We start from the raw sequence: 288,358 nt of genomic DNA on the forward strand, positions 1-288,358 counted from the left end.
TAGTCACCCTCGCCCCCTGCTAGAGACAATGATGAGGTTGGTGTATAGGAACACTACTGGTCAACACTGAAGGCCTCGTGTGGTGGTGTAGGCGAGGTGACCAGTGCCAGGAGCCACCCACCTCCAGACCTACCAACAGCGGCAGGGGCTACTACTCCCTGACCACCTGGGATACACCAAGTAACATGACGTAGGAATAGTGGGAATTGGACGGGCAGGGACGGCACACACACACACACACACACACACACACACACACACACACACACACACACACACACACACACACACACACACACACACACACACACACACCTGTACTTCCACACCCGTCACACCCTTAACCTGCCTCCTGCTCTCAAGTGCTCAAGTGTCCCCGCTGCTGCTGATCTCTCAAGTGCTCAAGTGTCCCCGCTGCTGTTCTCTCAAGTGCTCAAGTGTCCCCACTGCTGCTGCTCTCTCAAGTGCTAAAGTGCCCCCGCTGCTGCTGCTCTCTCAAGTGCTCAAGTGTCCCCACTGCTGCTGATCTCTCAAGTGCTCAAGTGTCCCCGCTGCTGCTCTCTCAAGTGCTCAAGTGTCCCCGCTGCTGCTCTCTCAAGTGCTCAAGTGTCCCCGCTGCTGCTGCTCTCTCAAGTGCTAAAGTGTCCCCGCTGCTGCTGATCTCTCAAGTGCTCAAGTGTCCCCGCTGCTGCTGATCTCTCAAGTGCTCAAGTGTCCCCACTGCTGCTCTCTCAAGTGCTCAAGTGTCCCCACTGCTGCTCTCTCAAGTGCTCAAGTGTCCCCACTGCTGCTGCTCTCTCAAGTGCTCAAGTGTCCCCACTGCTGCTCTCTCAAGTGCTCAAGTGTCCCCACTGCTGCTCTCTCAAGTGCTCAAGTGTCCCCACTGCTGCTCTCTCAAGTGCTCAAGTGTCCCCACTGCTGCTGCTCTCAAGTGCTCAAGTGTCCCCGCCGCCCTTTCCTCCGACGTGAACCATTAGTCATGGGAACAATTCCATGACCACTTACCACACCTGTACTTCCGGGCTCACTTTAGCCCGTGCTACTTGGACACACTCTTCACAGCACCTGAGACTAAAGCAACAACACCTACACCACTTGTCCCCAATCATGGCTCTTTAACTTTCATGTATTAAACACTTTATGAGCTCCCAAGCACCGCGAAGTTATCTACAAGAACCTTGCTTTGCCACCTTTCCAACTGCTTTATACTAGGACATGATTGAGGAAAGATGAACAGGTTTCGTAGGAGAACACATAAATGGTTGGTAATGGTGTGTAGTGAGGCAGACTGCTGGACGCCACCGCTGTGCGCGCGCGTGCGTGTGAGAGCCCTGCACTTAGCGGCCCAGGAAGTGTTTCCGGCGCAACTCCACTTAGTTAGTGTCTGCTTCTCTCCATAGGACGTGACGTCATCACTTACTGCCTGTCACTTAGTGACATCACGAATATCTAGGAAATGTCTACAGCACAAACATCCGGGACATGTCCCGTCGTGTTCATGATTCATCCCTACACCCCCCAGCTGGCCTGGCCCTACACCCCCCAGCTGGCCTGGCCCTACACCCCCCAGCTGGCCTGGCCCTACACCCCCCAGCTGGCCTGGCCCTACACCCCCCAGCTGGCCTGGCCCTACACCCCCCAGCTGGCCTGGCCCTACACCCCTCAGCTGGCCTGGCCCTACACCCCCCAGCTGGCCTGGCCCTACACCCCCAGCTGGCCTGGCCCTACACCCCTCAGCTGGCCTGGCCCTACACCCCCCAGCTGGCCTGGCCCTACACCCCCCAGCTGGCCTGGCCCTACACCCCCCAGCTGGCCTGGCCCTACACCCCCCAGCTGGCCTGGCCCTACACCCCCCAGCTGGCCTGGCCCTACACCCCCCAGCTGGCCTGGCCCTACACCCCCCAGCTGGCCTGGCCCTACACCCCCCAGCTGGCCTGGCCCTACACCCCCAGCTGGCCTGGCCCTACACCCCCCAGCTGGCCTGGCCCTACACCCCTCAGCTGGCCTGGCCCTACACCCCCCAGCTGGCCTGGCCCTACACCCCCAGCTGGCCTGGCCTACACCCTCAGCTGGCCTGGCCCTACACCCCCCAGCTGGCCTGGCCCTACACCCCCAGCTGCCTGGCCCTACACCCCCAGCTGGCCTGGCCTACACCCCCCAGCTGGCCTGGCCCTACACCCCCCAGCTGGCCTGGCCTACACCCCCCAGCTGGCCTGGACCTACACCCCCCAGCTGGCCTGGAACCTACACCCCCCAGCTGGCCTGGCCCTACACCCCCCAGCTGGCCTGGCCCTACACCCCCCAGCTGGCCTGGCACCTACACCCCCCAGCTGGCCTGGCCCTACACCCCCCAGCTGGCCTGGCCCTACACCCCCCAGCTGGCCTGGCCCTACACCCCCAGCTGGCCTGGCCCTACACCCCCCAGCTGGCCTGGCCCTACACCCCCAGCTGGCCTGGCCCTACACCCCCCAGCTGGCCGGCATACACCCCCCAGCTGGCCTGGCCCTACACCCCCAGCTGGCCTGGCCCTACACCTCAGCTGGCCTGGCCCTACACCCCCCAGCTGGCCTGGCCCTACACCCCCAGCTGGCCTGGCCCTACACCCCCTCAGCTGGCCTGGCCCTACACCCCTCAGCTGGCCTGGCCCTACACCCCCCAGCTGGCCTGGCCCTACACCCCCAGCTGCCCTGGCCCTACACCCCCAGCTGGCCTGGCCCTACACCCCCCAGCTGGCCTGGCCCTACACCCCCAGCTGGCCTGCCCTACACCCCCAGCTGGCCTGGCCCTACACCCCCCAGCTGGCCTGGCCCTAACACCCCCCAGCTGGCCTGGCCCTACACCCCCCAGCTGGCCTGGCCCTACACCCCCCAGCTGGCCTGGCCCTACACCCCCCCAGCTGGCCTGGCCCTACACCCCTCAGCTGGCCTGGCCCTACACCCCCCAGCTGGCCTGGCCCTACACCCCCAGCTGGCCTGGCCCTACACCCCTCAGCTGGCCTGCCCTACACCCCCCAGCTGGCCTGGCCCTACACCCCCAGCTGGCCTGGCCCTACACCCCCCAGCTGGCCTGGCCCTACACCCCCCAGCTGGCCTGGCCCTACACCCCCCAGCTGGCCTGGCCCTACACCCCCCAGCTGGCCTGGCCCTACACCCCCCAGCTGGCCTGGCCCTACACCCCCCAGCTGGCCTGGCCCTACACCCCCAGCTGGCCTGGGCGCCTACACCCCCAGCTGGCCTGGCCCTACACCCACCAGCTGGCCTGGCCCTACACCCCCAGCTGGCCTGGCCCTACACCCCCAGCTGGCCTCGGCCCTACACCCCCACAGCTGGCCTGGCCCTACAACCCCCAGCTGGCCTGGCCCTACACCCCCCAGCTGGCCTGGCCCTACACCCCCAGCTGGCCTGGCCCTACACCCCACAGCTGGCCTGGCCCTACACCCCCAGCTGGCCTGGCCCTACACCCCCCAGCTGGCCTGGCCCTACACCCCCCAGCTGGCCTGGCCCTACACCCCCCCAGCTGGCCTGGCCCTACACCCCCCAGCTGGCCTGGCCCTACACCCCCCAGCTGGCCTGGCCCTACACCCCCAGCTGGCCTGGCCCTACACCCCTCAGCTGGCCTGGCCCTACACCCCCCAGCTGGCCTGGCCCTACACCCACCCCCCTAACCCCCCAGCTGGCCTGGCCCTACACCCCCCAGCTGGCCTGGCCCTACACCCCCCAGCTGGCCTGGCCTACACCCCCCAGCTGGCCTGGCCCTACACCCCCAGCTGGCCTGGCCCTACACCCCCCAGCTGGCCTGGCCCTACAGCCCCCCAGCTGGCCTGGCCCTACACCCCCCAGCTGGCCTGGCCCTACACCCCCAGCTGGCCTGGCCCTACACCCCCCAGCTGGCCTGGCCTACACCCCAGCTGGCCTGGCCCTACACCCCCCAGCTGGCCTGGCCCTACACCTCCAGCTGGCCAGGCCCTACACCCCCCAGCTGGCCTAGCCCTAACCCCCCAGCTGGCCTGGCCCTACACCCCCAGCTGGCCTGGCCCTACACCCCCCAGCTGGCCTGGCCCTACACCCCCCAGCTGGCCTGGCCCTACACCCCCCAGCTGGCCTGGCCCTACACCCCAGCTGGCCTGGCCCTACACCCCCCAGTTGGCCTAGCCCTACACCCCCCAGCTGGCCTGGCCCTACACCCCCCAGCTGGCCTGGCCCTACACCCACCCCAGCTGGCCTGGCCCTACACCCCCCAGCTGGCCTGGCCCTACACCCCCCAGCTGGCCTGGCCCTACACACCCCAGCTGGCCTGGCCCTACACCCCCCAGCTGGCCTAGCCCTACACCCCCCAGCTGGCCTGGCCCTACACCCCCCAGCTGGCCTGGCCCTACACCACCCCAGCTGGCCTGGCCCTACACCCCCCAGCTGGCCTGGCCCTACACCCCCAGCTGGCCTGGCCCTACACCCCCAGCTGGCCTGGCCCTACACCCCCAGCTGGCCTGGCCCTACACCCCCCAGCTGGCCTGGCCCTACACCCCCATGCTGGCCTGGCCCTACACCCCCCAGCTGGCCTGGCCCTACACCCCCCAGCTGGCCTGGCCCTACACCCCCAGCTGGCCTGGCCCTACACCCCCAGCTGGCCTGGCCCTACCCCCCCCAGCTGGCCTGGCCCTACACCCCCAGCTGGTCTGGCCCTACACCCCTCAGCTGGCCTGGCCCTAACACCCCCCAGCTGGCCTGGCCCTACACCCCCAGCTGGCCTGGCCCTACACCCCCCCCAGCTGGCCTGGCCCTACACCCCCCAGCTGGCCTGGCCCTACACCCCTCAGCTGGCCTGGCCCTACACCCCCCAGCTGGCCTGGCCCTACACCCCCCAGCTGGCCTGGCCCTACACCCCCCAGCTGGCCTGGCCCTACACCCCCCAGCTGGCCTGGCCCTACACCCCCCAGCTGGCCTGGCCCTACACCCCCCAGCTGGCCTGGCCCTACACCCCCCAGCTGGCCTGGCCCTACACCCCCCAGCTGGCCTGGCCCTACACCCCCCAGCGGCCTGGCCCTACACCCCCCAGCTGGCCTGGCCCTACACCCCCCAGCTGGCCTGGCCCTACACCCCTCCAGCTGGCCATGGACCTACACCCCCCAGCTGGCCTGGCCCTACACCCCCCAGCTGGCCTGGCCCTACACCCTCCAGCTGGCCTGGCCCTACACCCTCCAGCTGGCCTGGCCCTACACCCCTCCAGCTGGCCATGGCCCTACACCCCTCAGCTGGCCTGGCCCTACACCCCCCAGCTGGCCTGGCCCTACACCCCCAGCTGGCCTGGCCCTACACCCCCAGCTGGCCTGGCCCTACACCCCACAGCTGGCCTGGCCCTACACCCCACAGCTTGCCTGGGCCCTACACCCCACAGCTGGCCAGGCCCTACACCCTCCAGCTGGCCTGGTCCCTACACCCCCCCAGCTGGCCTGGCCCTACACCCCCCAGCTGGCCTGGCCTACACCCTCCAGCTGGCCGGCCCTACACCCCCCAGCTGGCCAGGCCCTACACCCCCCAGCTGGCCTGGCCCTACACCCCACAGCTGGCCTGGCCCTACACCCTCCAGCTGGCCTGGCCCTACACCCCCCAGCTGGCCTGGCCCTACACACCCCCCAGCTGGCCTGGCCCTACACCCCCAGCTGGCCTGGCCCTACACCCCTCAGCTGGCCTGGCCCTACACCCCCCAGCTGGCCTGGCCCTACACCCCCCAGCCTGGCCTGGGCCATACAACCCCTCAGCTGGCCTGGCCCTACACCCCCCAGCTGGCCTGGCCCTACACCCCCAGCTGGCCTGGCCCTACACCCCCCAGCTGGCCTGGCCCTACACCCCCCAGCTGGCCTGGCCCTACACCCCCAGCTGCCTGGCCCTACACCCCCCAGCTGGCCTGGCCCTACACCCCCCAGCTGGCCTGGCCCTACACCCCCCAGCTGGCCTGGCCCTACACCCCCCAGCTGGCCTGGCCCTACACCCCCCAGCTGGCCTGGCCCTACCCCCCCAGCTGGCCTGGCCCTACACCCCCCAGCTGGCCTGGCCCCTACACCCCCAGCTGGCCTGGCCCTACACCCCCAGCTGGCCTTGGCCCTACACCCCCCAGCTGGCCTGGCCCTACACCCCCCAGCTGGCCTGGCCCTACACCCCCCAGCTGGCCTGGCCCTACACCCCCCAGCTGGCCTGGCCCTACACCCCCCAGCTGGCCTGGCCCTACACCCCCCAGCTGGCCTGGCCCTACACCCCCCAGCTGGCCTGGACCTACACCCCCCAGCTGGCCTGGCCCTACACCCCCCAGCTGGCCTGGCCCTACACCCCCCAGATGGCCTGGCCCTACACCCCCCAGCTGGCCTGGCCCTACACCCCCCAGCTGGCCTGGCCCTACACCCCCAGCTGGCCTGGCCCTACACCCCCAGCTAGCCTGGCCCTACACCCCCAGCTGGCCTGGCCCTTACACCCCCCCAGCTGGCCTGGCCCTACACCCCCCCAGCTGGCCTGGCCCTACACCCCCCAGCTGGCCTGGCCCTACAACCCCCCAGCTGGCCTGGCCCTACACCCCCTCAGCTGGCCTGGCCCTACACCCCCCAGCTGGCCTGGCCCTACACCCCCAGCTGGCCTGGCCCTACACCCCTCAGCTGGCCTGGCCCTACACCCCTCAGCTGGCCTGGCCCTACACCCCCCAGCTGGCCTGGCCGGGCCCTACACCCCCCAGCTGGCCCTGGCCCTACACCCCCCAGCTGGCCTGGCCCTACACCCCCCAGCTGGCCTGGCCCTACACCCCCCAGCTGGCCTGGCCTACACCCCCTAGCTGGCCTGGCCCTACACCCCCCAGCTGGCCTGGCCCTACACCCCCCAGCTGGCTGGCCCTACACCCCTCCAGCTGGCCTGGCCCTACACCCCCCAGCTGGCCTGGCCCTACACCCCCCAGCTGGCCTGGCCCTACACCCCTCAGCTAGCCTGGCCCTACACCCCCCAGCTGGCCTGGCCCTACACCCCCAGCTGGCCCTGGGCCCACACCCCTCAGCTGGCCTGGCCCTACACCCCTCAGCTGGCCTGGCCCTACACCCCCCAGCTGGCCTGGCCCTACACCCCCAGCTGGCCTGGCCCTACACCCCCCCTGGGCCTGGCCCTACACCCCCCAGCTGGCCTGGCCCTACACCCCTCAGCTGGCCTGGCCCTACACCCCTCAGCTGGCCTAGCCCTACACACCCCCAGCTGGGCCTGGCCCCTATCACCCCCCAGCTTGGCCTGGCCCTACACCCCCCAGCTGGCCTGGCCCTACACCCCCAGCTGGCCTGGCCCTACACCCCCCAGCTGGCCTGGCCCTACACCCCCCAGCTGGCCTGGCCCTACACCCCCCAGCTGGCCTGGCCCTACACCCCAGCTGGTCTGGCCCTACACCCCTCAGCTGGCCTGGCCCTACACCCCCAGCTGGCCTGGCCCTACACCCCCCAGCTGGCCTGGCCCTACACCCCCCAGCTGGCCTGGCCCTACACCCCCCAGCTGGCCTGGCCCTACACCCCCCAGCTGGCCTGGCCCTACACCCCCCAGCTGGCCTGGCCCTACACCCCCCAGCTGGCCTGGCCCTACACCCCCCAGCTGGCCTGGCCCTACACCCCCCAGCTGGCCTGGCCCTACACCCCCCAGCTGGCCTGGCCCTACACCCCCCAGCTGGCCTGGCCCTACACCCCCAGCTGGTCTGGCCCTACACCCCTCAGCTGGCCTGGCCCTACACCCCCCAGCTGGCCTGGCCCTACACCCCCCAGCTGGCCTGGCCCTACACCCCCCAGCTGGCCTGGCCCTACACCCCCCAGCTGGCCTGGCCCTACACCCCCCAGCTGGCCTGGCCCTACACCCCCCAGCTGGCCTGGCCCTACACCCCCCAGCTGGCCTGGCCCTACACCCCCCAGCTGGCCTGGCCCCTACACCCCCCAGCTGGCCTGGCCCTACACCCCCCAGCTGGCCTGGCCCTACACCCCCCAGCTGGCCTGGCCCTACACCCCAGCTGGCCTGGCCCTACACCCCCCAGCTGGCCTGGCCCTACACCCTCCAGCTGGCCAGGCCCTACACCCCCCAGCTGGCCTAGCCCTACACCCCCCAGCTGGCCTGGCCCTACACCCCCCAGCTGGCCTGGCCCTACACCCCCCAGCTGGCCTGGCCCTACACCCCCCAGCTGGCCTGGCCCTACACCCCCCAGCTGGCCTGGCCCTACACCCCAGCTGGCCTGGCCCTACACCCCCCAGTTGGCCTAGCCCTACACCCCCCAGCTGGCCTGGCCCTACACCCCCCAGCTGGCCTGGCCCTACACCCACCCCAGCTGGCCTGGCCCTACACCCCCCAGCTGGCCTGGCCCTACACCCCCCAGCTGGCCTGGCCCTACACACCCCAGCTGGCCTGGCCCTACACCCCCCAGCTGGCCTAGCCCTACACCCCCCAGCTGGCCTGGCCCTACACCCCCCAGCTGGCCTGGCCCTACACCCACCCCAGCTGGCCTGGCCCTACACCCCCCAGCTGGCCTGGCCCTACACCCCCAGCTGGCCTGGCCCTACACCCCCAGCTGGCCTGGCCCTACACCCCCAGCTGGCCTGGCCCTACACCCCCCAGCTGGCCTGGCCCTACACCCCCAGCTGGCCTGGCCCTACACCCCCAGCTGGCCTGGCCCTACACCCCCCAGCTGGCCTGGCCCTACACCCCCAGCTGGCCTGGCCCTACACCCCCAGCTGGCCTGGCCCTACACCCCCCCAGCTGGCCTGGCCCTACACCCCCAGCTGGTCTGGCCCTACACCCCTCAGCTGGCCTGGCCCTACACCCCCCAGCTGGCCTGGCCCTACACCCCCCAGCTGGCCTGGCCCTACACCCACCCCAGCTGGCCTGGCCCTACACCCCCAGCTGGTCTGGCCCTACACCCCTCAGCTGGCCTGGCCCTACACCCCCCAGCTGGCCTGGCCCTACACCCCCCAGCTGGCCTGGCCCTACACCCCCCAGCTGGCCTGGCCCTACACCCCCCAGCTGGCCTGGCCCTACACCCCCCAGCTGGCCTGGCCCTACACCCCCCAGCTGGCCTGGCCCTACACCCCCCAGCTGGCCTGGCCCTACACCCCCCAGCTGGCCTGGCCCTACACCCCCCAGCTGGCCTGGCCCTACACCCCCCAGCTGGCCTGGCCCTACACCCTCCAGCTGGCCAGGCCCTACACCCCCCAGCTGGCCTGGCCCTACACCCCCCAGCTGGCCTGGCCCTACACCCTCCAGCTGGCCAGGCCCTACACCCTCCAGCTGGCCTGGCCCTACACCCTCCAGCTGGCCAGGCCCTACACCCCCCAGCTGGCCTGGCCCTACACCCCCCAGCTGGCCTGGCCCTACACCCCCAGCTGGCCTGGCCCTACACCCCCAGCTGGCCTGGCCCTACACCCCACAGCTGGCCTGGCCCTACACCCCACAGCTGGCCTGGCCCTACACCCCACAGCTGGCCAGGCCCTACACCCTCCAGCTGGCCTGGTCCTACACCCCCCAGCTGGCCTGGCCCTACACCCCCCAGCTGGCCTGGCCCTACACCCTCCAGCTGGCCTGGCCCTACACCCCCCAGCTGGCCAGGCCCTACACCCCCCAGCTGGCCTGGCCCTACACCCCACAGCTGGCCTGGCCCTACACCCTCCAGCTGGCCTGGCCCTACACCCCCCAGCTGGCCTGGCCCTACACCCCCCAGCTGGCCTGGCCCTACACCCCCAGCTGGCCAGGCCCTACACCCCACAGCTGGCCTGGCCCTACACCCCACAGCTGGCCTGGCCCTACACCCCCCAGCTGGCCAGGCCCTACACATCCCAGCTGGCCTGGCCCTACACCCCACAGCTGGCCTGGCCCTACACCCTCCAGCTGGCCTGGCCCTACACCCCCCAGCTGGCCTGGCCCTACACCCCCCAGCTGGCCTGGCCCTACACCCCTCAGCTGGCCTGGCCCTACACCCCCCCAGCTGGTCTGGCCCTACACCCTCCAGCTGGCCTGGCCCTTCACCCCCCAGCTGGCCAGGCCCTACACCCCCCAGCTGGCCTGGCCCTACACCCCTCAGCTGGCCTGGCCCTACACCCCTCAGCTGGCCTGGCCCTACACCCCTCAGCTGGCCTGGCCCTACACCCCTCAGCTGGCCTGGCCCTACACCCCTCAGCTGGCCTGGCCTTACACCCCCCAGCTGGCCTGGCCTTACACCCCCCAGCTGGCCTGGCCCTACACCCCCCAGCTGGCCTGGCCCTACACCCCCCAGCTGGCCTGGCTCTACACCCCCCAGCTGGCCTGGCCCTACACCCCCCAGCTGGCCTGGCCCTACACCCCCCAGCTGGCCTGGCCCTACACCCCCCAGCTGGCCTGGCCCTACACCCCCCAGCTGGCCTGGCCCTACACCCCCCAGCTGGCCTGGCCCTACACCCCCCAGCTGGCCTGGCCCTACACCCCCCAGCTGGCCTGGCCCTACACCCCCCAGCTGGCCTGGCCCTACACCCCAGCTGGCCTGGTCCTACACCCCCCAGCTGGCCTGGCCCTACACCCCAGCTGGCCTGCCACTACACCCCAGCTGGCCTGGCCCTACATCCCAGCTGGCCTGGCCCTACACCCCCCAGCTGGCCTGGCCCTACACCCCCCAGCTGGCCTGGCCCTACACCCCCTAGCTGGCCTGGCCCTACACCCCCCAGCTGGCCTGGCCCTACACCCCAGCTGGCCTGCCACTACACCCCAGCTGGCCTGGCCCTACACCCCAGCTGGCCTGGCCCTACACCCCCCCCCCCCCGGTCCACTCTCGTTACCAGCATTTCAACAAAAGCTACCAAATGTCTAGAGTGAGTAAAACTCTAAACATCTGACGCTGTAACGTGACGTTTGACTCCCAATGTACAAGTCACCCGTCACAATCACAGCCCATTTTCTCATAAATGAGACAAAGCACGTTTTCTTTGTAGCTAGATGACAGTTGAGGGTATCACTAAGAAGGATCGGAAATATAATCCCAGCTGTCTGGTACAGGCGGCCTGTACTTAGGCTTATTGAGGTCCCGCTATGCCTATTTCTGACCTTTCTCAGAATTTGTCACATAATCTCAAAAGTTCTCTGACCTGGGGTTGATTATTTCCAGGGTGGTTCCCTGCTACGATATCTTTGTTTACCATTCTCCATCTTAGACTTGGTAGACTGAAATCTCCAAGGAAGATAATATCTGGAGCGGGGTTTGCTAGGTTATCAAGGATGTTCTCTATTTTGTGCATGTGCTCTGTGAATTCCTCCACCGCTGTATCAAAATTTTCTCATTGATATATCACGATAATGTCATTTGTGTGTATTGACAGTGGAACGTCAGAGGTAGTGGACGACAGAGCCAGAGATTGGGGGGGGGGTTACCTTGAGGTTACCTTGAGGTGCTTCCGGGGCTTAGCGTCCCCGCGGCCCGGTCGTCGACCAGGCCTCCTGGTTGCCGGACTGATCAACCAGGCTGTTGGACGCGGCTGCTCGCAGCCTGACGTACGAGTCACAGCCTGGTTGATCAGGTATCTTCAGGGGGGGAAGAGTATTGTGTTAAACCCTGGGTTTGGCTTCAGTGGAAGCCTCCGGAACCCTCGAGGCTGTAGTAGTGTCCAGGTTGCAATTCTTTTACCATGTCGTGTCGTAGTGGACTAGAGCGTGCATCTGGGAGCACCCAGCGCATAGGTTCGAATCCTCATCACGGCTCCTGTGGATTTTCTCATTGATATATCACGATAATGTGATTTCTCTGTGTGTAAACGCTAGTACTGTATGTATTAATAATAATTCACTTTTTAATTATTACTGTTAACATATAGGGCCCCGGGGAGTACATTCTAGACTCATTTTGGAATTCAGGGTTCGATTCCCGGGCGAGACAGAAATGGTTGGGCACGTTTCCTATCACTTAATGCCTCTGTTCGCCTAGCAGTAAATAGGTACCCAGGAATTAGTTGTGGAGGACCCTCGATATAAGCCTAATGTGTATATGTATACTGGCTGATGTCCACCTACGAACTATTATTATATAAATTAATGTATATAATTATGAATTAATATACAGTACTAATATTTATGTTAGTTACTCCAAGCCATTTTCCTTACTCCGAAAAGTAGCTACGTTTTCTTTCAAATATACCACGGGTGACTTAAACAATTGTGTTCACTCCTCTTCTTCAGTCGAATTTTAGCTTAAAAAGCATTTATCATTGTCTAGAGAGAAAGACCGTTTGTTAGGCCGTCTTACCAAGGTACCTCTTTGACACCAACTGACCATTCTCTAAAATTCAATTTACAACAGTAGCCTAACTCCTAGGCATCTATTTACCATCAGGTGAACAGAGGCATTAGATGACAGGAACCGTGGCCAATGACAAAGCCAAATATATTACAATTACATAAACAATACTGTATATTTAATTTTAGTTCAATGAAAATGGGAGCCCGAAAAGGTCCCTCTCCAGTGCCGAATAGTTATAATACCATTACCTCTCTCACAAATGGTCACACTTCAAAATATCTTCCAGAAACAGACCCAAGTCCCCCCCCCCCCCAAACATATAATAATTATAACAATAATCCGGAACAACGTATTTAAGCAATCCATTTTCATATGGTCCGACCTCTCTTGATTGTAACTAACTCGTCATTATAAGGCAGCTATTAAGATTACCAGAGACCCCCATTATAACACAACTGTCAACTGCGTTATACGAAGGGGTGGGGGTGAATGGTGGTTGTTTCAGATTTAGCTACTCAGAACGAAGTGTCCATGTAGCACGGGCTATGGCGAGCCCGTAAGGTGGGTGAATGGTTTTGTGAACTGTGGACATAAGTGTGGGTAACAATATGGAACAATGAAAGAACCGAAGTAAATACCAAGCCAGGTAGGCTGTATCAAGCCCGAAGTAATTAACAAGCCAGGTAGGCTGTATAGCAGCGTCTGCGTCACAGAATATTCACAAGTGCTTGGAGTTCATTCACGATGACTATACGAGAGCACAAGAGACATAACGCGAGAAGTACCATCAGAATCAGATTCGCGGAGGATTTTATCGTGGGAACAATGACTAAAAACACACCAGAAACTGAGATATCCAATGAGACGAGACTGATCAAGCCCAGGAGAGAAAATATTGCACATATAAAATATACACAAAACATGCTACAGTGGTTATTAGAAGGTCAAGTCATGTTATATTATTTGAGGCCACCAGTTACGCACATTATCTTGGGTGTAAAATGTCGTGTGAAATCCAGTGTAAAGTAACGTTTCCCTTGGGGGGGGGGTGGCTTCCAGCGTTAACAGTGTAACAAGTGTTAACGGAAACATTAGTTTTATGGCCAAAATGATAGGCTTGGAGCGTCTACAACGAGGCGTTCTCGCAGCAGGGAAAGTAACCTACACATAAGTAACTACAACATAAGGGGCCCCTCACAGTGTTCAAGAGAGAACTGGATAAGCACCTCCAAAGGATACCTGATCAACCAGGCTGTGACTCATACGTCAGGCTGCGAGCAGCCGCGTCCAACAGCCTGGTTGATCAGTCCAGCAACCAGGAGGCCTGGTCGACGACCGGGCCGCGGGGACACTAAGCCCCGGAAGCACCTCAAGGTAACCATGCAAAGCCATCACCTATACATTAAGAACAAATATTCACAATGAAATCACAAGATCGTGATATATCCAAGAAAATACTGAAGCTGTGGGACGGGATCGAACGCACGTCACTGACCTTCCCAGGCAATACGATGGATTTGAACAGACTTCCCTGGACTCCCCCAGGCCATACAATGGGATCGAACTCAGGTCTCTTTACTACTCCAAGCCCATGGGTTCAATCGAACCCTCGGGCTCTGGACTCTGGGCTGGATGTCCCTGGACTCCCCAGGCCCTACAGTGGGATCGAAATTTCGTTCCTGGATTTTTCGATGTTGTATAGTGGGATTGAGTGTGTGTCTTTGGACTCCTCCAGGCTGTACAATGGTACTGAACCTGCCATTGAATACACCACAATTTCAATGGGAAACCAACAGCGTAAGCCATATATATAAGTAAAGCTTTAAACTAATACATTGTGCTCTCGTGATCTCAAAAAAGATAAAGCCCTGAGGTATTCTTACCAAGGTATTTAATAAAGGGGGGGGGATGGAAGGGCAGAGACGAGAGGAGGAGAGAAGGGGAGTAAGAGGTGAGAGGAGGAGAGAAGGGGAGTAAGAGAGATGAGAGGGGAGAGAAGGGGAGAAAAGAGGAGTAAGAGGTCAGAGGGGAGAGAAGGGGAGTAAGAGAGGTGAGAGAAGGGGAGCAAGAGAGATGAGAGAAGAGGACTAAGAGACGAGAGGTGAGAGAAGGGGAGTAAGAGAGGGGAGAGAAGGGGAGTAAGAGAGGTGTGAGGGGGGAGGGGTGAGGGGGGGGGGTAAGTGAGGCCGAGTATAATCAACATGCAACTATACACAGACAACTCTGAAGGAATACTTATGAGCCTCCACCCAACACTGCAGGTCTCGGATATCTTATATACCCCCACACAATAACACCCAGAAAAAAAAAGGTCAAGCCCAACGCGCGCGCGCGAGCGCGCACACACACACACACACACACACAATTTAACACACACACACACAATTTAACACACATCTATTTAACACAAGGGGAACACGCACAAGGGGACACAGGTGGAAACTGAGTGCCCAAATGAGCCACAGAGATATTAGAAAGAACTTTTTTAGTGTCAGAGTGGTTGACAAATGGAATGCACTAGGACGTGATGTGGTGGAGGCTGACTCCATACACAGTTTCAAGTGTAGATATGACAGCCCGATAGGCTCAGGAATCTGTACACCTGTTGATTGACGGTTGAGAGGCGGGACCAAAGAGCCAGAGCTCAACCCCCGCAAACACAACTAGGTGAGTACACACACACTTTGCGGGACCAAAGAGCCAAAGCTCAACCCCCGCAAGCACAAATAGGTGAGTACACACACACACACACACACACACACACACACACACACACACACACACACACACACACAATAACGGCACTAAAACAAGTGACGTTTCCTAAGAGGCAATACTGAGGCCATATAAAGGGATCGAACCCTAATTCCCGGAATCTTACAGCCTCAAAATTTTATTACATGCGTCGCTGTCTTACGATTTCATGATACACCTTTTTCCTAAATACACCCCATACCCCGGGCCATCGCTTCATAAGTCATCATATACCTGAAGGGGAGACCAACGACAGAACCTGGAGTGGGTTCTGAGAGTTCTACTACTACCAAGCCTAGCCTGTGTCCATGCCTGGTATATTTGAATGGCGGCGGCGTTCTACTTCCCCTGGCTAATCATGACTTAGTGTATGACGTAGTATATATTAATGAGAGAGTGAGAAGCGTAGAGGCTCACCACAGCCTAGTCTCAAGGTCTCTCACCAGCATACTGATAGGCTCATTAACTATCGTGCAGTCTTTCAAGGTATATTGATAAATGTATTATACAACACTTCTTAACACCATCTTATATGTGATTATTATTCCTCTTAAAATGTTAGATAAAGGATTTTACACCGTCTTAGAAATCTACGAGTCCACAGCAACTGTCACATTATCATGTCTTAGAAAACCCAAGTATATGACAACTATCACACGGGTCATGACAGGCACCTTCCATAATGGGTAACACATAGATGTAATAATGAAGAGACTGCTTAAAGCAGAGAGTAGAGGAGAGGATGATTGATTGATGAAGATTAAGCCACCCAAGAGGTGGCACGGGCATGAATAGCCCGTAAGTGGTGGCCCATTTGAGCCATTACCAGTATCAATAGATGATACTGGAGATCTGTGGAGGTGCGACTGCACCCTGCGTGACGGGAGATGTCTCCCGTGAGAGCAGAGGACTTCACTGGGATCTGACAGTCTCGCTGGTATGCGTACTTCACAGCTTGAGGGCGATGGCGTGTCACTCTTTAAACAATTCAATAATAATATTAGTAAGTTCAAGTGTTAATGCTGTTTCGCCTCCCAGAACAAATAGGGAATTTATTACCTGCATGCAAGCACTAGTGTGCCTCCTCACTGTATACGGACAGCAGTAACAATTATCATTATTTATTAGACCTTGCCTGTGAGAGCCTAAGTGTGTCCCTCACTGCCGTCAATGACAGGGGCAGTTCGTTTAGTTTAGTTCATTTATTATGCACCCAATATCCTTCTTGTGGGTAGTGGGAAGGGTTACAGAGGCACATAATGGGCTCAGGGACTGAACCCCACAATTCATTTAGCTAAGCAAGTTACAATCGGGTGTTCGCCTCGAACACTGTCCCAACATACAGTCCAACAACCATCACTAGCGCACCACAACACACCACAGCCCACTTCATCAACTACATATCCAATAAATCTTATTGGCTAACAGTAAAATGCTTGAAACTATTTGTTAAGAAAAACTTTCTAAATTAAATTTATCTCTGACTCCTCCCAGTCTGGGCCCAGGATTCGTTAAGCATTTACGTGTCTACTTACGAAACCTGTACATCTTTTCTTACGGTTGTTTTATTTATTTAGCAATTTGTGAGTTCCGAAGCGCCGTTTAGTAAATACCGCCTAAGCCGCCATGATAAGGGGAAAACGTATAGGTTTCTTAAGAGGAGACGTAATCGCTGGTGTAAATCCTGGACCACTCTTGGCCGGGACCGCTACTGCATCAGCTGTTGTCTTTGATTTAGGGGCGACGACGATCGAGGGATCAGATGCGACCACAGCAGACGTCTCCAGGCCTCACTGGACTACTATAGTGAACACTTCATTACACTAAACGATTGTAGTTCAAAGCTCTCTACCTACAGGGATCCCATCACAATGGTTGTACTATACAAATCACCTGTACTGTCCCGTCTTGAGTACTGCTCAGTACATTTCCCTCTTCAGAGCAGGAGAGATTGCTGAAATAGAGGGAGTTCAGAGAACATATACGGCACGCATAGACGCGATAAAGCACCTAAATTATTGGGAACGACTCAAAGCTCTCCGAATGTACTCACTAGAAAGGAGACGAGAGAGATACCAAATAATATACACATGGAAAATACTGGAGGGACAGGTCCCAAATCTACACAGTAAAATAACAACGTACTGGAGTGAACGATATGGAAGAAAATGTAGAATAGAACCAGTGAAGAACAGAGGTGCCGTAGGCACAATCAGAGAACACTGTACAAACATCAGAGGTCCACGGTTGTTCAACGTCCTACCAGCGAGCATCAGAAATATTGCCGGAACAACCCTGGACATCTTCAAGAAAAGAAGGAATTATCAGGAGAAAGCGCCAAGCCATTATGACTATATAGCACTTGGATAGGGTCAGGATAAGGATTTGGGATGGGATGGGGGATTCGCAAAAGCTTGGTCCACCGGGCTGTGGTGGGTATGTGGGCCCGTGAGCCGCTCCAAGCAACAGCCTGGTGGACCAAACTCTCACAAGTCAAGCCTGGCCTCGGGCCGGGCTTGGGGAGTAGAAGAACTCCCAGAACCCCAAGGCCGGGCTTGGGGAGTAGAAGAACTCCCAGAACCCCATCAAGCAGGTATCACTACAACCAACCTTCCTGAACCTGCCGAACTCCGGCAGGGATACACAGCGGATGGCATTGGCCGGGTTGTTGTCACTAGTGGCATGCCAGCTGGTGTTGATGGCATGTCTGCCGGGGCTGCTTGGGCTGTTGGGGCTGCTGGGACTACTGGGACTACTGGCGAACCAAGTAGGGCTGGAGGCGCGCCAGGAGGGACTGGAGGCGGGGCTGGAGGAGATCGAAGTGGTGGCGCGCCTGGAAGGATTTGCGGCATCCCAAGTAGGGCTGACAGCGTGCCAGGCGGGGCTGGAGAGCCTACTAGGGCTAGTGACGCGTCTGGCGATGATACCGGGGACAAGCGCCGTGGACACGATCGTGGGCGTGGTGGTGGTACTGGGGACAGGCGCCGTGGACACGACCGTGGGTGTGGTACTGGGGGCAGGCGCGGTGGACACCTCAGTGGGTGTGGTACTGGGGACAGGCGCCGTGGACACGACCGTGGGAGTGGTGGTGGTGGTACCGGGGGCAGGCGCCGTGGACACGACCGTGGGAGTGGGGGTGGTACTGGGGGCAGGCGCCGTGAACACCTCAGTGGGTGTGGTGGTGGTACCGGGGGCAAGCGCCGTGGACACCTCAGTGGGTGTGGTACTGGGGGCAGGCGCCGTGGACACCTCAGTGGGTGTGGTGGTGGTACCGGGGGCAAGCGCCGTGGACACCTCAGTGGGTGTGGTACTGGGGGCAGGCGCCGTGGACACCTCAGTGGGTGTGGTGGTGGTACCGGGGGCAAGCGCCGTGGACACCTCAGTGGGTGTGGTACTGGGGGCAGGCGCCGTGGACACGACCGTGGGGGTGGTACTGGGGGCAGGCGCCGTGAACACCTCAGTGGGTGTGGTGGTGGTACCGGGGGCAAGCGCCGTGGACACCTCAGTGGGTGTGGTACTGGGGGCAGGCGCCGTGAACACCTCAGTGGGTGTGGTGGTGGTACCGGGGGCAGGCGCCGTGGACACCTCAGTGGGTGTGGTACTGGGGGCAGGCGCCGTGGACACGACGGTGGGTGTGGTGGTGGAGGCGGTAACAGAATATGAAGTGGGGGTAATGGAGCACTGAGGAGTGAGGTTGGCAGCTCTGCTGCTGGAAGTGAGGGCGCTTGACGCAACACAGGTGGTGGAGGGCGGGAAACGGAAAACTGTTTCGTTGGTGGAGAGGGTAGACGAGTGTGGCGGAGGTGTGGAGGCTCTGGGGGTGTAGGTGGGCGTGTAGGTACCAGTGAGCTTGGGTGTACCGAAGTCGACGTGCGACCAGCGCCTTCGTCGGAAGTACTCCAGCATGGTGGCGCTAGCAAGGCCACACGCTACTCAACACTAAAGTTCCTTCGTCAGGAATGAATTTCACTATCGTCAGTGTGTAACTGTAGGAAGGTAGTCTGTCTCTCGGCATCACGACTAAGCACACCGCCAGCCGCCCACCAAGTTGCTACTCTCCGAGCGATCCCTGTCTTCGCAACACCTGCAACACAAACTCACTTTACCGTGCACATGATGTTCACAGGTGCAAGACAAAACAGCACATGCCGCGAGTGACCTGTGGATATTATACATATTGTTCAGTATTACGTCAGTGTATCACTTTACACAACGGCTCATCCCGTGATGCAATGCTGGCACATTTCACACCCAAAGAACGTGTTAATCTCTTTTAGGAAAATATTCGCAAATATGTAGGAATCAAAGTTTTTTCTTAACGCAAATCGAACTACACTGTTGTTTGGGAGAGAGGAGAGCCCTGTCAGCCACAGTGTCATCACAAGATCACATGACAGGGTCCCGGTAAGCCACAGTTATCAGTTATCAACTTCAATAACACTTCAACCAAATATTTTAATCATGTTACCAATGAACCACCACCACCACTTTCCCTCCAAAAGCGTGTTCAAAACTTTACAGGATCTTGCACACGAAGGCTTACACATACTTTACGGAACTGTGATCACTAGGCCATGGTAAGCTTGTATTATCGTTAGCGAGACTCCTGGCATAGGGCCTGCAGATGGCACCAGGCTAGTGATGGAGACGGGCCCACGAGTGATACCATAACCCAGCTGGAGAAGTACCAGGAGATTAGTACTCATAAGAAGACACTGAAGGTGTGGTGACAGGTGTAGGAGCCACGTGTAGACACCAGAGGGTAGAGAAGAGGATGCGGGTGTGGCGGCGGGCCGGCGGTGCGGGCCAAGACTGTCACTCATGAATGACAATCACCAGGGCTCCACATCACGCTCTGTAAACGGGTCTGACCGGAAGTTTTCCCCATGTTACCTGATCACTTGGCCCGCCACAGCCCGGCCCGCCTCACGATTCCCGCTGCCTAGCTACTATAACGTCTAAAGCACACACACATGAAAATTTATTTATATATATATATATATATATATATATATATATATATATATATATATATATATATATATATATATATATATATATATATAATATCACATGATCATCATGTGATAAGATGATTATCATGGAATTCAATATTCATAAAGAAATGTAAAGTACCAGTAGCGAGAGCACTCAGCGTAATATGGAGAAAGAGCCTGGATACAGGGGAGATACCAGCAGCACTTAAATCTGCAGATATAGCTCCGTTGCACAAGGGGGGGAGTAAAGCCTTGGCAAAAAATTATAGGCCAGTTGCACTAACTTCACACATAATAAAAGTGTTTGAAAGAGTGATTAGGAATCAAATTTCTAGTTTTATGGAAAACAATGAATTGCACAATCCAGGACAACATTGATTTAGAGCGGGAAGATCCTGTCTGTCACAGTTACTCAACCACTATGACAAAATCACAGAAGCCCTAGAAGAAAAGCAAAATGTAGATGTTGTATACACAGACTTTGCAAAGGCGTTCGACAAATGTGACCATGGGGTGATAGCTCACAAAATGAGGTCAATGGGAATAACTGGAAAAGTAGGACGCTGGATACTCAATTTCCTGTCGAACAGAACACAAAGAGTAACAGTCAATCAGATAAAATCGAGTCCAAGCGATGTTAAAAGCTCTGTACCTCAAGGTACAGTCCTTGCACCGCTACTGTTCCTTATTCTCATATCTGATATAGACAAAAATACACGTCACAGCTTCGTGTCGTCCTTTGCAGATGACACAAAAATCAGCATGAAAATTACCTCTGCTGAAGACATTGAAAAACTACAAGCAGATGCCAACAAAGTTTTCGATTGGGCAGCAGAAAATAACATGATGTTTAACAGTGATAAATTTCAGGTACTCAGATACGGCAAAAATGAGGATCTGAAACATAATACAGGGTACAAAACACAATCGAATCTTCCCATAGTAGAAAAACAGCATGTCAAGGATTTGGGAATAATAATGTCCGACGACCTAACGTTTAGGGAGCATAGCCAAGCAAATATCGCGTCAGCTAGAAAAATGATCGGATGGATTACGAGAACTTTCAAATCCAAGGGATCCCATCACAATGGTTGTACTCTTCAAGTCACTTGTGTTGTCCCGTCTCGAGTACTGCTCAGTACTCGCTTTCCCCTTCAGAGCAGGAGAGATTGCTGAAATAGAGGGAATACAGAGAACATATACGGCACGCATAGACAAGATAAAACACCTAAATTATTGGGATCGTCTCAAAGCTCTCCAAATGTACTCTAAAAAGGAGACGAGATACCAAATAATATACACATGGAAAATACTGGAGGGCCAGGTCCCAAATCTACACAGTAAAATAACAACGTACTGGAGTGAACGATTTGGAAGAAAATGCAAGATTGAACCAGTGAAGAGCAGAGGTGCCATAGGCACAATCAGAGAGCACTGTATTAACATCAGGGGTCCGCGGTTGTTCAACGTCCTCCCAGCGACTATAAGAAATATTGCCGGAACAACCGTGGACATCTTCAAGAGAAAACTGGACTGTTTTCTAAGAGAAGTTCCGGATCACCCGGGCTGTGGTGGGTATGTGGGCCTGCGGGCCGCTCAAAGCAACAGCCTGGTGGACCAAACTCTCACACGTCGAGCCTGGCCTCGGGCTGGGCTTGGGGAGTAGAAGAACCCCCAGAACCCCATCAAGCAGGTATCACAAGTTGTCGAACTCCTCCAGCTCCTCAGATGGCGGATAGGAACCCTGAATGCAGTGTGCATTTCCCCTCTGTATCGCCACGCTAAGGCGCTGGAAAAGGACGCTGGCAGCTCTAGAGTCTCTTGCTTCAATTAGCCTAGAACCCAAATCCTTCAAAAAACTGGTGGCACTCTTACCCCAGGCGCCGAGTGTCTCAGAAGCAATGTGGACAAAATTGTAGTGGTGATCCAGTTCTCTATTCTTAAGAGATTTGGCTGATACCCCGTGAGTGGCAGAGCCACCTGGTCGTGCAAGACTGAAGTCAATGTTGGTGTTAGCCAGGGTTGATACGCGGCGGTGGCAGGTGAAGAAAATATTAGTGTTCAGTGAGAATTCACAAGGTCTTCTTTGAATGTTTTTTATTTTCCTCTCCGAAGCTATGGGTCCCCACACTTGCACACCAGAGGTGGTACCCTATTTAAAAAAAAATTAAATATATATATATATATATATATATATATATATATATATATATATATATATATATATATATATATATATATATATATATATACACATATATATATGTATACAGTATTTTTTTTTTTAACTGAAAACTCCACACCCCAAAAGAATTCGAACCCAGACAGCCAGGAGCACTATGCACCTTGGCGTACCTGGTACCTTAACCACTAGACCACACGACTATACAAAAACCTTGGTAGTCGTGACACTATTTATCCAACAACCGACAGCGTTCGGTGGTCAACTTGAGCAAAGATATTTCATCGAATCACCTCACTTTGTGGGGCCACTTGAGCAACACAAATGCGAACAAGCTTGAATGGGTCCCAAGCCAATATAACGGGTCCCGAGAGTTTTCAGTTGCATTATCCACATAGATAATGAATATTAACATTGTCTCCCGTCTCCCCAGCCCCGTCCACTTAACTCATAGGTCGCGTTTCTTAGGTTATGGTGAGGCAACAATACAAATCCACCTTACCCTGTCGAGTAACGATTGGGTTCTTTACGGTGTGGCAAATCAAAACAAGGGGCTGATGTGGCACTGGAGAAGTGTGGTAGTGGTGGAAGTAGTGTTTTGAGATGTGGTAGCAGTGGGACTAGTGGTGGTGGTGGGACTGGTGGTGGTGGTATGGGACTAGTGGTGGTTGTGGTGGACTTCAGTGGTACGCGACCAGGTATCAAGTGTCAGCATGTTCCACCCCACTCTGTCTCTCTACCTGTCTCCCCCCACTGAATCTTACCTTAATATCAAGACCCAAATATTTACGAATGACCGACTATTAATTATGGTAAACCTGGTGTTTACATGTGACCCGGGGCAAGTTTACACCACCAACTTACAACTACTGCTGAAGGAGCCTCTTAGTCGTCCTTTAATATGGCAATAATGACCAAAATATCATGGCGGCAGTTTACATGCATTTTTTGGCACCGTCATGATTATACGTGAACACAATTTATGCAATTGCAAAGTTTGCACTGCTTGCTTGGAGCCAGGGAGGAATATACTCAATGTTCACTTTGTTCACTTTACACTGGTGAAGAGTTAGTGATTTGGTCCCTGTGAATGGTTCATGGTCCCGGTGAATGGTTCACGGTCCCTGTGAATGGTTCACGGTCCCTGTGAATGGTTCATGGTCCCTGTGAATGGTTCATGGTCCCGGTGAATGGTTCACGGTCCCTGTGAATGGTTCATGGTCCCTGTGAATGGTTCATGGTCCCTGTGAATGGTTCATGGTCCCTGTGAATGGTTCATGGTCCCTGTGAATGGTTCATGGTCCCGGTGAATGGTTCATGGTCCCTGTGTATGGTTCATGGTCCCTGTGAATGGTTCATGGTCCCTGTGATTGGTTCATGGTCCGTGTGAATGGTTCATGGTCCCTGTGAATGGTTCATGGTCCCTGTGAATGGTTCATGGTCCCGGTGAATGGTTCATGGTCCCGGTGAATGGTTCATGGTCCCTGTGAATGGTTCATGGTCCCTGTGTATGGTTCATGGTCCCTGTGAATGGTTCATGGTCCCTGTGAATGGTTCATGGTCCCTGTGATTGGTTCATGGTCCCTGTGAATGGTTCATGGTCCCTGTGAATGGTTCATGGTCCCTGTGAATGGTTCATGGTCCCTGTGAATGGTTCATGGTCCCTGTGAATGGTTCATGGTCCCTGTGAATGGAAATATTGCATACATTTGCGCCAGCATTCATATCATGGAGCTGGGGTACGAGGACAAGGAGATGGGATACGAGGACAAGGAGCTGGGGTACGAGACCAAGGAGCTGGGGTACGAGACCAAGGAGCTGGGGTACGAGGACAAAGAGCTGGGATACGAGGACAAGGAGCTGGGGTACGAGAACAGGGAGCTGGGGTACGAGGACAGGGAGCTGGGGTACGAGGACAGGGAGCTGGGGTACGAGGACAGGGAGCTGGGGTACGAGGACAGGGAGCTGGGGTACGAGGACAAGGAGCTGGGGTACGAGGACAGGGAGCTGGGGTACGAGGACAAGGAGCTGGGGTACGAAGACAAGGAGCTGGGGTACGAGGACAAGGAGCTGGGGTACGAGGACAAGGAGCTGGGGTACGAGGACAAGGAGCTGGGATACGAGGACAAGGAGCTGGGATATGAGGACAGGTAGTGCGTGAGGCCACATGGCCGCACAGTTGTGGGTCATCTCCACTACTTGTCAACACAAGCCGCTTGACCAATGCCTCCCCCCTTCAACCAAGGCACGTTTTAGTAGCCCTAGTTCAATTACAGTGCAACTCATTCCATTGTAAGGCAAAGGTTACAGTTACAGCAAGGCTGGTAGGTTGGACAAAGAGCTAAACCTCATTCCTCCGTAGTCACTGACAGACAAGTGCTGATAGGTAAATACACCCGCTTAAACGTCTACTGCTACGAGTACATTAAGTATTGTACTACCACAACTGACTACTACTATCACAACTACTACACCCATTCCTACGACAATTAATAGTTTGCCATTACTGCTACTATTCCAAGTGGCCCTCCTAGGCGCCACGACCTAACACCACCTGCCCACACTCCAGAGACGCCCCCCACGACCACCAGTCGAGTATAACTTGACAGTAAGGGACTGATGAGGCAGAGTTACCCACCCTGACAAGTAACGTCGATGATGGTGGTGTGACCAGAGGCCGTCACTGTGTAGTGTGTGACACCCGCGTGTAGTGAAGGTTGAGCAGGGGCTGCTGTACTCACCGTGTATCTCCGGGGGTGGGGGGAGGAGAGAAGGGGGGAAGGGTTGCAGGGGTGGGGTGTACTCATATAGTTGTAATCGCCTAGGTATGCTTGCCAGGATTAAGCTCCGGCTCCTTGTTCCCAACTGTCAACCGTCAATCAATCAACCGGTGTACAGGTTCGTAAGCCTACTAGGCTCATAATAATATCTACATTCCAAACTGCGTATACAATCTGCACGATGAGTTCACTTCTGAGTGCATTCTGTTTATTAACTACTTTGAAACTTGAAAATATCAATCTAGTATGTCTATGGCTCATTTGGGTAATCAATGTCCACCTGTGTCCACTTGTTCGTGTACCACCCGTGGAAAATAGTTAGTATTTACCCTGCCAATTCCTAAGAATTAACCAGTAGCCTTTCATCTCAAGTCATATCTCTCTGGTACAGTCTGGTGGTGCATCTCTGAGCTTTCTCAAACTTCGTCTTGTGTTTGACTACATATGGACTCCAGGCTGGAGCTGCATACTCCCATGATTGGTCTGACATGTGTGCTTTACAAGGTTTTGAATGATTCCTTGCACAAGTTTCTAAACTAAGTTCTTCTGGGGGCCAACCTCTAGCATAGGCCGCTGATAACCTTTTGATCAGGGCTTTAGGAGATAGGTTCAGTCTTATATGAACTCTGATCTATTCCCTTTACCCCCTTCTTGTAGGATTTCATCTCCCAATTGGTACATTGTGTACAAGCCGCATACTCCAACACTGGTCTCACGAAGGTTGTGCAGTGCTCTAAATGCCACTTTGTATACACTTACGACAGCTACACGGATTCTTGCCAGGTGTGTATATGGTATATGCCGTGTATGTATATATGCGTGCGAGCATGCGTCGCGTGCTTGTGCGTCGTGAGTGACCTTGTGTGTGTGTGCAACAATGATGAATCACACTCCATTACAAGATCACTTGCAAACGTTTATGTTTATGTTGCTTGTAAGCGGCCGGTGACACGTGGCGGCGTGGCTGGCGGTGCTCAAGACTGGGCGTGAGACACAATGTGCTAATTGAGTGGTTCATTGAGCAAACTGGCCACGAGGGCCGTCACCGCGGCGAGTTGCTGCACCAGTCATAACCGCGCACTCTTCCCCGCTCCTCTTGCTCATCCCACACCAGTCACAACCCTCCATCGGACTCTTTACCTCCACTTTACCTGCAGAGCATTTCGGGAGTTTTCCTATTCCCAAGCTGGGCCTCGGACCAGGCTAGTCTGAGGCCATGTGGGCCTGCAGGCCGTACCAAACAACAGCCTATTGGACCAAGTTATCACAAGTCGGCTCGGGGAGAAGTGGAACTCCAGGAACCCTCTCCAGGTTTGCTCCAGGCTTGACTTGAGAACTTAGTCCGACACACTGTTGTGTTTAGTGGCCCGCAGGCCCATAGGTCCACTACAGCCCGGTTGGTCCGGTACTTCTTGCAAGAACTTATCTAAATGCTTCTTGTTGACATCCACCTTCGATCCGGTAACATTTCTAATGCTTGCTGGGAGTGTGTTGAACAGCTGTGGACCTCTGATGTTCAGACAGTGTTCTCGGAGTGTGCCTATGGCGTACCTTCTCCTCATTGGTTCATTTCCTTCCGTATCTTTCGTTCCAGTATGTTGTTACTCTACTGTGACAATTTGGGACCTGGCCTTCAAGTATCTTCCATATATATATTATTTGATACCTCTCTCGTCTCATTTTCAGAGAGAACATCTTGAGATCTTTGAGACGGTTCCAGTAGTTTAGGCGCTTTATCGTGGCTATGTATGCCATGTATGTTCTCTGTATTCCTTCTATTTCAGTAATCTCTCCTGCTCTGAAGAGGGGAAGTGAGTACTGAGCAGTACTCAAGACGGGACAGTACCAGTAATTTAAGTAGTATTAGTTACACACACACACACACACACACACACACACACACACACACACACACACACACACACACACACACACACACACACAGGCCTACATGTCGATGTTCGGGGATGACGCAAAGTTAATGAGAAGAGTTGTGACAGATGAGGATTGCAGGATCCTTCAAGAGGACTTGAACAGGTTACAGAGATGGTCAGAAAAATGGCTACTGGAGTTCAACACGAGCAAATGTAACGTTATGGAAATGGGAATAGGTGATAGGAGACCAAAGGGACAGTACATAATGAAGGGGAACAGCCTACCTGTGACGACGCGAGAAAGAGACCTGGGCGTGGACGTAACACCTAATCTGTCTCCTGAAGTACATATAAATAGGATAACGACAGCAGCGTACTCTACACTGGCAAAAGTTAGAACATCATTCAGAAACCTAAGTAAGGAGGCATTTAGGGCGTTTTATACTGCCTTCGTGAGGCCAGTCTTAGAGTGTGCCGCCTCATCATGGAGTCCCCATCTGAAGAAGCATATAAGGAAACTGGAAAAGGTTCAGAGGCAAAGGCAACGAAACTCGTCCCAGAGTTATGAGGGATGGGGTATGAGGAGCGCCTGAAGAAACTGTGCCTTACGACACTAGAAAAAAGAAAGGAGAGGGGGGACATGATAGGAACGTATAAAATACTCAGGGGGATTGACAGAGTGGTCATAGACGAAATGTTCACACGGAATAGTAACAGAATGAGGGGACATGGATGGAAGCTGGAAACTCAGATGAGTCACAGAGATGTTAGGAAGTTTTCTTTTAGCGTGAGAGTAGTGGGAAAATGGAATGCACTTAAGGAACAGGTTGTGGAAGCAAATACTATTCATAATTTTAAAACTAGATATGATAGGGGAAATAGGACCGGAGTCATTGCTGTAAACAACCGATGCTCGAAAGGCGGGATCCAAGAGTCAATGCTCGATCCTGCAGACACAACTAGGCGAGTGTACACACACGCGCGCGCACACCCACAAAACGTGTCAACAATAGACAAACCTTCCCTAGACCATTGTGTGGGCAATATTTGTCAAAGTTCTTATTTTCTCGCGCAGATCAGGACCTATTCTTGCACATGCAAACATTAGTGTCATTATTATACTTTTAGAGGTTACCCTTCTCCTCCATACTGAGAACTGACGTCAATGTCGTCTGTAGCCTTCTTGGCTCTAGCCTTGATGAACACCTCCCAAGGATACCTGATCAACCGGCCTGTAATTCATACGCCAGACTGTGACCAGCTGCGTCAAACAGCCTGGTTGTCCACACCACCAACCAGGAGGCGGCAAGGACACCGATCTCGTGCACACAAGGTAGTAGTCATTAGGAGGGAAGGTTGGTAGGTGGGCGGGTAGTATCCACGTGATTAAAATTTGTCAGGCTTGAACATGTTCTCCATTGACAATGAAAGGCTTTATAACTATAATTGCAATTGTTATAGTTACGAAGTACTGTACTACCTTGCACAAGGGCGCATAAGAGGGCCAACTCGAGGGTTTGTATTTATTGCTGTACCGTATGCTTGTATTGCACTCACTGCCAGGTGAGCAGAAGCATCAGGTGTAAGCCCACTGCGCTACCCTTATTATATATTTAAATTTCGCTGTGTAGCCTAAATACAATTATTGAGACGTGTTTGAGTTGGTAATTATATACATGTTGATGGCTTACCTTGATGGGTGCTCGCCGCCTCCAGGCGCCCGGACGCCGCACGCCCACGCCCACACGCTGCTCCTCCACCCGTAGCCTGGCCATGGCCGCCCTCAGCGTCGCCTGTACGTCCTCGTCCTCACTACGGTCATCCTCACTCGCTCTTTCATCCTCGGAGGAGGAGGAGGAGGAGCCGAAATAGTCGGAGTCGTGGTGAGGGGCGAGTGTTGGCGTGGGCGAGGTGGAGGTGACGGAGGAGTCGGAGTGGGAGCTGAGGCTGTAGTCACTAGTGTGGCTCACCTTCCTCACGAGGAACACCTCTGGCTCGCTTACTTCCTCCTCGGGTGGGTGTGGTGAGCCTCCCTTGCTGGAGTGGTCTACAGTGTGGGTGGTGGTGCTCGTCACTGCTCCTCCACACCACCCCACACTCACCACGGCACTGTACCCACCTCTCTCTCTCTCTTGCTGACTTTTGTCACTCTCACTGCCTCCTACTGTGATCACCGTCCTGTGTACTGTTCTCCCCATCACTGCCCCTCTTCCCCCACCCCCTCCCACCCCACAAACGGTGGCCGTGGGCTGCACCATAACGGGCGTGGGCGTGGTGCGGGTCTGAGGTTCGGAGTGCCTGGCGACAATGGTGGTGCCAGTGGCGGCGGCGACGGTGGCAGCGACGGACTCTGGGTGCTCGTGAATAATGGGTCCAGACAAGTTGCTGAGAGAGATACACACGTTATAGAACACGGGACGCCCACACGCCCACGCCTCAGACCCCTCACTGGACATGGTCTGAGGCTGGTGTGGTGCGGGGGGCTGGTGTGTGGCAGACATTACCCCCGCCACACTGCGGTGTCCGGACACTAGCACCGAGGGTCCCACACTTCCCGCCAACACAACACGGCGCCCTCACACCACCACCATCATGTGCAGATCTTCACAAAATATTCGCCACGTGTTTAACTTTTCACAAGCAGCGATGACTTGGTAAACAGTTCGTCAAAACAATAAGATAATTCCACCTGTCACACCACTAACAATCGGAACAGCGTGATTGTCTGCATTTCTTGTTTATTTACAATCAAGGCACTTCACAACTCTCACTTATTGCGCAAGTTTATCATGTACAAGTAATTGGAACTACTGTTATATTTATATTCAAGTGTTTCAGAGTTTAATCAAATAATTAACCTGCAATTTAACAATCACAATATTTAACAACCTATCTTGTACATCAGTTAAATACCGGACAAATAAAATAACATAAAACAAAACCCAACATCAACAACATGTGTACTCCCAGCACGACGTGCTCGCAAACACCTGAAGATCACACACACACACACACACACACACACACACACACACACACACACACACACACACACACACACACACACACACACACACACACACACACACACTGGAGTTTAACACCAGTAAATGTAAAGTTATGGAAATGGGATCAGGTGACAGGAGACCAAAGGGACAGTACACAATGAAGGGGAACAGCCTACCTGTAACGATTCGAGAAAGAGACCTGGGAGTGGATGTGACACCTAATCTATCTCCTGAGGCACATATAAATAGGATAACGACAGCAGCGTACTCTACACTGGCGAAAATTAGAACTTCATTCAGAAACCTAAATGAGGAAGCTTTTAGGGCACTTTACACTGCCTACGTGAGACCCGTCTTAGAGTATGCCGCGCCATCATGGAGCCCCCACCTGAAGAAACACATAAAGAAACTGGAGAAGGTTCAGAGGTTTGCGACGAGGCTTGTCCCAGAGTTACGAGGGATGGGATATGAAGAGCGGCTGAAGGAACTGAACCTAACGACACTAGAGAAAAGAAGGGAGAGAGGAGATATGATAGGGACATATAAAATACTCAGGGGAATTGATAAAGTGGAAATAGATGAAATGTTCACACGTAATAATAACAGAACGAGGGGACATGGGTGGAAACTGGAAACTCAGATGAGTCACAGAGATGTTAGGAAGTTTTCTTTTAGCGTGAGAGTAGTAGAAAAATGGAATGCACTTGGGGAACAGGTTGTGGAAGCAAATACTATTCATACTTTTAAAACTAGGTATGATAGGGAAATGGGACAGGAGTCATTGCTGTAAACAACCGATAGCTAGAAAGGCGGGATCCAAGAGTCAATGCTCGATCCTGCAAGCACATATAGGTGAGTACATATAGGTGAGTACACACACACACACACACACACTGAACTACAGGCCAGTGTCCTTAACTTGTATACCATGCAAGGTGATGGAGAAGATTGTGAGAAAAAACCTAGTAACACATATGGAGAGAAGAGACTTCGTGACAACCCATCAACATGGGTTCAGGGAGGGTAAATCTTGCCTTACAGGATTGATAGAATTCTACGATCAGGTGACAAAGATTAAACAAGAAAGAGAAGGGTGGGCGGACTGCATTTTTTTGGACTGTCGGAAAGCCTTTGACACAGTACCCCATAAAAGGTTGATGCATAAGCTGGAGAAACAGGCAGGAGTAACTGGTAGGGCGCTCCAGTGGATAAGGGAGTACCTAAACAATAGGAAGCAGAGAGTTACAGTGAGGGGTGAGACTTCAGACTGGCGTGAAGTCACCAGTGGAGTCCCACAGGGCTCTGTACTTGGACCTATCCTGTTTCTGATATACGTAAATGATCTCCCAGAGGGTATAGACTCATTCCTCTCAATGTTTGCTGACGACGCCAAAATTATGAGAAGGATTAAGACAGAGGAGGGCAGCTTGAGGCTTCAAGAAGACCTGGACAAGCTGCAGGAATGGTCGAACAAATGGCTGTTAGAGTTTAATCCAAGCAAATGTAATGTAATGAAGATAGGGGTAGGAAGCAGGAGACCAGATACAAGGTATCACTTGGGAGATGAAATACTTCAAGAGTCAGAGAGAGAGAAAAACCTGGGGGTTGATATCACGCCAGACCTGTCCCCTGATGCTCACATCAAGAGGATAACAGCAGCAGCATATGCCAGGTTGGCTAACATAAGAACGGCCTTTAGAAACTTGTGTAAGGAATCTTTCAGAACATTATATAGCACATATGTCAGACCAATCCTGGAGTATGCGGCACCAGCATGGAGTCCATATCTAGTCAAGCATAAGACTAAAATGGAAAAGGTTCAAAGGTTTGCCACCAGACTAGTACCCGAGCTGAGAGGTATGAGCTACGAGGAGAGACTACGGGAATTAAACCTCACTTCGTTGGAAGACAGAAGAGTTAGGGGGGACATGATCACCACATTCAAGATCCTCAAGGGAATTGACAGGGTTGATAAAGACAGGCTGTTTAACACAAGGGGCACACGCACTAGGGGACACAGGTGGAAACTGAGTGCCCAAATGAGCCACAGAGATATTAGAAAGAACTTTTTTAGTGTCAGAGTGGTTGACAAATGGAATGCATTAGGAAGTGATGTGGTGGAGGCTGACTCCATACACAGTTTCAAGGGTATATATGATAGAGCCCAATAGGCTCAGGAACCTGTACACCTGTTGATTGACAGTTGAGAGGCGGGACCAAAGAGTCAGAGCGCAACCCCCGCAAGCACAACTAGGTGAGTACAACTAGGTGAGTACACACACAGTTATTGGTTTAAAATCGGTTAGGGGACACAGGTGGAAACTGAGTGCCCAAATGAGCCACAGAGATATTAGAAAGAACTTTTTTAGTGTCAGAGTGGTTGACAAATGGAATGCATTACGCAGTGATGTGGTGGAGGCTGACTCCATACACAGTTTCAAGTGTAGATATGATAGAGCCCAATAGGCTCAGGAACCTGTACACCTGTTGATTGACGGTTGAGAGGCGGGGCAAAAGAGCCAGAGCTCAACCCCCGTAAGCACTAGGTGAGTACAGTTCCTCACCGGGTCATAGTCAAGAAAATTAATACATACAGACGACCACTGTCGACTGACCGTATGAATGATTGGCCAGTCACACGACTGGCCAATCATTCTCGCACCCCCCAGTGTTATACCGGTGGACGGCGCGGGTAGACGGTACCGGTGGACGGCGCGGCCGAGCTGGGCCCCTCAACTTCCCATCTTACACCATTGTCATTTAAAAATACATATATATATAGTCTATAGCTATCATTGGGTGATGATGTACCTCATCTGACCTGGCATCACTGGCAATCAGGGCCGGGATTCGTCAAATATTTACGCAACCCCCTTACGAAACCTGTACATCTCTCCTGAACCGTGGCGACTGACTTGGCCAAACAGTTTACCAATTCGGATACTTCACGACCGAAGTTTATTACCGAGGTACGAGAGACAACGACGTCCGTCACGACATCCTTGGTCCCTATACCTTCCCCGCTGGACTGGTCGCGTCCGTGGCCTGAAGGGATCCCAACTCTCTTCCCTATGCCCAGAAATCGGGCAGCCGGGGGCGCATCCCAGCCCTCGATCGCCGTTGTTGTTGTTGTTGTTGTATAAATTCAGCTACTCGAAACAAGTTCCAAGTAGCACGGGCTGTGGTGAGCCCGTAGTGGACTTACCTGGCACAGGAGCGGGGCTGTGCTGTGCTCGATCATCGTCGCCCCTCAGTAATAAACTTCGGTCTTGAAGTTTCCTAACCTAACGTAACTTAACCTAACCAAACGTCGTAGTGTTTTCGGAGCTCATAAACTGTTTAATAAATGTAAACACAACTGGCGTGATTGAGGATAGATGTACAGGTTTCGTAAGTGTATGCATAAATGCTTGATGAATCCTGGCCGCAGACGATGAGTCACAATAACGTGGCTGAAGATGTGAACGTTAACCCACACGCCAGAATATGACGAGACCAGATACTTGGGTCCACTTGGGGACACTTGGGTCCGTCCTGGACCTCTATCACAATGGACTTGATAATGGTCCAGGGCGGACCCAAACGTCTCCTCTCCTCGTCTTCTGGGGCCAGATTCACAAAGCACTTACGATCCTGTCCATCTTTTCTCAATCTTTAGCGGCTTTGTTTACAATTATTAAGCAGTTAATGAGCCCCGAAGCACCAGGAGGCTGTTTATAACAATAACAACAGTTGATTGGCAAGTTTTCATGCTTGTAAACTGGTTAATAAATGTAACCAAAGCCGTCAAAGATTGAGGAAAGATGTACACGTTCGTAAGTACTTGCGTAACTACTTCGTGAATCTGGCCCCTGGTGTGTGGTTTAGTGATACTCGCCGCGACTGATTAGGGGCCGGCAGTCATCTAACATTAAAGCAACCGCGTGCGAAACCTATACATCTCTCCTCAATCATGGCAGCTCTGTTTACATGTATTAAACACTTTGAGCTCCGATGCGCTACGAGGTTATTTATAATAATAGCCCTGGGTTTGTAAAGTTCCATGTTCGAAAAGTGTTTAATACATGTATAAACAACGCCACCATTGTTGCTTTAAAAGATGTACGGGTTACGTAAGTGGTTGCGTAAATGCTTAATGAATCCTGGGCTAGCACTTACGATGCCCAGCAGGAAACTCTCCGCTCCGTAGACACGGTCACGTACACCACACAGGAAGTACGTGTCAGTAAACACCAGCCAGGGAAGACAGGTTCCGTGCCGAGACACGCACACCTGCCCTCACACTACTACCAAATGTCTTATCTTAAGATTCCTTGAGGTGACCGCATCACTCACAGGTTCCTTGAACAGTGCGACGCAGTCCAGTTCCTCGTCAAGTTTTACAAAGAAAACGGAAGCATAAAATAGTACAGAAAACACTGGTTTAAGTTTTATCACGGTTGAAAATATTTCCAAGATTTTACACAAGTGTATATGTATGACTTTGAACCTTCCCTCATGTACTCTCCAGGCTGAACATTGTCCTCCATATTCATACAAGCAGATCACTGAGCAAACTGGACTGCCAGGACACCAAAGACCCACACGTCTTAGCTTGGGTCCAACAGAGAGCAGGTGAAGAGGAAAGTGAGTGGGACACAGGGCGCGGGTGTAGCCTCACAGGGCGCGGGTGTAGCCTCACGGGGAACGGGCCGACAGGGATGGCGGGAACACCTGGAGCGGACGAGCCACCAGCCTGGCAGAGCGCCTTACTAAGAGGCAGCGGCACGCGTCCGCTCCAAAGTCTAGCGAGCAGCGGAAATAACCTTGTCCGGGCGGAGCAAGGCTGGGGAGTAGGGGGGGGTTGCTCCTGTAGGTGTTAGCATGACACACACACACACACAACCCTAGTTTCACTCGGCACCCCCCCACCCCCACCCTTCCCACCCCCATTCTCATCTTCAACGCCCCCTCGTGTCTCAAGGTCCACGTCTCCTCCTCACTCACCACCTGTCTGTCCTTAATCAATGCCGGTATTACATTTCAATATCATTACTTCCCCTTTTCTGACTTCCGTTTCCCCCTCTTCCTTAGGTGTTGCCTTCCTGATGAAGACAACACACTCCCCATCAACCCCTCACAAAGAAATAAGAGATAAACTACAGGATGACCCCGGACAAACTGAAGGAGTGGTCCAACAAGTGGCTACTAGAGTTTAACTCACGCTTCACTCTCAACTTTTAACTTTACTTTTCATGTAATAAAAAGGTACCAACTGGGAGATGAAATCCTTCAGGAATCAGAGAGAGAGAAAGATCCGGGGGTGTGAACCATGCGTCGCCGTAAACAATGCACCCAATTTACAAATAAATATTTTGTGGAAAAACAATATTAACATATTTCAATTTCCATTTATTGGAAGTGATAGATACATACACAGAGTTCTGGTGGACCAAAGTATGGGTCATATCCCTCAGGGAACACCAACTGTGCTATTACATCACCAGTACACACACGCACGCACGCACACACACACACACACACACACACACACACACACACACACACACACACACACACAACGACAGTTGAGAGGCGGAACCAAAGACCCAAAGCTCAACCCCCGCAAGCACAAATAGGTGAGTACACACACACAGTGTAAGGAATCATTCAGAACTTTGAATACCACATATGTCAGACTATTCCTGGAGTATGCAGCCCCAGCATGGAGTCCATGTCTAGTCAAGCATAAGACTAAACTGGAAAAGGTTCAAAAGTTTGCCACCAGACTAGTACCCGAACTGAGAGGTATGAGCTACGAGGAAAGACTACGGGAATTAAACCTCACGTCGCTGAAAGACAGAAGAGTTAGGGGGGACATGATCACCACATACGAGATTCTCAAAGGAATTGATAGGGTAGATAAAGACAGACTATTTAACACAAGGGGCACACGCACAAGGGGACACAGGTGGAAACTGAGCGCCCAAATGAGCCATAGAGACATTAGAAAGAATTTTTTCAGTGTGGCTTTTGTCAGTCAGAGGCTTTGTGTCAGAGTAGTTAACAAAAGGAATGCATTAGGCAGTGATGTGGTGGAGGCTGACTCCATACACAGCTTCAAGTGTAGATATGATAAGAGCCCAATAGACTCAGGAACCTGTACATCAGTTGGTTGACAGTTGAGAGGCGGGACCAAAGAGCCAGAGCTCAACCCCCGCCAGCACAACTAGGCGAGTACACTAATACACTCGTCAGGCTTCCCCACTACCAGCCCGTCCACTCCCCTAATGTATATATGTATATATATACGTATGTAAATGTATATATGCTGGTTAGCATTGTAAATGTGTGGCCACGTCTGTGGTAGAAAAAAAAAAGAAAAAAAAAAAAGAAAAAAAAGAATTTTTTTTTTTTTTATTAACATATTAGGTACATCTGCATTAGTGCAGCTACCCTAGACTATATGAAGTGGAGTACAGTGTGTCAAAAAAGCTAACTAGGTGATGCTATAAAATCCCCATCACACAGGATGGTTAGTCATACAGAGGCATGTGATTAGCGGTCTGCACTGGCAGACTCCGGATGCATTTTGAGGATATCAACAACACAAGATTGAATAAGGTAGCAGTGGTAATACAAGTCCCCATCTCGCAGGATGGTTAGTCATACAGAGTCATGTGTTTAATAGCCTGCACTGGCAAATTTTGGGTATACTGTGAGGATATCTTCAAGAATACGAGAGTGAATAAAGTAATTGCAAAGCTCCAGGTACCTCATGCCAACTGGTCTGAAAGGTCTAATAATTGGGCATTCAGTGATGTAGTGCGGGAGATCATGCCGTAGTTCCTGCTCACAGAGTTTGCAACTGGAGTGCTCAGGATTGGGAGACCCGTCACCTGCAGCCACCTGCCACAGGTAACGGTAACCCAACCTGATCCTTGCAACCACTGTGTCGCACAGTCTAGTGGACGTTTTGTGCTGTCCATAGATGTAGGTTTCAGATCTGAACAAATCATAGCTTTTTATACTAGTACTTTCAGGTCGTTGGGAGTCAGTAAGTTCTTTCCTATCAGATCTGAATGTTTGGACCAAAAAAAAAAGGAAAACTCCCCTAATACCATGCACTCTACGGACTGAGCCAATCCGTTAAAACTACAAGGTAATAGTAAAAATGTAAGCAACGTAATATTCACGTTTTCTATGCATCGGTCGCGATAGGTTGCTGGAGTTCGTACGTTTCTGGATAGGTGAGTAAGTAATTATCACAGAAGGCACCAAGCCGGGAAGGCTAGTACAAAGTGCACCTGCTTTCTGGATAGGCAAAACAGCTGCACTTTGTACGGAGCGACAAATCGGAACACTCGAATGTTACTGTATTCAAAATAACACTATAATGAGAAGGAATCCTGAGGGAGAAGGCTGGCCACGGGAGTAGATCCACTCTGGAAATGGTCAACAGGTAAAGTGAGGAAGGAGGCTCATGGCCTGCCTCACACCCAGGGCGGGAACACACCCCGCCAGGAACCCTGACCAGGTATGTTGCTCTTATATTATAACGCCTCAGAAACGCCTATATTATAGCTGCCTGAGAAACGCCTATATTATAGCTGCCTGAGAAACGCCTATATTATAGCTGCCTGAGAAACGCCTATATTATAGCTGCCTGAGAAACGCCTATATTATAGCTGCCTGAGAAACGCCTATATTATAGCTGCCTGAGAAACGCGAGTCTTATACTTCAGCTTGTGACAGGTCATGTCAGGGTATTCCTAGAATATACCTGCAACAGGTTCTGGAAATTGATTTACTCCAAGCCCGGTCTGGTCAGGCTCGTGTTTTTATAACTTGGTCCAACAGGCTGTTGATTGCAGAGGCCCGCAGGCCAACATATCCACTACAACCCGGTTAATCCGGCACTTTTACAAGAATGTAGACGTCTAATTGTTTCTAGAACAATTGTACTGGCAGGATGTGCAGAATAACCCTCCCCCCCGTTGAAGAGCAGAGGTGCAACAGGTACTCTGAGAGAGAACTCTATCAACATCTGAGGCCCGAGACTGTTCAACACGCTTCCACTACACATAAGGGGCATAACTGGCCGACCCCTCACAGTGTTCAAGAGTGAACTGGATAAGCACCTCCAAAGGATACCTGATCAACCAGGCTGTGACTCATACGTCAGGCTACGAGCAGCCGCGTCCAACAGCCTGGTTAACCAGTCCAGCAACCAGGAGGCCTGGTCGACGACCGGGCCGCGGGAACGCTAAGCCCCGGAAGCACCTCAAGGTAACCTCAAGGTAGAACACGTCCACTTTCGTACTAGCAATGTTCCAGATGTTTGCAAGATACCTGATAGCCGCGGACCTGCGACGTTCACCCAGTGCTCTCTGACTGCGGCTATGGCGCCACTGTATGCTTCACGGGGTCTGTACACCCTACCTTGTGGCTCGCTCCGGTGTGTGTTCTCAGCACACGACGACACCCGAGGTACACAGGAAATAACCTTCGAAGGTTTTCCCGCGTGCCGGCAGAAAAGTAGAGTACCACCCACTTCCACAGGCCAGGAAACACTCTCAGTCTCAGCCACAGAGGTCAGGGAGGTGTCAGTCAGTCTTGGTGACGCGTTACAAGAGTCAACAGGTAAACACAGGTAACCACAGGTGAACACAGGTAACACACGTATAATACACAAAGAAGTCACAAGAACGTGGTATAAGCACAATCAGTCAACATCAGAGGTCAACGGGTATTCAATATCCTCCCGGCAAATGTAACAAACGTTTTCCATAATAAATTGAAATTGAAATAAGTTTATTGAGGTAAAATACACACAAAGGGATGAGGTAGCTCAAGCTATTCTCACCCCGTTCAGTACAACGTGTTAATACATACATAGACACACATCACAAGCAATAAACGTATTACTGAACATTCTGAGAGATAAACATCTACATTTCCTTCCATGATAAAAGTGGACATGTTCAAGAAACAATTAGACAAGTTCGTGCAGTAAGTGCTGGACCAACTGTAATGGATATGTGGGCCTGCGGACCGCTCCAAGCAACAGTCTGCTGAACCAAGTTATCACAAGGGCCGGGCTTAGGGAGTAGAACTACTCTCGGAACATACTTGAGGTATATTGCTACGAGAAATTTTAATTGACCGGTTCAGGGACGTGGGTTCGATCCCACCGTACTGCTTTAATATTTCTCCCGCGGCTCGTGTTCACCAGTGACCTCGAGTGGTTACCTAGTTACCCTCACCAGGAAACACCAACTTCCGGAGGTTGGGAGCGTCTGGCTCACTAGGTAAGAAAACAATTAAGTCGGGTGAGTGTGGTGCGAGTTATGGCGAGTGCGCGCGCGCGCGCCTCCGCCACCTTACACTCCCCGTAACACTAGAGACAGTAAGTACTACTGTGTTATGTAATGAATTCCGTGAAGTTTTATTATTATTATTATTATTATTATTATTATTATGATTTTCTACCACAGACGTGGCCACACATTTACAATGCTAACCAGCATATATACATTTTCTTCTGTCCTCCATGGACAGGTTTAGAGATGTGTTTAACATATAGTTCAAGGGTTTATTGAACATCCGTGAAGGTGGTGGCGGCCTGGTTGCTCTCCGGGCGGGAGCGCGGGCACCCTGCCCACCCACCTGCTGGTGAACACGGGTGGGACGCCAACAAGGGGACACACGTGGAGACTTAGTACCCACATGAGCCACAGGGACGTTACATAGAACTTTTTCAGTGTCAGAGTAGTTGAGAGGTGGAATGCATTAGGAAGATATATGGTGGAGGCTGACTCCATACACAGTTTCAAGTGTAGATATGATAGAGCCCATTAGGCTCAGGAATCTGTACACCAGTTGATTGACAGTTGTCGAGCTCAACCCCCACAAGCACAACTAGGTGAGTACATACAGCATCACGGCCACTGATGCAACACTTAAGATCACCTTTCAACACCAACATCTTGCAACTACACAATAACAAGATAAGTTATAAGGTGTGAGGCCTCTCACCCAGTACCTCGTTAAGTGCCACCAATAACATTACTTAACGACCAATCCGTTAAAATTGCACCGTATCAGTACATTGTTGTTTGTTGTTTTAGATTTAGCTACTCAGAACGAAGTGTCCATGTAGCACGGGCTATGGTGAGCCCGTAATCAGTACATTTTAGAGCCCCGTAATATTGACGTTTCCCTATGTATGGGCCTTGATAGGTTAGGTGGGTTGCCCGGGCTGGCACGTGTCTGGTCAAGCAAAACAGTTGCATTTGTTACGGAGTGGCAACCGGGCTGGCAGTTACCAGGTGTGACCGATCATGCACACCCACCTAACCTACCGAGGCCCATGTTTAATACACGTTAATATTACGGTGCTTTAATTGTAAGTAATGTGTTGCATTTTTAACGGACTGGTCGAATTCATAACAAATGAACTGGGTAAGAAGAAGGGTTGGCTAGTCTTTATCGTACCCGGCGTAACGCCTCCCCCCACCAAGGGTAAGACTCAACCATTTGATGCCAACAATACACAACCTACAGTATTAGAGTTGTGTCGTCAGATGAGCACCCCAGACACAGGAGAGAGCGCCCAGCCAGTATGCCTATATACAACATGGAAGTATACGAGGCCAAGGATCTGGGGTATAATAAGGACGGAGTGAAGGCTTCCGACCGCCTGGGCCATCAGGGATCCACTGCCAAATACGTTATTACACATATACGGAGCTAACGTCCCTCCCTACATGCGTACATGTTTACTGTGAGTGATGAGCACGGTGCAGGGAAGGCCACACGTCTGACCCGACGCACGACGACGACGCACACACCTGACCTGGGAGGCGGAGCAGCGCCCATGTTGGCCAGCAACTAGAGACTCAGGCCGGTGTGTGAATACACAAGTGTGTACAACTTTCTCATCCTCGACACAGACCTCGGCCAGGTGGCCATGGAGGAGGAGGAAGGCCAGGGAATATTATCCTATGACCTTAGTTCACTGTAACTAGCCTCTCATTCTCTCCTCTATCGCTCCTTGCGCCGCCCTCTAACACACGCCCACACCAACACAAACATACACACGCCCACACATCCTTACACACGCCCACATATCCATCCACACGCCCAACATCCACACACATGCGCCCACAAATCCATACACACGCCCACACCAACACATCCATACACGCCCACACCAACACATCCATACACACGCCCACACACAGGTGGAAATTGGTTAGGGGACAGGTGGAAATTGGATTGACAGGTGGACAGGTGGACACACAGGTTAGGGGACACAGGTGGAAATTGAGTGCCCACCAAATGAGCCATCAAGACGTTAGAAACAATTTTTCAGTGTCAGAGTAGTAGACAAATGGAATGCATTAGGAAATGATGTGGTGGAGGCTGACTCCATACACAGTTTTAAGTAAAGATATGATAAGAGCCAAGTAAACTCAGGAACCTGTATATCAGTTGATTGACAGTTGAGAGGCGGGACCCAAGAGCCAGAGCTCAACCCCCGCAAGCACAACTAGGTGAGTACATGTAACTACATATACGAACCTTCGCGTACACACACAGCCACAGGCGTCGCACACGGTACGGCGCCGGTGGCTGTGTGGATAGCACGCTGTACACGTAATCCTGTGGTCCGGGTTCGATTCCCGGCGCCGGCGAGAAACAAAAATGGGCAGTTTCTTTCACCCTGATGCCCTTGTTACCTAGCAGTAAATAGGTACCTGGGAGTTAGGCAAGGGCATCTCCCTGCCCTTGTGTGGCAGTGCTCAATAGAAAGTTGTATTTATAATATTCGTACATAGAAACGTGCACACAGTCTAATGTAGTTGATTGTAACCTTTATATGTATGTGCTTCAGCCTACAGTTTAGACCTATTGTCTTGTGTATGACCCTCTATGCTGTGTGACAGTCAATACCACCATTATCCTCACTCTAACAACACCTAATTGAACTCCTCAGATTAGGCAAAATTGTAATTAATTTTTGTCAATGAAGATGTTAATAATAATAATGTCTTCTTGTCTCACATTTTGCTCTGGTCGACTCGGTTTCTATGCAGGTCTAATCTGTTTGTTTGTTTGTCTTTCTCATTGTATCAGAATATTTGTCTCTCTCTCTCTCTCTCTGTCTGTCTGTCTGTCTCTGTCTGTCTGTCTGTCTCTGTCTGTCTGTCTGTCTCTGTCTGTCTCTCTCTGTCTGTCTGTCTCTCTCTGTCTGTCTGTCTGTCTCTCTCTGTCTGTCTGTCTGTCTCTCTCTGTCTGTCTGTCTGTCTCTCTGTCTGTCTGTCTGTCTCTCTCTGTCTGTCTGTCTGTCTCTCTCTGTCTGTCTGTCTGTCTCTCTCTGTCTGTCTGTCTGTCTCTCTCTGTCTGTCTGTCTGTCTCTCTCTGTCTGTCTGTCTGTCTCTCTCTGTCTGTCTGTCTGTCTGTCTCTCTCTGTCTGTCTGTCTGTCTGTCTGTCTGTGTCTGTCTGTCTGTCTGTCTGTCTGTCTGTCTGTCTGTCTGTCTGTCTGTCTGTCTGTCTCTCTCTCTCTCTCTCTCTCTCTCTCTCTCTCTCTCTCTCTCTCTCTCTCTCTCTCTCTCTCTCTCTCTCTCTCTCTCTCGTAAGAATTACCCAAGTCTGCCATTGGCGTGTTGGCCGGTGGGAGGAGCCTAGAAGTGTGAAATATTCAACAAATATAACAGTTGCTCATTTGTTCTGAGACAGGAGCATGGCTTCACTAAGGTTTTGAAGCTGTCAACCTGTCCTCTTACTAAATACGTCGCTTTTCCCTGGTATGACAGCCCGTCCTCCAAAAATGGGGTGGTAAATGTAAGAAGACAAATAAGTGCAATTATGTACTATTCATAGCAGTTAGGAATTGTACTTATTTTCACTTAGTATTAAATCGTACTGTCAAATATATTGTGAATATTTGAGTTTACCTGAAAAACTGAATAGAAAACCACAACCTCACCTAACCGTCTTAGTTTTTGAAGATAATAATTTTATTGCTTCTTAATTACAATTAGTACTTAACCTATAGCTATATTGATATTACAGTTTTATAAAACTAATAAAACAAAACTAAAATATATCAATAAATTGTAAAATAACTCAGGATATTTTAAAATTTTGTATAAAATCTATATTGTTTAATAAACCAGAAAAAAAATTCTTGATATTTAAAACTTGTGTATTGCAAGTTGAAATTGAAAATTTCATCCTAAAATTGTGTGTGTCTTAACAGAAAACGAGGGGAATTAAATCGGGGGAGGGAGTTGGGTAAATGTAACAGCCCCATAAGTGCAATTATGCACTGGTTATGACAGTTAGAAAGTGTACTTATTACACTTAGTATTAAATCGTACTGTCAATTCGGAGGATGGGTTGGGTATGAGCACTAAGGCCAAAAATGGTCGTAATAGAAAATGAAATCGGCTTACAAAATTGACGCACTGTCCCGTTTTCTGTTCTGGGTCCTCCAGCGTGCTCGGTTAGGTTAGGGCACTTTAAATTAACGGTTTTCGTGACGTTTTGAAACCTTAGGAGAATTTCCTGCTCTCTTAACCTACTAGAGGACCCAAAACTTGCTGCTTTGGGTCAATTTCATTTGGAAATTTAATTTTTTTAAATTCCAGTATGGTTTAGGGAGCCGGTCGGCCGAGCTGATAGCACGCTGGACAGGTGATCCTGTGGTCCCGGGTTCGATCCCGGGCGCCGGCGAGAAACAATGGGCAGAGTTTCTTTCACCCTATGCCCCTGTTACCTAGCAGTAAAATAGATACCTGGGTGTTAGTCAACTGTCACGGGCTGCTTCCTGGGGGGTGGAGGCCTGGTCGAGGACAGGGCCGCGGGGACACTAAAGCCCCGAAATCATCTCAAGATAACCTCAAGATGGCGATTTTTGCCCGTAGTGAATATGAGCGAAAAGTGACGTAATTTGTAAAAAGACGGGCTGGTCAGAGGAAGGTGTGTTTTACGCTATTAAGACTGAAGAAAATAGCAGAATAGCAGCAAATAAAATAGCAGAAAATTCATGCACATTTTCCCAAGATCAATGAACAATGGTGTATATTATTACGAGAAACCCTTTTTAAATTTTTGTTCTAAAAACATTTAGCCAAGTGTCCCTGGCAGTGTTAAACATGGTAGTGGGGATCAGAATGTGACCCGGGCACGCGGCTCCCTCTTGAACTGTGGCGACCCCGGTGAGCCTCAGCACGCCTCGTACCCCAGACCATTACTCCTGCAAGGTTGAGTGATGCTAGCCCCAAGCGTCTGACTTTCAACCTCAGACACACACACACTCTTATCAACAGATAAATGTGGCAGTGATTGTTAGAGCTGAGGCTCTGCCGAGGACACGGAGGGGAGGAAGAGGAGGAAGGAAGTGGAGGGAGGAGGAGGAGGAAGAGGAGGGAGGAGGAGGAATAGGGAGGGAGGGAGGGAGGAGGAGGAGGAGGGAGGAGGAAGAGGAGGGAGGAGGAGGGAGGAGGAGGAGGAGGAGGGAGGAGGAGGAGGAGTGAGGAGGAGGAGGGAGGAGGGGGGAGGAAGAGGAGGGGGGAGGAAGAGGAGGGGGAGGAAGAGGAGGGGGGAGGAAGAGGAGGGGGAGGAAGAGGAGGGGAGAGGAAGAGGAGGGGGGAGGAAGAGGAGGGGGGAGGAAGAGGAGGGAGGAGGAGGGGGGAGGAGGAGGGGGGAGGAGGAGGGGGAGGAAGAGGAGGGAGGGAGGAGGAGGAGGAGGAGGAGGAGGAGGAGGGAGGAGGAGGAGGGAGGAGGAGGAGGAACAGAAGGAATATAAAGAGCAAGAAGCTAAAAAGAGACAAAACACAGAGGAAGCAGACAGCAAAGACCCAAGAGAAAGAGAGGATAGAGATGTGAAGAGTAAGAGGGGGGAGGGGGGGGTCCACCAAATTACCAAGTGTGGCCAGCCACGGAGGAGGGCGACTTCAACTGGTCAGTAATACCCAATCCTCAAGTGTGTACTCACCTAGTTGTACTCACCAAGTTGTGCTTGCGGGGGTTGAGCTCTGGCTCTTTGCTCCCGCCTCTCAACCGTCAACCAACAGGTGTACAGGTTCCTGAGCCTATTGGGCTCTATCATATCTACACTTGAAACTGTGTATGGAGTCAGCCTCCACCACATCACTGCCTAATGCATTCCATTTGTCAACCACTCTGACACTAAAAAAGTTCTTTCTAATATCTCTGTGGCTCATTTGGGCGCTCAGTTTCCACCTGTGTCCCCTTGTGCGTGTGCCCCTTGTGTTAAATAGCCTGTCTTTATCTACCCTGTCAGTTCCTCTGAGAATCTTGTATGTGGTGATCATGCCCCCCCCCCAAACTTTTCTGTCATCCAGCGAAGTGAGGTTTAATTCCCGTAGTCTCTCCTCGTAGCTCATACCTCTCAGCTCAGGTACTAGTCTGGTGACAAACCTTTGAACCTTTTCCAGTTTAGTCTTATCCTTAACTAGATATGGACTCCATGCTGGGGCTACATACTCCAGGATTGGTGTGTAGTGTGTGTGTGTGTGTGTGTGTGTGTGTGTGTGTGTGTGTGTGTGTGTGTGTGTACGCATGTTATTATGAATAAAATATTGCGGGTTAGGGGGGGGAGGAGAGATAGTGCGGGGCCGCAACGTTTATAATACATCTGCCGCCATAGGTTAGGTGGGTTGCTTGGGTTCGTACGTTCCTGGTTACCCACAACACACAACGTTTTTACAAGAAATTCAATCGAGACAACGGGCAGAAGACACTAAGACAGTTCGGGCCCAAGCGCTGAAGCCTGACTTTGGAGGCAGAAATAGGGGAGTAGAGCGTAGTAAGGCACGAGCATGCACACATGCCAGCCACCTGTTGTTGTTGTTTTAGATTCAGCTACTGGGAACAAAAGTTCCAAGTAGCACGGGCTATGGTGAGCCCGTAGTGGACTTAGCTGGCACAGGAGCGGTGGTGTAACTAACTGCGCCAGCCAGTAATAAGGAAGGTGGGAGAGGAGACCACAAGAGCCCTTCACCGCCACCAGAAGCACACTACTGGGTGTGAGGGGCCACGCTCACACCATTACTCTCACTCACACTTGGTAAACATACTCCACCAAACACGTCCGGGACCTCTCCTACACAAACTTGACGTAGGCTTAGTGGCGCCTATCAGGCAACTACTAATATCTACCTTACCCTATTATATATATATATATATATATAGTAGCAAGAAGAGAAGGAATATAAAGAGCATGAAGCGAAAAAGACACAAAACACAGAGGAAGCAGACTATTATATATATATAATTAATATATTTTGGGAGCAGGTTTTCTCTAATACGCGTCACTATTGTGACTTATTAATCTTCTCTGGGATATTTTCCATTTTACGCAAGTATCTTCTACCTTCTGGAGGATGAAGACACACATAATCTTTCCATTTTTATTGTTCGACTCATTAATACAAAGCCTGTCTACCTTATGAAGGAAAGATGTACATTATATATGTATACTGTTGATCCTATAGTGTAAGCTTTATGTGCTTATATTTTCTTAGCTTCTATATTGAAAAAACAATGAAGTTTCCAAAATTCACGGTAAAGAAATTCTAATAATTATTGAAAGATTTATTTTCTACACTGTTTCGTTCCACTCTGGAACATCTTCAGGTAAAGAATGAAACATAAGATGACTGACGAAGATTAAGCCACCCATTACGGGAGCCGGTCGGCCGAGCGGACAGAACGCTGGGCTTGTGATCCTGTGGTCCTGGGTTCTATCCCAGGCGCCGGCGAGAAACAATGGGCAGTTTCTTTCACCCTATGCCCCTGTTACCTAGCAGTAAAATAGGTACCTGGGTGTTAGTCAGCTGTCACGGGCTGCTTCCTGCGGGTGGAGGCCTGGTCGAGGACCGGGCCGCGGGGACATTAAAGGCCGGAAATCATCTCAAGATAACCCACAAGAGGTGGCACGGGCATGAATAGCCCGTAAAGGATAGCAGGGCCATCAGACGCTGAGATGCAAGTCTCGTCCAATGCAAACAAATGCAAATTTCACACTCAGGCCTTGATAAAGAAACATTCTGTGCAATTCTAGGTCAAATACCCAGGTGTAAGAGGGTGAAGTTGTATGGGGTGAGGTGAAGGGTTGAATGACTATGGGGCCAGTCAAACATTGGGTAAGGGTTCCATTTGGTCACCACTTGGTCCGGGAGACATCTCCCGTCACGCAGGGTGCAGTTGCGCCTCCACAGATCTCCAGTATCATCTTTTGATACTGGTAATGGCTCGAAAGGGCCACCACTTACGGGCTCTTCATGCCCGTGCCACCTCTTGGGTGGCTTAATCTTCATCAATCAATCAGGGTAAGGGATAATTGTACTGCCACTTATTGTAAGGTAGGAATAAGGTAAGAATCAGGGGCAAGGGCCAATCAAACACCGAGTAAGGCTTACAACTGTGGCGCTCTCGGTTTATGGCGAGACCTTGGGGGAGATGTAGTCGTTATCCCCGTGATGTTCCCTGTCATCTGCAGGCAGGGAGAGAGGGAGAGGACGGTGTAAGGGAGAGCCCAGGGAGACAGGGGGGAGAGGGGAAGTCTGAGAGAGAGAGGGGAAGGGAAGGGAATTATCAGGAGACTGCATTAAGCCTTTGCGGGGAGTGTGTGAGAGAGAGGGGAGTGTGAGAAAGTGCACGCTCGCTTGTATACTCCCGCAGTATTTCGTTCATGGATGGCAAATCATGCCTCACAAGATTAATTGAATTTTACGACCAGGCAAGAAAGAGAGGAGTGGGCAGACTGCATATTTTTGGATTGCCAGAAAGCCTTTGACACAGCACCACAGGGCCTCGCGGCTGAGAGGACACCATTCTGGGGTCGTAGTCCTAAGGTCCCATGTTTGATCCCCCGGCCGAGGCAGAAACCAATGGGCAGAGTTTCTTTCACCCTGGTGGCTCTGTTCACCTAGCATTAAATAGGTACCTTGGCGTTAGACAGCAGCTACAGCAAGCGTCCTAGGAATGTGTGTGTTTATGAGTGAGAAAGAGAAATATATGTAGTTATGTAGTCCCATAATAGAGGCAAAATAAATTGGTTCGAAAGGCGGAGTCCAAGTGTTAATAGGTCGATTCTGCAGATACAAATAGTAAATACATACGAGACCAGTGCACAAGCTGGAGATGCAGGCGGGAGTGAACAGGGAAGGTACTCCAGGGGATAAGGGAGTACCTAAGCAACAGAAGACAGCAAGCCAGTGTGAGGGGTGAGGTCTCGGATTGGCAAGACGTCACAAGTGGAGTCCCGCAGGGGTCAGTCCTTGGACCTATACTGTTTCTGATATATGTAAATGATCTCCCAGAGGGTATAGAATAGTTCCTCTCAATGTTTGCCGATGATGCAAAAATTATGAGGATAAAGACGGAGGAAGATATTATGAGGCCGCAAGATGACTTAGACAAACTGAATGAATGGTCCAACAAATAGCTACTAAAGTAAAGTAAATGCAAAGTAATGAAACTAGGAGGAGGAAATAGGAGGCCAGACATTGGATACCGAATGGGAGACGAAGTCCTTCATGAAACGAGCAGAGTTGATATCACGAGTTGATATCACGCCAAACTTGTCTCCTGAAGCCCACATCAAAAGAATAATATCAGCGGCCTACGCGAGGCTGGCTAACATCAGAACAGCCTTCAGGAACCTGTGTAAGGAATCATTCAGAACCTTGTACACAACATATGTAAGACCAATCCTGGAGTATGCGACCCCAGCATTGATCTCGTACCTTGTCAAGCACAAGGCGAAGCTTGAAAAAGTTCAGAGGTATACCACTAAGCTAGTCCCAGAACTAAGAGGCATGAGTTACGAGGAAAGGCTGTACACCACATATGTAAGACCAATCCTGGAGTATGCGACCCCAGCATTGATCTCGTACCTTGTCAATCACAAGGCGAAGCTTGAAAAAGTTCAGAGGTATACCACTAAGCTAGTCCCAGAACTAAGAGGCATGAGTTACGAGGAAAGGCTGTGGAAACTGCACCTCACGGCGCGGGAAGCCAGGAGAGCTCGGGGAGACATGATCACCGCATACAAAATTCTCATGAGGAATTGACAGGGTAGGCAAGGATGGATTATTTAACACGGGTGGTACACGCACAAGGGAACAAAGGTGGAAACTGAGTACCCAAATGAGCCACAGAGCCATTAGAAAAAACTTTTTCAGTGTCAGAGTAGTTAGTAAATGGAATGCACTAGGAAGTAATGTGGTGGAGGCTGACTCCATACACAATTTCAAATGTAGATAAGATTGAGCTCCATAAGCTCAGGAACTTGTACACCTGTAGATTGACAGGTGAGAGGAGTGACCAAAGAGCCAAAACTCAACCCCCGCAAGCACAACTAGGTGAGTAGAGAAGTGTGCGGGCCACATATCTCAACACCTGCACACGCCCGGGGCGGCACCAGCAACAAGGTCGCCACCCAGCGACCCGACTCTCACACACAACCTTCACCACACGCACGCACACGCACGCACGGGTATTATCTATCAGCAACAACTTACACCAGACCGGACACAAGAGTAACAAAACAAAAAATTAAAATGAAATATACCAACATACCTACAAAAGCCTCGTGAAACATACCAACTATCTCACAAAAGCCTCTTGAATCATGCCAGCTATTCCACAACGGAAGCCCGTGAAACAAGTCAGCAATTCCACAAAAGCCTCTTGCAACATACCAGCCACTACACAAAAGCGTGTTTAAACTGTTGGAACAAAAGCAGGTGCCGGAGGTAGAGAAGAAGACACAGTTGAGTGCCAGAGCGAGCAACATTGCAACTTCAACGAGGGAGTAAAGTAGCTTGTAGATGTGCTGGCAAGTCATGAGAGCGAAGCGAGTCTCCGCGGCGGGTGTTCAAGAAGGCAGCTCTGGCTTGGAGCTAACTTGTCAGTAACCTACAACCTTCACTGCAAGAAGGAGAATTACCAGAAAGCTGGAAGACTTAAATGGCATTATTTGTTAACTGGGTTTTATTTGTAATAAAGTATTTTTTATTTTATTATTTGTAAACAAGGGTTTACAGATTAAAGTCATGTCTGGATATCACTTAAACGACCTAGGATACAGGATCACTCTTGATTCTATAATGCTGTTATTGCTCATCAGCCCGATAGCAGCACAAATCAAAGGAATACCCTAATTAGTAACTGGGCATCCACAATGCAAGCCGAGTTGGGAGCAATACTGGCAGCACTTTACATTGTTGACAACACTGAAGTAGACAGCTTAATTATTTCTGACTCCCTTTCCTCACTACGAGCAATAAACAGTTTGCAATCAAGTAATAACGTGCTTGTCTTGGAAGCTAGACGTAGATATGTAAGAATACTTAGCAAGAGGGTAAATATAAAAATGTTGTGGATTCCTTCTCACATTGGCCTGCAGGAACATGACAAAGTTGACGCCCTTGCTAAGGCTGCAGTAAATAAAGACAGTATTGAACGGAATCTTGAGTTATCAAATAGGTCCCTTAAAAGTGTCATTAGACGAGAACTCCTGGATGGATGGATTTGAAGAAAGTAGAACAGTGCAAACTGGAACTAGCAGGTCCATTGTTTATCACAATGAAATGTGTGAAGTAAAACATGTGTATGGGGCAAGTAACAAAGTCAGTAGACTAACAGATGTTGTCACAGCTCGTATAAGACTTGGCTACAAGTACCTCTGGCAGTTCGGCTTGTATAGGGATCTAGATGAAGTAAAGTGTAAAGTGTGTGGACATAGGCAGGGACACACACTCGAACACTATATCTTGGATTGTAGTAAAATTGAGCCATTTAGAGATAAATCTAAGCTCACTCTGTATGATATGGCAGCCTATCTTATTACCATGGATAAATTACCTGAAATCCTTGCACTGTATCCATATTTCGCTTCCAGTAGATGAACGACATATGAGATTAAGAAACAAGTAGTGTATTGTGAAGACTAATAATAAACAGAAGCTCCCCTATGACTGTAATATCTCCATTGGTCAAACTATTATGTATTAGCGATAAGACCTACCATTAATGTATAATGACTTACTGTAAATATATAGCTCTTGAAATAGAATATTCTCTGTAACTAGCTGACATTGTAACTATAAGATGTGAAGGATAGATGAAATTGTTTATGTAATAATGTAAGATGAGGTCTGATAAAGACCTTTTATATCCTCTGTAATGCTTTTTGCGCTACCGCTCACAGGATGAGTATGGGGTGCACAATAAACTAGCCTCCTCCGGTGACAACAATAAAAAATCAATCGTGGTTCTTCTCGCCTCAGGCCCAGTTAATGACAGTAATCAGAACACAAGTTACACAATAATCTAGACGGACATAAGCAAAAGAGGTGGTGGGAGATATAGCTGTTTGGCATTATCTTGAGGTTCTTGAGGTTATCTTGAGATGATTTCGGGGCTTTAGTGTCCCCGCGGCCCGGTCCTCGACCAGGCCTCCACCCCCCAGGAAGCAGCCCGTGACAGCTGACTAACACCCAGGTACCTATTTTACTGCTAGGTAACAGAGGCATAGGGCGAAAGAAACTCTGCCCATTGTTTCTCGCCGGCGCCTGGGATCGAACCCAGGACCATGATCACAAGTCCAGCGTGGTGTCCGCTCGGCCGACCGGCTCCCCATTAACGCAAATGCAACACAATTCCCCTCCTCTACTCCCCCCCCCCCCGGCCTCCCCCATACCTGCCATAAACAAGGTGGACATGGACAGTCACTACACTGGACATTTCCCCTATGACAAAGGGCGGAAGGGAGGCGGCGGAGGGAAGCCACAAAGAAGCCTTGGTTTTTAGCTCGGCTGGTCTTTTGTGATTATATATTCACCCCTCTCTGCTTTACGTTATATATACATACATACATACATATATATATATATATATATATATATATATATATATATATATATATATATATATATATATATATATATATATATATGCGAACAAGCCTGAATGGTCCCCAGGACAATATGCAACTGAAAACTCACACCCCAGAAGTGACTCGAACCCATACTCCCATAAAATGCTATGCCCAAGATTACTATCCGAGTGCCGGCGGTGGGGTGGTTCAAATAGCCTCGGCTATCACCTCATTTTGTCCGGTCGTGATGGTCAAGTGGATTAAGGCGTCTTGTACATACCAGTTGCGTGGCTCCTGGGAGTATGGGTTCGAGTCACTTCTGGGGTGTGAGTTTTCAGTTGCATATTGTCCTGGGGACCATTCAGGCTTGTTCGCATTTGTGTTCCTCACGTGTGCCCCAAAGAATGAGGTGATTTGGTAAAATGCTATGCCCAAGATTACTATCCGAGTGCCGGCGGTGGGGTGGTTCAAATAGCCTCGGCTATCACCTCATTTTGTCCGGTCGTGATGGTCAAGTGGATTAAGGCGTCTTGTACATACCAGTTGCGTGGCTCCTGGGAGTATGGGTTCGAGTCACTTCTGGGGTGTGAGTTTTCAGTTATATATATATATATATATATATATATATATATATATATATATATATATATATATATATATATATATATATATATATATAGACAACACCCACCAGTGGGCCTCGAACCCAGAGAGCAAAACTACCCACATTGACAGTGGCTTGATGAAAAACGTGAAGTAACCCCTCACTAGTCTGGTGCCCTTGGGAGATGGGGATATTTGAGATAAATACCTCAAAATTTCTATCTCTTTTAAGGGTCTGATTTGGTGTAGTGGGCTATGGCGTACTTGTTATGGAAGGTACTCGAAGGTAGTTGTGCTTTCTGGGTTTGAGGCCCACTGGTGGGTGTTGTCTAAAGTTTGGTAAACTTCACTTGTGGTTTAAGCAAGTGCATATATATGTGTGTGTATTATATATATAATATATATATACTCCATTCATTTTATATATATATATATATATACACACACACCCCCACCCAGCAAGGTGACTCGAACTCGGAAAGCACAGGTGTTCGCGCACCTGGCATAACTGATACGCTAACCGTTACACCACCCAGACCCTTCAAAAGGAATGGAAAGTTAGCAGTATTTCTGCAACATTTCCATCCCCCTGTCGATGGAAATGTTGAAAGAAAGCACCTGTGCTTTCTGAGTTCTATTCACCTTGCGGGGTGTCTAAGTTGTTTTATATATATATATATATATATATATATATATATATATATATATATATATATATATATATATATATATATATATATATATATATATATATATATATATATATGCATGCATGCACCACTCCCACCCTGCCGCCCAGTTGTGTGGGTGTGGGGCGTGGAACAAGACTAGTAACAATGGGCAGTTTCTTTCACCCTATGTCCCTGTTACCTAACAGTAAAATAGGTACCTGGGTCAGCTGTCACGGGCTGCTTCCTGGGGGTGGAGGCCTGGTCGAGGACCGGGCCGCGGGGACACTAAAGCCCCGAAATCATCTCAAGATAACCTCAAGATCGCAAGATAACCTCTTGCACCTCCCGAGGTGTGGAAATATTTGAAGACCGCCTGTATACCCTAACAACTTGAAACTCTGCAATTTTGCAAGAGTTAAAGTTGATATTTTGAGACGGCGGCGGCGGCGCTGCTGCTGGTAGGTGGGTGGGTGGGTAAGGTTGGGTGTGCAGCGAGGTCAGTACCTTGTTATAGTTATGGGTCGTTGTTATAATGACTCTTGCCTGGTTATCATCACTACGGTTGGTATTGCACATTCTTGCCGCCACGCTAATGTCATAACCTTTCCTTGTGTCCTTGTCGATGTGTGAATGTCTATCTCCAGGCGCGCTCTTATGTGTGCATTCACCTAGTGGTGCTTGCGGGGGTTGTGCTCTGCTTTTTCGGCCCGCCTCTCAACTGTCAGTCAACTGATATGATCAACTAATGTGCGCGCGCGCACACACACACATACCTGTTAATTGACAGTTGAGAGGTGGGACCAAAGAGCCAGAGCTCAACCCCCGCAAGCACAATTAGATGAGTACACACACGCCCGCGAGCGCGCAAACACACACACACACACACACACACACACACACACACACACACACACACACACACACACACACACACACACACACACACACACACACACACACACACACGCGCGCGCGCGCGCGCGCGCGCGCGAATTAGGAAATACTTCAAGAGTCAGAGAGAAAGAAAGACCTGGGAGTTGATATCACGCCAGACCTGTCCCCTACAGCCCATATCAAGAGGATAACATCAGCAGCATATGCCAGGTTGGCCAACATAAGAACGGCCTTTAGAAACTTGTGTAAGGAATCATTCAGAACTTTGTATACCACCTATGTCAGACCAATCCTGGAGTATGCAGCCCCAGCATGGAGTCCATATCTAGTCAAGCTTAAGATTAAACTGGAAAAGGTTCAAAGATTTGCCACCAGACTAGTACCCGAACTGAGGGGTATGAGCTACGAGGAGAGACTACGGGAATTAAACCTCACGTCACTGGGAGACAGAAGAATTGGAGGGGACATGATCACCACATACAAGATTCTCAGAGGGATTGATAGGGTAGATAACAACAGACTATTTAACTCAAGGGGCACACGCACTAGTGGATACAGGTGGAAATTGAATGCCCAAATGAGCCATAGAGACGTTAGAAAGATTTTTTTTCAGTGTCAGAGTAGTAGACAAATGGAATGCATTAGGAAGTGCAATTTTGCACTTCCTAAGTCAGCCGGTGGAGGCTGACTCAATACACAGTTTCAAGTGTAGATATGATAAGAGCCCAGTAGGCTCAGGAACCTGTACATTAGTTGATTGACAGTTGAGAGGCGGGACCAAAGAGCCAGAGTTCTACCCCCGCAAGCACAAATAGGTGAGTACAAATGGGTAAGTACACACACACACACACACACACACACACACACACACACACACACACACACACATTTCAATCAGCGACTGCGATACTCAGGCGTCAAAACTCATCTGTACCTAATCTAACAGCGTTTTTATATATACGTTATAGTAATCAACGTTACAAATACAACCTACTATGAAATGTAACGGAGCACAAATATTTACGTGTTCCATGCAGCGGTTATCTTCAGATTATCTTGAGATGATTTCGGGGCTTTAGTGTCCCCGCGGCCTGGTCCTCGACCACGCCTCCACCCCCAGGAAGCAGCCCGTGACAGCTGACTAACACCCAGGTACTTATTTTACTGCTAGGTAACAGGGGCATAAGATGAAAGAAAATCTGCCCATTGTTTCTCGCCGGCGTCTGGGATCGAACCCGGGACCACAGGATCACAAGTCCAGTGTGTTGTCCGCTCGGTCGACCGGCTCCTTATGTGACTATGCTTTCTGTTCTTCAGGTACTCTCTTACCTAGTACAGCGTTTTCTCAGTTATCCCAGCCTGTCTCTCCATCTTGTATCAAGTCTCTAAATGTAAACAGTGCCAAATGCTTTTTGACAATCTAGGAAAATATTGTCTACCCAACCATCTTTTTCCTGTCTTATTTTAGCAAGCTTGTCATAGAACTGTCAAGTTTATCAGACACGACTTTCCTTTTCTAAAGCCATGTTGATCATTTGTCACAGTCTACTGCAGACGCTCCGCCCTTCTCCACCTGATTACTTTCTCCAGCATGTTACGCAACACTTGTCAGTGACACACTCGGGAATTTAATGCCTCCTTTCTATCCCCTATTTTTAAAATATTGGGACCACATTTGTCCTTTACCTGGTTGGTTGATACCTGGTTGATGGGGTTCTGGGAGTTGTTCTACTCCCCCAAGCCCGGCCCGAGGCCAGGCTTGACTTGTGAGAGTTTGGTCCACCAGGCTGTTGCTTGGAGCGGCCCGCAGGCCCACATACCCTTTTGCAGATTTCTGAAACATTTCCTGTCGTAAGTATTTGGTTACACATTTTAGATAATGGGGTGACAAAATACTTCTGCAGCCTCTTTCAGAAGCCATGGTCAGATTAGATCTGGCCCCATTGACTTTGTCACATCTAGTTCCCCCAGATGCTTTCTTAACCTCTTCTACGGTACAAAATTGTCATCCATTGTTTCTTCTGAACTGCCATCTTGCAAACGTTGTCTCCATGCTGGCTCTATCGTAAAGGCCTCCTGAAATATTTTGTAAAGTTCTTCGCATACCTTATTATCACTTTCTCTGAGAATTTCCCCTTGTCGGGTTAGGTTAATCAGTTGGATTTGTTATGGAATTGTAATTTCAGAGGAGAGGCTGTTCCACCACCACCACCTGCGTCACAGCACGCGACCACCGCATTAAACTGATCCAGTGAATACAAGGCCTAACTGTTATTCGATCAGAGTTCACGACCAAATTACAGAATGAAGAAACGTCCTCGTGTCCCGCCTCTCTCAACCCCCCCCCCCCCCACACACATACAGGGGGCCTCGTAGCCTGGTGGATAGCGCGCAGGACTCGTAATTCTGTGGCGCGGGTTCGATTCCCGCACGAGGCAGAAACAAATGGACAAAGTTTCTTTCACCCTGAATGCCCCTGTTACCTAGCAGTAACTAGGTACCTGGGAGTTAAGTCAGCTGTCACGCGCTGCTTCCTGGGGTGTGTGGGGTGTGGAAAAAAAAAGTAGTTAGTAAACAGTTGATTGACAGTTTAGAGACGGGCCGAAAGAGCAAAGCTCAACCCCCGCAAACACAACTAGGTGAATACACACACACACACACACACACACACACACACACACACACACACACACACACACACACACACACACACACACACACACACACCCACCCAAGAGCCACGACCCAGCCAACCTCACGACAATTACGACCACGCGGCTGCTAATGTTTGAACACGACTGACAACAATTCCAAATTCCTCGGCCTCAATCTTCATACGAGAGTAATGTGACCCAGAAACGCTGGTGCATAAAGCCCATCGCCAGATAGACCGACCACCCACCACCAAACCTGCAGTAGACATTCTTATAGGCGACAACCACTCTACTTACACAGTACGCCATCATTCTGGACATTCTGACATGGTAAAACATCATTCTGGACATTGTGACACGGTAAAACATCATTCTGGACATTGTAACACGACAAAACACCATTCTGGACATTGTGACACGACAAAACACCATTCTGGACATTGTAACACGACAAAACACCATTCTGGACATTGTGACACGACAAAACACCATTCTGGACATTGTGACACGACAAAACACCATTCTGGACATTGTGACACGACAAAACACCATTCTGGACATTGTAACACGACAAAACACCATTCTGGACATTGTAACACGACAAAACACCATTCTGGACATTGTAACACGACAAAACACCATTCTGGACATTGTAACACGACAAAACACCATTCTGGACATTGTAACACGACAAAACACCATTCTGGACATTGTGACACTGTAAAACACCATTCTGGACATTGTAACACGACAAAACACCATTCTGGACATTGTAACACGACAAAACACCATTCTGGACATTGTAACACGACAAAACACCATTCTGGACATTGTGACACTGTAAAACACCATTCTGGACATTGTAACACGACAAAACACCATTCTGGACATTGTAACACGACAAAACACCATTCTGGACATTGTAACACGACAAAACACCATTCTGGACATTGTGACACGACAAAACACCATTCTGGACATTGTAACACTGTAAAACACCATTCTGGACATTGTGACACGACAAAACACCATTCTGGACATTGTAACACGACAAAACACCATTCTGGACATTGTAACACCGTAAAACACCATTCTGGACATTGTAACACCGTAAAACACCATTCTGGACATTGTAACACGACAAAACACCATTCTGGACATTGTAACACCGTAAAACACCATTCTGGACATTGTAACACCGTAAAACACCATTCTGGACATTGTAACACCGTAAAACACCATTCTGGACATTGTAACACGACAAAACACCATTCTGGACATTGTGACACGACAAAACACCATTCTGGACATTGTGACACGACAAAACACCATTCTGGACATTGGGACACGACAAAACACCATTCTGGACATTGTAACACGACAAAACACCATTCTGGACATTGTAACACCGTAAAACACCATTCTGGACATTGTAACACCGTAAAACACCATTCTGGACATTGTAACACCGTAAAACACCATTCTGGACATTGTAACACCGTAAAACACCATTCTGGACATTGTAACACGACAAAACACCATTCTGGACATTGTAACACGACAAAACAATCATGTGGCCAAAGAAGCAGCAGAAGCAACGAGCGTGAAATTGTGACAGCGTGACAAGGGACGCTGGGCTTGTGAAAGCTGCAACACTCAGGTACACTACTAACAAGCGAGTCGGGTTAAGTAGCATACACACAGATTATACACCTGGAGTATACCTAGAGTATACCTGGAGCGAGTTCCGCAAGTTCTTCTCCCAAGGCCCGGTCTGTGGCTAGGTGTATGGTTACTGCAGCCTAGGAGACTGTGCTGGTGGGGGGAGTAATGATAGTAGTGGTGGTTGTGATGAGGAAGGTTGGTGGTGGTGGTGGTAGTGGGGGAGCATTGGTGGCGTGGTGTTGATGGTGGTGGGGAAGGGGTGGTGGTTCAAGATAGCTGTGGTCTACCACAGTCCGGGGTGTAGCTGGTGCCACTGTAGAAGGTAGCTGTGGTAGCAAGGTAGGGTGATGGAGCGGCGGATCAGCCTCCCATAAGAATACAATACATAGTAGCGAGGATAATAACTCACCAGTTGGGCATCAGTTAGTTACTCCAGAGATCTCCCCTTATTGTGAACACTCATGGCATGGTTGGTAGCACCACGGTCTCGGTTTAATTCACTTGGATCATCGAGGATTCGAACACAGGCCTCAAAATTACGAGACTTGTCCTACCATCCAGCCCATGTGTGCTCACAATAACAACAATTAGTGAGGTCCAAGAGAGCAAGCTGTCATTATATACTTTAAACTCTGTGTGTGGAGGGGGAGGGTGTGGGGTAATGAGTGGGGGGTAATAAGGATGTAGGGAGAATGTGAGTGGTGGCACAGGATGGGGTGGGGGCAGGTCACAGGCACCAAGGAGGGCACACGGTCAGGGAGCACAAGCCAAGGCGGCCAGGAACGTGTTCCAGTCACGCACGGCCTGGACTTGCTGAAGGCCGACCCGCTCTCCATACACCGGTAAGTGTTCATCTCTCACACACCTCACTCATCTCTCACACACCTCACTCATCACACACACACACCTCACACACCCGCGAGTGAGCACACTCTACAGTAATAAACACTACCACAAGGTAGGTGGTAGATCACTACCCACAAACCCACCAGCACAATAACCTACCAATCACAAGTACTACCAAACTCGGTAGTACTTACACGGAGTCTGAAAGGTAGCGTAAGACCTAATAGTGCCGAGCGCGTGACGAGTCCAGGGGGAGGAAGTTAGATCCCACCGCACGGCTCCACCACACACACTTAGATACATCACTTGCTTATGATAACATTGTACAAACATTGGCAGTGTGCAGGAGGAGCAGCACACCGCACGTAACACCTACTATGAACTAACACCTCAACAACAACAGTTTATCAGAAGTAATCATGATGAACACGCTCCCCCGGGGCGGGGGCGGGGGGGGGGGGAGTGCTGGTGTAGTGGAGATGCAGTAATGCAGGAGGAGGTATGAACGAAATCCACAAGGGCCGTGATGAGGGATCGAACCTACGTCCGGGATGATCCCAGACGCGCCTTAGGTATATCACATGAGGGTAGGTGTGGGGTGCTGGGTAGTGGAGGGGGACCAGCCCGTCCTCTTACATATTACGGCACTTTTCGCTCGTATGGACTACGGCCAAACATCGCCGTATTGGAATAAAAAAAATTTTTAATTAATTTTTAAAATGAAATGGACCCAAAGCAGCAAGTTTTGGGTCCTCTAGTAGGTTAGGAGGGCAGAAAATTCTCCTAAGGTTTCAAAACATCATGAAGCCTGCTAATTTAAAGTGTCCTAACCTAACCGAGCACGCCGCAGGACCCGGAACAGAAAACGGGACAGTACGTCAATTTTGTGAGCCGATTTCATTTTCTATTACGACCATTTTTGGCCTTAGTGCGCATACGAGCGAAAAGTGACGTATTTAGTAAGAAGACGGGCTGGGGGGGGGGGAGAGAAGAGAGGGAGCGAGAAAGATAAGTGGGAGGAGGAGGAGACATGGAAGGAAGAGAAGTGGCAGGAAGAGGAGGGAGAGAGGAGGAACGATGGGGGGGGGGGGAGAGAAAGAGGAGGGAGGGACAAGTAGGAGGGCCAGATACCCCCACACACCTGGCAGACTCATCAGCATCATAACAAATAACGTTAGGCCCACCACCGCCTCCCCCCACCCCCCGCCACCACAAACCTCTACACGGCTCATTCATTAATAATAAAACAACAAATGAAACCCCTTTTAATGAATATTCCAGAAAATCATCATCCCTGGTCATTATTAAAATTAAGTAACATAACAGTCAATCATTAACAGCTTGGTTGATCAGTCCAGCAACCAGGAGGCCTGGTCGACGACCGGGCCGCGGGGACACTAAGCCCCGGAAGCACCTCAAGGTAACCTCCCTCGTCAATTATCAGTTCAAACCCCCACGTGAACACCCATGTCTGTATACATTATCGGGTGTAAGCTCTCACACACACACGGGTCTGTGTTCTCCTACACATCCTTGGTAATTTGTTGCATTTGCATTTTATAGTGTGACATATGGAGTTCAGTCCGTGTTTGATAGTACTGGAACACTCAATGGAACGCCAAAGGTCGTTCCAAGGACGCCAAAGGACGCCAAAGGACGCCAAAGGACGTTCCAAGGACGCCAAAGGACGTTCCAAGGACGCCAAAGGACGTTCCAAGGACGCCAAAGGACGTTCCAAGGACGCCAAAGGACGTTCCAAGGACAGCAAAGGACGTTCCAAGGACCCCAAAGGACATTCCAAGGACGCCAAAGGACGTTCCAAGGACGCCAAAGGACGTTCCAAGGACGCCAATGACGTGATAAAGTGGACGTACACTTAAGACAAGGAGATGAGTGTGAGGTTCCATCTGCATCTTAGATGGTGATGAGTATTATCTCTTCTGGACGTTAAGTACATAAGGTCCTTTGAAAATTTGTATACAAGTGAAATTTATATTTGAATGGTTGTTTTAGATTTAGCCACTCAGAGCGAAATGTCATGTAGCACGGGCTATAGTGAGCCCGTAAATTTTCATGGTGTTAGGGGAAGTTAAGCGGATGGTGCTGGGCATAGATGATTTGATTGTTGTCGCAGGAGGAGGCTAGTTTATTGTGCACCCCATACTCATCCTGTGAGCGGTAGCGCAAAAAAACATTAGAGGGCACAAAAGGTCTTTATCAGACCTCATCTTCCATTATTACATAAACAATTTCATCTATCCTTCACACCTTATAGTTACAATGTCAGCTAGTTACAGAGAAAGTGCTATTTCAAGAGCTATATATTTACAGTAAGTCATTATTCATTAATGGTTGGTCTTATCGCTAATACATAATAGTTTGACCAATGGAGATATTACAGTCATAGGGGAGCTTCTGTTTATTATTAGTCCTCACAATACACTACTTGTTTCTTAATCTCATATGTCGTTCATCTACTGGAAGCGAACTATGGATACAGTGCAAGGATTTCAGGTAATTTATCCATGGTAATAAGATAGGCTGCCATATCATACAGAGTGAGCTTAGATTTATCTCTAAATGGCTCAATTTTACTACAATCCAAGATATAGTGTTCGAGTGTGTGTCCCTGTCTTTGTCCACACACTTTACACTTTACTTCATCTAGATCCCTATACAAGCCGAACTGCCAGAGATACTTGTAGCCAAGTCTTATACGAGCTGTGACAACATCTGTTAGTCTACTGACTTTGTTACTTGCCCCATACACATGTTTTACTTCACACATTTCATTGTGATAAACAATGGACCTGCTAGTTCCAGTTTGCACTGTTCTACTGTCTTCAAATCCATCCATCCAGCTCTCGTCTAATGACACTTTTAAGGGACCTATTTGATAACTCAAGATTCCGTTCAATACTGTCTTTATTTACTGCAGCCTTAGCAAGGGCGTCAACTTTGTCATGTTCCTGCAGGCCAATGTGAGAAGGAATCCACAACATTTTTATATTTACCCTCTTGCTAAGTATTCTTATATATCTACGTCTAGCTTCCAAGACAAGCACGTTATTACTTGATTGCAAACTGTTTATTGCTCGTAGTGAGGAAAGGGAGTCGGAAATAATTAAGCTGTCTACTTCAGTGTTGTCAATAATGTAAAGTGCTGCCAGTATTGCTCCCAACTCAGCTTGCATTGTGGATGCCCAGTTACTAATTCTTATATTCCTTTGAATTGTGCTGCCATCGGGCTGATGAGCAATAACAGCACTTCCTGCCCTCCCTGTAGCTGTACTGAGTGATCCGTCAGTGTATATGGTCTGTGCTATGTTGTTTCAGTTTGTATATTGTAAATGTGTTGTGTTCTATGGGGCTTAATTTAGCAGCAAGCTGAGCATGAGGGTTGTTTGTGATTAGTTTCCTGGTAGGGTATGCAGGGGTCAGGATGCCAAAAGGTACAATCTGCCAGGGTGGAAGGAAGTGCTGTACTCTTTCATCTGTATATACATCGTGCAGTCCCATCATTTTAATATGAGTGGCTGTTCTTTGAATCCATTTAGACTCGCTGGTTCCATTTCGTATGTGTTCTAACAGTGCAACTGACACAATGTTGTTTTTGTTATCACGCAGAAGCTGGGCATAGAGTTCAGTGTTTACCGGGAGTCCGTTCCAACGGTAACATATAACTAACTGCAGGGAATACGGAAGGAAATGCAGAACAAATTCAATGAAGAGAGCACTGAACATCAGAGGTCCGCGGACCCTCCAAATACCCTCAGTACAGTTCAGGGTACTGTTCAGTATCCTCCAAATCGCATGAGAAATGTTGCCGGAACAAGAAGTGGACAAGAAGAAGCGTAGAAAGTGAAGGTTGGCGAGACTGCAACACAACATATTGTTTTGCCAGCAAGTCGGTCAAGTGAGACTTCCAGTTCAATTCTCCACGAATACACTACACAAGAACATATTCACCGCTCACTAGATGAGGATGACTACCCACACATGGGGCCGGGCTTCATCATGAGTGTTTACATATGAAATCTGTACATCTTTCCTCACTCATGGTGGCTTAGTCTGCATTTATTTAACAGTTTACGAGGTCCGGAGAGCTATGAGGTTGTCTATAACAATAAACTTTGCCTGTGAAGCTCCCACGCTCGTTAACTGATTAATACAAAGCCGCCATTATTGAGGAAAGATGTACAGATTTGATTGGTGAAGATTAAGCCAACAAAAGGTGGCACGGGCATGAACAACCCGTAATGTACAGATTTCTGTCGTTTTAGATTCAGCTACTCGGAACAAAATGTCCATGCAGCACGGGCTATAGTGAGCCCGTAACTACAGATTTCGCAATGGGGGGGGGGGAACTTAAATACTTGATAAATCCAGATCTAGCATGGTGCCCAAGATAGAGCATGAGCACTCATCCAAACAGGATGTGAAGCTCGTACTGGTATGAACATTATGGCGTCGTACACCTTGGGGGCACCATACACACACACACATATAGAACAACATTTTATCTGGTATTTCGGTTGGGTGGAGTTTGTGAGAGGAGTGGCGGTTAACGGAGCGGCGGGCGGGAAGCAGCGACCAACGGCGCTCCGGAGAGACAAGGGGCGGAAGTATTCCGACAAAGGCACGCAGAGAATTATAATGTCAGGGCCCCAGATGGGTTACGTTAAGAACATGAGTCACGTACCAGAAACTGAAGCACATCACACACTGAAGGAGCCAGTGTGCAACCCCCCCCCCCACATACACATACATACACGTACATACATACATACATACACACACACACACACACACACACACACACACACACACACACACACACACACACACACACACACACACACACACACACACAGGACACAAAACATGAACACAGGACAACGTTAGAGAAGATTCAGAGACATGCCACCAGACTAGTCACAGAGCCAAGAGATACGAGGAAAGGCCACGGGAATCAAACCTCACGCCCCTGGAAAACAGAAGTTAGGAGATACATGATCACCACCCACAAAAATCTCAACAGGAATTGACAGGATCTTCTTGAGGTTATCTTGAGATGATTTCGGGGCTTTTTTAGTGTCCCCGCGGCCCGGTCCTCGACCAGGCCTCCACCCCTAGGAAGCAGCCCGTGACAGCTGACTAACACCCAGGTACCTATTTTACTCCTAGGTAACAGGGGCATAGGGTGAAAGAAACTCTGCCCATTGTTTCTCGCCGGCGCCTGGGATCGAACCCAGGACCACAGGATCACAAGTCCAGCGTGCTGTCCGCTCGGCCGACCGGCTCCACAAAAGCCACCCAAAATGGACAAAGACAAACTATTTAGCACGGGTGGAACACAAAGATTGGGGGACACAGGTGGAAACTTATTATTCAAAATGAGCCACAGAGACACAAGAAAGAACTTTTTCAGTGTCAGGGCAATTAAGAAATGGAATGCGCTAGGCAGTGATGTGGTGGAGGCAGACTTCATACACGGTTTCAAATGTTGATATGATAGAACCCAATAGACTTAGGAAACTGTACACCAGTTGATTGACAGTTGAGAGACCGAACCAGAAAGCCTAAACTCAGTCCCCGCAAGTGCAATTAGGCGAGTTAACATATGCACGTGCACGCGCACACACACACACACACACTAGGAAGAAGCCAGTGGCGTGTCCACACTCAAAGCTGCAAGCAACACCACGTCAACGACCCACATCTTGCCAAGCGAGACATGACCAAATCAATCGAGGATGTGACACCAGAAAACGTATATATCTATGACTTCCATGAATATCTCCCAGCCTCCAACACCACCGCTTCCCAACATTGTTATCTAAGTAACTCGCAGTTGTTGGTGAACGTGAATAACTTAGGCTCAATATATGATCTATACTTCAGCAAATAAGAACAGAAGAATAAGTCTGCATCACTCCTAGGACTCAAGTGGCCGTAAATAGGCAAGGTCTGCGAGGCGGGAGTCCACGCTGCGCGGGTCTGCGAGGCGGGAGTCCACGCTGCGCGGGTCTGCGAGGCGGGAGTCCACGCTGCGCGGGTCTGCGAGGCGGGAGTCCACGCTGCGCGGGTCTGCGAGGCGGGAGTCTCCGTCATGCAGGAAATCATCTGATTTTCCTTTTAAGCTTAAAGCTTTACCTTCCCAAAATGTTCAGGAATTTAGAGTCCCTTACAATGTGCCTCCAGCTTTGTTACACACAAGGAAACTGTCCACAAACATTGATCAATAGTTTAATATACTGTGCACAGCCATTGGGTCCTGTAGCACAGTAGACTACGTTCTCGGTTCACAACAGAGGCATCTGGGTTCAATCCCCGGGCAGGAAAGGAACGGTTGGGCACGTTTTCTTTCCCCTGACACCTTTATTCATCTAACCAGCCTCGATAAGCTCAAGTATACGCTTTCTGACCCCCGACACAAGTTACAGCCCCTCTCCTTTGCCAGGTAAGTCCACTACGGGCTCACCACAGCCCGTGCTACTTGCCACTTTTGTTCCAAGAAGCTGAATCTAAAACAGCAACAACAAAAAACCGATAACGAACATATATTTGCGTTGTCTCTAATGACCTTGTGGATGCCGCCGCTATGGAAGCCGTCCGTGCCTGTCGCTATCTCCCAGAAGCGATTTAATTACTCTGATTTTTACCCTTCTCATTCCAAGCACAATCCGCAATAGAATTAAAAGGTCCGTTACACAAACCCCTTAAAACGTATGTTAAGCTTGCAACGTATGAAATGCAACATTAATTACAACATATTGCATGACTAAGCCATGTAACCCGGGGGGGGGGGGCAATAAAGTCTATAATATACTTAGTTAAACGAATTTGGGGTTCACTTTCCGGGTCCATTACGCACCTTAATAACCTTTTCCACTACCGCTCACAGGAAGGGTATAGGGTACACCACCACCCACAGGATGGGCATGGGCTCCATATCAAACGGAACTATCTTACGACCGGGAGAGAGAGAGAGAGAACACTCCACCGGCAACCCGTTTCTCGCACTTGCTTCCTGTCAATATTGGCTTATTTAATAAGTGCATATGTGACATACTAATTGATTGTGAATATTTTAGTTTACCTTGAAAAGCTTCATAGAAAACACCGACCTCACCTAACCTTCTTAGTATGTTAAGATAAGCATCTTATTGCTTCTTATTTACAATTATTACTTAAACTATCAACGGTATACCGGCAACATTTAACCCATAACCATACCTGGTGTTTACACACTAGACAATCCTACCATTGCACACCCGGCACAACTTGGTGCCAGGGGAGGCCTGCCACTCTTCATGTCAGGTGGAAGCGTGGCACTCCACGCTTACGACAGCAATATATACATACAATATTATGGTGTTTAATGGTGGATGTTGTGAACTTTTCCTCTAATGTTGTACCCATAAGCGAAAATGTGTTTCCAGAATTCTTCCAAACACAACCCCATTCGCGCCTTCCTTGTCAGTTATAATGCGCTTTAAATAAGCAAAATTTACTATAAACGTGAGAGCGGCCGTTACGCTCAACACGCTATGCAAATGGTCGTTAGTGTGTGTTGGGTGGATGTGCGTGCATGATGTGGTCATGTTCAGGGTGGACGCTGCCGCCCAGAGCGCCGGCACGACGCTGCCGCCCAGAGCGCCGGCACGACGCTGCCGCCCAGAGCGCCGGCAGGACGCTGCCGCCCAGAGCGCCGGCGGGACGCTGCCGCCCAGAGCGCCGGCACGACGCTGCCGCCCAGAGCGCCGGCACGACGCTGCCGCCCAGAGCGCCGGCACGACGCTGCCGCCCAGAGCGCCGGCAGGACGCTGCCGCCCAGAGCGCCGGCGGGACACTGCCGCCCAGAGCGCCGGCGGGACGCTGCCGCCCAGAGCGCCGGCAGGACGGTGCCGCCCAGAGCGCCGGCGGGACGCTGCCGCCCAGAGCGCCGGCAGGACGCTGCCGCCCAGAGCGCCGGCAGGACGGTGCCGCCCAGAGCGCCGGCAGGACGGTGCCGCCCAGAGCGCCGGCAGGACGGTGCCGCCCAGAGCGCCGGCAGGACGGTGCCGCCCAGAGCGCCGGCAGGACGGTGCCGCCCAGAGCGCCGGCGGGACGCTGCCGCCCAGAGCGCCGGCAGGACGGTGCCGCCCAGAGCGCCGGCGGGACGCTGCCGCCCAGAGCGCCGGCGGGACGCTGCCGCCCAGAGCGCCGGCGGGACGCTGCCGCCCAGAGCGCCGGCAGGACGGTGCCGCCCAGAGCGCCGGCGGGACGCTGCCGCCCAGAGCGCCGGCAGGACGGTGCCGCCCAGAGCGCCGGCGGGACGCTGCCGCCCAGAGCGCCGGCGGGACGCTGCCGCCCAGAGCGCCGGCAGGACGGTGCCGCCCAGAGCGCCGGCGGGACGCTGCCGCCCAGAGCGCCGGCAGGACGCTGCCGCCCAGAGCGCCGGCAGGACGCTGCCGCCCAGAGCGCCGGCAGGACGCTGCCGCCCAGAGCGCCGGCAGGACGCTGCCGCCCAGAGCGCCGGCAGGACGCTGCCGCCCAGAGCGCCGGCAGGACGCTGCCGCCCAGAGCGCCGGCGGGACGCTGCCGCCCAGAGCGCCGGCAGGACGGTGCCGCCCAGAGCGCCGGCAGGACGGTGCCGCCCAGAGCGCCGGCGGGACGCTGCCGCCCAGAGCGCCGGCGGGACGCTGCCGCCCAGAGCGCCGGCGGGACGCTGCCGCCCAGAGCGCCGGCAGGACGCTGCCGCCCAGAGCGCCGGCAGGACGCTGCCGCCCAGAGCGCCGGCGGGACGCTGCCGCCCAGAGCGCCGGCAGGACGCTGCCGCCCAGAGCGCCGGCAGGACGCTGCCGCCCAGAGCGCCGGCGGGAAGCTGCCGCCCAGAGCGCCGGCAGGACGCCTGGGCCTGGCATGGTCCATTAGTCATGCAGAAGTATCATCAGCGACAATAAGGAGGCCATGGCTACATACCCACCAGCGGTCATGCCCACCACAGGTGTGACTGACTTACAATCACCTGCTCCTTCCCAATAGGCCAGTACACCTGATAGCTGAGTGGACAGCACTCTGGACTCGTAGTCCTAGAAATCCGGTTAGATTCTCGGTGATGGCAGAAACAAAATGGGCCGAGTTTCTTTCACCCTGATGCCCGTTACCTAGAAGTAAATAGGTACCTGGTAGTTAGACTGTTGCTACGGGCTGCTTCCTGGGGTGTGTGGGTGGGTGGGTTGGTGGGGGTGTGGGTGTGTGTGTGTGTGTGTGTGTGTGTGTGTGTGTGTGTGTGTGTGTGTGTGTGTGTGTGTGTGTGTGTGTGTGTGTGTGTGTGTGTGTGTGTACTCACCTAGTTGTGTTTGCGGGGGTTGAGCTCTGGCTCTTTGGTCCCGCCTCTCACCTGTCAATCAACAGGTGTACAGATTCCTGAGCCTATCGGACACTATCATATCTACACTTGAAACTGTGTATGGAGTCAGCCTCCACCACATCACTTCCTAATGCATTCCATTTGTCAACCACTCTGACACTAAAAAAGTTCTTTCTAATATCTCTGTGACTCATTTGGGCACTCAGTTTCCACCTGTGTCCCCTTGTGCGTGTTACCCCTTGTGTTAAATAGCCCGTCTTTATCTACCCTATCAATTCCCCTCAGAATCTTGAATGTGGTGATCATGTCCCCCCTAACTCTTCTGTCTTCCAGCGAAGTGAGGTTTAATTCCCGTAGTCTCTCCTCGTAGCTCATACCTCTCAGCTCGGGTACTAGTCTGGTGGCAAACCTTTGAACTTTTTCCAGTTTAGTCTTATCCTTGACTAGATATGGACTCCATGCTGGGGCTGCATACTCCAGGATTGGCCTGACATATGTGGTATACAAAGTTCTGAATGATTCTTTACACAAGTTTCTGAATGCCGTTCGTATGCTGGCCAGCCTGGCATATGCCGCTGATGTTATCCGCTTGATATGCGCTGCAGGAGACAGGTCTGTGTGTGTGTGTGTGTGTGTGTGTGTGTGTGTGTGTGTGTGTGTGTGTGTGTGTGTGTGTGTGTGTGTGTGTGTGTGTGTGTGTGTGGAAAAAAATAAAAAGTTAGTAGTTAGTAACAGTTGATTGACAGTTGAGAGACGGGCCAAAAGAGCAGGGCTCAACCCCCGCAAGCACAACTAGATGAACATCCCCCCCCCCCTCACTAACTCCCCAGATGGCAAGCACAAGGGGAAGGAAACGATCAGGAGAAATCGCCAAGCCATCACGACTATATAGCCGTGGAAACGGGTCCAGGATAACGATTTAGGATGGGACGGGGAAAGGAATGGTGCCCAATCGCTTGGACTGTCGAATATTGAACGCTGACCTGCATTTAGCGAGACCAACGCTCTACCGTCCAGCCCAAGTGGTTGAGCCTCGTGGCAAGCACAAATTGCCATTACCCAACTTCAATTATCTTGGAGAAAATATTGAGGTCGTACAATGGGATCGAACCCACGTCCCCAGACTCCCCGTGCAAGTTCTTGTGCTTCCATTAGCTTTTTTTATTTAGATTTATATGTTAATTTATATATCTCATTATTAAATATTTGTGGATTCATAGCAAATATAAATACCTTTACATATATTTACTATGTCTAATATATTTGTATAACTATATCTTATATATTAAGAGTAAAACAGAGCATAACGAGAGAATCCTACGTTTTGGGAGGCCTTAGGCCTAAACAATATCCTCAATACCTGCACAACTCAACAGGTCTGCGGCTAAAATTATACAGCATGATTGCCTTGCCTGTATTAGGTAATTTACACAAAAAGTGGATTTTTGCAAATAGCCTTAATGTAACACCAACCCCTGGCTCATGGTGTAGAAGTTATCGTACTGGATCACGGGTGTGCATCTTGGCCGCAAAATGCTCCATTAGAAGGTCAGCCTTTGCTTGATGGATGGTAGAAAGGGTCGCATCATTGTTTACTGATGGGATAACGTCCTTGGATGAGTATCAGGTGGTTATCTTGGATGAGTATCAGGTGGTTATCTTGAGATGATTTCGGGTTTTTTTTTTTTTTAGTGTCCCCGCGGCCCGGTCCTCGACCAGGCCTCCACCCCCAGGAAGCAGCCCGTGACAGCTTACTAACACCCAGGTACCTAATTTACTGCTAGGTAACAGGGGCATAGGGTGAGAGAAACTCTGCTCATTGTTTCTCGCCGGCGCCTGGGATCGAACCCAGGACCACAAGACCCGCGTGCTGTCCGCTCGGCCGACCGGCTCCCCGACCGGTGACTCCATTCTCGACCCTACTCTTCCTCCTAATCTATCTATATATAATTGAAGATTGTCTTCCTGCAATATTTTTCTAAAGGATATGATATATGCTGTTACTTTAGTCTTTATGGGCCTCTGGGTCCAGATTCACGAAGCAGTTACGCAAGTACTTACGAACGTGTGCATCTTTCCTCAATCTTTGACGGCGCTGGTTACATTTATTAAACAGTTTACAAGCATGAAAACTTGCCAATCAACTGTTGTTATTGTTATAAACAGCCTTCTGGTGCTTCAGAGCTCATTAACTGTTTAATAATTGTAAACAAAGCGGCCAAAGATTGAGAAAAGATGCACAGGTTCGTAAGTGTTTGCGTAACCGCTTCGTGAATCTGGCCCCAGAGCCTTTTCCCTCCGGTTTCAGTGATGTGAAAAGGAGAAGAATGGTAGAACTTTAACCTCATACATCTAATCGAAGACTTGTTAAGTGTTATATTGTAAGCCGCCAATTAACCCGTTACGGCCCCAGACTAATTATTTAGCAATTGCTCAAAGAGTTAAAGAGCTGCCGAAGCGCCGCCGCCAGCAGCACCTTCTCTCCAACTGCTGCTTCATAAAAGAGAATATAAGTGGTTTACCAAACCAGAAACGTACGGACCCAAGCAACCCACCTAACCCATCGAGGCCGACGCGTGGAAAACGTCTATATTACCGTGCTTTAATTTCAACTGATACGTCGTATTCTTAACGGATTGGTCGATTCCGTTAAAAGCAGGAGGTACTAGACGAGGGGAACGGGTGGTTGCAGCACGAGGTACTAGACGAGGGGAACGGGTGGTTGCAGCACGAGGTACTAGACGAGGGGAACGGGTGGTTGTAGCACGAGGTACTAGACGAGGGGAACGGGTGGTTGCAGCACGAGGTACTAGACGAGGGGAACGGGTGGTTGCAGCACGAGGTACTAGACGAGGGGAACGGGTGGTTGCAGCACGAGGTACTAGACGAGGGGAACGGGTGGTTGCAGCACGAGGTACTAGACGAGGGGAACGGGTGGTTGCAGCACGAGGTACTAGACGAGGGGAACGGGTGGTTGCAGCACGAGCTACTAGACGAGGGGAACGGGTGGTTGCAGCACGAGGTACTAGACGAGGGGAACGGGTGGTTGCAGCACGAGGTACTAGACGAGGGGAACGGGTGGTTGCAGCACGAGGTACTAGACGAGGGGAACGGGTGGTTGCAGCACGAGGTACTAGACGAGGGGAACGGGCGGTTGTAGCACGAGGTACTAGACGAGGGGAACGGGTGGTTGCAGCACGAGGTACTAGACGAGGGGAACGGGTGGTTGTAGCACGAGGTACTAGACGAGGGGAACGGGCGGTCGTAGCACGAGGTACTAGACGAGGGGAACGGGTGGTTGCAGCACGAGGTACTAGACGAGGGGAACGGGTGGTTGCAGCACGAGGTACTAGACGAGGGGAACGGGTGGTTGCAGCACGAGGTACTAGACGAGGGGAACGGGCGGTTGTAGCACGAGGTACTAGACGAGGGGAACGGGTGGTTGCAGCACGAGGTACTAGACGAGGGGAACGGGTGGTTATAGCACGAGGTACTAGACGAGGGGAACGGGCGGTCGTAGCACGTGGACTCATCAACGTGTAGCATTATCCCCCCCCCCCACCCGTCATCTTGGTCCTGGAGGCCGCTGACGCAACTGACGCATTGGTCTACCTCCTCCCTTTCTCTATTACCAGTGGTGTTCTTGACATACAACTGGCACGGCAACAAGAGGCTGATCTGCATTCTGCATCAGCACTACAACCATCACGTCATGGTCACGTCACACATCTAACCTGGGCTAGGGTACAGTAGGCTAGGACAGCTTAGTCTAAGCTGGGATAGTATAGATTAGGCTAGAAGCGATGACGTAAAGGGGACCATAAGGAAGTTTTCTTGATGACTTACCCCAGCCCTTAGGTATGCTCCTTAACCTTGAGTGTACTTCCTATCTTCCCCAGCAAGGCTTGGGGGGGGGGGGTAGCTTGCAAAAGATTATTTGGGCTGGGTTTACAATTGTCAGGTTACTTCGACTTATTTTGTGCTTCCAGTTTCCACTTATGTCTGCTCGTCTTACTTTCCCCTCACTTTAAGGAGGTGGTGTTCTCCACATTATCAATTCCCCTCGACATCTTATATGTTGTGAGCTTGTCCTCCTCCGTTCTTCTCTCTCCAGGGCTGAGAGGTCTAGTTCCCTTAACCCATCCTCAGCGCTCAGGCACTAATCTTGCTCCAGTTGATACCTTTTGCTTACTTTTCTCCCTTTCCGATCGTCATTGCCTTACACCTGTTGGGATTGAATTCTAGCAACCATTTGTTTGCCCAATCCTGAAGTTTGTCAAGGTCATCCAGTAAGTTTCTGCAGTCTTCGTCGGTTTCTACATGTCTCATGAGCTTAAGAGTGGCCTGCAAACATTGACATGTGTGTGTGGAGGGAAGGTGGTGAAGTAATAAACAAATGGTTGAACAAGAGATTATTGTGTCAGCTCTTAGTGGTGTGTGTGGTCAAGTCTTGAGACAGGCTGAATGAAGGGTGTGGTACGTTGTGGAATGTGGACTGGAGGAGTGGGGGGGGGGAGGTAGGCAGGTGGACGAGTAACAGGCTGGTGTAATGACTAGGTTGTCTTCAACACACAAAATAGTTGTTCTTAAAAAGTAATGTTTAGTGACCATTCTGAGCCCGTTACTCCTTTGTTTTTAATGACGGCATCTTTTGGGGCGAGCGTTGTCTACTATGCAACAGTAATTTAATATTTGAACCATCATATATTAACGTCTAAACACACGTTACCTCCGTCCCCCCCTGTCCCCCACACACGTTACCATCCTCCCCCCCCCCTGCCCCACACACGTTACCTCCCTCCCCCCCCCTGTCCCCCACACACGTTACCTCCGTCCCCCCCTGCCCCACACACGTTACCTCCCTCCCCCCCCCTGTCCCCCACACACGTTACCACCCTCCCCCCCTGCCCCACACACGTTACCACCCTCCCCCCCTGTCCCACACACGTTACCACCCTCCCCCCCCCTGCCCCACACACGTTACCATCCTCCCCCCCCCCCTGCCCCACACACGTTACCTCCCTCCCCCCTGCCCCACACACGTTACCTCCCTCGCCCCTGCCCCACACACGTTACCACCCTCCCCCCCCCTGCCCCACACACGTTACCACCCTCCCCCCCCCTGCCCCACACACGTTACCACCCTCCCCCCCTCTGCCCCACACACGTTACCACCTGTCACGAATCTTATTACGATTCTGCCAATTCTCCCGAACCTCGTTTTATGTTATTGTTTTCTCTACGTAAATATTGCTGTCAGTTGTATAAGATTTGTGTATATTGATATATATACATTATATATATATATAACATAGATAGCTGGGTAGTGTGTGTAAGGTTTGTTTTGGTGGTGGATGTCACGTGAAATTAGCCGTGTGGGCGGTTGACAATATTTGGGAATGGCCAGGGCGATTGTTGGCAAATCAATTGCCTATAGTTTTATATTTATTTATTCCCATATTTGGTAGCCGTAATATTTCAGGGAATGTGAGACCAGTAATTACAACTCTTAGTTAATAATGTTGGAGTTTAGGGCTGACCTTTGTAAATAGAATGTTCACAATGTTCATGCGAACGTTAATTGGTGTTTGGGTAGACGATTAGTCGACGTTGGGCCTGCGGACCACGTCCTGGGCAGTAGAGTGGCGGCTGCGGTCGAGTGCAGTTGTGTTTAAGCTAAGTTCTTGGTTTTTGCTTATTTTAAGCCCATATAAATATTAATTTATCTGGATAGACGATTTTAGTGTATTTATGGCTTGCTCCATATTCTGGTGATAGTGCTCGGGTCTCAAATAATTACTTGCATTCTATAGCATTACATGCTGATAAATATTTCTGGATACTATTTATTTAATGGTTGTTAAGTTGTCACCCTTAGCAAAATATATTGTTCTCCCGTTTTATTACAGTGATTAATTATACCCCTAGACACCTATTGGCATGGCAGATTCTTGTTTGTTCTTTACACTGTGGGGAGAAGAACATTATTTAGTCTCAAGGGTCGTGACACCACCCTCCCCCCCCCCTGCCCCACACACGTTACCATCCTCCCCCCCCTGCCCCACACACGTTACCACCCTCCCCCCCCCTGCCCCACACACGTTACCACCCTCCCCCCCCTTGCCCCACACACGTTACCACCCTCCCCCCCTTGCCCCACACACGTTACCACCCTCCCCCCCCTGCCCCACACACGTTACCTCCCTCCCCCCCCCCTGCCCCACACACGTTACCACCCTCCCCCCCCCCCTGCCCCACACACGTTACCACCCTCCCCCCCCCCTGCCCCACACACGTTACCTCCCTCCCCCCCCCCTGCCCCACACACGTTACCACCCTCCCCCCCCTGCCCCACACACGTTACCTCCCTCCCCCCCCCCTGCCCCACACACGTTACCTCCCTCCCCCCCCCTGCCCCACACACGTTACCTCCCTCCCCCCCCCTGCTCCACACACGTTACCACCCCCCCTGCCCCACACACGTTACCACCCTCCCCCCCCCTGCCCCACACACGTTACCACCCTCCCCCCCCCCTTGCCCCACACACGTTACCACCCTCCCCCCCCTGCCCCACACACGTTACCACCCTCCCCCCCTACCCCACACACGTTACCACCCTCCCCCCCCCCTGCCCCACACACGTTACCTCCCTCCCCCCCCCTGCCCCACACACGTTACCACCCTCCCCCCCCCTGCCCCACACACGTTACCACCCTCCCCCCCCCCCTGCCCCACACACGTTACCACCCTCCCCCCCTGCCCCCCACACGTTACCACCCTCCCCCCCCTGCCCCCCACACGTTACCACCCTCCCCCCCCTGCCCCCCACACGTTACCACCCTCCCCCCCCCTGCCCCCCACACGTTACCACCCTCCCCCCCCTGCCCCCCACACGTTACCACCCTCCCCCCTGCCCCACACACGTTACCACCCTCCCCCCTGCCCCACACACGTTACCACCCCCCCTGCCCCACACACGTTACCACCCTCCCCCCCCTGCCCCTCACACGTTACCACCTCCCCACGTCTTGCGTCACGCTGCTCCAGCCACAGTAACTCTCCCCAACACACACGAGGCAAGCCTGAAGGACACCTTATAAATGGAATTTAGCTGGTAAAGAGAGCATGTGGAGTGACGCGCGCGGGTGAGACAGCCTCCGGGACCCCACCACTCTCACATAGTGTGGAGACACTGCGTGGAGATGTTCGATCCTGCAATCACAAATGAGGGTTTTACATCACTCCCCCCCCCCCCCCAACCCCCCACAGACACAATGCTACTAGGCGAGTACATTGGAACGATTTTTTCGGTGAGTTAACCAATTAAATGCACCAGGAAGCGATGTGGTGGAGGCTGATTCCATGCACAATTTCAGATATTGATATGATAATGAGTCCAATTGGCTCAGGAACCTGAGCACCATTTGAGGCAGGACCCAAGAGCCGAAGCTTAACCGCCACATATATAATAAGGTGAATACAACATCTGGAGACCCCCCCCCTCACCCACCCACTAATAACCGCAGCTTCCCTCCGTCTGCTACGCACAAGTTGATAGAAGTACAGTACAGTATACAACATAACATTCTGGCCACACCTCAGTTCACTGGGGAAGCCTCCAGTACCTGGCTTACCTTGTACACCAACACAAGGGGGAGGGGGGGGGGGCTGTCATCCAGTACCTGGCTTACCTTGTACACCAACACAAGGGGGAGGGGGGGCTGTCATCCAGTACCTGGCTTACCTTGTACACCAACACAAGGGGGAGGGGGGGCTGTCATCCAGCACCTGGCTTACCTTGTACACCAACACAAGGGGGAGGGGGCTGTCATCCAGTACCTGGCTTACCTTGTACACCAACACAAGGGGGAGGGGGGGCTGTCATCCAGTACCTGGCTTACCTTGTACACCAACACAAGGGGGAGGGGGGGCTGTCATCCAGTACCTGGCTTACCTTGTACACCAACACAAGGGGGAGGGGGCTGTCATCCAGTACCTGGCTTACCTTGTACACCAACACAAGGGGGAGGGGGAGGGCTGTCATCCAGCACCTGGCTTACCTTGTACACCGACACAAGGGGGAGGGGGGGGCTGTCATCCAGCACCTGGCTTACCTTGTACACCGACACAAGGGGGAGGGGGGGCTGTCATCCAGTACCTGGCTTACCTTGTACACCGACACAATGGGGAGGGGGGGCTGTCATCCAGTACCTGGCTTACCTTGTACACCGACACAAGGGGGAGGGGGGGCTGTCATCCAGTACCTGACTTACCTTGTACACCGACACAAGGGGCTCTCACAGTTCCCATAGACAGCTTCTGTATTAACCTCACCACAGAGACACACAACAGCACACAATTCATTTGTCAATAACATTTCTACGAAGCAGATAATGAAGGGATCATGAACTATTAAGACATCAATCCGAACAGATCATATAAATGATGCTATAGTTGCTGAGTGACGCTGCCCAATAAAATCGCCCTTCGGAGCAAAACGTATTTTAAAACTGTTAGCACTAGAGGAAGGCTCCCTCTGCCCCACCATCCCCCCAGGGACCCCCAGCTAGGCAACACAAGACGCGGGCTCACCGCCTCACTTCCACAACACAACTGGCGCCACCACCACCCTCAACACACGTCTAAACCATCCACCAGCACACACACACACTCTCCCGCCCATACCTGACACGCTCGCTCCCGGCACACCACTCTTCTTGTCCACTACCTCCACAACCTTGCAGTCTCGGGCCTCCTCTCTGTCTCTCGCGTTCAGTTTCTCTCATTGTCGGGGGACACAACATACAAGCATTGAGGAAACTTCAGAGGACCTTGTCGCCCCAATGAGGCAGCGCCTATTTATATCCACCCAAACTCATATCTATGTCTAATCTACGCTTGAACCACGTTGTCCTAAGTCTATTATGTTGCCCGGTAATTTGATCAATCCCTCCCCCTGATTACGAACCAGCATTCGCCCAGATCTTTAATGTATCTAAACTTATCCAAATTATATCCATTGTTTCGCGTTCTATTTTGGGTTGATCTATTTAACACAGGAAGCGTGTTTAGGTTTACTCACGGGGTCTTTAGACACACGACTGACCTTCCCTAAGACGCGACCCATAACTCCCTGGTACCCATTTACTGGCAGGACACTCAAACGCTGAAGCATGTCAACCACTACGCTCACCACCACAACTTTTTTTTCAAAATATTTACTTAGGTGTTGCTGGCTGGCAGTGCCAAAAATCATGGGGGTCAGACTGTGATTCTGACATGCTTGTTCCCTCTTGAATTCTGGCGACCACAACCAGCCAGCATGGTCTGTTCCGTACTACAGCCCATTCCCCCTGCAGAGTTCATTGAAGCTAGCCCTAAGCATCTGGCCTTTAACCTTGGATAGAGACAGACACTTTTACAGATAGATCACTAGATAATTCACTAATAGTTCAGTATACCCACAACATTGGGCAGAGCCACATACAGTATTGTATACAGTATAGATGGGAGAGTAGTCAGTCTTCATGTAAAGATTACCATATTTTCTGGTATATAAGATGCAACCAAATTAAATGGATATTTTGTGAAAAAATAAATATTTTAGTATGTTTCATCAAACATTTATTGAAAGTGATTTAACAGGAAAAACCACGTGATTTTGTACACAGTAAATATAAAGTATATTCAGTTGATCGTGGGCCAAAAACATGCACACTCTCTGCTAGACAATAAGGTAATTTCTTTGCTTATAAAGAGGCAGAGACGTCTCTCTATGGCTATATTAATCCTTCCACATAAGCCTTAGCCCTAAAACTAGCACAACAATAACTTACCGTATGCAGGCGATGAGTCACAATAACATGGCTGAAGTATGTTGACCAGACCACACACTAGAAATTGAAGGGACGACGACGTTTCGGTCCCTCCTGGACCATTCTCAAGTCGAAACGTCGTCGTCCCTTCAATTTCTAGTGTGTGGTCTGGTCAAAATAACTTACCGTGTAGAGTGGTAAGCAGCAGGCCACACAGCAACACATACCTACAAAAAATAAAACAAGTCCACATTAAAACCATAACATTTTCATTCTTTGCCATGTTTAAAATATAATAAAAAGTATTTAAAATTAATTAGAAACAAGTGGAAAAAATACTAAGATCCCAATGGTGAGGATAGTGGTGTCCTTTGGTCAACTACAGTACTGACAACCAGGATGCATCCCACAACAGTTGCTTAACCCTGTGTACCTACTTACTGCCAGGTGAACAGAGGCATCAGGTAAAAGGAAAGTTCTTCAAATCATTTCTGTCCCACCCAGGCATCCAGATTGTGAGTCAATGATGTAGACCACTGTACTACATGACCCTACATTTTATAGAAACATGTTGACCCCACTACCCATTGTGGTGCATTCAGCCTCACATTCCCCGCAGTGGTAGGTGCACTCTGGCCACAATCAAGAGGACCCAGGTTAAATTCTCATGGTAGGAAAGATGTTTGGGTACGTTTATTTTTATCTAATGCCTCTGTTCACAAAGCAGTAAGTATATGGGAGATAGGCAACTACTGCATGGTGAGTTGCATCCTGAGGTTAGGTCAGTAGCTGGCCTAGGGGGGGGGGGGGGGTACCTCAATAAGCCCAACAGGCTTCCTGCCCTCGACAATGGGAAACCAAAACTCACTACAAAAAATAGCAAAGGGTGTGGGAGGTGGGGAAGGAAGGAATGGAGGGTCCTATCTCTCCAAAAATGTCTTCTCACCAAAGCAGGTGGTCTCAGATCTGACCTTGAACTTGCCCAGACCACTCAAAAAAAAAAAAATATATTACTATATGGAATGTTAACATTTTTGCAGCCAGGTCTCATGCCCAGAGATAATGTAGTTATAAATTATGCTAAAGTTCTTCAACAGAAGGTTAGTGTTCAAAGGTAGAAATATGGAACAGAAAAATTTGGAAGTGGCCAGATTTTTTTTATTTTATTAACTTTGGATGCACAGTACTATGTTTAAGACATAGTCATAAAGAAATGAGAATGAGCTTTGCTATGACACACACAAACCCTTCAAACCCCTTAAAACCACCTACAAATGATCCTCAGTAACTGAAAAATTGCTAAGAATCACTGAACTAGCAAACCCCCCTATAGCCCACCCCACCACAGTCAGAGGATGTGGATACTCCCACCTTGAAGCCCAGCTCACCCAAGAAACTTGTGCAAGATGAGCTCTACATTGTGGGAATCATTAGCTATTGAGTATGCTTGCTCATAAAGGGACTTTTTTCCACTAAATGTTATTCTAAGCAATGTCCCCTAGGTAGCTAAAGTGAGCTATAATATTTACCCAGTGCAAAAGGTCTATTGGCAAGTGCAACACAATTTTGCTTAAGATGCTGATAATCAGATTGGTAACTAGCAGCCAGAATCTGATGACACCTCTAAAACCCATGGACCCAAATATAGGCTGAAGACATCACAAAAAAGATGGAGGTTACAGCAGCATACTTGCCTACAAAGGTCATGATAGCAGAAACAACTTGAACGTTTGCTAAGTTTAACCCCCTCAGGAATGAATTGAGATTGTCTAGCTTTTTTCAGCATGATAACATGATGAAAAAAAAAGTGAGGAAGAACGCATGTTTAGAAGCCGCAACAGTCCTAAGATGTCAGTGGATAGTATTATTCAACAAATAGACAAACCATACCTCCACTAAAATACAGCCATAACAGAAAGTTATGTTACTCTAATGGGAAAATGTCTGAGAGAACATTCAACATACATTGGGAAGAGGTGTGGAACTTTGAGTTTCTACAACCAGGAAGCAGAATAGGATTCAAACTCAACGAGAGGCCCAGTTTATGTGGATGGTCCCTGCTCCAGAGATGCAATGATAAATATAGAACTATCCAGCTTGACAAAGTTAGATGGTACAGTACTGAAAACCTACAGAAAAATGACATGTTTTCCTTGTAAAGGAAAACATGAGGGAAGGAGGATACAGAAAATCTCCCTCCCGTAAAAAAGTCCCCTTCGGTTAGGGAACTAAAACTGATTATGGGTTGAAATGGATCCTGGACACCACTTCGAAATCCTCTGAAAATCGAGCCTCCTCGCCAAACACTTCAGAATCAAAGTCCAAACATAGGCCTGGAACCAAGGCAGAAGGGAAACCATGGAGAGCCTGTCAAAGGAGTCTTAACCTCCTACAAAGACTGAGTAAGACCTGCTTCCAGCATCAATAATGCAAGGATTAAGGAACAGTATTCAGAATGGGCCTTGTATCTCAAGATAGGCTAACAGGTAGCAGTCACTTAAGATTCCACTTCCTATGAAACTGTCTATGGTGCCTGCACTGTTGAAAGCCTAAGCTATTTAGAAGCTTTAAACAGTGTAGAAGGCTGGGAAGCTGGGAGAGAGGGAGTCTTGTAAGCACTAAGAGCACCAGTTGAACCATAAGCAGTGGCATCTTGGGATGTCATGCAGGTGGTGAGGGAGGGAGAAATCTCTGATTATGTCTATGGCACTTCTACTCTCCATTGATTCTATTCTACGTTTCCATCCATATCTTTTGCTCCAGTATGTAGTTATTCTATTGTACATATTTGGGACCTGGCCTTCCAGTATCTTCCATGTATATATTATTTGATCTCTCTCTCATTTCCTTTCCAGAGAGTACATTTTGAGAGCTATGTGATGGCCCCAATAATTTAGAAGCTTTACTGTGTGTGTGTGCCATTGATGTTCTCTGTACTCCCTCCATTTCAGAAACCTCTTCTGCTCTGGAAGAGAAAGCGAGTACCAAGCAGTACTCAAGGCGGGACAACACCAGTGATTTAAATAGTATTAACATTGCAGTGGGATCCCAGGATTCGAACGTTCTCATAAGCCATCCTATCATTTTCCTTGCTGCCACTACATTTGCTCGGTTATGTTCACTAAATGTCAGGTCTTCAAACGTCATAATTCCCAGATGTTTTACATGTTGTTTTCCTTCTATGAGTAAGTCTGATTGTGCCTTATACCCAGTATTTAGTTTAATTTCATCTTTTCCATCATACTTTTCACTGGTAAACATCTTATTTTCCATTGCCCAATTTACAACTTTGTTAATGTCAACTTAGTTTTCAGTGTCTTCCACAGAGGTAATTTTGATACTGATTATTTTATCATCTGCAAAGGATAACACAAAGCTGTGACTAGTATTTGTCTGTTTTCCGATATGACAATGAGAAAAAGCAGTGGTTCTAGGATGTGGCCTGGGGTACAGAGCTTTTCACTGCACTTGGACTATTTTATATAACTGCATTCTGTTTGACAGGAAACTGAAAATCCAATGCCCTACATTACCCATTATTCCTATTGATTCGACTCGGTGATAGTATACCAGTATTAATCCCAGACCTGATATATTGAAGTGAAATTTGAATATGGAAATAGAGAGAACTCAAAAGTACTCTCAATAAATGTCAATAAATAGACACCAAGGAATATAAATTGTCATCCACACTTCTGTGGAAATAAAAATTCCATTCACCTGGACTCTAGGAGACTCAAACCTTGGGACACAAAGGAATCTTTGTGAATGATAAAGTTATCCACAAGGATTACCAGGCAAGGAATATGAAGCACAGGTTCAATAACAGTTATATTGGTACAGACCACATAGGACACCAATGTCAACTCTTGTTCAATTTGCAACAGGAACTCTGGGAATCTACAACTCAAAACCCCCTCAGACAATTACTGTACTCAACACAAATAGAACAATATTGTTTGACGTTTGTTATTTAACAAACTCCAGCCCTAGGCAACATGCAGTGCCATTATTCTAATCATTGAACATGATAAATATAAAAGCACTCCACACATCCTAAAGTGTACTCTATGGCTTCAGAACCCAAAAGTACAATAACAATCCCAATCAAAAACACTTCTTCAGAGGATTGAAACAGGACACAGACACCACAAGAGAAACAAGAATATCTCCCTTTCATGTTCAAAGAGTCCAATTCAACCAAAGCACAAATGTCACACAAAAAAGGGTTCTAAATTGTGGAATGGCCACTCAAATGCAATGAAATGCCTTATTACCTTTATCTGGTTTTAAAAGGAAACAAAGATGTACAGTACCTTATCAACATCCGTATCAGGAACGGAGTACCTGATCCGTATCAGGAACGGTTGAGGGCCACAGGGCTAACAACACTGCAAACCAGGCTTGACAGGGCAGATCTCATCGAAACCTTTAAAATACTGTACAGTGGTACCTTCATTTATGAATTTAATCCATTCCCAGAGACAGTTTGTCAACCCAAAATTCGTAAACCGAAACGAATTTTCCACAAGAAATAACGTAAATTTAATTAATCCGTTCCACACTCCCAAAAATATTAACGTCATAATACATTTTCCTCAGTACAGTATATCTTACCTTTATTGAGGACTCTTGTTGGCATATGGAAGATGGTGTGGAGTAGAGGTGTTAGTGTTTATAAGGGTAGTTCCCTTCCATTATAACATCAGGCAGTGATGCCATTTCTGGGGTACTGTACTGTACTCTCCTACATTTTGCAGGCATACCACTAGGACCTGGTTGTGGCTAGCTGCTTGCTTTTCCTACTAAGAATCTATCTATAGACATTTGTCTCATGACTCAACACTATGAATAGCAATTCTTTTTCTAAATTTCTCAAACCCATTCCCTGCTTGACTTAAATGCTTTCATATTTGCATCACTCGTTCCATGGGTTTTCTTTATAAGATTCTTATGCAATAGCCTTTCTTTTTCAGAAATGATGGCCTCTGAAATGATTTCAGAGACCCATGGCATTATATGTAATTTTATGAATATGTTCTTAAACCAAAAGAAACACAAAAACAATAAAATTCTTCACAAAGAATTCAAGCACAGTCGTCACTAGGCGTGAGACACTGGCAAACTGAAGTGTGTCACGCACTCGGTTGGCCCATATGTGTATCAACAACCTCGGCACACCTCGTATACCAAGTCGAATTTTACAAAGAAATTGAGCTTGTAAACCAAAAAATTCATGAAGAGGGGCATTCAACCAAGGTTTCACTGTACTGCACAATTGGGAGGATATTGATCCGGACAATTTCTTCAAAAGGGTAGATGTAACACAAACGAGGAGCAACAGGTTCAAGCTCAACAAGCCACAATGTAGGACTGAAAACAAGAGATACTTTTTCACCAATAGGGTTGTAACCCTGTGGAACTGCCTAACCACTGAAGCCAACAAACCCCAAAACTCTGCTGGGTTTTAAAATACAGCTGGAAAACATCATGAGGGCAAATGGGGGAACCTTTGACAAGCCACCTGCTGCGTGTCCTCGTCGAGGCGACTAGTATTAGTGGCCCTCAGGTAAACATTGTGTAGTAATTGGTATACCCACCACACCAAGTACCATACTGGATATCTCCAACATCCAATATAAGCCAACTGTGTTTACTGTTATTTTGGCTTCAAAATACTGTACTGTACTACATTTATATCATTGAAATAATTTTTCCTCTTTACAACCAATATTTAACATTAAAGCCATAAAATTAAAATATGTGAACCCATTTTTCTAATTCTAATTGTTAATTCTGCTAATATTCTACATACAGTACTAATAAAAAAAATGGAATGATCAAATATATATTTTTAAGATTATTTTGAGGTATTTGTACGGTAGTTACTTGCCTGTTAATAGTAAACTTGCACTAATTTCACTTTTTAATCACTTAAATTCAATACAATTCAACTACTGTATTAGTAATACAATGTTTATAACTCGAATCTATCTAAGACTTGTCTAATTTGGTAGTTTTAAGAGTGCCCAAAACACCATGTAATTAGTAACCTTATAAAAATATTGTAATATGATGCCTTTAATGAATGCAATTCATATAACTAATGCACTTGTATATTTATTAAATAAATATTATTCATATTTATGATTACTGTATTATGGTTTAAAATCAGACAGTATCTTGGAAGGAAAGAGTGGACCAACACCTGTTGATAATTCCAAGAGTGTTGCTACTCCGGCAGCCTGCCTTGTGACCAGCCTTCCCTCAATAATAGACAAGTTAAGAGCTTATAAAGAGTGATAATTGTGTGAAGTTACGGGGTAATTTCTTGGAGACACGTCTGCTGTGGGGTAACCCATAACTCCCGTTGTCTTGTACAGGAAGCCTGTATTGTACTTAAACGAGAGCCACCATTGACTAACTACCGATCTTTCTTAAGATGCGATCCTCAACAACTGCCTCATTCTCAGGTACCTATTTTACTACTAGGTGAACAGAAGCACCAGGTAAAGAGGAACGTTCCCAACTGAGTCTGTCCTGGGCGAGGATTGAGCCCGTGATGCCCCAGTTGGACCTACAGTACACAACTATACTACATGAGCCTTCAGGAATCTACTTAAACGTTTGAGCCCTCTCAATAAACCTTGATGACTGAACCAAATTCATGTGTCTTTAAACTTTAAGTTCATCACTCAATGTCTACATAAAGGTAATGACATGACTGGACAATATGCAGTGAGAGGAGCGCCAGGTGGTTGAGAACAGCAGCTGTCAGGGCATCGTCTTGAAGACACCCACCCAACCTTTTACATTAAACAGTGAAGAAAGCGACGCACCTTGCCAGACTTGAGGGACTTGAGAGTGTCTCGTCTCCTGATCGTTTTTTTAAAGTCGCCGAGGCTCTTTAGGTACTCGAAATTGTTAGGAGTCTTGGGCGAGTCGGTGAGTCCTTTCCTGCGAGGCGCCATGGTTTGTTTTTGAACTGAGCTTCTTCCCGCCGCCGCCAGGAGGCTCCACCTCCCTCATGGCGCACACCCACATCTCTTGGGAAATTAATCCCCCCTTACCCCTTACGCTCATTCAACTAAACAATTAGGACTTCGACCCCCACTACATGGCCCAGAATCCCCATGACCCTCAACCTGCTCCCCCAACCATTAACCACCTCTAATAAACTAATTTCCCCGAATCGCTGTGCATATTAGTAGTGGCTTTAGGCATAGTATGTACTAGATCTAGAAATCCAACACTGTTTGTAACTCGTCTTGTATGTATGTATATACTTTTACTATAATAAACATATATTTATTTATTTATAACTATATATGTTCAATTCATTCGATGTAAGTTGCTCGGCTTAGAAACTGTTCTTGGACCAATTGTGTCATAAAAGACTTATTATATATACATTAACCTGTGTAACTGTGCTTATAAAAACTGCAATTAACTTGCTTAGTCAAATGAATTTATATAGGTTGTCCTATATAATCTACCGAAAAGAAGGTAGTGATTCAATTGTATAAATCGCTGGTGCGCCCCCATTTGGATTACTATATCAAAGCATCAAGACCTCATCTTCAGAAGATGACAGCTCTGAAGAAAGTGCAACACCGGTCAACAAAAATCATTCCAGAGTTAAATCAACTCACGTATCAGGAACGTGATAACAACACTACAAACCAGGCATGACAGGGCGGATCTTACTGAAACTTTTAAAAATACCGAACAATTAAGTAGGAGGATGTTAATCCGAAAAAATTCTTCAAAAGGTCAGGTGTTTTCAGGTCAAAAGGTCAAAATTCCTTCAAAAGGTCAACAGAAAAAAGGAGCAACGGTTTCAAGCTCAACAAGCAACAATGTAGACCTGAGAACAGGAGATGCTTTTTCACCCACAGGGTTATTAACCCATGGAACCGCCTCCCCCCCCCCCCCCCCCCGAAGCCGTAAATGCCAAAACTCTGTTAACCTTTAAAGTATAGCTGGAAAAGATCATTAAGGCAAATGGGGGGGGGGACCTTCAACAAGCCACCGGCTTCCTGTCCTCGTCGAGGCACTAGTGATAGAGGCTTTCAGGTAAACTCAGGTAAACCTTTTCCCACTACAGTCCACGGGACGAGTAATTAAAGGGGTGCATAATACATGAACAAAATCAATTACTCAATGTCTCCCCCATCCCAACCATTAAAAAATACCCCTTTCCAAAACCAACCAATATATCAAAGACCCCCAATCCGGTCCCTTAGCAAAAATCCATTTCCCACCCGTGACTCCCAATACTATAACCCGATCCTATAATGTTATATCCTATGCATGCTGTGTTTCCCCACCCCACAACCCGGTATAGGAATTATATAAGAGATCCCCTCTACTACCAAATGTCCCTCTTCCCCCTTATAGTATTATAGGGTCTCCTAGCACAGTTGCCTTCGTTCTCGATTCATAGTTTGGGATCCGGGTTCGATTCCCCGGGTAGGACAGAAATTATTCGGCACGTTTCCTTTTACCTAATGCCTCTGTTCACCTATCGGTAAATACGTGTGCTCAGGAGTTTTATGTTGTGTGGTTGCACATTGGGTTGGATCAGCAGTTAGACCTATGTATATGGATACATATGGCGCCCTCGCAGCTGAGTAGACAACGCTCTGGGGTCGTAGTCCTAAGGGCCTGGGCTCGATTCCCGGCCGAGGCTGAAACAAATGGGCAGTTTCTTTCACCCTGATGCACCTGTTCACTTAGCATTATATAGCTACCTGGGAATTAGACAGCTGCTACGGGTTGCTTCCTGTGGATGTGTGAGTACTCACCTATTTGAGCTTGCGGGCGTTGAGCTCTGGCTCTTTGGTCCCGCCTCTCAACTGTCAATCAACTGGTGTACAGTTTCTTGAGCCTACTGGGCTCTATCATATCTATATTTGAAACTGTGTATGGAGTCAGCCTCCACCACATCACTGCCTAATGCATTCCATTTGTTAACTACCCTGACACTGAAAAAAATCTTTCTAATGTCTCTGTGGCTCATTTGCGTATTACGTTTCCACCTGTGTCCTCTTGTTCGTGTTAATTCCACTCATGCTAAATAGTTTGTCTTTGTCCACCCTGTCAATTCCTCTGAGAATTTTGTAGCTGGTGATCATGTCTCCCCTTACTCTTCTGTCTTCCAGGGACGTGAGGTTTAGCTCCCGCAGCCTTTCCTCGTAACTCTTACATCTCAGTTCTTGGACTGAGGATTAGTCTGACATAAGTGGTATATATGGTCCTAAACTATTCCTTCCACACGTTTCCAAAGACAGCTCTTATGTTGGCCAATCTAGCATATGCCGCTCATTATATCCTTTTGATGTGGGCTTCTGGGGACAGGTTCGGTGTGATATCAACCCCGAGATCTTTCTGTTTATTGGACTCTTGAAGGATTTTACCTCCCAGATGATACCTTGTGTTCATCCTCCTGCTCCTTTCGCATAATTTCATTACTTTACACCTTCCTGAGAAAACTTTAGTAGCCATTTTCTAGACCATTCCTTCAGTTTGTCCAGGTCGTCCTGTAGTCTCTGTCTATCTTCATCTGTCTTGATTCTTCTCATAATTTGTGCATCATCAGCAAACATTGAGAGGAATGAGTCTATACCTTCTGGAAGATCGTTTATATATATCAGAAACAGGATGGATCCAAGTACAGAGCCCTGTGGGACTCCGCTGGGTGTGACTGGTCGAGCTCCGAGGGTGTGACTGGATGAGCTCCGGGGGTGTGACTGGACGAGCTCCGGGGGTGTGACTGGTCGAGCTCCGGGGGTGTGACTGGACGAGCTCCGGGGGTGTGACTGGTCGAGCTCCGGGGGTGTGACTGGTCGAGCTCCGGGGGTGTGACTGGTCGAGCTCCGGGGGTGTGACTGGTCGAGCTCCGGGGGTGTGACTGGTCGAGCTCCGGGGGTGTGACTGGTCGAGCTCCGGGGGTGTGACTGGTCGAGCTCCGGGGGTGTGACTGGTCGAGCTCCGGGGGTGTGACTGGTCGAGCTCCGGGGGTGTGACTGGTCGAGCTCCGGGGGTGTGATTGAACGAGCTCCGGGGGTGTGACTGGTCGAGCTCCGGGGGTGTGACTGGTCGAGCTACGGGGGTGTGACTGGTCGAGCTCCGGGGGTGTGACTGGACGAGCTCCGGGGGTGTGACTGGACGAGCTCCGGGGGTGTGACTGGACGAGCTCCGGGGGTGTGACTGGACGAGCTCCGGGGGTGTGACTGGACGGGCTCCGGGGGTGTGACTGGACGAGCTCCGGGGGTGTGGTTGTTAACCATCTGGTTGTACATGGTGGGCTTCAGGTTCAAGCATGGTCATGCTCCAGGGGTTGTTTGTTTGTTTGGTAGGGCTCTAGGATAGTTTCTTTGCTCAGGCTCCATGGTTGCAGCCCGAGCCAAGTAACACACGACCCATGAGAGTTAGTGTCTTTCTTTTCAACAATGAGTGAATCAACCATCTAAATTAAATCTTATATATAATATAATAAAAAACTTTATCAATTAATAATATATATATATATATATATATATATATATATATATATATATATATATATATATATATATATATATATATATATATATGTCGTACCTAGTAGCCAGAACGCACTTCTCAGCCTACTATGCAAGGCACGATTTGCCAAATAAGCCAAGTTTTCCTGAATTAATATATTTTCTTAAATTTTTTTCTTATGAAATGATAAAGCTACCCATTTCATTACGTATGAGGTCAATTTTTTTTTATTGGAGTTAAAATTAACGTAGATATATGACCGAACCTAACCAACCCTACCTAACCTAACCTAACCTATCTTTATAGGTTAGGTTAGGTTAGGTAGCCGAAAAAGTTAGGTTAGGTAGTCGAAAAACAATTAAATCATGAAAACTTGGCTTATTAGGCAAATCAGGCCTTGCATAGTAGGCAAACAAGTGCGTTCTGGCTACTAGGTACGACATTATATATATATATATATATATATATATATATATATATATATATATATATATATATATATATATATATATATATATATATATATATATGTCGTACCTAGTAGCCAGAACTCACTTCTCAGCCTACTATTCAAGGCCCGATTTGCGTAATAAGCCAAGTTTTCCTGAATTAATATATTTACTATAATTTTTTTCTTATGAAATGATAAAGCTACCCTTTTCTCTATGTATGAGGTCAATTTTTTTTTATTGGAGTTAAAATTAACGTAGATATATGACCGAACCTAACCAACCCTACCTAACCTAACCTAACCTATATTTATAGGTAAGGTTAGGTTAGGTAGCCAAAAAAAGCTAGGTTAGGTTAGGTTAGGTAGGTTAGGTAGACGAAAAAACATTAATTCATGAAAACTTGGCTTATTAGGCAAATCGGGCCTTGAATAGTAGGCTGAGAAGTGCGTTCTGGCTATTAGGTACGACATATATATATATATATATATATATATATATATATATATATATATACGACATATATATATATATATATATATATATATATATATATATATATATATATATATATATGTCGTACCTAATAGCCAGAACGCACTTCTCAGCCTACTATTCAAGGCCCGATTTGCCTAATAAGCCAAGTTTTCATGAATTAATGTTTTTTCGTCTACCTAACCTACCTAACCTAACCTAACCTAGCTTTTTTTGGCTACCTAACCTAACCTTACCTATAAATATAGGTTAGGTTAGGTTAGGTAGGGTTGGTTAGGTTCGGTCATATATCTACGTTAATTTTAACTCCAATAAAAAAAAATTGACCTCATACATAGAGAAAAGGGTTGCTTTATCATTTCATAAGAAAAAAATTATAGTAAATATATTAATTCAGGAAAACTTGGCTTATTAGGCAAATCGGGCCTTGAATAGTAGGCTGAAAAGTGAGTTCTGGCTACTAGGTACGACATATATATATATATATATATATATATATATATATATATATATATATATATATATATATATATATATATATATATATATATATATATATATATATATATATATATAATATGACAATGTCAGACCACGGAGGAAAATGAAACAGGAATTTCCTAAAGGAAATTCCTGTTTCATTTTCCTCCGTGGTCTGACATTGTCACATTCTTAATCACGTGTTTATTTTCGTGATATACACACATATATATATATATATATTATATATATATATATATATATATATATATATATATATATATATATATATATATATATATATATATATATATATATATATATATATATATATATATATATATATATATATATATATATATTAAATATGACCGAAAAAGTAAGATTAATAATTCTAACACGAATTTTCTCGATCTTTCGTACGTTTCTTTTCACTGTTGGTGGTAATTCAAAAATCAATTCTCCAAAATTCATTTTTTTATTTCTAGTCTGACGCGACACTAGAGCGCGTTTCGTAAAACTTATTACATTTTCAAAGACTTTAGCTTACACATACACAACTGAATAGAACTTAAATTTTTTTTTTTTTATCCTCTGATTTTTGTCTGTAGGGATAACGTTTCTATTAACAATATCTTTCAGGACCCTTTCCTCTGTTTTATGAGCTGTGGAAAAGAAGTTCCTGTAAAATAGTCTAATAGGGGGTATAGGTGTTGTGTTAGTTGTCTCTTCAGAGGTTGCATGGCGTTTCACTTTCCTTCTTATGATGTCTTCGACGAAACCATTGGAGAAGCCGTTGTTGACTAGGACCTGCCTTACCCTACAGAGTTCTTCGTCGACTTGCTTCCATTCTGAGCTGTGGCTGAGAGCACGGTCGACATAAGCGTTAACAACACTCCTCTTGTACCTGTCAGGGCAGTCGCTGTTGGCATTTAGGCACATTCCTATGTTTGTTTCCTTAGTGTAGACTGCAGTGTGGAAACCTCCGCTCTTTTCCATGACTGTTACATCTAGAAAGGGCAGCGTCCCATCCTTTTCCATCTCGTAAGTGAAACGCAGCACGGAACTCTGCTCAAATGCCTCCTTCAGCTCCTGCAGATGTCCGACATCAGGTACCTGTGTAAAAATGTCGTCAACATACCTGCAGTATATGGCCGGTTTCAAGTTCATTTCGACTAAGACTTTTTGCTCGATGGTACCCATGTAGAAGTTTGCAAACAGGACACCTAGGGGAGAACCCATGGCGACCCCATCTACTTGCTTATACATGTGCCCATAAGAAGGAAAGTGAAAGGCCATGCAACCTCTGAAGAGACAACTAACACAACACCTATACCCCCTATTAGACTATTTTACAGGAACTTCTTTTCCACAGCTCAAAAAACGGAGGAAAGGGTCTTGAAAGATATTGTTAATAGAAACGTTATCCCTACAGACAAAAATCAGGAGATACAACTGACAATTTACTATAAAACCAGAAAAACGGCCAGCCTACTCATGAGAAACTCTCCAGACACAAAGCAGAACGCTTTAAAAGAGACCAACGTCGTCTATGCCTTCAAATGCCCTCTTGGGGACTGTAAGCTCCAAAAAACCCAGTATATAGGCAAGACAACAACATCTCTTTCTAGGCGTTTAACGATGCATAAGCAACAGGGCTCCATTAAGGAACATATAATCTCTTCCCATGACCAAACCATCGCCAGAGAAATCCTAGTAAACAACACAGAAATCATCGATAGATACAGCGATAGCAGGCGGCTTGACGTTTGCGAGGCACAACACATCAAGAAGTCAACACCAGCAATCAACAGCCAATTATTGCACAACTATATTCTACCCACCTCAAGACTCCGCTCCAATATAGAAGCATCAAGAAATATGGACCAATAGGCTTTCTACAAACACTTCTATTCAATACCCATTGTTTCTGTTCTGTCTTGTGTTGATACTTTTAATACCCTATTAATATCCCCTCCTGTTCTGTCTTGTGTTAATGCCACATCACCCTTACCACCTCACTCAAATGTAGATATAAAATCAGAGATACGTTCTAATCAGTTGTGTATTTGTGAAGTCTTTGAAAATGTAAAAGTTTTACGAAACGCGCCCGTGTCGCGTCAGACTAGAAATAAAAATGAATTTTGGAGAAGTGATTTTTGATTTACCTCCAACAGTGAAGCGTAATGTACGAAAGATTGAGAAAATTCGTGTTAGAATTATTAATCTTACTTTTTCGGTCATATTTAATAATATATATATATATATATATATATATATATATATATATATATATATATATATATATATATATATATATATATATATATATATATATTATTAAATATGACCGAAAAAGTAAGATTAATAATTCTAAATAATAAAAGATTAATATATATATATATATATATATATATATATATATATATATATATATATATATATATATATATATATATATATATATATATATATATATATATTATTAAATATGACCGAAAAAGTAAGATTAATAATTCTAACACGAATTTTCTCAATCTTTCGTACATTATGCTTCACTGTTGGAGGTAAATCAAAAATCACTTCTCCAAAATTCATTTTTATTTCTAGTCTGACGCGACACGGGCGCGTTTCGTAAAACTTATTACATTTTCAAAGACTTCACAAATACACAACTGATTAGAACTTGCGTTTCCCTGATTTTATATCTACATTTGAGTGAGGTGGGAAGGGTGATGTGGCATTACATTTGAGTGAGGTGGGAAGGATGATGTGGCATTAACACAAGACAGAACACTAGAGGATATTAATAGGGTATTAAAAGTATCAACACAAGACAGAACAGAAACAATGGGTATTGAATAGAAGTGTTTGTAGAAAGCCTATTGGTCCATATTTCTTGATGCTTCTATATTGGAGCGAAGTCTTGAGGTGGGTAGAATATAGTTGTGCAATAATTGGCTGTTGATTGCTGGTGTTGACTTCTTGATGTGTAGTGCCTCGCAAACGTCAAGCCGCCTGCTATCGCTGTATCTATCGATGATTTCTGTGTTGTTTACTAGGATTTCTCTGGCGATGGTTTGGTTATGGGAAGAGATTATATGTTCCTTAATGGAGCCCTGTTGTTTATGCATCGTTAAACGCCTAGAAAGAGATGTTGTTGTCTTGCCTATATACTGGGTTTTTTGGAGCTTACAGTCCCCAAGTGGGCATTTGAAGGCATAGACGACGTTAGTCTCTTTTAAAGCGTTCTGTTTCGTGTCTGGAGAGTTTCTCATGAGTAGGCTGGCCGTTTTTCTGGTTTTATAGTAAATCGTCAGTTGTATCCTCTGATTTTTGTCTGTAGGGATAACGTTTCTATTAACAATATCTTTCAGGACCCTTTCCTCTGTTTTATGAGCTGTGGAAAAGAAGTTCCTGTAAAATAGTCTAATAGGGGGTATAGGTGTTGTGTTAGTTGTCTCTTCGGAGGTTGCATGGCTTTTCACTTTCCTTCTTATGATGTCTTCGATGAAACCATTGGAGAAGCCGTTATTGACTAGAACCTGCCTTACCCTACAGAGTTCTTCGTCGACTTGCTTCCATTCTGAGCTGTGGCTGAGAGCACGGTCGACGTATGCGTTAACAACACTCCTCTTGTACCTGTCAGGGCAGTCGCTGTTGGCATTTAGGCACATTCCTATGTTTGTTTCCTTTGTGTAGACTGCAGTGTGGAAACCTCCGCCCTTTTCCATGACTGTTACATCTAGAAAAGGCAGCTTCCCATCCTTTTCCGTCTCGTAAGTGAAACGCAGTACGGAACTCTGCTCAAATGCCTCCTTCAGCTCCTGCAGATGTCTGACATCAGGTACCTGTGTAAAAATGTCGTCAACATACCTGCAGTATATGGCCGGTTTCAAGTTCATGTCGACTAAGACTTTTTGCTCGATGGTACCCATGTAGAAGTTTGCAAACAGGACACCTAGGGGAGAACCCATGGCGACCCCATCTACTTGCTTATACATGTGCCCATCCGGGCTCAAGAAGGGTGCCTCTTTAGTACAAGCTTGGAGTAGTTTCCTCAGAATACTTTCTGGCATGTCAAGAGGAGTACAGGCTGGATCACGATACACTCTGTCGGCTATCATTCCGATTGTCTCGTCCACAGGTACGTTGGTAAACAGCGATTCTACGTCCAACGAGGCTCTTATCCCTGTGGCCCGTGCGCCCCGCAGTAAGTCCACAAATTCCTTTGGAGACTTCAGGCTGAAGGCGCAAGGAACATAAGGAGTCAGCAGGCCGTTGAGTCGCTTCGCCAATCTGTACGTGGGTGTGGGTATCTGGCTAATGATTGGCCGAAGTGGGTTTCCAGGCTTGTGCGTCTTGACATTTCCATACGCATATCCAGGTTTATATTCCCCAATGATCTTTGGCAGGTGGAGTCCGGATTTCTTGGCGTTCACAGTTTCGATCAGTTTGTTGACCTTTGCTTTTAATTCGGCTGTAGTGTCCTTCGTTACCCTTTGGAACTTAGTTTGGTCAGAGAGTATGATGTTCATTTTCGCCAGATATTCGTCTTTTTTAAGAATGACATATATTGGCGACTTGTCACCTCTCCTGACAACTATCTCCTTGTTCTCACGAAGGCTTTTAGCTGCCGCTCTAAGCTCGGGGGACAGTATGGTGCTTCTGTAGTTGCCTCGATTCTTTCCTCCTTCTGCAATAAGTTCTGCTTGTAAGGTATCTTTGGTAGTGACCTTCTTTTGTGTCTCGAGGTCGAATATGTCGTCCAACAGAATTTCCAACTCCACTTTCCGGGCCATTTCACTCGGTCTGGACATAACATGACAGTTTTTACCCTAAGTTGTTACCCTAAGTTCCAAAGGGTAACGAAGGACACTACAGCCGAATTAAAAGCAAAGGTCAACAAACTGATCGAAACTGTGAACGCCAAGAAATCCGGACTCCACCTGCCAAAGATCATTGGGGAATATAAACCTGGATATGCGTATGGAAATGTCAAGACGCACAAGCCTGGAAACCCACTTCGGCCAATCATTAGCCAGATACCCACACCCACGTACAGATTGGCGAAGCGACTCAACGGCCTGCTGACTCCTTATGTTCCTTGCGCCTTCAGCCTGAAGTCTCCAAAGGAATTTGTGGACTTACTGCGGGGCGCACGGGCCACAGGGATAAGAGCCTCGTTGGACGTAGAATCGCTGTTTACCAACGTACCTGTGGACGAGACAATCGGAATGATAGCCGACAGAGTGTATCGTGATCCAGCCTGTACTCCTCTTGACATGCCAGAAAGTATTCTGAGGAAACTACTCCAAGCTTGTACTAAAGAGGCACCCTTCTTGAGCCCGGATGGGCACATGTATAAGCAAGTAGATGGGGTCGCCATGGGTTCTCCCCTAGGTGTCCTGTTTGCAAACTTCTACATGGGTACCATCGAGCAAAAAGTCTTAGTCGACATGAACTTGAAACCGGCCATATACTGCAGGTATGTTGACGACATTTTTACACAGGTACCTGATGTCAGACATCTGCAGGAGCTGAAGGAGGCATTTGAGCAGAGTTCCGTACTGCGTTTCACTTACGAGACGGAAAAGGATGGGAAGCTGCCTTTTCTAGATGTAACAGTCATGGAAAAGGGCGGAGGTTTCCACACTGCAGTCTACACAAAGGAAACAAACATAGGAATGTGCCTAAATGCCAACAGCGACTGCCCTGACAGGTACAAGAGGAGTGTTGTTAACGCATACGTCGACCGTGCTCTCAGCCACAGCTCAGAATGGAAGCAAGTCGACGAAGAACTCTGTAGGGTAAGGCAGGTTCTAGTCAATAACGGCTTCTCCAATGGTTTCATCGAAGACATCATAAGAAGGAAAGTGAAAAGCCATGCAACCTCCGAAGAGACAACTAACACAACACCTATACCCCCTATTAGACTATTTTACAGGAACTTCTTTTCCACAGCTCATAAAACAGAGGAAAGGGTCCTGAAAGATATTGTTAATAGAAACGTTATCCCTACAGACAAAAATCAGAGGATACAACTGACGATTTACTATAAAACCAGAAAAACGGCCAGCCTACTCATGAGAAACTCTCCAGACACGAAACAGAACGCTTTAAAAGAGACTAACGTCGTCTATGCCTTCAAATGCCCACTTGGGGACTGTAAGCTCCAAAAAACCCAGTATATAGGCAAGACAACAACATCTCTTTCTAGGCGTTTAACGATGCATAAACAACAGGGCTCCATTAAGGAACATATAATCTCTTCCCATAACCAAACCATCGCCAGAGAAATCCTAGTAAACAACACAGAAATCATCGATAGATACAGCGATAGCAGGCGGCTTGACGTTTGCGAGGCACTACACATCAAGAAGTCAACACCAGCAATCAACAGCCAATTATTGCACAACTATATTCTACCCACCTCAAGACTTCGCTCCAATATAGAAGCATCAAGAAATATGGACCAATAGGCTTTCTACAAACACTTCTATTCAATACCCATTGTTTCTGTTCTGTCTTGTGTTGATACTTTTAATACCCTATTAATATCCTCTAGTGTTCTGTCTTGTGTTAATGCCACATCATCCTTCCCACCTCACTCAAATGTAATGCCACATCACCCTTCCCACCTCACTCAAATGTAGATATAAAATCAGGGAAACGCAAGTTCTAATCAGTTGTGTATTTGTGAAGTCTTTGAAAATGTAATAAGTTTTACGAAACGCGCCCGTGTCGCGTCAGACTAGAAATAAAAATGAATTTTGGAGAAGTGATTTTTGATTTACCTCCAACAGTGAAGCATAATGTACGAAAGATTGAGAAAATTCGTGTTAGAATTATTAATCTTACTTTTTCGGTCATATTTAATAATATATGTCTACAGGAAAGACTGCTACCAAAATATACTAATATATATATATATATATATATATATATATATATATATATATATATATATATATATATATATATATATATATATATATATATATGTCGTACCTAGTAGCCAGAACGCACTTTTCGGCCAACTTTGCAAGGCTCGATTTGCCATATAGGCCGAGTGATTTTCTTTATTAAAAAAAATCAATTGGTTTATTTGAACTAGTATTTTATATTATATTACAAACAAAAATTATTGACTTACTTATGTTAGATAAGGTTTGGTTAAGATAGGTTAGGTTAGGTTAGGTTAGGTAGGGTAGATTAGGTTCGGTCATATATCTACGTTAGTTTTAACTCAAATTAAAAAAATAACTCATACATAATGAAATGGATAGCTTTATCATTTCATAAGAAAAAATTGAAAAACATATAAATTCAGGAAAACTTGGCTTATTAGGCAAATCGGGCCTTGCATAGTAGGCCTGCATTGGCAAAACGAATTATTATTAAAATAATTATATGTAACTTGTGTAAAGGAGGAAATGTATATGTTTATCTCTCAGAATGTTTGGTAATATGTTCATTGTTTATGATGTGTGTATATGTATGTATTAACACGATGTACTGAACGGGGTGAGAATAGCTGGAGCTACCTCATCCCTTTGTGTGTATTTTACCTCAATAAACTTATTTCAATTTCAATATGTAACCCCCAACGCTCATCGGACACCCACCCTCCACAACCCACCCGGCTCATAATATACAAACTGCCCTTATACCCCTCCCCCCATCTCACTAAATTATACTACAACTCCCTCGATTGTAACATATTTTAAAACAAGTTTTATGAGGATAATGTTGCCATTTTACTTCTTAATATAATATTGACAGTCACTAAAATGTGCAAATGTCCAATTCTTCAATAATGTAATGAGGTATAAATCCTTTTTGATTTATGAAACATATATTTAAACGTCAATAAAGAATTATTTAATGTAACATAAGTGCATAATAAGTTTATCTGATGTATGGTTCCAAGCATTTAGACCAATTAAGGTAATATTTTGTTTTGTTTCGCACGTTAGGTATGAGGTTTAGAAGACGGGTCCAAGCAGCAAACATGGCGGGCAGCTGCCGCTTGTTTACACAAGAAACATGGAAAAACTGGGACAAATCTGGCAAGGGAGAAGTGTGAGTTATATCCTAAATGTGCAAAAGAAATTCTAATAACTCTCACATTCTAATTTCATAAATATTATCACCCGTTTCTGCGATAAATCTTTGTGTTTGCCCTTCGCGACTTGGACGCCAATATTGTCAACGGTGACCGATTTTTCCATTGGTGTTTACAGGCGCTCGCTTATTAGTAAAGCTAATGCAAGGCAGAACACTGGTCTAACCACCCATGTCTCTGGACAACACTTAATAAAATGAGTGTTGGAGGAGGGTAGTAGAGAGATAGTGAGGTGTAATGGTGGTGAGCGGCGAGGTGGTGACCCCGGACACGGGCCTCGTCTCCCTCACAATGTGCAGCTCTCACTCTCTCTCCTCATTGTACAAACGTGAGAATAATGAGCCTTAAAGTTTGTATATATATATCGGATACAGGCTGCATGAGTAAAGTGATAGTGATAGAAGAGTAAAACCTGACCTTTGCCCCTATGGGTATAGTGCAATTCAGTTTTACCTGAATTTACCTAACACTGTGGGCCTGGACGAGGACAGGAAGCCGGCGACTTGTCAAAGGTCCCTCCCCTTCCCCTCCATTTGTCCTGATGTTTTTTTAAGCTGGATTTTCAAGTTAAGCAACGTTTTGGCATTTACAACTTTGTCGGGTATGAGGTTCCATGGGTTAATAACCCTGTGGGTGAAAAAACCATCACCTGTTCTCAGTCCTATATTGTGGCTTGTTGAGCTTAAAACCATTCCATAGAACATACTGGCATGCTCCTGTGCCATGTAAGTCCACTACGGGCTCACCATACTACTTGTCACATACTTGGAACTTTTTGTTCCAAGGAGCTGAATCCATAACAACATTGAAACCGTTGCTCCATGTTTGTGTTACATTTGACATTTTGAAGAAGTTGTCCTGATCAATATCCTCCAAATTGTTCAGTATTTTGAACGTTTCATTTTGGGCACCATATTATAGAATGGTTGTGGTAGAAGATCACTATGAATAAAATATTACACATGTCTTGAACCTTTCTTATAGATCTGTATTGTGTTCATTTGCCTTTTTTCACTTCATCACATAGTGATGGAGTGAGAGTGAGATCACATTGTGTTGAAGGGTGGATGAATAATTTAGTGACAGGTTTACATTTGGTCAGGGTCTATATTAGCAGGTACAGTAATGTAAACTCCGAGAGATACATATGTCTAAACTGAGCAGTAATAACATCTAGGAGTCAGCTAATTTTATTGGATGAGCCATAGATATGTGGCTAATGTGTCAAAAACTGGCTAAATGTAGGGCAAAAACATATTACAGTACATTTAAGCATTCAATAAACTTTCTGATGGCACTAAAATGTCTCAATTAGTTTCAGAATTTCAAAAACAAGTTTGTTTAACCATTCTATTTACACTTTCAAGAACAAAATTTTGTTAAACATGATAAGTGTAAAGTTGTTCTTCACCTTCTGAATGTAAAGAGTAATGCCAACAGACCTCTAATTGTGATTGAGTGAATTTGATAATCACCTCTGGTACTGGACCAAAATAACAGGGCTGCAGTACCTTCTGCTGGACTGACCTGTGGCACGTACAGTACAGCCAGTGAGAGCAGACGTTCATATAGAAGCATATACTGTACAGTTCAGTATTGTAAAAGATTAGACCAGCAAGATACCACTTGCTGGTCTGTTTACACCAGCAGATCTGAGCAGTGTGTGTCATGGGGTAACTAGTTAGTATGAAAATAACTGTTGTAGAAGATATTGAAAAGTTACAAACCAGTACAGTATCAGTAAAGTCCTTGATTGAGTAACAAAAAATAACGTAATAAATTCCAGGTACAGTACTCGGGTATAATAAAAATTAAAAACTTAAGCAAATTACTGGGTTAAAAACAATTTGAGCTTACTCATAGAAGGAAAATTACTTCTAAAGGATCTGGGAATTATGATGTCTGATAACCTAACATTTAGTGGGCATAACCAAGCAAATATAGTGTCAGCCAGGAATATGATTGGTTGGATTACTCAGTATGAGAACCTTCAAATTTTCAGATTCCACCACAATGCTTATACAGTACTATTCAAAATCACTTGTGCAGTCCCGCTTGGAGTACTATTCTGTGCCTATTTCCTCTTTCATAGTGGGAGAGATTGCAGAAATAGAGGGAATAAAGAGAACATGACAGACAAAAGAAGTGTTAAGTCAATAAATACAATGTTCTCTTGTGTCATGTTAGGAATTCTAATCATCCTATTGTTTGGTCTTAAAAAATAAACTTTCCTGCCTCGACTTCACAGACGCCATCTTGTCGAATCGGCTCAGATCTTCCAGATGGTATAGACTCGTTCCTCTCAATGTTTGCTGATGATGCTAAAATTATGAGAAAGATGAAGACAGAGGAGGACAGCAAGAGGATACAGGATGACCTGGACAGACTGAAGGAATTGTCCAACAAATTGCTACTAGAATTTAATTCGAGCAAGAGCAAAGTGTTCAAGATAGGCGTAGGGAGCAGGAGGCTAAACACAAAGTACCAGCTGGGAGAGGAAATCCTTCAGGAATCAGGACGAGAGAAAGATCTGGGGGTTGATACCACACCAGACCTGTCCCCTGAAGCCCACATCAAAAGCATAACATCAGCAGCATATGCAAGGCTAGCAAACATAAGAATTGCTTTCAGAAATTTGTGTAAGGAATCGCTCAGAACCTTGTTACCTCATATGTCAGACTAGAATATGCAGCTCTGGTGTGGGGTCCGCATCTAGTCAAACACAAAACGAAGTTAGACATGGTTCAGAGGTATGCCACCAGGCTAGTCCCCGAGCTGAGAGGAATGAGCTATGAGGAAAGATTACTGGAACTGAACCTCGCGACACTGGAAGGGAAGGGGAAGGGAACTATCAGGAGAAAGTGCAGGGCCATTACCACTATATAGTACTGGGAAGGGGTCGGGATAAGAATTTGGGATGGGACGGGGGAGGGAAGGAATGGTGCCCAACCACTTGGACGGTCGGGGATTGAACGCCTACCTGCATGAAGCGAGATCGTCGCTCTACCGTCCAGCCCAAGTGATTGGGTCACGACACTGGAAGACAAGAGTTAGGGAGACATGATCACTACCTACAAAATTCTCAGAGGAATTGACAGGGTAGATAAAGATAAAGTGCTTAACACAGGTGGTACGTGAACAAGGGAACACAAGTAAAAACCAAGTACCCAAATGAGCCACGGGGACGTTAGAAAGAACTTTTTCAGTGTCAGAATAGTTAAGAGATGGAATGCATTAGGCAGTGATATGGTGGAGGCAGACTCCATACACAGTTTCAAATGTAAATATGATAGAGCACAGTAGGCTCAGGAATCTGTAAACCAGTTGATTGACAGTTGTGAAGTAGGACCAGAGAGCCAGAGCTCAACCCCCGCAAGCATACCTAGATGAGTACAACATACCCAACATGAACCTTAATCCTGGCTTTGTTGCTGTTGACTCTTCACATTTCATACTCAAATTCTCTAACCTTTCTAACAAACATGACCTAACATAAGCCTACCCCCTTTTTCTTTCTTTTTCTTTCTCATATTCTTACATTCACATGCTTACACCCTTTATTAAACCCCATCTTACACCCATTATTACACCCATCCCATCTGTACCTTTTTCCTTGCTCTTGCCTTCCTCTAAGAATTATCTCCTCTCTCTCTCTTGCCTTACTTAATGCCCGTGCCTCCCTCGCTCCCATCACAATCGATTTAATGGTCCAGGATGGACCGAAACATCGTCAACTCCTCATCTTCTGGTGTGTGGTTTATTCTTCGAGTACAGAGAATATATATAGCATACATAGACACAATAAAGTGCCTAAATTGCTGTATTGGGACAATCTCAAAGCTCTCAAAATGTTATCCTCTAGAAAGGAGACGAGAGATATCACACGATACTGTACTGTATATACATGAGGGATACTGGAAGGCCAGGTCCCAAATTTGCAAGGTAAAATGATGATAGATGCAGAATACAGTTAGTGAAGAGTAGAGGTTCCATGGACGCAATCAGTGTATCTAACACTGTACTGTATAAACATCAGAGGTTCATGGCCATTCAATACCCCTCCAACAAGCATAGGAAATATTTCCAGAATAAAAGTGAACTTAAAGAAAAAAAATTCTTTATTAGTTTCATCAGTTAATCAGTCAGCAGTTTCATCATCATAGTTTCATAGTTTCATCACAGTTTCATAGTTAGCATCAGTTTCAATAGATTCTCCGTATAGCCGAAGACTGACTGACCTCACTTCCATCACAATCGATTTAATGGTCCAGGATGGAGCGAAACGTCGTCGACTCCTCGTCTTCTGGTGTGTGGTTTAGTCTTCGAGTACAGAGAATATATATACTGTACAGTATGCATAAACACAAAATTGGTGCTACATAGCCTTCCCGGCTTGATGCCTTCTTTGATAATTACTTACTTAACGGAAAATTATACGTTCTTGCAAGAAGTGCTGGATTAACCAGGTTGTAATAGATATGTGGGCCTGCGGGCCACTCAAAGCAACAGTATTGGGCCAAGTTTATCACAGTCAAGTCTGGCCCCAGGCAGGCTTGAGGAGTAGAACTCCCAGAACCCACTCCAGATATGATCCAGGCTAATACCCCTCGCTCATAATTCTGTCCTATAGGACCCAGGTGGATTTTGCCTTACTGAGCAACCAAGTGAGATACAGTACAGTACTGTACTCAGAAAAGTGAATTTTGTATTCTTGGTCTTTGTTCTTGAAATAAGTTGCAGTAACTATATGGTTGCTGATTGGTGACATTGAAGGAGTTATGTCATACGTCTCCCATACATCTTATTGTGGTTAATTCTGGATGTTATATTTCCCAACAACTTAGCTAGCCTTGACTAAGAAAAGTTAATGTTCTGTACTGTACTTGTCAAAGTTCTAGAGAGTAGGATAAAGAAAAATTATCCTTTCAAAGGGAGCTCGCATCTCTTAAGGTGCAGGAATAAGAGATGGATGGATCTTGGTACAGTATGCACAACAACTAGTATAGTTCAGCTGATTCTGCATCCTCTTCCCCATTTTGATTCAACAAGTAAATGTTATATTAAAAAATTTTCATGTTTTAAGTTAAAAATATCTCTTTCAGGGTCCAGATGATAAAGCAGCTGATCAAAGATAATCCAGATAATCCAGGATTATCCAAACCTAACCAAGTCAAAGGTCTGTACCAATTTGCTTACATGTGCAAGTTATAATTATTGTACTGTATACATAATCTACTATTTAGAGTTTTGTATGTTATCATATCTCCCCTAACTCTTGTGTCTTCCAGAGGTGTTAGGCTTAATTCCTGTAGTTTTTTCTCATAACTCATACCTCTTACTTCTAGAGCAAGTATCGTACCATTCCTCAACCTTCTGTAACTTTGTCTTGTTTTTGGACTAGATATATATTGGTTAAACTTTGAGCTGTCTACTCTTTAGTAGTCTACTCTAGGTATAGAGTCTGCTCTAGGTATAGAGTCTACTCTAGGTATATTAACACTTTCGCGCTCCGTGGAAACTCGCGGTTGACAGGGGGATCGTGGCCCCTCCGTGCGGGTAAGCGCGCGGTGACACTCAAATGTGTATACTCGTTCCAGTTTTCTCACCTTAATTCTCGCGCTACGTCGCTCATTCTGGTATCATTGTGTTCGCAATTAAATTCTCTACAGGTGTGTATAAATATAATGTCCAAAAGCCTAGCGTGACTCCCAACAGCAAAGCGTAAAGTCGGCAAAAACGCACAAAATCAGTAACATGTGCATTCTCGTTCCATTTTTTTACCTTAATTCTCGTGCTACGTCGCTCATTTTGGTATCATTGTGTTCGCAATTAAATTCCCTACAGATGTGTATGAATAAAATGTACAAAAGGCTGGAGTGCCTCCCCGCAGAAAAGCCTAAAGTTACCCATGAACGAGCACCATTTTGTACATTGCAACCTAATGTTCAACTCGTTCAATTTGATAACATCAAATTTCGTGCTACGTCGCTCGTTTTGGTATCAAATTGTTCGCAATAAAAAGGCGATTATTTTAAAACTAGTCCCAGAATAATAGAGCAATAACTGGATTTTTAACAAATATTTTAATTCTGGACGCTCATCATCACAAATTTATTTATATCTTTCCAGTGTTCTGACATAAATATTTGTGTTACATCTTTCATTTTGGTATCAAATTGTTCGCAATAAAAAGGCGCACATTTTAAAACAAGTCCCAAGATAATAGGACAATAAATAGAATTTTAACAAATATTTTAATATTCAGACCATAGACCTATTTATAATATTTCAAGTGTTTGGACATCAAGTTTCATGTTATATCTTTGATTTTGGTATCAAATTGTGTGCAATCTAAAGGCGCTTATTTTAAAACCACTACCAGATTGATCTGATAAAATTTAAATTTTTAAAAAATATTGTAATGAGTGACTCAGTATTGCGTCGTTGGAACACATTCAGTAGAAAAATGAGTGACGAATTATTCAGTCTGTGGAACGCGAAAGTGTTAAGCAAGGATACGATGCTGTACTCTATATGGTTGTCACAGGATATATATACTGTATTACAGTACAGTATATAAATTTTGCTTTCTAAATGCCTTATTGTACTCTTGGAATGTGTATACAGTAATTTATTTATGGCCATAAGATCAGATTGTGTAGACCATTAGCAACTTGTGTCTTTATTTTTTCTTGGTTGCTCTATGATAAGACCTTGTATTGACTGATACTACACAGATGTATGATCATATACTGAGCTTTATGTTGATATTGCAATGTGCATCGCTCACATGACCTTGCTGTAGTTCTTAACACCCATTGGTAAACAAAAGGGGGAGAAATTTTACACAGTACAGTAATTTCCTTAACTGAAATTTTACTTTTAATGCAAATAATTATTTCTTTGAGAGGGAACTAAATACCTGTATACTAATAAATAATAATATATACTTCATACATGTGTATAGAAATTTTAGGGTGTGTTATGAGGCAGGCATGGGCCTCTTGAGAAAGTAAAAAGAAAGGGTGCTGATATGTTGGGTCCTTGAGTTTCATGCAAGATGATGGCTTGTTACCCTGAGAGGCCAGGTGGATGAACAGCTATTCCCAAGTTGGATCCATTTACACTGTGTATATTAAATAATAAGTTAAAAAATAAGAGGTAAGTATTTTGTTTTTGAAGCCTTTCTCCTTGAACTCCAGACATGATACAGTACTATTTTAGACTGAGGAAGAACAAGACTGAGGAAGAACAAAGTTCTGAATACTGTAGCATGGGGTCTACATCCTTCGCTCACAACCAAGGGACATGTGTTAAATTCCCTGGGCAGTACAGAAATGGTTGGGCACATTTCATTTCACCTGGTGCCTCGGTTTACCTAGCAGTAAATTTGGTACCCAGAAGTTAGGCAACTGTTGTGATTTGCATTGTGGGGAAGGTTGGTGGTTGGCCTGGGGGGGGGAGGGGGGGGGAATCTCCGTAAGTCTAAATACAGGCTTCCTGTCTCTGACAACAGGAATTATTCATTTCCCTTACAGCATGATATTTTATTTAGTTCTTTGTTTTGTAGTCATAAGTGTTATTGAATAAGTTAGATTATTTTTATAAATAAATTTATTTCAATATAAACATTGGCAGTCCCCATGGTGAAGTGGTGAAGACACTTGCCTGGCATTTTGCGAGCGCTTTGTCCTGGGTTTGTATCCTGGCCGGGGAGGATTTACTGGGTGTCAATCCTTAACTATAGCCTCTGTTTACCCAACAGTAAAATGGGTACCTGGTTGTTAAACGATTTGGTGAGGTCGTATTCCAGGGAACGTAGAATTAAGGGCTTGTCTGAAACGTTATACGTGCTAGTGGTTGTACAAGAATGTAATGTAAGATAAATATTTCAGACCTCTCTCGTGCTCTTTACGAACTCCTTTCTGCAATCTTGAAAGGCCAACTTCGAAGAGATTATGCACGACCTCTTCTCACAGATATGATTGTAAGTTTGCATATAATTTATATTTTATCTTGTTAGTTTTATCATTACAGTATGTTACTACCATGCTGATCTACATTGGTCAGGGGAAAACACCTAGGAGGAAAATGCGAGAGCAGTGTTGATGAGAGAGAGAGAAAGTGAATTCATCATTAAACATAAATATCATACTAATCAAATTTCATACTGATACAAAATTTTAAACCATCAGATGTCAATATGATGGTTTGTATCTCTCATAATTGGGCCGTATAGCACAGTGGTCTACATCCTTTGGTTCATAATCAGGGTACCCAGGTTCAATCCCTGGGGCTGGACAGAAACAGTTGGCATGTTTCCTTATAGTACCTGGTACTGTGTTCAACTAGCAGTAAATAGGTACCTAGGAGTTAGGCAAGTGGTGAGGAATGCATTCTGGGGAAGATCAGGTGGTAGCCAAGGGGGGGCATAGATAAGCTTAAGTGTAGTATAACCTTCCTGTCCTTGACAACGGGAATGTTTATAATATTTGTTTACACTGTTATTTGTTGTAGAATTGGCATCCAGATATGGCCTCACAGCTGGTGGAAGTATCAACACTGCTGGATCTGGAGACGTCTACCATTGATCGACTCAACAAAAATCGTGACCAGTTTTTGGCACTGCTCAAGTCCCTTGATGCAGATAAACTGATGAAGGAAAGATTAGAAATTGAAACTTTAGGAGAAGGAGGCATTGTTAAGAATAAGAAAAATTTTCACACAAAGCAGATTAAAGTCAAGACCAAATTATTGTGAGTACAGTATTGTAAAGTTATTATTTATACAGTATTTTGTTTTACATTTTATTCACAGTAGAGCTTCTAATTTGAGACATTTACAACTTGTACTGAGAAATTTTGATCATGGCTACAGTACAACACTGAGTTTTCTAAGCTATTTCACTCGTGATGACTGGCAGCTCTCATCTACACTATTGTAGGATGGTTTACATTCGGATTAATATCAGGTTTATTCTTCCCCTAAATAATAATGCTTTTTTGCAACTATGAATTTTAGTTAATGAAAATAATGTTATTAATTGTTTGTTTCAGTTATAAACAACAGAAATTTAACCTATTACGTGAAGAGACTGAAGGCTACGCCAAGCTTATAACTGAACTCAATCAAGACATAAGCAGCAGAGTAACACCGAGCTCCATCATTGAAGTTATACGTAGCCTTATTGGTTAGTTATTTAAATCCATTTCTATACAATAATGGTTTAGACCTTAAATTTTTAGTGAATGGGAGAAGAGAGGTGGGAAAGGTTGAATAGTATAATTAAAGGAAGGACTGTTACTATGAAAGTTAATGGATTGAGAGCTACTGTAGTAGCTCTCAGAGATGATGTTATGTAGAGATGACGTGGAGAAGTGAAATTGAGGGCATGGAAAGGGACAGTGCTCAAGAGGTAATTATTATTTTTCTCTTTTAAACAGCTGCTGATGTATGTATGAATGCTTAGGGTACAGTACTTAGGAAGTACTTGCCTTGTACTAGAAGTACAAGGTGAATTTGCAAGGAGTTCAATTGCGTGATGTGATGTGAGATCTGATAATTGACTGCATAATTTGAAGGAGGTGGCCAGGAATGTTTCAGTTTATTTTGGTATCAAAATACAGTATCACAAAAAATATGTTCTTTTCATAATAAAAACATATTTATATCTTAATACTTGTTATAAAAAAAAGCAAAAAATAGCAAACTTTGGATGCAGTGAAAAAGTTGGTTGAAATATACAGGTTTGATCCAAATCTATCCATTTAAGCAGGAGCACACTGTGCTAATGTTTGGCAGGAATGAATAAATTGATAGTACAGTATATCTTCATACCTTGACTTGCTAAACTATTAACCTCTGGACTGTTGACCTGCATCCAATCAAAGTAATTGTAATAATAATTACCTAGATGGGAGGCAAGTCATATTGCCTCCCATCTAATTAATTATGATTCCCACTGTTTATTATTATTCCCATTGTTTATTAACATATCTTGAGCTAAAAGAAATATGCAGTCTTAAATCTTAAGTAGTAATTTACTACTTATCTTTAATATTTAATTAGAATACCCTGTTTTTTAATTGTTTTAGCAATGCTTTCATTTTTTGTGGTCTATAATATTCTTTTTATTAAGTTTTAATTCTTTTTCAGGTGGTTTTAATTTGGATCCAAATCGAGTGTTGGATCTTATATTGGAATCATTAGAATGCCGTCCAGAGCAACACCAGTTTTATACCGGTCTGCTGAATCTATACCCCTGTGAGTCGGCCACCATTAGTGAGCTGCTTGGGTTCAAGCTCAACACCTACTCAAGCAGTGGAAAGGATGCAAAAGGAATCTATACGACAATTGCCCTACTTATACAGGCTGATATTTTAAAAATTTCAGATATTTATATATGGGTAAGTATTTATTCTTTTATACTGTATACTGGTCCTGTAGCACAGTGGGTTACGTCCTTGGCTCACAACTGATGGATCCTGGCAAGAGAAAATATAGTAGTTGCCTGTCCCCAACAACAGGAATTTTATAATATACAAATGTGTGTGTGTAATTACCTAAGTGTGGTTACAGGATGAGAGCTACACTCGTGGTGTCCCTTCTTCTGAACACTTGTCTCATATATACAGTATATATATATAAATATATATATATAAATATATATATATAAATATATATATATAAATATATATATATAAATATATATATATAAATATATATATATAAATATATATATATAAATATATATATATAAATATATATAAATAAATATATATAAATATATATATATAAATATATATATATATATATATATAAATATATATATATAAATATATATATATAAATATATATATATATAATATATTATATATTATATATATATATATATATATATATATATATATATATATATATATATATATATATATATATATATATATATATATATATAATGTCGTACCTAGTAGCCAGAATGCACTTCTCAGCCTACTATGCAAGGCCCGATTTGCCTAATAAGCCAAGTTTTCATGAATTAATGTTTTTTCGACTACCTAACCTACCTAACCTAACCTAACCTAACTTTTTCGGCTACCTAACCCAACCTAACCTAGAAAGATAGGTTAGGTTTGGGTAGGTAGGGTTAGTTAGGTTCAGTCATATATCCATGTTAATTTTAACTCCAATAAAAAAAAATTGACATCATACATAATGAAATGGGTAGCTTCATCACTTCATAAGAAAAAAATTCGAGAAAATATATTAATTCAGGAAAACTTGGCTTATTAGGCAAATCGGGCCTTGCATAGTAGGCTGAGAAGTGAGTTCTGGCTACTAGGTACGACATATATAATATATATATATATATATATATATATATATATATATATATATATATATATATATATATAATATAAATATATATATATATATATATATATATATATAAATATATATATATAATTAGTATATTTTGGTAGCAGTCTTTCCTGTAGACATATATTATTAAATATGACCGAAAAAGTAAGATTAATAATTCTAACACAAATTTTCTCGATCTTTCGTACGTTTCTTTTCACTGTTGGTGGTAATTCAAAAATCAATTCTCCAAAATTCATTTTTATTTCTAGTCTGTTCAAACATGACTACATCCACTGGCCTACAAACTGTTTCAACATATTTGCTGTAATAAATAGGCCAGTCCTCACTCGACTGCCTGGGGCTCTGACCACTGGCCTCCAGTGCTACTACGATGCAGAATATACCTCCATGTAATTAGGCTACCCCTTTGGGTATCTGGGGATAACTCACTTGTCTCTCTGCATTACTGTCACTGCTTACTTAAAGATGTTTTACCTTTACCTTACCTAAAGGAACTTTAGGTAAGTTCCTTTACCTCTGAGCTTACTTTTAGAACATACTGTTGTTTGTAGCTCCTCATATTTTCCTGATATGAATAAGTTTGGGTGGATATAAATTGGTACGGCCTCATATGGTCAAGTAGGCCTTTGCCTTTTTCTTAATTCTTATGTTCTTATTCCTTATGATTTTATGTTAAACATGCTTTATGTAAAATTAAGTTAGATTTGTTCCCTTGTTAATCTTAATATCTTGTTGGCAGTTAACACCAGAGGATTCAATAATGATTGAAGACTACCAGAAGGAGGAAAATGAGGCAAGGGAAATTGCCCACAAAGTAAATATAGTTTCCACTAAAGACAAGGATAGAGAAAAAGAAAAGGAAAAAGAAAGAGAAGATGAAGAAAAAGAAAAAGATGAACATAGACACTTTGAAAGATACAGCACTAACCAAAAGATTCAACTCTGCGTTGCTCTGTTAAAGGTGTGTAGTATTGGCATGTATTATACAGTTGCCCTGTTAAAGGTGTGTAGTACTGGGATGTATTATACAGTTGCCCTGTTAAAGGTGTGTAGTACTGGGATGTATTATACAGTTGCCCTGTTAAAAGTGTGTAGTACTGGGATGTATTATACAGTTGCCCTGTTAAAGGTGTGTAGTACTGGGATGTATTATACAGTTTGACTAATCCTGTTAAAGGTGTGTAGTACTGAGATGTATTATACAGTTTGACTAATCCTCAGTGCCAATTTTTGTTTAAAGGATGTTGCTAATTACTATTTTCACTAAACTACAATAATCCAGTACATTTATATATTATAGTTTATAATACTTAAGTACATTATTACGGTTTTCCAGGAGTAAAATAGCTGTGGTGACAGTATCAGCTGGTGTTTAAACCTGCCTGTTCTCTGACACCATGGAAATGTAACTCTCTTGCCTAACCTAACCAAATATGCACAAATCAAAGCAACCCGCCTAACCTATCGAGTCTGATGTATTGAAAATGTCACTATTATGCTGCTTGAGTTTTTACCGCTATTACTTAAAATTTTTTAAGGTACAGGGTATTTGTCTATACCATTAAAAAATGGCAGGTATTCGGTGAGAGAATGGGTTGGTTTAAACCTGCTCTGCCAACATGATTAACTGTTCACTATTATCATTGTATTGTTTTTATTTTATATAGTGTTTTGTCTAATATTTTTGCCTCGCTATTTGGTACTGATAACCAACAGGTTGGTGCGTGGGAACACTTCGTGGAACTCTCAAGACGCTTCCCAGATTATTACCTCGTATCTATTCATCCTGTTAGTCAAGCCCTTTGCCAGTTGATACATGCTACTATTGAACCAATTTACAGAAAGTAAGTGAAATTTTACTTTGTGTGTTTAGATGACTGTATAATTATTCACCTGTTATTGAACCTGCTGTGACCAACCACTCCCAAGAAACTGATACATTGATGTAACTGACCCCGTGCTCTGCTGAATTTGTACTTGTCACACGGAATACTGTCTGCACCATATGGCTTCAGCATTTTCTCATAGATATCACGTTCATGTCATTTCATTGTGAGCTCTTTGGTTGCTCCCAACTTTCATAATAAATTCTGCTTTTCTGTTCAGTTGGTGACACTTCTTGGCTACTAATTGCCTTCTTCTTGGCCACTTGATCAACATATTAATTTTATTGGAAGATAATGTACTTTTTGTTTTATGATTATTTTTCCTGATGGCTGAACCAGGATTCTGAGTCTGATACTTATGCAAACCTGGTTTAACTTACATGACCAAGGTATCCATAATTTTGGCCAGTTGATGACAACTATTGAGAAATGTGGCAGTCAAAGAGTAACTAATTACCCAAATGTTGTTATAGGATGAGAGTTATGCATGTCGTGTTCGATCTTCCCAGTACTCTATCGTATGACGCTTTGAAACTACTGATGGTTTTGGCACCCATCGCCTTTTCACATAACTTATTCTAAGTGTCTACCACTGTTTGCAAAAGAGAACTTTCTAATATTTGTTCAGCACCTTTGTGTCCGTGGCTTGAATTTGTGACCTCTTGTTCTTGAAGCTGCAGGTTTCAAGTATTCCACCTTCATCAATTTTGTCGATTCCTGATACTATTTTGTGTGTTGTGATCATATCACCTTTTTTCCTTCTATCTTTGGCATATTTAATAGCCTTTCTTCGTAGCTGTTGTTTTCAGTTTAGGAAGCCATTTAGTAGTGTGTGTGTGTGTGTGTGTTGACACTGAGCCTGATTATTGGCTGTTCTCTTCTGATGTACAGATTCCATTTTCAATTTAAGTTTTAACGATACATATTTTAATTTATTATTCTACTTCTACTGAATGAATCATACATGTATGCTCTTGGGCTAACTGACTGCACTGTGCGGGTCATACATGTATGCCTTAGAGTGCTGCATTAAGAGTGTCCTGCACATACAAGGGGGCTCACATTAGCTTCCTTAGGCCTCTAGTAACCATTCCCAATCTTTAAAAACAATCTAGAGTTCCTTCTAGGACCTTGGTATAAATGGGAGGACCATGTCTGGCACATCACCACCCAGTATCTGGACATACAGGGCGGCCATAATAGGTACCACTCAACATTTAACAAGCAAATGTGTGATTTTCACCTGTGTATTTACAGGCAAAGTACATGCTATATGCAATTATAAAATTTAGGCTTATATATTTATGAATAAATTCATTAGGTGCATATATTTATACGTATAAGATTGTATATTTATAAGATTGATCTGATTATAAATTCTTTTCAGGGTGTGCACTCTACCTAGTCGACTCAAAGGGACGGTTGTTGAACTACTCAATAACCCACTGGCTCCTCGGCCAGCATATAACTTCAATGATGTGTGTACAACAATATTTCCAATGCTAAGCACTTTGGGGCCACATCTGTACATCGACCCTGGCCTAATGTACAAGGTTCTTCGTGTAGCCCGAGTGGCACTAAAACAGGTAAAGAAATTCCGTTAATTTTTATTATCCATCATCATAACATTGCAATAGCATTTAATTTGTGGTATTTTAGCTTTCTAAACTAAATATCCTTTTCAAGGAATTACAGTTCCTCTCTATTGTAGGGAATACCCCTAGCTATTCATACAATTATTTTATTAACATGTAGTATTTGCAATATTTATGTGATGTGAAAAAGCATTTCTGTGTGGAATTAAAATGCTAGAAAATTTAAAACTTGTATATGATGGTGTGATAAAGGTGTCTGTCGCACCCTGGTTGCAGGCTTTAAAATACTTTTAATACATTGAGTGAGACCTTAAAAACACATTAACATCACAACACAAAGACCTCTCACTAATGCCATGTCTGGGGGATTCACGGTAGTTTCAGCTAACAATAATCTTGGAAGTTTTGTAAGAACCACTTGTATGTATTTTTATATGCAATGAATTGTTAACAATATTTTATACAATATGAAACGTGTAAGTCCTAAGACGGAGGAAGATCATAGCGGGTTGGATTACGGCTATTTCGTGCATCATCAGAAATAGTTCCTGCACAAAATGTTAGGTACAATATTGCAGAAACCAACCCATCCTCCTGTTTAGATAGTACCTATTGTGTACAATATTGCAGAAACCAACCCATCCTCCTGTTTAGATAGTACCTATTGTGTACAATATTGCAGAAACCAACCCATCCTCCTGTTTAGATAGTACCTATTGTGTACAATATTGCAGAAACCAACCCATCCTCCTGTTTAGATAGTACCTATTGTGTACAATATTGCAGAAACCAACCCATCCTCCTGTTTAGATAGTACCTATTGTGTACAATATTGCAGAAACCAACCCATCCTCCTGTTTAGATAGTACCTATTGTGTACAATATTGCAGAAACCAACCCATCCTCCTGTTTAGATACTACCTATTGTGTTAGAAATGTCAGAATTCGTACGTTTTTAGTTTTTAGAGAGTAGTATACTGACTAGTAAGGTATTCTTTTAAAATAAATGCAGCTAAAATACAAACTTAAATATTCCTAGGCCTAGGAATGTACTATACTGCACACACATGTACTATATTAGGCCTCAGATGTAGTGTAATAGGCCTAGGGAGGTTGAATAGGTTAGTTTAGTTTGTCAAAGCAACACAAGTAAAAAAAAAAAGAGTTTCTGGTTTGTCCAACTCAATAGTTCAGATTTCTATGTTCAAACTTCGTTGTATGTCGGTATATATACTACGGTCCTCATTGTTACTACAATTACTACCCAAACAAGAGGATGGGATGCAGAAACCACTAGAGATCACATAAGACTAAATGCATGAGTGTGTTCTGATATGGAAGTTAGGGGGTGCTGTGACTTGCAGAGGTGCACCTTGAGGGCTTTGCCTCATATCCAAAATGGCTTCTGTAATCTACCTACTCTGTGTGGAATCTGAGAAAGTTGCATCATAATGATGTAAAAGAAGTGCTAAGTAAGCAGCTTTTGCACATTTTGAGATCAGAGCAAGTTACCAGATTGATTATTGTAAAATAGCATCAAATTGATAGTGTTATTGAACAGGTTTCCCATGCAAGGAAGAATTTCCAGCTTCTATTCAATTAAGCAACAGGACATTAAATGAACATTTATACAATCTTGATTAATTGTATTTGTTTTCCAGTTCTAAGTTTTATCAAGATAGTAATATTTTGCTTATAATTTTTAAGGTTAAAGTTGGAGCTGATGGAGTTCGCAACACATTCTATTATGAGTTCCTTGATGTTTTGGATGAAGCTCTTCTTCCATCGCTCTCCATGCTGGACTCCAACCCGTGCCTCGCTGAAGAAATTTGGGACACCCTAAAGATGTACCCCTATCAGCATAGGTAAGTTTTACAATTACTGTAAGAATATTATATAATAGGACATTGTGTTTACTTTGAATGGGTTCAGATCATTGTGTCTAGTTCCTAGCCCTTGACAAGGTCTTGATATTGATGACATTGATTAGACAGACTTGGTGCTTGCAGTCCTATGCACCACATCCACAGCACATTAACTAGAAAGTCATGCAGGAACCACCAAGCATGCTGTATTGGAAATACATGTGGGATACTTCAAACTTTTAATTTACAAAAAGTGTAAATTAAATCCAGTGAAAAGTCAAGTGAGCCATAAGTACAGTTAGAAAACACCAGAGGTCCATAACTCTTCAAACTGCTACCAAAAGTACAGTATATGAAATATAAATTGCCATCCACACTTCCGTGGAAATAAACATTCCATTCATCTGGGATGTTTTGAGACCCATACAGTCCAGGTGAATGGAAAGTACATGAAATTTTGGGAATCATAGTAGAAGTTTTCAAGTTTGATCTTGATATGTGTCTACCAGAGGTATTCGATTAACCTGGCTATCATAGTTATGTGGCCCTGTGGGTGTGGGCTACAAAGGCAGACAGCCTCATACCAGGCAATCACCAGAAAAGCATAGTCTCGGGGTCAGGCTGCAAAAGTAGAACAACTAAAAAATTATCCACAGGTTGACCACTAAATAGGATCATCAATAAAAAGCTACTGCTGACCTCCCTAAAATCTAAAATAAAAAAGTAATCCTTATATTCAAGAAAGAAGACCTGAACTAGACAAGTGTAACTGGTATTCATTCCTTGCAAAGTACTGGAAAATGAATCAAGATGAGAATGGTAGAGCGCTTGGAGAGAATAAACTTTGTAGCAAACGACGAACATGGCTTTAAGGGGGGAAATCATATTTGACGAACTTGATAGATTGGTGATACAATTGTATGAACACCTTTGTTGTGTTGAAAGGTTGATGGTGCAAATGTAGGAGCTAAGTCTTTGACAGGCAAGATATGGCAAGGGACCGAAAGTAAGGCATTGTGTTTGATAAGAATGAGTGTCAGAGTAAGACTAGAACATGTAGTAAATAGGAAGCATTTTCATCCAAGGAGTGGTCTATGCCATTTTCTATTTCCTATTTACGTGACCAACTTACCTGACTGTGTCCTTATATGTGCCTTATTTACAGAGTATGCAAAGTAAAAAGCCAGCATTGTATATAATGAAATGCCCCTTTCTGGCTGGGCTTTGGTGGCTTCCTGGGCTACATTTCCTGAGAGAGCTTCCCATTCAAAAAAAAAAAAAAAAAAAAAAAAAAAACAGCCACGTCAGTCTTAGGAGTTATGTTGTCTTACCGGAGACAGAGGTGCAGAGAGCAGAGCGATTTTTATGATCATTCTCACATGGGAAACCATCCAAAAACACAGGCAAGACAATAGAAATAACTTAACTTAATTGTTTGTGAAAATGAAGCACTGAAAAAGTCAACAGAAACTGTAAAAGAATCACTCAAAACTAATTATGTAGTTTATTTGAGACTGTTTATGAAACACCCCCTTGTGCGCTGAGCCACCAGCCAGTGACGACCTAGCAACCAGCCAGTTCAGTCTGGAGTTAAGTAAAAACTGAGGCCTAAAATACTGCAAGTAGACATATGGCTATTTATAGTTCAACTCAAACAAGTGCAAGGTAATGAAGATGGGAAAGCATGAATGGAAGCTAAAAGGAATCTACGTCCTAAGAAAATGGAAATATGAATAAGAATATAAAAGGAGACAAAGACTTGGGAGTAATCATCACTCAGCACTGCCACCAGAAGCTCTCACAAATGTCATTTGGAAAGCTAACAATTTTAAGAACTGCATTTAGACATCTAAACAAGGCTTTGCTCAAGGCATTTACACAACCTATGTTTGACTACATTTAGAATACACAGCACCAGCAAAGAATCTACACCTTTTGAAGAACTAAATGAATGCTGTATTATATTTGACTGGTGGTTGATAGTGAGGCATGAAAGTCAGACAGCCATTTGTACCACTCCTCTCATTCCTTACACACTTAGTGTAACTGTACTGCAATAAGTCAAAATAGTATTGGCAGTATCGAGACCCCAGAGGTTTAATTGCGTCACTTCTTGTAGCAGCCCGCAGGTGAAGTAGGCATCTAGATATCCAGTCATCATCAAGGTTGAACCATGTGTAAAGATTTGTGGGTTGGGTGTTTATAGTTCTGTATTGTTATTTGATAAAATGCATTTATGTCTCAGTTATGAAACAATTTAACGTAGTCACATTTCTTGAATGAAACTGCTTCCATCACAACAAGCTTTGAAAACTATGAATGTTATGTTTATACCTAAGCTGCCTAAGTTATCACTTGTGTGTTGACCTTGCCATACTAAAGCAATCTCTTGTGTGTACATACACAAACGAATGTGTTTCATGCGACATAAAATCTTAACATAACACAATACTCTTAATCACATTATAATGGGGGTTTTGTTGACCATAAGTGGGTTTGTGGTTTTTATGTGTTTTATGTAAGTTTTGGTTTTTGTTATCACAAGTAGGCGTAGAAGAACTCTTAGAACCCTCTCCAGGTATGCTCCAGGTATGCCAGTATGCCACATCCAAATATTCTTCATTTGTAGAATTGGGTATATAAATATAAATATGAAATGAAACCATAGTGAAAATAAGTGTTTGTTTATTCCTGTTGTGAGATGGTTTATAGATGTCCACTTATCTATCAATTTATGGTATAATGAATTTGCATCACCAGCTCCTTCAATAGTTTTCAAGACAACTTAAGTTTTTTAATGCGGTATTGTGAAATTCCATCTGTGTACAAATGTTTTCTTGTTTGTGTTGTCTTACATTTGGTAAACATAATCCTTTTATTATTCCTCCAGTGGACAGTCTTCTTGGCATTTCCTTCTTTACATGATATTTGTGTCTGTCGATAATGTTAATTAAATGTAACATATTTAAATTCTGAACAAGAAAGATGTATACAAGAATATCACAAAACAGGAGGTTTCTATGAGAAAATATTTAAGCTCTACATTGCAATCCAACTCGCATTCGTGAACTTTTCCGGCACATGAAACCTTACTGAAGTATGGTGAGCAAGTGTCTCAGAAAGGTTGAGTCAGTAGTGCTTGTCTGTGAAGACCAGGGATGCAGGTTCCATTCCATCATATGGCCACAATATATTCTCTAGAGAGCTTTAGTTGGGTATGCATTATATCTTAATATATTTATATGTAACTTGCAGATACAAGCTTTATGGGCGGTGGAAAAATGAGTCGAGTAATCAGCATCCCATGCTTGTGAAGCATCACGCTAGACTCCTCAAGAAGGCCAAATTTATTATGATGCGAATCACGAAGGAGACCATCAAACCTGTGAGTCGGGGAATTGGCAAACTCACTCACAACAATCCAGGACCAGTTTTTAATTATGTAAGTTGTAATGTTTTTCAAAATTCCCATTTTGAATTAAGAGTGATTAGTTACTTTAAAAGCAATTACAGTAATACTAATGTGTTGCATGTTCTTCTTTAAGTGTCAGCATCACCTCCACCTCTCTCATCTATGATAATGTATGTAATTTGTACATGTATATACAGTATATTGTAGAATTTTTCCTGGTAAAATTCTTGGGCAGAATATAATTTATCTGTTTGCAGACAATTTACTTTGTAGATGGTCAACTTTTTTTCATAATCTTGTACCTCCTTATTCAGTTTTTTATTTTTGTAATTTTTAACCTTTTCAGATTTTGATACAAGTTCAGCTATATGATAACCTCATTACTCCTGTTGTGGACAGTTTCAAGTACCTAACATCTCTCTCGTATGACGTTCTGGGCTACTGCATTGTCGAAATCCTCTCTGAAAATAAGGACAGAATAGCTATTGATGGTTAGTTACTTTTTCAGTGTTATAATACTGTCATATGTGCAGCTCTGAAGGTTAAGAATATTATTAGTTCATAATAATAATTGCACTATAATAGGCCAGTTGAGAAGACTTGATACATATCTTGAAGGCTCATGTCATGATTTGTGCCTTAAATGAAAAGTTTACTAAATATTCTCTCATTTTATGTTTTATTTTCAGCAACAAACATATCTTCATGGTTACAGTCACTAGCAAGTTTCTGTGGGTTTGTATACAAGAAGTATATCATAGATTTGGGTGGAATTCTTCAGTTTGTTGCAAATCAACTGAAGGCTGAAAAATCTATTGACCTGCTTATCCTGCGGGAAATTGTTCAGAAAATGGGTGGTACGGATACCCTTGAGGATTTAACGCCAGAACAGGTATTAACATCCACATTTACTGTTTGTGATTAATAAAAGGTAGCTGTTTTGGATTACAGTGTTGACATATTTTGTAATTTGATGGTAAACAAAGAGAGGACAGGCCAAATAACTGAGAGTAAGACATGGTGAATGAGGGATAGGGAATATGGATCAAGTAAAATAGTTCATGAGAAGAGAAGCAGTTTAAGGCGAGCGGAAGCTGTCTTGTATAGTGGTGCATATGCTGCAGTGAATAATTTTAAGTGCAGAAGGTACAGTGAATTGTTATTTTATTTTACCTTTTCAAGTAAATATCTTCCTACTCTACAATTGTGGGAAATGACAAAATTATTTATTAATGGTGGTATTTATCTTACCAGCTGGATGCTATGTGTGGAGGGGAGTTGCTGCGCCGGGAGGCGGGTCAGTATCAACAGGAAAGAAACACAAAGAGGTCTTCCATTCGTCTCAAGGAAGCTCTCTTGGAGAACAAATTAGCAATTCCTTTGTTGTTGCTCATGGCTCAACAGCGCTCATCTGTAGTATACAATCAGACCGAGTCTCCTCATCTCAAGCTGGTTGGGAAGCTTTATGACCAGGTCAGTGAGGAGATTTCATTTAAGAGGGTTTCAATGACTTGTTTACATCTCCTGAGTAAACCCTAATCAAATTTCTTATTTTAATTTCTGTGAAGTTTTCAGGTACACATTTTATTAACGTTCTTAAAGTTAATTACCCTATGGCTCTAACTTGAGGAGCAACCAAGGTGCTATACAATAGTTCATAATATTTAGCTTACTATTCACTATAATTAACATTTAATTACAGAAAAATAAACTTTTATGTAATGTCATCTCCCCATCATTAATAATCAAAATGTCTTTATTTTACAGTGTCAAGACACAATGGTGCAATTTGGTTCATATCTCTTTCAAGTAGTGACAATCGAAGAGCTTAGTGATCGCTTGCCTAGCATTGGTACTCTTCTGTCAGACTGCCACATAAATGCAGATGTTGCATTCTTCCTTGCACGTCCACTGTTTATACACATGCTAAATGTAAGTCCATTGTTTCCACAGTAATTGTCATAATGTTTAATCTTGTACAATAATGTAGTTACTTGTTTTTAATATTTGGATTTAGTAATTTTACTTTGTTTATTTTCTTTGGTCTCCATTTAATATCTTGAGAATATGGAATCTTTTTGTGCTAAATTTTATTTGATTGTTTTCAGTAATAAAACCTAATAATTGTGCATCAGTGTCTCAATGGTCCGAGTCTGTGACTAGACCTGGTTGGTGTTCTGGTCAAGTAAGCTATTAGGCACCGCTGCCCACAGTCTGATGTATGAATTACAACCTGGGTAATCGGGTATCTTCTGGAGGTGTCTCGTGGTGTACCTATTGCACTTTTTCTTTTCAAAGAGGTTATTTTGCATATTCTACCTTACCTCCTGGTCTCGTAAAGAGATTTGCAGATTTGGAAATACTTTAGTTCCTCTTATATGATCTGTATAAATTATTAGGTATTGCTTGGCTGCACTCTGAAGAGTACAGTTTGAAAGAGTTTAAGAGGAAAGGCAAATATTCCTTACACACATGCTAGATGCTGCTCCACAGTCTTATCCAATACTATACCAACTAGACCATAATTGAAGTCCTGGCTTTCTGGTTCGAATCCTTCAGGGGTGAGGAGTTTTTGATTGCATATTGGCTTGGGGACCATTCAAGCTTCTTCGCATATCTATCTTGCTTCAGCCTTACTACAGTGTTCTCTTCTCTCTGCATTGAATATAAAATGATCTACCAGAGTGATCTTCTGAGGTTGATGGGCTCCTACCTTGGGTGTACTCCTTTCAAGTAATTCCCTGTCCAAACTCCAAACTCACAAAGGTCACAACATGGTTCGTCTTTCATTTTGGTATCAAATTGTTCGAACTCTAAAGGTGCGCATTTTAAAACTAAGTAGTTCCATAATTATCGAACAATACATGGAATTTAAATTTTTTTTAAATTTTGGACGCAAAATGTGTCTTCGCCGGACATCCGTAGAGTTAATTACCGACATAATATCCGTCGCCGCGAGCTGAAAGTGTTAAAGAAAGCACTGAAATGGCCTAGGTTTGTGGCACAGCAGCTGCTGGCAGAGTTTGTTTTGGACAAGATTCCCTTTGAGTCAGTTTAGTCAAGTACACAGAATAGTGTTAGATCAGAAGACAGATAGACAGAGTTCTTTCTTTTGCAGTAAGAAGATGTGTGAAGAATAGTGAATGAGTGAATATGGCTAGCCATAAAAGTGTATTATGAAGGGTTGGACATAAGATTAGTATATAGAATGATGATTGTCTGCATTGCTATTAAAATAACTTTGGGTCTGTGTATGACTGAAATGATGCTTTTATGCAGGGCAAATTCTGATGATTAAGAAATTCCTTTATTGCAGTCAAAATACGACGAGCTGAGACGTCAGGACAAGGGAGAGAAGAAGTTAACACTGGAGCAAAAGAAGCTGCGTTACATCGAAGCTTGTAATGATGTGTTTGTGCCGATTGTTTCCAGCATCAGACCTCACTTCAGCATTAAAGTAAGTTCTTATGCCTTTTATTTTCATTCGTGCATATTGTTTTGATAAATTTAGCTTTTAAGACTTGCGTCCTCTCTACCGGAAACTATGGTATTTGTGAGTAATGGTGATGGCGAGGAAATGTTTACCATTAGCTGCACTGCTTTATGGAAGAAGACATTTTACATGTAGATAGACAAAGATTATTAGCTGAAGCATTTTGTCTTTGTAAATGCCATTCTGTAAGTATTCTTGATCTTCATCCCTAGGTGTGGGAGGATATGGATCCTTCATTCTTCCTCACTTTTTGGACCCTAACAATGTCTGATCTGGAAGTGCCTGTGCACATGTATGAAAAGGAAATCAAGAAAATTGATCCAAATGTAAGTCTGTTTTTATTGTACTAATTTTCCAGGTAGAGACAAATCTTTCATGAACAGCTCTGCTAAATTTTTATAAGGCTAAGTTTATCATAGATCTGAGTCTGATTGTTTGGTATTATATAAGAGATTGGGCAGTCAGGCCTCTTTTATACAGATGACTTAAATTTAATTAGGAAATCTTGAAATGGCACCAAATGAATACAGTACTATCTTCAGTTAATCTTACAGGAATAATGTAACATAATTGGAGCGGAGGATTTATATGCTTCCATTAATTTATAAAAGATATAGTTTTTAATTATTTACTAAAATAGTACATAAAATTGACAATAAATTTTCCATTTCCAAATGTAACTGATTTACTTTTCAGGCATCGGCAAATAAGAGGAAGAAGGAAGCGGATCGCTTACTAGCATTAAAGGAAAAACTCCAGGAGGAGGAAAAACGGCAGAAAGAGCACGTTGATCGTGTTCACGCTAGATTACAGCAGGTAAGTTAAAACTAGGCTATGTGTATTTTCTGGTATACCATAATGAAAACAATGATGTTGAGAGAGGTAATTAGCATGCCAGGTATTACTGGCTATGAGGTGGGGTGTAAAGAGGCAGGTCTTACTCCCTTACAGTCACTAGATAAGAACTGAATCTGCTTAGCCAAAGGTGAAACTGCTCATGGTAACCAGTTAAATTTTTAGTTAAACTGAATGGTTAGGATTAATGAATGTAAAGTCAAATTTAACTATCAAATAAAAACATAAATGGTCAAAACAGTTTATCTTGACACTGTTGCTGCTGTGGGAGCAGTAAATTTTGTACTTGATAAGGATAAGTTGTTTAGGTATCACAAGGAGAATTAATACAAGGGCTGTGTTGAAATGTTTGATAAGTGGAAGGGGTACGATATGTTTGGTGGGTATCGAAGTATGGAAAGGTTTAACAAGTGTGTTAAACAAAGCATTACAAATATATATCCTAAACACTAAACAAACAATGGATTCAAGTTGGATAAGCTTTGAATTAGAAGGTAAATAGTTTAGCATTTTGCCTGAAATACAGTTACTTATTTATTGAAAACGAAATAGTAACATCCTACAGACTGAGAGGAAAGTTTAGCGTATTGATTAGACAAGTATATGAGTGGGAATAGTTCGATATAAATATTTAGCGAATAAATCGCAATAACGTGGCTGAAATATCCCAACCAATACTCAAATCTTGGGTGATGATATTACAGTCTGCCCTGAACCCTTATCATGACTTTATATGATGGACTAAAACCTTGTTTACTTTAATTTGATTTCTTATTTGGGGGTCGGGATATTGGGTCAATATTTTGATAGGGGTCAAAATGTTTTCTGTAGATTTCACTATTGAATTCTTATATTTATGCGAGTTGATGGAAGGCAACATGATCATATTATCATTAAATGTTCAAAAAGCAAGATATTTTTATAAATCATAATGAGCTAAAATTGTAGAGAATAGAATGCACTAATCCTATTTCATCATTTGTAGGAAAAGGACCGTTGGTTCATGCTGCGTGCTGCACGGTCTCCCAAGAATGACACAGTTACAGCTTTTCTTCAGCTTTGTCTATTTCCACGGTGCACCTTCACAGCTCTAGATGCTATATACTGTGCTAAGTGAGTTAACTTGTTCCATCATTACTGTTATACTGAAGAATCGTAGAGCACTCGTTTATTAATCCTTTAGCATTGTGATTTCATATTTGGCTATGTTGGTATATTTTATTTTCCTTCTTTGGGGGACAGGAAGCCTGTTAGGCTTATCAAAGTCCCATGACTGGCATTGCATATGATGCAATCTAAACAAGTGACTAACTTCTGGGTACCTATTTGTTGCTAGATGCACAGGAGCATCAGGTGTATGGAAATGTTCCCAAGCATCGTCCCCTTTGTCATAGTCCAATCCTAACCTAGGTGGCTTATAGAGGTATCCTGAAGCACTCTTGAAAGTTGTGAATATATAATCACCTACTAAGTAAACCAAGTAACCTTGGCTATCGGAAAATGGAAGAGACAGTCCGCCTGAGCCGCGGGAAAACCTCTGCTGTGTCAGCAGAGTCTGAGAGTGAGGAAAACAGACAAGACTACAGGTCCTTTCAAGTAGTAATGACCCTGAAGAGTGGACGAATATGATCCAACATATCTGGATCTGGAGTACCTTTACATAAACAATGAAAGTGTTGTGTGGTTGAAGAGGAATATTGTTCGTGGTGAAAAACTGTCAGGTAATTGCCCTGTTGAAAGGTGAGGCTCCAGATAGACTTTTTGTGCGGGGTCTTGGCTACAGGAAAGTGGCTAAATATATTGAGGAACCTACCGTATTTTCCGGCGTAAAAGACGCACCCTCGCATAGGACGCACCCCTGTTTTACAAGAGTTTTGTGGAAAAAACTACTAAAGTATGTTTCATCATACATAAATTGAAAGATATTTTAAAGTGGATTTTGTACCCCATCTCATACCTCCTTTGAGATCAGCTGTATAGTTGGTGATATTTTGAGCAAGAGAATTGCTATACAGGATGTGAAACTTGTATTTCTGGATGTGATGTTTTGTGTTGCCGCATCAGGCCACCAGGCCGGGGCACCTCGTGGTGGCGCACTGTCACAATGCTCTGGTTTTGTTGTCATTCACACATTGCAAATGGCTGACAGGCGGCTGAAAGTTGAACATTCCTTTCAAATTTCTAGGGGCATTTTTCATTTAGATGATGAATAAATGTTTCTTAAAGGTAACACAGTCGTTAACTAATGTATAACACATATCAGGCGTGGGTTATGTATGCTGGGTAAGGTGGTGAGATGATTCCTTCATAACTGCCGTTGTATTGTAAGCAATTTTTCGTAAGTTTGTGATAACAGACTGTGATAACTAGGCTTGTTTTCAGTATTTTATTATTAGCAACGATTTTTGTGTGTAGTGATCATACCCAGTATGCTCGTCCGGCTCCCTAGCCTATGGTGCTCGCTCTCACATCCATAATATGGCCGCATTAAATGCAGGGCAATTCTTTTTATACTGAACGTTTAAAAATAAAAAAAGAGCATCTTACATGCCAGCAAATTCGGCATATTATGTACGCCGTGTTCTCGATGGGGACATATGGCTTGGAAATACCAGTTTGAGTCTAGATGTCAGTACTGTGGTAAGAAGCATGATTCACAGGAGTGTAGAATCAGGATTGGAAAAGGAGAAAAGTTCTTGCCATCTTGTTGCAATTTTTGAGGCACCCATAATGCTGGTTTCTCACTACAGTATGTCCCATGAAGCCCCATGTGAAAGATTACAAGCCAGCTCCCACAAGCAAGATAAACAAAGCTCCGAAGACGATTGTTCCTCAGGAACAAGGTAGAAACAGTGGAGAGACAACGATAGCCCCTATGACTAATATTTGGGAGAGAGAGGAATGACAACGATTAAGGGTAGCCTAGTGGCAGTAGGAAATGAAGCCGAAAAAATGTGCCCTCAGCTTGATGAGGTACAGAGCAACGTTGTGAACTCTGAAGTTGGTACACAGATTTTGGAATACTGTATCTCGAAATATTAGACAAAGAGAATTGAAGCTCTAGAAAAGATAGCTGTGGTAGCCAGATGGAGTGAAGTGGGGAGTGAAACGGAGTGGGAAGAAAATAAGGAAGAGGTTGAAGTATCACTAATTGTTGTCTCAGAAAAATTTACTTTCCTCTGGTGCTGGCAGTGTTGAACACTGGTGGAAAATGCTGTAACAAACTATGGTAAAGAGGTTTAGAAAAATAAAAGTGGAGGACATAGTTAAGAGTTAAGAATTTAATCACCTTTGATGTTATTAGCAGCACAAATGAGGAGCAAAGAATTGTTCTACATTGTTGAACTGTGTCTAAGGGGCTTTTGCTTCTTGGTAAATTTGCAAAAAATTGTAAAGTTAGGAGTTTAAAAACTCCTAATGGAAAAAATATTGTCAGGATAATGTCTTAGGACGTTAACAGGTTAAAAAAAATAGAGCAGCAAATGTACATTACTATTATTATTGTATTCTCAGAGAAAATATTGACATTTTATGGAGAGATATTGACATGGAGAGAATTCTTGGGAGGACTAGACAGTTTGCCTCAAGAGTGTAATACAGTACTAATATTCTTGTAATATATTTTGCAATATGTACTATGTGAATTAAGGTACTGTATATGTATTTGTGATGTATATTATTATTTGTCTACTATATGGAATTGTGAGCACCTAGAGGAATCTGAAGTAGATGAGGGTAGAAATGCCTAAGCTACTTTTTTTTGGGTGGATTTGATTCTTTTGAGATGGTTTAATTATGTTAATAAACTTACTTGAACTTGAACTTTGCCCATTGTGCTGTCAGAGATGAACATAACCTTGAGTGTTTCTATGTCAAAGATAACCTTGAGTGTGTCTTCATCAAGGATTTGGTCAAAATGACATTATAAAAGGGGATAAATCATTCTTTTAGTTGGAAGTGGTCCTGTTGTTGTTGTTGTTATAGATTCAGCTACTCGGAACATGTTCCAAGTAGCACGGGCTATGGTGAGCCCGTAGTGGACTTACCTGGCACAGGAGCGGTGCAGTTCGTGATAAGGTTCCTTCTGCCACATATATTTCAATTATTCCTGTAAACAAATGCCTGCTTTGTGTAACTTCTTGTTACATTGTAAATTAATAAAACTGAGTTAATTATTTCTTTTATTTTGCAGGTTTGTGAAGATGCTGCATAACCTCAAAACTCCAAACTTTTCTACGCTCATTTGCTATGATCGCGTAAGTTTGCCTCGTTGAGATTAATGGTTTACAATTCTACAAAATATTAGCACTGATATTTATTTAAAATATCCCAAGCATTTTTCTTTTGACAAAACAGTACTTTGGATTAATATAGTGCTGTAATATTTGTAGTATCTGTTGCGTTCATACCTGGAACATACCTGGAGACGAGTTTCGAGAGTTCTACTCCGCAACCCGGCCTGGGGCCAGGCTTGACTTGTGCTAACTTGATCCAACAGGCTGTTGCTTGGAGCGGCCCGCAGGTCCACCTATCCACTAAAACCTGGTTGGTCTAGCACTTCTTGCAGGAGCTTATATAATTATAAATTATACACAATTCTAAGACTTAAAAATTACCACCTAACACTTAGTAAGGAAAGGCAGATAATAAAAATCAAAGTACAGTAACTAAAAAAAATTACGCAGTGAGCGAGCTCCAAAACCAATAAGCTATGATATAATCACAACAATCAGGAGCTCAATCTGAAAGTGTCACCCTCTTTGGTTGTTGGCTCAACTATCTGAGCCATTGGATGGATGCAGGACACGTTTGATTTGTAGAAATGTAAGGAAATGTTTGGTTCCTACAAAATTAGTACAAGAGCATTAGTGCATCATTGGCTATCAATGACTAGGGGAAGTGATATCTAGCTCTTTATGTACCATCACCTAGCCATTTATACCTGTCGTGCTAATTATCTCTTTCAGTATTAAAAATTTTCCTCGTATTTTTTCTTAAAGTTGTAAATAAAATTGGCTCCAACAACTTCTTCGTATACAGTAATGCATTCCACTTGTTGACCATCTATTTAGGTTATAGATAAATATAGAACACTGGATTGCAATGATATACGGGCAGTTTTATCTTGTATGTTATATTTTACAATGTGGTGTATGTTTCAGATGTATTGTGACATAACCTACACAGTAGCCTCATGCACAGAACAGGAGGCAAGCAGATATGCAAGATTCCTGCTGGGGACCTTGGAGACAGTGATGCATTGGCATGCATCACAAACTAACTATGAGAGAGAGTGTGCCAACTACCCAGGGTTTGTCACTAAATATCGTGTGTCCAGGCAGGAAGCAAATGATTATGTAGACTATGAAAACTACCGCCATGTCGTTCATAAGTGGCACTATAAAATAACAAAGGTAAGCTCTTAACTGGTTGTAATACAATTTGAATCATACAATGTAGTTTCACTTAGTTGGATTCATAATAATATACAGTATATGTGAAAGAAAACAATGATTATTGCAAAGATGCATAGAATATAGAGCCACCCATTGGGTGAAGCTGCAGTGTGTGTGGGAGAGTAACTACTGGGTGAAGCTGCAGTGTGTGTATGTGGGAGAGTAACTACTGGGTGAAGCTGCAGTGTGTGTGGAGAGTAACTACTGGGTGAAGCTGCAGTGTGTGTGTGTGTGTGGGAGAGTAACTACTGGGTGAAGCTGCAGTGTGTGTGTGTGTGTGGGAGAGTAACTACTGGGTGAAGCTGCAGTGTGTGTGGAGAGTAACTACTGGATGAAGCTGCAGTGTGTGTGTGTGTGTGTGTGGGAGAGTAACTACTGGGTGAAGCTGCAGTGTGTGTGTGTGTGGGAGAGTAACTACTGGGTGAAGCTGCAGTGTGTGTGTGTGGGAGAGTAACTACTGGATGAAGCTGCAGTGTGTGTGTGTGTGGGAGAGTAACTACTGGGTGAAGCTGCAGTGTGTGTGTGTGTGGGAGAGTAACTACTGGGTGAAGCTGCAGTGTGTGTGTGTGTGTGGGAGAGTAACTACTGGGTGAAGCTGCAGTGTGTGTGTGGGAGAGTAACTACTGGGTGAAGCTGCAGTGTGTGTGGAGAGTAACTACTGGGTGAAGCTGCAGTGTGTGTGGAGAGTAACTACTGGGTGAAGCTGCAGTGTGTGTGGAGAGTAACTACTGGGTGAAGCTGCAGTGTGTGTGTGTGTGGGAGAGTAACTACTGGGTGAAGCTGCTGTGTGTGTGTGTGGGAGAGTAACTACTGGGTGAAGCTGCTGTGTGTGTGTGTGGGAGAGTAACTACTGGGTGAAGCTGCAGTGTGTGTGGAGAGTAACTACTGGGTGAAGCTGCCGTGTGTGTGTGTGGGAGAGTAACTACTGGGTGAAGCTGCTGTGTGTGTGTGTGGGAGAGTAACTACTGGATGAAGCTGCAGTGTGTGTGTGTGTGGGAGAGTAACTACTGGGTGAAGCTGCAGTGTGTGTGGAGAGTAACTACTGGGTGAAGCTGCAGTGTGTGTGTGTGGGAGAGTAACTACTGGATGAAGCTGCAGTGTGTGTGTGTGTGGGAGAGTAACTACTGGGTGAAGCTGCAGTGTGTGTGTGTGTGGGAGAGTAACTACTGGGTGAAGCTGCAGTGTGTGTGTGTGGGAGAGTAACTACTGGGTGAAGCTGCAGTGTGTGTGTGTGTGTGGGAGAGTAACTACTGGGTGAAGCTGCAGTGTGTGTGTGGGAGAGTAACTACTGGGTGAAGCTGCAGTGTGTGTGGAGAGTAACTACTGGGTGAAGCTGCAGTGTGTGTGGAGAGTAACTACTGGGTGAAGCTGCAGTGTGTGTGGAGAGTAACTACTGGGTGAAGCTGCAGTGTGTGTGTGTGGGAGAGTAACTACTGGGTGAAGCTGCAGTGTGTGTGTGTGGGAGAGTAACTACTGGGTGAAGCTGCAGTGTGTGTGTGTGGGAGAGTAACTACTGGGTGAAGCTGCAGTGTGTGTGGAGTGTAACTACTGGGTGAAGCTGCAGTGTGTGTGTGTGTGTGGGAGAGTAACTACTGGATGAAGCTGCAGTGTGTGTGTGTGTGGGAGAGTAACTACTGGGTGAAGCTGCAGTGTGTGTGTGTGGGAGAGTAACTACTGGATGAAGCTGCAGTGTGTGTGTGTGGGAGAGTAACTACTGGATGAAGCTACAGTGTGTGTGTGTGGGAGAGTAACTACTGGATGATGCTGCAGTGTGCGTGTGTGGGAGAGTAACTACTGGGTGAAGCTGCAGTGTGTGTGTGTGGGAGAGTAACTACTGGGTGAAGCTGCAGTGTGTGTGTGTGGGAGAGTAACTACTGGATGAAGCTGCAGTGTGTGTGTGTGGGAGAGTAACTACTGGGTGAAGCTGCAGTGTGTGTGTGTGGGAGAGTAACTACTGGGTGAAGCTGCAGTGTGTGTGTGGGAGAGTAACTACTGGGTGAAGCTGCAGTGTGTGTGTGTGGGAGAGTAACTACTGGGTGAAGCTGCAGTGTGTGTGTGGGAGAGTAACTACTGGGTGAAGCTGCAGTGTGTGTGTGTGGAGAATAACTACTGGGTGAAGCTGCAGTGTGTGTGTGTGGGAGAGTAACTACTGGATGAAGCTGCAGTGTGTGTGTGTGGGAGAGTAACTACTGGGTGAAGCTGCAGTGTGTGTGTGTGTGGGAGAGTAACTACTGGGTGAAGCTGCAGTGTGTGTGTGTGTGGGAGAGTAACTACTGGGTGAAGCTGCAGTGTGTGTGTGTGGGAGAGTAACTACTGGGTGAAGCTGCAGTGTGTGTGGAGAGTAACTACTGGGTGAACCCACAGTATAGATTCCCCAATTTGTATCCATCAGTTCAAATCATTGTCTTACTACCCTGAAAGAATCTACAAACGTCTATGACCCAAATTGACTTTCAACTTGTATGAATTGTGAAATTTATTCACAATATTTTGCAGTTCCTTTTCACTGTTGAGTAAAAGAGTGAAAAAAAATCATCTGTGTACAGTACACATTGATAAAAATAGTGTACTCGTATCATAATCCACTTCCCAATTATTATGTATTCCATTTTTCTTCAATCTGACTTGGCACATCTTCCATGCATCTATTCCTTCTCAGTTTCCTCTATGACAACGTAATGAATCATGCATTATGTCTTCTCCATGTTTCCCTATTGAAAGCCACTACAAGAATATGTACCATATCTGCCAACATATAAGGTGCTCCCATTTTACAAAGATATTCTGTGGAAAAATCTGTTTTAATGTGTGTTATTGAAAGGGCTGTTATAGTGATGGAGTTTAGCAAGTCTTTCACTGTTAAGGATGCTACTCTAAAGACGTGGAATCAAGTTACAACATTATTTATAGGTGATACGAGAGAAGTCTTTGGTTTGACATTTGCCTGGTGGAAAGCACAGACTTGCTTTCATACAAAGAAATTTAAATAAGAGGATGAGCCTGAAACAAGAATTTATTTGATCACATTATTGGTCTCAAAACTCCAAAAATGAAGAAAGCAATGGAATCTGAGGATCAGGAAGAGAATATGGATATTGTGAGACAAAGGTATCCTTATTAGAACATTTTACTGTTGAGTATAATGATGTTATTCTCAATTCTAAGAAGAATGTTGAAAGTGATACTAATGAAGAACGCTCTATACCAAGTAAGGGCTTAGAAGTTGCTATTAATTACATAGAATTGGGAAAGGAATCGACGATATAACAAGTTATTGGCCAGTCAGTTCCATCTACATTAGATAATTTTGTTTGTTAAAAAGCACCACTTGAGAAACAACATTTGGAAACTCGTGCCAACTATGGTAGCGAGGAATGAAGTGGGGAGTAATACTACACTCGAGTGTGATGCACATTATGAAGGCCTGCAGCTGGCACTGTGTAACTACTGGGTGAAGCTTCACTACAGCTTCACCCATGGATTAAGGTAAGTCAGTTATAAACAAGAAATTGAATATAATATTAGTAAAAAGAGTTTGGTACTGTAATACAGACATGTGATCTACGTCCCATTGATCAGCATTGTTGACATGTTCTGGACAAACACACTTCATTTTTCTTGTGTTAATGTTCGATTCCAATTAAGCATTTCCCCCTAAATTATTCAGTCCATCCTTCTAAAACGATTGCAACTATTTTGTTGAAAATAACAAACATGTATTATTGGACCCACAGAAAGTCGACAGTTTGTACTATTAATTTTTGTAGATGGCACAAAAAAAAAAGACAAACTTATTTCTTAGCCCTAGTATAGCCCATACTATACTGTGTACTATATTTGTACTATCAAATATAGCATATATTTGTCCTAGGATTGCAGGGACAGTTTAGGTTAGTTCTTTAGTTACATTTTCATTGATTTAGAATGCCATTTGGGCTAATTCATAATACAAAACATCAATTTTTTGGGGGTCGAATAGTATACATTTGACCAAATAGTTGCAATAGGTACTAATCATTTTACTCATTTTAGGAGGATAGGCTGCAGTTATTTGATAAAAATTCTAAGTTTATCTTGTTATTACAGTGGCTTAGCATCCTCTGTACTAACTCAATAAAGCAGTCATCTGTACTCCAAGTGAATGTAATTAGGCTCTCCGTAGATTTTCAGGGCTTGTTACCACATTAACGCATGACACTTTCCCCTCACATTGTAGATCTAATTTGTTTTTACTTCAAGTACAGTATTCACCATAATTGGAAGGTGGTTACTGTCTCTGGTTTAATTTTCCTGATATCCTGTAATGAACTTAATGTACAGTACTGTACAATACTTGTCAAGCTATGAATAGATTTAATTTGTCTAGTTGAATAAGATGTTAGACCGAAGTCACGGGAATGGATGTTGGGGAGACCCATCATGGTTCAGTCAGTGGTGCACGTGCCCGAGGAATTCAGGATCATGGGGTTCGAATCCATTATACAACATCAATATTTATTCATATTCAAATTCCCTGATTTATGTAAATGACTTGGTGAGAACTAGCACACCAATGCGTAATAAAACATTTACTAGCTCTACATAGTAAAGCTGATAGAATAGTAAGTGAAATGTCGCAGAAATAAACTAATTATGAAGGTAGTACAGATGGGGCCTCGACTTACGAATTTAATTCGTTCCCAGAGACTGGTCGTAAGTCGAAAAAAAAATTCCCAAAAGAAATTATGTAAATTGAATTTATCTGTTTCACATCCCCAACAGTATTAATTTAAAAATACATTTTACACTTAATAACTAATTTTGTACTAGCTACAATACAGTACTCTATGTATATCTTAACCTTGAATGAGGACTCTTGTTGGCGTATGGAAGACGGTGAGTACAGAAGGAGGAGAGGCGTGTTTGGAAGGGGAGTCCCCTTCCATTATAACATCAGGCAGTGATGACTTTTCTGGGGTACACTCTCTCCTACGTTTTGTCTGCATACCACTAGGACCTGCTTGTGGCTCACTGCTTTATTCTCACTAAAAACCTGTAGCGATACTTGTTTTTCCCTACGTTGTAACACTTGTCTGAAGTGAGAATCATATTGTCATTAAAAAGGTTAACACAATGGCCTGCTACAGCTTGATTTGGGTGACACTTTTCAGCAAAACTTTGCAATTCTTCCCTTACTGCACACATTTTTTAATAAATGAGGAAGGGACATCCTCTACTCTACATCAATAACCCTCATGTCATTTTCATGTTTACGAATGATCTCTTATTTTTCCTCTATGGCCATCCTCACATGTGTTTTCTTAGGTTGAACCTTACCACTGACTTTCTTGGGACCTCATGACATGATATATATAATAATACTTTTATGTTCATAAAACAAAGAAGCACAAAAATAATTGAATTCTTTACAAGCACGATCGTCACTAAGCATGCTGCTCTGGTAAACTGAGGCGGGGTCGGCCGTGCCACCAGAAACCACGCGATAGGTCGACCCATGCGCGTATCAACAAAGTCACTAGTCGAGGCAAAGATCGTAAGTCGAGTCTCATTTTCCAACGAAATTTACGTCGTAATTTGAAAAATTCGTAAATAGGGGCAGTCGGAAGTCAAGGTGCCACTATAGTTGCTTAAAATCAATCCTAATGAATGCAAAATATAATAATGATCAGGAACCATGATAAAGAAGAAAAAGTAATAGATTTATAAAATTAACACATTCGCGTTCCCGGCGTGCGCGTCCCAGCCTACCCTAAGGTGGGCCGAGCGTTTCATGTGAGCGGTCTGCCACACTAAAATTTGTATACTCTTTTCAGTTTTCTCACCTCAATATTGGTTGTACGTCGTTCATTTTGGTATCAAATTGTTCTCAATAAAATTCCCTACATGGGTATATGCATGTAAGGTCCAGAAGCCTGACGTGCCACCCGCACCAAACCCAAAAATCGGCCGAGCATTGCCCGTGAGCGCTCAAGAGCACTAAAATGTGTACGTATACTCCTTTCAGTTTTCTCATGTCAATTTTCGTGTTACATCGTTCATTTTGGTATCAAATTGTTCACAATAGAATTCTCTAAAGAGATATATGCATACATAAGGTAAAAAAGCCAGGCATGCCACCCGCAGCAAACCTGAAAATTGGATGATCATTACCCGTGAGCGTTATACACAATATGTGTATACTGTACTCTGTTCAGCTTTCTCGCCTCAATTGTAATGATACGTCATTTATTCTGGTATCAAATTGTTTGTAATCTAAAGTTGCACTTTGTAAAACTAGTTCCATAATGATTTAAAAAAGAGAATTTTAACAAATATTTTAATTTTGGACGCCACATGCGTCCCCTCCAGACATCCACAGAGTTATTTGTAGACGTCAAATCCATCCCCGGAGGACGAAAGTGTTATTAAATGACCTAAGGACAATTATTACACCTAGTTAATTGCCAAAAGCATGCGAGGGATTATTTGGCTAATACTTTATAAAAATACTTACTACCAAACTAACGTTATAAAAATTAAAACAGTACTGTACAGTAATATTCTTAGCTGCAAACAGATGGAGTAGTTATTCTTGTGGTTCCTGGGAAGATTAAGGATTATTGTTGGCTGTTGGACTGGTTCAGTTTCCCCTAGGTGGCTCACAATCAGGGAGACCCGCAAGTAATGGTGCTGCCTTCATTTTACCTGCTGGAACAAATATTCTCATTACCTCTTGGTAAAACTAAAAGATGTGTAATGCAGCTAGCACTAATAATGGTTATAACTTATTATTTTTTAGCAGATTTTTTCATTCTGGTAACGTGCCACATATGACTTATATTTTAAACAATGACAAAATTGGTTATTTTATTCATTGTTATGAATTTATCTATTACAAAATGTACACTTTAATTTATTTTTAAACAATTACAATAGTTCAAATATTTATTTGTTAAATATTGGTTAACCTAATTAGTTATATTTAATTAATTAAGTGGTAAGTAATTTACTTACCGAGTGGGTTTGTAAGCCCACGGTAGTACAGTAACCGCACCTGCAATACAGTGGGGTTAGTGGCACTCAGAAATTGGATCCAAATTTTTAATAACACTACTAGCCTTGCTTATTTTTTAATGTAATATGCAGGTATGGAGCTCTGTCTTATTTGCTAAGACTTAGCCCTCTTGTTAGGCCAGAGATTGTAGTGTTGTTCACTATCATGTAGTGGCGTCTGGTGTAGCCACCAACTGCTGCTGTGGCCTCACACTCCACTTCTCACTCTTTTATCTATAAATACTGTATATGTATATTGACACACATTAGTTCCTTAAACAATGTATCAATGTTTATTTTAGTTTTTAGACCAAGCAAGCAAAGGTCCACAGGTATCTTAAACAGCTGAAATCACTCGGCTTGAAGCCTGTGGGGTGTCTTGACTGGTGACGGTGCTATGTTTTACACTCATCTCAGTGTCTAAACACTAGTTGAATCATACCAAGGCGGGTTTAGTTACCCAATCAGTTTTAAAGATTGATTATTACAATCGTTAAACAAATATTTATTGATTATATGTATATATTTTAGAGTATTACAATGATATGCTTATAGCTACAGTATTAGATTTAATTACATAATCCTGGTATGGAACCCATTGCAGGTGCCTTCCTGGAGTGATGTCTTCAAAATGGTGATCATTTGCTGACTATGACACTTTCCTGGAAGGGCTTGCCTTTGTTTCATAAATAGCTAGACATGAGCTATGTGCTCTCTCATAGACCATGTTACTAAGACATGTTATACTATATTTTCTGAGGGGAGCCTCTTTCTAGCTCCCTGGAGCTATCAGGCTGATACGTGTTATAGTCTGGGGCATCAGTCAGTTGGAGTTCAGCCTACCGGGGATCACGAGCTAGAACCTGGCCCTCTCAGAGAGGCAAAGGGGGCAATGACCTATGGAAATCCCCGTGTATGTGGGGGCATTCCATGTCTGCCATCATCTGGGGTTAAGCACCCAGAAAGGTAGGCATTTCAAAATAGACCTCACATGGTAAGAAAATTGCAACCGAAGACCGAACAGAGAGGCAGAACTCCCACCTACTTAAAGTAACAAGCAAATGTCACACTTCGCCGCTAGTCTGTGCAGGAGGGAAAGGGGGAAGCACCGGACTCTCCCCCCCTCGCCGGCTACTCAACAACTTCAATTTGTTGGCCAATGTGGTCCGGGGCGGACGTTGTCTGGCCTCAGATTCTGGACAGTTGTGTACCTTAGTGGTGTGTTCTGCTGTGTGTGTGGCATGGTGACCAGGACAAATCCGAAAGTACTGGGGCTGCATGCATTTAGGGTTTTTCATAGGTGCCCTGTAAGTACTACCTTTGGGTTCTAAGGGTTCTCTTTCGTAGAACTTTCGGGAACCGCTTTTGTGGGGGTTTTTGCTGCTTGGCAATTACCCTGCCCTTAGGATCAGCTGGGGTTTTTGTGGCCTTTGTTTGGCTTTGGGTAGGAAGTGGTATCGTTTGCTGGTAGGGGCGCAAGGTACTGCTCAGCTTACCTACCTCCACGGCGGCCAGTTTCTGTTCCTTCTGGGGGCGTTGTCCTTTTGTGGGGTTTTTCTTTTCTTTTTGTTTTCCTTGCCTGGAGGGGGTCTGCCTGATTTGGCTATTGGTCCACTTCTGTTGTTTTGGTGGCCCTCCTCTAGGCCCCTGTGATTGTACATGTTGCAGGGGTTTAGCTTTAGCAGTTTTCCTTGCTAGTTTGGGCCTAGCCAGTTTTGCAGTGCCTTGCCTGGGCTTCACATTGCAGTCAGCCTGCCTGCCCTGGAAATCCCCATTGGGGCTTGATGCATCTTCTAAGTTCCACCTCATCTTGTGCGAGTTTGAGGGTTGCTGTGTGCCCTTGTCTCAGGGTGACAGTCACCGTTTTTGCCTCCGTCATCCTGCCTGTTGGGTCACCAACACCTTTGACCCAGAGTCTTGCGAGTCATGCTCTCTGCTTGTTCTCCAATTTACCCATTCTGATGACATTGATATTCGAGTACAGGCTGTATCTGCGTTGCATGCTCGGTTTAGGTTGCTGCATCACAGTAGGTTGGTTGTCCACCCGGATGCCCTGAAGCTGTCCCATTTTGGTTATAGGGACCTGGACTTGGGGGCGTTAGTCGCCTCGACTTGGGTTCCGTCCGCGCTCCCTGGTCCTTACCCCTTTGTTCGTCCTGCTCCCCCCCTCCCTGCTCCCAGCTCCCAAATGTCCTAGGGTTTCAGAGTCGGGGTGGGGTTTTGTTGGTAATGAGACTTTGACACCCAATTTGACCCTACTTGGGTTTTGGTACTCTCTTTGCGAGGCTTGTTGTTGCAGGGGAAGGGATTTTCTTACCCCCCTTCCCAGTATGAGTATGATTTGGGGTCAGCTCTTCCCTGGGATCCCTTGGGTTCCTCGCCTCCTTTTTTCCAGAGGGTTTCTGCCTCTTGTATCTCACCTAAGGAGGTTCGGGAGGCACTTGCTGCTTGCTTCCTGCAAGACCTGGATTCTGCCTCTGTAATGTAACCGCCCTCGTTTGAGTTCGGTTCTTCTTCCCCCATATTGGGTGCGTTTGGAGGCTCCAGAGTCTTCCTGGCTGGCAGACTGTCCAGTCTTTTCGATTGGGGCATGGCATGGGTGCTGTCATACCTGATTGCTTGAATGGCAAGAAATTTCTACTGTTGTGCAGGTTTACCTGGGGGGCAACTTTTGAGCGCCTTAATGCATGCTTGTTCGCCCCTGTGTTTCCTCGGGATGTTGGCCTTGTGTAGCTGCATGTGCAGGTTCCCACCCTTTCGGAGACTTTGATTGCAGAGGATTGGCGCACCTGTGGGCATTTTTCTTCGGTCGTGCGCTTTTTTTCCTTCTCGAGCTGTCCTTGGACTGGCTTGAGGATGTGGAGGCGTTGAGTGTCGGGCCTTCGTCTTGTGCGCTTCGCTGTTGAAGCTGTTTGTGCTACTTGTCAAGGAGGCAGTGTCTCCTGCTCAATGCTTATTGCCTCGCGTGCTGGCAGGCTGTGCTCGCTCTCTCTTTGGAATCCGCTTGGACCCCTGGCTCTTCGGTTTTCGTCGCCGTTTTGTCCGTTGCTGTTTGCAGAGTTTCTGCAGGCGGCTTCGTCTAGTTGTCGTCCTATGTCGGACTTGCTTGTTCTTCGGGGTGGCCGTTTTTGGCTTTCTTGGAAGGGCTGTGCCAGGGTTCAGGGCTGCTCCTGTTGGGGTAGGCCATTGATGCCAGTTTCTGAGCTGGCATCATCTGGTCAGCTCAATGATTGCTCTGTTCATCGGCCAGCTTCTCATAATGGGCATCTGCCCATTTGTTGGGCTCGCGCTGTTTGCTCACGCCTGGGCCCATGATTCATGGGCGTTTTGGGTCATATCCTCTGGCCTGTGATGGAGTTGGGCGGCTCCTCTTTCTCCTTGAGGGGGGGTTGCTCCTTTCGGATCATCACTCTGTCTCAGGTCCGGCTTCAAAGCTGTGGGGGCTGGGGGGGCCTGGATGGTGTCCCTGGACCTCAGGGATATGTATTTGGCACGTTCCTATTCATCCGGAGTTCAGGGACTGGTTAGGTTTCGTGGTGGGGCATCAGGCTTACCGCTTTCGTTGCCTTCCCTTTGGCTTGACTCTGGCACATCGCGTGTTCATGCGTGTTCACCTCGACGATTGATTGGTGTGGGCTCCAAGTCGGTCTGCTCGCCAGGGTGGTTGTTCTTTCCCAGCTCACCAGGTTCGGGTTCCTGGTGAACTGGAAAAAGTCCCATCTGGTTCTGTCTCGGGTTCGGACCTGGCTGGGTCTCGTGTGGGACTTGGACCACTTCCTTGTTTCTACCTCTGGAGTCATTGCTGCAGCTGCAGTCTCGCCTTCAGCTGTTTTGGGGGGGTTCCCAGGTCACTCGATGGTTGCTCGAGCAGTTGTGCGGGAGTTTGAACTTCGCTGTGCTGGTTTACCCTCTGGGTCGGGTCTGGCTTCAGTGTCTGTTCTGGTTCCTTTGAGGTCCTCCCTTCCGCCTCTAGTGACACATGGACTAACGATGTGACTGCATGGTGTGATGTTTGCTTCTTTCCTTGGGAATTGAGGGAGTTTTACCTCTCTGGCTTTCGTTTGCATTATTCTTAACCTTATGGGGTCTGTTTTGTTACGCCTACCTTTCTGGGTGCCTAACCCTGGTCGAAGGCAGATATGGTTAAACTCCAACCACAGGGGGGTTTCCAGGGCCATTGCTCCTTGTGCATCTCTGAGGGGCCAGGTTCTGGCTTGTGGTCCCCGGTAGGCAGAACTCCATTGACTAAAGCCCTGGTTTAATGTATCGCAAATTAGGCTGATAACTCTAGGGGGGCCTCCGGGGCTCACCCAGAAAATGCCGTTTCATTACATTCAACACTGTTTTTTTTTTTTCAAAGTACTTTACCTTTCATGAAATAAAATGTCTTGTATTTAAACCTGAAGTACTGTACTGTATACAGCTTATATTTTATGAATATTTTGTATTTAATGTGTTCCTTGCATTAATAGAGGTAATTTATATAATTGACTTAAAAGTAAAGCTAAAATATATATCAAATTTTGCAGGCTCTGGTGACATGCTTGGAGAGTCGGGACTACATTCAGATACGCAACGCAATCCTTATTCTACAAGGGATTATTCAGCGGTTTCCTGCCATTAGCAACCTTGCTGCAGTCATAGAGAAAAGAATAGAAAAGGTAATAAGTGTTTGCACTTTCTTGTGCAACCTGCAAAGGTAGTGATGAGCATTTGTGGTACATGTACATAATGTCCGTGTGTGTATAATCTTGCTGTTATGCGAGGTGTAGTTTATACATCTATAGGGTAACCAAGGATGCCAGTTCAATTCCATTGTATTAAATTTATATGAAACATGGAATTAAAAATCAGCTAATCATAAGATGGAGGAGAATTTTTTGGATTACTGGTAGGTGTGTTCTTGATGGATGAATAATAATTGTTGTGATGGACTGTGTGTATTCTAGTAAATATGAGGATAGACACAGAAGGTGACCAAGATGATAGATTTACTTTGTATGTGTGAAAGAAGGAATTAAGAATAAACAATGCATGAGGTGCAGTATATTAAAGCTTACTGGACACAGTTTGTTAAGAGGGAATGAGTATTTGATACAAAAAAAATTGATCACACGGAAAGCACTTTCCATGTGTTGCACGAAATGGTGCCGTGTTGATGTGAAGTATTTTGCTGATGTGTGATGGTGCTAATTTATATGATGCTGCACTATTGTTCTCTTATTTCCTCTAAAATGGGGAAATATACCAATGATAACAATAATTATTTATTATTGTTGATTTAGAGGTGACAGCAATCTTAAGACTCGGATGCACCCCAATCCTAGGGTCGTTATAAATCATTAATCAACAGCAGCAGATACTTATCATCATCATCATCATTGCATCATTGCACTTTTGAGGAGGATGGGGAGATGAGAATTGACTTGACTTCTTAAGAGGGAGTGGTTATTTAACTTAATTTTAAAATGTATCACTTTAAGTGTAATATTATGCACTGGGGTGCTCTTGTTAGTGTTTTTCTCGAGTGTGGTTGAACTGAACATACACACAATGCTATGATAATATAGAAGTTAAGGTATTTCTTCTGGGCTGTTGGTTTCCTCTCAAAAAAAATGCAATGATAATGATGAATTAATTTATAATTAGTATAGACTATATTTAAGGGTAAGAGGAGGATATCACCAGAAGAATTGACAGACACAGTGAGCTGATTGTGAGAGGAAGGTCTAGAAGATGGGCATATGTGAATGAGTGTGTGTGATTGTGAGAGGAAACTGTAGATGGCCATACATGAATGTGTGGGTGGGGTAGGAAGCTGGGATTTGATGCCAACAGCACACCAAAATTGATACAGAGTAAGAGTGAGTGGCATCTGTTTTTGGAAAAAGGAGCTAATGTTCAGCATGTTTGTATATGACTAATGAAATTGATTACTGTACATTAAGTCTTGTGAATTAGTGGGCTGCTTCTATAGAGGATTTGTTTGCTTTTGGTGGTGCTGGTTTTCCTTGATGTTTTGTACTGCATAAAATATGGTGAGTGAACACGTGTAATTTGAGTTTATATTTTTCGTCTCATAGCAGGTGCCCTTCTGTCCCTGAAAACAGGAAAGGGGTGTAATTGTGACAACTAAATATATTTATATTTACTTACAATTTTTAAAAAAATTTCTCTCCCTAGGTTAAAATGGAAGAGCGTAGCCATCGAAACGATCTTTATGTTCTAGCTAATAGCTACTCGGGCCGACTAAAATCCATCAAACCCAACATCATGCCTGAGACAGAGTTCCACATTGTCCCTAAACGTCCTCAGGCAGCAAAGGTTGTTAATGGAACACCAGAGAACACCAATACCCCTTCAGGAGGTGAAGCAAAACCAAGTGGAGAGTCGATAGAAAATAAGATTGGGAAGGTTGGTATAGTAGTGTATAAGTCCTCTTCATTATCAGCATTAAAATTTGCATACAGCATATAAAATTTACCTTCAATTTTGTTAGGTAAATTGATCATTTCCAATAAGCATTCATAGTTTGTGTTAAAAAATGTTTAAATTGAGAAGTGGAAGAGTTTCCTCCTTTTTTTAAGTGTTTTTCTTTCTCCTGTGGCTGTAATTCTCCTCCTATTAGCCAGGTAAAATGTAACATGTATAGGATGTTTCTGTAAACAAGATGTCCAAAACACAGTGTATTAGTGGCTTCAGGCGGTGTACTTGCCTATGAATCCAACGATTTACTTGTATATGTCCCTGTAACTTAGAGTGTAGCAAGTCAAAAACTTGCTACACTTCCCATAAGCACTTTGAAAGTCAGGCAAGCATAAAGACATACAATAGTTATATACTGGTAATAATTTTTAAATTTTTTTATTAGAAGTTTGGGAAAGATGATTTTGCGGTTGGCATGATACCAGCAGACCCTGGGTGTGGCAAAGACCTGTGGAAGGAGAGGAATTAAATGAGGTCTGACCACAGCAACAACTACCCTTCTCTTAAAGGGACTTTAAAACTTTGATTGATAATTCAAATTTTGTTAAGTAACTCAAAATTTGAGGAAAGGGGGGGAAAAATACTGAGTATCAGCAAAACGAAGGACTTGAACGCACAAGTACAGAATGAAGAGCAAGATGCCGAAGTTACCAGATAACATTTCTGAATTAGCTCGGATTTCCTTGCAGTTGGTTGCATAACATTACTATTGTTTTGGAAAGACATTATTATAGATGGTTGTGGATGAGATTTTTGCAATAAATCTAAACCATGGTATGAAGTGAACAGTTACAAGCAACAGCAAATTAAACAAAAAAAAAATTGATCAACCCTCAATCTTCAGAGAAAGCCATGTTATGCACACCTCTAGAAGGCATGTTTGAAAACATGAGCCTACATATCCTATCACACCTTCCCTCGTGACTGTTGAGACTTGAGCGTCGGTACATTTTTCCGCACAGGGAATGGGGTGTATTTGCAATATGTGTTTAGGGCACTGCATTCCAGATATAATGGATTGTGCCACTCCACAAAGGAGGTAGTAAAGCAGATGCAAAAAGTTATAGACTAATAGCTCAAACATCACATTTCATAAAAATCTTTGAAAAGAGTGCTAAGAAGTAAGATCACAAAACACACAGAATCAGTTTCTACATTACCCTGAAAAACATGTGTTTAGAACATGGTACTCCTGCCTTTTACTATTGCGAGACCAATATGTCATAACCTTAATTGCCATGGAAGACAAGCAAAACGCTGATGTAATATACAGACTTTGCACAAGCTCTCGACATATGTGACCATGGTATTATTGCACTCAAAATGTGACCAAAGGAATTACTGGCAAAGTAGGAAGATTGATCTGTGATTTCCTGACGAACAGAACCCAGAGTAATAGTCAACACAGTAAAATCCGTATCATCAACTGTGAAAAGTTCAGTCTCCCAAGGTGCTGTTATTGCTCTGGTACTTATTTTCATCTTCATGTCAGACATTAGGATACAAACTAAAGTACTGTATCATCTTCAGTGAATATCTACTCATGGTTGGTCATGAGTAGAGAGCATAGAGGACACCGCAAATCTCCAATCTTATGTTAATCTTGTCTTTAAATGGCCCACAGAAAATAATGTGTTCAATGAAGATAAGTTCCAGCTACTGTGCTATGGAAAAAACAAAAATGTAAAAATCAGAAACCGCATGTAAAAGGCAGTCAGATCACAGTACTGAAAGAAAATGCAGTATAAAAGATTTGGGAGTAATTATGTCAGAAGACTTTTAAAGAACACATTAAAGTAGCTGTCACATCTGCAAGAAAAATGACAGGTTAGATAATAAGAGATGCAATACCAATGATACTTTTTAACACTTTCCCTGTCTAGTGACACCTAATGCGTTGCCAATTTTTCTCTCGAGTCCTATCTCGTGACATCATTTGCATCCAACAATAAAATATTTGTATAAAATTAAATTTTCATCCGATCGACTTCGGGATGGTTTCAAAATGCGCGCCATTATATTCCCATTCTCCCCAATAGGCCCACAGGTGCCTCGGCATAGGCACTCGTGTGATCAACCTACTCTGTTGTTGACACCACGAGTGACCACATCGCTCTCCCCTCGCACGCATGACTTTTGTAATTTTCGGTATTTATACCAATTCCTGCATGTTTTCAACCCATTACATACATTGCAGTGCATTTTATTGTGAATAATTTGATATCAAAATGAACGATGTAGCACAAAAATTTCTGTTAAACGGGAAATTTCAGTATGTGTTTTTCGGGTGTACTCTATCGGGTTGCGCTAGGGCGAATTTGGGCATTGCTGTGGGTGGGGCGCGACCATAGTTGGGAATGTATATGCATATGTCCGTGTAGGGGATTTTATTGTGATCATGGTGATACCAAAATGAACGATGTAGGACAAGTATGGAGTTGACAAACCTGAAAAGATTAGAAACATTTCATTGCTGTTTGGAGCACACGGCTACCGATCGACGTAGTTTTTTATTTGGTGCCGGTCTCACGCATGCTTACTGACATTTTATACATATGTTCTAAAACATTCTATTGCAAACACATAAGGGGGCCTGGTAGCCTGAGGCCAGATTCACAAAAGCACTTACGAACCTGTACATCTTTTCTCAATCTTTGGCGGCTTTGTTTCCAATTATTAAACAGTTAATGAGCTCCGAAGCACCAGGAGGTTGTTTATAACAATAACAACAGTTAAATGGTACGTTATCATGCTTGTAAACTGTTTAATAAATGTAACCAAAGCCGTCAAAGATTGAGGAAAGATGTAAACGTTCGTAAGTCCTTTCGTGAATCTGGCCCCTGGTGGATAGCGCGCAGGTTTCGTAATTCTGTGGCCCGAGTTCGATTCCCGCACCTAGCAGAAACAAATGGGCAAAGTTTCTTTCACTCTGAATGCCCCCTGTTACCTAGCAGTAAATAGGTACCTGGGAGTTAGTCAGCTGTCACGGGCTGCTTCCTGGGGTGTGTGTGTGTGTGTGTGTGTGGTGTGAAAAAAAAAACAGTAGTTAGTAAACAGTTGATTGACAGTCGAGAGACTGGCCGAAAGAGCAAAGCTCAACCCCCGCAAACACAATTAGGTGAATACATTGATACCAAATTGGAACACGTACATCAAAAAGTAATAATGCCCAGGAAGGTAGTTCTGGCTTTTAGTATTTTTCCCACTGTGGCAAACGATTGCTAAATGTCCCTTAGTGTTGAAAAACAACTGCATAGAATATTTAGGAACTTTGAATATTAAAAAGGCACATTAAATCATTCACATATGAGCATTGTTGGTCTATCATTTGAGAATGACAGAAGCATTTTAAGTGTTAAAGGAAATTTAAAAATTTGTATAAGAAATAAGCAAAAAACTCAAATTATAGTCTTGCATAATTGTTATATTTGTTATTATTAAGTGCAGTAGAACATTGCATTGTGCCGCCTAATTCATCGTGGTCTAGTGGGCAATGCATGCATCTCGGATGACACGGGACAAGATTGAGTTCCAGTTGCTCAAAAAAGATTTCCTCATAGATATATCGTGCACTATGATTTAATTGTGTATTTATTATTAGTAGTACATAATTATAGTTTGTTACTTTACAGAAATGTACAATTTGCACTAAAATTGTTGCCAAAGCCATGTATAATAGGTGTTGTTACTTGTAATGACAGATGATAGTCGCTGACTCTACTAATGGGGATGTGGAGCTCAAGGATGAGAAAGACGACAAGGAGGCCAAGAAGGCAGAGGTATCCAGGTAAATTGCCATGACTGATATTTTGTTTTTATTTGTCTGTGTGAACTTTGAAAAGTATAAGAGTTGGAATATATATTTTGAAGTTTTTTTTTTTTTTTTTTTTTTTTTTACAAAATTGCAATGCAGAAAGAAGGATGACAGTACCATTGATGCGGTACACATCAGTAGGGAGTTTGAAAGTATGTTACATTTTTGTGAAAGGTTGTGTGTTCCGACTCTTCTGTGTGATCGACTGGCCCATTATTCTAGGACTTTTAAAGAGGATTGGTTTATTGAAGGATATAATGGATGTAAGGAAGCCTTGACAGTATAACATAAGAAAATATTGAGACTAATGTATGGGATTGAACCCTCATACCTGAGTTTGTAGATGCATCACAATATTGTGATTTCCATTGTGTGACATAACACATACGGTGTATTAAAATGGCATTATGTGTGTAACATAAAATCGGTAATAGTGAAGGTAATAGCTTAGCGAAGGAGATTTATGAACATAGGTCAGATGCTAGCAGTTTTCTTAACATGGTAAGTCTAATTCTAATATCTTTATTACAGCAAATCTTCTAAGGATAAAAAAGAAACTATAGAGAAAAAAGGTAATGATGATGTAGAAATTAAAAAGGAGGACAAGGAGAAGAAAGAAAAAGAGAAAGACAGAGACAAGAAGGAGGACCGGGAGGAGAAATCGAGGAAGAGATCTAAGGAGTCTAAAAGATCAAAGGTATGAGAATTAAATAATGTTAGTGGATTATTGAGTGATATGTGCAACTTTAATCACCTTTGCTTATATTTCTTCTGTAGTATATTTCTTGTTAACCCACATGAGTCGATTTAATGTATGAGAGAGTGTGTGCAGTAGCCAATAGTCTTCCATTTACCCACATGCAGTCACTCACTCCTCTTTTTTTTTTTTTTTTAAATTGTTAAAATTGTTAATTTAATGATGCTGATGTTAGTGTGTCATAGTGTATGTGATGACTGGTGCACTTTGTGATGTTGTTGACTAGCTTATTTATTCTTTGCTTATATACCAGTACTTATCCACCCCATGTACTTGCCTTGTTGTACATGTTGCAATGTAATTAACCTCCTCTGACATTGTGTCCTTGTTCTTAACCACTGTGATGCACCGTGTTTATTGGGACGTTCCCACTATGCGCCAAACATCAAGTGTTCGCAATATTTTTTTTATCTTTATAAAATGATAAATTCCCTTCCTTGAACACGTGCATGCAAAAAAAAAAAAAATAAATAAATAAATTCCACTTAAGCACTGCGAGTTGCCACAAATATATTTTCAATTATTTGTTCTATGTATTTCCAATGTAGTTTTATTTATTTTTTATCGCATATGATGCAAATTTGTGTCTTTTACAATATTTATACATTAGAATGCTCATAATGTTCCATGGAACTGTGATACATGTGTCAATAATGTGTCCACAATAAATGTTTATTGTCGCAATATTCCTTGTTCAAAATTTATTAAAATTACCCTATGGACAGTTTCACACACTATTTACACAGTAACACACTGTATTATACACTCAGTACTTTGGGAGTGAGTGATAATCAAGGAAACAGTTCATGATACACAGCGCGACTTTGCTCTTGATGCACCAGGTACAAACACGATTTTCGCTTCCTGTTTTTTTTTTTGTGTGTGCTTCCAAATAACACACCCGAGTACTCGTTTGGCTTTTGTTCGCATAGTTGGTATGTAGCCAAGCTTGTGAAGTGTAAGGTAGTCTTGAAAAGATCACTTTGTAAGGTGTTCTGGAAGAGATCCAGCTATTCTTGAAAATATCTATGGAAAACACCACCATGGAAGCTGCTAACACTGTTCATCTATGCTACTTGTATCATATGCATCATCCCTGAACCCAGAAAAAGGATTCATTCATGTATCATCTATAAAAATGTTGGAGATAACACGGGTGAGCATGGATGGATCTCGGCTACAATTGCATATGCTCACTGTATCGTCCTCATCGGTTCTGTATCACTTGCATCCAACCCTTGTGTTAGGTCTTTATTGTGCCTATCTCCATCAATATCATGACCCTTATGTTCTTCAAACAATAAGATCTGAATTTCACTGACGGAAGCTATCTTTCAACATCGCATCCGACAGGTGTTTGGGAGCCAGAGGTGCATGTGCCGCCCTTGGTTGCTCATTCAGAACTGATCCTGCCAGCAGGTCTAGGGAAATCTGGGATTTTTTTCAAGATGGCTGCCTCTCATGGGAGGTCCCAGGAGTCCATTTCGTACCCAACTTGCCACGAATGCGTTTCGACCGTGTACAAAAAATTAAAAAGGGTTTCCTCTGTTGGCGCAGTAATGGGCAAATAAGATTTCTTGGCCGGCGCAGTGCAGTGGTTAAGGTACTGCAGTTTTGACACATCAACCATAGTAAAAAAATTCTTGTGGGATAGTGAAATAAACAGCACCATAATGACACTGACATAATGGCAAGCAAGGTTTACCTCTAATTGTTTGACCAATGCTTAAAATTCTCCAATAAGTTTGCTTCTATGATGTTACTTGATATTTTGTTCATCAGATCTGTAACCTTATTTACAAACAAATGCTTGATAATTTATTTTTTAAATCTCAACTTATCCAACTGGTGTCCATTGTTGTATGCTAACTTGATCATTTTAGTACCATTTTAACCATTTAAAATGGCAAATGTGGATGCCATGTGCGGGTTTGATCCCATCATATGGCCTCAATATTTTCTCATAGATAAGTCACATTCTTGTGATTTTGTTGTACATAATAGAACTTAAGCATACAAATAAGACAAATTTCCTGCTCGAAATTCTTTTGTCTATCAGTTTTGGTATACTATTCGCATGGTGTTCCAATAGGTTGAGTAATAGTATGGGTATGTTATGAATGCCATTCTTTGTTAAGTATCATCACGTTTGTGTAAATTAAATTAGATAATGCAGAGAATAAATCACTGTGTGGCTGAAAATTAATAAACCAGCTCACACTTATAAAAAGAAGCTAAAGTTATGACCAAAACATCGTCCTTTTTTTTTTCTATTCATGTGTGGGATAAGTTATTAAATACCTAATGAAGCCTTCAAGTGAAAAATGTGATTTATTTAAATACTGGCATGATAAGAGTGGGAGCTTGGCTTAGAATCCTTGTTGTTTTGGTTCTCCACTTGTTAGTATTTTGATACACTTGAACAAATTGATTTTAATGAGAAAATATTGATGCCATGTGATAGGATCGAATCTGTATCCCTCGACTTCTTAGGTACAAGCAATACTGATTGGTTGTTTGTGTTCAGGAACACAAGTTCGATCCCATTGCATGGCTTCAATTTTCCTCATAGACATATGTGCTTGTATTTTACTGTGAATTTTTTTTCAATTTGTGCAGTATGAGGATGAGGACTTTGGGGAGCCAGAAAGAGATGAGCGAACTTCAGGGGGCAATGCAGAACGGGAACGGGAGAGCAGTGTCACGTCCAACACGTCATCAACCTCAACGAAGATGGAGCCACCTGAAGTTTCTCCAAGAGGTAAGAAGAAAGTATTATTAGGTATCCACATTATTGATACCATTGGCATGACGTTTATATTCTTTATTCCTCGAGAGAGATTTCTCTGCATTGGGTGTTCTTATTACATTACGTTTGCCTGTATACAGTACTCAATCACAGGTTTTGTCAATTTACATAAATTGACAGAACAAAACTACATACTGTATTGTAAAATAATAAGTAGTCTTACAGAATATGGTTGTGGTAGTGCAGAATTTCCTCCACAATCACTTTTAACATTTTTTTATTCAATATCTTAAGTTAATATTTTGTTCCCCATTATTTGCAGGGTCAAAGCGACGCAAGACTGAACATAGCTCCAAGGTCAGTATGAGGGTTGTGCGTGACCCATAATAGTATTTACAGTGTTAGTGTTAAGGGCTCAAGTGTTTCAACGAGATGTTGCTGCTGTTCCTGGGAGCTCGGACCTTCTACTGCTGCCACTCTCACTCCTGCTGATGCTGTCTGCTGCTGCCTCTATCACCACTCTTATCAGGTGTGCTACCCGTTCCTCCCCCCATCACCTCGGTGAGAGTACCGTATCGTTTCCCGCCACCTTGACCTGCCCGTACATTGTGATGCTGTTTGCTGCACCATGGTCATTCCGCTGCCTTTCTGACAAATGGATTTATGCTCGTATTGGCTTTTATCAGCACATAATAATGTAATAAAACACACTATCACCAGTGAAGAACAACAAAAAATAAGAACTTAATATGGAATTATCCGCTTTGTTATTAGTGAACTCGAACATATGAATTTGGTAACAAATTACTTTTAAATCCCATGAACATAGACAATAATTTGAATCCTCATCCTACCGAATGTTTTATTCAATGTGTTAACCGTGCCTCCATCTTCTGACTCTAGAAGGCCAACTCTTTTGAACAGTGAAGTAATCTTGAAGAAGAAGAAAAAGAGCAAGAACTTCTACAAATTTTCTGGCATTATATCTCATACCAACTCCATTTTACCAGGCTAAATATATTTTGACTTGAGTGGATTAATGAAAATTTAATTGATTCTCCTTGACAGTATTTGCATTAATGCCTGTGTAGCAAATTGCAGCACATTCTTGGATTACTTCATCTCCGGTGTGCCAAAATTGTCCTGCGTGAAATGTTTATGAAAATTTAGCATTAACAAGCAATCTGGATTCCATGAAGTGTTCAGCCTTCACCATCGTTCAACACAAGCTTGCTTATTAGCTGAATTGAAGATTCAAGCAGCAGGATGAATTGTTTGTGTGTGTGTGTATGTAATGTGTGTGTGTGTGTGTGCGTGCGCATGTAATGTATGTATGTGAATGTAGTGTGTGTGTGTGTGTGTGTACATGTAATGCGTGTGCATACATACTTGGAAGGTTTAAGTTTAGGTGTCACTAAGCTTTAGAGAGTTAAATGGGTGCTTTTTAATTTTTTGTAGAAGACATATAATTATGCAAATCATAATTTGTTTTAGATGCCATACGAATAGGTGTCTATTAAGTAAAATTGCATTAATCCTGATGGATATTTGATGTCCTGTATTACTTTAATGATTTAATCATATTCAGTATTTTCCATCACTTTTACAGAATTTTTCTTACTTCTTTTCCTGAGATGTTTGACTTGGGACACTTCTCTGTACCGTTCTTGAGTTATACGTCTGCCAAATGTGTTGTGTTACTATGTAACTCTCCTCTTTGTTTGCATTTATTGCAATAACAATAATTGCTAGTCATTGAACTTGATAGATATACAATATTTTAAACATACATAGCATTATTATGGAGTAAATGCATATATTACGGCTGACATAATTTGAAACCATAAAATAGCATTTATAAAATTGTTAGTATAGTGAATGAAAGTACTTTTAGTATATATAGTTCATTAACTTAAATATTTGCCTTAAAAATTAATGTTCGCAAAAGGTGTACAATAATGCGTGTTTTGGGGCAACGGGAATGTTTAGCAGGTATTTAAAACATTGTTCAAACAGCACAAAGGTCAGTACATTTGAATATAAACTGTTGATGTTTATTTGTATTTTGTACCATTATCATGCTGCATGCCTTCATGGATGGCCAAGGCCAACTTTGGACTTGATCATGATCTGGGGTGAATCAAACGGCCCCATCTCTTTTTTAGCGGCCTGCTCCAAGCAGCCCACTCAAAAGTAAATAATTCATGTTGGACTAAGTTATCGCAGGGCAAACCTAGCCCCAGGCCAGGTTAGGGAGTAGCACTCCCAGAACCTACTACAGGTATGCTCCAGGTATACACACATGGTTGTGATATTCATTTGTTTAAAGCTGACACATTTGTTGATAAATAAGTGAAGCATTTGTTAGAAGCTGAACAGTGGGAGGCAGTAAGGAAGAATAGACAGAGCAATACAAGTAAGGGGCGTAAGAATAGAGTACTGTAACTAAAGAAATAATGATCGTTGGTAAGTTAGGGGAAAAGTTTAGAAACTAGGGTAAGGATTCAGCTGGTACTAGAAGACAGTGGTTTGCCTGTTGACATTTGAGAGTTGCACCCTGACCTGTGGTCAGCCTTCCTGCCTCTTGGAGTAAGGTGCACCACAATCCACGCACTTCTCCCCTCCTCTGTCGTGCTAATTTATAATATGATTTTCTCGAATACAAAATGTATAAAGGAATAAATTGATTGATAAAGCTTGAGACGGCCACAGAAAATATGCATGCTCGAACTTGCTATAAATGAAAGTAAAATTGTTTAAGATTGCAAGCTAGAGTTATTAGCTACTCCATTCTTTATCACTAATTCTAATAATGTACAGTATTGGGTTTTGCGTGATGTGTAAAGACATTTATATTCTTTAGCTTAATTTAAAAAAAAAATTTGTGATTGTTAGAAGAGAATCTGAACTGTGAAATAAGCCATTAAATAGTTTTTTATTAAATATTAAAAAGCATTTTATTTTTCTCTTAAGAGTATAGGTTTTGTAGTCTTGATTGCAGGGATTGTATATAGTGTGAAGTATGATCATAGTACAAAGTAATTAGGTACAAAGTGTGTTAAGAAAAATAAGAAGTTATGTGTGTGATTGCAGTATCATACCCATACCCCAAGTAGTAGGATCTTAGGAGGGTTGCCATATGTGGCACATACCCTACACCTTTATCTTCAATATTATGTAGTTATCATTCATGGATCTCCTTCCCTCATTGCATTTGGCATGGCAGTAAAAGAAACCAGCCTGTCACTTGTGATGGTCTTAACGATATGCAGTATATCTAGCTGCTGATGCAACTCGTATAATGGCATTACATACCTTATAAGTCTCAGATGTTGATAAAGCAAAGAAGGGTGGATCATTAGTCTCTACCTCTGATGTCAGCTTGGTTGATGCAATACTTAAGCACAATCTCAATTTCAGTGTGTCCACCTAATGTTTTCAATCATGACAACGAAATTGTATGGCTATGCAAGACTGCACCACCAGCTATGTCTGCAGTATCAATCAAGAAGTGTGGTCTCAAGTTGAGACTAATAGCATGATTTAATTATACTTTAGAAGCTGTGAAAGAAATTAGTTGTGTTGAACAGTTGGAATACTAATACCAAGACTTGCTTAAGGTTAAGAAGTACGTCTTAAAAGTGCCGCAGGAAAATTGTTTCCATTTTTATCTAGTATTTAAAACAATCAGTGAGAAAATGACTTATTATAGTTAAAAAAACATTCTGAAGTCAAGATGTGTAGCTAGGTAAACATTTTCTAGGTAGAAAGTAGTGCAACAAATAATTAGCATTAAATTCAGTTACTAAGAAAAACAGATGATGCAAATTTTTTTTTTAGTAATATGAATACTAATATTTGAATATACAGAAAAAGGATTAAAAATGTTGGCAAAATTTTGGAATGCTTGGTAGTCACAGTGTAACTTTTTGCTTATTGAAGGGTTTGTAGGAGATGCATCTTAAGAGTAGTACAGATATATGTGCATGTGGTAGTGTGTGTGTGTGTGTCATGAAATGCAGCGATGTTTTTTTAAATATTTTGAGCACCAACTCACATTAGTGTGCTCTTGGAGTGTTTATGCGAGTCATTTGATTCCATCTGTGATTGTGGTTGTGATATATTTGTGCAGGTGTTTGTGTGATCCCGTACAGTAATGACACTGGTGTCTGGGTGATTTCCAACTTCGAAGGTACTGTATCGTTATTATAATAGTACAGTGTAAGTTATTTCTCAGTTATGTGTAATGTTTCAGGGTACAAAATAATCTGTTCTACATCACATTCATGCATTGTGGAGAAACTGACAACCTCAAAAATTGGCATTTAATTAAGTATATCTTTAAACAAATATAAATTAAATTTTAATTTGAGGAACAAGCTTTGAAATTAAAAGTATTATTTTGTGCCTTGTGAAAAAGTGATGTGGTGTGTAAGACAATGACAGTGAAAGAGACAATTTGATCGCTTACGTCAGCACTATGATTCTTGTCTTTCATTCAAGATGTACTGTAGTTTCCGAGACTGTTCTGAAGTATTCAATTGATCATCTCGTGAGGAATGGAAAAAATATTATTGAGAAATGGCTTCAGTGCTTGCATAGCCAAAATATATTACTGAACTGTGAAAATTGTTAAAAAGTTTTATTTTTTATTTTTTAAATAATGCATTGAAGGGTGCATTATATGAAGTGAGTGATATTGACATGTTTAATTATCTGATGAGTTTTGAATATAGAAAAGCAATTAAAATATCAGTAATTGAAGACACATTTGTAGGAAATAAGATAGAGATAACGTGAGTGTTTTGATTAGACATTGTACCAGTACTGTATAAGAAACGAAGCAAAATCCAAGTGCAATAAATCTTCGGTATGAGGTAATGCGAAGGGGCGTTGAAACAGCAACCCAGAAAAGAGGATATATGTGTAAAGAAGGGATTGTGTGAGAGGCAGCAACACGCATCTCTGTAAGAGAGCAGCTGGTGTGTCAAGTGCGTGGCTAAGGTCTTGACTAGCAGTCTAGCAAGCTGTTCACTCCTCGCTTGTGGCAGGCAAGATGAGGCTCAGATCAATCAGGCTCAGAGGTAAGTGATTCTATTTTGTTTTGTGTTTAGTGTATGTTAATTATTATTTACAAATGTTTGCAATATAGTGTTCATGTTCTCCATATATTTCTTTTATATCGTATTTTTTCAAAAGATTAGACAGGTTTATTTTTATAATACTGAAGTTATATTTATTGCTTATAACAGTATATGTGAACTGTTTGTATTTATATCAACATATTTATCATGTTATTGCTACAGGTGTTATTAATCTTCATTAAGTATCAACATCTATGACATTTCCTGTTTTTTTCCTCTTTGGCTTCTGTGGACACTATTTTTGGTCATTATTTTGAGCATTATTCTTTGTTACAAGTGTTATCTTTAAAACATAATGCTTTCATGTGCGAACATAATTTGGACTTTTCTTTTGTTTATTGGGTAATAGAGCCCTTTAGGGGCCAGTTTGGCAGTTAAGTTTTTCTCATGCCAAGGGGGTGGTCATCTGTATGTTGCCACCACAAACTTGCACAAATGTCGTCAAAGCTGTGATAAGTACAGTACATCATAGTTCAAGACAGTCAACTGTAAAGTCTCCATTCAAATGGCTTTTCCAGAGAGTTATTTTGTGAAGTCAGTTTTCTGGAATTTCTGGGCTCTTAATTTTGTCTAAAAGGTGATTGAAACATTTTTAATGCATATGCTTGTGTGTGTGTGTATATATATATAATAATATAATATATAATATAATATAATATAGTATAGTATAATATAATATACATACATACATATATATACATACAGTACAGTACAGTGTGTGTATATATATGCTGTGTAATTTGTAAATGTTGGGAGTATGTCTGGTGGCAGTTTCATGAACTAGTTTTATATCTTATGAAATGTGTTTTAATATGAACAGTTCTTATACTAAGCTACTGCAAACTTGATGGCTGTGATTGTGGGTCAAATGATGGGGTGTGGATTTAGAGCTTTGTTTACATAAGTGCCAAACATACCCACTCAGAGCATCATTGAATTCAGTAACTCAAATCTAAAGTGTAATATTGATTTTAAAATTCAGTATTAAAACTTAGAAAATTTTAATACAATTTTAACCTTTTAAGGATGGTATTTTTATAACCCAAATACCCTCCAGTGTTTAAATGGTTCAGATAGTTGAATAAAATATGGCTGATAAAATAACAAATATATATATACAGTAATATAGAAATGAATAAAGTAAACTCATTTACTACAATAATATAATTTACTCAAAAATTAAAAAAATTAAAAGGCAAAATTAATCGACCATTATTTTGGCTATTAAAAAAAATGCTGCACACTGTCACTCTTCTCTAATACTGCCATAAAAATGGCCATGTCACAATGATGCAAACCTATTGGATTTTCTGAGAGTTCCCCAGTGGCTCCCTGAAGCTATTTCACCCAAATTACTCCATGAAAATGGATTACATGAGACACGTGAGTTCAGTTTGGCCTACCAGGGACCACCGCCAAAACCTGGCTCCCCCCTAACGGAGGTTGAGAGAGAGAGAGAGAGAGAGCGACAATTGGACACCACACCCGAAAAGCATCCAGTCAGAGAAGTTTTACAGACAACTGGAGGAATAACAAAAACCTAAGCCTCGAGAGCGCCAAACAGCTCCTCAAAGATTCGCACAGAAGAGAAGAAATACCGTTTTTGCCGGCATATAAGATGCACCCTGGCATTGGATGAACCCCCTATTTTACAATGATATTTTGTGGAAAAGCTATTTTAGTATGTTTCATCATACATTTATTGAAAGATATTTTAAAGTGGATTTTGTACCACAACTCTTACCTCCTCTAAGATCAGCTGTGTAGTTGTTTATATTTTAAGCAAGAGAATTGCTATACCTGTACAGGATGTGAAACTTGTATTTCTAGATGTGATGTTTTGTGTTGCTGCATCAGGCCACCAGGCCGGGGCACCTTGTGGTGGCGCACAGTCACAATGCTCTGGTTTTGTTGTCATTCAAACATTGCAAATGGCTGACAGGCGGATGAAAGTTGAACATTCCATTCAAATTTCTAGGAGCATTTTTCATTTAGATAATGAATAAATGTGTCTTAACCCTCAAACTGCTAAGGGCCATTTTGCCTTCAACACCCACAGGCACAACAAAAAAAAAAAAATGCAAAAAAATCATTCGTCTTATAAAAGTATTCATTTGTGTTCCCTGATCACGGAAAAAATAACAAAAAATCGTAGGTGGCATATTTTGGGTGCAATAGGCTGGGGAAATCTGGCAAAAAAGAGGCATTGGCAGAGCAGTCGCCAGACGAGGTCTGCTCCGCCCCAGCTGTCAGGCGGGGGTTGCCAGAAAGATATTATTACCTAATTATTTCAATGTGTCTGATTTTTTTTTTTTGCAGTAATATTGTTCAATAATGTATATTGTGATATATTTATATAATAAAATATGTGAACCATCGCTGTACTCAAAATTATTGTGTTCATATTAGTAATTCAATTATGTTCTTAAAACAATTAACAAGTAGTTTTGCTGTTATTACACTATATACACACATGTTATATATACATATCTGCATGTTTTGTTCACCATAACAAACCACTAAGTTGGTATTGTGAGTCAAAAAGCAGCGACGAGTGGCCAGCCAGCCATTCGCCACCACTTCCTCACTCACCTCCTCACTCGCCAACATACTCCTCCAACCATACTGTTTTTGCCTCTATTCACTATACACAGACGTTATGTAATAAGTATCTACATATTTTGTTCACCATAACTGTACATCTAAGCTTGTATGGCGAGTTCAAGCAATAAGAGACGTAGCTACACACACAGTCAGCTGGTGGCTGCTGCCGTCACTGGTTCAAGGCCAGATGCACTAATATTTCTCCTCCAACAATACTGCTTGTGGTGTTATTACACTATATACACACATTATATATAAGTATCTACATGTTTTATTCACCATACATGTACAAATAAGCTGGTATGGTGCCCAAAGACCATTGTGGCCACCAGTAAACAACATGACCTGTCATGCAGACGACGCATCTCCCTCACCAAAATGGCGGCTCCCGACATACTCCTATTGCTGTATTACACTCTATACACACATTATATGTAAGTATCTACATTTGTGTTCACCATAGTGAACCACTAAGCTGGTATAGTAAGTCCAGTCAATAAAAGGTGGCCACACACACAAGACAACGCCACCACCCTCCCTGCCTCAGCATTACTCCTCCCGCCATGGACCACAGCGCTAAATATCACCACAATCCTGCTATTATCGGAATCCTGGTCAGTTTTCATAGTCAAGGGTCTTCTATAATACTATCATTGCTAAATAATAGCATGTACATATATATTTTGACATTTTTAGGGGATGCTGTGGTCAAAAGCTGAACAGCGGTGTTGTGAGCTCATGTTGCGTGCGTCAGCCTTGGTGGCTCGCTAAGTACTGAGGTTCTCACATCCAGGAGTGTTGGCCACGATTTTTTTTTCTAGGTGGCGTCTGTCAACTATCGGTCATGGCTGCACTATAGCTGCCCCTATCCTACACGGGGCGTTTAAATTAAGGCGCTAGATGGTAAAACAGCTATTAATGTATTGTGCGATTCCAGTTTTGTTACTCAAATCATCTATATATGTATTGAGCTGTTTAAGGGTTAAAGGTAACACAGTCGTTATATAATGTATGACATGTCAGTTGTGGGTTATGTATGCTGGGTAATGTGGCAAGAGGTGAGCTTCCTTCATAACTGCCGTCGTATTGTAAGCAATTTTTCGTAAATTTGTGATAACAGACTGTGATAACTTGGCTAGCTTTCTATATTTTATTATTAGTAACACAATTTACTGTAATTATTTAGCTTGCTTTCAATATTTTATTATTAGCAATGATTTTTGTGCCTAGGAAAACTTATCCAATAGTGTATGCTTATTTGGCTCCCAAGCCTTTGGCTCTCAGTATCACATCTATAATATGGCTGCAACAGGTGCAGGCACTTTTTTTATGCATTTAAAAATATTAAAAAAGTAGTAGTAGTAGGCATCCTTCAGTCTCGGGAGACTATGGAGTTGCGCCCTAGTTGTCAATCCTGGTGCAGCGTCTGGTGTGACTGTTGAGGCCAATCCGAGAGTGGCAGTCCATCCCACACCGAGCACAAACGAAGTCCGATTCTGGTCTGTCTTCCCGGCTACCGGCTTTCCTTCTCTGTCTCTTTGCCTCCGATTCCTTGGCAAGTGACTCCTCGAACTTGGAGAGACCTCGTTGAACAGACTGCCTCCAGGCTGAACGGTCTGCAGCCAGTGTCTCCCATATAGCAAGATCGACGTCCATGGCTTTCAGGTCCCTTTTGCATACGTCTTTGTACCGTAGCTGGGGCTTGCCTTTTGGATGCTTTCCCTGCCTCAGCTCTCCGTACAGGAGATCCTTGGGGATCCTGCCGTCAAAGGTCCGATCCTGCCGTCGCCCCAAAATATAAAAATATATAAAAAAAAAGTGCCTTATTCGCCAGCAAATATGGTATTCAAAATTAGCGTGACAATCGTAGTGCCAAATGCCATTAACAGACAGCCTGGGTTTTACATGCAGCCATCTTCCTTGCTCAATTCTTTTATTGATGTCCAGGTGGCAGTAGTGTATATTTAAATTTTTGCTTCACATGTCTATTTTCTATCAATATTGTTGTGTAAGACTTGCTTTATTGTGCTCTTGGTTTCTAGTGCTTTGGATTCTTTCCCAAAGTGCCCACCAGCATTGTCTTTGTGCTGGCGAAGATATCTTCTCTAGTGTGTTTTGAAGTTTGCCCCGAGAACCCAGGCCACCAGAGTGGAGAGCTTTGCTTAGGGTTATACATGAACCTTTGACTCCTCTGTTTGGGCTCTTGGATGGGGGTAATCTGTTGGTTGTGCTGGAGCATACTGGAGTTTGCGTGTTTGTTGATATGACATATTGAGGATGCCAATCATAAGTTATTTTACTGCATTTGGCATCTGTCTTCCGGCAAGCAACCTTAGTGCCTGGGTGTCCTGCTTATCTAGCTGCCTTCTGGCCCTGGTAATCCCCTCACAGGCCTTTTAACATTTGTATTTCAGGCCTGTTGAGTCCGCACTTGTCATGTGCGAGTTTGAAGGGTGCTTGTTATCTTTGTGACCAGATGATGGTCATTCTTTCAGCCTCCTCTATGGAGTTCCTATGGAGCTGGACTCTTTGAGTAGTTCAACTTATAGTTTCTCAAGGTTTGGTTCTCTGCACAGTTCACGTGTAGGGTAGTGAAATTCAGCATTCTTTCGGGTGAGCTACTCCCTTCTGTCCCATTTCTACAGGGCAGACCATTGACAACATGTCCTTTTGGATGTGCATGGCATTCAATTGCCCGAAGGTAGACCTTTTCAGGTTGGTAAGGAACCAGCCTCTTCCCTTTTAAACTGTTGCATAGCTCCTTTAACTGATGAAGTGGCTCTTGTGGCGGATGCCTTTTGACTGGACTGGTCAAGGTGGAGATGTTAAGCCTGGCCTCAGGCCGGGCTCGGGGAATAGAAGAACTCGGAAACCCTCTTCAGGTATGCATTTATCTTCTTCCCCTTCCCCTTCCAGTTTCATTTGTTACTTCAGATTCCATCTATTCTGGGGTCGTATTTATTGAGGGTGATCGTTCTTGCGCCTTGGTGGCCAGCCCTGCCTTAGTTTATGACTTCTAGCTAGGTTTCTGAATGTGGACATTTTTTTGTGGCTCTGCCTGTTTCAGCAGGTGGGCCCCATGATGTATTTCGCTGGTTCAACCTTCTCTGCTTTGATGTGTCTTTTTGCCATTTGTATGGCAAATGGCTGGCTGGTTTGATGTAGGTGTCCCACCTGCCTCTCTTTTTGCATCAGAAGTATGAAATTGCCTGGCGCTCGTTTTCCCACTTATCAATCTCCACTGTCATCTTCAGTTTTGATCAAGACTGTCCTATTCTTTTTTGTCTAGGTTGCTTCATCATTATCATCTTGTGCCTAATACTGTCACCACTTATAGCTCGACGTTGGCGGAGCCTTCGTTGCTTGTTTTGAGCATCGACACTTCCCAATGCCATTCCTGCATTGTTCCACTAGTAGATGGTGGCCATGACCTCGTGTTGCACCTTGCATATTGGATGCCAACAAATTTAATTACCCCATATATCTACTGTATTTCCCAGTTGACCTTTCCTTTGGAGTTTTCCACTCTCATGGAATTTAAAGATTTTTCTTGGTGACTTCATTCGTATATACTGTATACTGTATCTATATATCCTACTTACTAATGCACAATGAAATCAAAATAATGTTATGTATAAACAAATAACCCAACCCAAACATGTGAAATGAAATGAAAACAATAATGTTTTGGATTGGCTGGGATCATCATCAAGTAATAACACACTGGTTCATGACCGATCAAAGTGTCATCACTTATATTTCATACATGTGGGTTGGGTTAAACGTTTCATCCATATTATTGTCTCTCTCTCTTCACACAATGTATCTATGATAAAATATTGAATCGCTGTAATGGGATCGAATTCATGTCCTTGGATTTCCCAGACACAGGCACTTCCTGACACTTTGTTCCTTGATGACACATTATGTTTTAAAGGTAGTATAGATAGGCTTCTGAGGTGAAAATGGTTGTATGTGTGTGTGCCTTGTATGAGCCAGTAAGCCTACTGCAATGTTTCATGCTGTTATAATTTTATACTACCGTATAAGAGCCAATCAGAAGTTTTTATATGCATCTTACTGTACTTCCTTCAACTGTTTTAGTGTCATGACTTCATAAAGTGGACCAAAACTGTCACTTTTGTTTCATTTCATGTGTGTGGTTTTGGTTATTACTGCGTTCAGTTAGCTTGTTTCACATCTAAATGTCAACACAGGAAATGCACACTGGTTGAATAATAATAATTTTAGGCTTGGCTTAGAGAGAACAACAATTCTTATAAACACAACTGCAAGTTAAGATTTCTAGAGGCACTTAACCCCCAAGGTTTAATTTACTGAGGTCGATTAATTGTCTTTATTTTTGATGATACTAACAAACCTAAACATACATAATGTTTTCAGTAGCCATGTCCAGTATAATTTATTTATCTCTGGGTGGAACCCTTTGTGGCTTCCTGAAGCTATACACTCAGATAGTTCCCATCTACCAAACCGTATCATTTATGGAGTTCAATAGGCCTTCTGGGAACCAGTGCCAGAATCTGGCCTCCCCCACTCCCCCTTTATAAAGGGGGTAAGAAGTGTGGCTTTTTGCCACCTCACCGAGGAAAGCAACCAGAAAGTCAGTAAGTGAAAACAAACCACTGCTGAATTCCAAGAGAGACCAAAACCTTAAAATTGTTCTAATGAACTGCCCAAACTATATAAACAACTGATTAAATTCTCTCGGAACTAGCGCGTGCTTGTTCGTTCCACATCCTCCACTCATTTGGGTGGGAAGGGAGAAGTGGTTCACAGCCTTCCAGGGTGAGAGCTGTTAGTCCTATAGCTGATTCAGCAGTTTCCAGATCACTTCTCCACCATGCGGGCTTCTCTGTCTAACTACAGTAAGTGGTGTGGTGTTTGCCCTAAGGTGGCTGTTCCTGTACAATGTGATGTAGTGTGAGCCTGGATTTATGAATGCTTGGTTACCTTACCTTGCCTTGAGGTGATTCCGGGGCTTAGCGACCCCGTGGCCCGGTCGTCGACCAGGCCTTCTGGTTGCTGGACTGGTCAACCAGGAGGCCTGGTCGACGACCAGGCCGCGGGGTCACTAGGTCCCGGAATCACCTCAAGACAAGGTCAGGTAACCAAGCATTCATAAAGCCAGGCTCACATGACAGCCAGAGTTGTAGCCAGTAGTCACTGAGCTACATGTGCTCGGAGTTAGCTTCCCTGCATGCTCCCTAATGCTGCCCTTGCATTGGCAGAGATATCTTCTCTTTAGTGATCAGGAATCACTCCCTCAGATGTCCTCCTTGCTTGTGATGGCCCTCGCCTAGGGTGAGTCAGGGATCTTGTGGCGTCTGTCTTGACCCTGGTTGGGTGCAGTGTTGGCTGGTAGGGCTCATTGGTGAGTCACAGGCTTCCCTTCAACACACTGAGGTTGGCCTTCACAACCTTGTAACCCAGCTGCTGTGTCAGCTTACTTTTAGGTCCGACTTAGGGTTCCCAGTTCCTGGGTGACGTGCTTGGTTTATCCTTCAGGCCCTGGAAATCCTCTGTGGGTTCAGTGGTCTTATGGATATCCCCCCAAATCTTCTCTCTGTCTTCGTGCAAGTTTGAGTGTTGCTCATTGTCCGTGCCACGTGACGACAATCGCCTATTCTACCTCCGTCATGCTGCCTGTTGGGTCGGAGACACCTTTGACCCTGAGTCCCGTGTTTGTGTATTCATTTTGCTTAGTTGCAGCAGTCTAGGTTTTGTGTGATTGGATGCCCTGGAGCTGCCCCATTTGGTATTTAGGAACCAGGAATTTGGAGGTGATGGTGAATTCCACTTTGGTTCCATCCGTACCTCCTCTTCCTTCCCCTTTGGGTGTAGTTCGCCCTTCTGATCTTTCCTCCCCCTTTTCTGGCCCTGAAGCATCTCAGGGCTTATATTGGGAGGTGGCTTGGTCAGCTCCTAAGGGTTGGTTGCCCCTTCTGAATCAGGCATGGAGCAGTTGAGCCTGCTCATCCTGCTGAGGCATGTATAAAATACTGAGGGAATAAATATTTCCCTAAAATGAGAGAGAAGGGGACAAGAAGACATTGGTGGAATTCTCAACACTAGTTAGTTGTACAAACATAAGGAAGTATATGTATTTAATACATATACTTCAACAAATGGAATGCATTGAGCAAAGATTTCATGAATATTACTGTATTTAAATCTACAACTTCAAAAACAAATATGACAGACAACACAAATGTCAAGATATTTATATACACGTTTGGTTCAAAAAGCTGAAAAAAGATACATAAAGAGATTGACCTCAATTCTCTGTAGTCACTAATAGTTTAGCACTGAGAGAAAGCACCATATTTACTAGATTATAGGCAGTTATAATCACACTTTCTCAGGATTAGCATCAATCGCTTTTCTTTATAATAAGATTTCAAAAGTCTGTACATGAAGGAAGCTCTTTTTGAAGAAAGTTTAAATATGATCAGCTGTGCCATGTGTATTGTACATTGAATTCAAAAGCCAGAGATTGACTAGTGCATGGAAATAATTAAGCCACATGTTTAAAAGATGGGTTGCAAACAGGAGCACCCAATCACTGCTTGCCAGCATATATATTTAAAATATGTTTTAAATAAGGCGGCCAGTGGCCAGACCACCTTATTGTGACTCGTAAACTACTCGGGTCATTGCAGGATTACCCAGCGCAGTGCTTAGATTGTCTGACGATTTTGCGTTGCCCAAGTAGCCTACAGTCCTAGCAAGTGTTAGATTACAGGCTCTATTCCTAGATGTTTCTGGCAATCCTCTGCCATATCAGAAAAAAAAATCTTGGCTGCAAGAGTATTATTGCATCGACTGTGCATTAGTGAACCGGTGTAGGAATATGTTGCAAGTAGTAAACTTTATTATTGTGAATCAGAATATGAAATAAGAGACTCTTAACAGCAAGAGAAGCAAGATCAAGGGTAACTGTGGTAACTTACTCACAGTGATGCCACCAACACATTCATTGTCAGTTGAAGCATATTTGATGGTAGAAGATCTGATTCTGATAATGTATGTTACTATTTATTTAATTCATTAATTCTGGTAAATTAAATACTGTACTGTACATTTATGCACTGCTTGAGCGACATTCTTTTTTTAGAGTTTTCACAAAACATGAGACTGAAGAAGATAATTTTAATGCAGAAAGTACACAAAGTTATTTATTTGCCAAATTGCTTCATCTTAATTGTGTATTGTATATATTATCAATTTCAAAGTCTATTTGGATTCTTTGTATTACTGTATAAGCATACACATTTTTGTACTTAATTGAGTAGTACCATGCATGCTATCTCCAGTGCTTCTTTGGGCGCCACTAGATTTGTCCAGGTGACCTGATTTGCCATCTCTCTAGCCAGGGTAATGATATGATGGAAAGTTAGATATTCCCAGTAGATTCACTTTATGGTTTTCATATTTTTCCAGTGATTTTCATTCACTATCTTTATAATGCCTCAGTGCATTAACTTGAGATCCAGAACACTTGTGTATGATAATACTACTGTACTTTACATTTGTGCTGGACAGTATAGCTTTATTGATGCCTTTTCTTTTTCCTTTTTTAATTTTATAATATGGAAAATATTCTATTTTTCCATCTTCATAAAAGTGAACCTTAACAATGGACATAAAAATATTTTATCACTTGGTCAGTTCTTCATTAAGGTAAATTTATTAAGCTAAGGCTTAATTGCCATATTACCATTATTACTCGCACTCTATCCACCAATACCCCTTTATTCGCCACCTACCCACGTAGCATTCACCACCCACCCCTCGTACATCACCCACTAAGAAGGTCTCGCTCCATACACACGAAATAAAAAGAAAGTGACGACATTTTGCCCTGCCCTGGACATCAAGTCAAAACTGATAAAAAATGGGAAATAATCCATGATAAGGCAAGAGAGAACTTGTTGTGACTTAATCTGTGAATCACCCTTGTGAATCATGCACCCAAGAAAATCTGCTTCCCAGGAGCACCTCATTCCCATGCACATGCCAGCACCCCTTCCTCTCACATTCCTAGGCAACTTGTATATACCATTGGTTGCAGGTGATGCCAAACTAACGAGAATGTCAACTGAAGAAAAATGTACCATCATACAGGAGGGTCTTGACAAATTTAAGGATGGGGTAGACAAGTGGCTGCCAGATTTCAGTCCCAATAACTGTGAGGTAATGGGGGATGGATAAGGGGGAAGGGGTGCATTTGTAAGGAAGCTGCCGTATAGAAATAAACAACTACAGGTATCAAACCAAGAGAAAGTTATGAGAGCAGACATAACACCTACACTGACATTGGAAGTGCATACAAACAGGATAACATCAGACAGTACGGTACTATACAGTACTGTGTGTGTGGAAAACTGGAAAGCATAAGATTATCTTTAAAAAACCTAACCCTCAAACTACAAGCTTTTTTCCCTTTCTAAGTGTGCATAATAACGAAAAAAGGTCTAAAAATTCTTTCGCCTATATTTCTGATGTCAGAAATGTTGATTTCATATTCTGAAAATTTTCAAGTAAACTATTTGTAATGAATTTCTCCTTATCACAAAAGTCGTCTTGGTCCATAAAAGTTCTTGAAATTTTGCAAGGCGTTATTGGTTCCAAGCACAGACCACAGGCCAGTAAATGGATGGTGATGCACCTGACATGGTGCCAATCTTTTTGCACCACAACCAGGGTTGTTTCATTGATGGTATGCACCACAACCAGGGTTGTATCATTGATGGTATGCACCACAACCAGGGTTGTATCATTGATGGTGTGCACCACAACCAGGGTTATTTCAAGCCTATCATAAAACGTAAAACTCCCATGCATGCATGGGGCTCAGTCTCTCTCTAGTGCCGTAGTAGGAAGATGAGAACCATGCGTGGCACATCACCATCCAGTGTGTGAGAACGTGCAGTGTGCCCATACTAGGAGTCATTGAACTTTTAACAACAGCAGATGAGTGATTACCATGCATATATTTACAGGCAAGCTCTCTGGTATGTGCAGTTACAGTATAACATTTAGGCTTATAAATATACAGTATATATATATGCACAGTACATGTATATTAGTATGAATAAATACATGGTATGCATATATTTATCTACATATGTATGTACAGATGTATATTTCCAAAGTTATATATAATGGACACCAATACACATTGTTAGAATGAAAGAAGTAAATTAATAGTTAGAAATGCTATACATGTTAGTGGTTTTTCAAGAACATAAAAACACAAAAGTTATGTACTCTCTCAAACCCAATGTACCTTCTTGTATATATAAATAAAAAAATAAAAAAAAAAAAATAAATAAAAAACGAATGAAGATAAATTGACAGTTATTCCTGTGCGGGACCTCACCTCATTTTTACTGAAAAACACAATTTCTCCAGCCCACTACAGCTAAACCAAAAGAGGTAGAGATGTTTTGCTTGGATTTTTGTGCCTTGGTGCTAAATGACAATGTCAAACTAAAAATATTTTTTTCAGATTCATTTTTTTTTTTATACGTACATCAAGAGAGGCTTATGTAGCAGGTACACAGTGCAGGGGGTTAATATTACCCAGGAAGGTAGTTAAGGCTTTCAGGATTTTTTCCCAATGTGGCAAATGATTGGCAGAAGTCTCTAGTGTAGAATGACACCCACAGAATACTTGTTTAGGAACTTGGAATATTACGAGTTGCATTAAATCTTTCACATATGTCAGGAGCATTGTTGGTCTTTTATTTGAGAATGCAGGAGCAGTGTAAGGGTTAAACAATAACTTTTTCAAAACAATTTATTCAGATAATCCTAGAATGCACAGCAATGACTTGGAACACATGTATAATGAAGGCCAAAGAGAAGACTGGCAAACTTTAGTAGTTTGTAACAAGACTTCAACTAAGAATTATAAACTACAATAACAGCTTAAGGGAACTAAATCAAACCTCTTTAGAGGAGAGGACTGGATGGAATATCATCGCCATGCACAAAATGTCGAGGGTACTAAACAAGGTGGACAAGGTCAGTACGGATCTGAGAGTCATGGTGCAAAATAAGGCTCATAAGCACCAAGTAGCTACTGACTAGCCTTCCATAAATGCCCATTTCATTACATCCAGCACTTAATTTTTCACCATGATTTTTTTATTAAATGAAAATATAAAATTAGAATTTTAGTCCCACTTTGATCCAAGATAGGAATGGGTAAATCTGAGTTGCTGCAGCAAAAGAGTTAGGAGAACTCACTGTAAAAACCATAGAGGAGAAAAGGACCCCTAGCAGATATGATTACTACATACAAAATACTGAGGGGGAATAAAGTGGGTGGACAATGATGATCTTTTCAAATCGAGGGACAATAGGCCAAGAGAATATGGGTGGATGGTGGAAATGCAAATAAACCAGAGAGAAGTGAGGGTGGTAAATTAGTGGAATGCACTGAGAGAAGTAGTGTAAGCCACCTCAGTCTGTAGCTTCACTACCAAATGTTAAAAAAATCATAGATTTATGATTAAATCTATAGATTTAGAATGTCAACATTTAAAATGTTAAAAAATTCATATAGATTTATGATTAAATCTATAGATTTAGAATGTCAACATTTAAACAAGTTACAAATAGGTAAACATTCTCCGAAACACACCCCACCTGGTCCCCACAACATTCCTTCCGAACCATGACACCTTTCACCAATCCACAGAAATGAGTACACCAAGAGGACAGCAGAGCAGTAGTTTAAAAAGACATTGCAGCAAAAGGAATGAGCCAAACTAAGCTGTTGCACTGCCAAATGCAAAGAAAACAACTGCACGAGACCATGTGATCAGACTGCGCGGACTGAGGAACACTCTTGGCGAATGACAGACGTATGTGGAGAACTCTTCGAGGGGGTTTCAGAAGGTCAACCATCCGGAACCAGATTGATGTCCAAGGAGAGGTGACAACAAACAACCAGAGCAACACTAAAAAAATTTAAAGTTAATGAACAAGAGGTGAAAAGACACCTGAAGGAACTGGATATAGCAAAAGCAGTAGGACCAGACCAGATATCACCATGGTTACTGAAGAAAGCTGCAAGGATCTTGTGTTACCCAATAACTATAATAAACTTTATACAAGAGATATGAGAGCTACCAGAAATCTGAATTAAGGAAAAAATAGTAACAATATTCATGAAAGGGGACAGGCATGAAGTACTAAACTATAGACTAGTGTCATTGACACAAGTTCTCACTGTCCTCCCACTTGCACTCACCGTCTGCCTATCTGCCCACAAACACCAACCTGAATATGTGCTTCTGCTCTCCATTTTATTGACCTCTTCTCCTCTCTATGTACTGTACAGTACTGTGGTTCTATTTTTGTTCAATGTACATATGTTCACACACACACACAGAGAGAGAGAGAGAGAGAGGAGAAGCATTTTTATTTTCAAGGTTATTTCATATTTTTATGTAGGGGTACCATCACTGGTGTTTGTGGGAAGCCTTTGTCTCAGAGAAGACAATATGCATCCCCCTCCCCCCAGCTATTTTTTTGTTTTGTTTTTATTGTAGAATATGCCTGAAATACCTTTCTTGATCACCTGAAATATATACTATCTAATATAGTTGCTGTATATCAACTCTTGGATTACATTTAGTTGATACTTATGCTATATCCTGTAAGTGGTGAAACACCAGGAGCTAAATCTGCTTTTCATTTCTTATTTCATTTGACTATTCATAGTCTGATAGTGCTTTTTCATTGGAAAAGAGAGATACACTAGATATTATATCAGAAAACTAAGATAAAATTTTATAGTTTGATTCAAAATGTGTTGCCAAGTCACCAAGAATGGGAATTATGCGACTGGTGTATAAACAAAAAACTACAAAAAATAAACTGGGTCAATGGGTAAGTTTGGAGAACAGGTTCCAGAGAAAATTTTGGTCTATAACATGGTTATTTTCTCCAATTGTAGGGTATCTAAAATGTGTTTGTGAATATTTAATTTATTAAATAGCAAAGAAGGATAAGAATGTTATGGTATTGAATGATTAAATGTCTGACAAGCTATGATAAAGAAACTTTTATGCAGTATGTGCTTTAAATGCCTCAGTAAGGAAATAAAAGTGGTGGATATTGTGGAGTGTCATGCATTGTGAGGATACAGAGTGATGTCCATCTAGAACTTTATATAGAGATCAGTTAATTTTAAATTGTAAGTTACATGATAGTTTATGTAATGAGCAAACTAGAGGTTAATGTTAAGACAATGAGGAAAGTGCTCTACAATTCCAACTACTGAATGTTGTTAGGATGGCCAAACTGACTCTCGGGGCTAGATTAATGTAACGCAAATGATTTCAACCGAGAGATCCCAGTTTCAATTCCTGTGGCTGGACAGTTAGGCAAATTTTCTTTCACCTGATGAAACTGTTCACCTTGTAGTAAATATTGTAGATACCTAAGAGTTTAGTAACAGCTGTGGGTTACATCTTGGGGAAGGTCAGTCATTGACCTAGTTGGACCTTAGGTTAACAGGCTTCTTGTCCGTGAAATTGGGAAATCAAATCAAATGAAGATGGAGAGTCACAATAATGTGGCTGAAAATGTTGACCAAACCACACTAGAAAGTAAAGAGACGACGCCTCTTTGCCTCCTTCCTCTCATATAATGGTCTAGGACGGACTGAAACGTTGTCGTCTCTTCATTTTCTAGTGTGTGGTCTGGTCAGCAACCAAATGAAGTCGGAGAGAGACGAGAGCATGATCACTTTAATGATCCTGCCTGGCAGCACATTCCCGACTAAATGTTCTGGGCATTTCCCACTTTGTGATGCCTAAAAATGCTTGTATTCTTTTTACTTTCTTGAAGTTTTTTAATTTATAATAATAAATTTGGTGTCAAAAGTTTACAAATAAATTTGCCAGAATATAGATGCCACACAAAATGTGTTTTAATCATGTCTTAGGTGGTGTTATAATAGATAGTGAAGATAATATTAACAATTTTATTATCTTTTCAACATTCCTCATCTAATTTTAACCACTGCACTGCACCACCCTAAGGCGTTGCACAAGCCGAGAAAACCCGATTTTAAGATATCGTAAGGTTCAAAACATGCGCGGTGGGTTGGACACCTGGGCTGCCAAAAAAATTCTCGGTATGCTCTAGAGCTGCTGGCTGGCTCAGTTCTGAGTGAGCAACCATGGGTGGCACATGCTCTTCTGGCTCCCAGTTCCCTGTCGGATGCGGTGTTGAAAGATCGCTTTCTGACAGTGAAATTCAGACTTTATATTTGAAGAAGATAAAGGTAGTGATATTGATGAAGCTAGGCACAATATAGACCTAACACAAGTGTCTGGTACAAGTGATACAGCGAGCGTATCCAATAGAGGCTGAGCTTTAGGTGTGCTGCTGCCTCCCAGGCCATCACACTCACTATTATCATCACCACCATGTCATCTCCAATTTTTGAATAGAGTGATACTGCAGATGAATTGTTTCTGGGTTCAGTGATGATGTTTCTGATACAAGTAGCATAGATGAACAGTGTGTTAGCAGCTTCCATGGTGGTGGTTATTGCCTGTGGTTGTGGTGCCAGTACAAAGAGCATGGGTGAATTTGCGAGTGAGGACTGTGATTTTTTTTTTTTTTTTTTTTTTTTTTTTTATATATATATATATATATATATATATATATATATATATATATATATACAAGAGTTGTTACATTCTTGTACAGCCACTAGTATGCGTAGCGTTTCGGGCAAGTCCTTAATCCTATGGTCCCTATCGTTTTTTTCATCCAAGTACACATTTTACTGTTGTGTTAAACAGAGGCTACAGTTAAGGAATTGCGCCCAGTAAATCCTCCCCGGCCAGGATACGAACCCATGACATAGCGCTCGCGGAACGCCAGGCGAGTGTCTTACCACTACACCACGGAGACTGCAATTTTGTACCACACAAACCACAATTTGATGATTCTGATGTTGGTGTTGCACCCACTTTCCCATATACCGGTGAAGATATGAGTGATACCAGGACAGACTTTGTCATTGATCTTTTCCTAGATCTTTTCAAGACTACCTTACACTTCACAAGCTTGGCTACATACCACCTACAGGAACTAAAGCCATGGGTGTACATGAGTGTTGTTTGTAAGCACAGAGAACGAAGAAACAGGAAGTGAAAATCTGTGTGTACCTGGTGCATAGAGTGCAAAGTCGCGCTGTGTATCTTGCACTGCTGCTTTGATTATCACTCATTTTCGAAGTACTGAGTATGTAATACAGTGTATGACTATAAATAGTGTGTGCGCGTACAGTGTAAATAAATTGAATATTGAATAAGTAATATTGCGACAATAAAAAAAATTTGTGGACTCATTAGTGACACGTGTATCACAGTTCCTTGAAACATTATGAACATTCTACTGAGTACATATTGTAAAGGACACAAATGTGTATCGGATACAATAAAAAAACTAATTAGAAAGCATTGACAAAATTATTGAAAATATATTTGTGGCAACTCGCGGGTCTTGAATAGCCTGTGCGCACCTGCCTCTTGGAGCTTCCTGCACAGGCGAATGCGCATTGGTGATGTCACATAGCATCCTCTCCAGATCGCCACATCCAAAGTAAGTTGTTTTTATATGTACTTTTACATGTACATGTTCAGGCAAGGGATTTTAATAATTTAAATGATTTTTTTTTGGGGGGGGGGAAGTTACCATGGAAAACACTGGTGAACACTTTATTTTCCGAGCACCACCAGAATGTCACAATAAACACGGTACAGCACGGAGGTTAAACATAAAATTAAAAATGATGGAAATGTGCACACATGATTGTGTCTATATCTCAGTAAAAAAAAAAAAAATACTTCTCCGGAGTGGTAAGGAGTTGATCTCTGGATGATGCCCTGATAAGTTATTCACGAACTACTACTACTACTACTTCAAAAAAAGGAAAAATACAAATATTTACTAAAAATGGTGATTTTTTTGTTATTTCGAGATGGAAGACGCATTTTGGTGTCATCAGAACATTTTCTGTTGGAGTATGAATATTGCATTTTAGTGCCATTGGAATGCTAAAGTGTTAACAGCAGAAATATTGAGAATAAGAGGGAAATTATTAGAAGGAATAGAGGTTTGCAAAAAAACACTGTCTTAAAGCAAAATTATTCGAACAAGATAATATATAGATATACTGTGTTGTATACCGTATATGCCGGCGTTCACGTTGATCCAGCACATAGGTTGACCCCAAAAATTTAGAGCTGTAATTTAGGTTTAGGCTTATATTCAGTGCACAAGATGACCCACCAAAACAAAGCACACCACTTCTGCCCCTCTGTATGGAAAGAAAAAACTACGTTAGCTTAACCAATATTTACCCCATAAGGCAGGCGGTGTCAGTAGTTGTCATGGGAAGCAAGCGGTGTCAATGGTGGTCAGGAAAACTTGGTGGTGGTGGATGTTGTTAGGGAAGGTGAGTAAAGATACCTGTCCCACACAGGATTGGTCAGTCTTAGTGACAGACTTACCAGCAGCTAACCTCAACGCACCCTTTGTACCCATTAATACTGTATTTCATCAGTACATTACTATGTATTCGTTATTCTTATTACTAAAGTGTTTACTATTTTATTTTTATTATTATTTGATATATATATCAAATATATACATCAAATGTAACTGTTGATGAAACATTATTCCACGATTTTCAATTGAACCTGCAGCGTGTCAAATGCTTCCAAGCAACGAGTCAATTGAGAGATGTTATTGTTAATTATTGCATTATCTGCACTGTAATTTGCCTGTTTTATTAGTAAGATGTCATATGAGAGCAATCATAATGCTTATTGAAGATAATGCCAGCCAGCCCTGCCCACCCTCCTTCCTTGCCAGCCAGCCAACCAGCCAGCTAGCTAGCCAGCCCCGCCCACCCTCCTTCCTTCCCTGCCTGCCCTCCTTCCTTCCCTGCCTGCCAGCCAGCCAGCCCTTGCCTGCCTTCCTTTCATCCCTGCCAGCCAGCCCCCTGCCCACCCTCCTTCCTTCCCTGCCTGCCAGCCAGCCCTGCCCGCCCTCCTTTCTTTCCTACCAGCCTGCTTCTCTCCCTCATTAGTTTGCCAAAATATTTAGATAATTTAGCAAGTGAAATCATAGAAATAATTGCGTGTGATGGGCTGTGCGAGTTATGAGAAGTGGTGTACAAGTGTTAGGCCTGGCATTTCACTTGTTTCTCTCTCTCAGTGGTAGAGGTTCGCATTTTATGTTTGGTGAACAAGTCGACCCCTGGTTTTTATTTTTTTTTAGGCATCGAATGTCGACTTATATGCCGACATATACAGTATACTGTATATACGTATCAAAGCTAGACCTTATGAAAGCAGCACATTCTTATTTTAATCAGATATAAAAAATATAGAAGTATTTGCTACATAGTGGAAATAGTTATTTAAATTTAAACAGGATTTTACTAAATTTTACAATCATTATTGAGCATATTTATTTCTTGCTATATAAGCCTGAAAAAAATTCTGCCTACTCTTCCTCATCCAGCCAACATAAGCATGACAATATCCAATCACAGCTGCCTCTGTGTCAAAAAAAAATTGTCATACGTTGGTTTAGGTTCTCCAGTGTCTTTGTTTTCAGTGATTACAAGTGCACATTACCTGTGAAGCTCCAGGATGAGGTTAGGTAAGTCACTCTTGTTGATGCTCACTTGGACTTAGGTTATTTTGTTGTTGTGCTGGACAATAAATCATGCATAGTTTTGTTTAATGTTTAATGAGAGTACATAGCGCAGTGTGGTAGAGTGCCATCACTACAAAGATGTCATCCAGGTGGTCAGCTTGCAACTATGGCATCAACCAGCCTGCTCTCTCTCTTAATATAGTAAGTACAATACAGTACTTTTTATGCATTGCATCTAACTTTATTACGTTGTCTAATCCTGGTGCTGTTTATAGTTAAGTGGCTATTGAAGTTATATTACTGTGCAGTAATGTTGACGTATTTAAAAAATATTGTTTTAAAATCCTCATTAAATTTTCTGAAATCGTAGATTTTCCCGAAAGTTATTAGGGATCCTCAGTAGTGATGATGTCATGTTTTCACAGGACTTGTTAATAGTACTGTATTGCATAGTACAGCATTTACTTTTTCTGAAGAAAATATATTTACATATAAGGGTAAAATTTTCAAGTTATGTGTAGTGTTTATTTTTGGTTAAGTAACTTAAAAAGGTGGTAACCTGATTTGAAACCTTTTCTGGTTACTGTGAATTCCGAAAAACCTCGCGAAGTAAATCTGATTTGCCCCATAGTGTTTGGCCATTTTGTTAATTATATTTCTTTTCCACCATTGGCTCTAATACCTTGCTTACTAGTGAGGTGAGTCGTCTTACTCCAGATAAAGAAAACTTGTAAGACATGACACTACTCCCTAAGCCAACCCCGCCCACACAACTTATATCTGTATTCCTTTCATGGCCACCACCACCACCACCACTACCAAGGCAAACATTACTCTTTAATCAGGACCATTGCTACCCTGGCCTCCATAACATAATCACTACAAACACCATTTGTAACACCACAATTACCACCTCAAATACCACAACAACTATTACAAGCAACAATCACTACAACTACTGTACCACAAACATCATTACTGCAACTACCCACCATCATCACAGCTGCAACCACCATAACAGCAATCACCCACAACCACCACAACAGCAATCACCCACAACCACCACAACAGCAATCACCCACAACCACCACAACAGCAATCACCCACAACCACCACAACAGCAATCACCCACAACCACCACAACAGCAATCACCCACAACCACCACAACAGCAATCACCCACAACCACCACAACAGCAATCACCCACAACCACCACAACAGCAATCACCCACAACCACCACAACAGCAATCACCCACAACCACCACAACAACAATCACCCACAACCACCACAACAGCAATCACCCACAACCACCACAACTGCAATCACCCACAATCACCACACCATAACTGCAACCCCCCACCACCACCACAACTGCAACCCCCCCACCACCACCACAACTGCAACTTCCCCCCACCACCACAACTACAACTTCCCCCACCACCACAACTGCAACCCCCCCCCCCACCACCACAACTGCAACAACCACCCACCATCACAACCCTCTGTCCCAAGGTGGGACCAAAGAGCCAGTGCTCAACCCCTGCAAGCACAACTAGGTGAGTACAACCACCCACCACCACCACCACTACCACCACTACCACTGCAACAACCATCCACCATCACAAGCACCCACCACCACCACAACAGGTAGATACAGATAAACTGTCTAACACGGGTGGTATGCGAACAAGGCACTGAGGCATTAGAAGAAAAACAGAATGCTGATGTGATATACATGGACTTCGCAAAGGCTTTCGATAAATGTGACCATGGCGTGATAGCACACAAAATGAAGTCAATGGGAATAACCGGCAAAGTAGGATGCTGGATACTCAGTTTTCTGTCAAACAGGCCTCAGCGAGTAACGGTCAACCATATAAAATCTAGTCCAAGTGCAGTTAAAAGCTCTGTACCTCAGGGTACAGTCCTTGCACCGCTGCTTTTCCTTATTCTCATATCAGATATAGACAAAAATACAAGTCACAGCTTCATATCATCCTTTGCAGATGTCACAAAAATCAGTATGAAAATTACCTCGGCTGAAGACATTGAAAAACTTCAAGCTGATATTAATTTAATAAAGTTTTCGACTGGGCATCAGAAAATAACATGATGTTTAACAGTGATAAATTCCCGGTACTCAGGTACGGTAAAAATGAGGACCTTAAACATAATACAGAGTACAAAACACAATCAAATGTACCCATAGTAGGAAAACAGCATGTAAAGGATTTGGGAATAATAATGTCTGACGACCTAACGTTTAAGGAGCATAACCAAGCAAATATTGCGACAGCCAGAAAAATGATAGGATGGATTACGAGAACTTTCAAATCCAGGGATCCCATCACAATGGTTGTACTCTTCAAGTCACTTGTGTTGTCCCGTACTGCTCAATACTCACTTCCCTCTTCAGAGCAGGAGAGATTGCTGAAATAGAGGGAATACAGAGAACATATACGGCACGCATAGACGCAATAAAGCACCTAAATTATTGGGATCGTCTCAAAGCCCTCCAAATGTACTCACTAGAAAGAAGACGAGAGAGATATCAAATAATATACACCTGGAAGATACTGGAGGGCCAAGTACCAAATCTACACAGTAAAATAACAACGTACTGGAGTGAACGATATGGAAGAAAATGTAGAATAGAACCAGTGAAGAGCAGAGGTGCCATAGGCACAATCAGAGAACACTGTATAAACATCAGAGGTCCGCGGTTGTTCAACGTCCTCCCAGCAAGCATAAGAAATATTGCCGGAACAACCGTGGACATTTTCAAGAGGAAACTAGATTTATTCCTCCAAGGAGTGCCGGACCAACCGGGCTGTGGTGGGTATGTGGGCCTGCGGGCCGCTCCAAGCAACAGCCTGGTGGACCAAACTCTCACAAGTCAAGCCTGGCCTCGGGCCGGGCTTGGGGAGTAGAAGAACTCCCAGAACCCCATCAACCAGGTATCAACCAGGTAAGGGAACCCGCGTGGAAATAGAGTACCCAAAATGAGTCACTGGGATGTTGGAAAGAACTTTTTCAGTGTCAGAGTAGTTAACAGATGAAATGCATTAGGCAGTGATGTGGTGGAGGCTGACTCCATACACAGTTTCAAATGTAGATATGATAGAGCCCAGTAGGCTCAGGAATCTGTACACCAGTTTATTGACAGTAAAAGGCGGGATCAAAGAGCCAAACCTCAACCCCCACAAACACAACTAGGTGAATACAACTGCAATAACCCCCCACCCATCATCATCACCACCACAACTGCAACAACCTTGAGACCGTGAGTGTTGCCGTGCTCCTGCAACTACACTTTGGTGATAACACCCCCCCTCCCACACCACAAATGGTGCCATTATATCAGCCACTACCCTTTAAACTGATATCTTCACACTGTCTACATCCTGAGATGTGTCTGGCAAGGGACTCGAGGCAAGGGATTCTCGGCCATGTTCACGAATTAAGAGGGGCTCCAACATCTGGTGGTAGTGGGTTATTGCAATTGTGGTGGTAGTGGGTGATTGCTGTTGTGGTGGTTATAACGTGTAACTGAGAGGATTTGATATAATATTGTCCACTGTATATCACCGTAGCTTACGGTTCAGTGCCATGTCATGCCTCTAAATGTTGTTTGTTACTACCTACTTGTAGTTAAAGGAACATAGCCTTGCTTGTTATATCCTGTCTTTATATAATTTGAAACCTCTCGGTAGTTTTGGCACACACACCCTTTTTCGGAATTATTCTATTACTGCTGTGACGTAATGCATTTATTTTATTTTTTATTTCATTTCACTGCATTTATTTTTATTTTATAAATATTTTGATCACTGCCACTCTGGCCTGATTTCTGACGAGGCTTTTCCTGCTATCATGAAGTTAACAAAATTTCTTTTAATCTTTGCAGCTCTACAAATTTACATTGGTTTACCACATTCTCTTTCTATACGCCAGTTTAGGCATATGCAGTCACCTGTGTTTGGGAATATTGAATGCCTGATCCTAGCCTTATGCTCTCTTTACTCTTTTCATCTATTAGCTATCCAAGATTATAAGCAAAAATTCACAACAATTCTCTTTGAAGCTTCTTGTCTAGCAAGTGTTCCATGTGGGAAATTAGCAAGTGACCACTTGAAAGTGGTCACCACTTGTGGTGGTAAGTGGTGGTAAGCAGGAAAGGTCTAATTCAATGATTCACAAAATGGACAGTACTGCCCTTAGGGGTAGGTTGGAACACCATAGGGGCACCATCTGGTTTGGTTTTTGGAAGCACAAAATTGATCACACTACCTGCTGGTTTAAAAATAGAGCATAATACCTGAAGTACACACAAGTTTGGGAATTGCTATTCTAAGTTGTTAGCAACTACTTGCTGCCATTATCTGTGCTGGTCCCAGGAACCTTTTTCTACCAGTTACCACAGAAGATAGTTGCAGTGTGCGATATATGATCTTGTGACAATTCTGAGTTTGTGATCCATTGAGCTTCTCTGTCCTTTCTACAGACTAAGTCATGATTTCACAGGTGACTCCTTGAAAATCCAATAATTCCAAATTGTGGTTACTTAATAGATAACTTAAGTACAACTGGTTATCACTTTGACATTATTTGTCACTGAAGTAAATTACATAACAAATTTATGCAAGCGATGAGTCACAATATGGCTGAACAGCCACATGAGTCATTGTGGCTGAAGTATGTTGACCAGACCACACACTAGAAGTTGAAGGGACGACGACGTTTTGGTCCGTCCTGGACCATTCTCAAGTCGATTGTGATGAGGAGGTAGGGACAGGCAATAAATAGGCAAGAGAGATCTGAGGAGGAAAGTAAGGTGTAGGGGATAGTAGTAATAATGAGAACTGCAGAAGGCCTATTGGCCCATACGAGGCAGCTCTTATTATAACCACCGAAGGAGATAGTAATAGGAATAAGAAGAGGATAGCAAGGGAGCGTAGGAGAAGACAATGAACAGAAAAAGGGAGAAGAGAGAAAGAAAAGGAAAGAGAAAGAAAGATAAATGGAAGGGGTAAGCTTATGTTAAGTCACGTTTGTTAGAAAGATTAGAGCATTTGAGTATATACTGTGAAAGGGAAGAGTCCACAGCAACAAAGCCAGGACTCAAGTTCATGTTGGGTACATTGTTTATAAGAGCCGATTCTACAAGACGGCGTCTGTGTAGAGTAGAGGCAGGAAAGATTATTTTGGAGGAAGACCAATCAATGGGATGATTAGAATCCCTCACATGGCAGAAGAGAGCATTGTTAGTGTCTGCAGACTTATCACTTCTCTTGTGTTCTTTAAGTCTGTCATTCAGTGTACGGCCAGTTTCGCCAAAGTATTGGAGAGGACAAGATGAACAGGAAATAGACACCAGCAGCATTAGAAGCAGGAGGAGCAGTGTGAACTAGATTGCTACGAAGTGTGTTAGTTTGTCGAAAGGCGAGTTTAATGTCAAGAGGACGAAAGGTATTGGTAAAAGTTTTGAGTTCAGATATGAAGGGAAGGCATAGTACAATGCTACTAGTGTTGGAAGCAGGTTTAGGACGAAAGAAATTTCGTTTAGCTTGAGAGTAGGCACAGTTGATGAAATGCAAAGGATAACCAAGGCGAGAGAATGATTTGTAGATAACGGCAATTTCAGAATCAAGAAACTGAGGGTCGCTGATGCGTAGAGCGCGGAGGAAGAGAGAGACGAGGACACTTTTCTTAACAGAAGGAGGATGGTAGGAAAAGAAGTGAATGTACATGCCACTATGCATGGGTTTACGGTAGACAGAGAAAGAGAACCCAGACCCAGAGCTGTGAACGTGAACATCAAGAAAAGGAAGGAGGGAATTAGATTCCCACTCAACTTTGAAAAGGATAGAAGGAGCTAGATTGTTAAGAGAGGCGAGGAAAGGCTGGAAAAGATTAAGGTCATGAGGCCATAAAGCAAAAATGTCATCAACATAGCGAAGCCAGAGAGAGGGACGAGTATCAATAGAAGGAAGAACAGTTTCGAAGTGTTCCATGTAGAAATTAGCAAGAACAGGGGAGAGAGGGGAACCCATAGCGACACCGAAAGTTTGAGTGTAATATTTACCGTTGAAAGAGGAAGAGTTAGATTCAACACAGAGTCTAATGAGATCGAGGAAAACGTCAGTGGGAAGTGGGAGAGGAAGGAGGCCCTCTGACGCCTTCTGACTAAGGAAAGAGAGAACGTCATCGAGCGGAACATTAGTGAACAGAGAGTCGACATCAAGACTAAGCATCTTACAAGAGGGTTGCAGGCGCAGTCTTTCTATGAAGTCCTGAGAGTGACGAAGGTGGGCAGGGGAAAAAGTGCCAAGGTAAGGTGTCAGGGTTTTAGCGAGCCAGGAGGCAAGAGGATAGCTGACAGAGCCCCGTGAAGAAATGATAGGACGAAGAGGAACACGAGGTTTATGAGTCTTAGGAAGACCATAGAAATAAGGAAGAGAAGGGCAGATGACACGGAAACGTTTAATGAGATCAAAGTCAGGAGGGCAAAGACTAGAGATGTCTTGCTCTCTGACTCTCGCACTTATGCTCCTCTGACTTCTAACCCTTTGGATCGCCTCAAAACTTCCTTTAACTGCAAACTAAGACAGCTCTCTAGTCTCAAGTTTGATTAGCTTCACAGATGAGGTTATTGTATCAGTTTTTGGTAAGGAGGTCAAGACTTTAGAAAGAAATAAAGTAATACAGGTGAAAATTTATCAGTGAAGGTAAAACCAAAGTTTTAGAAGTGACGTGGTAGCTTCACTTCCAAAAAAGATTGCGTTAATTTTTTAGGAAGTTTTAACTGGCCAGGCAAACATGGGTAAGGCAGGATTGAATATAAAAAAAAACTTGACCAAAATATCAGTGCAAAGAGGAAACATAAACCCATGCAAGAAGTAAGATAAGTTAAATGAATGTGAATACAAATAATAATAATAATAACTTGGTCTTATTGCCAAACAAAAGAATGTTTGACAGCTGTAGTCATCATGTCAAGAAGCCAAAGTATTAGATTTCAAAAATATATATACAGCAAGCATACATCTATATAACATCTTTCCTACATTCATAGGACTCATCCTGGAGAAAATTTGGGAGTAATATAAAAAAAGAAGGTAATAGATTTTAAATAACAAACTTAAGAATATCATTAATTATTTAATTCACAATACAATATAGCATTTGAGCTAAACAAGCATTACCACACTCCAGCAGTCATTCACAGTAGCAACCACCACTTCACAAGACCAGGTGTACAGTGCTTGTCATGAATTGTCATGTTCCTGTATATTCACTCTTTACAAACCACTTCCACACAATCCTGATCCTTAGCATTTGCTGCGAATTTTCATACTGTCTTCGCTGCCTTGTAAACTCGCCATGTCCACCGTCCTAGCCCTTCCTCTCCTCCTCCTGTTAAATTGACTGTAATACATTCCCTTCAGTCTACAGTCATCCATATCTTCAGCATACCCAAATAATACTGTACACTCTTTTTCATTACACAATACACTTTTTTCAACTTTGTGATTTATTGATTTTTAGTTGTGCACCATTCTCCTTGACGTTTGAGTTTCTTTAGATGCGGGTTCAATTCCTTTACATGGCCTCAATATTTTCTCATAGATTCATCACACTCATGTGATTTCATTATGCTTTAATTCCTTACTCTTATATTCTCTCTTGATGCCATACATGCCATTCAGATTATCCATTTCTATTGCTTGTGCTCACAAGCATATCACATTATTTTCAATGCCATCATCTCTCACCCATACACAAGCGTAAGCACCTCCACTGCTTCATGCACACCTCTGACTGTACCTATTCCTGTCTTGCTTTTTCCTAATCGAGGCATTCATTGCACAAATTACTGTACTCTATTTAGCAATCATGCATTCCTGGTACAGTGACACCTCAGCTTACAAATGCCTCTCTTTACAAACTTTTCGGTTACTATCCCAATTTCTTCGTAAAATCCGAATCGGGTTACGAACTTTCCCTCGGGTAACATAGTTTGTTGATAAGCGTGTGGCCGACCTAGCACGTGGTAGCACGGCGACCGCGTCTCTGTTTACCAGTGCCTCCCACCTAGTGACAATCACGCCTGAATTCTTTGTAAAGAATTTCAGCGTTTTTCGGATTTTTGGGTATTTGAACATAAAAGTAATTATTATATATCTCGCCATGAGTTACAAGAAAGTCAGTGGTAAGGTTCAACCTAAGAAAATAGTTGAGTAGAGGCAGTAGAGGATGTCCCTTCCTCATTAAGAAAATGTGTGAAGTATGGGAAGAACTACAAAGTTTTGTTGAAAAAACTCGCCAAGATAAAGCTGTAGCAGGCCGTTGCATTGACCTTTTAAATAACAATGTGATGTCTCACTACGGACAAGTGTTAAAATGTAGGGAAAAACGAGTTTCTTTAGACAGATTCTTAGTAAGATAAGCAAGCAGTGAGCCACAACTATGTCCTAGTGGTACTCCTGCAAAACGTAAGAGAGAGAGAGTATCCACAGAGAAGTCATCAATGCCTGATTTTATAATGGAAAGGGACTCTCCCCTACCTAACACTTAACACCTCTTCTCCCCCCCCAGCCTTCTCACCATCTTCCATATGCCAACAAGAGTCATCAATAAAGGTAAGTATAACTTACATACTATAGTACAAAATATTTGTGTGTATTATGTATGAAATGTATTTTGAAGGTAATATTTTTGGGAGTGTGGAACGGATCAATTCAATTTACATTTTTCGTTGGGGAAAATTTGTTTCGTGTTAAAAATTTTTGGGTTATGAACTGTCTCTGGGAACAGATTAAATTTGTAAACGAAGGTACCACTTTATATCCTTCTTTCTTTGCAATTGTAACTTTTATCCATGAGAAACTTTTGAGGTCGCATGATGGGATTGAATACACATTCCTGAACTCCCTCTCTAGGAAGTCCTGGTCTCTTATATTTGTTTCAGTTTTCCAATGTACAGAAAAATCTGCGCTATCCAATGGTGTCATTCAAAACCAAATTGGGAATGACGCATATTGAGATATTTTGAGATATATTGGCAGTGATATTAGCATGGATTGGTAGCTGAATGGCTACCCAAACTACTTTTTTTATTACACTGCTGTATTCCGCACCAAAAGTTGCCCGGGTATGCCAAATTTCACACCTCTCTGGGCACAAGTCGTGATTTAACAAAGGGTCAAAGTTGGTAATTTTTGTGGTATTTACGCATTAACAGGACAAGAGCCCATTCAATATGGACCTGTTATTTAAGAACCAAAGCAGATTTAGCTCTAATGTTTTGCAAAGTGTCATTTGGGGTCTAAGACTATCTTACTACAAAATTTCATGGGATTTGGAGAGGGTCGAGTGGGAGCCATAGGTGACTTTTTGGTGATTTGAGATGTAATGACCCACCTGGTTGCTTGATACAAACTGAGAACTTCCCACCAAGGTTGGGTGCTAAAAAAAATAAAAATGGTGGCAGTTTACAACCACCCTGGGGCAGTGTATGGGTGCCCTGATTACTGGCAGGTGTTTTAAATCTTGTCTGGTACTTTAATAAATCCCTGGATGTGGTGTGTAGTTGAGGAGTTAAACACTTGATGTATTAAATAGATGGATGGCTTCCACCCAGTGTGGGGTAATGCCTTGTCCATCCCCTAACCAGATCTCCTTGATAAGACAATTTTAAATTGTGTTTATTAAATGCTATACTGTACTGATGAACTGATAATACATTATTCAGAATTAACTGAATTTTTCATATTAATTGAACTTGCACTCTGCTCTCTTTGTGATGTTATCACTTTCTAGTTCTGCTTCAGACAGCAGAAGGTTTGTGTGCATGACAATATCCTCGGTAGTACCTGTGTGAAGCTGACTGGCCTCACTTTTCTGACAAAGATTCTTCTGGCAATTGCCGATTTTACATAGATATACGAATCTGCATTTTTTGTTTACCTAGCTACAGTATATTGTATACAGCTGGTATATCAATGCCTAGAACAGCTGGAGTATACATGGGATGTCAAGTTCGTTGGTGGAGTGATGACTATAGTTTATGGCAACTTGCAAAGTGCTTAGCAGTTGCTACCTGTCACCAAGCATGTTGTCTAGTGAGCACTTAAGCTGGACAAGGAAAAAGTGATGACCATACTTCATGGGGCTTCATTTGTGTCTACAGAAAACTCGTCCACATCTACATCCTTGAGTGGAAGAGAGAAAGCTTTCTGGAAAATATACATTTAGGTCTGTCCCCTATGTTGAGGCCAAATGATATAGTAGCTATGCCTGAAGCTGTAGCCACTGTATTATCTGAGCATGAAGCTTTAGCCCACTGTATTGGTTGAACCTGAAACTGTAGCCCACTGTAGTGGTTGAGCCTGAAACTGTTGCTCACTGTATTGGTTGAGCCTGAAGCTGTAGCCCACTGTATTGGTTGAGCCTGAAGCTGTAGCCCACTGTATTGGTTGAGCCTGAAGCTGTAGCCCACTGTATTGGTTGAGCCTGAAGCTGTAGCCCACTGTATTGGTTGAGCCTGAAGCTGGAGTCTTCAGGAGACCTGCTTAACCCTGTGAGTGCGAATGCTACCAACTGGAGACCCGTCAAGTCAAATATACTTTTTGTAGGGGGGGGGGGGGTAAGGTACACAATGTCCTTTACACTCTTGTGAGCATTAAAATATTCTTCCATGGGTAATGCTTAAGATAATGTACAATACTACAGGTAGGGTATGATTCAGATTCGAAGGGTAATACTTAAAATTAAATTTTATTTGCAGTACTGTATATTAAAAACACATTTACCTCTGATACAAACATCAGATTTGGGGCTGTCTTTCATAGATTTTCTGCTGCAATAGTCTCCCTATTATAGCATTCAGTTTTAATGCCGAGATGCTTGCTCTTAAAGAGGCTGTCCCATTGAAGCATTTATATTTTTACTATTTTTGACTCTAGGAGTGCTTCGAGCCCTGAAGGCTTTCATCTTAACGAGTTGCCCTGTTTTTCAGATTTCAGATTTCTGTTGGTGCCTAGCACAAGTCAAGTGTCTAACAGCACACATACCTATGAGGCGGGCAAGGATATCTTGACCAACTTGGTCCCTTATGGCATTCCCTCTCATGTGGTGATATTCATTTGGGGCTTAGTAGCTGCCTTTGTGTCTTGGCAGCATTGGGATGCTGCTGTCTTCCCCAACAAGCTTAGGGAGATAATAAAGGTGATTCATTCCTCGTCAGGGTCTCGGGTATCATACTGGTGGTAAGTGGTGCAGTGCTGCCTGAACGCTGCTCCGGCACCTCTGCTAATGGATGATGAAATGGAGGAAAGGGAGATGATGGCTTGTGGGTGATGGTTGATCGTGGCATGAAAATATTAGTATTACATCACTAATAAGTTAATGATGTTATGATATTTCTTTGTTTTTTAAAGATTCAATAATATTTAAATTTTTATATATTTAAAAAGTAAACAGGCTAAATTGTACTGGTGCGAATCTGGAAACATAATACCCAATGCACGTGAACGGTTCCTGTCCATTTATGCGAGACAAACGGTATGAGACAAAGTTGTCAACCTACTGCTTTGGATACGAATATTCAGCAATAATGTTCATGGCTTTAGCAGTGGTTCATTAGACAGATATTCTTTATTGATACAATATTTTTTTTTAGTATTAAAAGGCTGGTAAAAGGACAAAACTTCTACACATGGATGTGACAAAGGCTATACGCCTGGATGGAATCTCACCATGGATACTAAAGGAAGGTACAGAAGCACTGTGTCTGCCACTCAACATAAGGATAGACAGGAGGTATTGAACTACAGGCCAGTGTCACTAACTTGCATACCATGAAAGTTGATGGAGAAGATTGTGCGAAAAAAGCTAGTGGAACATCTGGAGCGATAGAACTTTGTAACATCAGCATGGGTTCAGGGATGGCAAGTCCTGCCTCACAGGTTTAATTTAATTCTACGACCAGGCAACAAAAATCAGGCAAGAAAGAGAGGGGTGGGCAGACTGCATATTTTTCGATTGCCAGAAAGCCTTTGACACAGTATCACACAAGAGACTAGTGCAAAAGCTGGAGATGCAGACAGGAGTGTAAGGTAAGGTACTCCATTGGATAAGGGAGTACCTAAGCAACAGAAGACAGCGAGTCACTGTGAGGGGTGAGGTCTCAGATTGGCGAGACGTCACCAGTGGAGTCCGTAGAGTTCAGTCCTTGGACCTATACTTTTTCTGATATGTGTAAATGATCTCCCAGAGGGTATAGAATTGTTCCTCTCATTATTTGCTGCTGATGGAAAAATTATGAGTTGGATTAAGACAGGAAGATAGTATGAGACTACAAGATGATCCTAGACAACCCGAACGAATGGTCCAACAACTGGCTACTAAAGTTCAACCCGAGTAAATGTAAAGTAATGAAACTAGGCAGTGGAAACAGGAGGCAGGACACAGGATATCGAATGGGAGATGAAGTCCTTCATGAAACGGACAGAGAAAGATCTAGGAGTGATGTCACACCAAACCTGTCTCCTAAAACCCACATAAAAAGAATAACATCTGAGGCATATGCAAGGCTGGCTAACATCAGAACTGCCTTCGGGAACCTGTGTAAGGAATCATTCAGAACCTTGTATACCACTTATGTAAGACCAATCCTGGATTATGCTGGCCCCAGCATGGAGCCCGTACCTTGTCAAGCACAAGACAAAGCTGGAAAAAGTTCAGAGGTATGGCATTAGGCTAGTCCCAGAACTAAGAGGCATGAGTTACTAGGAAAGGCTTCGTGAAATGCACCTCACGATGCTGAAAGACACACGAGTAAGGGGAAGACATGATCACTACCTGCAAAATTCTCAAAGGAATTTACAGGGTAGACAAGGATAAACTGTTTAGCACGGATGGTACGTGATCATGGGGACACAGGTGGAAACTTAGTACCCAAATGAGCCACTGGGACGTTAGAAAGAACTTTTTCAGTGTAGAGTAGTTAATAGATGGAATGCATTATACAGTGATGTGGTGGAGGCTGACAGTTTCAAATGTAGATATGATAGAGCCCAGTAGGCTCAGGAATCTGTACACCAGTTGATTGACAGTTGAGAGGCGGGACCAAACAGCCAGAGCTCAACCCCCACAAGCACAATTAGATGAGTACAACTTTACATAATTTAATACTTTTTGTGGCGGTTCTAGCAGCGTGTGAAATACCGAGTTGTAAACCTACCCAAGGTAAAACTTCAGGGATGGTAACCTTGTGTGTAAAGTATGTGCAAACATTAGTAATGTAACATTTTTCACTTCCAAAGGTTCAAGACTATCAAATGAGTGGCAGATGTACCAAGTATCCTATTATGGAGCAGATCAAAGAACACACTTGAAGTCTTCCAGGAAAAAAATTGTTGATCATAAACTATGGAAAGCTCACACTGCTGCTTTACGTGTTGAAAATGTAGCTAGTGAAGATGATCTCGGAAAATTGTGTGATGCCATGAATGTCTCGCATCTAAAATTAACTTGTTTAATTTTGTGTTTTGCATATTATTTTGCTCAGAATGACAAACCATACTCTGATCACTTTGGCTTACTGGAACTACAAAAGCAAAATGGTGTTACGTTGGAATAAGTCTGCATTCCCACACTAGTGCCACAGAATTAATTAATCACAGCCATTAATATGAAAAAGAAAATTTGCCAGTATATCAAGCAGATAAATGGCAAAGTTTCTGTTGTCATTGATGAATATGTTCACGACAACATCCATGAAAAGCTCTCAAACTTCTGAACCTCAAGGTACATATGTATAAATCACTGCTAAGTGAAATGTGTGCCCTTGAAAAAGACTACTGGCCTGGGGAAATTCCGCCTAATTACGGAGAAGCGGAGAAGCTGAAATATTATCTCTGTAAGAGGTTTAAGCTTTCCTCTTACTCTGCACTAAATGCGTTTAGAGACTATATGGAGGATCATGGACGCTGCATTCCCCAAGATTTCCACCCATTACTGAGCTGTTTACAAGAATACCTGATCAACCAGGCTGTGACTCATACGTCAGGCTGCGAGCAGCCGCGTCCAACAGCCTGGTTGATCAGTCCGGCAACCAGGAGGCCTGGTCGACGACCGGGCCGCGGGGACGCTAAGCCCCGGAAGCACCTCAAGGTAACCTCAAGGTAAGGTAACCTCCTCCTAGTTCAGTGGCATCCTGAGCCATATGTCATATATGATGGCAGCGGTACCACAGGTCGGCAGATGACACCAGGACAAGAGTTGCTTCACACCCCTAAAAACATCTCTCACCTGACGCTTTGTGGAAACTATTGTGAAACTTCTCACTGGTTATATTTTGTGAGCACTAAGTGTTTTAACTTTTAAATTGATTAATACATGATTGATATTTTTCTTTATTTGTTTGATAATTATATTTTATGGTAATTAGTGAGTACAAACACAAAATACTTAATCGTGTGACGTACAGTATATAGAAACAGGACAGGAAATAACAGGCTTTTGTCAGGCCCACCAGAGCATCGGCACCTATAAAATTAGCACCCATCCCTGCTGGTGGGAGCTAATGCTAGCTCATTTGTGTGTGTGTGTTGTGCATGCATATCATATCATAGTACCAACCTGCCAAGAATATTGCTCCTGACACTGACAACTGTGGGGTTCCTCTGAGTGTGTGATTCTGTACTTATTGGTAGTACATTCCATACTGAGGGAACTTAAAATACAAGTACCTCGAAGATTGTCAAGGATGTCGAGGATTTTGCTACAGTGCTATAAGAGTGTGGAAGTCTCGCTTCCAGTAACCCGAATAAATTTACATTCACCTTTTTTCAAATAAATAATGGGAGTGAAAAGGGAAAATACTAGGAATGTGTTGATAAATAACAGGGGCTAACGGTTGTGATACAAAACAATTTTGAATTCATTAATTTTTGGACATTTCCTGACCAAAAATTTTGGCTAATCTTTTGTGACAAAGTTCATTCTTGAAACTGTGTTTGATGTTCAAGGGGCTTACACTTTCAATAGATTCCTCTGCGGCACGGTGTTTGTATTCACTTTGAAGTCTCTGGATATTCACCATCAGGCATTTCAGATTTATCCGCTTTGACTGGTCTAATTGAGCTTCTTGAATGGTTATTCTTCTCCTTGAATTTGTCTACTACTTGCAGTGTATTTTGACTTGGTCTTGACCATAAATGTTAGTGCTGGGTATGCACTTTGCCATAATGGGAGAGTATGTGTGGTCTCCTTGTGACCTGTATGGTGACATGATTTGTTTGGATACCTTTTCTTCCTTGATAGAATTGTATAATATTTTTATTCCATCTCAGTGTGCCCTTTCCTATTCTTGTTAGTGGTTTGAAAGAGTTAAGATAGGGCTTCTGTGCTGTTTGCTTTAGTGATTCAGAACAGGCCTGAGCCTGATGGTTTCATCCATGTGTTTTGGAAATTTGACATAAGATTTGACTGGAATCTACCAGTTGCTCTTTAATCATTAAGCTGCTAAGGGGTCCTGAGGAGATTTACACCCCTGTGCACAAGAAAAAAAAATTCTAAAAAATTATTTCGTCTTCTAAAAATGTTAATTTGTGTTCCCTGAGCATGGGACAAATATAAAAAATATCGTAGGTGACATATTTTGGGCGCAATAGGCTGAGGAAGTCTGGCAAAATGTGGGCGTTGGCAGAGCGGTCGTCAGAGCCGGTCAGTGTCACCCGCGCTGACATGTGGGAGTTGCCACAAAGATATTATTTCCTAATTAATTCAATGTCTCTGATTGATTTTTTCTTATTTTTTTTTGCAGTAATATTATTCAATAGTGTGTATTGTGATATATTTATATAATAAAAGGTGTGAATCATTGCTATTCTCAAAAGTATGGTGTGCATATTAGTGATTCAATTATTATGTTCCTAAAACAATAAACAAATAGTTTTGCTGTTATTACACTCTATACACAGTTTATATATAAAGTATCTGCATGTTTTGTTCACCATAACGAACCACTAAGTTGGTATTGCGAGTCGAAAAGCAACGAGGAGTGACCGCCACACACCAGCCAGCCACTCGTTGCCACTCCCTCAACAATGCCTCACTCGCCCACTTTTTCCTCCCACCATCCTGTTTATTTTATTCACTATATACAGATGTTATATATAAGTATCTACATGTTTTGTTCGACACAACTGTACAACTAAGCTGATGTAGTTAGTTCAGGCACTAAGAGACGTCGCTACACACACAGCTAGCGGCTGCCTCCCTCACACATTAAAGGTCACATGTACTAAATTTCTCCCCCAACAATACTGTTTGCAGTGTTATTACACTACATACACACACATACAAGAATCTACATGATGTATGCACCATAACTGTACACCTAAGCTTGTAGGGTTCCCAAAGAGCATAGTGGCCACCCTCTACACAGCTAGACGTCATGCAGACGAAGCCACCTCCGTCACCCAAATGGCTCCTCCCAACATAATCCTTTTGCTGTTATTACACTAATACACACATTATATATAAGTATCTACATTTGTGTTCACCATAGAGAACCACTGAGCTGGTATGGTGAATGCAGACAATAACAGGTGGCCACACAGTCAGTAAACGATGCAATCTCCCTCCGTCCCTCATCATCACTCCACCCACATCGCTAATTATCACAACAATCCTGCTACTGTATTATCACAATCCTGGTAATTTTTATCACAGTCAGAGGTCATCTGTAATACTGTCATCGCTAAATAATAGCAGTTATATATTTATTTTGACATTTTTTAGCGATGCTGTGGTCACAAACTGAACAGCAATGCTGTTCGCTCATACTGCGTGCGCCAGCACCGGAGAATATTGCCCATGATTTTTAAAAATAATGGCATCTGTTTACAAGAGCCCTGAGGAAGCTAATGTGAACCTCGTGTACCTGAGGGCCATTTGAATCGTGCCTGGCACCCTATGGCGTAAATATACGCCATGTGCACTGTGGGACATGTTACTTAACACTTTCGCGCTTTATATTAGAGATAACTCGTCGCCGTTTTCTCTTACGATTCCGCATAACTGCCTAACTGCCTACTTTTCTCGTCCATCGAAAAAATATTTCTATAAATTCCATTTTTTAACCGAAATGGATGGGGATACTTTTGTTTTGTAGAGAATTTATTTGCGAATGTTTTGGTACCAGAATGAATATTATATCACATAAACTTCTATGAGTAAAAAAAAATACACAAAGTATGTTTGGGGGTGTGGCGAGCGTGTGGCAGTGGGTTCCCTTTAGCCGTTGATATATCCAACACGTGGGAAATATTTGTATGTGTTATGTATATGTCTGTGTAGGGAATTTTACTGCGATCACTGTCATACAAATTATAAAATGTTTCAACAAGTATAAACATGACAAACATCAAGCGAACGAAAACAATGCGTTCGTTTCTGCCGCGAACGCATACTGAGCGACGTGGTTCTATATTTGGCGCTTCTCTTACACATGCTTTGTACAAATGTTATACAGTTCATCTTATAGAAAATTTTATTGCGAACACATTGGTATAAAAAAGAAATACGTACATAGAAAAGTAGGGTCAGGAAACGTATAAACTTTCCAAGCATGATTTCCCCCCTGTGTTTTCACCAGTGCGCTCGCGGCTAACTACTCTCCACTTCACACACTCTTGCGGGTGGGCAATTACCTATATTAAACATTCATATGCATATGTCCGTGTAGAGAATTTTATTGTGATTCCAATGATACCAAAATTAGCGATGTAGGACAACTGTAGGCTTCGCAACCATTAAGAGAGTGGAAACATTTTGTTGCTGTTTGGCGCTCTCGGCGAGTGATCTGCATAGTTTTTTATTTGGTGTTGATACTCCTTATGCTTGGGCGGCATTTTATAGGTATGCTCTTATAGACAATTTCATTGCGAACACAGTGATACCAAATTTAAATACGTGCGCCTTCAATTATTGTCAGGACAGTCAAAAGAGTGTACACTTTTTGGTCTTACCTGGTAGGCGCGCGAAGTGCCGAAAGCATCTGGGGTATTGTTTTTTTTTGAGCGCCGAGAGCGCGAAAGTGTTAAGGCGTATATATACGCCATGCACAGTTTAAGGGTTAAAACTGGATTGACAAGGTAGAAACTTGGGGGGACTGTGAAAACGATTCTTGCAAATGGGTCCTTAACCTCGGACTGTGGTCTGGGTGAGGGTCCTGAAACCTTTTCTAGGTTTTTTTATCTGCATATTTTGCCTTTCTGACTCTTTCAGGGATCTAGCTAGCACTTTGCTTCAACACTGTGTGGTATTTATACACAATTTGTCATGCTGCATAGGCATGTCTTGCATCCAGGTCTCATTTTTCAATTGACATGCTGATACAGTGGTCTTCGGATCTGTTTTAATTTTTTACCCTTAGTTTATGTATTCATTATTGAAGCCCTACTGGATTGTTCACCTAATGTTTCGATCTAAGAATGCGTGTTGCAGTCTTGATGTGGTTTGAACTCTGTAAGATCATTTTGCACCTACATCGCTGCTTCAGTCTGAAGTAGTGGGTGATGGTTCTAGATTTCTCTCTAGTGTTACATGTTTTTTTTCTATAAACTGGTCACCTTTTTCTTTGCATTGGTACCTCAATCATGAAATAAAAAACCCATCTGTATAATGCTCCTTTTGTGAGGTGCCAAAATGGTTTGTGTGTGTGTGTTTGTACATACATACATACATACATACATACATACATACATACATACATACATACATACATACATACATACATATATATATATATATATATATATATATATATATATATATATATATATATATATATATATATAAAATGTACAGTATATATAAATATATATATAAAATATCTCTTTCTCTCGCTCTCTTTCTCTCTCGCTCTCTCTCTCTCTCTCTCTCTCTCTCTTTCGCTCTTTCTCTCACTATCTTTCTCTCTTTTTCTCTCTCGCTCTCTCTCTCTCTCTCTCTCTCTCTCTCTCTCTCTCTCTCTCCCTCTCTCGCTCTCTCTCGCTCTCTCTCTCGCTCTTTCTCTCTCGCTCTTTCACTCTCTCCCGCTCTTTCTCTCTCGCTCTCTCTCTCTCTCTCTCTCTCTCTCTCTCTCTCTCTCTCTCTCTCTCTCTCTCTCTCTCTCTCTCTCTCTCTTTCTCTCTCTCTCGCTCTTTCTCTCTTTCTCTCTTTCTCTCTCTCGCTCTTTCTCTCTTTCTCTCGCTCTTTCTCTCTTTTTCTCTCTCTATCTTTCTATCTTTCTCTATCTTTCTCTCTCTTTCTCTCTCTCTCTCTTTCTCTCTCTCTCTCTCTCTCTCTCTCTCTCTCTCTCTCTCTCTCTCTCTCTCTCTCTCTCTCGCTCTTTCTCTCACTATCTCTCTCTCGCTCTTTCTCTCACTATCTTTCTTTTTCTCTCTATCTTTCTCTTTCTCTCTTTCTTTCTCTTTCTCTCTTTCTCTCTCTCTCTCTCTCTCTCTCGCTCTCGCTCTGTTGCTCTTTCTGTCTCTCTCTTGCTCTTTCTCTCTCTCTTACTATCTTTCTCTCTTTTTTCTCTCTCTATTTTCTCTTTTTCTCTCTCGCTCTCTCTTGCTCTCTTTTTTTTTCGTGGGAAGTGTTGTGTTCTTTCGCCTATGGGAGCCGGTCGGCCGAGCGGATAGCACACTGGATTTGTGATCCTGTGGTCCCGGGTTCGATCCCGGGCACCGGCGAGAAACAATGGGCAGAGTTTCTTTCACCCTATGCCCCTGTTACCTAGTAGTAAAATAGGTACCTGGGAGTTAGTCAGCTGTCACGGGCTGCTTCCTGGGGGTGGAGGCCTGGTCTAGGACCGGGCCGCGGGGACACTAAAGCCCCGAAATCATCTTAAGATAACCTTAAGATGGTGATTTTTCTATTTCGAATGGATTTGACAATGTTGCTTGACCCTCAGTTCGTGATTTTTAATATTCACATTCAGATAGTCATGTCTGAAAATTACCTTTCCTTGGTAATACCGGAAGGGTTCCTTGCAACCACCTCTCCTTTTTTCAGGGAGTTTGTTCCAGCCCTAACTGCACTTAGTGCCCTTAGATTTGGATCGGCACTGCTTGTCCAGTGGTTTTGAGTTTCTCGGCTACTCTCCAGGTAGTCAGGTACTGGCTGGAGTTTACATCTTGCTGCCGTACCTTTTCATGTTAAACTATTGTTTGTATGTGTACCTATGAGGATAGTCTATATGGTATGCTCCATTCACTCCATAGATCTACTGTCACCTCGCAGGGACGTTTGGAAATAGTTTTTTTTTTTTTTTTTTTTTTTTTTGTAAGTGTTGACTGTGCGTGACTGATCCTGTCCTGGGAAGACCAGAGTATTGCTTAAAGAATCAACCCAGGGGACACAAAAATGAGTCACAGTACTTTTCTTTATTTGTTGCCCTATTGTTATTTTTAATTGCCCTGTACTTTTGACTTAAAATGGTATTATATTTTGATAAAAAGTTTTCTGGTACTTTTTAATATATAGATGTAGTAAATTGTGTAACCATACATGCCATAGTGCATATTCCATTTGATTTTTTTTTTTATTATGAATACAAGAGTTCTTACATTCTTGTACAACCACTAGCACGCATAGCGTTTCTATTTTTGTTTTGAATGTCTTTTTCACCATTCTGAAACAGCCCGATTAAATAAAATGCTTAGCATTTATAGTATATCACAGTACCTATTCATTTATACACACATTACTGTCATACATTTTGCTACAGATGCCTTCATAATTGTGTATATCCACAGAGTCGTAACAAAGATGAAGGCACACGCAGGGAGCACAAGCACAAGGAACGATCAAAATCACAGGAACCAGATTCTGACGGGCCTACCAAAGAAAGCAAAAAAGAAAAGAAAGAAAGAAAAAGGGTAAGTCGTAGCACCAATTACATAATAAAATTAATATGACACACACAATGTATTTGATATGTCCATGTGTATGTATGTGTGTGTGTGTGTGTATGTATATATATATATATATTATATATATATATATATATATATATATATATATATATATATATATATATATATATATATATATATATATATATATATATATATAATGCGAACAAGCCTGAATGGTCCCCAGGACTATATGCGAATGAAAACTCACACCCCAGAAGTGACTCGAACCCATACTCCCAGAAGCAACGCAACTGGTAACTACAGGGCGCCGTGATGGTCAAGCGGATTAAGGCGCCCTGTAGTTACCAGTTGCGTTGCTTCTGGGAGTATGGGTTCGAGTCACTTCTGGGGTGTGAGTTTTCATTCATATATATATAATTTATATATGTACAGTATATATAATATAAAGTACATATATTAGTATAGAAATATATTTTGGTAGCAGTATTCCTTGCAAACATATGTTGTTGAATATGACCGAAAGGTTAAGATTAGTGATTCTAACACGAATCTTTTCAATATTTCTTGTGTTTTTCTGCACTGTTGGGGGAAGTTGAAAAATTAACTCACCAAAGTTCATTTTCACACTTTCATATTTGGTCTAACACCTGGGGATGCATTAAACAAGGTTACTTCCTATAATCTTAATGAGTAATTTTCCATGCTTTTGCACAGGCTCATATTCTCTTTGGGTACCACCTCACCCACCATATTGCGATTGGATATGTAGTCGTGTCTGGATAAGTAGTTGAATTCCCCGCCTCCCCAAGGCATAAATAAATAATAATTTGATGTACAAAAGTACGTAATGCATAATTGTTTCTCTAGATACAGGTAGTTTAAATATGTTGCCACAGAATTCTGGTAATACGGCAGTAATAAATATTGGGTACTCACAAGTGTCCAGGTGTTTCTCCACATATAATGATAATTAACAATTATGATCTTGGAATGATATGTAGGTGAGTATAGTGGTGTTAACTGAGTGTTGAGGCCTAGATGTAGAGGGTTTGGTTTGGTTAGGTCAGCTTTGGTTAAGTTATCTTTGGTTAGGTCAGCTTTGATTAGGTTTAGTTAGGTTAGGTCTAGTGTAGATTGGTTAGGTTAACAAATGTCAATAAAACTTGTTTCATCAGCATTATAGATTTACTCAGGAGAGAGAATTATCCTGCACGATCTCAAATTTGGACACACATTCCTCTGCACCTCTATCCACCACACAGGAGACATTCTAGATTCATCTTCTTTTATACGATGAATGCTTTGATATCACACATTTTCTCTTGACTTCACTGCTTAATATGCCTTAACCACTGTGATATGCTGAGTTTATTGTGACATTCCTCCCTGTGTGCATAAAATGAAGTGCTTGCAATTTTTTTTTTTATCTTTGTAAAATGATAAATTCCCCTACTAAAAATAATCCCCTGCTTTCGCTGTGGGGACGTGAAGAAGGGGACGTCACGGGCTGGTCGCCCATGTGTGAAGCTCCCAGAGGCAGTCGCATGCGCTATTCAAGCACCACGAGTTGCCACAAATATATTTACAATTATTTCTTCTATGTATTTCCTATGCGATTTTATTAGATTTTATCGTATACAGTATGATGCTTATTTGTATGCTTTACAAAATATGTACAGTTGAACATTCATAATTTTCCATGGAACTGTGATACATGTGTCAGTATTATGTCCACAATAAATGTTTATTGTCACAATATTACTTGTTAAAAATTCACTAAAAATTACAATACTGTATGTACAATTTCACATCCTGTTTACACAGTAACACACTGTATTACACACTCAGTACTTCGGAAGTGAATGATAATGAATGAAGACGTCCATGGTACACAGCGCGGCTAAGCTCTCATTTCATCAGGTATAGACGGTTCGTCTAATTACCCAAAGTTTCCTATTATTACGTAAGTAATGAAGAAATATGATACATTTACTCACTATTACGTTGGTGCTGAAGGTTGAATGTGAAAAAACATATTTTTACTCTGAAATAATATAAGTTTATAACGAAATTAGACGAAACTAAGTGGCATGAGAGGCCATAGGAAGTTGACGATCCAAGCAACAATGTTGTAGAGCGACTTATCCAAGATATGTTGTTGCCTACAGATTATATTAAGTTAGGTTTGGATAGGTTAGGTTTAGTTAGGTTAGGTTAGGTTTGGGTAGGTTGGTTATGTTTGGGTAGGTTGGTTAGGTTAGGTAGGTAAAGAAGGCTGATATGCCAGCAAACACTCTCCAAGCAACAATGTGTCTTGGATAAGTCGCTCCACAACATTGTCGCTTGGACCATTGACTTGCTTTGGCGTCACCATCAGCTTATTTTCGTCTAATTTTGTTACGAAATGATACTTTTCAGAGTAAAAAATGTTTTCCATGTTCTACATTCAGCACCAACATTATAATAAATAAATATATCATATTTATTCATTACTAATGTAATGTTAGGAAGCTTTGGGTAGCTTGTTAGGAAGCTTTGAGTAGCTATGGGTAATTAGACAGACCCGGTGTTCAGATAGATTTTCGCTTCCTGTTCTACGTTCTGTGTGCTTGCAAATAACACACGTACACCCTTGGCTTTAGTACCTGTAGGTGGTATGTAGCCATGCTTGTGAAGCGTAAGTTAGTCTTGAAAAGATTATAGGAAAAGATCTATTTGTAACGTACTCGTGAGAAGATCGCTTTGTAAGGTCCCTCGTTGGAAGAGATTCAGCCCTTCTGGAAGAGATTCAGTCATTCAGAAAGAGTGAGCAATTCTGGAAGACATTCAGCTATTCTTGAAAATACATGGAAAACACCACCATGGTAGCTGCTAACACTGTTCATCTATGCTACCTGTATCAGATGCATCATCACTGAACCCAGAAAATGATTCATCTATATGTCATCTATAAAAATTGGAGATGACAAGGGTGGCATTCAGAGCTACAACTGGATATGCTCGCTATACAGTATTGTCCTCATCAGTGCTGTATCACTGGCATCTGACCTTTGTGTTAGGTCCTTATTTCACCTAGCTTGATCAATGTACTTCATATTGACCCTTATGTTCTTCAAACAATAAGGTCTGAACTTCCCTGACAGATAGCGATCTTTCAACACCGCATCGGGCAGGTGTTTGGGAGCCAGGGGCGCATGCGTCACCCGTGGTTGCTTCCCAGAATGCCCTAGCAGCCCTAGGGCATTTTGGGAATTTTTTCTAAGATGGCTACCTCTCACTAGAGGTCCCAAAAGTTCATTTCATACACAACCTATCGCGCACACATATTGAATGGGTACGAAATAATCAAAAGGTGTTTTCTCAGTTGGCGTGGTTTCCTGCCGACCGAGTTTTCTCGGTTAGCACAGCTCAGTGGTTAAATGACATATTTCCTGCATTTCCTGACACACTAGCAGCAGGATGCAAAAAAATATTCTCAGATATAAAACGGTGAAAGAGGGGGTTGGGTTTGATCAGCCGCAGGTAAAGAAAAACAAAAAAATGGTTGCACCACCGGCATCTTTGTGGTCGGCCGTCGAACTGCATAGGCTTCTCCTGAGTGGGGTGCCACTTGGGGCTGAATCACAAATGGATAGATGAAATAAATGAATGATTGAGGTCCGATAGCGAGGTCGGGGAGTGTGTAATTATCTAAGTGTATTTTCCGGATGAGTGCTACGCTTGTGGTGTCCTGTCTTCCCAGCACTCTTTGTCATATAATACTTTGAAACTACTGATGGTTTTGGCCTCCACCACCACCTCACCTAACTTGTTCCAGCCGTCTACCAATCTGCTTGCGAAAGTGAATTTTCTTATCATTTCTTTAGCAGCTTTGTTTAGTTAGTTTAAATCTATGACCTCTTGTTCTTGAAGTTCCAGCTCTCTGGAATTCTTCCCTGTCAATTTTATCAGTTCCTGTTACTATTTTGTATGTAGTGATCATATCGCCTCTTTCTTTTGTCTTCTAGATTTGGCAATTTTAATGCGTCTAGCCTCTCCTCGTAGCATGCTTGTATTCACCTAGTTGTGTTTGCGGGGTTGAGCTTTGCTCTTTCGGCCCGCCTCTCAACTGTCAATCAACTGTTTACTAACTACTTTTTTTTTCCTCCACACCACACACACACACACACCCCAGGAAGCAGCCCATGACAGTTGACTAACTCCCAGGTACCTATTTACTGCTAGGTAACAGGGGCATTCAGGGTGAAAGGAACTTTGCCCATTTGTTTCTGCCTGGTGTGGGAATCGAACCCGCGCCACAGAATTACGAGTCCTGCGCGCTATCCACCAGGCTACCAGGCCCCTTGTGTATATGTGTGTGTGTGTGTAATAATAATAATAATAATAATAATATGTGAGTGTACGTGAGTACCCTTTAATATATATATTGTGGGGCACCACAACATATACATATTCGTACAGGTACTGTATATTTATTTCATCAACCTTAATTGTGTGGAAGACAAAGCCCCAACATGTTAGATACCAGGTGGTGGCTCTATAAACTGGACCATCAGTGCCACAATAGGAAGGAGGCAAGTACTGTACTGTAGTTTAATTCTTAATTTTTTCTTGGGCTTGGTTTCTCATCTTTTTTTGGAAGATTATAATTACAGTATTACAGTTTCAGTTTTCCCACATTTCTGCTGTGTAAGACTGGTGGGCCTGGGCACTTTTGTTGTTAATCACAAGATTAAGTTAATCATGTTAATCAAGAATCCCACATCTGATCTGTAGTGGTTGTTCAGGGTCGTGGGCTTCATTCCGTCATATATCTTCAATATTTATTCATAGATCCATCACATTTTTCTGATATCATTGTGTAAACCTTTTCTTGTTTTATTTACCGTATTTTGGGGGTGGCAGACCCCCAAAACTTTCCTCACATTTTGGCTTGGTGGCAGACTGTTACACGTTGTTCTGGTGGAAGCCTCCCTGTTGCTAGTGTGCTTCAGTCTGGCTGATGTCTATCAACATGTTGAGGAAACATTGTTGCTCTCACCTTTTTGAAGACCTCTTTCCTCCCTGAGTTGGTGGTTTCTCTGACCCAATAATAATTTGTGTATCTTCCCATATCTAATTTGTCACCCCCATACTTCGGCTGGACATGGTGTAAACCGGTGTTTCAGGGACATGCTATTGATCTTGGCACCCATTCTACTTAGGCTATGTATGGTATATTATGCTTTTACGTAGTACCATTTGAAATTTGATAATTTTGTTGTGCATTTTGTTTTAAACGTGTGGCAGCTAATATTTTCTGGTGTTTGTGCCCACTGCAGGTACTGCCTCTGAGGCTAGCTAGAACCCCTCGGGTTGGCAGCGGTGCCATATGATGGCAACGAAATGGCGCTAACTAGCAGTGGGACCTAGACAATGAATGTGTACATAGTTAACATCAGAGTTGTAAATCATTGCTTGTATTGGTGTGTTATACCTTTCTGGTAATCTTATCTTTTTAGCTCTTGTTTTTTAGTAAGTTTATATAGATATATATATATATATATACATATATATATAATATATATATATATATATATATATATATGTATATATATGTATATATATATATATATGTGTATATATATATATATATATATATATATATATATATATATATATATATATATATATATATATATATATATATGTATATATATATATATATATAATATATATATATATATAATATATATATATATATATATATATATATATATATATATATATATATATATATATTATGTATATATATATATATATATATATATATATATATATATATATATATATTATGTATATATATATATATATATATATATATGTCGTACCTAGTAGCCAGAACGCACTTTTCAGCCTACTATGCAAGGCCCTATTTGCCTAATAAGCCAAGTTTTCATGAATTAATATATTTTCTCAAATTTTTTTCTTATGAAATGATAAAGCTACCCATTTCATTATGTATGAGGTCAATTTTTTATATTAGAGTTAAAATTAACGTAGATATATGACCGAACCTAACCAACCCTACCTAACCTATCTTTATAGGTTAGGTTAGGTAGCCGAAAAAGTTAGGTTAGATTAGGTTTGGTAGGTTAGGTAGTCGAAAAACAATTAATTCATGAAAATTTGGCTTATTAGGCAAATCGGGCCTTGCATAGTAGGCTGACAAGTGCGTTCTGGCTACTAGGTACGACATATATATATATATATATATATATATATATATATATATGTCGTACCTAGTAGCCAGAACTCACTTCTCAGCCTACTATTCAAGGCCCGATTTGCCTAATAAGCCAAGTTTTCCTGAATTAATATATTTACTATATTTTTTTTCTTATGAAATGATAAAGCAACCCTTTTCTCTATGTATGAGGTCATTTTTTTTTTATTGGAGTTAAAATTAACGTAGATATATGACCGAACCTAACCAACCCTACCTAACCTAACCTAACCTATATTTATCGGTAAGGTTAGGTTAGGTAGCCAAAAAAAGCTAGGTTAGGTTAGGTTAGGTAGGTTAGGTAGACGAAAAAACACTAATTCATGAAAACTTGGCTTATTAGGCAAATCGGGCCTTGAATAGTAGGCTGAGAAGTGCGTTCTGGCTATTAGGTACGACATATATATATATATATATATATATATATATATATATATATATATATATATATATATATATATATATATGTATATGTATATATATATATGTATATATATATATATAAATATATATATATATGTATATATATATATAATATGAGCATTTCAAATAACGAGCGCGCCATTAGGCGAAAATTTGTCTCGATTGACGAGCTCTCGTGTGATTTACGAGAAAAGCACATTGTGCTTCCTAGCATTCTCACTGGTTCTCGCAAATTCTTGGACACCTCCGACAATGCAAATAACTTTTTTTTTTTTTTTAATGATGCTGGGATGTAAAGGGGGAGAATGCTGTGATGTTGCAAAGTATTGATTTTTGTTTTTTAGACAAAATTAGAAAAAAAAAGTCAAATTTTTTGAAAAAAGAACAAATATCAAAAATGTTTCTTCAGTGAATGTCAGGTTGGTTGCTACATTTTCTAAAAAAATGAAAATAAAAAAAATGAAAGAATTTGAAAAAAAAAGTCATAATGGTTCGTTCATTGATTGTCATGTAAGCTGCTCCATTTTCGAAAAAAAATAAACAAAAAAATGTTGAAGAATTTGAAACAAGACAAATGTCATGAAAGATTGTTCAGTGTATGTCTGGTAGACTGCTTCATTATTAAAAAAAAAAATATGAAAAATACAAAACAAATTTAACAAATTTGAAAAGAAAAAATGTCATATGCAGCATCCTACCTGACACACTCTGAACAAATCTTTATGACATTTCTCCTTGTTTCAAATGTTATATTTTTTTCTTTTTTCATACAAAATTGAAGCAGGCTACCTGATATACACTGAACAAACCTTTTTATATAAAAAAAACTGAAAAATAAAAAATTGTACAAATCTGAAAAAAAGACAGAATGTCATAAAGGTTTGTTCAGTATATGTCAAGTAGGCTGCTCCATTTTCTTACCAAGAAATGAAAAAAATAAAAAAATTAAATTGAACAAATTTGTAGAAATAAAAATGTCATAAAGGTTTGTTCAGTGTATGTCAGGTAGGCTGCTCCATTATTTAAAAAATTGAATATCATATTGATGTTTTTCAGTGGTAGAACGGATTAATTTTATTTCCATTATTTTAACTGGAGAAATTTATTTTGAAACACGAGTGTTTCACATGACGAGCTAGGTGCCAAAACGGATTAAATTCGGTAATCGAGGTTCCACTGTGTGTGTGTGTATGTTTGTACTGTACTGTAATGTATGTATGTATGTATGTGTGTATGTATATATATGTGTATATATATATATATGTGTACATATATATATATGTGTATATATATATATATATTATATAATATATATATATATATATATATATATATATATATATATATATATATATATATATATATATAATATATATATATATATAATATACACATATATACACACACAGTATATATAATTTGTTCACATTTGTGTTGTTCATACACTGTGGTATCTTCGTTTACGAATTTAATCCGTTCCCAGAGACGGTTCGTTAATTGAAAATTCGAAAACCGAAATGAATTTCCTGTTAGAAATAATGTAAATTGAATTAGTGTAATCCATTCCACACACCCAAAAATATTAACTAAAAATACGTTTTATACAGAATACTATTCATATTTTGTACTACAGTAAATCTTAACTTTACTGTGGACTCTTGTTGGTGTATGGAAGATGGTGATTAAGGGGGGAAGAGGAGAGGTATTAATGTTTGGAAGGGAAGTTCCCTTCCATTTAACATCAGGCAGTAATGACATTTCTGGGGTACTCTCTCTCTTATGTTTTGCAGGCCTACTACTAGGACCTGGATGTGGCTCACTGCTTGCTTGTTTTACTAAGAATCTGTCTATAGACATTTGTTTCCCCCATGTTTTAATGTGTCTGTAGTGAGACATTACCTCTCTTGTTTTTCCTCTATTGTCATCCTCACAACTATTTTCTTAGGTTGAACTTTACAACTGACTTTCTTGGGACCCATGGCATGATACATTATAAGAACTTTTATGTTATAAAACCAAAAAAGCAGAAAAAACAATGAAATTCTTCACAAAGAATTCAAGCGTGATCGTCACTAGGCGGGATACACTGGTAAACTGCGGCATGCCTCGCCCGCATTCAGCAGATCCATGTGCTCGTCAACCCATATGTGTACCAACAAACTCGAGAAGTGAGGCAAACCTTGAATATCAAGTCAAATTTTATGAAGAAATTGAACTTGAAAACGTAAAAATTCATTAAGAGGGGCATTTGTCAACTGAGGTTCCACTGAAAAGTGTTTTTACATTCTTGTACAGCCACTAGTGCAATGATGTGGTGGAAGCAGACTCCATACAAAGTTTCAAATGTAGATATGATAGAGCCCAGTAGTCTCAAGGACCCCGCAAACACAACTAGGCGAGTACAGAATTTCGGGCAGATCCTTAATCCTAAGTTTTCCCCAGAATACGACCCGCCAAATCGTTTAACAATCGGGTTAAGTGCTCGTGATTTATTATATGTTCCCAAAGTTTGGAAGGTTCCAGGTGGGTAGCTTGGGAAGCCACCAAGGGACCCACCAGAAAGATGTGTTTAGTTTCATTGAATGCTAGATTTTTTGTTTCGGAAACAGTGCTCATGCCAAGATCACACTCCTCAGTGAGTCGATGCAATCTACACCAATAATCACTTTTGTACAGAACTTTAGCATTTTTGTCCATATACATATCAACACATCAACAAACTGGAAAAGGTGCAAAGACATGCCACTGAGTGGCTTCCTAGAACTGAAGGACAAGAGCTAAGAGGAGAGGTTAGAGGCATTAAATATGCCAAAACTGGAAGATAGAAGAAAAAAAAGAGGCGATATGATCACTACGTACAAAATAGTAATAGGAATCGATAAAATCGATAAAGACTTCCTGAGACCTGGAACTTTGAGAACAAGAGGTCAGAGTTTTAAATTAACGAAACAAAACTGCCGAAGAATTATAAGAAAATTTACTTTCGCAAACAGAGTGGTAGACAGTTGGAACAAGTTAGGTGAGAAGGTGGTGGAGGCCAAAACCATCAGTAGTTTCAAAGTGTTATAGGACAAAGAGTACTGGGAAGACGGGACACCACGAGTGTAGCTCTCATCCTGTAACTACACTTAGGTAATTACATAGAGTACCTGTACCTCTTTTTTCCTCCTATCTGGTTTAGCCATGCAAATGCTAGCAGACATTCTACTATCAAACAAATATGAAAAGAAAAAACTCTAAATATCACCACTGTCCACTAGTTGCTCAGCACTCCCAGCCATGATTGTTTTCAACATCACTACTGTAGTGTTTTTGGCATATTATATACAGTACTAGTACTTCCTTCTCTTCCTCCTACTATTTCATCCTCCTAGGCTACTTTTCTGACAGGTTTCTTTTTTTCTCACAAATGAAACTGTATCCTCCCAAAAAATGATTGAAAATCCTTTAATAAGTTGACTGCATGAACACATCTGAAAAATGTGTGGCCGCAACAAGTCCACCTTGAGGGCGAAACTGGTGAATCCACAAAAAAGTCACATTCTACTATCCGTATTGTATAATTTTTCCATTTAAGTGGAGTAAATAATTTAAAAAACAGAACTTTGTAATAGTTACTACTAGAAGAATAAAAAAGCACACAGATTATAAATAATGGTTTTAGTATATTAATATTATTATTATTAGTTATAACAATTATAGATCTAAGATAATGAGTATAAAAGATTATAAATTATAACTGATTAGATTCTAGGTATATATTACAATGAGTGAAGGTGAAGGAAAGACCCAATACTGTATAAGTATAGGTATAAGTTTTGTAGAGGTAACCTACAGTACATCCTTACTCAAGGTACTTTCTCAAGGTCAAGATTCAAGATTCTGAACAAGATTCTAGGAGTTGACCAAACCACACACTAGAAGATGAAAAGACGACAACGTTTCAGTCCGTCCTGGACCATTATCAAAACCTCAAAACTTCCTTCAACTGCAAACTAAGACAGCTCTCTAGTCTTTGTCCTTCTGACTTTGAACTTATAAAACGTTTCTGTGTTATCAGCCCTTCTCTTCCTTCCCTTCTATCATTTCTTCAAGGGGGTTCTGTCAGCTATCCTCTTGCCTCCTGGCAAGACTCCTGGCTAAAACTCTGATTCTTTTCCTTGGTACTTTTTCTCCTGCCCATGTTCGTCACTCTCAGGACTTCATAGAAAGACTGCTCCTACAGCCCACCTGTAAGATGCTTAGTCTTGATGTCGACTCTGTATACTAATGTTCCCCTTGATGACGTTCTCTCCTTAATCAGAAGGTGACTGAGGGCCTTCTTCATCTGCTCCCTGCTGACATCTTCCTCGAAGTAATCAATCTCTGTGTTGACTCAACTCCTTCTCTTTCAACGGTAAAAACTTCTCTCAAAATTATAGTGTCACTATGGGTTCCTCTCTCTCCCCTGTTCTTGCCAATCTCTATTTGGAATACTTTGAGACCATTCTTCTTCCCTCTATTGATACTCATCCCTCTCTCTGGCTTCGCTATGTTGATGACATTTTTGTTTTATGGCCTCATGAACTTAGTCGTTTCCAGCCTTTCCTCTCCTTTCCTAGCAATCTGGCTCCTTCTATCCATTTCAAAGTTGAATGGGAATCTAATTCCTTCCTTCCATTTCTTGATGTTCACGTTCACAGCGCTGTGTCCGGGTACTCTTTTCTCTGTCTACCGCAAACCCATGCATAGTGGGATGTACATTCACTTCTTTTCCTATCATCCTCCTCCTGTTCAAAAAAGTGTCCTCGTCTCTCTCTCTTCCTCCGCGCTCAACGCATCAGCGACCCTCAGTTTCTTGATTCTGAAATTTCCTTTATTTACAAATCTTTCTTTCGCCTTGGTTACCCTTTACCAGCTGTATTTATTCTCAAGCTAAACAAAATTTCTTTCATCCTTAACCTGCTTCAAATACTAGTATCACTGTGCTCGGCCTTCCCTTCATAACGTAACTCAAAACTCTTACTAATACCCTTCGTCCTCTTGACATAAAGTTCGCCTTTCGACAAACTAACACTCTTCGTACTAATTTTGTTCACACTTCTCCTCCTCCTGCTTCTAATGCTGCTGGTGTCTACTCTTATTTCCTGTTCGTCTTGTTCTCCTAAATGCTTTTGGGAAACTGACAATACACTAAATGACAGACTTAAAGATCACAAAAGTGTTAAGTCTGCAGACACAAACAATGCTCTCTTCTGTCTTGTTGGGTATTCTGGTCATCCTATCGATTGATCTCCCTCTGAAATAATCTTTTCTGCCTCTTCTCTTCTCAGATGCTGTCTTCTCGAGTCGGCTCTGATACACAACCTACCCAACATGAATTAGTCCTGGCTTTGTTGTTGTTGACTCTTCCCTTTCACAGTACACGTACATACTCAAATGTTCTAAACTTTCTATCAAACATGACCTATCATAAGCCTACTCATCCTTTTTCTCTTTGTTTTCTTTCTATTCTTTTTCTTACGTTCCCATTCTTTCTTCTATTTTTACCCCCTTACACTCTTTATTTCACCTATCCCTTTCATACATTTTGCCGATTTTGCCGTGCTCTTGCCTTCCTCTAAGGTTTCCTCCTCACCTCTCTCTTGCCTTACCCTTGCCTCCCTTGTCTCATCACAATCGACTTAAGAATGGTCCAAGACGGACCAAAACATAGTAGTCTTTTCATCTTCTAGTGTGTAGTTTGGTCAGCATTCTTCAGCCATGTTATTGTGACTCATCATCTGCCTTCTAAGAGTTTGCATTTATAAATCTGGCAGTGCACCTCACTCGGCGTACATCATTAGATGTTGCAATTATTCTCCCCAGGGATTTCGAAGTTTCAAAAGAATGTTCAATTCTCCTGTGCAGACGAGGAGTCACAATAACATGGCTGAAATATGTTGACCTAACCACACACTAGAAAGTGAAGGGACGACGACGTTTCGGTCCGTCCTGGACCATTCTCAAGTCGATTGTGAGGATAATCTTCACTTATCCTAATTTCTGGGAAATGACAGTGTTCTGCAGAATCATTATCCTCACTCTGAACATCACAGTTCCATGGAACCATGACCATACTTCCCAGAAATCAGGATAATTGAACATTTTTCTGAAACTTTGATGTCCCTTAGGAGCACAGTCACAATGACATCCAATGATGGATGCCTATTGATGTGCTCTGCCAAATTTATGAACGCAAACTCCTTGAATCCTGTTTAGAACATTGTATACAGTACAGTACCTTGAGAAAGGATGTAGGTTACATCCAAAAATTTGATTCTTAATATACTTGTACATGTATTGAGGCTTTCCTCCACTTTCATTCTAGCACTATGGCATTGTAGTAAGTGTCTCCATTAAAATAAATTATAGTATTGTAGATAAAAACCATGGATAGTGAATATGAATAATTTTCAAAATAAATTTATAAGTTGATTTGAAAAAGTTCCATCTGAAAACTGGTATTACTGTAATGTGCATCTTTTACCGTGAAATTATAAGATACTGTATAAGATTTTGTGGAATTTTTCTGTATAGCACTTTATTTAACATTTTATTATTAGAGTAATAACTAACATTTAATAACAATTCAACTGCCCACTCACAAATGGTTACCTCTTCCAGTTTCTGGTCTTATAAATGAGAAACTGGGAATAATCCACTACAGAGGCGTCAGAGAGCACAGAATCACACGTGTTCATGTTTAGTTGACAAGGACTGGTTTGGTTGTTTTAGTACCCTCCTGGCAAAACTGGGCATATGACGTTGATATAACAAGAAATCAACATTAATAATGTTGATCCTCCGTTAATTACACATTACTCGCATAGGTTTTGCCCAGTAGGTACTCCTGAGTAACTTAAGGAAATATCCCTGAGTATCGACCATTTTAGTAAATTTAGTTTCAGTTTAGTAACAAATTACTAAATTGACTTTCAGTAGGTTTGAGGACTTGTGTGCTTACATTTTTTAGTTTCACTTTAGGCTCTTAAGCTTTACATAATTTTAATTTCTTATATATCATTTAAGAATTCATGTATATATTCTGTATTGTAGAGGTTTGTTTAGCCCTGTGTATAATGGTGCGAGTCTGAGTGCTACGCAGTGCCGAGAGTCGTATGTAGTATTGAATCATATTTGTTAATTTAAAGTTCAATATAAACTATGATGAGGAGAGAATAGGTTACAATACCATGGCTGAAAATTAATGACCAAACTCGCACATGAAAAGATAGGAACGTGGCAGTGTTTGGGTCCATTGGCTGGAGCCTTACTTGGTCAACACCACACCAAAACATCATCCCTTTCCTTTCTCTTCATATGTGTGGGTTAAGTTATTAATTATGATAATTTTTTACTATCGATACTAAATTATATAAACGCTAGTACAGCACTTTAATGTATGATAATGCTGTAGTAAAACTAGCAGTTGTGTGTGTGTGTATTTCTAAACACACTTGTGATTCAGTGTTTCTTGTGTAATGTTTAGCTATTAAATACTTTTTACAGTAGTTACCTGTGAATAAAATTTTGTACATATTAAAGTGCATATTGTTAAATCCTAACATCTAAAATATGATACTGTATCTTTTAATGGTTCAACTATATCGTGTTAATATGTAATTGTCTAATAAATTTTAATTTTAAATAACATAAGTCACCCCTTTTTATCTTTGTAATACATTAAGTCAGTTTTTATTTATAATTACCAAACTACTATTCATTTGAAGGTTATGAAAATAATTAATTCTTCCACTTCGGTTATTCTTCATATTGATGCAAAATTTCTAGTAATTGTATGTTCGTAAAATATGTTTAAAATACAGTTAGCTATTTATCAGGCTTATTTGTCAGGTCACTCGTGTGGCAGCTGAATGGTTGAATTGCACCAAACATGCACACGGTACATGGAATCACATAGTATGCTAGATACTGTAGTCTCTTAAAACTGAGACCACAAGGTGTTTTTGTTCCAACCAAATTTTAGTTTTTTCAGAACTTTTGGATATAGTAAAAGTTACCAAATATAATAACTTAAAATTTGGCCATTGCACTCCCTAATGTATAAATTTTGTCATGTGGTCATGCAGTATACAATATTTAAAGTTTATGTAAATATATATGCAGTAATGCATATCAATATGTGGTAGACTCATCCTTGTATTCTTATGTTAAAATTCCCGTTATCAGGGACAGCAAGCCTGTATTTAACCATATCGAGGTCCCCCCTAGACCAACTACTGACCTTCCCTAGGATGCAACCCACAACAGTTGCCTAACTTCTGGGTACCTGTTTTACTGCTAGGTGAACAGCAGCATCAGGTGAAAGGAAACATGCCCAACTGTCCTGCCCAGATATTGAACCCAGGGTCCTTCAGTTGTGAGCCAAGGATGTAGGCTATTGTGCTTCAGGGATGGAAGGATTTACCTGGGAATCCATTATCCCAAAATTTATTACTAACAGGCAAAAAATATTCTCAACATATATACGTAAAAAAAATTACTTCAAGTATCATAGTCCCCTTTTTTCCTATTGGCTGATGCCTCCTACCCATCAAAGTGAGAAATATGGTAATGATAAAGACTGAATGGATGAATGTACATATTGATAGTAATTGAATAGATGAATTTACAGTTGTATAAGAATAACTTTGGTATTATTCTGATTTGGAATTGAGACCCCTTGATGGTTAAAACAATTTGTTTTTTATACAGTATAATAAACTTTTTATACAGTATAATAAAATAAAGAAAAACATTCATATTAACCAAATAAAAGTATTTTTCTGTTATTATATAAATGTTAGAAAAGATGAGTGAGAGAACTGGCCATGGAGCATGGGAGATGCATGTGTGCAGATGATGCCACCTTTTGTTTGTGGTGGCACACATCTCTCTCCTTCAATGATATTCATCTATTTTATTTCTATATTAAATTTATGAGAGAAAATATGTCTGCTAGCAAGAGTAGTATGGGTAAACCCTGTTAGGAGGAAAAAATGAAGTATCTTGACATGGACTAAAAGCAGATGATGAGTCACAATAACGTGGCTGAGGAATGTTGACCAAACCACACCTAAATGATGACGACGACGACAACATTTCGGTCTGTCCTGGACCATTATCAATTGTGAAGAGTCAAGGGAGGCACGGGCATAAGTAAGGCAAGAAAGGGGTAAGGAGGAGGTGAGAATAATCAACCTTACAGGAAGATAGAAGCAAGGCAAAAGATAGGTGTAATAAAGGGTATGTAGGGGGTAATAAAAGAAGTAAATGGGAATAAAAAAGAGAGTAAAAGAAAACGAAAGAGAAAGAAAAAAAAAGAATGGGTAGGCTTATGTTAGGTCACGTTTGTTAGAAAGTATAGAACATTTGAGTATGAACTGTGAAAGGGAAGATTCAACAGCAACAAAGCCAGGACTAGGGTTCATGTTGGGTAAGTTTTGTATCAGAGTTGATTCTACAAGACGGTGTCTGTGAAGAGTAGAGGCAAGAAAGGTTATTTTAGAACAAGACCAATCAATAGAAGGATTAGAATCCCTAACATGACAGAAGAGAGCAGTGTGTCTGCAAACTTGACACTTCCTTAGTGTTCCTTACGTCTGTCATTAAGTGTACGGGCCAGTTTCCCCAAAGTATTGGAGAGGACAAGATGAACAGGAAATAGAGTAGACACCAGCAGCAGCAGGAGCAGTGTAAAGTAGATTGCTACGAAGAGTGTTAGTTTGTCGAAAGACAAACTTTATGTCAAGTGAACGAAGGGTATTAGTAAAAGTTTTGAGTTCAGATATGAAGGTAAGGCAGAGCACAGTGCTAGTAGTGTTGGAAGCAGGTTTAGGATGAAAGAAATTTTGTTTAACTTGAGAATAAGCACAGTTGATAAAATGTAAAGAGTAACCAAGGTGAGAGAAAGATTTGTAGATAAAGGAAATTTCAGAATCCAGAAACTAAGGATCACTGATGCGTAGAGCATGGAGGATGAGAGAGACGAGGACACTTTTCTTAACAGGAGGAGGATGGTAGGAAAAGAAGTGAATGTACATGCCACTATTCATGGGTTTGCGGTAGACAGAGAAAGGAAACCCGGACACAGAGCTGTGAACGTGAACTTCAAGAAAAAGGAGGAGGTAATTAGATTCCCACTCAACTTTGAAATGGATAGATGTAGCCAGAGTGTTAAGAGAGGTGAGGAACGCTGGAAAAGACTAAGGTCATGAGGGAATAAAGCAAAAATGTCACTAACGGGCGCCTGACAGCTAAGTGGACGGCGCTTCAGATTCGTAGTCCTGAGGTTCCGGGATCGATCCCCGGTGGAGGCGGAGATAAATGGGCAAGATGTTTCTTTCACCCTGATGCCCCTGTTACCTAGCAGTAAACAGGTACCTGAGAGTTAGACAGCTGCTACGGGCTGCTTCCTGGAGGGTGTGTAACAAAAAGGAGGCCTGGTCGAGGACAGGGATGCTTGGCCTCGAAATCATCTCGAGATACAGTAACCTCAAGATAACATAGCGAACCCAGAGGGAGGGACGAGAATCAATAGAAGGAAGAACAGTTTCGAAGTATTCCATATAGAGATTGTCAAGAACAGAGGAAAGAAGGGAACCCATAGCGATTCCGAAAGTTTGAGTATTTACCGTTGAAAGAGTAGTAGTTAGTCAACACAGAGTCTGGGAAGGGAATACAATGGACAGGAACTTCCCTACATCTCTTTGACTTAATTATGTGTCCAGCTTCCTCTGTTGCTCCCCCCTCCTTGTCTTACATCTTTAATTTAAATATACTTTTTTTTTGTCCCTTTGTTTATTCCTATCAGGATCCTGTATGTAGTTATCATATCCCCCTCCTTCCTTTCTTCTCTACAAGGTGTGAGGGCGAGTTTTCTCAACCTGTTCTCATACCTGAACCCTCTCAATTCTGATACTCTTCTAGTAGGAAATCTCTGAACTTTCTCAGCTTTTTTTTGTGCTTTACAGGGTATGGATTCGAGTGTGGTGGTTCACATGTCTTGCATAGACAGTGTGTATGGACCTTGTCTTCTTCTTGTTAGATTCTTAAATGATGGTTTTATGTTTGTTAATTTCCCATATACTGGTGGTGATATCGTGTTCACATGAGCTCCTGGTGTTAGTATTGGAATTAAATCCACTCCCAGATCTTTTTATCTTATTGTTTCTTGTAAATTGCATTTCTCTTATAGTATAGTTAAATATAGGTTTCCTATCTCCCTTACCCATTTTCATTACACTTCACTTTGATTGAATTCCAGCAGCCATTTATCTGCCCCCTCCCTAAGTTTGTCAAGGTCTTCTTGCACCATCCTACAGTTCTCTCTAATTCATACTCTCCTCATTAACTTTGCATCATCTGCAAACATCAACATGTATGAGCTCACTCCCTCTGGGAGATCATTTACATAAATTAGAAAGAGCAATGGTCCATGGACAGCCCTGTGGAACACCACTTTCCACTCGTCTCCAGCATGACTTATACTCTCTTACTATGACCCTTTGTTTCCTGTCACTTAGGTACTCCCATACCCATCCAGTGCCTTTCCTGTTGTCCCACTTGTCTCTCCATCTTCTGTATTATTCTTTTATGAGACTTTCTGGCAGTCTAGGAAGATGTAATGTGCCTTCCTTCTCTTGTCTTATTTTTATTAAGCATAATTTTCCCCTCTGAAGCCGTTGTCTCTCAGGTATGAAATTGTCTTTCAGCTAATATTCTAATATCCTTTTCCTGATTACTTTTTCCAGCATCTTGCATGGTGTATATATATATTAATGATACTGTACTTCATGTCTGTCCACTTCTCTTGAATATATGAACTACATTTCTTTTTCCAGATTTCTGGTATATCTCATGTTTCTAGTGTAATGTTGAACACTAAAGATAATGCATAACACAATATCCCTGCAACTTCCTTTAGTAACCATGGTGATATTTGGTATGGTCTTACTGCTTTTGTTACATTCTGTTCATCCATGTGTCTTTTTACCTATTCTACATTAACTTCAATTTTATCTTGTTCTGTTTCTGGTGTCTGTTGTTACCCCTCCTTGGCCACTAATTTGGTTCCAGTTTGTAGACCTGGAAACTCTTCACACATTTCTTTGTCTTTCTCCAATAGTTTTTCTCCCAGTCCTCAGTGTGATCAGATGGTCTCGTACTATTGTTTTCCTCTGTATATGTCTTTGTAACAGCTGAGGCTATCTCTGTATTTGCCACAATGTCATTGCACAACTTTGTGCAAAATTTGTGGGGGCTAGGCTTAACCAGGATCACTGGTTATGAGATTATTACACCCACTAGAACTACTTAGTCGGTCATAACAATGCATACAAATTTAACTAGTTATATATAGTGTGTGTATACAGTGTACTGTAATAACAGCAAAAACAGTAAGTTTTATTGTTCACAGATAAAAGTAAAAAAATAAAATGGAGCCAGTTCACCTTGCGGCTCGGTGAACTGGCTCCATTCGGACTGGCCCCCTGTGGTTCATTGTCTTGACCAGGTGGGGGATCTCTCCGGTCTGTGGCTCTTTTGGGCTGGTTGCTTCGGGTAGCTCTTCTGCTGAGTTCTCGGGGTTTAGCTCCCCATGCTGTTCACGTTCAGGGTATGTGCAACGTCCTGACAGACGCCCTGTTCCGCTTCAGTCCTCTTTCCCCGGAGTGGACAGTTGATGCCACTTCCTTCCATGGGCTTTGACGGACGTACGGGTGCTCGGAGGTGGACCTCTTCGCATCGCCGTGGTGCCAATCGAGGTGGGGATTCCTGTACCTTTTACCCTCGGTCCAGATGTTGCACCGGGTTCTGACTCGGCTGGAATCCTTTCGTGGGAGAGTACTTCTGGCTCCATGGTGGTCGGCTCAGCCTTGGTTTCAGGTGCTGCTTGCTCGGTGTCCAAACCCGGGTGTTTTTCCGCGGCTCTGCCTCTTTCAGCAGGTCGGTCTGGTGCAGTACCTCACTAGTTTGACTTGTTTCTCCACTTTACGTATCTGGCATTTCTGACGCGTGTGTATCTCCATTTGTGCGATACACACGCGATTGTATGGTGATCAGGTGGCTTCTTTGATAGTGTTCCACCTGTGATCTTCATCTCAGCGTATGAAGTTTCTTGGCGGTCTTTCAGCCATTTTCTTTCTCTTCGTCGGATTTCATCGGTGTCGGACCGGGTTTTTTTTCTTTTCTCTCGTGGGTTTTTCTGGATTGGCATCTCATTCCAAATACTGTCGCTTCTTCTCATGCGGCGAGCCGCTGCAACTTGCGTTCGGCGTGGATGTCACTTCCACTTCATTTCATAAGCTTTCTCACGTATTCCTTCATCTTCAGCCTGCTCATTCGCCGCTTGAGCCTTCCTGGTCATTGGACTGGCTTCTTTCTTTTCTTTCTTCTCTTTGTTTTGTGGTCCCCCATTTGGTTCAGGATTGTTTTTAGAAGGTGTTTTTGTTGGGTTTGGCCTCTGGGGGTCGGGTTGGGTAGCTTCTTGCTCTTCTCCGGCACCGGGGGTTTTGTTTCTCTGGTCCTGGTGGTCATTTTGTTTGTTTGGAACCGTCTCCTTCTTTTCTGGTGAAGAAGGAGATGGCAGGCTTCCAATGGAGTCTGTTGGTTGTGGATGCTTGGTTGGTTAGGCCCAGGATGCATCATGTTCTGTGTCCGGTAGCTGCTTTACGCCGCTGCCTGCGGGGCCACTGGTTCTGTGTAGATGGACGCGCTCTGGATTGATCCGGTTTCCCAAGTTCCCTGTTCAAGGGTTCGTGTTTCTCAGGTTGTCCGCAGTGTCGTTCAGTGTAGCTAGCCTGTGGTCTACCCTCGCACCCATGATGTTAGGAAGTATGCCACTCATTCGGCTGTCTTTGGCAATATGTCTTGGGGCGATATTCGGGTGCGGAAGTTTTGGAGGTCGAACAGGGTCTTGGCCGCCATGTATCTTATATACGTTCAGGTCCTTTGCGGCATTATGTAGCCTTGGGAAGCCTGTCGTGGCCGTCCGTCTCTTCCTCGTTCCGAGATCTGTGGTGCTGCCGCCTTCTTGGTAAGTCCCTGTTTGTCTTCTCTTTGGGTAGTTGGCTTCAGGGAACTGTCAGGGCTCCCCACAGAAAACCAGTGTTGAATGTAATGAAACTCCAGAGTCTGGATGAGCCCAGGAGGCTCCTTGACACCCTCCCTCCTTTCGGTCGGTGGCTTTCGTTATTCTTGAACTGAATTGGCGAGTTGCTAGTTGGATGATGTGTTGCTTGTTTATTTTCTTTCTGGGGGGGGAGTTCTTTTGCTATTTTGTGGCTGTAGCTCACAATTTTCAACCAGACAGTGGTCTGTTTTGATTGGTGTACCTTTCTGGGTGCCTTCCCCAGTAGATGTCAAAATATGACATACTTTAAGTGTAAAGTGCTTATAGGCCAATGTTTTCTACGCCTCTCTGAGAGGGCCAGGTTCTGACTCTGGTTCCCAGTAGGCAACAAGAACTCTGTGACTGATGACCCCAACTAGCATAGCACTATACTGTATCAGTCTGGATAGCTTCAGGGATCCCCGTTGGCTCACCCTTTAAACTGGCGTTTCATTACATTCAACGCTGGGTTTTTTTCTTGTGCACCGGGGTAGTTGATATGTAAGATGACTGTGCACTGCAGAAGTTAAGCTCACTGCCACACTTCCCTGTGTTGGTTTATTAACTTCAGTCCATTTCCTTCATCTATGATGTCTGCTAGAAGTTTGTTACTCATACTCATTTCCATTTTCTGTTTCTCTATAGTTATTTATAATTCAGATATCTTTTTTTTTTTTCTGTAATTGCCTCCTTCATTGTTACTATTTCCAACTTCATCCCTCCTAACTCCACCTCCCTCCTCCTCCACCTTTTGTCTTTATCACCACCTTATCACTTTTGAACTCATCTAATTTCTTCTTTATTTCCTTCATGGGGCCTTCATTTGTTTTCTTCTACTTTCTCGCCTTGATCTTAATTTGCATTACATGGTCCCCATGTTGCCTGGTTTGCTTCCCTTGATCTTATTAGGCCTTCACCATGGTCCTTCACATCTTCCCCTTCTTTTTTTAGCTTTATTTCAAGTTTATGCATCATATTTTCTTTCTACTTTTTTCATCGTCTTACGTGTTGGTCTTAGAAACTGCACACTAGGTATTTTAACCTAACTTTGCGAAGTCTCTCTCTCTCATCCCCCCAAGTTTTTTACTGATAACTGGTATGTGAGAGACTAAGCAGCATGAAAGTTACAGTAGATGAGGTAAAGTAGTTTGACAACCCGGATGTGCTAAGAGCCATAGCACTAAATCAAATCTTGCTATTGTTGCAAAGAACGTACCTGAAACTCTAAGCAAGCCTCTTTTTTAATGATCTTCAGTGTTTCATTGGGTGGGGAAAACTACTAGACAGTTAATAGACTGCTAATGTCACACCTATATATAAACTACAGGACAGAATTTTTGACCCAAGTATCCTGAAGCTTCAATATAAACTTATTTTGAGGTAAAGTGGAACACTTAGAACAGACATTCTTTTTGAGTTTGACCATTGGATTGACCAAAGTTGTCAGACAAACACAGGAGGCTACTGCAGGAGCAAATATTAGTGGGTTGAACTGGTCAAGGGAATACTTATCCAGCAGAGAAGCAATAGGTAATATTGAGATTGGAGAGATCAGGATGAAGCCAAGTAACAACTGGTGGACCACAGGGATCACTACTAGGACTCATGTCGTGTTGTATACACGTCATTGACTTAACTAATAATGTAGAATCTTATATGTCAATATTTGTTGTTGGTGTAAAATTGACAAGATGAAAATGCAGGGTGATGAGACTGTTGACAGGGATATGGAAACAACATGGAAAGTATAAGATCATGAGAATGCAAATTCTCGGAATCTGGAAAAAGATCGGGGAGTTGATACATGTCTATCACTGAAGGCTAATATGTAGCCTTCAGGCACCTGTACAAGGAAGCTCTCAGGTCATTGAATGCTACCTACATTAAACTAATCCTATAATGTGTTCCAGACGAAAATTGTCACAGTCCCCTTTCACCCGAGGCCGGCTTTCTTCAAGACCAAGCAGAAGGAAGAGTAATAATTATTGATTATATTTTTATTATAATAATAATTATAATAATGATTATTGTAATTAATAATTATTACCCTTCCTTCTGCTTGGTCTTGAAGGAAGCCGGCCTCGGGTGAAAGGGGACAGTGACGATCTTTGTCTGGAACCCGTAGGTTTGGGGCTCGGAAGTCCACCTCCTGGGGCTCGTGCGACCCATGCTTTGCTTCAGGAGGCTGGGGTCGTTCTTGCCCTTGCTGGGGTCGTTCTTCTCCGGCCCCAACCACGGTGGTCTCTGTGCCTTCTTTCACCAACCTCGAGGTAAGCTCCAGAACTGGAGCTCCCTAGAGCAGTTCGTTGTTGCCTTCAACCTCTTTCTGACAGTTCCTGCAACGGTGCTGAAACCAGTCATATTGGCGTTTGTCTTTCCATTGGAGACTTTCGGCGCCGTGGAGAGGGGGGGGGGGAACCTGCTGCATGGGTTACCTTGAGGTTACCTGGAGGTGATTTCGGGGCTTAGCAACCCCGTGGCTCGGTTGTCGACCAGGCATCCTCGTTGCTGGACTGGTCAACCAGTCCAACTGGTTAGTGAGGAGATGACAGCTTCTTCCCCGTATCAACCTACCCTGGCTTTGCACCCTGGAGAGGCCACTCCAGACCGGCAACCAGAGCGCAACTCCATAGTCTCTTGAGACTGATGGGTGCCTACTATAATGTGTGGTAACTGTATGCAATCCTTACATATAAAGCAACAGGCTAAACTATAGTAAGTCTAAAGGTTTGCCACTAGACTGGACTCTGAACTAAGATAGGTGGAAAGGCTGAGAAAGCTAGACCTTCCATTGCTGTGAAAAAAAAAATAAGTGGGAGGCAAGTAAGAAACAACAGGATTACGACACAAGATTCTTTACATCATTGACTTAGTGACTACAGATAGATGTTTCCTTTTGTTATGCCTTGAAAAATTAATATTGCAAAACATGGACTTCTTGCATGCAACAGTATACGTTTTGTACATTTTATTGATAGTATCTGTAGGTACAGTACTATTATTTTTGGAGGACAGGTTGCAAGCCATTTTGCTTGATGTTTACAGGATCGTTCTTCAGACGAAGCAGCAGATGGTGATTTGAAACGAAAAAAGGGTAATGATGAGAGATTAAAGTCCAATGGGCGGTCTGATGATGATCACAAACACAGACACCAGCAGCATCGGGTAAGTCTCATATTTGTAAGGAAGTTAGATGGCAGTGTAAAATTTCATGATTGTGTTTTATCAATGAAGCAAGCCTTTAAATGAAAGTACTGTAGTAGAATTAATTTAAAACTATTCTATTTGTATTATGATTTTTGTTCAATATTATTTGTATATAGAGAATAGACCCTTGATTGTAAGTAAATTTGTGTTGTGTAAAAGGCTGTCATATTGGATGACATAGTATTTTGTTAACACTCTGGCTTTCTGCCCCATCAGCGAGTATCCGGCCGTAGATGTTCCAGGCATCTCAAGGTCCTGCTCAGCGATTCCTAAAATGTTTACACTGTCTGCTCTTGTTAATCCGGATCATATGGGGCCCACCACACTCTTAGTTAGCCGGACATCCGGATTAGCAGGAATTCTTACAGGAAAGTCCTAAAAATGAACAAATTTGCAATTTTTTGAACCACGACCAACATAATTTATATTTCCACGCACAATATACAGTACATAGTTAAGGGAGGACAACAGAAATTTCAGCTTGCCTAGTTGAAAGTCATCTACTTATAGATGAACAGCTTGAGAATGTTCATTTAGCTAACACAACACTAAAATTAGAGTACTGTATGTAAGCTTGCTAAGATCAGTTTTGCCTGCCAGCTGCTGAAGAATCACTAATTGAAGGCTCTTGACTTTCTGGTGAGGTTTTGCTGGTTGATGGTCTTGGCTTGTTTGTGAGGCTTCACTGGTTGAATTCCCTTGGCTTGTAAGGCTTTGCTGGTTGAAGGTCCTTGGCTTGCTGTTCTTACCAAATAAGAATCTAGTTTTGCTTGCCTCCTGTGTTTATTGGCCTCTTATGATCAGCTCTTTGGTTTACCAAAAGTACTGATACATATTTCCAACTTCTGGATTAGCACAGTTGGATGAAAAATGAATTAGTATATCAACAGAAGATGTGAGTAAACTGTATTTAGTTGTCTGTGGTGTTGCTTCTTCATCACCATCGTCTTCATCCCCCTTCTCATCCACCTCACCAGTGATGGACTGGAACATTTCTTTACTCACCACACCATATCCTTGGTTATTAGCATCTCCTTCTAGCCATTCAACCACATCTTGTTTCCCTAAATTTTCACCAGCATTTCAACAAATTCCATGGATTTCTTCTATAAATCCTTCAAATCTTACATCTTCCTCCTCCTCCTCATTTACTGTAGCTTTGAGGATTTCTTCCCTGAATTCTTCAAAGTCAATTGGTTGACTTCACTCATGCTTTGGCCCAGTTATGAATGGCTTCCATGATGGCTGATAACCTGTCCTTGTTCACTTTTTGCCTTGACCTCACTCCTTATAGCTAGAGTTTTTTCAGGGAAACTCCTCCAATACACACACCTGTTACATCACCATTATAGATTTGATAGTGATATAAATGATTAGACAAAATGTATGTTCTGTATGTTTAAAAGACTCAACTTGTATCTGCACCCATTTTCACTGACAATTTTCCGTTTCACAATGTTGTTCCTCGCTTTATATCTGGAAATCCAGCCATCATTTGCCCTGAAATTAGATATTCCAAGGCTGGCTGCAAACCTGTTTGTAGTATTCCTTATTTCTTAACTGTCACATCCACGGTGCAGTGCTTTGCAAACCATTTATACACAACCTCATCCAACTATGCGTTCTGTGCAGACTTTAAAGTTTTTCTGTTACACCCTCTACTAGTGCTTGCTCCCTCACTCGATTGATTGATTGATGAAGATTAAGCCACCCAAAAGGTGGCACGGGCATGAATAGCCCTGTAAGTGGTGGCCCTTTTGAGCCATTATCAGTATCAAGAGCTGATACTGGAGATCTGTGGAGGTGCGACTGCACCCAGCGTGACGGGAGATGTGTCTCGTGACCCCCCTCACTCTCACTATAGCTATGTATTTCATGTAGTCATCTTTACATTTCCTTATATCATAGACAGTACTATACTCCTGCCTGTACCAAATTCCTTGGTAAAGCTGACAACAGACCATCCACTTTAACAAATTTCAATCACACATAACTTATCTTTAATGGATGGCTGAATTTGGTTCCTTTTAACACCAGGACAATTGCTGCTGCTACTAGACATTGTCTTGATGAAAAATAATCAAATTTACTATAAAACAAAAAAAATTAAGAAAATTTAAAGTGCGGCACTGTGGTATCACACAAAATGAAAGAGAGCACATGACTGAGTATATTGACCAGGCCTAGATGGGTTCGCTTGGGGTCATAATACGTACACTGCTAGACAAAAAAAAAAAAAAAATCCCCTATTTTAGCAGGGAAATACAGTTCACTGTACAGCCTGCACATAAGTTTGAAGAAATTATTCATTATAATACTGTATTTGATATACTGTACAGTAATATAATAATAATTCATTATTATAAGTAATGATAATGTATTTTTACAGACATAATATCATAGGATAAAAACCCACACTTGAGTATATGTGAAATTTATGTAAAGAAGTTACACCAAGTCTTTCGCACTCTTGAGTGCTTTGTCAAGGTCTGAATATGTGGTTAGGATAAGACATACATCTCAACAACTAATCAAGATGTTGAGATGTAAGTCTCATCCTAACCACACACTCGGATTTTGACAGAGACCTCAGAAGACTGCAAAAGACTTGGTGTAATTTCTTTACATAAATTTCACAAATATAGATGTGTGAGTTTTTATCCTAAATTCATTATTATTATTTTATAATAATAATAATAATAATAATTAATACAGTATACAGGTATTATATCAAATACAGTATTATAAATAATTTCTTAAAAACTGTGTTTACATTTTGTACATTGAATGTTTTCCCTACTAAATTAGATTTTTTTTTTATTTTCTAATGTAGTGAATTGTTTTTATAACAAATTTTGTGTTACGATCATAGGCGTGTCCACATGCCTCTCAACCCACACACCCCCTAGCCTGACACCTTCCACCCTATGCCTCCATCGACTTCCATATGGGATTAATCTGATGTGACCCAAGAGGCCCCCCTTAGTTGTGGTTTAGTTCATTTATTTAGCTAAGCAACTTAGTTTTTATAAGCTGGTTACACAATATTAATAATTATATCAATAATGAGTGACTGGCTGGGAGTGTCCTTGGCATTTTGGAAAGCACAAGTTTCCTGGTGGCATTCAATAACCAGCCAAACTCCTCATAACCCAAATATCTGTTATTACAAAAGGCTGAGAGCTTTATCGTCCCATAACTAATGGTAAGCCAAACCCACAAGTTTCCCTGGAATACGACCTGTCATCAATTTAACAGATGGGTGCCCAATCACTGCTGGATAAACAGAGGCATACAGTTAAGGATTGGCATGATTAACAGGGGTCCAGATTAACGAGCTCATAAGTACGTTTAGTTAGTTTTTGTTGTTTTCTCAGTTTTTAGGTTAGAACTATAAATTTGGTGTCAGAATGACTTCAGAAATTAACATTCTTGAGTATAGATGCTAAATGAAATGTATTCATAATAATTAATGTTTGACAGTGCTAAATATACAAATATTTGTGAAAATTTCAATATTCCTCATACAGTATATTAAAATTTTAAGTCCTTATTTATTATTCAACATAAAAAATCTAATTGTGTATTGTGAGCTATACATAATAACCCGAGTTGCCTAACAAGTCAAATTTTCATGAAATATAAAACAAATTTTATCAGAACTAACATCTAAGTTGAACAAACCTAACGTAACCAAGTCATTAATTTATGTTGTTATAATAAATTAATGTTTTTAAGAATGAGTCAGTTTGGAAATACAGTGTAATTACTTAAGTGTAGTTACAGGATGAGAGCTACGCTCGTGGTGTCCCGTCTTCCCAGCACTCTTTGTCATATAACGCTTTGAAATTACTGACAGTTTTGGCCTCCACCACCTTCTCACCTAACGTGTTCCAACCGTCACTCTGTTTACAAAAGTGAATTTTCTTATATTTCTCCGGTAGCTTGTTTCGTTAGACCTCTTGTTCTTGAAATTCCGGGTCTCGGGAATTCTTCCATATCAATTTTATTGATTCCTGTTACTATTTTGTACGTAGTGATCATATCGGCTCTTTCTCTTCTATCTTCTAGTTTTTGCATATTTAATGCCTCTAGACTCTCCTCGTAGCTCTTGTCCTTCAGTTCTGGGAGCTACTTAGTGGCTTGTCTTTGCACCTTTTCCAGTTTATTGATGTGCTTCTTAAGATATGGACACCATACAACCGCTGCATATTCCAGCTTTGGTCTAACAAAAGACATGAACAATTTCTTTAGTATTTCTCCATCCATGTATTTAAAAGTAATTCTGAAGTTAGAAAGTATAGCATAGGCTCCTCGACAATGTTCTTAATGTGGTCCTCAGGTGACACTCTTCTATCTAGAACCACCCCTAGATCCCTTTCTTTATCAGAATTCTTTAAAGATTTCTCACATAATTTATAGGTTGTGTGGGGGGTCTATGTTCTCCAATTCCACATTCCATAACATGGCATATATTCACATTAAATTCCATTTGCCAAGTGGTGCTCCATATACGTACTTATTTTATTCAGGTCTTCTTGAAGGGAATGACAATCATCCAGGTTTCTTATCTTCCCCTATTATCTTACCATCATCAGCAAACATGTCCATATAATTCTGTATTCCATCTCGTATATCATTTATGTAGACAATGAGCATTACTGGTGCAAAAACTGAACCCTGTGGTACTTCACTTGTGACATTCCTCCAATCCGATACATTGCCTCTGATTACGGCCCTCATTTTTCTATCAGTTAGGAAATTTTTCATCCATGTTAGAAGCTTACCTGTCACTCCTCCAATATGTTCCAGTTTCCAGAACACCCTCTTATGTGGAACTCTGTCGTAAGCCTTTTTTAGGTCCAGATAGATGCAGTCAACCCAAGCATCTCTTTCCTGTAAAATCTCTGTGGCTCGATCATAGAAACTGAGTGAAGTAAATGTGTGTGTGTGTGTGTGTGTGTGTGTAGAACAACATAGAGCACATAGAGGTGTCTAGAGACAAAGTGAAAAAATGCTCAAGGAGCTAAGTAAGAACAAAGCAGTTGGCCCAGATGGAGTTTCACAATGGGTTCTGAGAGAATGTGCACCTGAGCTCAGCATTCCACTTCAGCTGATTTTTCAGGCATTCCTGTGCACAGGAGTCATAGCAGATGTGTGGAAAAAGGCTAACATAGTTTCAATCTACAAAAGTGGCAGAAGGGAAGATCCCCTCAGTTATAGACCTGTATCATTGACAAGTGTAATAGTCAAAACATTGGAAAAAATAATTAAAACTAAATGGGTGGAACACCTAGAGAAAAATGATATAATATCAGACAGTATGGTTTTTGATCTGGAAGATCCTGTGTATCGAATTTACTCAATTTTTATGATCAAGCCACAGAGATTTTACAGGAAAGAGATGGTTGGGTTGACTGCATCTATCTGGACCTAAAAAAGGCTTTCAACAGAGTTCCACATAAGAGGTTGTTCTGGAAACTAGAACATACTGGAGGGGTAACAGGTAAGCTTCTAACATGGATGAAAAAATTTCTGATAGAAAAATGAGGGCAGTAATCAGAGGCAATGTATCAGATTGGAGAAATGTCAAAAGCGGAGTACCACAGGGTTCAGTTCTTTCACCGGTAGTGTTCTTTGTCTACATAAACGATCTGCCAGATGGAATACAGAATTATATGAACATGTTTGCTGATGATGCTAAGATAATAGGAAGGATAAGTAACTTAGATAATCGTAATGCCCTTCAAGAAGACCTGGACAAAATAAGTACAGTATATGGAGCTCCACTTGGCAAATGGAATTTAATGTAAATAAAGGCCATATTATGGAATGTGGAAGAGGAGAACATAGACTTCACACAACCTACAAATTATGTGGAAAATCTTTAAAGACTTCTGATAAAGAAAGAGATCTAGGGGTGGTTCTAGATAGAAAACTATCACCTGAAGACCACATAAAGAACGTTGTGCGAGGAGCCTTTGCCACGCTTTCTAACTTAAGAATTGCTTTTAAATACAGTGACACCTCAACTTACGATTGCCCTGACTTAAAATAATTTTGAGTTACAATATTAATTTGATCAGAAAATGCAACTTGACTTACGATAGTGTCGTCAACTATCGATATTCGTTGATACGCGTTCGGGTCAACCGAGCACATGGTTCCTGGTTGCACAGGCCAAGCTGCCTCAGTTTATCAGAACCACCCAATTAGTGATGATCACGTTTATAAGAAATTCCATTATTTTGATGATTTTTTGTTTTTTGAACATAAAACTGATTATTATACATCAAGCCATGGGTCCCAAGAAAGTCAGTGGTATGGTTCACCATATAAAAACACCGGTAAGGATGACCATAGAGGAAAAACAAGAGATCATTCGTAAACATGAAAATGGTATGAGGGTTGTTGATGTAGAGTATGTCCCTTCCTCATTTATTATGAAAATGTGTGCAGCCCTGCAAACATTTGCTGAAACGACTCACCCAAATCAAGCTGCAGTAGGCCGTTGCCTTAACCTTTTCAATGACACTGTGATACATCACTACAGACAAATATTGAACAAATTTGAAAAAAAAAGTCTAAAAGGTTCATTCAGTTGATGTCAAGTAGGCTGCTCCATTTTCTACAACAACAAAAAAAGGAAAAATTTGAAAAAATATAAAATGTTTTAAGTGGTTTGTTCAGTGGATGTCAAGTAGGCTGCTCCATTTTCTATAACAAATTTAAAAAATAAAAAAAATTAAAAAAAATTGAAAAACAAAAAAAAATTGCTGCCTGATGCTATAATGGAAGGGGACTCACCTTCCAAACACTAACACCTCTCCCTCCTCCTCACAGTCTTCCATAAGCCAACAAGAGTCATCAATAAATGTAAGGAATAACTTGTACATACTTTAGTACTAAAGATTTGGGTGAATTAGGTATAAAATTTACTTTGATGTTAATTTTTGAGGGAGTGTGGAATGGATTAATTTAATTCCCATTATTTCTTATGGGAAAATTTGCTTTGACTTACGATACATCTCTGGGAACGGATTACCATCTTAAGTGGAGGCCCCACTGTACATGGATGGTGAAATATTAAAGAAATTGTTCACGACTTTTGTTAGGCAAAAACTAGAATATGCAGCGGTTGTATGGTGCCCATATCTTAAGAAGCACATCAACAAACTGGTAAAGGTGCAAAGACATGCTACTTAGTGGCTCCCAAAACTGAAGGGCAAGAGCTATGAGGAGAGGTAGAGGTAATAAATACTGTATGCAAAAACTAAAAGATGGAAGAAAAAGAGGAGATATGATCACTACATACAAGATAGTAACAGGAATTGATAAAATTGATAGGGAAGATTTCCTGAGACTTGGAACTTCGAGAACAAGAGGTCATAGATTTAAACTAACTAAACAAAGATGCCAAAGAAATACTGTATAAGAAAATTCACTTTTGCAAACAGAGTGGAAGATGGTTGGAACAAGTTAGGTGAGAAGGTGGTGGTGGAGGCCAAAACAGTCAGTAGCTTCAAAGCGTTATATGACAGAGTGCTGGGAAGACGGGAGACCACAAGCATAGCTCTCATCATGTAACTACACTTAGGTAATTGCACCCAGGAAGCAGCCCGTAACAGCTGTCTAACTCCCAGGTACCTATTTACTACTAGGTGAACAGGAGCATCAGAGTGAAAGAAAATTTGTTTTCCGCCATCGCCAAGGATCGAACCCAGACTCTAGGATTATGAGTCCTAAGCACTGTCCGCTGATCCACAGCCCACCTCCCCCCCTCTGTGTGTGTGTGTACATATGTTCAGGTATACAGTGGCGCCTCGATTAACGAGTTTAATCCATTCTGCCACCAATCTCGTCCTGTGGAAAACTCGTCTTGTGAAACAACAACAAACTGTCGTCAGAGGTGTCCGATAACCAGCGAAACGCTGTCAATCGAGGGAAAGCTCGTCACTCGAGACATATTTTCTGCGAGTGGCTTGCTCGTAACTTGAAATGCTCATAACTGGAGCCACTCGTCACTCGAGGTTCCACTGTATATATATATATATATGACTGGGTGAAGTTATGGTTGTGCACAGAAAAACATATTGCATGGGGAATATGGAGGTATGCATGCTACTGCATCACCTTTATTACAGTAGTGATTTCATCATACAATATTTCTGTTAACTCCTCTTCCTCCTTGTCCATTCTCCTATCTTCTTCCTTCTCTCCTTATCCATCCTATCCTCTTAATTGATGCTCCTCCTACTCCTCATTCCTCTCCCTCGTCCCTCCTCCCCTTTCTTCTTCACCTCTTCCACCCACTTCTTCCTCTTCCTTTCTCTGCCTTTCGGTGCCTAGCACCAGTGTTGTGTCTGCCGACGAAACATGGATATTTATAAAACATTTTTTGTGGATATTTATCTTTCCTCTGTGGATATTTATAAAACATTTCGTGTTCATAATTTATACTGTAGGTGGGCTGTAATATTGTTTTCATTTTCAGGCTGATAGTGAAGAGTATCATGATCGATACATGAATGAAAGTCGTGGGAAAGACCATCGAGAGTGCGATTATGAGCGTGAATATGAACGGGATTATGAAAAGCATCCTTCAAGTAGACACAAGCGTAAGAATTAACCACTCATGATGAAGCATCGGAATACTGATATTTTTTTTTTTTTTTTTTGCCAGATTTTTGTTGTCTATTATAAAATGTTTCTATGATCTGTTTAGTGTCTGTTCTCTATTTTTATGTATTAAAAATAAATAAACTTAATTATGTTGTGGCCTTGATTGAAGCGCCTCGTGAATATAAAATTAAAACATACGAGAATCTTATGTTCAGTATCTTTTTCTCCTGGCAACATGTCTATTGTTTAATTTTGTATAATTTGATTCATCTGTCTTCCATCTGGCACCTGGAAGGTCACTCTTACAAGGGACTTTGCAAGGCACTGTATAAGACAGTTTTTTATTTCATTTGATACATTAACCAGAATAGTTGACTCTGAGAATCAGTATGTTTGATGAGTGTGCACATCAAACACAGGCATCTGTATACAATTCACATATACTTTCTTAGATGTATACCTATGTGCATATGTTACTTTTTTTTTTTTTACCAAAATGATTTTGTTGTTGAAGTACAGTACAGTGCATTAGTAATTAACCAGTATCCTGCATATTAAAACTGTATGTTATACAGTTTTAACAATAGAGTATATACAATGTATATACTGTCTTGTTAAAGGAATGTTCAAGGTACACACAGTTTATAGCTGGTATGTAGACAATTTGTGTAGTTCAGTTCATAGGTGAAAATGTTAATTCCATTTACACCAGATCTACATTGAGTGTTGGGACACCATGTGTGTGTACACCTGTGTGTGCACGTTGTGCGTATGTGCATGTTGTGCATGTTTTATATGTGTGCATGTTGTGTATGTGTGCATGTTGTGTGTGTGTGCGCGTGTGGGCATGTTATGCGTGTGTGTGTTTCAGTGCATATATGGCATAGGTTTAGATATTAAGTTCACAGATGCCGTGTGTGTTTATTTTCAGACTATAAGTGTTTTGCTTAGGGGTATTTATACCACTCACGTGTGCAGGTTTTTACCCAACATGCAGGTTGTGTACTCCCTCCACATACACTGTGTGTGTGTGTGTGTGTGTGCTCTACATACATGTTACATTTTATGTGTATGGCTTGAATATGGGCATTCAAGCCCCTTTCACTAAATGCCCATAAAGCTTGTGTAAAGATGACAAGTAGGGGTTCTGTGGTTAAATAATAAATAATTCACAAGGCAGTAGAGTTAGAACCTGTGCTTTTGTGCTATAATAAGAACCTCTTCAACCTCTTCGGGTAAACTTATCAATAACTTTTGACCTCCTCATATCCAATTTGTGGTTATACGATTAATTTCCAATTAAGATTGGAACGATACTAAGAATATACTAAGAATACCGTGTCTACTTTCAACACTTATTATGTCACTAACTTACCCTCCCACTGATCATGTCAGTGGTTACCAGTCAATTTTTATATACCTCTTTTTGACCTAGTTTTGTGACTGTTAGGTAGGACCCTTATTGCAGGGGTAGAAGCTCTGGTTCCAGTTTTCTTTGCTAGTGAGACAGGAATTGTATGTTACTCATTTGATGTGTGGTTCACATATACAATGATGCATGTTCAGCCCAAATTCTGAGTATTGTCATCAAGCCACATGTGTAGATGTTCATGTATGCCATGAGTGTGGTGTTCACTCCATGTACACCATATGTGAGTATTCAGTGTAAATACTGTACACAGTGTGTGTGTGTGGATGTTTAGTATATATACATTACATGTGAGGCTGCTGTTGATTACATACACACCATGTGTGAGGCTGATGTTGAGTACATACACACCACATGTGAAGCTATGTAGAGTACATATACACATATGAGGCTGATGTTGAGTACATATACACCACATGTGAAGCTATGTTGAGTACATATACACATATGAGGCTGATGTTGAGTACATATAAACCACATGTGAGGCTGATGTTGAGTACAGCCTCATAAACACCATATGTGAGGCTGCTCATTCAGCATACATCATAGGTGCTTGCATTCAGTCTTCATAAGTCATGACATGACAGCCAAGTTTATGTACTTCATGTGGATGGATGTTTGATATAAATACAATGTGTATGTATGTGTAAATGATGAGTCTTTATATATCATGTTTGTGGCTCATTCCCACTATTCACCACATACGCAAATGTTTAATAAATTTATATATCATGTGTTTTAAGTGAGGGTGTATGCATGTGTGATATGTTTGAATGTTTGGCTAATTTGAATGTGGGTGTTGTGCATATGCAGCGTGGGTGTTCAGAATTCAATATAAAGACCTTGATTTTTTTTTTGGTCATCAGTGTACACACACACACACGCACACGCACACACACTTTCATACATTTTCTCTTTCGTTAATTCTCTCTTTCTTTCAGTCTTATTCTAATTCTCTTTCTCCTTCTTTTGTCGTCCTCCCTCATCATTCATTCACTCACTCATTGTGTGAATTGGAATGTGTGGTTGGTTTATGTACTGAGTGAGTGGTGCCTATATTCCCATAAATGTGGATGTCCTCCATTAAACATGTTGTCATCCACATGCAGCATATGTGAGGGCTTTGTCCATATCCACCGCAAGTGCTGATGTTTTCTGCATGAGCCCATGTTTGGTTATTGAGTTCAGCTACACGAGGGGGTTCTTAGTCTGGGCGAATGCGTACCTCTGATGCTTTCTGTATTTTTTATTTGTATCAAGGTTGTTCTAGTATGTACATGTTTGAGGTCGCTAAAGCAACTTTGAAATGTATAAATACTAGGGAGAGCACCAAGAGTATGAAGTAGCCCAGGTTGAGTGCCTGTTTTATACATCACGTGCAGAAGTGCTCAGCCCACATACCTTAAGTGTGAAAATGTTTTCATTTAAAGAAACTCGTCTTAACTTTAGTTCTTGTACTGTGAGAATCAGCGCATCATGTAGGGCACTTCCTAATGCCATCAGTAACATAGCTCATAGTTTTACATTGTGGTACAAATTATTGTAAATAATAATAATTAATGTTTTCTAGACATTTTTCTGTCTCCAGATTAATAGTTCTCCAGTAAGGAGTACTTTAGAAAGGTGAAATTGTTTGTCTTTAATATTATAAAAAAGTATTTTATAAAGGCTGATTTCATTTGTATTATCTTTTTAATTGTATGATTTATATCAAATATGATCCTTAAATATAATGTAAATTGTACATTTTAAAAATTATGATTATTAAAATGAGTTTTAAATTTTTTTAAAAAGTCCAGATTTACTGTACTCAACCCAAGCTGCAAGCTCAGGATTTTGCTCATCAATTTTGAGTTAACTATTAATATATTGGTACTTAATTCCATAAAAAAACATTTTCAAATGAAAGTGAGTTTTTTTTCTCAAACTGTGTCATCTTGTCTAAACATCACTTAATATCACCTAAGAAAGTATAGGAATTTTATTAAATTTCAAAGGATTACATTTGCAATAATTTAAAATTTATATATCCAGAAAATATTTTATATTTTAATATAACAGTCTTGAAAATAATCAGTCCTAGATCTCACTAATGAGATTATATTTTATATATAAAAGTGCAATCAACAATTATTTACGTTTTGGATCAGCATTTCCGGTTTTCTGTTTAATGTATATATAGTGAAGTTGAGCTGTGCAGTCACCATTATGTATAGTGGAATGGAGTTATGCAGTCACCATCATGTATAGTGAAGTTGAGCTGTGCAGTCACCATTATATATAGTGGAGTCGAGTTGTGCAGTCACCATTATATATATTGTGGACTTGAGCTGTGCAGTCACCATTATATATAGTGGAGTAGAGTTGTGCAGTCACCATTATATATATTGTGGACTTGAGCTGTGCAGTCACCATTATATATAGTGGAGTAGAGTTGTGCAGTCACCATTATATATATATATTGTGGACTTGAGCTGTGCAGTCACCATTATATATAGTGGAGTTGAACTGTGCAGTCACCATTATATATAGTGGAGTTGAACTGTGCAGTCACCATTATATACAGTTCTGCATTTAAATGGTGCATAGTCAACATTGTGTACTGAAGTTGGACCTTGCACAGTCAGCATTATGTATACTGAATATAAACATTGCAGTCAACATTTTATACAACCAGTTTGCGACATGTAATCTGTAAGGTAAAATGGGATTAAACAACTATTTTATTTTATGTATTTTTGTTTTGCTTTTACACACAACTAAATATCAATATTGCAGAGAATAAAAATAATATATATATATATATATATATATATATATATATATATATATATATATATGTCGTACCTAATAGCCAGAACGCACTTCTCAGCCTACTATTCAAGGCCCGATTTGCCTAATAAGCCAAGTTTTCATGAATTAATGTTTTTTTCGTCTACCTAACCTACCTAACCTAACCTAACCTAGTTTTTTTTGGCTACCTAACCTAACCTTACCTATAAATATAGGTTAGGTTAGGTTAGGTAGGGTTGGTTAGGTTCTGTCATATATCTACGTTAATTTTAACTGCAATAAAAAAAAATTGACCTCATACATAGAGAAAATGGTTGCTTTATCATTTCATAAGAAAAAAATTATAGTAAATGTATTAATTCAAGAAAACTTGGCTTATTAGGCAAATTGGGCCTTGAATAGTAGGCTGAGAAGTGAGTTCTGGCTACTAGGTACGACATATATATATATATATATATATATATATATATATATATATATATATATATATATATATATATATATATATATAGATATATATATATATATATATGTCGTACCTATTAGCCAGAACGCACTTATCAGCCTACAATGCATGGCCCGATTTGCCTAATAAGCCAAGTTTTCCTGAATAAATATATTTTCTCTAATTTTTTTCTTATGAAATGATAAAGCTACCCATTTCATTATGTGTGAAGTAAATTTTTTTTATTGGAGTTAAAATTAACGTAGATATATGACCGAACCTAACCAACCCTACCTAACCTAACCTAACCTATCCTTATAGGTTAGGTTAGGTTAGGTAGCAGAAAAAGTTAGGTTAGGTTAGGTTAGGTAGTCGAAAAACAATTCAGGAAAACTTGGCTTATTAGGCAAATTGGACCTTGCATAGTAGGCTGAGAAGTGCGTTCTGGCTACTAGGTACGACATATATATATATATATACAGTATATATATATATATATATATATATATATATATATATATATATATATATATATATATATATATATATATATATATATATATATATATATATATATATATAAATAAATAAATAAAATAAAATTTGCTCTCATTTGATTCCAGCACTGTTGAGGCAGTTGATAGAGGTCATGGTTGTGGTGTTGTATACCTTGCCTTTAGCAAAGCTTTTGAAGCTTTATAGCATGGACACGAGTTCTCTCACATTGACAGTGGCTTGATGAAAAACGCAGACTAACCTCACACTTGTCTGGTGCCCTCGGGAAGTGGAGATATTTGAGATGTATATATATCTCGAAGTCTCTACTTCTTTTGTAGGGTCTGATGGTGTAGTGGGTTAAAGCGTACTAGTTATGGCAGCTACTGGAAGGTAGTTGTGCTTTCTGGGTTCGAGTCCCACTGGTGGGTGTTGTCCAAAGATTGTTAATCTTCACTTGTGGTTTATGCAAGTATAGGCTTATATATATATATAATATATATATATATATATATATATATATATATATATATATATATATATATATATATATATATATATATATATATATATATGTCGTACCTAGTAGCCAGAACGCACTTCTCAGACTACTATGCAAGGCCCAATTTGCCTAATAAGCCAAGTTTTCATGAATTTATTGTTTTTCGACTACCTAACCTACCTAACCTAACCTAACCTAACTTTTTCGGTTACCTAACCTAACCTATAAAGATAGGTTAGGTTAGGTAGGGTTGGTTAGGTTCGGTCATATATCTACGTTAATTTTAACTCCACTGAAAAGAAATTGACCTCATACATAATGAAATGGGTAGCTTTATCATTTCATAAGAAAAAAATTTGAGAAAATATATTAATTCAGGAAAACTTGGCTTATTAGGCAAATTGGGCCTTGCATAGTAGGCTGAAAAGGGCGTTCTGGCTACTAGGTACGACATATATATATATATATATATATATATATATACATATATATATATATATATATATATATATATATATATATATATATATATATATATATATATATATATATATGTCGTACCTAGTAGCCAGAACTCACTTCTCAGCCTACTTTTCAAGGCCCGATTTGCCTAATAAGCCAAGTTTTCCTGAATTAATATATTTACTATAATTTTTTTCTTATGAAATGATAAAGCAACCCTTTTCTCTATGTATGAGATCAATTTTTTTTTATTAGAGTTAAAATTAATGTAGATATATGACCGAACCTAACCAACCCTACCTAACCTAACCTAACCTATATTTATAGGTAAGGTTAGGTTAGGTAGCCAAAAAAGCTAGGTTAGGTTAGGTTAGGTAGGTTAGGTAGACGAAAAAACATTAATTCATGAAAACTTGGCTTATTAGGCAAATCGAGCCTTGAATAGTAGGCTGAGAAGTGCGTTCTGGCTATTAGGTACGACATATATATATATATATATATATATATATGTCGTACCTAGTAGCCAGAACTCACTTCTCAGCCTACTATTCAAGGCCCGATTTGCCTAATAAGCCAAGTTTTCCTGAATTAATATATTTACTATAATTTTTTTCTTATGAAATGATAAAGCAACCCTTTTCTCTATGTATAAGGTCAATTTTTTTTTATTGGAGTTAAAATTAACGTAGATATATGACCGAACCTAACCAACCCTACCTAACCTAACCTAACCTATATTTATAGGTAAGGTTCGGTTAGGTAGCCAAAAAAAGCTAGGTTAGGTTAGGTTAGGTAGGTTAGGTAGACGAAAAAACATTAATTCATGAAAACTTGGCTTATTAGGCAAATCGGGCCTTGAATAGTAGGCTGAGAAGTGCGTTCTGGCTATTAGGTACGACATATATATATATATATATAATATGTATGTATGTATGTATGTTGTACCTAGTAGCCAGAACGCAGTACTCGGCCTACTATGCAAGACCCTATTTGCCTAATAAGCCATGTTTTCCTGAATTTATGTATTTTGCAAATTTTTTTCTTATGAAATGATAAAGCTATCCATTTCATTATGTATGAGTTATTTTTCTTAAATTTGAGTTAAAACTAACGTAGATATATGATCGAACCTAACCTAACCTAAACTGACACAACTAAGTCAATAATTTATGTTCTTAATATAGTATAATAATAATAATTCAAATAAACTAATTGGATGCAATTTATTGAAAATAAAGAATATCACTCGGCCTGTTAGGCAAATCGGGCCTTGCATAGTAGGCCAAGAAGTGCGTTCTGTCTACTAGGTATGATATGTGTGTGTGTGTGTGTGTGTATGTACGTATATGTATATGTATATGTATATATATATATATATATATATATATATATATATATATATATATATATATATATATATATATGTCGTACCTAATAGCCAGAACGCACTTCTCAGCCTACTATGCAAGGCCAGATTTGCTTAATAAGCCAAGTTTTCATGAATTAATATATTTTCTATATTTTTTTTCTTATGAAATGATAAAGCTACTCATTTCATTATGTATGAGGTCAATTTTTTTTTATTGGAGTTAAAATTAATGTAGATATATGACCGAACCTAACCAACCCTACCTAACCTAACCTAACCTATCTTTATAGGTTAGGTGTTGTTAGGTAGCCGAAAAAGCTAGGTTAGGTTAGGTAGGTTAGGTAGTCGAAAAAACATTAATTCATGAAAACTTGGCTTATTAGGCAAATCGGGCCTTGCATAGTAGGCTGAGAAGTGCGTTCTGGCTACTAGGTATGACATATATATATATAATGTCGTACCTAGTAGCCAGAACGCACTTCTCAGCCTACTATGCAAGGTACGATTTGCCTAATAGGCCAAGTTTTCATGAATAAATTGTTTTTCGACTACCTAACCTACCTAACCTAACCTAACCTAACTTTTTATGCTACCTAACCTAACCTAACCTAACCTATAAAGATAGGTTAGGTTAGGTTAGGTAGGGTTGGTTAGGTTCGGTCATATATCTACGTCAATTTTAACTCCAATAAAAAAAATTGACCTCATACATAATGAAATGGGTAGCTTTATCATTTCATAAGAAAAAAATTAGAGAAAATATATTAATTCAGGAAAACTTGGCTTATTAGGCAAATCAGGCCTTGCATAGTAGGCTGAGAATTGCATTCTGGCTACTAGGTAGGACATATATATATACAGTATATATATATGTATATATATAATACACAAGAGTTGTTATTATTGTTCAGCCACTAGTACACGTAATGTTTTGGGCAAGTCCTTAATCCTATGTTCCCTGGAATACGACCCCCTCGAACAATTGTTTTAACAAACAGGTACCCATTGTACTGTTGGGTTAAACAGAGGCTACAGTTAAGGATTTGCGCCCAGTAAATCCTCCCCGGCCAGGATATGAACCCAGGAGTCTTACCACTACGCCATGGAGACTGTAAAATAATGTCAAATAATAATAATAGAAATAAAAAATAAAAGTAAAAAAAATTGTAAGCCAAATAATGTGAATAAAAATTAATAACCCAACTCCCACAGTAGAGTGCCAAAACCAAAGGGCCGAAGCTCAGCCCCAAAAGCACATTTTGATGAATATTTGAAATTAATGAAAGTAGTGATGTTTTGGTGTTATGCAACACCTTGTTTTGCCCCATCCTGGAACCTTTTCAAGTCGTGGCATAATGCTCCATTTTGGGACAAAATGTCATCACTGAAAGTGATGACATTCATACTCATACAGTATAATTAATTGTTAAAGAAATGCATATCGATTACAAATTTTAATAAAATACTTAAGGGACAGACAGTAAAGATTTCATTATTTTTAAGTGATGAGATGATGCTAACATTTTTAATGATTCCAATTCTAATTCCACTAAAAAGTCTCAATTCCGGTAGGATTACAGATTTTGATTCTGATCCTTTTTTCTTGCGTGTAAGGCTGCCAATTATTGTTTATAAATAAATACACTTGGGAAAGGGATAAAAGTGCCAGATTTTTAATGGTAGTATTATTTATTTCAGTAAGAGCACTAAAGCGTATAAGTCAGCACATGATGTACTTATTACAACAGGGTTTAATATTAATACAATGCAGGTACCACGATGTGCTAATGACCAATACATGTGCTTCCTGAAAGAAAAGGAAACTGTATACTTCCTGCAGGATAGTTTATACTTCCTGCAGGATAGTGTATGCTTCCTACAGCAAAGTGTATACTTCCTGCAGGATACTGTATACTTCCTGCAGCATAGTGTATACTTCCTGCAGGATAGTTTATACTTCCTACGGGATAGTGTATACTTCCTGCAGGATAGTTTATACTTCCTGCAGGATAGTATATGCTTCCTACAGCATAGTGTATACTTCCTGCAGGATAGTTAATACTTCCTGCAGCATAGTGTATACTTCCTGCAGGATAGTGTATACTTCATGCAGGATAGTGTATACTTCATGCAGGATAGTGTATACTTAATGCAGGATAGTGTATACTTCCTGCAGGATAGTGTATACTTCCTGCAGGATAGTGTATGCTTCCTGCAGCATAGTTTATACTTCCTGCAGCATAGTGTATACTTCATGCAGGATAGTGTATACTTCATGCAGGATAATGTATACTTCATGCAGGATAGTGTATACGTCCTGCAGGATAGTGTGTACTTCATGCAGGATAGTGTATACTTCATGCAGGATAGTGTATACTTCCTGCAGGATAGTGTATACTTCCTGCAGCATAGTGTATACTTCCTGCAGCATAGTGTATACTTCCTGCAGGATAGTGTATACTTCCTGTAGGATAGTTTATACTTCCTGCAGCATAGTGTATACTTCCTGCAGGATAGTGTATACTTCCTGTAGGATAGTTTATACTTCCTGCAGCATAGTGTATACTTCCTGCAGGATAGTGTATACTTCCTGCAGCATAGTGTATACTTCCTGTAGGATAGTTTATACTTCCTGCAGCATAGTGTATACTTCCTGCAGGATAGTGTATACTTCTTGAGGTTATCTTGAGATGATTTCGGGGCTTTTTTTTAGTGTCTCCGCGGCCCAGTCCTTGACCAGGCCTCCACCCCTAGGAAGCAGCCCGTGACAGCTGACTAACACCCAGGTACCTATTTTTTTACTGCTAGGTAACAGGGGCATAGGGTGAAAGAAACTCTGCCCATTGTTTCTTGCCGGCGCCTGGGATCGAACCCGGGACCACAGGATCACAAGTCCAGCGTGCTGTCCGCTCGGCCGACTGGCTCCCTTGATTATGTAAATTATTACTTCCTGCAGGATAGTGTATACTTCATGCAGGATAGTGTATACTTCATGCAGGATAGTGTGTACTTCCTGCAGGATAGTGTATACTTCATGCAGGATAGTGTATACTTCCTGCAGGATAGTGTATACTTCCTGCAGGATAGTGTATACTTCATGCAGGATAGTGTATACTTCCTGCAGGATAGTGTATACTTCATGCAGGATAGTGTATTCTTCCTGCAGGATAGTGTATTCTTCCTGCAGGATAGTGTATACTTCCTGCAGCATAGTGTATACTTCCTGCAGCATAGTGTATACTTCATGCAGGATAGTGTATAATTACTGCAGGATAGTGTATACTTCATGCAGGATAGTGTATACTTCCTGCAGGATAGTGTATACTTCATGCAGGATAGTGTATACTTCCTGCAGGATAGTGTATACTTCATGCAGGATAGTGTATACGTCCTGCAGCATAGTTTATACTTCCTGCAGAATAGTGTATACTTCCTGCAGGATAGTGTATACTTCATGCAGGATAGTGTATACTTCATGCAGGATAGTGTATACTTCCTGCAGGATAGTTAATACTTCCTGAATACTAAGTTAATACTAAGTTAGTATTCAGTTAATACTGATAGTTAATACTAAGCCACCCAAAAGGTGGCACGGGCATGAATAGCCCGTAAATGGTGGCCCTTTTGAGCCATTACCAGTATCAAGAGCTGATACTGGAGATCTGTGGAGGCGCGACGGCACCCTGCGTGACGGGAGATGTCTCCCGTGAAATTAATAACAGGCGGGGGATCTAATGAATTAATCCTCTCACTGCAAAAGGTGGAAAGAAATGCACAATGCATGTTAAAGTAAAATACGGGAGCATATATGAATCTTAATCAATACAAACAGGCTCTTAGAATGCCCCAATGTCATAACAGCGGTATTATTATTATTATTATTATTAATACACCCGTTATTGCCTCCCGGATATATCAAACACGGATGATGACCTCTACATTTTATTTATTTATTTATTTATTTATACAAGAACGTACATTGGGTTTATGAGGGTACATATCATTGATTTTTTACATTCTTGTATAGCTATTAACACGCTTAGCGTTTCGGCCACTTTCTTAATCTAACGGATAATTTTAAGTGGGACATAACTTTAAAATATGTGTGACGGGTTGTGGTATCCAGCTATACTGAACCAAGATGGTATGGCTGTCCCTCACATAAAACAAGAAAAAAATGCTGCTATTGGCCCTTGTAGTGTGTAAGTCGCAGGTGGAAACAAATGAAAATCATCAAATAAATAATTAAAACAATTTACTGAAATATTAATGAACAAAAATGGCACCTGAAAACACTTGGTGATCATGTAATGCAAAGGTGGACAAGATAATAGGAAAATTAATACAAAAATAAACTATAAGAAAGTCAATGAATACAAAGCATGAAGATATACTGGTGTACTGAAGACAGCTACCATACCACCATGGCATCAGACACTGCGTAGGCTGAAGGCAGACGACGGGTGAGAGAGCAACCCGTCCTCTTAAAAATAACGTCACTTTTGACTCGTATGCGCACTATGGACAAATTTGGACGTAATTTGAAATGAAATCGACTCACAAAAGTGACGTTCTGTTCCGTTTTCTGTTTGAGTCGTCCGGCCCTCTTCGGACAGCTTAGAAGAGGAACTTTCAAATAACATTTTTCATACCGTTTTGAAACTTTATGAGAATTTCCTGCCCACCTAACCTATCAGAGGACCCTTAACTTGCTGTTGTTAAAAAAAAATCCCAAATTTATTTTCAATTTTTTTTCATTTTCAAATTACGTCCAAATTCGGCCATACGGGCAAACGGCCAAAAGCGACGTTCTTTTTAAGAGGACAGGTTGCAGGATGATTTGTTAACTAACAGGGAAACACAGATTAATGACAGAAATCGGGAGTGAACTAGGGAACAGTGATCACAAAGAAATCAGATTTAGCATAGAGTGGAATAGATCTGCAGGAGAAAATTCTGTTAAAGTGCCAGATTTTCGTAAAGCTAATTTCAATATCCTAAGAAATTTTTTGGGTTAAATAGATTGGAAAGTCTTGGGCATAGGTAGTGGGGCCGGTCTTGGAGCAAGACGTGAACCCAGCGATGTGTGATGTAAAGGAGGATTTCGATTTGGATTCAAAATATAACTTATTTACAAATATTCTAAGCAAAGCACAGGAAAGTAGTATACCTTACAAATTGAATAGGTCAAATACAAATGACCCGAAATGGATAACAAAGGATCTGAGAAAACTTATAGGTAGAAAGTGAGCTTGTGACAAAAGGATTAAGAATGGGGAAGTCAGTTTAGAACAAGGATTCGCACAACTAGTTAGAAATGTTAATAAAGAGATAAGGAGAGCAAAAAGAAACTATGAAGTTCGTATAGCAGGCCAAGCAAAGGCAAACCCTAAAGGTTTTTTTCAGTTATATTGAACAAAGGTTAGGGAAAGGATAGGTCCATTAAAAACCGAGACAGGTCAGTTAACGGATAATGACGAAGAGAGTAGTATTTTTTTTAATAAATATTTTATATCTGTATTTACTAAAGAAGAACTTAACTCTCTGCCTTCAGCCGAACAAGTCTATGTGGGTGGGGACGAGGACAGGTTGACTAGTCTAACAGTTACCAGGGAAGATATTATTAAACAAATAGTAAAACTCAAACCAAACAAATCCCCAGGGCCGGATGAAGTGTTTGCCAGGGTGCTTAAAGAATGCATAGAGGAGCTTTGCAATCCATTGTCTACCATATTTAATAAATCATTAGAGTCAGGCAGAGTGTCAGAGTCGTGGAAGGTTGCTAACGTGATACCAATTTTTAAGAAAGGAGATAGATCACTTGCGTCAAACTATGGACCAGTTAGCCTAACGTCTATTGTGGGAAAGTTACTTGAATCGATAATTGCAAATACCATTCGTTTTCATCTTGAAAAACATAAATTAATAAACGAGTCACAACATGGTTTTACAAATGGTCGTTCATGTGTAACAAATTTGCTATCTTTTTATTCCAGCATAGTTGAGGCAGTTGATAGTGGTAAGGTTTGCGATGTTGTGTACCTTGACTTTAGCAAAGCTTTTGATACAGTGCCACATGAAAGACGGATTAAAAAGATAGAGGATCATGGTATTGGGGGTGCTATATTAAGATGGATTAGGGCATGGCTATTCCAAAGGAAACATAGTATAAATGGGGTTAAGTCAGAGTGGGAAAATGTTGTAAGTGGAGTGCCTCAAGGCTCTGTATTGGGACCTCTGTTGTTTATAATATATATAAATGATTTAGATTCATTAGGGAAATTAACACAGAAGACTCACTATCACTTCAAGTTGATCTAAATAGGGTTTTGAAATGGTCAAAAGATTGGCAGATGCAGTTTAATACTGATAAATGTAAAGTTTTGAGGCTAGGTAATGATGATAGAGTTACAAGATACGAGCTAGATGGTGTTGAGATTGCGAAGTCAGACTGCGAAAGGGATCTGGGTGTTATGATTAGTAAGAATTTAGAACCAAAGGATCAATGTATGAATGTTCATAATACGGCAAATAGGACACTGGGATTTATTAATCGAAGCCTTAGTAACAAGACATTTGGTGTTGTTCTTCAGTTATATCTTGCTCTGGTTAGGGCCCCATTTAGATTATGCAGTTCAGTTATATAAGGCGAGTTACAAAGGGGCCTGATAGCTAAGTGTACACACAGATTAGGTTCCATTATTTGCATAGTGTTTACACAGATTTAGTTTGACTCTGGGGATATCAAAGAGATATAAGATAAAGAGATAAAGAGAGTGTTATATTTATTTCTGGTGTGGTGATTATGGAGGGTCTATTAGATCTGTAAAGGAAAGTCTTTAGTCTTTATTAGATCTGTAAAGGAAAGAGTTTCAGATCAGGATTTGTATTTAAGAACAGAGTTTTGTAAATGTAAATGGCACAAAAGAATGTGTGGAATGAGTTTATGTTTAGGGATTTCAACAGGGAGGCTGAGTGTTATCTGAAAACAAGTTTGTTATTGTTCTGCAGGCGATGAGTCACAATAACGTGGCTCAAGTAAGTTGACTAGACCACACACTAGACAGTGAAGGGACGACGACGTTTCGGTTCGTCCTGGACCATTCTCAAGTCGATTGTGTCGGACGAAACGTCGTCGTCCCTTCACCTTCCAGTGTGTGGTCTGGTCAACTTGTTATTGTTCTGTTAGCAGATTTTTGCTGGGTGATGATGGGCTTGAAGAATGTTAAAGATATTAGGCAGATCATTGATTTGTGTAAGAAACAGGAGATGTCCTAGGATGCTGTCCTGTGGCACTCCTACGGTTAGTGGTAGAGTGGGAGAGGTTATATCATTGATAGCTACATATTGGTGTCTGTTACTAAGATAGAATCGAATATAGTTCCGGGCAAGGCCTCGGATTCCATAATGGTGGAGTTTAAGTAAGAGTTTTTTTGCCCGAAACGCTATGCGTACTAGTGGCTTTAGGTACTGTATGTACTAGCTCTTTTTTTAAATCCAACATGATGTTTGTAACTCATCTGCAATGTATATACCTTTACCTGAATAAAGAATCTGAATCTGAGGTAGTTATGGTAAAAATAGTTGCCATTTTTTGCTGACCCAATAATCTGATTTTCTCAAAGAAATGGCAAACCTCTAGAGGTAAGAAAGTGAATTACAGAAACCACACGAGTTAACACTTTATGACAATATTCCTGCTCTCGGCGATGTTGCTCAAGTAATAAAGGCTCTACACTTCCTTTATGCTTATCAAATATGCTGTCATGCTTACGATACAGCTTACGATGATCAAATCAAATCAAATGTTTATTCAGGTAAAAGTACATACATACAAGGTGAGTTACAAAGGGGCTTGATAGCTAAGTGTACAGTGCTCTGGGCTCGTAATCCTAGGGTCCAGGTTCGATTTCCCGGTGATGGCAGAGTTTCTTTAACCTAGATTCACCTGTTCCCCTAGCAGTAAATAGGTACCTGGGAGTTAGACAGCTGATGCGGGCTACTTCCTGGGTGTGTATTCATCTAGTTGTATTCACCTAGTTGAATACTCTAATTGAGCTCTGCTCAACTAGAGTATTGAGCTCTGCTCAACTAGAGTATTGAGCTCTGCTCAACTAGAGTATTGAGCTCTGCTCAACTAGAGTATTGAGCTCTGCTCAACTAGAGTATTGAGCTCTGCTCAACTAGAGTATTGAGCTCTGCTCAACTAGAGTATTGAGCTCTGCTCAACTAGAGTATTGAGCTCTGCTCAACTAGAGTATTGAGCTCTGCTCAACTAGAGTATTGAGCTCTGCTCAACTGTCAATCAATCAACTGTTACTAACTAATGTTTTTTTCACACACACAATGTCTGGCAGACTGCCAGATATTTGGAAAGCAGCTAACGTAGTCCCGATATACAAGAAAGGGGATAAACAGGAGGCACTGAACTACAGGCCAGTGTCCCTAACTTGAATACATGCAAGCTGATAGAGAAAATGGTGCGAAGAAAGCTAGTGGAACATCTGGAGCGAAAGAACTTTGTAACACAGCATCAACATGGGTTCAGGGATGGCAAGTCCTGCCTCACAGGGTTACTTGAATTCTACGACCAGGCAACAAAAATAGGGCAAGAAAGAGAAGGGTGGGCAGACTGCATTTTTTTTGGATTGTTAGAAAGCCTTTGACACAGTACCACACAAGAGGCTAGTGAAAAAGCTGGAGTGAAAGGGAAGGTACTCCATTGGATAAAGGAGTACCTAAGAGACAACGAGTCAGTGTGAGGGGTGAGGTCTCAGATTGGCGAGACGTTACAAGTGGAGTCCCGCAGGGGTCAGTCCTTGGACCTATACTGTTTCTGATATATGTAAATGATCTCCCAGAGGGTATAGAATCGTTTCTCGCAATGTTTGCCGATGATACAAAAATTATGAGGAGGATTGAAACAGAGGATGATAGTAGGAGGCTACAAGATGACCTAGACAGACTGAGTGAATGGTCCAACAAATGGCTGTTGAAGTTCAACCCGAGTAAATGCAAAGTAATGAAGCTAGGCAGTGGAAACAGGCCAGACACAGGATACAGAATAGGAGATGAAGTACTTAATGAAACGGACAGAGAGAAAGATCTAGGAGTTGATATCACACCAAACCTGTCTCCTGAAGCCCACATAAAAAGAATAACGTCTGCAGCATATGCGAGGCTGGCTAACATCAGAACAGCGTTCAGGAACCTGTTTATGGAATCATTCAGAATCTTGTACACCACATATGTAAGACCAATCCTGGAGTATGTGGCCCCAGCATGGAGCCCGTACCTTGTCAAGCACAAGACGAAGCTGGAAAAAGTCCAATGGTATGCCACTAGACTAGTCCCAGAAAGAAGAGGCATGAGTTACGCGGAAAGGCTGCGGGAAATGCACCTTACGACACTGGAAAACAGAAGAGTAAGGGGGGACATGATCACAACCTACAAAATCCTCAGGTGAATCGACCGGGTAAACAAGGATAAACTATTCAACACTGGTGGGACGCGAACAAGGGGACACAGGTGGAAACTGAGTACCCACATGAGCCACAGGGACGTTAGAAGGAACTTTTTCAGTATCAGTAGTTAACGGATGGAATGCATTAGGCAGTGATGTGGTAGAGGCTGACTCCATACACAGTTTTAAATGTAGATATGATAGAGCCCAGTAGCCTCAGTAATCTGTACACCAAATGATTGACAGTTGAGAGGCGGGACCAAAGAGCCAAAGCTCAACCCCCGCAAGCACAAATAGGTGAGTACACACCCTGGAAGCAGCTCCGTAACAGCTGTCTAACTCCCAGGTACCTACTCACTGCTAGGTGAACAGGGACATTCAGGGTGAAAGAAACTTTTTTCCATTTGTCTCCGCCTAGTCCGGGAATTGAACCAGGGCCACAGAATTACGAGTCCTGCGCGCTGTCCGTCCAGCTACCAGACCTCGCTCCTACTCTGTGTTTGTGTGGGTGGGGGGGGGGAGGGATAAATGTTAGTTAGTAGTTAGTAACAGTTGATTGACAGTTGAGAGGCGGGCCGAAAGAGCAGAGCTCAACTCCCGCAAGCACATCTTGCGGGAGTAATCATAAAGTTGGATTTATAGATAGAACTTGTACATACAATGCCTAAAGCCACTAATACGCACAGCGTTTCTTCTCCATTTTCATGTTCTACAATAACATTGCTGTGCTTCCCGTCACTGAACCCCAATGTAGGAAAGGGAGATTCTTTCTTGGACAATAGGCGACATACAAAGCGGGTCAGTCGACCTTGGGATGGTCAATAGAGTAGCCATTCCGTTTCACATTCTCGCCATTCCACAGGTCATGTTTGAACACATTGTTTGATAAATAGCTTGTCTTCATATTCCCTACTCCAGCTGTTCTATACACAGTGTGAAAGGTTGCTATCAGGATTCTGGCATGATGAGGGCCCACTACAAATCCAGTAATCTACTGTGTTAGTATTATTACTGTTCCATTGTCCCGGATCTGTCTCTTAGAGTGCAAACTCCTTTGCTGTTACAGATTTACATTTCCTCTTGTAAAATGTCACCAGCAGCAGCAAAAGGCAATAATGGTATGTTTACTGAAACTGGATGATTGGCAGCAGGAATGGATGTAGATGTGGATGCTATATCTGAAGGAACAGTACTTGTGGCTGACATTGCAGGAGTAGAAGCTATATATTAAGGAATGGTATGAGTGGTTGTCGTTGCACCTGTGTTGAACTCCGATGTTAATTTTGGAAGTTTTCCTATTTTCTCCTCCTCTGTAGCTCTCTTCCTCTTCTGTGCGTCACTCAACACATTACGTTTCATTAAGAACATAAGAACAAAGGTAACTGCAGAAGGCCTATTGGCCCATACGAGGCAGCTCCTATTTATAACCACCCAATCCCACTCATATACATGTCCAACCCACGCTTGAAACAATCGAGGGACTCTACCTCCACCACATTACGCGGTAATTGGTTCCACAAATCAACAACCCTGTTACCGAACCAGTATTTTCCCAATTCTTTCCTAAATCTAAACTTATCCAATTTATACCCATTGTTTCGTGTTCTGCCTTGTGTTGATACTTCAAGTTCAAGTTCAAGTATGTTTATTGAGATGGTTGTGTTGATACTTTTAAATTAATACCCTATTAATATCTGCTCTGTTATATCCATTCATCTACTTGTAAACCTCTATCATGTCACCCCTAACTGGTACTGTACTATATATTTTAAATATTTAGTTCTACACACCAGGATGTGGAGTTATATAATATAAGTACGCTTGCAACAAGATCTAAATACAGTATTTAAACATTCGGCTCCCATAATGAACATGTCCTATGCTCGTGGGGACCCGGGCAAGTGCCCATTGGGCCCATGCGGTAAGACGGCTCTGTGTTAATCAACTGGTGTACAGATTCTGGAGTCTATTAGGCTCTATCAAATTTACATTTGAAACTGTGTATGGAGTCTGGCTTCTTGTTGGTACGAGCAAATTCCCTTGCTCGAAACGCTATGCGTATTAGTGGCTTTAGGTATTGTATGTACTAGCTCTATCTATAAATCCAACAGTATATTTGTAACTCTGCATCTATGTATGTACTTTTCCTGAATAATTTTTTTTATTATTATTATTAATATTATTAGTATTATTATTATAGCAGAGTGCACGAATGAGTCTGCCTCCACCACCAATGTTTATGTGTACATGTGCGTGTTTGTGTATGTACATAGCACCACTTCATCTTAAAAGTAAATTATTAAGTAATTAAATCATAATGTGATGATGAAAATGTATCGCGTAGTGTAATATAATTGTTTAGAGTCAATTGAATATAACAGTATAAATATGAAATTTCCCCATGGCAGAGCCAATGTGTTGCCTGAAATAAGAACAACTACTAAACATAACTGATGTGTGACAATAGGGAGTTAAATACTATAGGAAAGAGCTCTAGGGTATATGGGGATAATATTGTGATGCTCTTTTGTCTGTGAGAAGGTTGGCGTGAGTGTTGTTTGTGGCGTCTATTGGCCGGCAGGGCGCGCTGGTGGGCTACGTGACGTCACTCGGCGCTCCTTCTCTCATCGGCGGCTGGGCTCTGGGTTCGGTGGTCGCCACACTCAACAAAACCAAGGTAATATACCCACACCGTGACCTGTTTCCCCTCCCTGCACACCCGCGCCCCACCCTCTAGTGCCCGCCCACCTCACCCACACCAAGTGAAGCCTCCACACGCTTGGCAAAGTTGGATATTTGGGAGAATTCAAAAGTGACAAGAATAGCAGGGAACAGCAGACGAATACTTTGGCGTCACGTGGAGCTGCGGCAGGAGGCCTACAGGTACCAGGCCGGTGGCGAGGCTGGGAGCACGTGGGGGAGGTGGGTGGACCACGTGGGGTGAGGGGCGGTGGGAGGAGGAGTGTTATGGCGGGAGGAACACATGGTCCACCCGCCACATTGCCTGCCACAGTAACTCTGGCCATTATCACTTGTACCTTCCCCTTGCGCCACTTGATAGAGCTCCGGCTCTATCCCGGATTTCTATCCCGGGCTCGATCCCGGGGGCTCCATCCCCGGGGCTCTATCCCGGGCTCGATCCCCGGGGCTCCATCCCGGGGCTCCATCCCGGGCTCCATCCCGGGCTCCATCTCGGGGCTCTGGACCCCTGCAACACATTATAGACAACTATAAAAGGCCTATTGTTCAATGCGCACCAGAACGGGATAGGCCTCTGGGTGTTTATATGTTTTATAATTTATTATATATTGAGTAGCTTTGTTACAAGTGGTGTTAAGGACGCCTGCAAGAACCTGTGGAGCCGTCAACCTGTATTGTGGCCACTGTGGTTAACATTCTCTTGACTCTGTTTAAATACTTTTATGAATTTATTTCCATTTCCCATATTAGTGCTTATAAATAGGAATATTTGTAATAAAGTTGTGGGGATTTTTTTTTACAAAATTCATTATAAAGAACATTTTAATAATTGAGGGAATTCATTATTTATAAATTAATATAATTCATTATTTGTAATTTGTCTTTGGGAAGTAGACAATGATTTCATAAATGGTATTCCATTGTTAAGGAATCCAATATTAGATGCCAATCAACTCAAAATATATCTGTATCGAGTTAGCTTTATTGTTTGACGAGGCCCACTACCGACCCTCCTGGATGCCACCCACAACAGTTGACCAACTCCAGAATACCTGTCTTAGTGGTGTAGGTAACATGCGTGCTGGGGTCAGACTCGGGACTAATTGTGTGCCGACCACACTGGCCACACCAAGTTGTTCTCTGCCTCAATGTTAGGGAAGGTTGTGTTTGGTGAAGGAAATGGGTTTTGCATAAGTGTAGTGTCCAAGTAGGGAAACCGGTAAGTGGAGTCCCCCAGGACTCTGTCCTGGGACCTCTGTTGTTGAGCATATTTATATTAGTACAGTATATTTATAGTTACCAGGTATTGGGTAGACAATATTGAAACTGCCAAAGCTAAATGCCACAAATTTGCATTCTCAATTCTCCCAACCCAATTTGGGAGTTGTGGTAGTTAGAAATCTGAAGCCAAAAAGATAATTTATAAATTATCAGGGATTGTGATAACTTATAAATAATCAGGGATTGTTTTATTGCTAATGCTTGTAGATTTTCTTAGGCCTCATGCATATTATACAGTTAAGCTCTGGTCACTACTATAGAATAGATGTTTGGTTAAACTCTTCAGGTATAACTCTTATGTATATAGCTTTTCTCTAAATGTAGAGAAAAATGGAGATGGTAAGTTACATGTTAAACCAAATATTAGTTGTTTGTAAATGTGAATTTTAGTTGTCCACAAAACCAAATAATACTCGCCTAGTTGTGCTTGCGGGGGGATTGAGCTTCGGCTCTTTGGTCCTGCCTCATCAGTCAATAAACTGGTGTACAGATTCCTGAGCCTATTGATCTATCATATCTATATTTGAAACTGTATATGGAGTCTGCCTCCACCACATTACTGTCTAATGTAGTCCATTTAACTACCCTGACACTGAAAAATTCTTTCTAATGTCTGTGGCTCATTTGGGTACTGTTTCCACCTGTGTTCCCTTGTTTCTGTTCCACCCATGCTAAATAGTTTTTGTCTACCCTGTCAATTCCTCTTGAGAATTTTGTACGTAGTGATAATGTCTCCCCTTGCTTTTCTGTCTTCCAGAGATGTGAGGTTTAGCTGTTATGGGAAATGTTAAATATTTTGCCAGTTTAGCAACACCATAATATAATTAACTTATTCTCCTAAAATGATATAATTTATGCAACTATTTGATTGAAAGTGCTTACTGTTGGACCCCCTTCCCTCTGAAAATTTTAACTTTGTCCTATTTTTTATAGTCCAAGGGGGAAAAGTATAACTCAATCCTCATTCAAGGGGGGGGGGGGGACATCATTTGGCACTAGACATGTCGATCATTTGCCACATTTGGAAAAACTAGGACCTTAGTAAAAGGATGCTGACCATGTATGGTCAGCATCCTTTTACGATATGGGACCTTTTACGATGTACGATATGGGACCCAGGGTGTCACGGGAGCGCGCGTGAATTCTGAAAAGTGTATACTCTCTTCAACTTTGTCACCTTAATTCTCGTCCTACGAGATTAAATTTTGTATCATTGTGTTCGCAATAGAATTCTCTACAGCACTAAATGCATATAAACTCCAAAAGCCCGGCTAATTACCCGCAGCAAACAAAGTGCGAATGAGTTACCCAGGAGCGCGCAAACGCAATAAAATGTTTTCACTATTTTCACTCTGGTCACCTCAATTTTCGTCCTAGGTCTTTCATTTTGGTCTCAATGGGTTCGCAATAGAATTCTCTAGAGGAACATTAGCATATAAAATAAAAAACCTGGTCACGCTCCAACCGCCGACGAGTTGAAGACGGGCCACGCGTTAGCCGCAAGTGAGCGCTCAGACGCCTTCCAGCTACACTCCCAATTCCCGCCCTTTTCAAGCCTTTCTTTCGCAATTTTCTTCCTGGAAGGGCCTTGTTCATGATCGCTATCCATCGTGGAGTAAGCGTAGATAGTTTCTAAAGCCGCAGTAAGAAATATAGCCACGGAAAATAGTCGAAATGTTCACACGTTTGAGATGCGAGGGGAGGCGACATTGGTCACAACAGTGGAATGAAAATAATGGGTCCACGGCGTGTGCCAAGCCGCTTGAGGGCCACAACAAAGAAAATGGGAAGACATCGGCGCGCATTTTAACACTTTCGCGCGCCCTGGGAAGGTAAAAAAAAAGCGGTATGTGCGCGCGGCGTTTTTGCCGCGTAAGCGTAAAAACAAAAATGTGTATACTCTTTTTACTCTCCTGACCTTAGTTCTCGAGCTACGTATTTCATTTTGGTACCAACGTGTTCGCAATAAATTTCTCTAGAAGAAGATCAGTAAAAAAGTCACGAAACGTATAGGGATACCAGCACCAAATAAATAACTATGAAGATGACTCGCCGTGAGCGCCCAACAGCAACAAAATGTTTTTACTCTTGGGATTGTTATCACCTCCACACTTGTCCTACAGCGTTAATTTTGGTATCAATGGACTCGCAATGAAATTCCCAACATGGTGATATGAATATAAACGTAGACTAATGATTGCGGCCCACCCGCAAGAGTGTGGGAAGTGGTGAAATTGTTACCCGGTATCAGTGACGGGACGACACATGTGCGATACGGCGCTTTGAAAGTTTATACTTATTTCACTCTCCTGACATTATTATTCTATGTACGTCATTCATTTTTGTGTCAATGTGTTCGCAATAGAATGTTCTATGAGCCCGTAGGTAAAAAAGATCAACAAAGCGTAAGATAGAATAGCGCCAAATATAAAACAACGCTGGAACATATCAGCGAGCGTCAAACACACGCGAAATGTTTTTACTTTTGTTATGTTTGTCAAGTTTATACCTGTTGCACAGTTATTTTTGGTTGTACATTGATCGGAATAAAATTCCCTAAACAGACATAGGCATATAATTCATGATATGGGGGAAGAATTACCAGTATAAACGGCTAAAGTCACCCACCTGCAACCCGTTTGGGACACTCGTGCAGACACACGCTACACCCAAAAAAAATCTATGAAGGTTCGAGTCTACTTATGGCAGTTTATGTGATAGTGTTCATTCTGGTATCAAAATACAAAATACATTACCAATATAAACGGCTAAAGTCACCCATCTGCAACCCGTTTGGGACACTCATGCAGACCACGCTACACCCAAAAAAAAATCTATGAAGGTTCGAGTCTACTTATGGCAGTTTATGTGATAGTGTTCATTTTGGTATCAAAATACTCATTTCAGTTTGTAGTTCATGCGATTTTCAGAATCAACTGAATCGCTGGAGGTTCAACATTTGAGTCAGTCATCTGACAAAACCGTCTTGTCAAATGGCAGTGTGCCAGACATCTCGGGTTCTGATTCGGTCGCTGCTTCAGCTTGAGGTGTTGAAGTGAACAAGGGTCGCCTCACACCAGATGGTCCAGGAGTTTGCATCGCGTCAGCATAGGCAGGACCTGTCATCATTTATGTCTGGAGCGTGCCGCAAGTGTTGAGATACTGTTGCTGTTTGAGGCCAATCTTCCGGGTCCCAGCACAATAGGGCCCAATTTGCCACCTCGTGGAACTGTAGCAATGTTAGCTTTTTTTGATCAGTTGTGTTGTATTTGTACAAAACAAAGGCATTATGCAAAGCCATTTGCAGGAAATAAAACGTTATCTTTTAGGTCCACTTGTGAGTTTTCCGGGTAAAATGGTAATACCATTTGATCGAAGTGGTCCACACCTTTCATGAACTTATTGTACCATGCAGCCTAGTGGTGAGAAAGAGAGCCACATGGCGCGCAGTTTGAAACAAACCCAAAGTAAATCGGATTAAAATTGAATTTTATACAAATATTTTTTGAGGACATATATTTGCCCACATCTCGGAAGCGGTGAGGCGAAACAGGACTCCGGGCGGAGTCCTCATACGCAGAAAGTGTTAAAACCAGTCCCCCAAAAATTGAATAAAAACCTGATTTTTGGCGATTATTTAAAGTGGATGACGCAATGCTGCGTCATGCCCGGGCGAAAGTGTTAATTCTCGTCCTAGGTTATTCAATTTTGTATCAATGTGTTTGCAATAGAATGCTCTACAGGACTAAAAAAGCATGTAAACCCCAAAAGCCCGGCTTACCACCCGCAGCAAATAGGAAGAGCGAGTTATCTGGGAGCGTGCAAAAACGATAAAATGTGTACAGTACACTCTTTTCAATTTGGTCACCTCAATTTTCGTACAAAGTTTCTCATTTTGGTATCAATGTGTTTGCAATAGAATTCCCAACAGTAGTATATGCATATAATGTCAAAAACCGTGGCGTGCTCCACCCGCTGACGTGACGAAAGCAGGCCGCGGTTACCCAGAAGAGAGCAGGGAAGCGTGCCAGGCCTTCCATTAGAGCGCGGTAATACTGAAAAGTGTATACTCTTTTCAACTTTGTCATCTCAATTCTTGTCCTAGGTTTTTGAATTTGGTATCAATGTGTTCGCAATAGAATTCTCTACAGGACTAAATGCAAATAGTCCAAAATCACTGCGAGAAAGTGAGAACGTCTTACCTGGGAGCGCGCAAGAGCTCTCTTCACTTCACTCTTCACTTTGGACATCTCGATTCTCGTTCTAGGTCTTTCATTTCGGTATCAGTGTACGCAATAGAATTCCCTACAGGAGTATATGCAAATATAAAGTCCAAAAGCCTGGCATACCACCCATAGCAAACAGAGAAAGTGACAATGTTACCCCAGTGAGCGGTAATAAAGAGCAATAAAAAGGGTATGCTCTTTTGAACTTTGTTACCTCAATTCTGGTCCTAGATCTTTCATTTTGGCATCATTGTATTCGCAATGAAATTCCCTACAGGAGTATATGCATATAATGTCCAAAACCGCGGAGCTCCCTTCCTGCAGCCAAGCCGAAAGCAGGTCAAAAATGTTTTTGTTTTGACACCATACTTCGTCATTAGTGGATATTAACTACAGGGGTACCTCAGTTTAAGAGTTTAATTCGTTCCTGGAGACGGCTCATATTCCGAAAACTCGTATTCCGAAGCTAATTTCCCCATAAGAAATAATGGGAAATGAATTAATCCGTTCCTGACTACCCCAAAAACCCCACATCAAACTAAATTTTTATATCTAATTCATCTAAATAAACCTAGAAAACTATGTTCAAGTTATTACTTACCCTTGCTGAGGACTGCTGTTGGTGTATGGAAGATGTGAAGAGGAGGGAGGAGGAGAGGTGTTACTGTCTGGAAGAGAAGTCTCCTTCCATTATAACATCAGGCAGTGAGGACTTCACTGGTATGCACACTGGCACATTTTTCCTGCATACCACTAGGACTTGCTTGTTTTACTAAGAATCTGTCTAAAGACACTTGTTTTTCCCTAAATTTTAACACTTGTCTGTATTAAGATATCACAGTCATTTAAAAGGTCAATGCAACGGCCTGCAACAACTTTATCTGGGTGAGTTTTTTCAACAAAACTTTGCAGTTCTTCCCATATTTCACACATTTTCTTAATCAAGAAGGGACATCCTCTACTGCCTCTACTCACAACTATTTTCTTAGGTTGAACTTTACCAATGGCTTTCTTGAGACCCATGGCGAGATATATAATGACAACTCTTTTGCTCAAATGGCCAAAAAACCGACAAAAAACTGTAAATCCTTGTGAAGAATTCAGGTGGGATAGTCACTGGGTGCGAGACACTGGTAAACTGAGGCGCGATCGCCGTGCTACCATGCGCTAGTCGGCCTGTACACGTATCAACAAACTCGTGTTCCGAGGTAACCCTCGCCTTCCAAGACACATTTTCCGAGGAAATCCTGCTCGTATTCCGAAAAACTCGCATACAGGGACACTCGTGTTCCGAGGTACCACTGTACTAAAATTTTGACTCCATACTTTGTCATTCGTGGGTAAACATGTTAAGCCACACAGTACGTAACTAGGCGACACGTGAACTGTTTCTCAAACTTGCTGAAACGTTTTCAAATTTTTTGTGTACGATCTACTAGGCAAATGCTCCACCTTTGTCTAAATGATCACCAACGTAACTTGAAAAACAAGAAAATATAAAATTATAAAATTGAATATTGAAAATTTTAGATTTTCAAATCGGCTTCAAAATATAAAATATCACCAGTTGTTCATTTAGTGTTATTCTCTCAGAACAGCATGTGAATTTTATTGTCGTTGTATTAGAATATAAATTTTCAGTATCGTTTACTGTAAAAAAGTCAATATTGCATTTGAAACGTGCCAAATTTAGACAAAAAATGTATGACTCCAAACGTTTAGGGTTCATGAAAAATACGTACAATAGGATTGTAGAACAGACAGCTGTACACACTACTGTAAATGTAAAAATTATGAAAATTGGTATGTAGCTGGATTTTTTAAGCCGACTCATTTGAAATTCTAGTTTGAGATAATTGAAGTTATTAACAATAAGTAAGGTAATGAGTAATTATATAAGTGATAATCCCCTGATCTGGTCCCTAATCATCATCGAAATTTGAGACAGTCCTGCCAGTTGTGACTGATTTATTTGTTGGCCAATTTCATTCTATCTTCACATAGTTAGGGATGGGTATGCACTCTGGGATGTATAGGTTACAACAAAATCAAATAATAAACAGACAAAACTAAAAAAAAAATATGTTTTTGGACATTGGTGAAAGTAAAATATTAACATTGGGCATTGTATTTGATATATAACAAAATAAAGCATAATAACATACTCATTATTATGTATTACTCAGCAATGCTATAAAGGCACCAGCTGCATATCCACTTTGTTGACCCTCCTTACTATTACTATTCTTTTGTGCTGTATTGTATTTCGGTACTGTATTTCATATTTGGACGAATATTTTTTGGGTCCCGGCCCCTTAAGAGCAATTCTTAAATTGGAAAGTGTAGCATAGGAGCCTTGCTACGTGTTCCTCAGATGAGTTTTCTATCTAGAATGATCCCTAGATCTTTATCAGAATTCACCATTTTTTCACATAATTTGTTGGCTCTGCCATAAACCTTTTGATGACATAATGACATCGCTTTAAGGACTGAATGTCAATAATTGATTTTTCTTCGCATATATACATACATATTGCATTGCTTCTTTGCTAAATACATTTGTATCATTGGACCTTAGTTTGATCCAATTCACTATCCCAAAACTTGATTTTGGGATAGTTTATTGGTATAATTAACAATTGGGTATGTATTAAGATTTTCAGTGAAGGGTATTGTAAGTACAGTACTAGTGATTTTGAAAGTGCTAAATATAAAAAAGGGTATTGTAAGTACAGTACTAGTGATTTTGAAAGTGCTAAATATAAAGTCTGGATTTGATGCCATCTTTTGATAATTACTTTTCCTTGCTTTCAGATCAAGATGAATGCAGAGAAATTAGCAAAGCTGCAGCAGCAAGTGCGCATAGGTGGTAAAGGCAGTGCACGAAGGAAGAAGAAGGTTGTCCACCGCTCCTCAGCTACTGATGACAAAAAACTCCAGAATTCACTCAAGAAATTAACGGTCAACAATATTTCTGGTATTGAAGAAGTGAGTAAACTGACCCATTAGTTTTAATGCAATTGTCCTTAAATGCACAGCTGCCTGGAAATAGGATGTAGTGGGGTGACATGTAGGAGCCAGATTGTTTACATATATACTGAGAAATATAGTATTATGACTATGAAGACTTTAGCCCTTCCACCATAAATGTTAGTACAGGGCAATTTCAATTCAGCGAACTGTATGGGACCAACCGGGATTTATTGAGTTGAGGGAATTCATTGCAACTTAAGATGCTAATCACTATGGGTTTAAAAGCTAAAATTTTAATTTCAGCATATCACATAATAGATGACTTTCAGAATACATCTAGAAAGATTCCATCGCATCCAATATATTTCCCCAGCCTTGAAACCTTATTTTCAAAGAAGAAAGCCTATATTTTAGTGAATGCATCTGCTGTTCTGTAACTGGAAATGAAAAGGAACCATTCAATTTGGTTTTAAATATCCTCGATAGCATTTCCAAGAAAGTTTCTTGTAATGTTGAATGCCTCATTAAGAATTAAAAATGTGATTAGAACCATATTATGAAATTTACCATGCATGCCCTAATATTTCCTATCCTATATGGGTCAATTTCACCAGGTGGAATTTTAACTTTTTTTTTTGCACAGAATGCGCGCCACAAATTTAGAGGTCATGCCCCCGGCGTGTGGGCGAGTGCGAGGCAACACCGAAATGTGTATACTCGTTTCAGTTTTCTCACCTTAATTCTCGTGCTATGTCATTCATTTTGGTATTATTGTGTTCGCAATAGAATTCCCTTCAGGTGTATGTGCATATAGTGTCCAAAAGCCTGGCGTAACTCCCCACAGCAAAGCCTAAAGTTACCCGTGAACGAGCACCAATTTGCACACCACGGCCTAATGTGTATACTCGTTCAGTTTGATAACATCAATTACAGTCTTACGTCTCATTTTGGTATCAAATTGTTCGCAATATAAAAGCGCATATTTTAAAGTTAGTCCCATAATAATAGAGCAATAACTAGAATTTTAACAAATATTTTAAGTTTGGACGCTCATCATCACAAAATAATTTTTTTTTTCCAGTGTTCTGACAAATGTTCATGTTACAACGTTCATTTTGGTATCAAATTGTTCGCAAGCAAAAGGCGCGCATTTTAAAACTAGTTCCATAATATTAGCATAATACATAGAATTTTTTAAAAATTTTTAAATTTGGCCCAAAAACGTATTTATATTCTTCCAGGTGTTTTGACAGTTTTAGGTTACATCTTTCATTATGGTATCAAATTGTGCGCAATTTAAAGGAGCTCATTTTGAAACTATCCCATAGTCGATCGGATAAAAACTGAATTTTATACAAATATTTTGTTGTTTGACTCATTTTGGTCAAATCCTCGGTCTCGAGAGGAAAATTGGTGACTCGTTTTAGGCGCCACGAAAGTGTCACCCTATCATTATGGGCAACTTTCCCACCAATCTGTGAACTCAGGCCCAACATGCTAAGCAAATCTGCACATCTTTTGCTAAACTCTTATTCATTGAATCAGGTAAGTAAATAAGGCTTGGAAAGTGTGCGTTGAATTTGGAGATTCGCTAAAACGAGATTCTTTCTGAACTGTCAGTTGGATCATACCTAATTATTTCAAGAATGGAACTGTAACTAGGAAATCTAATATGTCCTAGGGATAAATATGCAATTCTAGGCCTAATATATGCTATTTTAGGCATAATTTAGCACATGGGTTGATCTAGGCCTAGGATTTGTTTTAGGATTTTTTCATGCCCTCTACAAAATTATTAGTACATAATGTTGTGAACATTGTTGGCTGCAACAGTTTATTTTTACTATTACAACTTAAAAATTTCTATAAAGTATGACTTTTGGAGGATAGATTGCATTATAAAGAATCTCAACCCAAGAGAATGGTGGAAGTTGGATAACTGCCTGTAACCAATAACAAGTATGCACTAATAAAACCAGATCTATAAGCTAGGTAGCATTGTCTGATCATATATTTGTGCTTTTTAGTTTTGGCCGACTCGCTAACCACCTGGTTATAACTTTTATTAAATATCTTAATAGGCAAAATAGCTTTGAATACTCATCAATCATAGTTTTGAAAAATTAACACTACTTGTTCTTTAAATATTTTTAAATGGGCTAGTTACTTAGGACATAAAGATCAGGTGGATTAAAATTATTATTTCTGGCTTCATGAGGCTTACTCTTGGGCTTGTCTTCAATTTATTCACCCAGTAGTATGTATTTTGTATTTTTATATTTTGTAACTTGTATTTTGAGCTAATTAAGATGTGGTGGCGTTGTGGTATCTCCAAGTCGCATTGTTGTGCCTTGGTCGAAATATTAACGCTAGATTAAACTACCCCCAGCTCTGCATCGTTGGAGTTCACCTTATATGCTGTCCTCCTGGTATATGCTGGGTACAATATTGATATAACATTGTATATTTGTGCTTTAAGATGTAAACTTAAAGCTGTTGCTGATTGGTTCATCAGTTTAAATATAATATTACTTGCAATAGCAATATTTTAAGCTCTTATTTCCTTGAATGTATAGGAGGATTTTTATGTTCTACATGTTGAAGGATGCTCAGTAAGACATGGTAATACATGGTGACCCTGTTGTTAGGTGTCCCCACTCCCTAGGAGTGCCACAGTCTTCTCGAGCTCTTGATCTCTCCTCTCCTAATCTGCCTTTATTTGTGTATCTGTGGTTTACATTTTAATGTATGGAAACCGGTATTCTGAATTTTCATAGTCTATTTTTAGTTCTATATAGTGTGATAACCTTGTATAAAATGCTGCTTGCAAAGACCATTGTGAAAGTCTTTAGGCTTTGTGAATAATTTTGGTTTGAATAATTTAATTATGAAGATGATTATAAAAATGTTCCATAAAAGTAATAACTAATTTTTTTTTGTTCATAGGTGAACATGATTAAAGATGATGGCTCTGTGATACACTTCAACAATCCCAAGGTTCAGGCATCTCTCAATGCCAATACATTTGCTGTATCTGGTCATGCAGAAAGCAAACAGATTACCGAGATGTTGCCAGGCATCTTGAATCACCTTGGAGCTGAAGGGTTTAATCAGCTTAAGCGGCTTGCTTCATCTGTTAGTGCCGGTATGTTGGAGGAAATATATTAATTTATCATGGACAAAATAGCCGTTATGTTGAACGAAGTGTATTAATTTATCGTGGACAAAATAGGCTGTTTCAAAATTAGTACTCTACCAGGAAATATTGATGTTGTATGCTGGTTGGATCCTATATTATGGCCTTAATATTTTATCAGATGCTTCACACACTTGTAATTTCATTCTAGATTAGTATAACAGTTAAAAGTAGAATAGTGTAACCAGCATGCCAAGAGATCGGCCACCCATTTCTGAGGTAAGCCACTCGGTTGTTCCCTAAAACATAGATCTTCCTGACCTCAGGACAGCTTTAATGTTTATTTTGGGCAAGTTCAGTCTGCTCTTTGCAGGCCCTCAGGCACCGTGATAAATTTTGACTATCCTTACTGGGTTGTCAGTAATGCTAAGGATACACTAAATTCAATCCAGTGATGGAAAACATTAAAAAATGTTCTTATCAGTAATTGTAATAATGTGAATGCAGATGGTCTTAATACCAGGGGGAACTACTTGTCTCATCATTTCAGTAACAGAAAGGAAACTTCAAAGAATTTCCTTTCATTCTTTCTACAAGGGCTTTCAAATTATCAGAAGTGAGAATGAATGTGAGAGTAACACTGCCAGAAATTGCCTTGGTCATGAGGAAATAGTGTATGTAGGTGGCTAAATTACAAATGTACATCATAGTCATGGTTAACAGGATAAGGGGATAGTAGTAGTAGTTATATTTAATTTCCCAGTTTACAGGTGATAAAACAATTTGTATTCTAAGCAGTGTTAGTAGTGGTGGCGTTGTGGTATCTCCAAGTCACATTGTTGTGCCTTGGTCGAAATATTAACGCTAGATTAAACTGCCCCCAGCTCTGCATCGTTGGAGTTCACCTTATATGCTGTCCTCCTGGTATATGCTGGGTACAATATTTATATGCACTCAATAATTTTATACCAATTTATATCAAAATAATTTTATAGAAATAACCAAACAGCTACATCAGGATAATGTCTTTCAGTATGTCATACGTAGGTTCCTCATACTAAGCGCAGTATTAAACTTTGCTTTTAATTTCTTAGGATCAGGAATCTTACCCTGCATTATTTTTCATTTGATTGGAACTACACGTTTTCTTTTGCTTCAGGATAATATTGTCACTTCAGTTTGTAGAGATTATTTAATTTCCAGGAAATGTAACGGCCAGTGGGATTGACGAGGATGACGACGATGTACCCGAACTTGTCGAGGACTTTGAAGCTGCAAGCAAGACAGAAACAGGTGAGTTAGTGATCATATTAATGCCAGTAGGATAGTTAAAAATTTATTATGGGACATAACTTAAGTGGATATTGCTATACATGTAAATGGCTCACTTTAGATGGAACTTCCAATTTGGATTTATGAGTGTATATTGTACCTGTAAATGTTACATGGCAAATTGGACATTTTGGTGAATATTTATATTAAATTATTTATTAAGTTTTTAGTTTAATGGATTTAGAAACCTTACAAGATACGGTATTGACAACGTTTGTCAAATTGGAATCGTTGACTTTGTTTTACGAGCAGAAGGTCATTGTAAAGATTTTCTTTGTTTCTCATGCCATGGGCTTTCTTGAACAACTGGTTTGATCTTATTGATAGGGAAACAATAAAGAAAGGATAGCCATCTTATAGGTAATGTTTTACATTGAAGTGTTACAAAGTGTTCTCAAATAGGGAAGAAGCCTTGGGAGGGGGGTCTTAAAAAAAAAAAATACGTCATACATAATCCAGTCTCACCCAGCATTAACATCCTGTACACATTCCATAACAAGATTGAATATCCAGTTACAATGGTATTGCCTTAAATAGCAGCATTGTTTAACAAGTACCATTTATATGTTGACCGATGCTTGTTTGGGTGTGATAATTATTATTCCCATACCTAAGATTGTAGATTATAGGTATGCAGGCACTTTACTTAATATTAAATTGTAAATCTTTGTATAACCATTCAACTTGCTTGGGTGTTTTCAAGAGTGCCCCTGTACAGGCAGAATTTTGTTGTTCCCTTGTTGGTCCATTTGATTGAACTCTTGCAACAGTTACATTAGTAAGTTTATTACTGGATAAGTCTTCAGTGAATCTTTTCTCCATTCCCAGTACTGTTTTTTGTCCACAATTTTTCCCCCCTCATATGTAGACCTGTCTTGTATGGGCCAATTGGTCTTCTGAGGTTTCCTTAATTCTAATGTTATGTTTGATAAGAGCAATCTTCATCCTAATCACATGCTTTTTCTTGCTCATGTTTAAGGCCAGCCCTCTTATCTCTCGCTCTTGGCACTGAACAGTGGCAGCCACATTGTTTTTGCTATTGGGGCTTACTGGTGATCAGCTTTGGGAGACCTTTTATTTATTTTGGAGCTCAATTTGAGAAAATACTTCCCTATTGGTTGATAATCAGTAAGCCAGCAATTACTGCTTGTTATCCTGCATAATTTGGCTAATCCAGTAATAATAATCCCTAACATAGTTTTGAGTCATAACAGTAATGCTGTATATTTAAAAGAAACTTCTAATTAAAACATGCATGGTGTTCCTCATATTTTTTAATGACCATTAATTTATTCCATAAACTTATGCCAGAAAGTGTAACTTTTTAATATAACTTATTTTATTTTAGTTTTTTCACTGCATTTCAGATATCTTGGTAAAACTTAAAGAATATCTTCATTTTGGTATGTGTGAATCCTTTTCATTTTTTTTTTTTTTTGGTTTATGTATGTCATGGGTTCATGTGCTGTTTAAATTTAAGCATTGTAGGCTTCTGATGCTTTTTTGAGAAGTTCTACTGTCACGTATTTTTATCAAAATTGTAATGCACTTTCCTAATAGTTTTAAATTTGGTACACATGCCTTGTCAATTAATCATTATGTAACAAATACATACATTTTTTTGTCACTGGGTAGTGTTACCATCTAATTCCTTATGCCTTCCAAGTATAGAAAATGGCTGCTATTCCCTTCACACTTTGATAGCTTAGGGAAGATGTCTTAAAGGTTACTTGAAGGCTACCAACTCCTTAACTAGAGCTGTGACATTAACACTTGATAAGGAATTGGCAGCCTTCAAGTAACTCTGAAGACATCTTCCCAAAGCTGCCAAAGCAAATTTTGTGGCAAATAATAACCATTTTATATATCTTTGAAAGTATAATAAATTAAGACACTACCCAGGGGGGCAAATTGTTACATAGTGTAATGTGTTACTAAGATTTCATATAGTTTTATGCTAATGAATATAGCCATTTGATTACACCAAATGAGAAATATGAATGAGCAAGAAGCTAGTGTACTTGAAATAAGAGATAAGTTTGCAGAACAAAATTCTTATATGAAAATTTACTAAACTTTGGGATTAGATTCTTCTAGGAATCTGTGGTTAGTACTCTTACCTTCTTGCCTTATGTAGTTAGCTCTGTTTACTGGAATTGGGGAGTCATCAATTAGTAAAAAAAAAAAAAAGTATCCAAGAATAATAACAAAAAAAAAGTTTGTTGTACGTAAGTATCAACGTAGGAAAAAAATGAAACAAAATTCCAAACTTTTTTTTTTTCATTTCAAGACAGTCAAGAAATATAGAGAAGACGGGTTTGGGATTACATATCCCACTACACGAGAGCACATTAATATCCATAAACAAAATATCGAATAATGGAAGTGACATGATTCAATGGAGAAAGTCGAATTTACTAAAATTTCGATACTACAGGTTTTCTCAAGATATGTGATTTGGCCTACAAATCTCAGAATTTTGCATAATATTGCATTTTTAAGCAAGTTTTCTTGCATTTTGTTTTAGAGGCTATTCCCTAATTATTGGAATGTTCAACACAATTATTATTCGTTTACATAATTTTTATACTTGTCAAAAATGTTAACAATTATAGATAGCTTAAACTAATATAATTCTGGACTTCAATGCAAAATAATTTATAATTTTTAAGATTTTTGACAGGATTAAAATTGTGAAGAATAATATTGTGTAGAACATTGCAAGAATTAGGGAATAGCCTCTCCCCATTGAATCATGTCACTTCCATTATTAAATATTTTGTTTATGGATCTTGATAGTCTGTAGTTTGATCTTGATGAGACTGCAGGAGAGCGAGACTACAATGTACTCGGGTGTAGTGGGATATATAATCCCAAACCGTGTCTTCTCTGTACTCCTTGACAGTGTCTTGAAACAAGAAAATGTTTAGAATGTTTCATTTTTTCCTACTTGGATACTTAAGCGAAAGTTATATAGTAGTTAAAAAGTGTCCCTCACACTGTCAGATATAAACATGCTCCATTGCTGAACTTGTCAAATAAGTCAAAAAAAAAATTATATATATATATATATATATATATATATTGCTACAAGATATTATATATATATATATATATATATATAAGATATTATATATATATATATATATATATATATATATATATATATATATATATATATATATATATATATATATATATATATATATATATATATATATATATATATATATATATATATATATATGTCGTACCTAGTAGCCAGAACGCACTTCTCAGCCTACTATTCAAGGCCCGTTTTGCCTAATAAGCCAAGTTTTCATGAATTAATTGTTTTTCGACTACCTAACCTACCTAACCTAACCTAACCTAACTTTTTCGGCTACCAAACCAAACCTAACCTATAAAGATAGGTTAGGTTAGGTTAGGTAGGGTTGGTTAGGTTCGGTCATATATTTACGTTAATTTTAACTCCAATAAAAAAAAATTGACCTCATACATAATGAAATGGGTAGCTTTATCATTTCATAAGAAAAAAATTAGAAAAAATATATTAATTCAGGAAAACTTGGCATATTAGGCAAATCGGGCCTTGCATTGTAGGCCAAAAAGTGAGTTCTGGCTACTAGGTACGACATATATATATATATATATATATATATAATATAATAAATAAAATATATATAATTTAATAAATAAAATATATATAATATAATATATATATTATATATATTAATAATAATAAAAAATCACCAGCAGCACATCACGACTTAGACAAAGTGTATCAGAGTTCCTTGTGAATTAGTGTATATAATTTTTTTTATAATTTTCAAATCTACAAATTTTCTTTTCTTTTTCTTGCAATATTGTGTGTGGTTTACAATCCCCACTACCTTCTGTGCCCAGCATCTCTGATCACCTATTTAGCCTTTTTCTCCTACCTTTAACCCCTGGGCTGTGCACCTGTTAATAGCCGACAACCCATGGTGAAGTAAATTGTTATCCCTTTTCCTTCTAATAATGTTAATACAGTCCTTGATCATGCTGGGGGGAGGGAGGGAATTTCATGAGACACTTTGTGATGGGGGAGGAAGTATAACAAACAGATTACACACACAAATCACAATAGCGTGATACATCAAATGAACAAAATGATTAAGGCTGCGTCTGGGATCCTCCCGGACGTAGGTTTGAACCCGCATCACGGCCCTTGTGGATTTGTTCAAGATACAGGTGCTATCTTGCTACAAGATATATAATATATAATGTGTAAACCATTGCTATTTGGTATGCATATTATTGATACAATTATATTCTAAGAATAAGTATTTTTGCTATCAAGCATATTTTGCACAAAATTCTATAGCACGCATTGAATGTATAATAGTTTCTTCAGATTTTGAATGTTTTTTTACCATGAATTTTTAAGTGCAGTGTTGTATTGGGCAGTCGATAATATTATTTTTATCAGAATGTATAGAATATTGACACATTAGTATCATTAATATGTTACTATTTTCTTTGAACAATAGTTTTGCTTTGAATAGTTTTTGCTGTTATTACACTATATATACACATTTTATGTATAACTATACATTTTTGTGCACCATAAAGTACCTCTATGCTGGTCTGGCGAGTCAAAAAAGCATTGTCACTTCATGCTAATTCCTCACATCCTCACTGCAAAATTCCTCCTAACATACTATGCACATTGCTGCTATTATCAGAATCTTGGTCACTAAATCCTGAAAATGAATAATTTTCTACAAATTTAAGTTTGCAAACTAACATGAGCCAATTGTCAAGATGCTTAAATGGCCCAAACAGTGGCAGTGCACCATATTGGTTGCTTACTCAGTAAACTCAGTAAGCACACACCTTTACACTCAGGAATGGTGTCGTTGAATTTTTTTTTAAATGTCTGTTAACTAGATCCCTGAGAAAGCCAATGTGAGCCCAGTGTTCCCGCTGAACATTTAAATCTTACGCATTACTCTACAGCATACCCTAAAGCCAAAATCATACATACGTATATGTAGTGTATAAATATATTCATATATAGAGTATGTGTTAAACTTGAATGGTCCCAAGGCCTAATGCATGGCTATCATGCATTAAACTCTTGACCCCTGAAGGCTTCAATCCCAGCCAGCCAGGTCCTCCATACCCATTGGCGTGTCCAGTACTATGACCACTTGTCCCCCAGACTGTACAAAAGTATTGGAAAGTTGTCTTGACTTTTAACAGAGATGGTACCGAAAGCAAACTGGTATCAAACTAACAAATGGGTTAAAAGGCAGAATAGTGAAGGGCAAAAGAGGAGGGAATCCTGTTAATATTTAATACAGTTTCAGATGCCAGATATTGTTACAGTAGCAGAGACAAAACTAAAGGATAAAATTTTTAATGCGTTGGTATTCCCAAGGGGGCTATGCTCTTTGAAGATGCGACAGGAAAGTTAGAAAAGGTAGAGGTGTTGCTGCTATAGTGAAGGTACAACTAAAGGCAAGAGAATTAATACTTGACAACCCTCGAAGTAGGCATAATGGTGCTGGAGATTTGGAGTCAGAGTGGTAAATTAATCATCAGTACTGCATACAGTCCAGCAGCAAGCAGTACAAGGACTTAGGTGCTCAATGACAAAAGTGAGGGCCCTATAATGAGCATGAGAGAGATTATTGCAAAAGAAAAAGATTAGTCATGCTTGTTGATTCATCGTAAGATTTATTTAAAACCAATAGACTAGGAAGGCTATAAAGCAAGAACAGGATTTTTGGATTGGCTGATTCATAAACCTCATCCTGGAATATTTCATGTATCAACATGTAAAACAGCCCACAAGAATGAGAGGTAATGATGCTCCATCATTGCTAGATTTGGTAATTACCAGGAAAGTAGAAGAGATATTTTATAAACATTAAGTGGCTTCCTCCCTTGGAAAAAGTGACCATGTCCTGTTGGAAATTAGATATGCTATGTGAATTTTGGTATTCATTTATTCAAGAACGTACCTTGTGTTTGTGAGTACAAAACATTGACTTTTTACATTCTTGCAAAGCCACTAACACACAGTTTTTCAGGCAGATCTAATCTAGACAAGAATGGAAAAATTGAAATGGCTGACAAACTTGATTTTAAGAGAGGACACCATGGGAAACTTAGTAAATTCTTGAATGAATTTAATTGGAATGACTTGTTGCAATAAATAAAGTAAATTAATACAATCTATGCCAAATTCTGTGAAATGTACAATGAAGGTACAAAAAATATGGACAACAACGACGCAGAACCAGAAAAGAGGATTGTTTTAACACAAATTGAGTGCCAGAGAGAGAGACGAAAATAGCGACAATACAGGAGAGGCCAAACCCTCAAACATACCAGCACTACAAACAAGCAAGAAACACATCAGTGAGGTGAGAGGCTGAAAGGATCTGAGAAGGGGTTGTAGACAAATGTAAAACAGATTCACGCCTTTTCTATAAATTCATTAAGAGCAAGCTGCACATAAATGATAAAATCCAGAGATTAAGAATGGGGAACAGGTTCACTGAGAATCACATTTCTTTTTCAAACACTAAATGAACAGTTCCAAAGTGTGTTTGTGTAAAATGAGGTTTTCAAAGAGCCATACATGATGCCAATTCCAGAAAGCAGAATAGAGTACATATAGGTGTCTCGAGATGAAGTGGACAATTTACTCCAGGGACTGGATGAAATAAAGCTGTTGGGCCAGATTTGGGTTGGTCCAAGTTTCACTTTTGGTGCTAAGAGAATGTGCAACTGAGCTAAGCATTTCACTTCAACTGATATTACAGACATCTTTGTCCATGGGAATCTTAGCAGATATTTGGAAAAATTGCAAACCTTGTTCCAATCTACAAAAAGGGTAGCCAAGAAGACCCCATTAATTATTGATCCGTATCATTGACAAGCATGCTGGTAAAAACACTAGAAAAAAGTTAAGACCAAATGGGTCGAACACATGGAGAGTAAAGACATATAGGCTAGTATGTGATTGAGCAGGAAGGTCCTGTTTAATAAACTTACTGGTAGTTTTTATGATAGAGCAGGAAGGTCCTGTTTAATAAACTTACTGGTAGTTTTTATGATAGAGCAACAGATATTCTACAGGACAGAGATGGTTGGGTTGACTGTGTATATCTACATCTAAAAAGGGATTTTGACAGTCCACACAAGAGGTTGTTTTGGAAACTGAAACATGCTGTAGGGGTGACAGGCAAACTGCTGACATCGTTGAAAATTTTTATGACAGAGCGGTAATTAGAGTAACAATGTTACGAGCAAAGTACCACAGGGTTCCGTTAGAGCGGTAATTAGAGTAACAATGTTACGAGCAAAGTACCACAGGGTTCCGTTTTTGGACCAGTAATGTTCATCTACATAAATGATATACCAGAAGGAATACAAAATTATTTAAACACATTTACTGATGATGCTAAGATACCAGGGAAAATAGGAGATGTAGACGATTGTCATGTCTTTAAAATTGACCTAGATAAAATACATGCTTGGAGCACCATATGGTAAATGGAATTCAATGTGGAATAAATGTCATGTTAAGAAGTGTGGAATAGGTGACAATTGACCACACAACTTACAAATTATGTGGGAAGGAATTGCAGAAGCCTAATAAAGAATGAGACCTAGGGGTGGTTTTGTATAGCAAGCTGTTGCCAGAGGAACACACAGAACATTGTGAGAGGAGCGTATGTATCACTTTCCAATTTCAAATTATATGGATGGTGAAATACTGAAGAAACTGTTCATGACATTTGTGAGACCAAAAAAATTGGTATATGCAGCAATTGTATGGTGCCCAAATTGCAAGAAACACAAACTGGAAAAGGTGCAATGGAATGCCACAAACAAGAGGACAGATTCAAGCTAAGGAAACAAAGGTGCCAAAAAATTAGAAAGTTTTCTTTTGCAAACTGATAAATGATTACTATTAACATTTTTATTGACAAATTAAAATTTTGCCTAAAGTGAGGAATTCAATAAGGTCTTGTAGGAGTAGGAATGATGATAATGCTGGCATTCACTGTCACATGGGACAGAGGATCATACACAAGACAATAGGTCTTCACTGTAGGCTGACGGTGGTAGACAGTTGGAACAAGCTCAGAACAAGCACCCTGAAAATTTTGTAGGTGGTGATGTCTTCCCTAAGTCTTGTGTCTTCTAGGGATGCAAGGGTTAATTTCCGTAGCATTAACTTTTAACTCGTACCTCTGTTCTGGGACTCATCGGGTCCCAATATGCAGCAGCTCTAGGTTAGAGCTGCATCCTCCGTCTTGACATAAGTGATATACAGGGTTCTGAATGATTCCACAGTTTCTAAAAGCTTATGTTGATTAATCTAGCATATGCAGCTGGTAATATCCTTTTGATGTTGGCTTCTAGGGACAGGTTCGGTGTGATATCAACCCCCAGATTGTTCTACTTGACTGTTGCAGGATTTCATTTCCCAGATGATACCTTATGTTCGGCCTCCTCCTCCCGTAACCTAATTTCATTACTGTACTTTACACTTGTCTGAATTTAGCTTTAGCAGCCATTTTCTGGACCATTCCTTCAGTTTGTCCAGGTTTTCCTGTAGTCTGTCTCTTCTCTGTATTTTTCATCCATGTTTTGCTTGACTTCCATTTCACTTAAGGCCTTGTCATAGTGATCTAGCAATTGAGAGGCAGGAGTGCCCTGTTCTGAACCCATGTTTATGGTTATGTAGATATTGCAGCCCATCCTCTTGTTTTGGTAATATGAAGAAGACAATACTCAGTATATACTGACGTACAATGAAATTAGAAAGTAAAAATCTGAACTATTGAGTTGGACAAACTGGAAAACTGTTTGTTGCTGTGACAAACTATACCTAACCTAATCTTCCTAGGCCTAATACACATTATCTGCGGCCTAATACAGTACGTGTGTGCGTGCGCTATACTAAGCCTGGTCTTGGGATGATTTCAGGGCTTAGCGTCCCCGCTGCCCGATCCTCGACCAAGCCTCCTTTTTGCTACACACCCCCAGGAAGCAGCCCGTAGCAGCTGTCTAACTCCTAGGTAGCTATTTACTGCTAGGTAACAGAAGCAGGAGGGTGAAAGAAACTGCCCTCCTGTTTCTGCCTCATCAGGGATCAAACCCGGAACCTTGGGACTACGAATTCGAAGCGCTGTCCACTCGGTTCTCAGGCCGAGTGGATAGGAATATTTAAGTTAGATTTTTAGCTTCATTTATTTTAAATAAAATCTGAATATTTTTAATAATACTAGTCAGTATACTATTATCTAAAAGCTAAGTACGTACGAATTTGTGACTATTGACAATTGTCATAATACCTACTATCTAAACAGGATAATAAGTTGAGATATTGTGATTTCATGTGATTTGTAATCTTCTCTAGCACTTTTGAAGGTTTTTGTGTGAAATTAGAAGTGGTGCAATTTCCCATTTTAAGTTTGTTGGGGAAAACACCAGTATCTAGGCTCTGTCTCCTAAAGATGGTTAGGGCCTGTGATAGTGGTGTTTGCACTTGATGAATATACAACTCCAGGAGTCTAGCCCTGGTGCAGAATGCATGGGCATGCTGTCTATGGCTACTTCCAAAGTCCACTGGGGGTTAGGTAACATCTTGTAGATGGTTCAGTGTTGGTGTCACATTTAAAAAGAATTTGAATCATTGATTATCAATGTGTTCAAGGATTCACTGAAAACAGAACTCTACCAAAGCCTCAGTGTTTCATTTTTTGTTTTCTGTGAAAGTTCCATCATTTTTGTCCTATGTCTTTCATTTTGGTGTCAATATGTTGACAATGAAATTCCCTACAGGAGTATGTGCATATAATGTCCAAAACCGCGGCACACCCCTCGCGCAGCCAAGCCGAAAGCAGACTAAATTTTTTACGTCATAATTGAGCGAAAGTGTGTTCTAATTTACCAGAGGTCAACAGAAAAAGGGACAGCACGTCATTTTTGCTTTCATTTCCTAGTACGTACGGCAATTTTTTACTTTTGAGACGCATAAGAGTGAACAGTGACCTTCTTGGTAGGACAGATTGGGTTTAATAAACAGCGTCAAGAAGGAAAAACGAGAAACAGGTGGGGAGTTGGGGAAGTAGAGGAGACAAAGGATTGAAAAGCAGGAATAGATACAACAGAGTTAGGAACGAATACATAAATTGAAGATTTGGAAAGAAATTACGAGAGCGATATTGCTCTCAAAACAAAAAACAAAAACAAAATTTACTACATAGACAAGAAGAAAAATGACTGAAAGATCAAGCGTCAAGACTGCAGAAAATGGGAAGGTTGTGTGCAGAAAGCGATAAGAAAATCTTAGAGGTACTAAATGCCAATTTCCATGGAGTGTTCACAACCGAGCCTGATCAGCTCCTAATGTTAGAAAAGATGACTAGATGAGAGGCTGTCTCATAAAGGTGACAGCAGAGGTGGTAAAGAAACACTGGACAAAACAAAAGCAGGTTGATCAGCCAATGAATCCTCATGGATTCATGTGACCAGTGTGATAGCCTTTAAAATAAAATCATTAGGAACAATAGGGTAAAGTGAGTCGTTGGATTTTAACTTCAAACAATGCAAAGATTAACAGTCAAGCAAGTGCAGTGGAAAGCTGTGCACCCTAGCAATAGACTGGGAGGCCTATAAAGCAAGAATAGAAGACATTTGGACAGGCATATTGGTAAACCTTAATCTGGAGACACTTCAAGCCGGCCGCAAGAATGAGGGAAGGAGATGTTCCATCAATTTTGGATCTAATATTCACCAGGAAATGTGGTACATCCAGAGAAGATATGGTACATCCAGTACCTTCTTCCCTTGAGAAAGTGTGATCATGTCCTGTTGGAAAATATATATGCTTTGCGATATGACCTAGAAGAGAATGGGGACATTGAAACGGTTGATAAATATAATTTCATTTTTTCTCATCACTGGGTTGTCAACATTTAACAAGTAAAAGTGCAGAAGTTAACGAGTCACTTACAAAGCAAGAGACAAAGCAAGAGTTGCGTAATTGCCAGAAGGCAAATGTGGTACCAAATTTTCAAGAAAAGAGAAAAAGGAAGATGCACTTTACTACAAACAAGCTGACAAGCATCCCCTGCAAAGTAATTGAAAGATTGATCAGGTTTAGACTAGGTACAGTTACACAAACACCAATATCTGGGTTCAGGGAAGGGATATCATGGCCATGGACAGGACTCGCGTCCACTCCAAAAATATTTGTATAAAATTAATTTTTTATCCAATCGATCTCGGAATAGTTTCAAAATAAGTTCCTTTAGAGTACGCACAGTTTGATACCAAAATGAAAGATGTAACACGAAACTTGATGTCAGAACATTTGAAAGATAATAAATACGGTTTTGGTTCTAAATTTTAAATTTTAAAATATTTGTTAAAATTCTATTTATTGCGCTATTATTATTGGACTAGTTTTAAAATACGCACCTTTAGATTGCAAACAATTTGATACCAAAACAAGCGACGTAACACGAAAATTGATGTCAGAACACTGGAAAGATATAAATAATTATGATGATGAGCGTCCAAAATTAAAATATTTGTTAAAATTCCAATTAGTACTCAATTAGTTTGAGACTAGGTTTTAAAATGCGCGCCTTTATATTGCGAACAATTTGATACCAAAATGAGGGATATAACACGAAAATGAATGTTATCAAACTGAAACGAGTATACACATTAGGGTGTGGTGTGTAAATTGGTGCTCGTTCACGGGTAACTTTAGGCTTATCTGAGGGGTCTCGCCAGGCTTTTAGACATTATATGCATATACACCTGCAGGGAATGAATAATTGCGAACACTGATACCAAAACGAATGACGTAGCTCGAGAATTAGGTGAGAAAACTGAAACGAGTATACGCATTTAGGCGTCGCCGCATGCTCGCCTGCACTGTCCGCCCCATGACGTCAAAGTTCGCGGCGCTCACGCGCAATACAGTAGTTTTAATAATGTCTAACTTTGTCTCTTAGGTTTATGGGTTGCCCTTTTCTTGGCACTGGTGCATTATCAACAAGCTCTCCTCTTCACTATTGTTAATGGCATTTTCCTCGATAAAGTCCAATGAAAACACAGTTCTGGTTAGTCTAGGCATGAGAAAATGTTGACTGAGGCAGCTTCAGTGTCCACAGATACACATCACATCGTCATAGTACATGCATTCCAATCACATTATACATACGACAGTTTGCCAACATATTATTTTAAACCTAATTAATGTAGCTAAACCTAATTTTGTTGATTACATTAGGTAACTGAACCAAATTTGTTATGCATTGGGTTAGATTAATCTAACCCAATGTGCCTAACAGATGAGTAACATGGCATAATCAAAGATGATACATCCTAATCAAATGATATATCCAGTTTTGAATATTGGAAAATAAGCTTGGTTACCTTGTGGTTATTCGAGGGGTCAAGGTCCCAGCGGCCCGGTCTGTGACCAGGCCTCCTGTTTGATGGTCTTGCAGCCTGACATATGAATCACAGCTGAATATGAATATTCCCTCAAGCTGTTGAAGATTTTTGTGTACAATTTGACAGTACTGAACCACTCCCACCTTTCCTAATAGGCCTTATGGATGTTTTCATACAATACTCCCAAGTTGCGTAGCGCTCATTTTAGCGCTCTGCTGCGAAATTTAATGGGGTGCTCCGTTGAGTTCAATGAATTTATGGACAAGGGGGAGGGGGTACAGGGGAACCCAGGAGTGTTCATCAAACAGAGTTGTACACGTCATTGACATGTAGTCTTTTATGTGGAAGTTTGCGGATGACACATTTTTTTAATAAGAGTTGACAGATGAGGATTGTAGAATACTCTGAGGACTTGAGCAACTTGCAGAGATGGTCAGAGAAATGGCTACTGGAGTTAAACACGTGCAAGTATAGTGATGGAAATGGGAACGGGCAACAGGACAGTACACAGTAAAGGGAAACTACCTACCTAAAGCAACTCTCGAAAGAGATCTTTGACTGGACGTAACACCAAACCTAACTTCAGATGCACATACACACATGATAATGTCTGCAGCGTACTTTACACTAGCAAAAGTTTAAAAATCATTAAGGAATCCAAATAAGGAGGCATTTAGTGCTTTACACTGCTTATATACTGGAGGACCAGGACCCAAATTTGCACAGTAAAATAACATGCTGGAGTGAACAATATGGGAGGAAATGCAGAATAGTGCTAGTGAAGAGTAGAGGTGCCATATGCACAAATCAGAAAACACCGAACATAAGAGGTCCACAGTTGTCCAATATCCTTCTAGCAAACATAAGAAATATTGCCAGAACAAAAGTGGAAGTCTTCTAGAAAAACTAAAATTTTCCTACAAGAAGTGTGGATATGTGGGCCTGCAAGCCATTCCAAGGAACAGCCTGTTATATCAAGCTCTCATAAGTTTAACCTGGCCCTGGGTCAGGCTTGGGAATAGAACTCCCATACTCTCATCCAGGTCCATTCCAGGTACAGTATATGTTACCAGTCTTGGAGTATGGTACCATATAATGGAGTGCCCATCATGGAGTATCTGCATGTTTTGTTTCCATAACTGTACAACTAAGCTGGTATCTTGAGGTTATCTTGAAGATTTTGGGGCTTAGCGACCCCGTGGCCCAGTCCTTGACCATGCCTCCTTTTTGTTATACATCCCCAGGAAGCAACTTGTAGCAGCTGTAACCCCCCAGGTACCTATTTACTGTTAGATGAACAGGTGCATCAGGGTGAAAGAAACACCGTATGACAGAAGTCACACCACTCAGTAGTCGACGCCACCTGCCTCACCAAGATTTCTCCTACAACACTGTTTTTGCTGTTATTACACTGTATCCACGTTATAATTATCTAAATTTGTGTTCCCCATAACGAATCTCCAAACAATATAGGGGCCACCTCACACCAGTCAGCCTCACTGCCAAGATTCCTCTCAACATGCTATGCACAATGCTAATTATCACCACAATGCTGCTATTATCAAAATTCTGCTCACTAAATCCTGTAAAAGAATAATTTTCCAAAAGTTTATTTCATAAAAGAACATAAGTCATTTCAAGATTCTTATGTGGGCCAAACAATAGTAGTGTGCTGTGGCTACCTGCCTAGCACTGTGAATATTTTGAACAACATTGTGTTCACTGATATCTGAACATTGTACACAGGCTTTTCTGCAATACTATCACTAAATAGTAGCAGTTACATATGTTTTTTGACATTATTAGGAGATCCTGTGGTCACAAGCTGAACAGCAGTGCTGTTAGCTAATGCTGCATGCACCAACCTTGGTTGCTCACTCGGTACCGAAACACTCGCCTGGGAATGGACCTCAGGATTTTTTTTTTTTAAATGGTGTCTGTTTACTGGAGCCCTGAGGAAGCTGATGTAAACCCTGTATAGCTGCGGGACTTTGAAATCTTACATGGTATTTCAAAATGTATTTGATGTGCACTGTGCATGTAGTCAGACCAAAATCGTATATACACAATTAGTGCCGTTCAAGGTTCAAGAGGTAGTATAAGCCCTCGGTGTACCTCTAGCAACGATCCTTAAGGATTTACATGCAAAAGGAGAGTAGCCAAGCTGCTGGAAGAAGGCAAATGCCATACCAATTTTCAAGAAAGGGGTTATAGGGGTCACTTAACTACATGTTAGTGAGACCAGTTTCACTAACAAGCATCCCCATGAAAAGCACTGTACTTACTTGAAAGAATAATCAGGTTAAGATTAGTAACAGAATTAGGCGTGTAAACAAACTTCACCGTGGTTTTAGGGAAAGGAAATTCTGTCTTAACAAACCTACTGGAATTCCATGATAAAATAAAAGGATAAGGCGGCACAGAAAAGTATGGGCAGATGGCATATTTCTGGACTGCCAAAAACCCACTGACACAGTACCTCACAAGAGATTACTGTACTCACTTGAGAGGCAGGCAGGAGTAAGTGGGAAAAGCCCTAACATGGGTTAGGAATTACCTAACAAGCAGGAACCAGAGAGTAACAGTCGGGAGTGAGATGTCTGGCTGGCGAACAGTAACGTGTGGTTTACATCAATAATTGGTTCTGGGAGGAATTCTATTAATTAATCATATATATAAGTGACCTATCTGCAGGAATACTTTCATGTCGGTGCTTGTAGATGACACAAAATTAGAGAAGAATGGTAGCATGATTTTTTCATGGGTCCAGGTAAACTCCATTACATCCACACAGACCTATTATATATCCATATTTGCAACATACATGTAACCAAGACAATATTTTTTTAAATCTTCATATGATAACTGCATTACCCTGTGAATAAACAATTGGTAACTGCTGTCTAAGGGTTAAAGACCAGCAAATGTGAAGTGGTGGAAATGGGAATAGACCAATGAAGGGGAAACAACCTCCCTGTAATGACAAGAAAAAGACCTAGAAATGGATATAGTAATACCAAACCAATCTTTGGAGCTCATATAAAGAGGATATCAACGGCATACTCTACACTAGCAAAAGTTAAAACATTCAGATCACTGTGCATCACCTACGTGAGACCAGTATGCTGCAGTCGTGGAGCTGCCATCTAAAGAAACACTTATGAAAGCTGAAAAAGGTTCATCCCAGAATTGCGAGGAATGAGATGGAGAAACACTGAAGGAACTAAACCTGATGGCACTAGAAAAAATTAGCAGACATGCAAAATACTTAGATTGACAATGAAAATAAGGAAATGCTCTCAATAAAAACCCGCAGTATGGGTGGAAGCGTGACTGATGAATCATAGATGTTTGAAAGTTTTCATTCACTCTTGAGTAGTGGGAAAATGGAATGAACTAAAGGAGCTGGTTGTAGAAGCAAACTCGTTCATAATTTTAAAAAGGTATGGTAATAAAATAGGTCACTAGTAGTTGTATTAGACAACCTGCAACTAGGAAGGTGGGGGCCCAAGAGTTAATGCTTGATCCTGCAGGTACAAACATGCGAGGTGACTACATGCGCGCACACATTGCAAGATTGAGTGTGTGAGAAAGGTACTGAGCGATACAGTGTGCGAGCAACCTGTCCTATAAAGAACGTCCATTTTGATCCTATGCATTACAAAAGGCTAAAATTTACGTACTAGAAAATGGAAGAGGCCCCGCGAAAGTGACATAAGGTCTCGTTTTCTGTTTTGGGTCCTGGCAGGTTAGGAGAGAACACTTTAAATTTAGAGAGGGTGGCGGGGGAGGGGGGGTGTTAAGAGAGACTATCATATAATGCACAACTCGCTCACACGTATGTGCATCCACAATTAGACAATCTCCAGAGATGGTCTGAGAAATGGCTACTAATTCTAATCCTGATGCAAGCGTATGAACATAGAACTTGGAATAGAACTCCTTAAATACAGTACAGATGAAGAGAATGCAACTCCCATCATCTGAAAGATAGACCTAAGAGCGGTCTTAAAATCTAACACCAGAAGAACACATCAGGATAATAACGAGAGCAGTATATGACTTACTTGCAAACGTATGTTCATTCACTGCCACCTATTTGTGCCTGCAGGATAGAGTATTAACTCTTGGTTCCAGCCTATTTTGTTGCAGGTTGTCTAATTCAGTGACTTGTGACCCATTTCCCTGTCATTTGTTTTTAAAATTAAGAACGAGTTTGCTTCTATAACCAGCTCCTTAGTTCATTTAATTTTCCCTCTACTCTTAGCCCTTAGACAGTGACTATGGAAAAGGGTCATACCTCCCTATGCAAAAAATATATATAATATAAAAAGAAATTCATTAGAATTATTAATTTGTATGCAGTGTAGGAAACAAAAATTAAGTGAATATTTGTTTCAGTGGGTGGAGGCATTCTGCAAGGCTGTGTCTGGCACTTGTCAGCACCTGGAGCTTGACTATGCTGGCTCGCTTTTATTTTCCGATGTTTCACTGGTTGTTTTATCACATGTTTTTCTTTATGTCCACACAACTATGATAGCCACATTTGCATCATACATGTAAAACCTAGAAAATAATTGTTTAAATTGTAATGACGATGACTTCATTACCCTAGTAACATTCATGACAACTGCATTCGTACCATGAAATGGTAGCAGGATTTTTTTCATGGGTCAAGGTAAACTCCATTACAACCACATATCCATATTTGCATTATAAAGTACATGTAAAGCACAGACAATAATTGTTTAAATCTCCTATTGATTACCTCAGTCCCTTGGGGATCATCAATAGACGATAATTGCAGCCAAAAGGTTAAACTAAATAATAACTTTTAACATGTGTGATTCATCCGAGTCGAGCTTCGATATATCTTCCTCTACATTGTTCGCATTCGTTCTCCCTCTCCAACAGACTCCAAAAGGCTCCCTCCTAGCCTTTTAGGAGGCTATTGCACAGTATATAGCTACTGGCACCCCCGTGTCAGAAATGGAAACCTGTTTCCTCTTCCTCCACAGAAGATAAGGCTTCTGTCCTTCCCCCAATTTCCTCTTCTGTCCTGGTTCTTACCTCTCCTGTCATGGGAGCAGAGTTGGATGATCTACACACGAATCTTGTGAGTTACTTCCCAACTACCCTTTGTGGTTATTAGTCATTTGATAAAATCCTTAGTGAAGCCAATATCTTCGATATTGCTTGCCTTATGTGCTGCTGTTATATTGACATTCTTGGTGATGAAAATGGGAAACTGCCCATCAAGGTGATGATGTTTAGCTTCTTTTGAATATCCAGAAACACTGATGGTGCTACATAGTCTTCCCAGCTTGGTGCCTTTTGATAATTTGTTTCCATGGGTTTACTGGAATGGTTAGAATTGGTACATTTACAAACTCTTAAGTTTTTCACTTAGGTGATAATTTTTTGTCTAGGCTGTTTCTAAATGAACCTAGTAAACTGGTTTATTTAGAAATTTGTGCTTGGTATACTTCATTGGTACTCACTAATACATCCTAACTGGATAATTTCCAAATCTTTTTAGTAGTGCCATTTTACTGACTTTCAAAATTAAGTGTTAATATAATGAATCTTTGCATGGAAATTTTATATCAGTAGCAAGAATATGAAAAGTACATGTCCTATTTTTATAACAGCTGACATGGGGAAATTAACAGCACCAAGTCTGGGGCTAGTTATAGAGGATATAAAGGAGGACCTTGACGATGTGCCAGAACTAATAGAAGCTGGACAGGAGAGTATAGCTATGTCTATCCCAACAAAGGAAGAAAAGGCTGAAAATGAAGCCTCTCCTAAGGATGAGGCTAAAAAGGATATTCCTGTTAATATAGAGGAAGCAAAGAAGGAAATAGTTTCTGCTTCTGAGGATGATGTAAAGAAAGCAGCACTTTCTGCATTCAGTAAAGAAGCAACAAAAGAAGTTCCTTTAAACATTAAGGAAGAAGCAAAGAAGGAAGCATCCCAAGGCAAAAAGAAGGGTTCTAAGGATGAAGCCAAAAAAAAAGCAGCTGCTGCTTCTAAGAATACTGATAAAAAGAAAGCATCCTCCAAAGAAATGGAACATGCGTCAGCTGCTGAAGATGTAAAGAAAAAGGCGACTCAAGCACATGGTAAGGAAGCCAAGAAGAAAGCAGCCCACGACAAGGCAGAGGTAAAAAAGGACGATTCACCTGCCCAAGCTGAAGTGGTCAAGCAGGAAGTTCCTTCAGTTCTTCCTGAAGTAGGCAAGGCAGCAGTCACAGCTGATGAGAAGGCCAAAGAGGAGGCAGTTTCAGTTCCAGCTGAAATTGTACAAACACCTGTTCAGGATGAGTCCAAGAAGGAGGCTGTCTCAGAACCAGCTAAAGCAGAACCCAAAAAGGAGAGTGCTGCTAAAGGGCAGTCCAAAAAAGAGCATGCTTTGGCAAAAGGACAGTCCAAAAAGGAGGCTGCTCAGGCTAAAAAGGAGGCTGCCTCAAGAACTAAGCAAGAGGCAACAGCAAAGAATGAATCAAAGGAGGCCACACTCTCACCTGCTAAAATTGAACCCAAGGAAGCTGCCCCAACACCTGCTAAGGATAAGGATGAATCCAAGAAGGAAACTGCCCCAACACCTGCTAAGGATGAACCAAAGCAGGAAACTGCCCCAACACCTGCTAAGGATGAACCAAAGCAGGAAACTGCCCCAACATCTGCTAAGGATGAACCCAAGAAGGCAACTGCCCCAACACCTGCTAAGGATGAACCCAAGAAGGCAACTGCCCCAACACCTGCTAAAGATGAACCCAAGAAGGCAACTGCCCCAACACCTGCTAAGGATGAACCCAAGAAGGCAACTGCCCCAACACCTGCTAAGGATGAACCCAAGAAGGAAACTGCCCCAACACCTGCTAAGGATGAACCCAAGAAGGAAACTGCCCCAACACCTGCTAAGGATGAATCCAAGAAGGAAACTGCCCCAACACCTGCTAAGGATGAATCCAAGAAGGAAACTGCCCCAACACCTGCTAAGGATGAACCCAAGGAGGAAACTGCCCCAACACCTGCTAAGGATGAACCAAAGCAGGAAACTGCCCCAACATCTGCTAAGGATGAACCCAAAGTGGTTGATTCAGCTGTAAAGGAAGCATTGCAAAATGAGGTAACTGCCCCTGGTAAGGAAGAAGCTAAGGTAGAGACAGCCCCAGTGAAGAATGACACTGTTCCTGCTGCCCCAGCCACCATGGAAGAGGCTGCTGCTCCTGCTACCGTCCCAGCTGCTGTGGAGGTTGCTGCTCCTGCTGCTGCCCCAGCCACTCTGGGGGCTACTGCTGCTGTCCCAGCCGTCACAGAGGCTGCTGCTGTCCCTGCTCCTATCCCTGCTGATGCTCTTGCCCCTGCTACTGTGGAGGCTCCTGTTGCTGGTTCTGCCACCACTGTTAACTTGGAGGCTGCTGCTGCTGCTGCCTCTTCTGCCCCAGTCAGTGAGGTTGATCCTGCTGCTTCTATTCCTATGCCTACTAAGGCTGATCCTGCTATTCCTATCCCTACTGAGGAAGCTAAACCTGCTGCTGCAGGTGAAGCCTCTGCAGCAGCCCTGGTTGCCTCGCCAACACATGCTCTGGCTTCTGATCATATTACACCAAGTACAACTTCAGGTGTTGCACCCTCACCAGTTCCAAACCCAGCCTCCTCTAGTTCCCCAGCTCCTGCATCACCATCCATACCCACCCCTGCCTCTGCTTCTACCTCACCCCAAGCTCGATCTGGATCTGCTGGACAGCCCGCAAAGAGCAAATCCGTTAAGAAGCAGAAGCAAAAGGGGAAGTAGGGTATGTTTACTTTGTGTGGAACAGACATGACCTTCCATTGTGTTGATGGGGTAGCTTGCAACCCCCCCTAGTGTGCTCCTATCATGAGCATTTCATCACTTTCAGAATTACCATTTGGCCAGTTGGCATTTCTCACAACTTGTATTATTTGAGTGGCTTAATGATTTAGTGTGATGATTACACCTGGTAAGGGAGGTAATATTCTACAAAAAGTAGTTTAGTGGCATGATTTGATGTAATATTTAAGTATTTTGAATAACCCAGTTTTATTATTACACTAACATAGCTTATTCAGTAAAGTGTTATGTAATGTAGGTGGTTATTAACAACACTGACATTAAAGTTGTAATTTTTTTAATGGTATGCCTGTTTTGAAGAAGGATGTTTTAAGATTAAATTAATTACATGCTGTAAATTAAAAGTGTGATTTTCAGGTTTGGTGTTAGGTTATGAGTTATATAACTGACGTGTATGTTCATTCTTAAATAATTTATCCACAATAAAGCATTTATCTAAAGCAAAGGGATAATTTGGTGTGCCTTGGTCTTGGGTTCTAGATAACTTAAGTGGGATGATTGGGTATGAGCCAAACATACATGTACTTTGTGTAGTACATTATGCTGTACTAGTTCTGTAAACTATGATGGAATGTCTGAAAGTCACTAATACTGTAATGTTTTCATTACAATTTTCTCTGCTTTGGATAGGTGGATATCAATGGAATGTACACAAAAGGAATGCACAAAATTCAGTAACTTTGGTCAGGTTCAGACAGGGAGGAATGTGTTTATTAATGGTAATATATTATGAACTTAATTATTTTTCAGCCGTTGAAAAGCCTGCCGTAACATTGGAGAAGGAAGCAAAGATTGAGGAGATTACAGTTGAAGAAAAACCAGTTGTGAAACCAGATGGAAAGACAGATAAGCCCAAGGAAGAAAGTAATGAAAAATCAAGCAAGATAGTGGAAGTAGCGCAGTCCGCAGACAAGTCTGCAGAGGAATAATGTGCTCGGGTGGTGATGGCGGCAGCGGCACAGGTTCAGTTTACCTGGAGCTACTCCGTGGTTACTAACCAGCAAACAAGAATCCTCAGATATAAATGATAACCCTCTTTTCTGCTGTTGAAGACAAACTAGCTCCTAGAATTTCTGTAATTGTCTTGACAGTGGTTAACTCCTGTTCTAGCTGTTATGTTTCTTGCCCATTATTTTTTGTGTATATAAAAGATTGTATCTCTTTGATATTGCATCAGTGGACCCGTATTTTCTCTCACCCTATGCCTCTCGGTATATTTAAAAAGGTGGAAAAAAGTTTGTTGAGTGGGCGATCACGCAGGATTTGTAATGAGCCTTGTAACATTAAGCCATTAAAGTAAGAAAGTTTTTATAATTTTTATTTATCACTGAAAGAATCTGCTTGTCTTATGTAATGAGCAAGCATAACCTTCAATGTTTGTATCCATCCTTCCTCCCAGTTATGTCTTGGGCACCACCATACATGTGATGAAACCATCTTTTTTTTTTTTTTTTATATTCCTTGTTCCCCACAATGGTGTCTTAGGATTTACCTGGTCATGATCCATGCGCACACAGTACTTCACAAGTTTAACTAATCAAAGCATTTTTCTGCAGAAACTAAGAGTTTTGACACGATGTAGAGAGTACAACTTTGAAGTTCTTTAATCATGGCAGGTTTCAGTTAAATATACATAATAACTTTGATTATTTAAACAAAATGTATTTTGTTTCAATTAACAAATAGAATTTGAACATGTCATGAATATTAAATGTTCTAAAGGTTCAGAAAATGTTTAAAGCAGGATGATTCTTAAATCATCGATGAATCGTCTAGTCACCTCAGATGCACTCTATACTCAGTAGACCATGAAATCCATAAGATTTCATGGTCTACTGTCGATTGTATCAGGTATTAGTATTTTACTTCAGTTTGGAATAAATCAATGGACTATCTGGGAGTCGAGCCAGTAAACCCAACATCTATTTACTGTTGCAGTATTAATGAGTGGCGTTCATTTGACGTCGAATTGATATTTCTTTGTTATAGACCCTAACTAGGCTATCAATGAGCAGATCCAGTTCAATGATTATTGTTGAATTGGCGTTGATTCGGCATCGAACCGGCGCCGTTCTTATATATTGTGCTCGGTGGGCACAATGTGTGCAATGTTAATAATTTGTCTAATGCTAGACATGTGATCAAATTCCTCGCCCAGGATGACAGGGGGGCATGTGACCAGTAGCTTGTACTGGTAAGTTTTAGATACATTGAGGATATAGATGATCTGGAAATAATGTCAGACGACCTAACGTTAAGGGGCCATGAGTTAGTTTTTTTAAAAGTTGTTCAATGTCAATAAATTTTTTGAATAGTTGTATATGAAAAGGGCTGCAATTGTTCTAAGCTTCAGTATTGCAGCCTAAATAGAAAGGGAGATTTTTTCAACGAATTTTAGTTTCAAATTGAAATTACAACCACAAGATTCAAATGAAGTCATTTCTGTGACACACCTCTGTCACATTAGCATATAATAAAAGGATCTGTTTCAGCAGCTTTTCCAAAATATGATTAGTTTTACTAATACAAATAGTTTCATAAAAAAATTATGCAAATACATCATGGTTTATTACTATTATAAAACCAATAAATGAACTTTGGACAAAAAAGTCGAAACAGATTTGTAGAAACATGAACTCTATATATAATGTATATATAAGATGCATTGATCCTTTTGTTTTAAATTCTTACTAATCATAACTCCCAGATCCCTTTCGCAATCCGACTTCGCAATCTTAACACCATCTAGCTCGTATCTTGTAACTCTATCATCATTACCTAGCCTCAGAACTTTACATTTATCAGCATTAAACTGCATTTGCCAATCCTTTGACCATTTCAAAACCCTATCTAGATCAACTTGAAGTGATAGTGAGTCGTCCTCCGAATTAATTTCCCTGCCGGTTTTCGTATCATCGGCAAATTTGCAAATGTTGCTACTCAAACCTGAATCTAAATCATTTATATATATTATAAACAACAGATGTCCCAGGACAGAGCCTTGAGGCACTCCACTTATAACATTTTCCCACTCTGACTTGACTCCATTTATACTAACTGTTTCCTTTGGTATACCCATGCCCTAATCCAGCTTAATATAGCACCCCCCAATACCATGAGCCTCTTATCTTTTTAATCAGTCTTTCATGTGGCACTGTATCAAAAGCTTTGCTAAAGTCAAGGTACACAACATCACAATCCTTACCACTATCAACTGCCTCAACTATGCTAGAATAAAAAGATAACAAATTTGTTAAACATGAACGGCCATTTATAAAACCATGTTGCGACTCAATTATTAATTTATGTTTTTCAAGACGAAGGCACTTTTCTTAACAGGAGGAGGATGGTAGGAAAAGAAGTGAATGTACATGCCACTATGCATGGGTTTACGGTAGACAGAGAAAGAGAACCCGGACACAGAGCTGTGAACGTGAACGTCAAGAAAAGGAAGGAGGGAATTAGATTCCCACTCAATTTTGAAATGGATGGAAGGAGCCAGATTGTTAAAAGAGGAGAGGAAAGGCTGGAAAAGACTAAGGTCATGAAGCCATAAAGCAAAAATGTCATCAACATAGCGAAGCCAGAGAGAGGGACGAGTATCAATAGAAGGAAGAAGAATAGTTTCGAAGTATTACATGTAAAGACTGGCAAGAACAGGGGGAGAGAGGAACCCATAGCCACGCTGAAAGTTTGAGAGAAGTATTTACCGTTGAAAGAGAATGAGTTAACACAGAGTTTGATGAGTTCGAGGAATACGTCAGTGGGAAGCGGGAGAGGAAGAAGGCCCTCAGTCGCCTTCTGACTAAGGAAAGAGAGAACGTCATCAATGCTCTATTTTAAAATAAGAGTTGATTGTTGATTGTTCAATAAATCCCTGAACTATATGTTTAACAGATCTCTCACCCTGTCCATGGAGGACAGAAGAAAATGTATATATGCTTATTAGCATTGTAAATGTGTGGCCACGTCTGTGGTAGAAAAATAGTAATAATACAAAAAAATGTTCTATTTTCTAATTACTTTCTAATTACGACGAAACGTCGTCGTTTCTTCAATTTCTAGTGTGTAGTTTGGTCAACTTTTTTAGCCACGTTATTGTGACTTTTCGTCAGCATAAGTGTTACTTGTTTCTGTTTTACTTAGGCGCAGTATGAGTATTTATTACTCTTATGGTCGCTTTAGTAAGATTGTTAAACAACTTCTTCTGCTCTTTTGAATTTTAGCTGAAATCTTATTGGGTTTGTAACTGTGCACTGTGTTAGATAATGTTCCAGTGGTCTGTTGTGGCTGTAACTGTGCACTGTGTTAGATAATGTTCCAGTGGTCTGTCGGGCATTTCTCCACAGTGCTGACATTTCCTCTCATCTTCCAGAACCTGTAAGCCTATTTCCCCATGCACATGGGTATCCAAGCCTGATGCGATGTAAGTGTACTTCTGTTGTTCTACTGCTCCATTTCATCAAACTAAGTGGTTCATAGTTGGTTGAATTTTTGTATTAACCCGCAGATCCCGATGTTGCAGCTGCTGTGTTGTGGTCACTGTACATCTTCTGCATTGCTTTATTTATAATTACTTTCTTAATCTGTGATAGACTCTGTGGAATGTAAATGTCTACATTTCTTCTCTTAGTTACAAGTTTTGCAGTTTCATCTGCAATGTTATTTCCAAATATCTCCAGTCGACCAACAAATTGGGCCACATTTGACCCGCGCCACATTTATACCTGGCGCCACCAGCAGCCAACAGAAAACAACTGCCTCACCGCAGCACTAAGGATCAGCTGACGCCATAAACACAACATTCCGCCCTACAGTGTGGCAAGTCTCCCTCTAACACACCTCTCTTTAGTTACAGCTCCTCTATCTACACCACAACACAATAAACACTTTTGAAATCTTGTCCTTCTCAACACTGACGCTTCTCCCAACATTTGTTCTCGTGCAGTCATCGGGAGGATAAATCCTTCATGCAAACTGCATCTATCTTGAGGTTATCTTGAGATGATTTCGGGGTCACACACCCCCAGGAAGCAGCCCGTAGCAGCTGTCTAAACTCCTAGGTACCTATTTACTGCTAAATGAACAGGAGTATCAGGGTGAAAGAAACTGACCATTTGTTTCTGCCTCCACCGGGGATCGAACCCGGAACCTCACGACTGCGAATCCGAAGCGACCTACCACCAAGAAGATGTATGTAAATTATATTTTTAATATATATTCAGTTTGACGAAGTTGGATACATTTTTACTCAACTACTTTCATACAGGATTGAGTTGATGTTTTAGTATTGATCGCTGGAGTGTTGAGGGCACGATATAATTATCTCTGAGCATTGTTGGAGATATCGGGGTCTTTCCTGACTACATTTTGAATAAATATTATCTTGTTTTGTTGAAACACACTACTTAAATATACATTCACATTCGTGCTGCTATCTAGACCAAGGGCTGCTAATTAAGCACTAATTAAGATTAAGATAAATTAAGATCAAGATTAAGCATCTAATTAAGACAGCTAATTAAGCACTCTAATCTTGTCAAGTAAAATGCCTTCGTTCAGAGCCAAAGAAGCGAAACAAAAATAACTTTTTTTTTATAATAAATGTCAGGTTTTAGAAATCTCCAAAAGATACAGCACTTTGATTCCAGCAATTCTGTTCACTTTCATTTTGAATATTTTTCCAAACACAAAATCAAATTATTTTAGTAAATCATTTCACTAAACACCTTGCGGCAGTGAACATGGAGGACCCCCACCAAAAATGTTTCCAATTGGGCCTCCCATCTCCTATGGTCGGCCCTGAATCCTAAACTATATGAAAAAGTTACACAATCTGTCATTGTCGCTTTCTCATAGGACGGTAAGTCATAGGGGCCCTGTGATCAGTAGCCTCCACTAACAAACTTTGGGTACATTATGAGGCTATCCTCAAGAACACGTCAGCCTCCACTAACAAACTTTGGGTACATTATGAGGCTATCCTCAAGAACACGTCAGCCTCCACTAACAAACTTTGGGTACATTATGAGGCTATCCTCAAGAACACGTCAGCCTCCACTAACAAACTTTGGGTGCATTATGAGGCTATCCTCAAGAACACGTCAGCCTCCACTAACAAACTTTGGGTACATTATGAGGCTATCCTCAAGAACACGTCAGCCTCCACTAACAAACTTTGGGTACATTATGAGGCTATCCTCAAGAACACGTTAGCCTCCACTAACAAACTTTGGGTGCATTATGAGGCTATCCTCAAGAACGCGAATAAATTAATGGCATAGATTTTTAACATTGGCATCCAAGTCTACTGAGTAACGAGTCGTGTTGAAAGTCAGATGCGCTGACAGCTCTTGTGGGGGAGTAATTTGTTCAGAGTATTTGATGCTGACTTCCCAAGTGCTCTTAGGATAGGACGGGCTAAGATACAAGGTTCAGCAAGATAAGCTGGTCTCATAACTCAATAGTGATGTGAGGAAACAAGATCTCAGAGACTCGCCTAACCACAATCGAAGGAGCTTCAGCAACTTACCAGACTTACCGAGGCCGATGTATAATAACTCCCATGTGCAGGCGATGAGTCACAATAACTATATATATCAATATATATATATATATATATATATATATATATATATATATATATATATATATATATATATATATATACATATATATATATATATATATATATATATATATATATATATATATATATATATATATATATATATATATAGTTATAGATATATATCAATATAGCTATAACTATATATAACTATATATATCAATAACTCCAATATGTGCGAGCCGTTACTCTTCTCAATAGGCTGCATTTGTAACGTTAGTTACGATAACGTAAAAATGATATCAGTGCTGGTCAGGCTTGTAGGAGGCCGGGTCCTCATGTTCTTGGTATGAGGCCGGGTCCTCATGTTCTTGGTATGAGGCCGGGTCCTCATGTTCTTGGTATGAGGCCGGGTCCTCATGTTCTTGGTATGAGGCCGGGTCCTCTTGTTCTTGGTATGAGGCCGGGTCCTCTTGTTCTTGGTATGAGGCCGGGTCCTCATGTTCTTGGTATGAGGCCGGGTCCTCTTGTTCTTGGTATGAGGCCGGGTCCTCATGTTCTTGGTATGAGGCCGGGTCCTCTTGTTCTTGGTATGAGGCCGGGTCCTCATGTTCTTGGTATGAGGCCGGGTCCTCTTGTTCTTGGTATGAGGCCGGGTCCTCATGTTCTTTATTATGAGGCCGGGTCCTCTTGTTCTTGGTATGAGGCCGGGTCCTCATGTTCTTGGTATGAGGCCGGGTCCTCTTGTTCTTGGTATGATGCCGGGTCCTCTTGTTCTTGGTATGAGGCCGGGTCCTCGTGTTCTTGGTATGTGGCCGGGTCCTCTTGTTCTTGGTATGAGGCCGGGTCCTCATGTTCTTGGTATGAGGCCGGGTCCTCTTGTTCTTGGTATGAGGCCGGGTCCTCATGTTCTTGGTATGAGGCCGGGTCCTCTTGTTCTTGGTATGAGGCCGGGTCCTCTTGTTCTTGGTATGAGGCCGGGTCCTCTTGTTCTTGGTATGAGGCCGGGTCCTCATGTTCTTGGTATGAGGCCGGGTCCTCTTGTTCTTGGTATGAGGCCGGGTCCTCATGTTCTTGGTATGAGGCCGGGTCCTCATGTTCTTGGTATGAGGCCGGGTCCTCATGTTCTTGGTATGAGGCCGGGTCCTCATGTTCTTGGTATGAGGCCGGGGCCTCTTGTTCTTGGTATGAGGCCGGGTCCTCTTGTTCTTGGTATGAGGCCGGGTCCTCTTGTTCTTGGTATGAGGCCGGGTGCTCATGTTCTTGGTATGAGGCCGGGTCCTCTTGTTCTTGGTATGAGGCCGGGTCCTCATGTTCTTGGTATGAGGCCGGGTCCTCTTGTTCTTGGTATGAGGCCGGGTCCTCATGTTCTTGGTATGAAGCCGGGTCCTCTTGTTCTTGGTATGAGGCCGGGTCCTCATGTTCTTGGTATGAGGCCGGGTCCTCTTGTTCTTGGTATGATGCCGGGTCCTCTTGTCTTTGGTATGAGGCCGGGTCCTCGTGTTCTTGGTATGTGGCCGGGTCCTCTTGTTCTTGGTATGAGGCCGGGTCCTCATGTTCTTGGTATGAGGCCGGGTCCTCTTGTTCTTGGTATGAGGCCGGGTCCTCATGTTCTTGGTATGAGGCCGGGTCCTCTTGTT

The 288,358-nt window shown here is 42.1% G+C and overlaps 8 protein-coding genes across 21 annotated transcripts in view; 4 read left to right on the forward strand and 4 right to left on the reverse strand.

The window, feature by feature from the left end:
• LOC123755914 (rhotekin) overlaps positions 1-29,661 on the reverse strand; it is a 226,998-nt gene extending 197,337 nt beyond the window's left edge. The window contains exon 1 of the mRNA XM_069300183.1: positions 28,525-29,661. Within this exon, the coding sequence (XP_069156284.1) occupies positions 28,525-29,334 (810 nt within the window). The 5' untranslated portion in view covers positions 29,335-29,661. The remainder of the gene's footprint in view (positions 1-28,524) is intronic.
• Positions 29,662-56,854: 27,193 nt separating this feature from the next.
• LOC138349930 (involucrin-like) lies at positions 56,855-58,138 on the reverse strand. The gene has a single exon (XM_069299923.1). The coding sequence runs from the start codon at positions 58,136-58,138 to the stop codon at positions 56,855-56,857; it is 1,284 nt and encodes a 427-aa protein (XP_069156024.1).
• Positions 58,139-66,673: 8,535 nt separating this feature from the next.
• Positions 66,674-71,977, forward strand: LOC123755669 (uncharacterized). Its single transcript, XM_069299924.1, has 3 exons — positions 66,674-68,068; positions 70,848-70,968; positions 71,094-71,977. Exons 1-3 carry the CDS (start codon positions 66,674-66,676, stop codon positions 71,975-71,977), a joined length of 2,400 nt encoding a protein of 799 aa, XP_069156025.1.
• A 15,925-nt stretch (positions 71,978-87,902) lies between these two features.
• LOC138349931 (opioid growth factor receptor-like) lies at positions 87,903-88,721 on the reverse strand. The gene is made up of 2 exons (XM_069299926.1): positions 88,672-88,721; positions 87,903-88,542 (listed from the first exon to the last, which is right to left on the reverse strand). Exons 1-2 carry the CDS (start codon positions 88,719-88,721, stop codon positions 87,903-87,905), a joined length of 690 nt encoding a protein of 229 aa, XP_069156027.1.
• A 9,446-nt stretch (positions 88,722-98,167) lies between these two features.
• Positions 98,168-231,339, forward strand: tho2 (THO complex subunit 2-like protein). Of its 11 annotated transcripts, none has more exons than XM_069300185.1 (31): positions 98,168-98,286; positions 103,432-103,505; positions 106,225-106,316; positions 106,847-107,085; positions 107,386-107,519; positions 108,485-108,735; positions 110,454-110,675; positions 111,431-111,558; positions 112,988-113,186; positions 114,903-115,060; positions 118,316-118,502; positions 118,819-118,963; positions 119,162-119,364; positions 119,727-119,945; positions 120,240-120,404; positions 121,789-121,929; positions 122,178-122,291; positions 122,662-122,781; positions 123,806-123,933; positions 127,013-127,076; positions 127,983-128,234; positions 139,838-139,969; positions 141,492-141,722; positions 145,496-145,581; positions 146,140-146,305; positions 148,985-149,126; positions 149,437-149,471; positions 194,409-194,531; positions 218,396-218,515; positions 218,774-218,809; positions 227,052-231,339. In XM_069300185.1, the coding sequence occupies exons 1-31, from the start codon at positions 98,183-98,185 to the stop codon at positions 227,184-227,186; spliced, it is 4,545 nt and encodes a 1,514-aa protein (XP_069156286.1). In that variant the 5' UTR covers positions 98,168-98,182; the 3' UTR covers positions 227,187-231,339. The 11 variants fall into 11 exon arrangements, 10 of the variants coding, with proteins under 10 accessions (XP_069156286.1, XP_069156287.1, XP_069156289.1 ...); XM_069300187.1 differs by lacking the exon at positions 98,168-98,286 and adding an exon at positions 98,521-98,657; XM_069300186.1 differs by lacking the exon at positions 218,774-218,809.
• A 5,100-nt stretch (positions 231,340-236,439) lies between these two features.
• LOC138349932 (dynein heavy chain-like) lies at positions 236,440-238,185 on the forward strand. The gene is made up of 4 exons (XM_069299927.1): positions 236,440-236,709; positions 236,851-237,129; positions 237,631-237,867; positions 237,988-238,185. Exons 1-4 carry the CDS (start codon positions 236,440-236,442, stop codon positions 238,183-238,185), a joined length of 984 nt encoding a protein of 327 aa, XP_069156028.1.
• Positions 238,186-246,658: 8,473 nt separating this feature from the next.
• On the forward strand, positions 246,659-281,458 carry LOC123755917 (neurofilament heavy polypeptide). 4 transcript variants are annotated; one of them, XM_069300196.1, is made up of 6 exons: positions 246,659-246,814; positions 255,159-255,332; positions 258,264-258,462; positions 259,657-259,746; positions 277,920-280,073; positions 280,901-281,458. In XM_069300196.1, the coding sequence occupies exons 2-5, from the start codon at positions 255,165-255,167 to the stop codon at positions 280,070-280,072; spliced, it is 2,610 nt and encodes an 869-aa protein (XP_069156297.1). In that variant the 5' UTR covers positions 246,659-246,814; positions 255,159-255,164; the 3' UTR covers position 280,073; positions 280,901-281,458. The 4 variants fall into 4 exon arrangements, with proteins under 4 accessions (XP_069156297.1, XP_045594822.2, XP_045594824.2 ...); XM_045738866.2 differs by having other exon boundaries at positions 277,920-279,725; XM_045738868.2 differs by having other exon boundaries at positions 277,920-279,721; positions 280,901-281,050.
• A 5,562-nt stretch (positions 281,459-287,020) lies between these two features.
• The window catches only part of LOC123755671 (putative uncharacterized protein ENSP00000383309), a 1,686-nt gene continuing 348 nt past the window's right edge, over positions 287,021-288,358 (reverse strand). Inside the window, exon 1 of the mRNA XM_045738397.2 lies at positions 287,021-288,358. This exon is cut by the window's right edge and continues 348 nt beyond it. Within this exon, the coding sequence (XP_045594353.2) occupies positions 287,021-288,358 (1,338 nt within the window).

The sequence above is a fragment of the Procambarus clarkii genome, chromosome 43 (genome assembly GCF_040958095.1).
Source record: "Procambarus clarkii isolate CNS0578487 chromosome 43, FALCON_Pclarkii_2.0, whole genome shotgun sequence".
NCBI classification, from domain to species: domain Eukaryota; kingdom Metazoa; phylum Arthropoda; class Malacostraca; order Decapoda; family Cambaridae; genus Procambarus; species Procambarus clarkii.

Bases quoted from the DNA above. Each gene is read 5' to 3' on its own strand.
- LOC123755917 (XM_069300196.1), top strand. From the start codon at position 255,165: ATGAATGCAGAGAAATTAGCAAAGCTGCAGCAGCAAGTGCGCATAGGT. The intron at 258,463-259,656 runs GTATGTTGGAGG...TTTAATTTCCAG, and splicing joins TGCTTCATCTGTTAGTGCCG to GAAATGTAACGGCCAGTGGG. The intron at 259,747-277,919 runs GTGAGTTAGTGA...TTTTTATAACAG, and splicing joins TGCAAGCAAGACAGAAACAG to CTGACATGGGGAAATTAACA.
- LOC138349930 (XM_069299923.1), bottom strand. From the start codon at position 58,138: ATGATTGTTTTGTCGTGTTACAATGTCCAGAATGGTGTTTTGTCGTGT.
- tho2 (XM_069300185.1), top strand. From the start codon at position 98,183: ATGAGGTTTAGAAGACGGGTCCAAGCAGCAAACATGGCGGGCAGCTGC. The intron at 108,736-110,453 runs GTAAGTATTTAT...TCTTGTTGGCAG, and splicing joins TTTCAGATATTTATATATGG to TTAACACCAGAGGATTCAAT. The intron at 139,970-141,491 runs GTAATAAGTGTT...TTCTCTCCCTAG, and splicing joins TAGAGAAAAGAATAGAAAAG to GTTAAAATGGAAGAGCGTAG.
- LOC123755669 (XM_069299924.1), top strand. From the start codon at position 66,674: ATGTGGTCATGTTCAGGGTGGACGCTGCCGCCCAGAGCGCCGGCACGA. The intron at 68,069-70,847 runs GTGTGACTGACT...TTACGGCCCCAG, and splicing joins AGCGGTCATGCCCACCACAG to ACTAATTATTTAGCAATTGC. The intron at 70,969-71,093 runs GTACGGACCCAA...CGTTAAAAGCAG, and splicing joins TGGTTTACCAAACCAGAAAC to GAGGTACTAGACGAGGGGAA.
- LOC138349932 (XM_069299927.1), top strand. From the start codon at position 236,440: ATGCAGGTACCACGATGTGCTAATGACCAATACATGTGCTTCCTGAAA. The intron at 236,710-236,850 runs GTATACTTCCTG...TACTTCCTGCAG, and splicing joins TATGCTTCCTACAGCATAGT to GATAGTGTATACTTCCTGCA. The intron at 237,868-237,987 runs GTATACTTCCTG...TACTTCCTGCAG, and splicing joins TATTCTTCCTGCAGGATAGT to GATAGTGTATACTTCATGCA.
- LOC138349931 (XM_069299926.1), bottom strand. From the start codon at position 88,721: ATGGTTGATTCACTCATTGTTGAAAAGAAAGACACTAACTCTCATGGG. The intron at 88,543-88,671 runs GTGTGTTACTTG...ATGTACAACCAG, and splicing joins GACACTAACTCTCATGGGTC to ATGGTTAACAACCACACCCC.